At 51.0% G+C, this 254,988-nt stretch overlaps 4 protein-coding genes and 1 long non-coding RNA gene across 10 annotated transcripts; 1 reads left to right on the plus strand and 4 right to left on the minus strand.

Annotated features, from left to right (window-relative positions):
- CCDC42 (coiled-coil domain containing 42) lies at positions 48,280-62,650 on the minus strand. The gene is given in 7 exon segments (NM_001244077.1): positions 48,280-48,549; positions 53,166-53,324; positions 53,452-53,673; positions 59,024-59,221; positions 61,766-61,870; positions 62,135-62,240; positions 62,568-62,650. Coding segments are annotated over 7 exon segments (951 nt in total). The 3' UTR covers positions 48,280-48,471.
- Positions 85,220-88,486, minus strand: MFSD6L (major facilitator superfamily domain containing 6 like). Its single transcript, XM_005674644.3, is given in 2 exon segments — positions 85,220-86,810; positions 86,813-88,486. Coding segments are annotated over 2 exon segments (1,770 nt in total). The 5' UTR covers positions 87,251-88,486; the 3' UTR covers positions 85,220-85,478.
- PIK3R6 (phosphoinositide-3-kinase regulatory subunit 6) lies at positions 89,720-149,809 on the minus strand. Of its 6 annotated transcripts, none has more exons than XM_021067869.1 (21): positions 149,581-149,809; positions 143,107-143,214; positions 125,094-125,195; positions 116,934-117,017; positions 116,331-116,422; positions 115,428-115,496; positions 114,846-114,978; positions 114,635-114,704; positions 113,497-113,680; positions 107,826-107,991; positions 106,373-106,459; positions 104,322-104,739; positions 103,885-103,963; positions 103,189-103,311; positions 101,505-101,615; positions 99,215-99,305; positions 98,862-98,932; positions 98,339-98,429; positions 96,234-96,346; positions 91,149-91,261; positions 89,720-90,397 (listed from the first exon to the last, which is right to left on the minus strand). In XM_021067869.1, the coding sequence occupies exons 3-21, from the start codon at positions 125,104-125,106 to the stop codon at positions 90,244-90,246; spliced, it is 2,262 nt and encodes a 753-aa protein (XP_020923528.1). In that variant the 5' UTR covers positions 125,107-125,195; positions 143,107-143,214; positions 149,581-149,809; the 3' UTR covers positions 89,720-90,243. The 6 variants fall into 6 exon arrangements, with proteins under 6 accessions (XP_020923528.1, XP_020923529.1, XP_020923526.1 ...); XM_021067870.1 differs by lacking the exon at positions 149,581-149,809 and adding an exon at positions 143,655-143,673; XM_021067867.1 differs by lacking the exon at positions 149,581-149,809 and having other exon boundaries at positions 143,107-143,314.
- PIK3R5 (phosphoinositide-3-kinase regulatory subunit 5) lies at positions 157,927-225,648 on the minus strand (the record flags this gene model as incomplete). Its single annotated transcript, NM_213851.1, is given in 19 exon segments — positions 157,927-159,689; positions 159,843-159,955; positions 160,425-160,507; positions 160,613-160,706; positions 163,197-163,273; positions 163,481-163,574; positions 163,695-163,820; positions 164,323-164,448; positions 164,764-164,926; positions 165,039-165,753; positions 166,025-166,108; positions 166,747-166,900; positions 167,351-167,525; positions 170,558-170,627; positions 183,433-183,571; positions 184,662-184,730; positions 187,166-187,266; positions 188,676-188,791; positions 225,325-225,648. Coding segments are annotated over 18 exon segments (2,634 nt in total). The 3' UTR covers positions 157,927-159,541.
- On the plus strand, positions 233,262-239,827 carry LOC106505520. Its single transcript, XR_002336843.1, has 3 exons — positions 233,262-233,492; positions 239,294-239,395; positions 239,643-239,827. It is a non-coding gene; the product is annotated as an uncharacterized LOC106505520 (long non-coding RNA).

The following is a 254,988-nucleotide window of genomic DNA, read 5'->3' on the forward strand; positions in this document are numbered from 1 at the left end:
CCCCACCCCGGCTGCAGAACCTGCTGCCCCAGCCTGTCTCTGGAGATGGATGAGCCGAGAGGAGGCTGGGCACACACCGAGCATTCCGGCATCCCTGGCAGGGCCTTGTCAGAGCAGATGGAAAAGTCTGAGGACGCGCCATTCCCCAAATTCCTTTTCTGAGCGCTCCACCGGGTCCCGCCTCCAGAGTTAAGAGTCTTTGCAGACGCGTTAAAACCCAGCTCCTCCCCACCCACCACCAGTTTTCTGTACTTCGGGTCCCAAGACGGGGTAGCTGAGCAATCACCGAGGAGGTTGTGGTCCCCAGGGCGGCGGTATCGGGGAGGGGTGAGGTCCCTGCTCCCCATTAGGAAGCCTCAGGGGTTGCTCCTCTGTCTGCGGGGGTCTTAGCGGCCACAGCCTGCCCTGAGAGGGTCTCACAATCCCATGTGGTCCTGGAGCCCTTGCCAGACCCAGGAGCAGGGCTTGGAGTCACAGACCCGCCTTCAGATCCTAGATTCTGGCTGCGTGATGGTAACGCCAACCCCCATCTGTAAAAGGCGGGGGAGCAGGATCTACTTGACCAGGTTGTGGTGAGATGCTGGCGGTCACGTGCTGGGCACAGAGCTGACTGCTCAGCCGAAGGCAGTGCCAGAGCTTACTGAGCTCCACACCAGCACTGCTCTCCATGGCTCCCCTTGGCCCTGAGGAATGCCACCAGATATACCACCATGGGACCCGGGCTACAGCCGTCATCGGGCAAATAACGGCCACCCAGACATAAGTGATGCAGTTAAATAAAAATTCACTCCACACACAAACAAAAGCAATAGTAATAATTATGGCTATGGCGGGGGTGGGGCGGTGGTGCCTTCATTGGTAAGTTTTTGTATAAAATCAACAAGGCGGGGGTGGGGGTGGGGGGAGTGTAGTTCCCACTGTGGTGCAACGGGATCAGCTGTGTCTCTGCAGCACCAGGACGCAGGTTCGATCCTGGGCCTGGCACAATGGGTTAAGGATCTGGCATTGCCTCAGCTGTGATGTAGGTTGCAACTCTGCCTCAGATGAGATCCCTGGCCTGGGAGCTCCATATACAACAAAAAGAAATAGAAGCCAGTACATAGATAAAGGAATAAAATATGGGGGATAGAGTACCTGAACTTTGACCCAAGAATGTATAATTTGATCTATATTGCTAAATTACTTTTCAGAAAGTGGCATCATTATACCTCCTTAGCAATGCCTATAGCAACATTTTTTTTATAAAGACAGTATCAATTTGAAAAAAAAATATAGGCAATATCAGTTTGATGAATTAGCTCATAGTTGTCCTGACTGGTGAATCTGTGATTACAGGTGAAGCTGAAGGTTTTGGGTTTCTTGTTGCTGTTTTTTTTTTTTTTTTTTTTTTTCCTTTGGTTCTACCTGCAGCATGTAGAAGTTCCAGGGCCAGGGGTTGAATCTGTGCCACAGCAGTGATCCCAACCACAGCAGTGACAATGTTGGATCCTTAACCTGCTGAGCCACCAGGGAACTCCTGAAGTTTTTTTTGGTATTTATTGGACAGGTGTGTTTCTTCTTCTGTGATTTTCCTATTCATGTCCTTTGTTTCTTTTTGGAAGGCTTTATTTTTAAAATAAATTACAATACTAATTTACAATTGAGTTATTAACATATCAATACATACCAAAAATATAAATTTCTGGGAGTTCCCACTGTAGCTCAGTGGGAAAGGAATCCGACTAGTATCCAGGAGGATGCAGGTCTGATCCCTGGCTTTGCTCAGTGTGTCAGGGATCTGGCCTTGCCATGAGCTGTGATGCAGGTTGCAGACGTTGCTCAGATCTGGTGTTGCTGTGGCCGTGGCCTAGGCCAGCAGCTGTAGCTCTAATTCAACTCCTAGCCTGGGAACTTCCATATGCCGTGGGTGCGGCCCTAAAAAGCAAAAAAAAAAAAAAACCCGAACATATATATATATATAAAGGTTTTCCTTCACCTTTCTGACTTTGTCTTTTATTGTATTTCATGTATTCTAAAGTTTAAAAATTTTAGGCAGTCAAAGCTATCTTTCCTTTTATGATTTCTGCCTTTGATATGACACCAAAAAGGGGCCACACCTGCAGCATAATGAGGTTCCCAGGCTAGGGGTCTCATCAGAGCTACAGCTGCCAGCCTACGCCATAGCCGCACCAACACCAGATCCTAGCCACGTCCTCGACGTACACCACAACACCGGATCCTTAACCCCCTGAGTGAGGCCAGGGATCGAACCCGCAACCTCATGGTTCCTGGTTGGATTCGTTTCCACTGTGCCAGGACAGGAACTCCAGAGACATTCTTTCCTCCAAGATTATATAAATATTTGCTTCTATTTCATTCTAGCGCTTTATTATTTTCCTTCGTATATTTATACATTTTGTCCCTCTGCCACAGTGCTGTTAATATGCTAGCCCCCAACCACAAATACCTATTTACATATCAATCAAGTAAAAAAAAAAAATTCCGTTTATCAGCGCCCTAGCCCCATTTCAAGTGCCTGGTTAACCACATGTGGCCAGTGGCTCCTCGCCGTATTGACCGGCACAGATATAGCCTATTTCTATCATCAAAGAAAATTCTATCGGACAGTACCGATCCAGAATTCCGTTGGGGAACGATGGGGAGGGGTAAGGAAGCCAACTTTTTTTTCAAACTAGTTCCGGTAGTTGTTCTAAAAACATCCTTTGGATAATCCGTTGTTCTGATCCCGATTCGAGATGCCTCATTTATAATATTTGTAACCCAGTAACATACACTTGGATCGCTCTGGGCTCCCTGTGGTCTTCCTTCCCCTTTCTAACCCCCACCAGGACCACACGGTTCCAACCGTGGTGATCCTATATTTTCATATTTGGTAGAGTCATATTTTTTCTTTCTTCCCGATTCTTCTTTTTTACAAAAAATCTTGGCAATTCTCACACTTATTTTTTCCAGACCAACTTTAAAAATCATTTTGTAGCCTGGAGTTGGACGTCTATCTACACAATGACTCAACTCATGAGGGCTCTTTATCTGACCCCTGCTTTCCCAGCTTCCTCTGCTTCCAGACAAACTCAGTGTTACCATGAGACTCAGCGGCTTGCCCTTCCACGGGGGCCCTGTGTCCTCTTCTGGAACTGGTTCCTCTGGTCCACGTGGGACGTTGCCTTTTTCTCTCGTTTCCTGATCTACTTTGTCCATGCCTACGTTGGAACCATGAACTTAGATTTGCATTTGTGTACGGGTCTGTCTTCACATCCTGAAAAGCGATTTGAGGACAAGGCCTGTGTCCTTTCAACTTCAAAGTGCCCTAATTTATCCCAGTACTTTGGCTCAAGGTTGTCACTTAGCAGAAATGTCTTTAGGCAAAGAGTCCAGCTCCGAGAATGCTGGAAACATTGGCCATGGCTTGGAAGGCCTTGAGCACAGCCGTGGGTGGGCTTTGAGCTGCCCGGGGCTAAGACAGAGCTCCACTGTGTGCGTTTAGTCTGGCTGTGATGGGGTAACTGCAGTGGGGCAGGGAAGCCACAGAAAGCCAGGAGATCAGTGAAGAGGCCACTACAAAGTTCAAGGCAGACAGGGGAAAGGCCTGAATAAGGGTGGTGACCGGGGCGTGGAAACGAGGGGACGTTGTTGCAGGATGACGCAGGGTTAGAACTGTCAGGAGACTGGGGTGGACAGAGCTACAACGAACAGGATCTGTCTGCAATGGAGCCTCCCTGCGTTTTCAACACCCGTAATTATTTTGTGCCGTTCACAACCATGACAGTGAGATTTTACCATAAAATCTAAATCAATGACTATAAGGTCACGGATGATTATTCTAGAACTAGCTGAGTTGTCAGTCAAGACCCTTAACCTCCCTGTAACTGTTTCCTCGCCTGTAAAGTTGGTGTGGTCATAGCACCTCCCTTAGAAGGCTGTGGTGAGAATTAATGAATACTTGGGACGTATTGAGAGCAAATGCCTGGCACACAGTACGTGCTTAATAATTGCTGGCTACTTTTTTTTTTTTTTTTTTTTTACTTTTTTAGGACCGAACCTGTGGCACATGGAGGGTCCCAGGCTAGGGATAGAATCCAAGCTGTAGCCACTGGCCTATGCCACAGCCATAGCAATGTGGGATCCGAGCCATATCTGTGACCTACACCACAGCTCACGGCAACGCCGGATCCTTAACCCACTGAGCGGGGCCAGGGATCGAACCAGCAACCTCATGGTTCCTAGTTGGGAACGTTAACTGCTGAGCCTAGAAGGGAACTCCTATTGGGTACCTTTTTTTTTTTTTGTTGCTTTTTAGGGCCGCATTCTCGGCATATGGAGTTCCCAGGCTAGGGGTCAAATAGGAGCTACAGCTGCCGGCCTACACCACAGCCACAACAACGTCAGATCCTTAACTCACTGAGTGAAGCCAGGGATCGAACCCACAACCTCATGGTTCCTAGTTGGATTTGTTTCCACTGCGCCATAACGGGAACTCGTGGGTATTTTTTTTAATTAATTAATTTTTTTTTTTGGCCACACCTATAGCACATGGAAGTTCCTGCAACCCAGCCACGCGAGGTCCTTAACTCACTGCACTAGGTCGGGGACAAAACCCATGCCTTTGCAGCAGCCCAAGCGCTGCAGTCAGGTTTTTACCTGCTGCACCACAGTGGGAACTCCAACTGTGGGCTATTTTAAAAATTACTGTTCACACATTTCTGGGCAGAGAAGTACCTCTTTATCCTTGTGTCTGAGGTAGCTTCCCACTTGTGACAAAAGTGACCAGGCATCTGAGGCCTCATGGAGACTTACATGGGGTGACACATCAAAGGCTTGTGGAAGGATAAAGTCTAGGCACTTAGGAAAAAAGCCCATATCAGGTCAGGCTTGGTCAAGGCTATCATGACCTGACTCTGTTCAGTGGTAAGAGTTGGTCTCTCTGTTTCCTTTGAGAGGCAACATGCGTGCAGCTAGGCAGAGTTTTGGGGGTGTGTGGGGTGTGACTGGAAGGCAGGGCCATGTCTATAGAGACAGAGGGGAGGCCCCCGAAGTGAGACCCACTCATGCCCCAGGAGCAGGGCTCGATGCTATCTTTCTGTGTGGCTCGCATCATCCAGGGAGAGAATGGGAACTGAGAGGGAAGGATTAGTGGTGGCATCTATCTTATTCTTCCTGCGCACAGAGAAGGTGCAGGAGGAGTGGACACCCCCTTCGCAGGAAACTGCTATTGTTTGCAGATTTTAAAATCAAGAGGGTTCAGGCTAAGGGCGCCTCATCCTGGATACTGCTAAGCGGACTCCTTCCCGTCCGTGGACCCAGTGCAGCTATCAACTGTGCTGGCTTCATTTCTCTCATTTTTTTGGCCTCGCCCATATCATGCAGAAGTTCCTGGGCCAGGGATCTAACCTGCATCACAGCAGTGACTGGAGCCACAGCAGTGATAACGCCAGATCTCTAAACTGTGAGGCCACCAGGGAACTCCCATTTCACCCATTTTTACTATTTACCCTGCCATCGTGCCCATAAAGAACTGAGATGTGTGTTTATCACAGCTCTCTCTCTCTCTCTCTCTTTTTTTTTTTTTTTTTTGGCTGCAGCATGCAGTAGTTTGATGTAGGATCTCAGTTCCCAGACCAGGAACTGAACCTGGGCCACGACGCTGAGTCCTAACCCCTAGACAACCAGGGAACTCCCTGTTATAGCTCTTAGATCTTGCGAGAAGCAAGTGGACCACCCCAGGATGTCTGTTACAGAGTTTACCACCTTGCTCATCCTGAAAGTGACTGTGACATAGCGTTTAGTACTGGCTCTTTCCTTTCCCCAGAACGAGAGGATTGACCCTGCCCTGACCAACGCTTCTGCTGGTGCTGCTGGTGAACGGAGGTTGAAATGGCCACACCTAAAGCCGGGTCGGTCGAGCTAGCCTGGACCTCGCTCTCTCTCCATCCGCTCTGCCCTCGCTTTCAGCCTCGCCTGTCTCGGGTCCTCCAGGACAGGATGCAGACGCCCTAAGGTCTTTGGTGACCATCGCTGTGTCTGCGAGGGGGCCACACCAACAGTTAATGCCTTTGTGCTCGAACAAGCTCTCCACTGTGTCTCGCGGGGTGAAAACAAAATCCCTGAGACACAGAGCTGACTTCCAGAAAAGGCTCCCGTGCTGTCAGCCAACAGACTCCGGGGCTAATCGGAACCAGATGTGAGTTCCTTCACTGAAATATATTGCGGGTCACAGATTTATTTTTCGAGAGCACCTAAAATAACAATTAAAATCATAAAAATGTGTTGTCCCTAGATATTTTTTCCCTGGTCAACCAAGCCACAGTCTGATACGTCGGGGCTAACCGCTGCCAAAGTCAGCATATTTGCTTTGTTAGAAATCCATAGAATGTGTCTGTCTGCGGAGGTGTGCCCTGGTCAGGCCAGGGACCGCTGCCAACCTACAAACAGTTTCCTAAAATACCCCGTGCATGCAGGAATGATAAGCAGACTCCGTGGATTTGTGGCCGAGAGGCAGCGAGAGAGTGGCGCTGAGCATAAGTCACGTCCTGTGGCAGATACTTCCTGTGTTTCCAAACGGAGTCACCAGCGAGTTCAGCGGCTGCCGGCACCCTTCCTTCTCCAGCTCAGCATCACGGCCGAAGTTCAAACGCTGGGCTTCCCAGTCCACCTCTGCGAAGAACGGCTAACAAATTCCCGGGTTGTTCTTTCATCTAAAGCCTCCTCCCGAGACACATCATTTTTTTTTTTTGGAGATTTTGTCAGGACTTTGAGGAGCCCAGCCTCTGCCTCCGAAAAGCTCTCTCAGCCAGGTGCTGCCAACGATCCCCCACGTGGGTCCCAACCCCATGAAAGTGGGGGGCTTCCAACTCGAACTGCCGAACTGCCGTGGAGCAGGGGCCTCTTGCCCTGTGATCACGGTCTAGCCCCAGGGCTTGTGTCTTAACTGGCTGGTACCCATTTCCATTCCAATACCCGCCTATTGCCCAACCTGAGGCTTCAAGGCCCTCTGGTGAGAGTCTCTTTTCTGGCCTTTGTTCTGTTATATCCCCTCCTGTCTTTGCTGTCCAGTTTCCGGTCTCTCTGCTTTTGGCATGTGGGGCGACCTCTCCCCCACTCAGTCCTGAGTTCCACGGGGTTGGCTGATAACACCCCCTGTATCCCCACCATACACACCCCCGGGGAACCTCGGTTGGTACGTGCCGTAAGCTTGGCCAGAGGATAATGGTGACTTCAGTGAAAGCTGGTGATCGGTGGGGGTTTTAGACTCCAGGTCCCTTCTTTTAAAAAAATCAGTTGGTTTTTAAAATCGTTAATCCATTCACATGGCTCCAGAAAAAGTATAGTATAAGGAGGGAAATGGTAATAAAATAGGAAACCATGAGTCTATAAATTTTAAAAGGGATAAATTGAAAATTTAAGACAGCACAGGGCACGGACAGAGTCTCAAGGCATAAAATCCTCATTCATTATAAAGGGGGAAGAGAGTAACTTTACAGTGGGGACTCCCGGCAGACTCCTTAATAAAGTGATCAAAGTTAATGTCATCGGTAAGGGGACAAAAGTCAAAATCACATGCCACCTGATAGAACTCAATGAGGAGATTAAATATCACCTCTGTGATATTCCTGCCCAAGATTCATAACCTGAATTTAGTGGAGGAAACAGCAGACAAACATAACTAAAATACCTTCTACAAGGTTCCCAGCCTACATCATTAAAAAGTCTACAACTAATAAATGCTGGTGAGGGTGTGGAGAAAAGAGAACCCTCCTACCCTGTCGCTGGGAATGTAAATTGGAGCAGCCACCATGGAACATGGTAAAGAGATCCCTTTAAAATAGAGCTACCGTATGATCCAGCAATCCCACTCCTGGGTATCTATCCAGAGGAAACTCTAATACGAAAAGATACGTGCACCCCAATGTTCATAGCAGCACTATTTACAATAGTCAAGACATGGAGACAACTTAAATGTCCATTGACAGATAAACGGATAAAGAAGCTGTGGTACATATATACAATGGAATACTATTCAGCCACGAAAAAGAAAAGCATTGATGCCATTTGCAACAATAGAAATGGACCTAGAGAGATTATCATACTAAATGAAATCCGAGAAAGACAAATATCACGACATCACTTCTACTTGGAATCTGAAGTAATGATACCAAGAACCTATTTACAAAACAGAAACAGACTCAGAGACATAGAAAACAAAATCATGGTTACCAAAGGGGAAGGAAGAGGGAGGCAAAATTAAGAGTCTGTGTTGGAGATTAGCAGATACAAACTACTATATATAACGTGGTAAGCAACAAGGTCCCATTGTAGAGCACGGGAACCTATATTCAATATTTTGTAATAACCTTTAATGAAAAAAATATGAAAAAGAATATGCATATATATTCACACATACCTGAATCCTTTTGCTGTACACTGGAAATACAACATCATAAATCAACTGTATTTCACTTAAAAAAAAGATTACTGCCTGTTAGCTGTACGATCATGAAAGCTGGGGAAACATGGAGAAACTATTCCAGGATGAAGGCAATTAAAGGACACACAACTGCAGGTGGTACCTGATTTTGAATTGGATCCTTTGTTTTTATAAAGGACATTATCGGGTCACCTGAGTGATGGAAATGCATCCATGTTAATTTCCTGATTTTGTTGATTATGTTGGGGTTACGTCAGAAGAAGTCCTGGTTGCAGGAAATCCACACTGCAGCCCTCGGGGTGATCAGGCATCCTATCAACGACGTGCTCTCAAGAAGTTCGGGGAGTGGGGAGGGAGGTATTTTTACCATACTTGCAACTTTTGGGTAAATTTGAGATTATTTCAAATTTTTTTTTTCTTTTTACGGCTGTACTCAAGGCGTAGTATGGAGGTTCCCAGGCTAGGGGTCTAATCAGAGCCACCACAGCACAGCAACTTGGGATCCGAGCCGCATCTGCAACCTACATCACAGCTCACAGCAATGCCAGATCCCTAACCCACTGAGCAAGGCCAGGGATCAAACCCCACAACTGCATGGTTCCTAGCTGGATTTGTTTCTACTGCACCACGACGGGAATTCACGCCAAATTTTAAGTTGTTTTAAATTACCTAGTGAAAAATTTGCCTCTAATCTCTGATCCCCATCTGACTACCCCTCCCCAATAACAGGTGAACATATATCCTGATGTATTCTTTAAAGATTTTCTTTTTCTATCTTTCATTCTTTTTTTTTTTTTTTTTTTTTTCTTTTGCTTTTCTTTCCTCCTATTTCCTTCTTCGACTGTCCTCTCGCACCCATCCTCTCCTCCCCTCCCCTCTTCTCCCTCCTCTTCCTCTTCTCTCCCTCCTCTCTCTTCTTCTCTTTCTTTCTTTCTTTCTTTCTTGCCATGCCCAAGGCATGAGGAAGTTCCCAGGCCAGGGAATGAACCCAAGGCAGCAGTAACAATGCAGAATCCTTAGCCACTGGGCCACCAGGGAACTCCCTAGAGGTTTTCTTTCTAATGTATATATAAGAATGAATAATCCAGGGGCCACAATTTAAGAGGCCCTCTGTGATACCGGGGTCTCTGAACCATAATTTGCTGGAGGATCTTGAAACTTGGTCAGGGCTCCAGACCAGCTCCGGGTACCATGCCCCCCATCCACATAGCTCTCGGGGATCCCAAGTCTGGGGGTGTGGAGTCCTGACTCATGGCTGACCCTACAGGAATGGAAACTGGCGCTTTTGTCCTCTTTCTTCCCTCATCTGAAGTCACAAGGCTTTGTAGAAATAAAGTGGATTCCTGCTCAAATAGCTCATCCATGGGAAACATCATAATATGTCAGGACCACATTTGGGGGCATTTAGTTTTGTTTTGTTTTTTTTTTTTTTTTTTTTTTTGAGAGTGATATTTCAAAATATTCAATGTGGAGGTTCTGCGTGGTGGCATCTGGGGAGTGCTGGGATGCAGGTTCGATTCCCAGCCAGCACAGTGGGTTAGGATCCAGCGTTGGTGCTGCTGCAGTGTAGGTCACAACTGCGGCTCAGATCTGATCCCTGGACCAGGAACTCCCCACACCATGGGGGGCCAAAAAAGGAAAAAAAAAATGTTCAATGCCTCCAAAGTTAACATTGGTTCACGTCAAACAAATACCATCCCCCGAGAGTATGTTTCCATTCTAAGAGAAGACGGAGAGTTAAAGGGGGACACGGGGACTGGGAGGAAGAGAAAAAATGGAAAGACAACCTTTCAAGCACTGTCTGGACCGTGGACCCCAGGCTGGGGGCTGCTGTGTCTTCTGGCAACACTGGTCTCCGGTTGATATTTTGTGTTCAAACCTGGGTCAGAAGGAGGGAACCCCTCCTCTCAAGATGGAGTCACACAGGCCTTTCCCCATGGCCTGTCCCACAGCTCTCACCGCATCCACTGTCATTCCTCATTTACTCCCAAGAGTTAAATCAGGTAGGAATTCTGGGAGCCTGAGTTCTCTGCAGGTGGAGGCCCATGCATAGGACAGGCTCTTTTTTTTTTTTTTTTTTTTTTTGTCTTTTTGCCTTTCCTGGGGCTGCACCTGCGGCATATGGAGGTTCCCAGGCTAGGGGTCTTAATCAGAGCTCTAGCCACTGGCCTACACCACAGCCACAGCAACTCAGGATGCAAGCCGCGTCTGCGACCTACACCACAGCTCACGGCAGCGCTGGATCCTTAACCCACGGAGCAAGGCCAGGGATCGAACCCGCAACCTCATGGTTCCTAGTCAGATTCGTTAACCACTGAGCCATGACGGGAACTCCAGGACAGGCTCTTGACACTGGATGTTTTACAGTTTCTACTCCACAGACGGAGCCTGCTACTTTTGGGGGAAGAGGTAGATGGCTATTTATTTAAAACAATTTTTAGTTGAAGTAGAGTTGATTTAGAATGTTGGGTTCATTTCAAGTGTACAGCACAGTGAGTCGTTACACACACATATATGTATATATTCCCTTATGCATAGAACTGAATTTTTCAGATTCCTTTCCCTTATAGGTTATTACAAAATATTGAGTGTAGTTTCCTGTGCTATATTGTGGGTTCTTATTGGTTATCTCTTTTCCATACAGGAAAGTGTCTATATTAATCCCAGCCTCGTAATTATCCCGCTCCCTCCCCGAGACCGTTACTTTTTCAAGGCACAGTTTCTCTCTGTAGCTCTGACCATCTCAGCTCCACCACGGCCTCCTGACGCTCCTGTCAGTTCACCTTGCCGTCAGCCCCTGGCTTGGAATGAACTTGACCTTCCAGGGACCTCACTCCTTAGGGAAGCAGGGCCCTTTGGGTTCTATTTTTCATTTAACAAACGTGTTTGAGAGGCCTGGTGTGCTCGGCACTGGCTCTACGCTGAGGATGCAGGCGGACAAGAAGATGCCACCTGTGCCATGCCTCCTTCGAGGGCATGGCGACAAATTACACAGTTAAATATGTAGTCACCATGGTAGCAAGTGCTGGGAAGTAGACACCCGGGGAACCACGAGAAAGTGTATCATCCTGGAGGTTCCGGACTTAGTCGGAAGAAGAGACACCTGAGCTGAGGGAAGAGGATGAGTGGGAGTTAACCTCGAGAAGAAGAGGTGGTAGGAGGGGGAGGTAAACGTGGAATCACTGGAAAGTTTTCAAAAAAGACAGTAATCTGGCAGTTCCCCTGGTGGCACAACGGTTAAAGGGTCCTGTGTTGTCACTCGGGATTGATCCCTGGCCCTGGAACTTCTGCATGCTCTGGGCATGGCCAAAAAGGGGGGAAAAAAAGAAAAAAGGAATTTGAGCCAATGTGTGTTTGTAACAGTTCATTCTTTTTGTTTGTTTGTTTTTTGGCTGCACGAGGCATGTGGATGTCTGGGACCAGGAATCGAACCTGCGCCACAGCAATGACTTGAGCCACAGCAGGGACAACACCGGATCCTTAACCCGCTACACCACCAGGGAACTCCCAGATCATTCTCTCTTTTTGCTTTTTAGAGCCACACCTGTGGCATATGGAAGTTCCCAGGCTAGGGGTCCAACTGGAGCTGCAGCTGCTGGCCTGCACCACAGCCACAGCAACATGGGATCTGAGCTGCTTCTGCACCTACACTACAGCTCACGGCACTGTCTGATCCTTAATCCACTGAATGAGGTCAGGGATCGAACTCATGTCCTCATGGATACTAGTTGGGCTTGTTATCACTGAGCCACGATGGGAACTCTCTCCCAGATAATTCTTAATAAGAAGATAAACAGCCCAACTTTTATTGATTGATTGATTGATTTAGTCTTTTGAGGGCTGCATCCACGGCACATGGAAGTTCCCAGGCAAGGGGTTGAATCGGAGCTGTAGCCATCAGCCTGCACCACAGCCACAGCAACTCTGGGTCTGAGCTGAGTCTGCAACCTACACCACAGCCCACAGCAACACCGGATCCTTAACCCACTAAGTGAGGCCAGGGATCAAACCTGCGTCCTCATGGATGCTAGTCAGATTTGTTTCTGCTGAGCCATGATGGGAACTCCAAGATTCTTAAAAATTTTGACATGAACTTACCATATCACTCAGCAATTCCATCCTTAGGTATGTACCCAAGAGAAATGAAAACATATGTCCATACAAAGACTCTTACCAATGTTCATAGCAACATGTTTCATCATAGCCCCAAACTGGAAACAACCCAGATGTTCAGATGGATAAAAAATGTGGTATATCCACAGTGGAATACATTTTTTTTTTTTTTTGGTCTTTTTGCCTTTCCTAGGGCCGCCCCCATGGCATACGGAGGTTCCCAGGCTAGGGGTCGAATCAGAGCTGTAGCCTCCAGCCTACACCACAGCCACAACAACTCAGGATCTGAGCCGCGTCTGTGACCCACACCACAGCTCACGGCAACGCCGGATCCTTAACCCACTGAGCAAGGCCAGGGATCGAACCCGCAACCTCATGGTTCCTAGTCAGATTCGTTAACCACTGAGCCACGACGGGAGCTCTATACAGTGGAATACTCTTCAGTAATAGTATGAATCCAGCATCAATGTGACTTACTCTAAAACATGCATGAATCTCAAAAAACATTATGCTAGCTGAAAGGTGCCAGACTACAAAAGACTACATGTTGTGTGATTATATCTATACGAAAGGTCTAGAAAAGACAAAAACTATAGAGACAGAAAGCAGATCAGTGGTCGCCTGGGGCTGGGGCTGCGAGTGAGAACTAATGGCAAAGAGGCACCAACAAGATCTCTGGGGTGATGGAAATATTCTAAAACTGGCGTCTGGTGATGGTTGTACAACTGCACAAATTTATAAAAATTCGTCTACTTGCACCTTTAAAATGGTTGAATTTTATGATATGTAAATGATGCCTTAAAAAGCTATTTAAAAAGAAAAAAGTTGGAGTGCCCTGGTGGCCTAGCACTTAAGGATACAGCATTGTCACTGCTGTGGTTCAGGTCACTGCTGTGGTGTGGGTTCAATCCCTAGCCCAGGAACATCTGCATGCCCCAGGCATGGCCAAAAACAAAGACAGAAAGAAAAGAAAAAAGAAAAAAGTCATTCTGAAGTGAGCGGGCAAGATTTAAGATAGAAATTTAGAAATCTTGAAATGCCTTTTCTTATGCTTGGTTTCTTGGCTTCTTATCTCCAGAAATCAAATCTCCCTTAAAAAATAACCACAAGACTACATCTCCACAAAAAAAGCTGGAGCAGTGGCACATTCTTATACACTCTGATATGGCAAACCCAGAGACCAGCACCAGGAAACCACCACAATTAACACAGGCATTCAGGTTGTGTTGATTTCAGTTTTTTTAAAAATAAACAACAGATTGGTACCTGCTTTATCGTTGTGCAGGAAAGGGTTAATTCCAGTGTGCTTTGTCAAAATAGAGATTAAAAAGCTGGCTTTAAATATAAATAAACTCCATCTTTTGTGACAGAAAATTGCTCCCAACTTTTAAATTACAGCCGCCACTCTCCGCACCTCAAAGTTTCCAAATTCATAGGGTCCCTTCTCTACTCCTTACACCACCTAGCAGAGGGAAGGCAGGGGTGAGCACATATCAAGGACCACATGGCTGAGTTTTAGAATGTCTGTCTCTTCTTCCTCTCAATTCATCTTTCCTGTGTCTTTTCTATTTTTGGTACCACATGCTTTTTTCTCCTGGGTTCTATGATTGTTGAGCTGCCCTTAACAATTGTGGGGCCTGGGCCAAGAGTACAGAGGGAGGCCTGGCCTGTTACACTTCTAAATATTTAGAAACTGCACACCCAAATGTCAAACCATTATATACAACATGTTCTTATCTCCTGCCTTGGAATTTACCTTCGTAACAACCTGGCAGGCCAGGTTCGAAGTTAGAATACTCATGCTCCTTGGAAACTCACGCTAGGAGATGGACGCTTAAAGACAGCCTGCCCATCCTCAAGGCCAGGCTGCAGCCCACCAGCCTTTTCTCACCACCGTCCCCCAGCCCCATCCTCCACCAAGAAGAACCGCACATACACGGCTGTGGAGGCTCCAGCCTCCTAGCATCCCCACAAAGAGCCTCACATGGCCATCATTCCTGCCGCCCTGGGTCTGTCCTACCCTGATGACAAGATCCTCCCTTGAGGGGCTGGACCCAGGGGAGAGGTCAGTATAGGCCCCTGGAAACGGGCCGGGGGCCACATGGGCAGGCCATGAGTCCTGGTACCCAAGTGTGGTCCAGCAGGGAAGCGGAACACAGGATCTGTCTTCTTGGCCCAGAGGACTGCTTTACCCTTTGGGAGAAGCAGGGCTGGAGGGAGGCCAAGGTCGGGGGCCCTGCTGTCCAGGTGCAAGGGCCATACTGATTGTCTTGATAACCTGCATTTCCGATCGCCTGACATTCATCCATCCTTGTGATTCTGGAAGAAGCCCTGCTTCGTCATGGTGTTTTCGGTACTGCTGGAGTCCATTTGCTCCTGCTCCCCGTTGGAATTTTCCATCCATATTCATAAGTGACACTGATCTCTAGTCCTCCGTATTTGCGCTAACGCCGTCGGGGTTGAATATCAGGGTTACGCTCGTTGTGTACGTTGAACTGGGAAGCTTTCCATCTTCTATGTGCCACAGCAGTTTTTTTGTTCCCTTTAATATGTAGGCATTTGTAAAAACATTCTGACGGTAGAAAATTCAAAGCATACAGAAAAAGCAAAAATTCCCTCTGACTCGCCTTTCAAATCCCAATCTCCTTGCTAGAAATTGACCATATTATCTTCTAGATCCTTTCATTTCCACCCATACAGGTAACATTTATATAATGTGGTACTTTTCTTCTTTTTTTTTTCACAGAAGTGGGATTAAATTCCACATATTGAATTGCAAGGTCTTTATGGGGTTTTTTGTTCTGTTTTTACTTAACAAATTTATGTCTTGGAGAACTTGGAGAATATATATATATATATATATATATATATATACATACACACACATATTTAAAATTATTTCACATTTGAGAGACATTTAAGTGGCTTCTGAATTTTCTTCATTATTATGCTGCATTAAATATTTTTTCAGAGCATTTATTCCTGCCTGACTTTATCCTATTTAGTCATTTGTTAGACTGTTCTTTTCTTTTTTGTTTTGTTTTCTTTTCTTTTCAGGGCCCCATGTGTAGCATATGGAAGTTCCCAGGCTAGGGGTCGAATCAAAGCTGTAGCTGCCAGCCTATGCCACAGCCGCAGCAACACCAGATCCAAGGCATGTCTGTGACCTACACCACAGCTCAAGGCAACGCTGATTCCTTAACCCACTGAGCGAGGCCGGGGATCGAACCTGTGTCCTCACAGACACTATGTCGGGTTCTTCACCTGCTGAGCCACAACGGGAACTCCTGTTCATTTGTTTATTGTTCTGTCTGCTCCCACTAGAACTTAACTTCCTTAAAGAAAAATCTTCCCTGCTCTGTTCTTGCTGTGCCTAAAACTGTGTCTGGTATACAGTAGGCACTCGATAAATATTCACTCGAGCACATGGACGAATGAAAGAGCATCTTTGTGACGGGCTCTTTGGGCGTGCAGGCTTTTGGTTCTTTAGGTCACCTAGAGGTATAGCTCTCAGTCAAAGGGTCCAGGCACTTAAAATTTCAATAGATACGGTGACCTTGACCTCCATTCTGACTAATTTACATTTCCACGAGGAATACGCAAGAGAATTCACGTCTTCAGTCTCTTGCCAACATTTGCCTTTAACAAACTTAACTTTTGACCCAATTTATGAGTGAAAAAAATGAATCGTATTGCTGTTCTACTTTGTATTTCTTTGGTTACGACTGCAATTGATCCCGTTTTTATTTCTTGGCCGTGTGAAAACCTTATTTATGAATTACTTCTATTTTGGTTCCTTTTCCTACTTAGTTCCTTGTCTTTTCTTTTATGGATTTGTGGGAGATCTTTATTTATTTCAGAAGTAAGTTGTTAAATATGGGAGCATTATTTCTCCTAATCTGTTGCTTTTGACTTAACTTTGGTTATAGTATCTTTCTAGACGACATGAAATACGCTATATTCTAACGAATCAAACTTGCCTCCTTTCCTTGATGCTTTGTTCCTTCAGTTTGAATCTCATTTGCTATCCACTAACTCATCTCTGCGGCTAATGAGAAATGTATCATATGCAGCATAAAGAGTGACCTTTCAAACAGATGTTCATTACCTGTTAGACATTTATTTAATCGGGCAGGAAGAAGCTATTTTTCCTTCTTTCTTTTTTTTTTTTTAAACGGCTGCACCCATGGCACATGGAAGATCCCAGGTCTGGGACTGAATGTGAGCTGCAGCTGTGTCCTATGCCACAGCTGCCAAAACACTGGATCCTCTAACCCTCTGTCCTGGGCCAGAGATCAAACTTTTGCCTCCACAGAGACGCGAGCTGCAGTTGAATTCTTTTTTTTTTTGTCCTTTTAGGGCCACACCCATGGCATATGGAGGTTCCCAGGCTAGGGGTCAAATCCGAGCTATAGCTGCCGGCCTACACCACAACCACAGCAACGCCTCTGCAACCTACACCACAGTTCTCGGCAATGCCAGATCCTTAACCCTCCGAGCGAGGTCAAGGGATCAAAGCCACATCCTCATGGATACTAGTCCAGTACTGTAACCACTGAGCCACGACCGGAACTCCCTGCAGTTGAATTCTTAACCCACGCTGCCACAATGGGAACTCCTGTTTTTCTTTTCATTACATTAGAATATGGCTTCTTTCTTTTTTTGTCTTTTTAGCGCTGCACCTGCAGCATATGAAAGTTCCCAGGCTAGAGGTCGAATCAGAGCTTCTGCTGCTGGCCTACACCACAGCCACAGCAACACCAGGTCCGTAACTGACTGAGCAAGGCCAGGGATCGAATTAGAGTCCTCAAGGATACAAGTCGGGTTCGTTGCTGCTGAGCCACAACAGGAATTCCGAAGATGGCTTTCTTCATAAGACAAATAAAGGATCCACAGTGTGAAGTGAAAGCTGGCTTCAAGGCAGGGGACCCAGAATCCAGGGGGAGATGGGCCCTCCATGGCCCGTGGAGCGCAGGCTCCTATTCCAGGCAGAGGGACAGACTCACACCACTTCCCTCATTCCCACCAGAAGCCGTTATCTCCCAGTTACCTTTGTTTGGGGGGACAGGGAGTGAAAACATGGACTAAGTCTTGGACTTGAAATCTGTTGGATGTTTATAGGCAGAGTTGGTTCCCAGCTCTAAAGTTTTATTTTTATTACTATTATCTTCTTAAAGGGCCACACCCGTGGCATAGGGAAGTTCCAGGCGAGGGGTCCAATTGGAGCTGTGGCCACCTGCCCACGCCACAGCCACAGCCACAGCCACACAGGATCAAGCCACATCTGCGACCTCCAATGCATCTCACAGCAACAGTGGATCCTTAACCCACTGAGCGAGGCCAGGGACTGACCCCGCATCCTCATGGGTACTAGCTGGGTTCGTTACCGCTGAGCCACAGGGAACTCCTAAAATTTTAAACCGGTAAGTTGAACCCCTTTATTTCTCTCTCCTCCCATCCCCATCTAAGGTAATACTTAGGCTTACTAAGGATTTGTCAGGACTCCTCTTCCTCCTTCTCTCTCTTCTCCCTCCCCCTCCCCCTCCTCCTCCTTCTGGATAATCAGTAGCCCTTTTGAGCAAAGCCCAACTATCAGGGTCAGTGGTTCTCAACTGGGAGATGCACAGCAGACTCACTTGGGCAGCTTCAAAAAGAAGAAAAAAGAAAAAGAAAAAAAGACTCCTGGGTTCTACCCTAGATTTGGCTGAATCAGAATCACCAGGGGTGGGGCCGGGAATTGTGACATGTTTCAGATCTCCCCAGGTGACACCGATGTGCAGCCAGAGTTGAGAATCCGCGGGTTCTGAATTTTAACATATGACTTTCTCCTGGAAGAAGAGTTAAACCACCCCAATGTGACTAATTCTAAAGGGCAAATGACCCAGTTTCTGCAACAAATAAATGACATGAAAACCAGTGCGGGAGAGCGGCACGTGTCACAGAGGAAAAGACTGGAAACCTGTCAACCAAAGGGAACGTGGCGACCTTGTTTGGATCTCGATGTGAACCAACGAAAAATAGGCATTTCTGAGACAAACCCAAACACCGATTCTTTTATGCTAAGGAGTTATTATTAGTTTTGTTGGATGTCATCATGTTATGACGGCTGTGTTAAAAAAAAATAAAGGCCTTATTTATCTTATTTTGGAGATAAAAACGGATGTATTGGGGGTGACATAAGACATCTGAAATTAGCTTTTAAATATTCCAGGAAAAAAAAAAACAAAACCATGGGAGGAAATAATGAAGCAAGAATGGCAGAGTGTTGCCAGCTGTTGAAACTGCGTGACAGGTACAGGGGGTTTCTTTGTACTATTTTCTCTCCTTTGGTAAATATCTGAAAGCTTCAATAATGAAAACACTTTAGGAGAATGACACTACGGGAGTTCCCATTGTGGCGCAATGGTTAACGAATCCAACTAGGAACCATGAGGTTGTGGGTTCAATCCCTGGCCTCGCTCAGTGGGTTAAGGATCCGGCGTTGCCGTGAGCTGTGGTGTAGGTCGCAGATGCGGCTCGGATCCCGCGTTGCTGAGGCTCTGGTGTAGGTTGGTGGCTACAGCTCTGATTCAACTCCTAGCCTGGGAACCTTCATATGCTGCGGGTGCAGCCCTAACAAGACAAAAGACAAAAAAAAAAAAAAAAAAAAAAAAAAAAAAAAAAAGACAGAGAAAGACAAATACTGTGAGCAGCCCTAGAAAAGGCAAAAAGACCAAAAAAAAAAAAAAAAAATGACATTATCTGTAAGGATTTGAAGGCCTGGGTTCCTCCCAAGTCTGGTTTTCCTGACCCAGCCTCACCTGGACCTCGTCAGCATCTCCCTTTGGTGGTTAATTTTCTCTGGAGGACATGACAGGCTCACAACCTTTACTTCAGCTTTCCCTGGGGGTCCCTTACCTGCTCCTTCCACCTCGAAGGGAAGTGGAAAACTAAATCTGGAAGGATGCTTTGCTGCTGACATTCCACATTGTCTTTCTTTTCTTTTTTGGCTTTCTATGGCCACACCTGGGAGTTCCCAGGCTAGGGGTCGAATCAGAGCTGCAGTTGCTGGCCTAAGCCACAGCAGCAACACAGGATCCGAGCCGCATCTCACAGCAACACCAGATCCTCGACCCACTGAGCAAGGCCAGGGATTGAACCCACATCCTCATGGATACTATCCGGGTTCATAACCCACTGAGACACAATGGGAACTCCCCATTCCACCTTTTCTATAGTCAGCGCTGGAGCAGGAAGCCTCGTCCTCAGAGTGTCAGGGGACACGTTCCCTTCCCCACTTTCAAACCTCACCCACATGGCCCCACATCTGTTCCATAGGTGGTGCGGCAGGTGGCCTTGGATGCAGCTGTGGAGCTGAGCCCCAAACACCTCTCGGGAGGTGGGGGGTGGCTCACAAGCAAGCAAAACAAAGAGGGAAGGTGTTCTTTCGCCAAAAGCATTGGGGAAGAAGAGCCAGAACCATCAGAGTCCAGCCTTAGTGAAAAGGGAAGCACCAGGAAACTGGCTTCTCTCTGTTTTATCTTATAAAGTTCCTTTTCTTTCTCTTTTTGGCCATGCCCACAGTATGCATAAGTTCCCGGACCAGGGATCAAACCCAAGCCACAGCAGCATCAGTGATGGATCATTAACCACTCGGCCACTTGGGAACTCCTAAGGTTACTTTTCAAATTGTCTTGATTTTTAACTTATTGGGTATGTTTAATACAAACGATGAAGGAAACGGGATACTAGTACCCCGGCTCTGACTGCAGTCCGACTGTTCAAACACCTTAGCAGAAATCCCACTGGGGCACCTTTCCCTAAACTCAGGCAACGCACCTCGGAGGCAGTCGACCATCTCTCGAACTCACTTGTCTCAAGTCCAAGTTGCATTTAGGTGACAAAGATCACACAAGGACAAAAGCCCTTCTCTCCCCACTGGCCTCATGGCTTTTCCTGGACTTGCCAATTTCAGTCACCACAGCCCAGTTTCCGGATTCAGGCTGTTTGTACCTTCACTCCCTGAGGACTCTAACCTCATCTTTGACATTCTCCTACGCTCAAATCCGTCTTCCTTCTGATTTTGCTCGAGGGAAGGGGGGCGGGGAAGGAAAGATGGGGGAGTCTAGAAGCTCCAGGCCACCGGCTTCCTGGCTGGGACCCAGGCCCTCTGTTCACCCGGCCGCCCTCCTTCTGCTTTCTTTTGTTTCTTTCCTTCCTGCTGGGCGAGCGAGGTCGCTGGTCTCTCTGATGACTGATGTCACCTCATCTTTGGGCCAATCCCTCTTTGCCCTCTGAGTCAATGAAGAGGCCAGCTTTGAATCCCACTCCTTGGCAGCCCACCATGGAGGGCAGGGGAAGCACCACGGTGCTTGTGCCAGAATCGGGGAGCGTGCCGAGGGCATTTCTCAGCAGGACCAGCACGTCCTCCTAGAGTCTGTCTCACTAGATTTTAACCTTGACATCTCGGCAGAGAGACAGCAACAAGCCCCTTCGGTGTCATCTGGTGTGTAAACCAATGGTGGCTCTTGGGCCTGCAAGGTCTGGGATTGTGTTCCGGCCCCCACCCACTCCCCCCCACACCACACACACACACACAGTTAGCGGTGGTGGGACCTTGGCCAGGTGATGTAGCCTCTCCGAGCCTCAATTTTCTCATCTTTAAAGTGGGTGGAGAAGTAGAAGCAAATGAAAGGGCCATGTCCTCAGCCGCCAGCATGGTGTGGGTGAACAGAAATTGTGCAGCTGCATTACTGCTGTGTATGCAATTTCATTGGTCCTTAGCGAACTTCTTTACCTCCTGATTTTGGGGGTGAAGAAACTGGGGTTTTCAGAAATTAAGAGTGTTGAGTAGGGGGCTCTGGTAATTTAGGGCTGAGCCAGGTTCTAGTTCTGACTTAGACCAAGGCTCATCCTTACTGGCCAGCTGGAGCCCTCCGTTTTCCCGGGCAGGGGCTTCACTTGGCAGATCAGGAGCTGGTGGGCTCCAGTCAGATATACCCCAGGAAGAGCCAGGCTGTCTGCAGCTGTGTACACATCAGATCATCACGGAAGCTGGGGGAACAGATAGATGGCACAGCACCTGCCCAAGCCAGATCATTCGGTCAGGATGTACCAGCCCCGGACAGCAGTAGCTTGTAAAAAGCTCCCTGGTGTTTTTCATGTGCAGCAGTTGGGCTTCTGCTCTGTGCGAGAGGACAGGGGATGCACTGCTGGAAGAAACAGGCCCTGTCATTTGGAACCACTTAGAAGACAGGGATCACCAAGGGGGCATGTGCCTCTCTATGGTGTCTGGACACCGATGCGAGGGGCTGACTGCCTGCCGTCCTCCCCCTTGACATTAGAAGTTCGGCTGCTCCTGTGAACACCCTTGAGCTTGCACCCACCACTCCGGAGATGGTCTAACGTCACTCTGTCTGTCTTTGCTTTAGGAGACTGCACCTCCCTGGTGGGTCACAGGGTCACCTCTGACCTGTCTGGAGCTCTGGAGAAGACCTGGGCTGAAGGTGTGAACCTGGAAAATATTGTCCGTCTCCGGCTGGAGGTATAAAGTAAGGACCTGAGAGTGGCTCTGGGGCATCACCAGTATTTGCGTCTGGTGGAGTCGCAGGGGTTGGTGCTGCCATTTTTGCTACCTTAGCATCTCTTGCTTGGTCGGGTCAGCTGGGGAAGGCGGGCCTCCCACACCTGGCAGGGACAGGTTCTGGGCCCTGGGGGTCGTGTCTGCTACACCTCTTTGAACTCTGCCCAGCCTCAGGGGCCCGCCTGCACCTGGCCAGCTTCACCTGGGCTGGAGGGGTGCGGGCAAGGTGGGGGCTCTGGCAGAGCAGAGAAAGGAGGAGCATCAGTAGAGGAGGCCCGCTGGGGGTGCCTGAGCTGGGAAAGATTTCAGGGGGGCTCTAGGGGAAGGGGGGGAGGGGAGAGAGAAGCGGGAGGGAGGGTCAGAGGGTGAAGGAGGGCATGGCCAGCAGATCTCCTCCCCCACATTCCTCCTGGATTTTTTCTCGTTCCCTTGGTTATAGAAGAATGGCAATTAGCAAATTCAGTAAAAAGAGCCAGAAATGGAGACTGTTTGCGCATTTGGGGGCCAAGATGCATTAGTGAAGGAATGCGAGCAGAACTATATATAACCCCTCTCTGGGCCCACCCACCTGTCCGGCGGGTGAGCGATGGTCTGTTTGTTCTGGGCTGGTATGTAGCTCACTTCGCTCTGGGAGCCCACCATCTGGGCCCGAGCCTCGCTGCCAGTAGCTCTCGGTGACCATATATGGCAAAATGATATATGTGATAAAAAGAAGCCAAATTCCCCAGTTGCGTCAGCCCCCGGAGCATGCAGCCTGCCTGGCTCGAAAACCCCTGACGGCCCGGCTCCCCGCCTCCCGCCCCCACCCTCGCTCCGGAAACCAAAGGAGCTCAGGGATTGGCTGGGGCAGCAGGGGGCGGGGTCTCCTCCCCTCAGAAGTCTCCCGCCCACCACCCCTCGGGTCCAGACTGACTTCAGTGTTTGTTTGGGCGGCGGGGGGGGGGGGGGGGGGGGGGGAATGATGGCCGAGGGTGTTTGACCCTGGCCTTAAACCAGAGAGATTACGAGCTGCGTGATAACACACATTCTTTTCAGAAAGCAGCCTGGCGTGGTATGTGGGTAGTGGGGCGGAGGGGCATATACCCCCGACCCCGATTCCAAAGATTAAAATGAACCCACGTTCCCCAACATCCCTCGAACCTGACTTAAGCCATCAGAAGAAAAGTTCAGTCTTGATCGCTTGCGGGGGGAAATTTTTCTCCCTATGCATATGGCTATGGTAATATATATATATATATATATATATGTGGTAATGTATATTATATATATATACACTACCACATATAATACATACAATTTTCTTTTCGTTTACCCTTCTGCCAAGTGTTCCCACACAGGGCCTGGTACCACGTGGGACGCTGGGGGAAGGTGACCAGCCCAGACAAGGTCCTGACTCTCAAGCAGCTGCCTGGGGCAGAGAAGAGGCAGTGGCCACGTCTGGACAGGGTATCCAGCCCAGGCTCAAGGGCTGCCGGAGGCTCCTGGGAGGAGGTGACACTTGAACAGAGCCTCAAAGGATAAGCAGTAGTTGTCTAGGAGTGGGTGGGGATTAGGAACAGGCTGAGGGGAGAGCGAGGGCAGGAGCTGGGTGGGTTCCAGGGGGTGTGAAGAGCTCCGAGGCTCAGAGGCTGGCTGAGGCCAGAGCTGCAGGGGCCTTTGCCAGAAGGTACTGCAGGGTCTGGACCTCTGCCTCTCCCCCTGCTTCCTCTCACCTCTGAGCCTGGGACCGCCACCACATGCACGTACCCACGTGCCAGTCCGACTCATCCACCATATCCAGTGTGAACAGGCTCCTGCACATGTACACACACATGCACGCGCGTGTGCGGGAATGTGCATGGAGACCCGTGCTCGGGCTCACCCAGCGCCACACCCCTAAGCATGACATTTAGTGAAAGGGAAGAGAGCCCTGAAGTGCAAATAGGAACGGGGAAGGCACCCTGCCAGGAAGGGGGTCCGTGGGAGTGGGAAGTGCGTGGGCTGGAGAGCTGGAGCTGTTGTTGGGGGTGGAGGCTCCTCTTGGGGGAAGATGCTGCAGGGGATGCACTCGGTTGGTCAGCAGATGGGGTGGGGGCCAAGCACCGGCCAGGAGCCAGCTTCCCCCACCAACTTAGCTCAGTACCCAGTCAGCCTCCCCCCACCGACTTAGCTCAGTACCCGAGTCAGAGTGTTTGCTGGGAGTCAACATCCCGCCTCCACCACAGGCCACTCTTTGCTACTGGGGACTGAAGCTCCCCCTTTGGCTGTGCTTCTGGGAGCTGACTGCAGAGGCTGGGGCCCTGGTGGCAGGAGGTCCCTGAGAAAGGGCTCCCGCGTGGGCCAGCCTGGACATGGGGCCTGGGGGCCTTGTCTGGCTTTCCCCTCTCCAGGGTGCATACATAGACCAGATGGGTCTCTTGACATCCTGGGAGGTGGGAGAGCCTGTCCTGACCCGGTGAGTGTCATCCTCAATCGTGCCTTCGGAGAGCTGTGCTCACTCAGCGCTCAGAGGGGAGGGGAGGTTTTCAGATGCAGTTCGGGGACCGCTTCCACCCGCAAGGCCGGGGCCCTCCTGTGTGCTCACTCATCGCAAGGCAGTGGGACAGGCCTGCGGGAAGCAGGGCGCCACGTTCAACATCTCTAATGACCCAGCCTGGACATCACACATTGTCACTTCCATTACATTCTGTTGGTCTCACAGAGTAACCTCAACAGGATATAGGAGGAGACTTCGGGGGAATACATACCAGGAGGCGGGGACCTTTAAGGGCGGTCTAGGAGGCTGGTTACCATACTCACTAGATGTGGGGTCACTGGTTATGCAGTCATAGATAACTAACACAGCACGGGATGCCCTTGAAAACACATGCGGCCCGGGAGTTCCCATTGTGGCGCAGTGGTTAACGAATCTGACTAGGAACCATGAGGTTGCGGGTTCGGTCCCCGGCCTCACTCAGTGGGTTAAGGATCTGGCGTTGCCATGAGTTGTCGTGTAGGTCACAGAGGCGGCTTGGATCCGGTGTTGCTGTGGCTGTGGTGAAGGCTGGCGGCTACAGCTCCAATTCGACCCCTAGCCTGGGACCTCCATATGCCACAGGAGCGGCCCCAGAAAAAGCAAAAAGACAAAAGAAAAAAAAAAAAGAAAATAAATGTGGGCTCAGGGAGCCAGGCAAATAAAGTTGAGGGGGCTAACTTGTAGGCCACTAGATTAGATAGGATTCTTTCCATTAGAAAAGAAAAAAAAAACACTTCCAACTAAAATATAGGAAAAAAATGTATTGGCTCCCATAACAGAAAAGCCCAGAAACAGTGCTAGTTTCACAAGAAGCTGAAAGTACGGTTTCATGAGAAAGTACACGATTAATTGCCACCTGGGAGGCCTGGACAAGTCAGGGGTCAGCGGTGGTGAGAATGATGGGCCACGGGGGTTCAGGGGCTCCTCTCTCCATTTTTGTACCTGCTTTCAAATTTCCACAACAAAAAGTAAAAAACAAGAGAGAACTGGAATGGGTGCGCTTCCTAGGAGGGTGACACTTCCATGCTCTGGGTCTTTTTCTTCTCACACCTGTAGACTCGACCACAACCACATCCCGACACACTCAAAGCACAGGGGGACACTCTGCATCACGTTGCCGCAGAGAAGTATCTGGATACACACACCTCCCTCCCCAGAGTCCGAAAGACTCTCCAGAGGACAAGCCTTGTCCAACAGCCCCTTACTATTGCCGGAAGTCCATTTTCCTGTGACCCCCATCTCTGTCCTGTTGATCTGCTGCTTTTCTAGAAATCAGTCCAAACTGAGGGCACCAGCCTGGCCAAAGAAGTGGCTGCCACCTGGCTTCTTTGGATGCAGGGACAGATTCTGAGGACAAAGACGGCATTAGTCCTGATGACGGCCCTACCCAGGGCGCTTGGCACACGGTAGGTGCCCCTTAAAAATTTGTTGAACGAATGACATCTTTTCAAGAGAAAGGAGCAGCTTCACTGACAGATGAATGGATCCCAAAAATGTGGTATAGACACACAACAGAGTGCTGCTCAGCCATAAAAAATATGAAATAGGGCCATTGGCAGCAACATGGATGGACGAGAGATGTGAGGGAAGCCAGAGAAAGACAAATAGCATGTGATATCACTTATACGTGGAATTAAAAAAATGATACAAGTGAAATTATTTATCAGTCAGAAATAGACCCACAGACATAGAAAACAAATTTAGGGTTACATAAGGGGGAGTGGGGGGGGATCAATTTGGAACTGGGGATTAACATATGTATATTACACACACACACACACACACACACAACAGATAACCAACAAGGACCTACAGTAGAGCACAGGGAACTATACTCAGTATTTTGTAATAACCTATAAGGGAAAAGAATCTCAAAAGGAATGTGTGTGTGTGTGTGTGTGTGTGTGTGTGTGTGTGTGTAAGTGAATCACTTTGCTGTACACCAGAAAATAACACAACATTGTAACTCACTTTTTTTTTTTTTTTTTTTTTGGTCTTTTCAGGGCTGCACCTGCGGCACATGGTGGTTCCCAGGCTAGGGGTCGAATTGGAGCTGTAGCGGCCTGCCTCCACCGCAGCCACAGCAACGCGAGATCCAAGCCGCGTCTGTGACCCACACCACAGTTCACTGCAACGCCAGATCCCCAACCCACCAAGCAAGGCCAGGGATCGAACCTGCAACCCCATGGTTCCTAGTCAGATTCGTCTCCGCTGCACCACAATAGGAACTCCTCAACTATTCTTCGATTAAGAAAAGGAAAGAATGGATGTGTGTACATGCATAAGCAAATCACTTTTTTTTTTCTTTTTTATGACTGCACCTGTGCCACAAGGAAGTTTCCAGACTAGGGGTCAAATCAGAGCTGCAGCTGCAGGACTTCACCACAGCCACGGCACCTCAACCTACTGAGCGAGGCCAGGGATCGAACCTGCATCCTCACAGAGCCAACATCAGGTTCTGAACCCGCTGCGCCACAACAGGAACTCCAGGATAAGCGAATCACTTGGTGGTACAGCAGAAATTACCACCACATGGCAAGTCAACTATACTTTAATAAACCTTCAAGAAAACTTCTAAAAAATGAAAAAATAAATAAACCAACCCCCCCCCCAACAAAAAAACAAATCAAAACAACCCTCTGCTCTACGCTGCTTCCTCCCCCTTGGGCTTCCTCTGCTGCCTGCCTCCACTTCCACCAGCCCAGCCACAGCCCCTGGATTCCCTCAATTCCCAGGTTCCTTTACTGCCCATTCTCAACTCCCGCCTTCCAGAAACCTTCCACTGCCCCTGAGACCCTCTTATATTTAACCACTTCCTCCCAACGAGATCATTCGCACCAACCTTCTAACATCATCCGGGCTCTCCCACTGAAATAACAAACAAGCCTTCTCTGCCCCGTTCCTCTCCAGTGACGCCTTCCCTCCGTTCAGCACCAGCTTCTCTCTGCTCTCCTTCCACTCAGCTCTTACTGCCTTCTGGCTTCTGCCAGCATCCCTCCACCGCCAGCGCCCCGCCAGGGTACCAGTGACCTCCTGGGTGTCAACATCCTCCTCTCACGTGACTCCTCAATCACCTGAGACACCGCGGGCCAGTCCCTTGCTGGACGCACCCTGCTCTCCCCTCTCTCTCTGGTGGCTCCATCTCAGCCTCCTTCCCAGGCTCTCCCGCACGCTCTCGGGCTGGTGGCATTTCTTAAGGCCGGGCCCTGTGTCCCCTTGTCCATTAAGCTGTCTCTCCCTGGGCAGGGCTTTCATAGTACTTATTTCGGCTCTTCCGTTACTATATATACGTCTATGACTCCTGAGCTAATCACCATCCACACTCCACTCCTTCCAGGAACGTGTTAGGACACCCCATCCCCGTGGGACAGGGTCAGGAACGTGAGCCCAAGTGACACATGTCACTTCAGGGCAGAAGAATCAGCATGCAATGCTGCTATGTCTCTTCGCTGCCTTAATCGTAGTGGAAGCCTCTGTGGAGGTGGAAGTTTCAGCAGCCTGGTCCCCGAGGGACTGTGACAACCGGAGTTTTCCTGGTGACCCACTTTGTGTATGTGGCCTAGTAAGAAATAAATCTTGTTAATTACGCTGCTGGGATCCAGATTCAATCTCCTTATAACGTCGTTGTTTTGGTATCAAAGTACTGCTGACCTCGTAAGATGAATTGGGAAGGGCTCCCTCCTTCTCCACTTTCCGAAAATTTGTGTAAGTTTGGTCTTTTCCTTCCTTCCTTCCTGCTACACCCGTGTATACAAGTTCCTAGGGCCAGGGGTCAAATTCGCACCACAGCAGTGACCTGAGCCTCTGCAGTGACAGCCAAGTTTGGTGTTATTTCTTCCTTAAATGTTTGATAGGATTCACCAGGGAAGCCATCTGGGCTTGAAGTTTTCTTTGGTGGGAAGATTTTTGATCACGGATTCAAATTCTTTAATAGATAAAACTTGTTGCATTTTCAATTTCAACTAGTGTCCATTGGGTAAGCTGTAATTTGTCAAGCAATTTGTCTATCTGTGTTGCAAATTGATTCACATAAATCATGTTTATAATATTTTCTTATTATCCTTTTAATTGTCACTATTTTTATCATTCTTTTTTAATGTCTGCAGGCTCTATGGTAATAGCTTCTTTTCTTTATTCCTTATATTCATAATTGATTCTCCTTCTCTCTCCCTCTCTCCTTGATCAGTCTAGTTAGGAATTTACTGATTTGGTTTATATTTTCAGTGAAATGACTTTTTTTTTTTTTGGTCTTTTTGTCTTTTCTAGGGCCACACCTGTGGCATATGGAGGTTCCTAGGCTAGGGGTCGAACTGGAGCTGTAGCTGCCAGCCTACACCACAGCCACAGCAACTTGGGATCCAAGCTGCGTCTGCGACCTGCAGCACAGCTCACGGCAATGCCGGATCCTTAACCCACTGAGCAAGGCCAGGAATCGAACCCGCAACCTCATGGTTCCTAGTCGGATTCATTAACCACTGAGCCATGACGGGAACTCCTTGTTTTAGCTTTTTGAAGTGGATTCTTAGATCATTGATTTTAACTTTTCTTTTTCTAAGCTAAATATTTTCCATTAAGCACTGCTTTAGCGGCATACACAGGTTTTGATAGATTGTATTTTTGTTGATCATTCAGCGCAAAATATTTCATTTCTCATTTTCCTTGTGTTAAAAACAAGACAACAGGCCCCAAATGGAGTTGCTTATGCCCCACGTCACCAACCTGAGACTTAAATACAATTAATTACAGGCTCTCCCAGACATGAAAGCTTAAGCCAGCCCATCAGGAATTGCCCGATCAGTCTTAAATTAATTAAGGGTAACCAGCCTGATAGACCTCCACCAGTCTCTAAAGGAAAGTGGCCTTGCAATAACCCACCTGCTTTTTTTTTTTTCCCTCTCTTTAGCGTCGAACCTGGAGCATATGGAAGTTCCCTGGCTAGGAGTCCAATTAGAGCTGCAGCTGCCAGCCTATGTCACAGCCGTAGCAACGTGGGATCCAAGCCACGTCTGTGACCTAGGCCACAGCTGGAGGCAACAGCATATCCTCAACCCACTGAGTGAGGCCAGGGACCAAACCCGCAGCCTCACGGATACCATGCCGGGTCCTTAACCCTCTAAGCCACAACAGCAACTCCCCCAACCTGCTTTTTTGCCATGTAAAACCAACCCACTTTGTTAGTGAGTATAATTTCCTTGTTCCTGCTCCTTTCTGCCTATAAAAGCCTTTCTTTCTTTCTTTTTTTTGTTTTTGTTTTTGGCCACGCCTGAGGCAGGTAGAAATTCCCAGGCCAGGGATGGCACCCATGCCAGAGCAGCAACCTGAGCCGTGGCAGTGACCATGCCAGATCCTTAAACCGCTGAGCCACCAGGGAACTCCAGAAAAGGGTGTCTTAAAGGGACATGTGAGTAGTGCCCCCGCTCCAGAGCCACACCAAGCCCTCCTCAACCAGGTCACACTCCTGTGGTACCTACGGTCACAGAACCATGTTCCTTTGCTTCAGAGAACTCACTTCTGTCGTCACTGCACCCTTGGGAGCTTTCTGTATGTACCTGGCCCGTATCTCCTGGAGAAGAGGGACCTCGAACTTGTTCACCATGTGTTCCCACGCACAGCAGCGTGTTCAGCACGTGCTCTTTAGAGAAAGGAGAGGATGAACGAGGGGCGAGAACTCTGGTGCTCAGAATCCCCTGGCAGCAGCCAGGCCACCTGGGGGCTGTCACTGACCACCTGAAATCAGTGATGCCAACCAGGGAACTGGGTGGTCCAGTCTGCATGGCACAACGGATTCTTCTAGAATGGGCATCTCTGAATTGCTCTAAGTCTTCGTGAGGAGCAGCAGAGATGTCTGAGTCCCCCTGCCCCCCATGAATTGTCCCCAGGAAGCAGCAAGGGCCCCTGTAGCTGAGGCTTTCATATACCCATAACATGTCTCCTTGCTGTCCCCAGAAAGCTGCCCTTTGGTCTTCCCAAGGTGCTTCAGCAGGGACAAAGGCAGCCACTCAGGTCCAGTAACGTGGGGTGGAAATATGGTCTCGTGTTAGGGACACGGCTGCAGATTCAGACCCCAGCTGGCCCAGCTGTGGGACTCTGGGCAAATCACTGAACCTCTCCCAGCCTCATCTGCTCACCAGTGACATGGAAATCACCCAAGGACAAAGATGAAGGCTGTCCTGAAGGGGAAGCCAAATGTCTGCAGGGGTGCTCTGAGTTCAAGGCTCTGAGAAGTCCTGCTGTAAAGGAACCCAGCCTTCCCCAAACTTCCTGGACAACGGATTGGCAAAAGGCCAAGGTCACATTGGATCCGTGCTCCACGGCGAGCAATTCGGGAAACACAGCCCTAGACAATTTAGCTTTTATCTCTAGAGCTCTGTGGATCGTCTGGACGATCACAGATGAGATCGGATGGCCTTGGCCTCTTGCAGAATCGTTCTGAGTCAAGGTGGGGTGGGGGATGTGCATGTCTCTGGATTTCAGCAAGGGATGCTAGAACTCTGGTCTATTTCAGGACCGTCGCTCTACAGGGATATCTGGGGGACACTGCGTGACACTCTTCTCTTTCATGCTAAAAGGACACTTTTCCCCTGGTAAAAATGGGTCATGGTCAGAGAGGCATGGCGTGTTTTTAGAGTAGGGGGGCGCCCTAAGGTTAGCGGCCCACTCATTCCGCTCTTCGTTTTGGAGACGGGCAAACAGGCTGGGCTGGACAGTCAAGTGACCAGCCCAAGGTCATAGTGAAGTGAGGGGCAGGGCCCAGAGCCGGGAACTCAGTGGGATGAAAGTTCCTTGGGCACAGGAAGGACCCCCCCGGGGGGGGGGAGTGGGGTCTTCCCCGGACTCTTGACTCCTTCTCCCAACATGGATTCATGGAAGGAGGTGAGAGGAAGGCTCATGGCCGAGGGTCAGAGGTTAACAGGCCTGAATCCAGATGGCCAGCAGCTGGGCCCAGGCACAGAGACGGCCTGCTTCCTCCCTTTCCTGGGGATGCTGGGGACGAGAAGGCAGGGAAGGAACTTGCCGTGGATGGAAAGGAGACCAAAGAATTTGGAGGGGGCCCAAGGGCCCCAGCTCTCAGAAAGGCAGGGGGAAACGTCTTCTCCTGCGCGAGAACGTTCTTTACAAAGACAGGGCCGAGACGTCGGGGAGACGGGTGGGCTCTGGCTGACATTTCTTGGCGGTGACCGACCATACCAAAGCATGTTTCTAAGACAACTCGAGACCCAAATAGGAACAACGTCCATGGTGATAAGAAGTGGCTGTCGCAGGCCGGGCCAAGGCAGACACGTTGAGCTCAAAGATCAGGCGTTTTGAGGCCAGGGCTAAATTTAGTGTCCAATTTTGGAGGAAGCCAAAATGAGCTCTCCCTGCATGAAGTGTGTCAGAGTAAATGATACTGATCCCAGGAGCAGCTAGCACGGAGGGGGTGGGGAGCTGCCTCGCAGCCGGAGATCAACCAGGCTCAGAAACACACAAAAAAATCTTGTGTCTTTTCAAACTAAGAGCTTTGCTCTTCCCTGCTGCTTTTTAAAAAATGTATTCCTCAGGAAGTCCCTCAAAGCAACTCAGCAACTTCAGCCTCCACTCACTCTCCACCTCTCTCCCCATCACTGGGCTCCTGGAAAGAGGGCGGGTCCCCCTCGAGGGCGGGGTTTTGTGGGTCCAAGGCATCTCCCCATTGGACAATCCGTGTGATTGACACCCACGCGCTGCCAATGCCCCACAGCGAAGTCACTGGAGCCCCAACTTCTCTGGTCCCCTCTGTGAACACGCCCCTTGTGCTCAAAGGGACGAGGCGGGGCAAAGACCTGGACTCCCAGGCCCCACCCTTCTCTTGTCCTTTGTCCAGTTTTTTTCGTCTGTAAAATGCCGAGATGCCTAGTTGGGGCAGATGCTCGCCTGTGGGGTTTCCTGCCTTCAGACCCAGTGCTCTGCTCCCAGGTGTGCTCTCCCGATCAGGCCTCCGTCACTCGCAGGAGACCTCACTCATCAGGCTGCCTCCCCTCATCCTGCACTCGCACGGCTGCCTCCGTCTCCCTAAAGCACAGTCCCCATCGAGTCACCTCTGCACGAGATGTTTCCATAGCTGCCCACTGACTCCAGAGTCATGTCCGAACAGTTCAGCCTCGTGTTCAAGGTCAGCCGCCATCTGGCCCCAGTCTACCTGTTTGGCTTCATTCTTTCTTTTTTTATTATTATTTTTAATGTTTTGTTCCCTACACCCACAGCATGTGGAACTTCCCAGGCCAGGGGTCGAACCCTCACCACAGCGGTAACCAGGCTGATACAATGCTAATGCCAGGTGCTTAACCCACTGTGCTACAAGAGAACTCTATTTTTTTTTAATTGCAGCATAGTTGATTTACAATGTTGTGTTCGTTTCAGATGTACAGCAAGTGATTCATATATACATATATTTCAGATTATTTTCTCTTACAGGTTAGTACAAAATATTGAGCAGCGTTCCCTGTGCTACACAGTAGGTCCTTGTGGGTTGTCTATTTTATATGGAGTAGTGTGTATCTGTTAACCCTCAAACTCCTAATTTATCCCTCTCTAGCCCTTTCCCCTTTGGTAATTAGAAGTTTGTTTTCTCTGTCTGTGGGTCTATTTCTGTTCCATATGTAAGTTCATTTGCATCATTTTTTTAGATTCCGCATATGAGATATCATATGATATTTGTCTCTGGCTTACTTCACTTAGTGCAATCATCTCAAGGTCTCTCCATGGTGCAGCCAATGACATTATCTCATTCTTTTTTATGGCCGAGTCGTATTCCATTGTATCTTTATGGCTTCATTCTTGTCTACCTGCTTTATCCATCAAACAGAGCAATGATGCTCCAGGTTCTCCTGTCTCTGGACCCTCGCTCACATGCCTCCTTCTATCTAAAACGTCCCCCACACTCCTGCATGCCTGGCCTTTACCCTGCTGAGCCCCCACAGTCTAACTGTTAGCTGTACGACTGTGAGCAAGTTATTTACATCCTGTGTCGGCATGAGATGGTTTCCAAAGACAGCCTCAGCGATTCCTTCCATCCTGTGTGCCCTTTGTGATGTGACTTCGCCACGCCTCCCATGTCAGTTTCCCTTCCACACTTGAACTGGGGCTGGCTCTGTGACATTTATGGACCAACTGAATGGGGTGGGCATGAGGCAATGTCACTTGCAGCTTCTGCGTTTGCACTCTGGGAAGCTGACCGCTGTGTAAAGAAGTCCCGGCCACCCTGCTGGAGAGAGGGTCCCATAAGGGACAACAAGAGGGTCCCAGCTGACAGGCAGCCTGAAGCTCCAGTCATGGGACAAGTCCATCGGGATCTTCCAGGCACAGCCACAAGCCCGGCTAACACTGCAGAGCAGAGAGGAGCCAGCTGTGCCTCTGAGCCCTGCCTCGATTCCTGATCCCCTGGCTCCAGACGCAAGAAAAGGATGGCTGCTTTAAACCACTACGTTTGGGGGTGGATGTCCATGCAGCTGTAGATAAATGAAATGACCTCCTCACCTCCAAAACGGGGATATGAATGGTTTCCTGCCTCACAGAAGGGCTGGGAGGATTAAATCTATTAAATCTATGTAAAGCACTTAGAATAATGTCAGCACGTGGTAAGCAGTAAATGATAGCTCCCTGCAACCTGAAATGAATTACCTTGTCAATTTTTTCTTACTCGTCCCCAAGTCCCTCCCCTTCTACATACAGCAGGTACCCAGCAAACACAGATGAATGTCACCTATCCCCTCCTGCATAAGCCTTCCCCGATGGCCTTCCACCCAAGGGATCTTGCTGTCCCTCCCCTGAGCCCCACTGCACTTTATCAACGCCCCGCTCACACTGCAAACGTCATTCAGCCCCCAGCTCTGGGCGGCAGTCTCCCTTGCAGACTGTCAGCCCCTTGAAGGCAACGACTTCGCCCAGAACACAGGAGCAGAAAACGTGTGTGGAATGAATGAGTGAGGGCATGAAGAATGGGAGCTATGCCACCTGCCTTCCCAACCTCACTGTAATTCAAAGAGATGAATAAAGAAGGACTCGGGCCCCCTGTGCTTCCTCCAGAGGAGTGTGACAAGCTGTAATTCTGCTGCTTGTGTCTTCTGGTCCCATCTGGGTGACCTTTAACCTTTCTGGCAAGAGGGAAATCAAATCCAACATAGGGAGGCTTCCTCGTAGAGCCCTTTTTCCTGCCCTGAGAGCCAGCTGACCTTGCAGGTGGAGGAAGTACATACAGGGTGTGACGTCGCAGACCTGGGAAGGAACGGCTGACCCTCGACTCTGTTCCCATTGTTGACAGATGTTCCACCTTGAGATGGAAAATAGCCAGTTCTGAAGCCATCATTCAATCAGGTATCAGCTAGCTATCGCTAAGATTTGCATGGGACAAAGAGACCATAGAATAGGAAAGAATGCAGGATTCCGGCTGGCCTAAAGCTCTTTTGCTTTCTATAGAGATGGCTTGACTCATCTGAAAAGCCGGAGATGCAAGTATCAAACCGGGGGCAGAGCTTCCTGGAGGGGTGTAACGTACGCGAATCTAGACGTCTCAGGCCACGTGGCACCTCCTTTGAATTATGGGGTCATTGACACAGCATTGAAGGGCAGAGAAGAGGGTCTGTCATCTCAGAAGAATAGAGAAGGCGATGCCCCCCAAACAGTGAGACATGAATATTTTTTTTTTTTTTGTCTTTTTTTAGTTATTTCTTGGGCCGCTCCCGCGGCATATGGAGGTTCCCAGGCTAGGGGTCCAATCGGAGCTGTAGCCATTGGCCTACGCCAGAGCCACAGCAATTCGGGATCCGAGCCGCCTCTGCAACCTACACCACAGCTCACGGCAACGCTGGATCGTTAACCCACTGAGCAAGCGCAGGGACCGAACCCACGACCTCATGGTTCCTAGTCCCTAGTCGGATTCGTTAACCACTGCGCCACGACGGGAACTCTGAGACATGAGTATTATAGTTTCCTTGGTGAGTGAGCATCTTTCAAGATTTAAGTATAGAAATGTCAAGGGAATCCAAATCACGGTGTTAACTTTTTTATGTAAAAGAATCTGTGCCCATGTGATCTTTATCTGTTTATAGCTCAATAGCATTTGGCCTCGTTAGAGTACAGATCTTGAAATTCCAACTGAAAACCAGTAGGAATGCAACTGATTCCGATTTATAATGTTAAACTGAAAACACCTTGAATTATATATAGTAGGGGAACATTTACGAGAACTCGAAGTTCATATTTATAAATTTAATTTGTTGGAAGAATAATTTAAATGGAAATACTTGGAAAGGTTTTCTTAAGTCAGACCACTAAGGTACACAAAAAGAACCTGAACACAATAAGTGTTTAAACGCAGTTTTAAATGTTTAAGGGGGTTTAACTTTGTAATTAGCATCAAACTTTCTAAGTCTTTTAAAAAGTGACCTTGTGGGAGTTCCCTTGTGGGGAAGCAGGTTAAGGATCCTGAGGTGTCACTGCAGTGGCTGGGGTCACTGTTGTGGTGTGGGTTCTATTCCTGGAGCTTACACATGTCATGGGCACGGCCAAAAAAAAATAAATGTATAAAAGTGATCATGAAACTATGTTGGACACAAATAGAGTAAGATTCGTAAGCCAAAGCTAAGGAAGAACTAGGGTTTGTGAATTGAATGTCAATAAATTAAATATTTGACTAAATTTTTATTTATTTTTGGCTGTGCCCATGGCATGTGGAAGTTCCCAGGCCAAGGATCAAATGCGTGTTACAGCAGCAGCGACCCGAGCCCCAGCAGTGAGAATGCCAGATCCTGAATCTGCTGAGCATCAGGGAACGCCAAGTATTAATTTTAAAGTCCATGAAACCTCTGAATCATCTTTGTAGAAATGAGATTTATGGTAATACATGCCTTGTAGGATTGTCGAGAGGATTAAATGAGACACGGGGTTTAACGTGTCTGGCACCCGGGACTGGTCCATGGTAAGCATTCACTATGACAGGTCAGCCACGGTGAGTGGGATTGACTCTTAAAGGAGGTTATGACAATGTTCTGAGTTACGAGGGATGTTCTGAGATGTAGGATGTGACCCAGAACACAGAGAATCCCGGGGGCAGGGCAAGCAATCCCACACAGTTGCTCTCTGGCTAACAAGGCGCACCCACATTTGGTCGGGGTCTCCCCTGGATGTGGCCGACTTCCCCAGCAGATGTTGGGTTCCCTGTGTCCCCTTTGGCAGTGCCCGTGGTAGAGGTATTTTATCAGTTCTCACTCGTCCATCCCTTCATCTCTCCATCCTACAAGCATCTGCTGATGGATGTACCAGCTCTACCGATGTTTGTGCCAGGCATCATTCTAGACGGTGGGGACACTGCTGTGACCACAGATGACAGCACCTGCCCTCACGGAGCTTGCGTTCTAATAAGGGAGATAGACGTTACACAAAATCAACAAGCGAGTTATGTGCTGTGTTACGAGATGATACGCTTACGGAGAAAAATCTACAGGGCAAGGGACTGGGCGTGCCGGGGAGAGGGGACCACAGTTTTAGGATGAGGATCCAGGTAGACCCCATGGAGGAGAAGACATCCGAGCCATTTGAACCGAGACTTTAAGGAGGTGCCAGCAAATTCTGCACCCAGGGAACAGCAAGTGCAAAGACCATGATGGGACGGAGGCTGGAGAGGAGTGAGCAAGGGGCAGGGTAGGAGATGAGGTCAGAGAGGTGGGAGGGGCAGGAGGAGCGGATCATCACGGAGGGAGAGGGCCCCCTGGCCTTGGTGAAGCCTCTGGCTTTTACTCTGAAGGAGGTGGGGAGCCACTGGGATATACTGGCCAACTGGAGAAGTATTATGACTGTACAGGAGAAATGATTTAACGTTCAGATTCAGGGGGGTGATAATTCCTAATAAATTGAAATAAGATTCTTGGGTATCACTGTTCTTCAAGGAAACTTGCTGAAGTATTTGCAGCTGAAGGGTCATGATGTTTGCAACTTCTTTTTTTCCCTTTCTAGGGCTACACCTGCGGCATACAGAAGTCCCCAGGCTAGGGGTCAAATCGGAGCTACAGCTGCCAGCCTACACCACAGCCACAGCAATGCCCGATCTAAACTATGTCTTCAACCGACACCCCAGCTCACGCCAATGCCAGGTCCTCAACCCACTGCGTGAGGCCAGGGATTGAACCTGTGTCCTCAGGGACACTGTATCGGATTCTGAACCCGCTGAGCTACGACTGGAGCTCCTGCACCTTATTTTCAAATGATGAGAAAAAAAAAGAAAAGCCCCCAGAGCAACTGCGAAGCTAGAGAGGAATGTCTCTTCATCCTCCCAGCTCTCCCAGCCTCCCCTGAAGCCCTCAATTAAATGGCCTCATCCCAAAGCAAGCACACCAACCGGAAAACCCTCCTACTGCTCAGGAATGAGTTACCTTAAATTTAGGTGCATAAACCAATACTAGCACACACATTTTGTGAGGGGTTCTGAGATTTCTGCTGTTCATTTTTCATTTCCATACTGTCTTATAAGGTCTATTAATTCAATCCATTGCGTTAACTGAGCTCCAATCATGTCCACGCGGCTATATTCAGAAATGTAGAAAATCAACATAGGTCCTTCTGTTCAAGGATGCGCATCTCACTCATTTGATTCAGCCAACAAGCATTTAACGAGCACCTACTATGTACCAGGCACTACTCTGGGCAACAAGGACATATCTCTGAATAAGAGACTCTGCCGGCTCTCAAGGAGTTTAAATTTTAGTGGCGCTAAAACAAGTACGAAAATTAAGTTGTCATAGGTATTATACAAAATACAAGGGGCTCACATACCAGAGAGTGATGAGGTGGCTACTTTAGGTTGTCAGCCAAGAAAGGCTGAGAAGGGCAGTGAAAATAATAATAATAATAATAATAATAATAATAATAATAAAACAACCCCCAAACCCAAGTAACATCATCATCTCGCAGGATTTTTTGGAGGATCAAAAAACTGGGAGCAGCTTCATGGGGTGAGTCTAGCCCCGGGTCTGTCATGAAGTGCAGTTGAGATGGTGACCCGCCTGCAGCCATCGGTTGGCTTGTCTGAGGTAGGAGGATCCACGGCCAAGGTCCGTTTCTGCCCACGGCTGTCGGCAGGAGGCCTCAGTTGTTCACGGGGTGGACTTCTCCACGGGGCTGCTTGAGTGTCCTGGCGGCACGGCCGTCGGCTTCTCCCCAGACTGGATGAACCCAGAGAGAGAAAGCGGGGGAAGCCACAGGGCTTTCCTGGGCGGGTCTCAGCGGTCACACCCCTTCCCTCCTGCCACATTCTGTTTGTCGGAAGGGAGTCACGAAGTCCAGCCCACGCCCCAAGGGAGGGGAGTCGGCTCTAGCTCTCGGAAGAGCAGGGTGTCCAAACACACGCTTTGGCCAGGTCGTACCCGATGGGTTGTAATCATTATGATTATTAATCAATGTATTGAGCGCTGCTGGACCTGCCATAGGAGGGGTAGAGCAGATGCCTTCCTCATAGGGGTCCTCAGCTCTCTGTGCGATGAGGGGGCTGAGAGGGGGCTGAGGGGGAAATCTGTGGGGGAGAGAGAAGATTGGGCAAAAGCTCGGCGTGAGGACAGCCCTCTGCTGTGCTCGGGAAAGCAAGGCTACGAGGAGTTACCTTTTGTGTGATTCCCTCCCAGGACGGCTTGGGCAGCCCAGTTAGGTGGGCATCCATGGTCCTCAGCAGCCCCCTCCGATGCCTCACATGTCACACGTGGGTTCTGCTGGCACTCAGTACATAGTTGATGGGGACGATAATGACGCCGAAGAGTCTCCGACGTGTGCTCTTTGTCTATAGGGCGGAATCTTCCGACCTGTCTGTGTGGTCACCCCTGATGCTTGTCGGGTGGTTGAGCATCACAGCGTGGATGAGATCCTGGGCGTCGTGGCCCCAGTCATCAGGCTTCGCAGGAGCAGAGCGGAACGGAATGATGGCCTGTAGATGCACTCAACCACCAGAATCACAATGATAGGAAATTCTTTTTTCTTTTCTTTTTCTTATGGCCACACCCTTGGCATATGGAAGTTCCCAGACCAGGAACTGAATCCAAGCCACAGTGGTAACCCCAGCGACGGCCGTCGGGTTCTTAACTCACTGTGCCTCTGCAGGAACTCCTCTCTCTCTCTTTTTTTTTTTTTTTGGCCACAACTGTGGCATGCAGAGGTTCCTGGGCCAGGGATGGGATCAAAATCAGGCCACAGCAGTAACCAGAGCCACAGCAGTGATAGCGCCAGATCTTTCACCCACTGAGGGAATTCCCAACAGGAAATTCTGAATACTTCCCACACCCCAGGATCTGTACTAAATGATGTACGTGTATTAATTGATTTAATCCTCAAAGTGCCCCCAGGAGCTGCTGTGATCTCCATTTTACACGGAAAGAAACAGAAGCACAGAAAGATTAAGAAACAGGCTCAAGCTGAGAGAGTTCGGGTCTGACTCCAAGAGTCTGCGTTTAAAACCACTATGTTGGAGTGCCTTTTAGAATGGCATGATTCCTCTTTCACCTTTTAAGATATTGGAATACAGGGGTGGTACTTAAATAATATATAAATAATTCAAAGTAAGATCTGGGGAACCAGATGCTAAGCAGGCAGGAACCTAAGAAATACTGAGGCCAAAGTTTTCAAACTGGATTCTGCAGAGTCCCAGGCTTCCTGGGGTGTCCCAGGTTCTGAATGGCAGGAGTGAGGGACCTCCGTGCACAGTTCGACCGCAGTCCCCACTGGCATCTTGCCACATTCTGTTCCTTTGCCTCGGTCCAGGTTTGCCTCGGTCCAGGTTTCCACTGTCCGTGGAATCCGGGAAAGGCTTTAAGTATTACTACTATGTTCCCTTTGAGTGTTATCTCTAGAGGTCCCTTCTGGAATGATCTGACTCTAGAGAGGTTTGACCTTTCTGTTCTTTGGGGTTTTTTCCTTTTTTACTTTTTCTTCTTCTTTTTTTTTTTTTTTTGCCTGCGCCCATGGCATGTGGAAGTTCCTGAGCCAGGAATCAAACCCGTGCCACAGCAGAGACCCAAGCTGCTGCGGTGACAACTCCAGATCCTGAACCGGGTGCAGCACAGGGATCTCCTGACCTTTCTGTTCTTCTTCTTTTTTTCTTCACCCTTTTGCAACTCTGCGGAGACAGAAAACTTACAGAGGGGTGCAAAATGACTTCTGTTCATAGAAATTCAAATTAATTTTGTACAGGGAAGCTATCACTGACTTCTGCCCTGCGGCGGCGATCGCGTTGGCCTCTATTAGCAAATTCCAGGCTGCATTCCGGATTGTCTCTCTCCGGGTCTGTCCGTTGGATTTGCCATCAGCCTAGTTCTCTCCATTGATAACTTTGGTAAAGATCAAGATATGTCCATTTCATATAGATATACATACAAATTTTTTTTGTCTTTTTAGGGCCGCACCGTGGCATACGGAGGTTCCCAGGCTAGGGTTCGAAGTGGAGCGACAGCTGCTGGCCTCCACCGCAGCCACAGCAACCCAGGATCCGAGGCGTGTCTGTGACCTACACCTACACTCTGCGTCTGGCTTCTGCTAAGACAACAGCGTGCCAATCTCCTGAGTCAGGCGCCTTGCCTTGCATCAGAGAGTGGGACAGCCCCCTGAGAAGGCGCTCTGCCCAGGGGCCCCGCGCCCACCTGATTAAGCCCAGGGGTTCGCCAGCTGCCCTCAGAGATTTGGCTTTCCAGCACAGGACAGAGGCGACCTGTAGGAGTTTTATTTTTCAGATTCAAAGATCTGCTCCCTTTCTCTTTCCCCCCAAGCTCACTTCCCAAGTCCTAGATTCTGTGCCGAATTGGCTTTCTAAGTCCGTCACTGTAAACAAACACCAAATAAGCTTCTACTCAAGACATCAACCTTTGGTCTCTTGTTATTATTATTATTATTATTATTTTGTCTTATTAGGGCTACACCCACAGCATACAGAGGTTCCCAGGCTGGGGGTCAAATCAGAGCTTTAGCTGCCAGCCTACCCCTCCGCTCACGGCAACGCCGGATCCTTAACCCACTGAGCGAGGCCAGGGATCGAACCCACAACCCCATGGTTCCTAGTCGGATTTGTTTCCACTGCGCCACGATGGGAACGCCTCTTGTTATTATTATTTTTTTAATTTAATAAAATGTTCTAGTGCTCCTCAGTCCCCTTAGAATAAAAAAGATCCTTGGAAAGGCCCGCCCCAAAGGCCCCGCAGGCTCGAGCCCATCTCCTGTCCTCATTCATTCTGTTCCAGTGACACTGGCCTCTGACCCATCTCTTCTAGACCGTGTTGTGTCAGGACAAGCTTACTTTCCCTCCTCCTCCCCCTCCTCGCCATCGTCTGGCTAAAACAACACCTCTTCTTGGACCTAGAGATGCTTACACTAAGTGAAGTCTGCTAGACAAAGACGAATATCATATGGCATCATTTATATGCGGGAAAAAAATGATACAAACGAATTTACATACACAACAGAAATAGACCCACAGATATAGAAAACAAACTTAGTTACCAAAGGCGAAGGGGTGGGAGGGATAGTTCAGAAGTTTGGGTTCAGGCACACACACTGCTATATATAAAACAGATAACCAACAAGGACACAGGAAACTCAATATTTTGTAATAACCGATATGGGAAAGAATTTGGCAAAGAATGAATATAGGTCTTTACACAACAGAATCGCTTTGCTCTACACGTGGAACTAACACAACATTGTAAATCGATTATACGTCAATTTAAAAACAAAGAATGAAAAGCACAAAACGGGAGTTCCCTTCATGGCTCAGCAGTTAACGAACCGGACTAGGATCCATGAGGATGCGGGTTCGATCCCTGACCTTGCTCAGTGGGTTAAGGATCTGGCATTGCCGTGAGCTGTGGTGTAGGTCAAATATGTGGCTGGGATCCTACATTGCTGCACCCGTGGAGTAGGCCGGCAGCTGTAGCTCCGATTTGACCCCCAGCCCAGGAACTTCCATACGCCGCAGGTGCAGCCCTAAAAAGCAAAAAAGAAAGAAAAAGAAAGAAAGAAAAAGAAAAGCACAAAACAAAAACTTTTCTGCAACAAAAACAAACCAAAACCGGCTATTCATCCTACGAGCTTCCTGAGAAAGACTTGGTTTGCTCCCTGCTTCTATCCCCTTATATGAGCTCAGCACCTGCCCCCCCCTTTTTGTCTTTTTAGGACTGCACCCAAGGCATATGGAGGTTCCCAGGCTAGGAGTCAAATCGGAGCTACAGCTGCTGGCCTACGTCACAGCCACAGCATCACGGGATCACGAGCTGCATCTTCGACCTACACCACAGCTCACGGCAACGCTGGATCCTTAACTGGAGAGCGAGGCCAGGGATCGAACCTGCGTCCTCAGGGATCCTAGCCGGGTTGGTTAACCAGTGACCCACAACAGGAACTCCACCTGGCACTTTTTCTTTGGCCACACCCAAGGCATGTGGAAGTTCCTGGGCCAGGGTTCGAACCTGCACCCCTGCAGCAACCTGAGCCACAGCAGTGACACCGCCAGATCCTGAACTCACTGCACCACAAGGGAATTCCATCACCAGCACTTTTTGACAGCCAAGCAGGGATAATTATTTAGTATTCAACCATTTATAACTATTGGTTTAACATCTCTCCAAAGACCATAAACTCCAAGAAGCAGGAACCATACCAATTGAATATTAATCTGTCTCCTCTGCCTCTCCCAGTGCTTGGCACGTAGAAGCACTCAACAGCACCACTGTTTGTTGACTGACTGAAGGGTTCTGAAACCCAGGTGTGAGGGGTGTTGATGGGGAGGACAGGGGAGGGGCGATGGCACATGTGGGGGCTGTAAGTGAATTATGGGTAGGGCTTGGATGGCTGCCTGGTCTCTCATTCATGGGTCAGCCCTCTTCCCTTCATCTGGGCAACCTCTAACTGGGTATTATGTCCATCCATCTTGAACTGTCCTAGGTCAGTGCTTCATCAGATTCTGGCTTTCCGGCTGACTATTCCTTGCCAGCTGGCCTTCCTTCTTGCTAATTTGCCATTAACCCCTGAATTAAACGTGCTTCCAGAGCATCTCAAGATGCAGTATTCCAGACTGTTTAGCAGTTCCTCAAAAGGTTAAACAGAATTACCACAGGAATCGGCAATTCTGCTCCTAGATATCCACACCGAGAGAAACGAAAACCTATGTCCAAAGAAAAGCAGCATTATTCATAATAGCAACAAGGTAGAAACAACACAAACATCTATCAGCTGATGACTGGATACGTAAAATGCGGTAAATCCATACAAGGGAGTAGTATTCAGCCATAAAAAAGCTATAACATACATGCTGCAACATGGATGAACCTTGAAAATATGCCAAGGGAAGGAAGCCACACACAGAGGACAACATATTACATGATTCCATTTATAAGAAATGTCCAGAACAGGCATATCCAGAAAGACAGAAAGTAGACTCGTGTTTGGTAGGGCTAGGGGTTTGGAAGGAAACAGGAATGGCTTCTGATAGGTGTGAGGTTCTTTTTGGGGGGCGTTGATGAAAACGTTCTCAAATTGATTGTGTTGATGGTCACACAACTCTGTCAATACGCTAAAAACACTGAATTGCCCACTTTAAGTGAGTGGACTGTATGCTCTACAAATTATATCTCAATAAGGCGTTAATTTTTTTTAAAAAAGGCCATAGTTTCGGAGTTTCCGTCGCGGCACAGTGGTTAACGAATCCGACTAGGAACCATGAGGTTTCGGGTTCGGTCCCTGGCCTTGCTCAGTGGGTTAAGGATCCGGCGTTGCCTTGAGCTGTGGTGTAGGTTGCAGACACCCCGCCCATTAGGAAGAGTCACAGCACTGAGAGCGGGAGCTCGTCCTCCCCTCGCCTCCCTCTACCCATAAAACCCCCATTTCCTGCCTTGGCTGCTGAGAACCATTCATTTCTGGAACCAATCAGTTATGTCTGCTCTAATGAGCTGGTGTCTTTTCTTGCTGGGAAAACGCCAATCATCTCAACGCCATCTTTTTTTTTTTTTTTTTTTTTTTTTTTCTCTTGGAACACCACCTCATGCATCTGGGAGCCCACATCTCTCTCTCTACACCACAGCTCCCAGCCACGCCGGATCCTTAATCCACTGAGCAAGGCCAGAGATCAAACCCACGTCGTCATGGATGCTAGTCGGGTTCGCTAACCGCTGAGCCATGATGGGAACTCCCCAGATCTCTCTGGATCAGGCGGTCTTGGGCTTCTTTCTGTGGGTCCGGGGGGTGGGGATGCTGAGAGGTTGCGGGGAGGAGGGAGGGCTATGACTGCTACTCGGCCCCCCTCCAAGGGACGCCCTCCCACTCAGACTCCTGAGACTCTTCTGGATCTTCTGGACTGGCTCTGCCCCTTCTGTGGGTTTGGGAATGAGTCTGTGGGTCTGTGGCTTCGCTGGTAACCAGGAAACCTGCCCAGACCCACAGAAGGTCTTCTGCCCCAGAGCTGGGCCCCTTTTGAAAGCTGAAAAATGCAAGTAGTCTACGAGTGAGTTCTACACACGTGTCAACACGTGCGGGTTGGGATAAGCTGGTGTGTGATCACAGGAATTCTAAGTGTGACTTGGGACTCTTCACAACTCCTCATTTCAGCGAAGGAGGAACTTGACACCCCAAGACGAAGGAGAGGGGAAGGGGGGTGGTTCTGACTCAGGCAAGGACAGGGATGAGGGGCCCCCTGCAGCCGCCCAGGAAGTGCGGTCAGCTCTTAAGGCTGGACTTCCCAACACAACCTCACCGACACAGCAGAACCGGCGGGGGTGGGTACATGGGGTTGGGCTGACCATCCGTCCTGCACCCTTTCCTGCCTCCCAGGACACAGCCCAGGAGGCTCAAAGGGAAGGCGAAGCTACCTGAAGGCACATTTTCACCCACAGCCCTGTCCCTGGGGGGGGTGGGGGGCGCAGACACCTCCCTCCCATCCCCCTCTGAGCTCCGCCCCCAGAACGCACTCATCCCGGTTTGCAAGGCGACCTCTGCCCTCCTGACATCAGGTACCCCTGAAACTGATTCACGTCTCCATCCAAAGTCGCACGCCCTTTCCTGTCCCGCCCCCTTGCCCTCAGGATTGAGGCGGATCAAAGAAAAGAGGGGACCCAAAGCAAGCAGGACCCTGCCGGGCCTTCCCAAGTCCAAAAGCCACCCACCACCCCCGCCATCCCGTTTCTTGTTTGTAGAAAAAAGGCTTCGGTCTCCCAGGCCCTCCCTGAGTCCCAAAGAGCAGATCCAGGCAGTTAATCATTAGGACCACAGAGGCCCGGGGACTCTCCTCCTGAAGGGACAGATAGCAGCGTGACCCGCATCGTCCCACTGTTCTGCAGGAGCTGAGACCCCCGTGCAGCAGAGGACGGCGACGCTACCCTGACCACAAGCACGCAGACCCCAGACTGGCTGCAACCGGACGGCTGACGACGGGGAGCCCCCGAACATGACCGTGTTGCTTCACCACCGACCCATCAGCGGAAGGTCCACGAGCAGAGCAGGCATCCTTCGACCCTCTCCTCCCGCGGTCTTCAAACATCCTCGCCCGAAAGCCACCGGGCAGTCTGGCCTTTGGAGCATGAGCTGCCCATTTCCCTTGCTTGGTGCCCAGCAAACCAGCCTCCCGTGGCTGCAGACACCCACTGGCAGAGGTCAGCTTTCTGTGCTGCCGGCCCAGGAGCCCTTACCGGGTCACACTCCAACCCCTTCCAGAGAGATGTCCCTTCGGCCAGCCGGGGGACCAGCCACCCGGGACCAAACGACGCCATTCCCCTCCCCTCCCCCTCACCTGTGACGCAGGTGATGGTCCTTCAGAGGCTTGGGCTTGGGGATGTGGCAGCTTGGCCAGGCTGTGCTGTAGTCTCAGAACTCCTCTTTCTGGATCTTTCCAAGGATGGGGTCACGGAGGCTCCGGTGGGCTGCTTGGAGGGTGGAGGGGAAGCGGTGGCTGCTGGGAAGCTCTGCCCCCTCCCCTCATCGCGGGAAGGAGGCCCCGTCTCAGCTGCTCCTCCCTCTCCGGATCCTCCCCGAAGTTTCTCCCGCTCCTGGGCCAGGTGTGGGCGCTCAGCTCTGTGACCGGGTCCCAGGTCCTGCAGGTGCCCACCCTTCCGAACTGCCCGGGGTTCCTGTCGGTCCTCGTGGGCCTGGCTAGCGGGTGTGGATTCTGACTCGCTCTCCATCTCCCCCACTTTACATGCCCGTTTCTTTCCCAGTCACTCCCCGCCCTTGGCCTTCAGGCTCCAGCATCAGCCAGGAGGAGAACAGGTCTGCAGAGACCACTTAATGGTCGCCCACATTGCCCAGGGTCCAGCCCCTGGGACAAGGCCGATCGTGTATCTCTGGGTCTACCTTCTGCTGGTTCTGCTCCCCTGAGGGCAGGCGGACTGCGCAGGCGCTCTTACTGACCGGCAGGCCTCACAGGCTGGGGAAAAGTGACTGGGTCACTCCCAGACGGTGGTTCTCAAACTCCAGCTTGCATGGGAATCACCTGGAGGCCTGGGTAAGCCCAGGAGGGCTGGGTCTCCCCCTCAGAGTTCTGATTCTCAGGTCTGGGGTGGGGTCCGAGAACTTGCCTTTCCAATTACTCCCAGGGGACGCTGATGATGCCGTAAAGGTGGTGAACACAGAGGTGGGGGGTGACTGCGCCCACGGCAGGGTCCCCTGTAGGTAATGATCTCCCAGCGCGGGCTCACAGGACCAAGAAGGAAACAGGGAGCCTTGTTTGGGCCGCTCCTTGGCCTGCGCTGCAGGGGAAAGCAGCACTGCCTCTCCCCCCAGGCATCAGCCTGGCAGAGGGAGCGTGGCGGGGGCAGGCAGACCCACGTGACTCCCACCTCTGTCATCAGAAGCCTGTGCTCTTGGGCAAGTGTCCTGCTCAGTAATTCAGGGCTAATGGTGCAAACAAACTATATGCTCCATAAACACTGCTTCCTGGAGTGCCCATCGTAGCTCAGCAGTTCACGAACCTGACTAGTACCCATGAGGACGCAGGTTCGATCCCTGGCCTCGCTCAGTGGGTTAAGGATTCGGCATTGCCATGAGCTGTGGTGTAGATCAAAGAGGCAGCTTGGATCCCATGTTGCTGTGGCTGTGCTGTAGGCTGGCAGCTGCAGCTCTGATTCGACCCCTAGCCTGGGAACCTCCACATGCTGCAGGTGCAGCTGTAAAAAGATAAATAAATAAATAAATATGCTTCCTTCATCCAGTCCCCGACCTGCCTTTTGCCACTAGTGACTGAGAAAGAAGCAGTTGCGTTTCTGACCGCAAGTGCGAGGCTTTACATTAGCTCTGCTCGATTTAGCTTCGCCAGTTTGGAGCCATCACCCCAGCCTGCCTGCTACTCTCACAAGTGCATTGCTATTGCACGCTTTAGGGTCCACAGGGACAGGAGAGCTGGGCTTCCTCCCAAGGTCAGGGTAGGAAGAGTTCCCATCTCTCCTCCTCTCTGCCCTGGGAAGCTGCCTTCAGAATGTCTACTGAATCTCTGTACCCCAACTGGAAACACCAACTTAAAAAAAAAAAAATGAAGCGGTAAAGAAAAGTCCATGGGCCCTCCCCACTGTGTGTTGTCATGTGGATACTTGCTGTGTAAACTGCAAAGCCCAGAGATACCAGACCTGGGCAGCTGAAGGGACCGGCTTTAAGTGGGTTGTTTTGGGGGCTCTCCCATCATTGGACCCTCTTCCCCGAGAATAAACTGCCAAAAAGAGAGAGAACTTAGGAACAAGCTTCTTACAGAATTTAATGTTTTCGGGGATGTATGGGCTGAGGGCTGAGGAGGAAAACAGGGATTTCCCAGCAGAAAGGCACAGAGGTCCAGAGGGCTGGACGGGGCTGACTGGACGGCAAGGTCAGCAGGGACTTTCTCTCCGTCTCGGTTTCCGAACCTCCCGGGACCACGGCTGCTCTTTAAACCCGGACTTGCTGTTGCTCCTTCTTCTTCACCTCCGCCCAGATGTCTGACAGGTCCTGGATGAACTGCTGGATCTAGCGAGGCCAGGGGACCGGCGTTAACGCCAGCCAGCGACAGGCGTTAACTGTCCACAGAGCACACCCAGCTAAACACAGAGCACATCCAGGCATAACCCGCTTGTAAGGAGTCACCGTTTGCCTGTGACCAACTTCTTGAGGCCACTTTCCCTCACTGAGCAATGATTCCAGTTGAAACGGAGAATCAGGCTCAGCAGGTGGATAAACAGGGGAGAGCTGGGAAGCCCTGGTGGCAGACGCAGTGACAGGAGGAAGTCCAGGCTGCCTCTAACAGAGGGAGGGTTCTGAGCAGACTCTGGGGCTGCAAGGGGCCAGCCAGGTTCAGGCAGATGCTACCCTGCTGTTTCATTGCTTTCAAGCGGTGGTTTACCTAAAATCCAGAGCTGATGCTCGTTATGATAATCTTGAGTCATCAAGGGAAGTTTAATTTCTATTCACTAATCTCTGTTGTCAAGAACATGCTATCTGGAGTTCCCGTTGTGGCGCAGCGGAAACGAATCCGACTAGGAACCATGAGGTCGATGGTTCGATCCCTGGCCTCACTCAGTGGGTTAAGAATTTAGTGTGGCCATGAGCTGTGGTGTAGGTTGAAGACGCGGCTCGGATCCCGCATTACTGTGAGCTGAGGCGTAGGCCGGCAGCTGTAGCTCTGATTCGACCCCTAGCCTGGGAACCTCCTTATGCCACAGGTGCAGCCTTAAAAGGCAAAAAGACAAACAAACAAAACCATGCTATCAGTCCAACAGTGGAAAGAGCACAGCCTCCAAAGTCAGAAGACCCGGGGTCTGCAACCTAATTGTCCATCCACAGGTGAAGGGATAAAGGAGATGTGATGTATACATACAACGGAATATTACTCAGCCATAAAAAGTGAAACAATGCTGTTCACAGCAACACGGTTGGAACTAGACATGATCAAATGTGATGTAGGTCAGACAAAGACAAAGACATAGAATATGTGACATCGCTTACATGGAATCTAAAAAACAGCAGCATAAGGGAACTACTTACAAAATAGAAACAGACTCACAGACATGAAAACATATGGTTTCCAAAGGGGAAGGACATGGAGGGATAAATGGGGAAGATGGGATTAACAGAAGCACGTTATCACATATAAAATAGAGAAACATAGCCTTCCGAATATAATTAAAAGTTTTCTGACAACTGAAAAAAAAAATAAATAAAATAAAGAAACAAGGATTTACTGTATAGCACAGGGGACCATCTTCAAAATCTTGTATTAAACCATAATGGAAAAGATCAGAAAAAAGAAGAGAGATATATACAGATATATGTATAACAATCACTTGGCAGACACCTGAAACTTACACAACATTGCAAATCTACTCTACCTCCATTTAAGAAAAAAGATGGGAGTTCCCATATGGCTCCGTGGCTAACGAATCCAACTAGGAAGCATGGGGTTGGGGGTTCGATCCCTGGCCTCGCTCACTGGGTTAAGATCTGGCGTTGCTGTGAGCTGTGGTGTAGGTGGCAGCGGCGGCTCGGATCCCGCGTTGCTGTGGCTGCGGTATAAGGCTGACGGCTACAGCTCTGATTCGACCCCCCGCCTGGGAACCTCCATATGCCTCGGGTGTGGGCCTGAAAAGACCAAAAAAAAAAAGAAATTAAAAATAAAAAAAAAAGATGACCTGAGGTCTGATGCAGTTCTGGAAAAATCACTTCTTTGTTCTGGGACTCAGTTTATCTTTAAAAGGGGAAGAGGGAGGGAGTTTCTACTGTGGCGCAGTGGGTACGGATCTGGAGCATGCACTAAACTTTTTAGTGCCTAGAGTCCATTTACTCCCTTGGAGGAAACTTACTGATGTCTTGGAATTGTAAGATGTGCCAAGCACGGCTTGGAAAATGCTGCTCCACACAGTTTGGGCTTTATTCAGAGACAATGCTGAAGCTTCCGCACACAGTATACGGCACGCGAATTGTCTTGGAATTTGCAGAATCCCTTATCCTAAGGGGCACCTTGCTCCCGGTTCTAGATTAGCGGCTCCCTTTGGAAGAATCTGCTGTAGAAACGCTCTCGGGAACATCATTCATTGAATGTCTCTAAAGCCTCCTTGGAAGTTTTCAGCTAGAGTTAAGTGCTGCAGAAGGTTCGCTCTCTGAGAAAAACTTGTTTTCTTTCTTTTTTCTTTTTTTTTTTTTTTTTTTTTTTTTTTTTTTTTTGTCTTTTTGCCTTTTCTTGGGCCGCTCCTGTGGCATATGGAGGTTCCCAGGCTAGGGGTCGAATCGGAACTGTAGCTGCCAGCCTCCGCCAGAGCCACAGCAACGCGGGATCCGAGCCGCGTCTGTGACCTACACCACAGCTCTCGGCAACACCGGATCGTTAATCCATGGAGCAAGGCAGGGACCGAACCCACAACCTCATGGTTCCTAGTCGGATTCGTTAACCACTGCGCCACGACGGGAACTTCCAAAACCTTGTTTTCTTAACGTGGTTTAAGAACGACGTGTTGCTTTTCCTTCTGGCTACCCGGAAGCTCAGAGCCAACCACTGTCCCTGATGCACTACTGTCACTATAATCTAAGGCTCCACAGTACATGTAGTCTCTCTCTGGCCTTGACCTCAGATTTTAACTCACATTGTCCCAGGTCTTTATTTTTCATTTTTCAGGCTACTTAGTCATATGTGTGTGCCGTAGGCTCATATGCTACGGGAACGAAGTGGGATATTTAGAAACAACATTGGGGCAATATGACGGATTCCGATGCAGGCAAATCAAGCTTGAGAGGAGTGAGGATGTTGGGGTGGAAGCTGTGGTCTGAGCCGGGGATGCTCGGGAAGGGGTGGCCAGCTGGAGTCACCGCCTCCTGCCCGTTGTTCTTTACAACGGCCAAAGAAAGGTGCGCAAGGATGCCTGGGAGTCCCTGAGACTCTACCGCTGGACACCAAAACCCTTGCTACTATAATGCTGGTTTCCCCTCCTCCTCCTCTTGTGAGACGACAGTGGCTTTTACAAGAGTGGGATGTTCCCATGACATAGGTCATCACAAGAGGCTGAATGCAGAAGCAAGTGTCAGAACTCACTTGCCCACTAAGAAGCCAGACATTAAAGGGATCTGCAAGTGTTGCATAATGCCCCTTGTCACACAAAATCCTTTTTTTGGGGGCTGCATCTGTGGCATCGTTCCCAGGCCAGGGATCAAATCCTGACTTATGCCACAGCTGCGGTCATGCCAGATCCTTAACCCACTGCAGAGGGCAGAGGATCAAACCCGCACCTCCGCAGTGACCCAGGCTGCTGCAATTGGATCCTTAACCCACCGCACCATGGCAGGAATTCCCAAAATAATTTTTGAGAACGTATTTCTCATAAAAATGCTATTTGTGTAACACACTTCGTATTGTCATTTTAAAATGAATGAATGATTTTTAATTTTTCGGCTTGAGTTTCTAATATGGGAAACAGCAGTAGCTGTAATACATAGAAACTACAGCTCTTCGAGGGTCTTCGCTGAGTTTTATAAGGGCAGAGCTATCCTGATACCGAAAAAGCATGAGGATCGCTATTTCAAAAACAATCTTTCCTACAAATTCTCTTTACAGTCTTAGGGCTGATGATAATTCTGTTCTCACATGCCTTACATTGCAGGCTGATTCTTTGCTTTACGGAAATCCTTCTTCCTGGCTGGTCAGTGGGTGAAATTCTTTACATTTCATGAATTTCATCGTTTGCTTTTTTTTTTTTTTTTTTAAACAGAGGAAGTACCTCTTAGTCAATTGCTTTTATTGGCTCGTATTTCATATTCACTCACCAAATATTTATTGAGTGCCTACTACGTGCCTGGCATGGTTCTAAACACCAGAGATGGCAGGGAATCAAGCAAACAGAAATCCCAGCCTTCGGGAGCCTACTTTCTGCTATTTCATGGCAGAGCTAAAGCCTTTTGCCAAACGAATAAATAACAAGTCAAAGTTCTCTGCACGTCACAAGACGCACGGGGAATGCACCTGCTAGCAGGGAGGTTCCCAAACTGCGGGATGCGTGTACCTTTGGTCAGAAGGAGCTGATTTTAGGTGGTACGTGGACAAGGCATCAAGTAGCTTTGAACTGTACAGCGAAAAGTCTATTTCCTTTTCAATTTCCTCCCAATTACTTCAAAGAGAAAAATCTCAGCTCGGTACTAGAATGACTCCACTTTTCTGCACTGGCTCATTTCCTTTTTCCCCACAAATTTTCTCTTTTCCCCACGGGCAGGCCTCCCTCACAAGCCTTCAGCATCTCACCAGAAATGAGTAAGGCTGTTTTGCACAGCCAGTGAATTCGGTCATGTGTCCTTGCTTCTGCCCATGTTGACGGGGCCAAGCGAGTCTTACCGCAGTCAAGCAGTTCTTGGAGTGTGGAACTCGGGTGAACACCATTCTCTGGGAACTTGGTGAAAATGGACATTCATGGGTTCTCATCTCTGACCTACTACTGAGTCGGAGGCTGCGGGTGGGCTCCAGCCATCCTCCCAGCCCCCCCCGGGGGTTCCGATCCTGTTAAAATCTGAGGACCACTACCCTGCCCGGGTCGTTCCTCCACTCGACCAATGGAGAACCATCTTGGCTCAGTAGAGCCAGCTGGCCGGGCACTCGGGCCTCCTCTTACCATGTCCAGCTGTTTGTGGGTGTCCTCCAGGGACACGAAGGTCGCCTCCTTCAGCTGCTTGCTCACGATCTGGAAGAGGTTCAGCGTGGCCATCTTAATGGTGCCGAGCAAGAGGGTTTTCTTGGCGGCGGTGTTCTGGATGTGTGCCCAGCGGGATTCCTGGCGAGGGCAGGGGGAGGCGTGAGCGCTGTGAGCATGGGTACGTGCGTGTGCGTGTGTGCGTGCACGCGTGCGTGTGTGGCCCATACTCGCCCGGCACCCAGACGCGCCCCGCCCGTGGGCTCACCCAGATGATGACGTCGCTGCGTGCGCGGTCGAAGCGCATCTGCAGGCGCGCCAGCTCGTTGTTGTGCTGCAGGATCTCGTCATCCTTCTCCTCCTTGTAGCGCGCCAGCCTCGCCTTGGCGCGCTCGATCTTCTCCTGGCCCTCCTGCGCCGCCTGCATGAGGTCGTGGTGCATGCTCACCAGCGTCTTGTAGCGCGCGATCACCTCGTGGATCTCCTCGAACTGCCGCAGGGGGAGCGGAGGGGAGCCTCCGGTCAATGCGCCCCCGCCCTGGGCTCCCACCCCACCCGCACTCTGCGCCCCCAACTCCTGGCCTGGCAGGGAGGCCCTGGGCCGAGGTCGAGGTCGAGGGGCAGAGGCTGTGAGGCCCTTGGAGCCGCGCTGCGCGCCTCCTGGGTTGGTTTGGCGCGTGTTGGGCGCATGTGCATCCAGACCTGGGGCTCCAGGTGCTGAGTGCGTGTTAGAAAAACCGGGGAACTTCAAAAAGGACACCTGTCAGGCTCCAGCCTCAGCGATCTGGACTAATACACCGCTCTGAAGTTCCCCCTGCTAATTCTGGGGTTGAGAATTGCCACCTGGGGTGGGGGCATGGGTCGATTTTGCGCTGTCTCCAATCTCAATCGTGATCGTATGTGGCAAGAATGTACCAAGACCACTTAGAAGCCCGGAACTGTGCTAAATGCTAGGGCTAGAGCAGGAGATAAGAAAGCCAGACCCCGCTTTTATGAAGCCTCCAATGTGGGGTGGTGTGGGAGGCCAGATGGCCGGTAAGTAGGCAGTTACACAGCGATAAGCCCTATCAGTGGCTGGGGGATGGGGCTGCAGCAGAGGCAGACTGTCGGGTAATATCTTCCGCCTGGTGATTTCTGGCATTTGTTCAGCAGTTGCTGGGGCCTCCCTGGAGCGGAGGCTGAAGATGGTGCCACTGGGGCCCATGGCAGGCCAGGCTTAGGGGCCCCCTCCAGTCCTGTGGCAGAGCCCACCACTCTGGCCCCACCCAGAACTCACAGGCCCCATCCATAGACCAAGAGCCCTGCCACCCTCCCTCTCCAGCAGGCAGTGTGAGCACCAGCTCCAGGATGCCAACTCATGTCCCAGGGGGGTTATCAACGTGTGCCTCCCGGCCACCCAGGGGACACTCCCTGAGTGGTTTCTCCATCTCACAACATTTCCAGCGATAGACTGGTGTTCTGGGAATTGCCCTGCTGGCCTTTCTCCAAACGTATCCTCTGTGGGGAAGGGCCACGGAACCCCCAGCATGCGGGGAGGTGGGGACAGCCAGAAGAGGCTCCCTGGGGAGAAGGATGGCCAGAGTGAGACCAGAGGTTTGAAGAGAAGCTGGCCAAAGACAGGTGGGGGAAGGTGAGAGAGTAATACAGGTAGAGGGATCAGCCTGGGTCAGGATGAGCGCAGGTGGCCCGTTCATGGCCACAGTAAGCAAGAGAGTTTAGTGGGAGCGGCCTGAGTGCAAGACGGGGAGGGAGAGACGGAAGCGCCTCCCGAGGACTGTGGACTTCATCCACTGGCGGACAGGGCAGAGAGAGAACTTCCTGTCTGCGTTTCTGAGAGATGCAATGATACACAACAGTTCAAAGAGATGGGTTGCATCAGAGCCGCGGGAGCACCTCCCCAAAACTTAGCACTGAGGTCAAAAGGACTCAGGTGCCAACTTGAAGAGGCTCCCACTGTCCAAAGATGGGACACTTTGAACGCCAGTAAGAATAAGTGCAAAGGATGGAAGCATATTAAAACCCCATGGGAGTTCCTGTCGTGGCGCAGCAGAAACGAATCCCACTAGGAACCATGAGGTTGCAGGTTCGATCCCCGGCCTCGCTCAATGGGTTAAGGATCCGGCGTTGCCGTGAGCTGTGGTGTAGGTCGCAGACGCAGCTCCGATCCCACGTGGCTGTGGCTGTGGTGCAGGCCGGCAGCTGTAGCTGCTGATTGGACCCCTAGCCTGGGAATTTCCATATGCTACGTGGTGCAGCCCTAAAAAGCAAAAAAAAAACCAAAAACAAAACACAAAACAAAAAAACAAACCATGAGCTCACAATGATACTAGCAGCATTACAGGGCACTTTTGGAGGGTGCTGGAGAGCCAACTTGGTATTCTGAAAAGTCTAATTAAGAATTGGAGTTCCCTGGTGGCCTAGCATTTGAGGATCCAGTGCTGTCACTGCTGTAGCGTGGGTCACTGCTGTGGTGAGGGTTGGAGTCCTGGCCCGGGAACTTTGGCATGCCACAGGCGTGGGCAATAAAATAAAATAAAATAAAATAGAAATTAAAGAATCAAGCATTTAACAGCTTTTTCTTTAAGACCCGCAGAGTTTTTGAATAGTTGAAGGGAGGCTCTCTTAATGAAGTCCTTCTTTTTCTTTCTTTCTTTTTTTTTTTTTTTTTTTTTGTCTCTTGAGGTCCACACCCACGGCATATGGAGGTTCCCAGGCTAGGGGTTGAATTGGAGCTACAGCTGCCAGCCTACACCACAGTCACAGCCACACCAGATCCAAACCTCATCTGCAACCTACACCACAGCGCCCGGCAACGCCAGATCCTTAACCCACTGAGCGAGGCCAGGGATCGAACCCGGAACCTCATGGTTCCTAGTCAGCCTCGTTAACCACTGAGCCATGATGGGAACTCCAATGAAGTCCTTTTCTTGATGGTAGTTTTCTAGCTCATACATGAAGGAGAGGTCTTAGGACGTTTCCAGCAGCCTAGAAGGATCTTTGGCCGCCTTTCAGTCGGTATCTGCCCCTGCCCCCACTACTGAGAAAACCAGAATTGTGACCTCTGTTATCAAAGATTCAAAGATTCATTTTACCTGCTTTGAAACACATCAGTGGGCTCGTTCAGTATGTCCCTTTTATGTGTGGCTTCTTTTGCTCAGCATGATAATAACATCTGTGGCACCTGACAAACACATCAGCCAGATGCAGTGTGGGTACCTTGTCTGGACCCCGACTGGAACCAACCAGCTGTGCAAAAAGCATTTGCAGGCGTTCCTTGGCGGCCTAGTAGTTAAGGATCTGGCATTGTCACGGCTGTGGGGAGCCTTCAATCCTTGGCCGCAGAAGGTCCGCATGCCGCGGGCACAGCCCAACCAACCAAACGAGCAGAAAGCATTTGTACAATAACTGGGGAAATTTTAACACTGACCAGAGGTAGCTGTGACAATGGTACTGTGACCATGTTAAAAAAAAAAGTTCTTTTGGGTTCTATGCTGAAATGTTTATGGATGAAAAAAATATTTGCTTCAACATGGCAGAGACGATGTTGGAATTAGGTGATGAGCCATGGGCATTCAATAGACTCTTCTCTCTACTTTTGTGTATGTTTGACATTTTCCATAATACAAATTGGTTTTTTTAAAAATCATCGTTTGGAAACAGGCTGTAAAAGGATATATACACACTATTCATAGTTTATGGATAATGTAACATGTTGCCAAAAGTAATAAAAACAAGCATGAGATTAAGAAAAAAATCTGGATACTCCTTACCACTAAGGAAAGGTGTTTCTGATGGGATTTGGAAGGGGGCCCCCGGGGGGTTTCCATTAATAGTAGTGTTTTATTCTTTTGCTTTTAAGGGCCATGCCTGTGGCATATGGGGGTTCCCAGTTTAGGGGCCAAATTGGAGATGAAGCCGCTGGCCTACACCACAGCCACAGCAATGCGGATCCAAGCCCCATCTTCGACCTACACCACAGCTCACGGCAAACGCCGGATCCTTAACCCACTGAGCGAGGCCAGGGATCGAACCTGTGTCCTCATGGAAACTAGTCAGATTTGTTTCTGCTGAGCCACAACAGGACCTCCTAGCAGTGTTTCATTGAAGAAAAAAAGAGTCAGTGGCAAATAGGGGGAAGTATTGATTTGATAAAGCTGCGGTGAGAACTCGGGTGCCGTTATATACTTCTGTGTGCTTTTCAGTATGTTTGAAACATTCTGCAAGAAATACAAGAAGGAAGGAAGAGAGGGAGAAAGACTGGAACTACACTGGCTGGAGAACGCCAGACAGGCTGGTGGCCGGGAATGATCAGAGCTGAGCTCCCGAGGAGGTGCCCTGGTGGTCTGGATGAAGAAGGGGCAGGGGCTGGATTCCAGAAATACGCAGGAGGCAGAAGAGACCAGATCTGCTGATGGATGGCTGCGGGAGGAGGAGGCCCTGAGTTCTGGCGAGGCTGTGGGTGGGTGGCCGGACCCACCAGGGGCAGGGCTGGCCTGGGGCTGGCAGGAAGCAGTTGCAGACACGATAAATTAGATGTAGGGGCCTGAACTTAGGAGGGAGATGAGGGCCCGCGAGAGGCCCGTCTCCTGGGTTCTAAGACACATATCTTACCAGCTCTAAACCTGAGCCGTCCCTTATACTCTATCTGCTGCTTTAGTATAGTTGTCTCTCCCCCGCCCCCGCTCCTCCCAACCCCCAAACCCCAATCATTAAATGAACAGTTTATCCTACCATAGGTAGTAGGTAGAATGGAGGAAATAACCCAGATTTGGGACTCATGCATAAATCAATCGGGTTGTTGTATGTGGGAATTGCCAGGACTCTTTAAAAAGCCCCGTGTCCTTTGTTGCCTGGTGCCCCCACAGGAAGTGGATTCATGCCCCAGGGGACACACCTCCTGCCTCGCTCACCCCGGTGCCTACTGTCACGTGGGGCATGGGGGACACAGGGTGGATGGCCTCTGACAGGGTGGCACCACGGGAGGCCCGGGGAATTGCTGAGGGAGAAAGGAGGGGGGGTCCGAGACAAAGACCCGAGGAATATAAAGGGGAGCACCCAGGGGAGCCTGAGAAGGAAGGGCCAGAGGAAACCAGAAAGGCAGAGAGGGGGGAGGCGTCCCAGAGGAGAGGGGACAGGAGCATTTCAATTTCAGTTAGGAGCACTGATGTGCTCGTGAGTGGCTGGAGGGTAGGGAAGTTCCCTTCGCTGGGCAACAGGTGATTTTAGGAAGAGCAGTGGTTGGTGGCCTTGTGGGGCCCAGAGAAGAATGGTTAGAAGCAAGGGCTCAGCCACTTACAAGCTGTGCAACCCTGAGCAGGTGTCCCAACCTCTCTGAGCCTCCACTCCCTCCTTGAAGCGGTGAAATGACAGCAGCAGGAGTTCCCATCGTGGCGCAGTGGTTGATGAATCCGACTAGGAACCATGAGGTTGCGGGTTTGATCCCTGGCCTCGCTCAGTGGGTTAAGGATCCGGCGTTGCCGTGAGCTGTGGTGTAGGTCGCAGATGCATCTCGCATCCCGCGTTGCTGTGGCTCTGGTGTCGGCCGGTGGCTACAGCTCTGATCAGACCCCTAACCTGGGAACCTCCATATGCCGCGGGAGTGGCCTGAGAAAAGGCCAAAAAAAAGACCAAAAAAAAAGAAAGAAAAGAAAAGCAACGACAGCAGCAAAGCTAGTGGACAGCGCCCAGCCCAGGCCCGGCCACACCGCACACCCAGCTCTGCACGAGGCTGGGCTTCTCTCCAGAGCAGGGGACCGTCCCCGCAGAGGGTCCCCATCCCCCCAGAGCCCCGGGGAAGAGGAGGTGGCGCGAGGAAGCCCCGCCCCCAGCCCTCCGCGCACCTCCGAGTTCTCCACCACCTTCTCCAGGAACTTGTTGAAGATGGAATATTCCTGCAGCCTGGCGCTCAGCCGCTGGTGCTCCAGCCGCAGGGCTGCCATCTCCTGCTTGGCCTTGGCCAGCTCGCGCATGCGCTGCCTCTTGAGCTCGCGCTCCTTGTTGGCCTTCTTCAGGGCCCGGATCCGCTTCTGGTCGTTCTCCTGGGGTGTAGGGAGGAGGGGACAGTGGCGCTGCTCAGGTGCAGGCCTGCCCTCTGTGCAGCCTAGGTGGCGGGACCCCCACAAGGCCTCTGTCCCCCCAGAGGTTGGGGGGGGCGGCCAGGCTGCCCATATGGGGGAGGAGATGTGAGCACAAGGTTCTCTAGGGTTTTCTGAAGCTGGGGAGGGGATGTCTATGGACTGAGGTGGACTGAGGAGGCTGCCAGGACAGGGGTTTAATGCAACATCAAAAGGCGGGCTTGCGGGGGACCAGACAGGAAGTGGTTCTGATTCTGTGGGATGTGGGCTCTGGGGACAGGGCAGGGGTGGGGAAGCCCCATACCACACTGAGAAAATCCAGGACTGAGAGCAGGAACCCTTCTAACAAAGTTTGTTTCTTTTCTTTTTGGCTGTGCCCCCGGCAGGTGGACGTGCCTGAGCCAGGGATCGAACCCACACCACAGTTGTCACCTGCACCACAGCCATAGCAACACTGGATCCTTAACCTGCTGTGCCACATGGGAACTCCCTGTTTCTATTCTTAATGGTGGCCATGGGTCACAGGGGAGAGTCCTGGGCCCAGACTTGGGGGGCTGGAATTGTCTCCTGAGTTGGTAGACCCCAACTCCTGGGCCCCAACTTCTCCAACTGTGGAAAAGAGAGGCAGGAGCCCCTCCCTTCCTTTCAGAAGCTGGGGCGAGCACCCTGGAGCTCTATGGAGATGGGCTGGGAAGTGGGCCTGGCCCAGAGGGCCTGCTGGGCAAGGCCATGCTGGAGAGCGAGTTCCTGCAGCTTAGACCGGCCTCGGGCTGGGAGCGGAGGAGGTGATGCAGCAATTCGATGCCCAGGAAGAAAGACCTGAGACTCAGCTGCTGCGGTGGGGCTGACCCCCTCCTCTTCCTTCCCCAAAGCCCTCCTCCCAAGACTGGGGCAAACCTCTCACACCACACGCCTTCCCCCTCTGGGGCTCCCGTGATGCCACCTGGAAGAGCAGGCTCAGCGGTGGCATTTGAAGGACATGGAACCAGGGCGGGGAGAGGCCACTAAGAGGGTTTGCATCTGCCTGGTGGGTCCAGGAGAGGACACAGAGACCCTAAACCAGTGGTTTTCAATTCCCGCTGTGCCTCCCAGTCCCCTGGGGACACTTTTAACAATACAGCAGGCGGGGCCCAAGCTCAGGCCCGCTGTAAGCAAGGAGAGAAAAAGCCCAGGGGCCTGTATCTGTGACCAGCTCCCCACAATTCCAACGATTGGAAAACCCCTCACCCCCAAAACCCCTGCCACCCCAAGCACTCCAGAAGCTTCTCTCTGGCCAGTAAGGACTGGACCTCCGGATAAGATGCCTGGTCCATCAGCTTCTTTTCCCACATGGTTTTGGCACAGACAGAGACAGAAGATGCTTGCGAGCAAGACCGCCCTGTAACAGAGGCCAGCGATGCCCTCCTGCGGCTCTGCCTGCCTTTCAGGGCTTGGCAGGTGCTGGCTGGTGCAAGTCTAGAGAAATCTGGATTTTAAAATGGTTAAATCTGGAGTTCCCACTGTGGCTCCGTGGTAATGAACACAACTAGGATCCATGAGGATGTGGGTTCGATCCCTGGCCTTGCTCAGTGGGTTAAGAATCAGGCGTTGCCGTGAGTTGTGGTGTAGGTTGGAGATGTGGCTTCGATCTGGCGTGGCTGAGGCTGAGGCTGGGGCAGGCAGCTGAAGCTCCAATTCAACCCCTAGCCTGGGAACTTCATATGCCGAAGGTGCAGCCCTGAAAAACAAAAAAAAAAAAAAAGAAAAAAAAAAAAAGAAAAAAATAAACAAGTTAAATCTCTCCTCTCAGGACTGATGGAGAGGGGGTATCTCTGAATGGAATCTAGCGCCTGGCTCCTGCCTGGGCCTTCAGTGCAGGGAGGGAGGGGCGGGGTGAGCCAGGAGAAGGAAAACCCCGACTCATCTTTGTAGTCCCAAGTGCCTGGCCCTGACCGTGGCACGTTCATTTGTTCATCACCCATCATTCATTCATTCACTGAATAAACGGTACCAAGTGCAGACAAGGACATAGAAAACAGCAGAGTTCCCTTCGTGGCTCAGCAGAAACGAATCTGACTAGTATCCTTAAGGACGCAGGTTTGATCCCTGGCCTCGCTCAGTGGGTTAAGGATCTAGTGTTGCCATGAGCTGCGTGCGGTGTAGGTCGCAGACATGGCTCAGATCCCACCATGTTCCAGTAGCTGTGGCATTGGCTGGCGATTAGATCCCTTGCCTGGGAACCTCCGTACGCCTCAGGTGTGGCCCTAAAAAAAAAAAAAAAAAAAAAAAAAGAGAGAGAGAGAGAGAAATAGAAATAGGAAACGGCCATCTAGAAGGGGGCAGGGACTGACAGGGCAGCTGGAAATTACTAACAGCAATAGGCGGCAGGGACTTGAAGGGGAGCATCTAACCCAGGGCGAGGAGTGGCAAAATCGAGGGAAGGGTTGGGGGGAGGGGAGCGGGAGGAGGGGCGGCTCGACGGACCCGCAGAGTGTGGCGGCCCCGGCGGCAGGCCACGCCCCTCCGTACCTGGATGAACTGCTCAAACTTCTGTATGTGGGCTTTCAGTTGGGCCTCCTTGACGCCCAGTTCCTCCCAGCGCAGGTTCAGGGTTTCCATTCTGCGCTGAAATGTCTTGGGGTGGGGGGCGGGCAGAGAGGTCAGGAGGGCCCCGATGGCCAAGGAGCCCGCGTCCCCTGACCCAGAGCCTCTGTCCCCAGGAGCCCACTTTCCACCCCGGGGCATCCCAGGACGCGGGTAGCCCGAGCCTCGGATGCCTTCTGCGCTCTGCCGAGGAAACACAGGACCACACCCGGGCTGCCTGGCTTGAGCTACCGCCACCGCAAAACAGAGGGCGGTCCTGTGGCCCTTCCTGCCCGCAGAGCCCGAGCGGCCCACCTCCTTCTTCTGCTCCATGGCGTGGTGCATGATCTTGGCCTCCTTCTTCTTCTCCAGCAGCCGGACCGATGGGGAGTCGGACTCGTCCTCAATGCTGGGGAACTTCCTGCCCAAGACACAGGCGGGAGGGACCGTGGGCTCTGAGCACTGGGGCAGCCCGGGACTGGAACCCCGTGGAGAGAGGCACCGTGGGGAGGGAAGGGGACCTCCCCCATCTGAACCAAAGGAATGGTGCGCTGAGATGGAGAGAGGGCTGTGCTGGCGACCGGGCAGCAAGCTGCGGCCAGGGGATGCCGGGGTGGGTGGGTGGGGTGTCCAGGGGATTGGATGGATTGGTGCCAGAGTGATTTGGGGCTGAGTTAAAAGAACAGGAGGGCAGGTTGGAAGGTGGGGCACCGGGTGGGAGGGGTGGTCCCAGGCCCCCGACACTCACTGCAGCAGCTGCAGCAGCCGCTCCCCATACTGCAGCCGGAAGTACTCCGCCAGATCCTCCTCTTCCATGATGCCCAGGCTCATGGCGGCGGTGACCTAAAGGCCCAGCCGGCAAATCTTCACGGTGAAACACAGGTGGTAGAGCCACAGGTGGCTCAGGGCTGGCAGCTGGGCTCTTGCTTCTCCCCTCCTCCTGCTTTTCAGGGTCCCGCAGAGGGTTGGTGTCTGCAAGACTCGGGGAAGGTGACCGGAGGCCGGCAATCAGCAGCTCAGGATGTGTGGGGAAGGTGCTGGGAGATCCGGTTACCGGTTACCTAGCAACAGGTTCTGGTTCCGTGGACCACAGATGGAACCCAGGCTTTGCCCTCTGACCTCTGCCCCCACTCATGCTGGGCTCTGGCTCTCTGCTCCTGCATTCACCCCTGAGAAGCTCTAGGAAGAAGTTAGGTCTGCTTAGAGGCTGCTTCCCAGAGCCAGGAGACAGGGGGTGTCCAGGGCTGGGTAGGGGGAGGCATGTCCCTGCAGCCTCCTCCTGGTCTCAGGGGTGTGCGAGGGGGAGGCAGGGGGCTGGGGCTCGAACAGATGCTGGAGAAGAAAAGGACTGAAGGGAGGTGCTTCGCGGAGGCAGGGGTGGGGCTGCACCGAGAAGCAAGGCGGGTGTGGGAGGAGGGGAGGAGGCTGCAGAGCGGAGGGCCAGGTGGTGGGCAAAGGATGCGCAGCCGTGTATGTGTTGGAGGGGGTTTGGGGGAGGAGGGGAGGAAGGACAGGCAAGAAGCCTGGGGACTAAAGAGGCTGCCCACCCCACCCCACCCCCGGGAGACGGAGGAGGCCCACAACGAGGCTCCTTGGAGGGTAAGGGACTCAGGGCTAATGCCATCTTTTGAGGCTGGCAGAATGGTTAAAACATAAAGAAATGCCAAAGCGTGGTGAGATCCGTGTCGGATGCTTTACGTGTCGACCTAAGGATGGCTGCCTTCCTCGATTCCGTCAGAGCCTCGTGCATCAGCGCATGTGAAGTCCAGGGTCTAAATTCAAGACCTGTGTGTGAGTGAGGCGGCCGCCCGGAGGTAAGGGCCGTGACCTCTTGCCAGCCGCTGCTCCGGCTCCCGGGCTCCGCTCTGTTCTCTGCTCCCCACCCCCACCCATGCCCACGGAAGCAGCGCAGCCTGGGTCCCTTGGAGTCTGGGATGTGGAGCCAGGGTGGGGCTGGGTCTCCGAGCGCGGAGGGTGTCCTGAGCTCTGCAAACCCAGCCCGCCGCATTGCCGGTCCTCTGGCGCCCCCTGCTGGCCGTCCGAGCCAACCCGAAATCCTGGCCCGGGAAGAGGAGACGTGGTCTCCCCTTCTCACCCCCTCGCCTCCCTTCCAAGGCCTGCTGCTCCCAGCCAGCCCCCACGGGCTCAGCAGTGGCGCCAGGACAGCCCCCACCCGACCCAGAACACACCCCCACTCCACCAAGCCACTCCATCAGAGAAGGTTCTCCACCAGGAGCACCCCCAAGAAACAGACGCTGCACCAGTAACACTGTAAGCTCCTCAAAGAAGTGTGTTTCTCTCCTTGCTGATCCCTAGAGTTTGGCACAGTTTGGGGTTTCCCACTCCGCACCCCACGGTGCCCCCACCCTGAGAATGTGTGTGTGATGCAAGTTTTGTTGTTCTTGTTGTTGCTTTGTTTTGTTTTGTTTTTGCTTTTTAGGGCATATGGAAGTTCCTAGGCTAGGGATCGAATCAGAGCTACAGCTGCCGGCCTACGCCACAGCCACAGTAATGACAGATCTGAGCCACAACTGGGACCCACAGCACAGCTCACAGCAACATCAGATCCTTCACCCACTGAGTGAGGTCAGGGATCGAACCCGAAACCTCAAGGTCCTAGTCGGATTCGTTTCCCCTGCACCACAAAGGGACCTCCTCCAGTCACCTGTTTGCCCTGGTATATTGACACATCTACGAACCAGATGGTGCAGGCCAGGTTGGTGTGCACAGGTGGCTGCAAAGGCATCTTCTTCTCCTGCCTGTGGTCCTACCCGGAGAGCTCTTTCTGTACCTTGAGAACTGTCACCCCCATCGCCCATACCAAACCCCTCTAGAGTCTCACCGCCTTTCCTGGAGCTGTGGGTCAATCTGCAGGGCAGTGTGGGAGTCCCAGACTTCAGGGCTCTCCTCCACCCCGTCCTCTTCCCTCTCTGGGTCAGCCCAGCTTTCTGACCCCCACTTGTCCATCTTGATATTTGTCTCTAAGGCATCTGGGAGAATCTGATGGCTTTAGGTTGTTGGAAACCAATAGGCATAGTCGTTTCTGTTTTCTCTCCTGTCCTATCCTCCCTCTGAGACAGTTAGGGGAGAGGGGAAAATATTAGGAGAAAAAGAGAACTAGATTAATCTCTCAAAAAAATATCCTGCCATATAGTGCATCATAGTGCTAGACACACAGACTACTGGGTGTGAAGAAACCACTTCTTGTGTAGGTTATATTCCATCCTGTATATGTCTTATATGCCATGTAAGTGGGGTCAGGAAGATAAACATGTCAAACACATTTCAATAGGGATGTTTTGGAAACGCCTTGGTCAATTACATTGTTATTAATTACTGTAACAAACAGCCTCAAGTCTCAGTAACTTACCAAGGTCCAATGTGGATTTTCCTAGTCAGCAAGGGCGGCTCTCCTGGGAGGCTCTCTTCTAAGCAGTAAAGGGTCTAAGCCCCTTCCGTCTTACAGCTCCATGAACTCCAAGGTCGCTAAGGAAGGGAAAGAGAAGGCAGAGTCAAGTCCTGTCTGCCCTTAAACTCACCCCACTTCCATTCACTGACCTCTGGTGGGAACTGGTCATACGGCTAGATGTGCTGCAAGGGGCTAGCGATGTGGTTTAGCTGTGTTCCCAGCAGCATCAAACCAGTTTGTGCTGTATTTTTTTTTTTTTTTTTTTTTGGTCTTTTCAGGGCCACACCCGCACCATATAGAAGTTCTCAGACTAGGGGTCTAATCGGAGCTATAGCCACCGGCCACAGCAATGCCAGATCTGAGCCACATCTGTGACCTACACCACAGCTCATGGCAACGCTGGATCCTTAACCCACTGAGCGAGGCCAGGGATCGAACTCTCGACCTCACGGTTCCTAGTCGGATTCATTTCTGCTGCGCCACGACGGGAACTCCCTGCGCTGTATTTTTTTTTTTTTTTTGAGAAATAAAAGAATGTTTGGAAGTAAGCTGAAAGCAGAGTATTATAGAGAAATTAATGGTAGACAAAAAAAAAAAAAAAAAAGGCCAATCACAACCTCAAGTATGAACATCTTAGAGATGGAGTTCCCATCGTGGCGCAGCAGAAACGAATGTGACTAGGAAGCATGAGGTCAGTGGATTAAGGATCTGGCGTTGCCATGAGCTGTGGTGTAGGTCACAGATGTGGCTCGGATCCTGTGTGGCTATGGCTGTGGCATAGGCCGGCAGCTACAACTCTAATTAGACCCCTATCCTGGGAACCTCCATAGGCCACAGGTGTGGCCTTAAAAAGACAAAAGACAAAAAAAAAAAAAAAAAAGAAAGAAAGAAAATCTTAGTGAACATTATCCAATTTAGCGTAATGTTAAAAGAATAATTTACCAGGACCATGAATACAAAAAATGTCTTAATATTAGGAAGTCTATTAATAAAATTGATTTTATCAATATATCTCAAGAGAAAAGATTAGGATCCCTGTGATAGATGCCAACTTGGCACTGAAAAATTGAATGCCCATACTGATTTAAAAAAAATTCTAGGGAGTTCCCGTCATGGCTCAGCGGTTAACAAATCAGACTAGCATCCATGAGCACTAGGGTTCGATCCCTGGCCTCACTCAGTGGGTTAAGGATCCGGCGTTGCCAGTGAGTTGTGTAGGTCGCAGACACAGCTCAGATCCTGTGTTGCTGTGGCTCTGGCATAGGCTGGTGGCTACAGCTCCGACTGGACTCCTGGCCTGGGAACCTCCAGATGCTGTGGGTATGGCCCTAAAAAGACAAAAACAAAACAAACAAACAAACAAACTCTAGGAGTTTCTCTGTTGGCTTAGCAGGTTAAGGACCTGTCATTGTCGTTGCCATTGCCATTGCCATAGCTCAGGTCGAAGCTGTGGCATGGATTCCATCTCTGGCCTGGGAACTTCCACATGCCATGGCCACAGACAAAAATAAATAAATTTTAAAAATTAAAAGATCTCTGAGCTATTAGTATACAAAGGCACTTTAGCAACATGATAAAAAATGATCTGAACCTAACAGATACCATTAAGACATAACATTTCTCTGCATCTTCACCAGCACCGTATATTATAAATCTTCAAACTGTTTGTCAATTATACGTCATTGTTTGAATTTCTCTAGTTATTAGTGAAGCTATGGCTCTTTATATATATATATATATTATATATATATATATATATATCCATTCTTCTGTTTCTTATTTATATATTCAATGTGGATAAAAATTGAATTGTTCTGTATTTTTATTGATAACAGGAGGCCTTTACGTATGCTGGATGGTTATCCTACCATTCCGATGCTATTTTCTACCCATCCTAATATTTTTGAGTGGGCTGGATACACATTAAATGCAACGAGAGGCAGGGAAGACAACCAAAGGCAAACTGACCAAGGGCTAATCACCAGGAGAACGAGCTTCACCTTCTGAAAGGCAGAGATGATACCAAGCCGAAGACGGGGAGGGGAGGCAACTTTGGTCTTTTTACTCTGGGACCACATCACAGGAGATACAGCCAACCTGCAGACCCCAAGGAGAGTCTGAGTTCCTAGGCTCAGTATCGACTTTTTTTTTGGTCCATTTTTTTTTGTGTTTTTAGGGCCACACTTGCGGCATATGGAGGGTCCCAGGCTAGGGATTGAATCGGAGCTGTACCTGCCGGCCTACACCACAGCCACAGCAACGCCAGATCCCACCGAGCAAGGCCAGGGGTCGAACCCGCAACCTCATGGTTCCTAGTCGGCGTCGTTTCCTCTGGGCTAGGACAGGAACTCCTCTAATTACCTTTAGAATTATGTTATTTAAAAAAAATTTTTTTTCTCTTTTGGCTGCCCTGAGGCGTATGAAGTTACCAGGCCAGGGATCAGATCCGAGCTGTAGTTGCGAACTAAGCCACAGCTGCAGCAATGCCAGATCCTTAACCCACTGTGCCAGGTCAGGGAGCAAACCTTTGTCCCAGCGTTCCCAAGACACTGCCAATCCTGTTGTGCCACAGCAGGAACTCCAAATTTTGTGTATTTTCTTTTTTTTTTTGTCTTTTTGCTATTTTGGCTGCATATATTAGTGCTATTTTTACATTGGTAAAATACCACCTAAAATGTATCTTCTTCTTTTTTTTTTTTTTTTGCTTTTTAGGGCTGCACCTGCAGCATATGGAGGTTCCCAGGCTAGGGGTTGAATCGGAGCTGTAGCCACTGGCCTACACCACAGCCACAGCAACACAAGATCTAAGCCACATCTGCGACCTACACCACAGCTCATGGCAACGCCAGATCCTTAACCCACTGAGCAAGGTCAGGGATCAAACCCCAAACCTCATGGTTCCTAGTCGGATTCATTTCCACTGCGCCATGGTGGGAACTCCCTTATCATCCGTTTTAAAGTGTACTGTTCAGTATTGTTAAATACATTTTTGTGCAACCAATGTCCAAAACATTTTCACCTTGGAAAGCTACATCTCTGTACCTATTAATCAACAGCTCCTCACTTCCCCTCCTTCCCAGCCCCTGGCAACTGCTACCCTGTTTCTGTTGGCATGACTTTGACCACTCTAGGTACCTCACAGAAGTAGGAATGTACAGGCGTTCGCATTGTGGTCCCGTGGCAACGAATCTGACTGGGATCCATGAGGTTGCGGGTTCGAGCCCTGGCCTCGCTCAATGGGTTAAGGATCCGGCATTGCCGTGAGCTGTGGTGTAGGTCGCAGTCATGGCTCAGATCTGGGGTTGCTGTGGCTGTGGCATAAGCCGGCAGCTGTAGCTCCAATTCGACCCCTAGCCTGGGAACCTCCATATGCCTCAGGTGTGGCCCCAAAAAGCAAAAAAAAAAAAAACCAAACAAAACAAAACCCAAAAACAAAGCAGTAGGATTGTACAGTAGGTCCTTTTGTGAGTGGCTCATTCCACTTAGCATAACATCCTCAAGGTGTGTCCATGCCAGAGCACGTGACAGCATTTCCTTCCTTTTTAAGACCGTGTCATATCCCACTGGACGCGTACAGCGCTTTTGGTTTAGCCTCGCACCTGCTGATAAACACTTGGGCTGCCTCCCCCCTTCGCCTAAAGTGAATAATACTGCTGTGAACGTGGTTAGGCAAACACCTCTTCGAGAACATGCTTGCAGTCCTTTCGGATATATAATTCCTGAAGTGGAACCGCTGGATCATGGGGTATCTCTAGCTTCCACTTTTTGAGGAACCAGCACACTGTTTTCTGTATGGGCTGCACCATTTAACATCCCCGCCAGCGGTTAAGACTTCTCCACATCCTTATCAGCACCTTATTTCTGTGTTTTTTTTTTTTTTTTTAATAGATGGGTATGAAGAGATATCTCATTTTGAAATTATGTTTTTATGAGCAGGGTCATGAGGGAATATATTCTCATTGTGCCTCATTCAAACAAGATCGCTCCAGTTGGATCCTTGTTAATCCACCCTCCAATCCCATCTTCCAGAAGCTTCCATCCAGGAGATCCCTTCGTGGCTCAGCGGTTCACGCACCCAAGTAGGATCCATGAGGATGCGGGTTCAATCCCTCAGTAGGTTAAGGATCCGGCGTTGCTGTGAGCTGCGGTGTAAGTCTCGGATGCGGCTCAGATCCCAAGTGGCTGTGCCTGTGGGGGAGGCTGGCAGTTGTAGCTCTGATTCAACCCCTAGCCTGGGAACCTCCATATGCTGCAGGTGCGGCTCTAAAAAAAAAGCCAAAGGAAGAAGTGACCATACATTTGACAAATATGTTGAGTACCTGTGATGTGCCTGACACGCGCCTAGGCTGGGGAGAGAGCAGTGCACCAAACGAGGTCCCCACTCTTACAGCCATCGAGCGAGAAAACAGGGGGTAAACAAACGCTGCTGACTCCGTCTGGGGATGTTGTTTTCAGGACACTGCCCCTTCTATGACCACAAGTGACCGTGACAGGGGAGAGGTGGGGCGTTGGGACAAAGGAGCCGGTCAGGCCCACAGACCCAGGCGCCTCCCATAAACATCTCCCCAACTGGGCTGTTTATCCTCCAGGCCAGTGGGCTCAGGGCCCAGGGTCTAGGAGCTTTTCGAGAGCCCACAACAATGTCTGAAGCCTGGAAATGATTATTGGCTCTAGACTGCAGAAAGGAAACCCCAGAAGAAAGACTAAATGTTTCAGTAAAAGCATACAAACCTAATATTCGAACTTCATGAGTCATTGATTTTAGCCGTCAGACAGCATTTCACACATTGGAAAGTCATCTGTGGATGTGATTGCCTCATTTCTCAAGAATTCCCAGCGAGGCACAGATTTGGGGGAAAAAAATATCCAAGCAAGTTGCAAACGAAACGACTTATTCATCGACAAAAATTTCAAAAGCGTGTTTACAAAAATCCTCTCACTCTTTTGCTCCAAATTATATTTACTGGCGATGCAAATTCAAATTATACTGAGGGTCGATGGGAGTGATTTTTTTTTTTCCGTCTTTTTAGGGCCGCACATGCGGCCTGTGGAAGTTCCTAGGCTAAGGGTCGAATCAGAGCTAGAGCTGCCGGTCGCTGCCACAGCCACAGCCACGCAGGATCTGAGCCACATCCGCAAACGACACGTCAGCTCATGGCAATGACAGATCCTTAACCCATTGAGCGAGGCCAGGGATGGACCCTGCATCCAAGTGGGTCCTAGTCGGGCTCATTAACGCTGAGCCACAAGAGGAACTCTGATGGGAGAGCATTTTAATGCGTTTGTGGCACTGGGCTTTAGGGCAGAGCGATGTTCCGGCAGGATTGGCTTGCCTACAGATGGCCCAGGTGGACTGTCACTAGCAAGACTGTGCAAGGCCAGTGGCCTCCCTGAATCCAGGATCTTTGCATGGAGGTCGTCTGTCATTCCATTCTGGCGGTGTGCTGGGGCTGAGGATGACAGCCCCCTTCCGAGGCGGTTTCAAGGGCCTCCTCCAGGGGAAGAATGAGGCAGAACCCTGGTGGGATTCCTCTCAATGACTGGTCAGGGGCCAACTCTGGCCTTGGAGCCTGGCCCCAAACCTCAGCCGGCCCTGTGGCTTGTCCCTGACACGGTATATGACTCCTTGCTCTGTTCTGATGCCGCATTTCCCACCACTGGTGTTTCTGAGAGCTCCCCCGGGTCCAAACCAACAGCCCTGCTAGGCAGCCGCTGAAATCCTCCTTTTCCTTCTGGCCTTGATGTTCCTGAGTGTGGCTCTCTCTCCATCAGGAAGGTCTCGGGTCGTGTGTGGGAGCTTCTGCCGCTCACTGGGGCATCACCTAGGAAAGGCCCAGTGAGCAAGAGGAAGCTCCTCGTGTTCTGACCCAAATTGTTCCATCGGTTCCATCATTCTCCTTACCTAGGACTCCTTGGGCACGGACCGTTTTTGTCTTTGTTTTTCATCTCACACCAGTATTTCCATACTCATACTTGTCTTCAAATGTGACACTTGATTTCTTCGAAGAGAAAACATTGCCCTTGAAAGAGTCCCCTTCTCCTTCTTCCTTGAAACTTGATTGACATCCCGCCTCTCACCCGACATGCATCTCTGTGAATAAGGCTCTCCGCGGGCTGGGCATCCCCCGCGAAGTCTCTTCATCTCCTTGGAAACCGTGTGCCCAAAATATCTCCGTGTCTCCTACCTGCCGCCTCTGCCTGTGCCGCGTGGGGGCACAGCTGTTTACAGCGAGGACAGCTCAGGACCCTCTCTTCCAACCCTCCTGGGACAGAGGAGAAAGGAATGGAGACGTGGAGAGTAAACTTTATCTTCATCAACAGCAGGCACCAAATGAGGCTGCTTTCAGGTTTCCCACAGGATTACAAACCAGGAGAGGGTGTTTGCTTCTGTCCTGTGATGCTGCCGAGATGGGAGGGAGGTTGGTGGGCACCTGCACTGATCACAAAACCCAAGAAGAAAATCCTGGGGGGACAGAAAGTGGTTGGATCTCTCTCTCTCTCCTTTTTTTTTTTTTTTTTTGTCTTTTCTAGGGCCGCACCTGCGGCATATGGAGGTTCCCAGGCTAGGGGTTGAATCAGAGCTACAGCTGCTGGCCTACACCGCAGCCACAGCAATGCAGGATCCAAGCCACATCTGCGACCTACACCACAGCTCACAGCAACGCTGGATCCTTAACCCACTGAGCAAGGCCAGGGATCGAACCTGCAACCTCATGGTTCCTAGTTGGATTCGTTAACCACTGCGCCACAACGGGAACTCCTCTTTCTCTCTCTAATAGTCGTCAGCAGAAGAGGGCCAGTTACCAAAACAGCGGGGCTCAGACGAGGCCATTTCTCTCCTTCAGATTTCCTCTGGGACTATCTCTGCACACCCTGTTTCCACCATTTGGCAAGAAAAATAGCATTAGCCCAGTGCCAACCTAATGCCAGCCCAGAGCACAAGATGAGGAGGAGGCAGCATTGGAACACGTGTAGGGCTCCCAGGCCGGAGACACCTGAACCTTCCCTCTTCCACGAGGAAGTTGCAAGAGGAAGGCAGCCCCTGGAAAAGAACCACGTCTGGGGATGAGATTCTGGAAGATTTACTCCGCAAGAGGATTGCCTGGTTGGGACAGGAAAAGGGGAGGGGTGGCTTTGGGACAGCAACACCAGAGGCCCCGACTGCCCAAAAAACACATGGCCAGCCAAGGTCATTGGTGGCCCCATGGACAGGCATTCATAGGGAAAAATAATGAGGTGTCTAAGGAGGGGAATTATTATAGAAGAAAGGGAGCCGCCCCAAGAACCTGCACCAAAGGAAAAAGGAAACAGAGCCAATGGCTCAAGGGAATAATCTCTTAAAATAAGACCCAACATGGAGTTCCCGTCGTGGCGCAGTGGTTAACGAATCGACTAGGAACCATGAGGTTGCAGGTTGGTCCTGCCTTGCTCAGGGTTAACAATCCGGCGTTGCCGTGAGCTGTGGTGTAGGTGCAGACGCGGCTCGGATCCCGAGTTGCTGTGGCTCTGGCATAGGCCGGTGGCTACAGCTCCGATTCGACCTAGCCTGGAACCTCCATATGCGGGAGCGGCCAAGAAATAGCAACAACAACAACAACAAGACAAAAGCAAAAAAAAAAAAAAATAATAAGACCCAACAACTATCCTCAGAGAGAGGAGTGGAGATACAGAAAACAGGAAGCTAGAAGAAGCATAAAATGACGAAGGAATTCAAAGGATAGAATGGGCGTAAAAACGCAGTGAAATACTTAATGGCTGCATTGACTAGCAGGTGGGTATCGACAAAGAACAGTTAGTGGGTAGAAAGTCCATTTTTAGCAACTCTCCTGGAAGCCACCAGAAAGAGATCAAGAATAAAATTAAGACACAGAGGATGGAAGCAAAAAATAGAAATCTAAGTCATAATGGAAATTTCATAAGAAGAAAAAACAATGGGGAGGGATGAACTATTGGAAGAAAAAAAAATGACCAAGAATTTCTGGAAGAGACTCAAGTTGAAAAAAGTCCAGATTGTAGGGGGGGAAACGCACTTGGACAGAATACAACAAAACTAATTTTTTTCATCAAACTTGGGACGTTTTTGTCATTATTTTTTAGAATATTATTTTCTTCGTATTTCTCGTCTCCTTCTGGAACTCCTGTCATGTGTATGTTGGTATGCTTAAGGGAATCCTGTAGGGCTGTTTTTTCTTTTTTTTTCTTTTTTTGTCTTTTTGCTATTTCTTTGGGCCGATCCCGCGGCATATGGAGGTTCCCAGGCTAGGGGTCGAATCGGAGCTGTAGCCACCGGCCTACGCCAGAGCCACAGCAACGCGGGATCCAAGCCACGTCTGCAACCTACACCACAGTTCACGGCAACGCTGGACTGTTAACCCACTGAGCAAGGGCAGGGACCGAACCCGCAACCTCATGGTTCCTAGTCGGATTCGTTAACCACTGCGCCACGACGGGAACTCGCCTCTGTTCATCTTATTCATTCTTTTCCTTGGACTGGGTAATTTCTGTTCATCTACCTTCAAGGTGCTGATTCTCTCTTCTTCAGCCCAGATTTGCTCTTGAGGCCCTTTTAGTGATTTTTTTCCACTTCAGGGATTATGCTTTTCAACTCCAGAATTTCTCTTTGATTCTTTTTTTGTAATTTCTATTTTCGTTGTCGTTGTTCATAGCCCCTATTTGGTGAGACATGGTGGTCATACTTTAACCCTTTACATACAGCATCCTTTAGTTCTTTAAACATATTCGTAATAAATAGCTGATTTAAAGTCTCTGTCTACTAAATTAAACATTTGTGCCCCCTCGGGGATATTGTCTGCTGACTGTTTATTATTATGTGGCATACTTTTCTGTTTCTTTGCACATCTTATACATTTTTTTGTCAAAAATGAGACATTTAAAATAATATATTCTGGTGTTCCTGTTGTGGCTCAGTGGTTAACGAACCCACGAGTATCCATGAGGTTGCAGGTTCCATCCCTGGCCTTGCTGAGTGGGTTAAGGATCCAGCGTTGCTGTGGCTGTGCCGCAGGCCAGCAGCTGTGGCTCTGATGTGACCCCTAGCCTGGGAACCTCCATATGCCACGGGTGTGGCCCTAAAAAGACAAATAATAATAAATTAAAAATAATAAAATAATATATATAATGACCTGAAATCAGATTCTTTCTTGGTCGTTGTTGCTGGTTTTTTGTTGTTTTTCTTGTGTTACTTATTTGTTACTGATGTTTCTGAATGAATTCTATTGAGTCTATATTCCTTGCAGTGTGTAGCCCTTGAGTTCTCTGCTGGCTTTTTTTTTTTCTTTTTACGTTCTTATTTTAGAGTCTGGGTTCCTAGGGTTCACTCCAAGTTCAGTATAATTTAGTAGTAAGTCAGTGATCGGTCTAAAGCTTTCCCTCAATGCCTTGCTTGTATGTCTTCTACCCTTTGACACAGGTCTGGGTGTAGAGACACACATTTGAACTGCGGGTAGTTTACAGACAGACTCAGCTTTCACTTCTTGGGTACCCGGAGCCTGAAGGTCAATCTGAGGTGAGTGTCTGGGGCCTTTTTCCAAGGTCTACACACACACACACACACACACAATACATATATGCATAGCCTTCTAGATCTCCAGGAATACGGTGGAGCTTTTCAAAGTTTCTTGTGGTTTCAAGCTCTCCAGGATTCCTTCAAAACTGCTGTTGGCCAGACTTGTGTTTGCTCCAGCCGAAATCACCACCTTAGCAGCCAAGATATCATTCGCAGCTTGCTATCGTTTTTTGATGATGGCTTGGCGATAAACCCTCTCCCCTCATCCCAGCTATGAGTCACATCAAATAGTTACAATACCTTATGAACTGAGATTTTTTTCAGGGAGCCTCTCACTTGGGCAAAGGATTGACTGTGTTCTAGGACTGCGCTTGGAACAGAGTCCCAAAGGAAATGAGTCGTCTCCGTGGGCTTTCAGCCTGCTGACGTTTCATGGCTCCTGGGCCACCAAGCTGGGGAGGGAGAGAGGATGGGGACAGCGGCAAGTTAAAATGCCACGGACACCACCGTCTGGTGGAAGTTCAATGGTTTCTCTCGGGTCGATAACTCTCAGTTCAGTGGCTTTTGTACATTTCTAGAGTTCTAACACGGTTGACTTTAGTTGTGTTGCCAGTATTTTTGTTGGGTTTTGGGGAGCGTGGCTCACCGAGACCCTCACTTCACCATTCCAGAAGCTCATCTCCCTTGAAAGCCTTTTTATTTATTTTTTATTTATTTATTTTATTTTTTGTCTTTTGTTGTTGTTGTTGTTGCTGCTCTTTCTTGGGCCGCTCCCGTGGCATATGGAGGTTCCCAGGCTAGGGGTCCAATCGGAGCTGTAGCCACCGGCCTACGCCAGAGCCACAGCAACGCGGGATGCGAGCCGCATCTGCAACCTACACCACAGCAACGCCGGATCCTTAACCCACTGAGCAAGGGCAGGGACCAAACCCGCAACCTCATGGTTCCTAGTCGGATTCGTTAACCACTGCGCCACGACGGGAACTCCCTTGAAAGCCTTTTTAAAAGAGAAGACCCTCAGTAAGATGGGGAGATGAATCCAGGATGAAGCCATGAGATACGCAAAGAGGAGAACATACCCTAGAAAAGGATAATGTTGCCTGAATGGGCAGTGCTTCTCCCGTGGTGGGAATATACATAAATGAGACAGATAATTCAGGAATAAATTAGAAGCATGGCTGGGGAAGGGACGGGGAGACTTGACGGAAGGAGAACAAGCCAGAGGGTGATGAACTCATGCTAGGGGACCTGTCCTGTTTAAGGAAACACACCGATTTGTTAAGCTTAGGGAGTTGATGGGGGAGGAGTTCCCACTGCGGTACCATGGGTTAAGAACCTGTCTGCAGCGTCTCGGGTTGATGTGGAGGCACAGGTTCGATCGTCGGCCCAGTGCAGTGGGTGAAAGGATCGTGGCATTGCAATGGCTGTGGCACAGGTCGCAGCTTGGATTCAATCCCTGGGCCTGGGAATTCCCACATGCCACGGGTGCAGCCATAAAAAGAAAGAAAGAAAAAAAAAAGCTGACGGGGGTTGGGGGGGTGGGAAATATGCATAATTAAGGGTCAAAAGTTAGGGTTAAGCATGAGAAGAGTATAAATGAGATATGTTATTTTCTGGTTTTGTTTTTGTTTTTTTCTTTTTGCCTTTTCTAGGGCCGCGCCCGCAGCATATGGAGGTTCCCAGGCTAGGAGTCTAATCGGAGCTGTAGCTGCCGGCCTACACCACAGCCACAGCAACTCGGGATCCGAGCTACGTCTGCGACCTACACCACAGCTCACAGCAACACCGGATCCTTAACCCACCGAGCAAGGCTGGGGATCGAACCTGCAACCTCATGGTTCCTAGTCGGATTCGTTAACCACTGCGCCATGACGGGAACTCCTGGGATACATTATTTTCTACAGAATAATGTGATCTTGCCAATCGAAAGTAGAAAATCCAAACTTTTCAACTGAAGGAAAGACCTTTTGACCATTCCGAGATGGAAAGGAGGAGAAAGCAGAGTAAACAGAAAACACAAAATGAGAAAGTCCTAACACAACGTGAATGAATCAAAAGATGACTGAGACCCACAAATCAGTGACTCTTCGATTGGCTATAAAATAAGTTGCAATAATATATTTTTTGGTGAGAGACCATTTAAACAAAATTGGAAAATCGAACGTTAAAAAATCCTGGCACATTAAAAATGAAAGAACTCCATGGTAGCAATTTTAACATCAGAAGGAAAAAAAAAATGAATTTAGGGTAAAAAACAACAAAGGACAAATAGAGATATTATAACATTAATAAGGAATAATAAATCAAGAAAAATAATTATAAACATACACAGGCCCGGTCATGTCCCTCAAAATATATAAAGCAACAAACAGCAAAAATGGGGGAAGGTGGGCGGGTCAATGTAGGGGGAGGGGATTAAGAGGTACAAACTATTTTTTTTTTCTTTTTTTCTTTTTGCCATTTCTAGGGCCACTCCCGAGACATATGGAGGTTCCCAGGCTAGGGGTCTAATTGGAGCTGTAGCCTCTGGCCTACGCCACAGCCACAGCAGCACAGGATCCGAGCCACATCTGCGACCACACCACAGCTCACAGCAACACCGAGTCCTTAACCCACGGAGGGAGGCCAGGGATCGAACCCTCAACCACATGGTTCCTAGTCGGATTCGTTAACCACTGAGCCACGACGGGAATTCCGGTACAAACTATTATATATAAAATAAACTAGAAGTATATATTGTACAACATGGGGATGCCAGCCAATATTTTATAATAACTCTAAATGGAGTATAAACTTTATTTATTTTTTTATTTTTTTAGGGCCGCATTCTCGGCGTATGGAGGTTCCCAGGCTAGGGGTCCAATCAGAGCAACAGCTGCCGGCCTACACCACAGCCACAGCAACGCCAGATCCTTAACCCACTGAGCAAGGCTAGGGATCGAACCTGCAACCTCATGGTTCCTAGTCGGATTTGATTCTGCAGCAGCGCGACGGGAACCCCGGAGTACAACCTTTAAAACCTGTGACTCACTCTATTGTCCACCTGTAACTGACATAATATTGTATAGCAACTGTACTTCAATAAATAAAATAAAACAAAAAAAACTGAGGGAAACAGATAAACCAACAATTATATCTGGAGGTTGTATCACGATTCTTTCAGAATATGATATATCAAGCAGGTCAAATATAAGCAAAATAGAACATCTGACTAACAATTAATAGTCAAACTAAAATATGTGTACACACAGAACACTTTATATCTAACAAACAAAGAAAATCCCCACAAATTACAAAGAATGGCATGGCTTACATTTCCCAACCATAGAGAAAGAAAGTTAGAATTTAATAAAAGAACTCCTTTTTTTTTTTTTTCTTTTTTCTTTGTAGGGCTGCACCTGCGGCATATGGAGGTTCCCAGGCTAGGGGTCAAATCAGAGCTGTAGCCACCGGCCTACACCAGAGCCACAGCAACGCCAGATCCAAGCCACGTCTGTGACCTACACCACAGCTCATGGCAATGCCGGATCCTTAACCCACTGAGCAAGGCCAGGGATTGAACCCGCATCCTCATGGTTCCTAGTCAGATTCGTTAACCACTGAGCCACAATGGGAACTCCAGGAGGAAAATACTTTTGAAAATGCAAGGCATGATCCTGGCTCATAGCCCTGGAGGTTGGTGTAGCCAGGCTGTGAGAACCCCTGAAATCCTTTCTTTCCCAAACAGGTCAAATTCCTCGTGGGGCGGAGAAGAGCCCTCCTGGCCCTACACTTGCTCCGGTCTTGCTAAGTCTTTGGTAGCTGGAGCGCCAAGGAGCAGCAGCTTTGCTGAAGGAAGAAGGCAGCTCCCCTCCTCCAGAGGAATCTCAAGCTCCTTTAGCACAAAAAGAACAGATCTGGGAGCTCTACTCCCCATCCCAGAACCCTCAGCTCCGAGAGCCAAACTCAGGAAGAGACAGATCCTTCCTCCATTAGACCTGCCTTTTTTGTTTGTTTGTTTGCCTCCCCTGGGGCATGCAGAAGTTCCCGGGCCCAGGATTGAACTCATGCCACGGCAGTGACAATGCTGGATCTTTAACTGCTAGGCCACCAGGGAACTCCTAGATCTGCTGCTTCTTTCCTTTCTTTTCTTGCCACAGCATGTGGAAGTCCCAGGGCCAGGGATCGAACCCAAGCCATAGTTGCGACCCAAGCCACAGCTGTGGCAATGCCAGGTCCTTAACCCGATGTACCACAAGGGAATGTCCGAATTAAAACCTTCTTTTTTTTTTTTTTTAACTTTAGGGCCGCACCCTCAGCATATGGAGGTGCCCAGGCTAGGGGTCCAATCAAAGCTGTAGCTCTGGCCTACACCACAGCCACAGCCACAGCCACAGCCACAGCATATCCGAGCTGCATCTGCGACCTACACCACAGCTCATGGCAACGCCAGATCCTTAACCCACTGAGCAAGCCAGGGATCGAACCCGTAACCTCATGGTTCCCAGTCGGATGCGTTTCCCCTGCGCCACGATGGGAACTCCAAAAGCAATTTTTTAATTGTGGTTGAAACAAATTGACCATCTTGAGCAGCTGTAAGTGTACCGTTCACTAGAGATAAATCCGCTCACGTCATTGTGCAACCAGATCCAGACTCTTTCATCTTGGAAAACGACACCTTTGCCCCCATTAAACACCACCTCCCATCTCCCCCGCTCCTAAACCTGTAACAACCCGTTCTGCTTTCTGTCTGCATCAATTTGGCCACCGTAGGTACCTCATGTTACTGAGCCAGGTTCGAGCCAAATGCCAGGCGCTCAGGGCTGCAGCCACGAAAGGGTTAACTCAGGAGGCGCCAAGCTGGTAGACTCCTCTCAAACCCACCTCCCTGAAGGCGAGGGAGGAGGGCTATTTATGGGTTAAAGAAGCAGGGTGGTCTGAGGCCTGGGGGGCTGGGGAAGCGAGATTAGAGAGATAAGAAAAAGGCGAGTCAATTGTTCTCTGCAGGTGCAGGTGCGTCTGAGTTACAGGCTTCTTCACGTTCAGAAAAAAGCAGTGTTTTTCACTCACCTCCAACAGCTCACAAGGGTTTCCAATTTTTTGGTATGTTTGTTAGTGCTTGTTATTTTCTGGGATTTTTTTTTCTTTTTTTTTAGGGCTACACCTGAGGCACATGGATTGTCCCGGGTAGGGGTCACATCAGAGCCGCAGCTGCTGGTCTATGCCGAAGCTTGCAGCAATGCCGGGTTGTTAACCCACTGAGTGAGGCCAAGGATCGAACCCTAATCCTCATGGATACTAATCAGATTCTTAACCTACTGAGCCACAACAGGAACTCCCCTTTTTTTTTTTTTTTTTTTTTTTTAATAGTAGTCATTCTAATGGGTGTGACACGATATCTTATCACAATTTTGGTTTGCGTTTCCCTAATGATCACTGATGTGGAGCATCTTTTTATGTGTTTGCTGGCTACTTGTATATGCTCTTAGGGGAATTGTCTATTCAAGTCCTTTGCCTGTGTTTGTGATCAGGTTGGTTTTTGTTGTTAGTTGTGTTCTTTATATATTCTGGATATTAACACCTTGTCAGGTGTATGGCTGGCAACTATTCTCTCCCATTCCATCGGCTGCCTTTGCACCCTGTTGATTGTGTCCTTGGATGCTGGTCATGCCCCTTGGCAGCCTTCGTCCTCCACCTGTAAACCCCATCACCTGTTCGCATTGGTGGAGGTCACACTGGCAGTAGGGGGCCCCAGTTTGGATATAGTAATGGTACCTGGTGGCTCTTTTTCCTCTTCCAAGTTGCCCCCGTCCTTTTTTTGGGTCATGCCCTTGGCATGCTGACGTTCCCAGCCAGGGACTGAACCCAAGCACAGCAGTGCCAACACTGGACCTTAACCTACTGAGCCACCAGGGAACTCCAAAACCTGCTTTGTTTTCTAAATGCTTCTTTAGTCCCTGTCCAGGAAAATGCCAAGTAAAATCCAGATATTACCTATCCTGCTCTGGCCCTCTGTGGAAGACAGGATTTCTTCAAAGGATCCCCCAAGTTGGTCTGGTCACCAGCCCCAGGGTAGGACACGGCCAGATGTGTTTGCTGCCCACAACAGGCAGGGTGGCAGCTGTCAGGAAGAGAGGAGGCATTCAGGTCCTCTCACAAGTTTCTTAGAAGAGGTGGCCCAGGGTGGGGGGTTGTCCACATTTAAGGCAGGTCCATTGGAGACACCCAAACACAGCTCCTTACCGAATTCGCCTCCCTGAAGGCACGCACCTCACTATGCTCCAGCGGAAACCTCAAAAGCCAGGACAGCCTGCAAGCAAGGTTCTCTCCTTCCCCAAGAATAGTCTCTTTTCTGGGAAATGGGCACACAGAGTTTGATGTTTTTGCCAAGAACCATAGAAAGAATCACTGATGCCACCTGCTTCCGGAGAGACAGGAAGGTGCCATATCGTGGTAGACGGGAGGGTATGAGGATTTGCTCAAAGGTGACAAGTCCTCCCATTTTTTCCCACCTGTGGTGGGTGCACGCTGGCCGGAGCAGACTGGCTGGTAAATGCTCATGAGGCCCTTCTGCAGGCACCCGGATATCAACTGGTGAGGCCCCAGCCAGGGTTGGGAGGAATGGGGGCTGAGCAGCAGGCGATTACTGTCCAGACTCTGCCCCCACCCCATGGCCGCTGTCAGCACAAGGATTTGCAGGTGGAAGGAGCAGCATCGCCCCTGTTTCTCGCACACTTACACTGACTCCCCCGCCCCTGACCAAGACTCAAGCAGCCTAAGGGCAGCCTGTCTCCCGGGAAGAAATACCAGGGGCTGCTCTGGGCTGGCAGGGCTGCTCAAACTTTGGTCTTTTACTGGCCAAGGTGTGAGCAAACTCTGCAGCCGCCCCCTTTCCCAGGCCCCTCTCCCAGAGGTGTCCTACCTCTCACTCAAAGCCAGCTCAGTAGGGGCACCTGAGCTTCATTTCTTTCGATAGTTCCAAGCCCCAAGAGCGCAAGTGTCCTCACCTGGAAATGAAGCTTTGGGAAGGACAGGGGACCAGCTTGCCCAAGGAAGCCAAGTGGGCGTTTTCTCGTGTATTTGGTGCCCTCTGGTGGAATGCTTCTGAACTGCGGGCTGAATCTCTTCCTCCTTTCCAGTCTTGGTTTGCTCTCAGCAGCCCCAGCTCGTGGCCCTCAACTAATGACCCCTCAACTAATGACCCTCACGTTCCCTGGGAAGGTAGAAAGCGGCTTCTTAGGCCTGAGAGGATGCCCTCACTCCTTAAACAGGGCAGAGGGATGAAAGAATTCCAGGCTGCAGCCTATGGTGACTGACACGTGCAAAGGTGGAATTTGGATGCTACTAGGAATGTTCCCTACGGAAAAATTGTCCCTTCAGAACCAGGACACAGGTTTGATTCCTGGCCTTGTGCAGTAGCTTAAAGCCTCCACCTAGTCCCTGCTTTCTTATTATGGCAGCTGGAAAAGACTCATGATAGGCGAAGGAGTTTCAGAGGTAGAATCAATTAATCAATAATACAGCTCTCGACCTATGACCTCACTTAACTCTAGCCCCTCCTAAAGGCTTGCAATTCCAAATACCATCACTTTGATAGGGATTCAACATGTGTTTGGAAGGAACACAATCCATTGGCACTGTTGAATGTTCTTCATGTGCTCTCAAAATACAGCCCTATCTTGGTTGATTAGAATAACCTGACCAAGCCAGACCCTCCAACTTCATGAAAAAATACTTACTGCTGAATTCTAAGCACTTAACCTAACCCAGATTTCTTGATTTATCACTAGAAGGCAATCCAGCCCCATGTGAAGCACTTCGCAACATGTTACCTACAACTGCTAAGAGGGTCAGGGCTGGCAGGGTTCAACCTGTGCAAGTTCATTACACTTAGGGTGACACTGCAGGGGGCCACTCTGACTCCAGCCCTTGTCTCCAACCTTATTTTCCATATACAGTCCACCAGCAAATTTAGCGTCTTATCCCTGACATGCCCCTGCCTCTGGCTCCCCTTCTAGAAAATGCCTCTCTGGGCTGGGTAATTTCATAGGCTAATGAGGGGGATGAATATTCTAATTTGGGAAAGGGGCGGGGATTTCCAGGCATTGGTGTCCAGCCCACTTTGAGGCCTCCTATGTTGGGTGCCTGTGGGTGTGTCCTTAACATGCTAATATATTACAATGAGCACATGATATGGCTCTAGGTCCTCTGGAAGGCTAATCTTCCACCATCTCGGGCCTAGTAGGTTTTCACCACTTTTTTTTTTTTTGGTATCCTGTGCTTCATGGTTGGGTCATTCTTTTTTTTTTTGGTTGTGCCTGCAGGACACAGCTCCATCCAAGGCCAGGGATCGAACCTGAGCCACAGCAGTGAGACCGCTGGATCCTTAACCCACGGAGCCACCAGAGAACTCATTCTCTTAATGGCGCCGTTTCTCACACCTGACTCAGGTGTCACGTAGAGGGGGAGAGGATGGGCTCAAAGAGATCTGGTTTGGAATTTTAACCTTCTGAGCTCTAGTTGCTTCACCTGTTACAGGAGTTGATGCTCTGACTTAATGAGATTGCTCTGTCAGGTTCTTAACACCGGCACCCCGGATTCCTGCCAATCGGGGTGCGGGAGCCCAGATCTGTCCCTGAGTCGAAAAGGTCACACAGAAGATGACCAGCACTGGTGTTTTCCAGACTATCTTCTAGGGAACACGGCGCTGCTTCTGTACCTGGAAGAAGGTTGTGACATGTCTTATGGAAGGGGAATTACAGGGGCCAACAAAGCTGAATGAGTTTGTCCATGAGGGGGCTTTCCAGAGTCTTTAATGTCTCTCGAGAATTGTAAGTTTCTAAGAGGTGATAAGTATTTATATCATTCCCAAATCAGTGAGCCCCCAAAGCCTTTTTTTTTTTTTTGTCTTTTTTAGGGCCGCACTGAGGCATATGGAAGTTTCGGGCTAGGGGTTGAACTGCAGCTGTAGCCACTGGCCTACACCACAGCCACAGCAATGCCAGATCCGAGCCACATCTGCGACCTATACCACAGCTCACGGCAACACCAGATCCTTAACCCACTGAGTGAGGCCAGGGATGGAACCTGCATCCTCATGGATACTTGCAAGATTCATTTCCGTTGAGCCAGGGAAATGGAAGTCCTTGAAGCCTTTTTTAATGCCCCAGCCCCGCCCCACCAGGATTAAGTGTTCTGCAAGACCCACGTGGGAAACGATGGTTTAAGTAAGCCTGAGTCGAGAGGTTAGTGGCTCATCCAATACTTTCCTCTTAGCTGAGACTAAGATGTGTTCGAACTCACTCTCTCTGCTAGCCAAGAGGCGGCCAGCGAAGGATTTCATTTGCTTTCAATTTTACGAAGCTGCACTAATCTAGTGGTTGGTTATTAAAGTCTCAATTCTGAGGTTTAAGTCTCTGTGACCTGGTTCTTCCTTCAATATGCAGGCCTGGAGTTTCCTGGTGGCTCAGGGGGTTAAGGATCTGGCATGGTCACCGCTGTGTCTTGGATCACTGCCCTGGCTCAGGTTGATCCCTGGCCAGGAGACTTTTGCATGCGATGGGTGTAGCCAAAAAAAAAGTGTCTTTGTTATTCTTGGTGAGAACACCTGTGTTTATGCTAATGAAGTAACTCAGGGAGGACCCCTGGTTTATGTTAATCAGGAGACTTTTGAGGGACCCTTCTACAAATGAGATGACTCAGGAAGGGGGCTGACCCTGCCAAGAAAGATCAACCGCATGACTGAATAGAGGTTTGGGGCTTTGAGCCATGTGATATCAGCCTGACTTCCAGAAGGGGACAGGGGTTGAAGACTGCGTCACAGGCCGTGAGCCACTCAAGAGCCATGCTGATATAATGAAGCCCCAGTAAAAACCATGGATGCCAAATCTTTGCCAGTCTCCCTGGCTGGTGACACTTCATATATTGCCACACGTCCGTGTACGGAGAGGGTGATGGGGTCTGACTCCTTGCCCCAGCCCCCCAAGTACCTGGATGTGAGTGTGGGTGCCTGTGTGTCAGTGAGGAGAGAGTGAGTTTCCTTTGTTCTCATCCTTATCTGCCTGCAGCATGGCTTCTTTTTTTTTTTTTTTCCTCACCCCCACGGCATATGGAGGTTCCCAGGCTAGGGGTCCAATTGGAGCTATAGCTGCCGGCCTACACCACAGCTCACGGCAACACTGGATCCGTAACCCACCGAGCGAAGCCAGGGATCGAACCCATAACCTCATGGTTCCTAGTCGGATTGGTTAACCACAGAGGCATGACAGGAACTCCACACAGCATGGTTTTTAGAGGATGCGTGGGAATGTACGTGACTCATCCAGGCTGCTGTCCCTCTGTCCCTCGCCACCTGAATCCTGCAAGGTGCATGGCCTTCCTGGCCCTATTAGTTTCATGTGAATTTCAGCAGTGGCTGAAATCAACAGCACCATGCAAAGCTCTTGCCACCCTCAGACACCAAAACAGAGTGATGACAAAGGGAAACTTGGTTTTTTTAGCAAATGTATTCTTGCTCCATTATTTTTAAAAGTCGAACAGCAAAAAGTTAATCTCCTTTTACCACAAAAGTAAGGAAAATCATGCAATGAGATGATCCCTTGGGGCCTCGGCACAGACACATTTCTCCCCACCAGGGCTACCGGCAGCCCCGGCAGGACTCATGGGTTTTGCCCCCGGGCAGGCTGGTCTGTCCATCCGCTTGGCTCCTTCCCAGATCAGCGCACCCTGACGGTCCCTCAGCCCCTTCAGTCTGAGGGTTCGTCCCTCATGGCCTTCACAAGCCAGTCCCGTTCAGTCCCCTGCTCAGAGTCGCTCGTGTCACTGGCCTCCACGGCCAGCAGCTTGGAGTAGTTGATCTTCCGTTCTCGGGGCAGTCTGGGCCGGATGGACAGGAACAAGGCCAGCCAGAGCCACAGGACCACGCAGCAGGCCTGGTAGAGAACAGCCAGGCCGAAGCGCATCCCCACGAAGCCGCCGACAAAGCTGCCCAGGCTGGCCCCGCCCCCGTAAAAGTGGCCTCGGAACATGGCATGGAGCGGTCTCTCCGTGCCCGGAGTGGCCAGGTCCTCTATGGAGGCCCCGACTGCCCACCACAGAGCCCCGTGGCTGATGGCGCTGAAGATCTGAACGGGGAGAACAGACCACCAGCTCCAGAGGAACGAGTAATACAGCAGCTGCCCCGCCAGGCAGCCCAGCCCCAACCCCACTGTGCCCACCTTGGACAGCTTCCTGAGCAGCGGAGTTTTGAACGGATGAAGCAGAATTTCCCCCAGCAAGCCCAGGGCCACCGAGAAGCCCATGACCAGCTCGCTGCTCCCGTGGTCTTTCATGTGCCAGAACAGGAAGTTCTGCACGGCACTGGTGGCGGCTCCTATCAGGAGGACAGTGAGGGCGAGGAGGATGAGGCGGGCGTCGCTACCGACGAGAGACAGGGCTTTGCCCGTTCTGTAGCTGGGCTCGCGCCGCCTGCAGAGGGGGACGGGAAAGGCAGTGCTCACCAGTAAAGCCACGGTGCTGACCAGTGCGTAGCCGTAGAAATGCACCACACCCCGGGGGCCCTTTGTCACCAAGAGGCAGTCCAGCTTTCCCACCAAGGCTGCAATGCCACACACTCCCACTGACGTGCCCAGCAGCCTCCATAACCACAGGCTTCTGTAGCGGTCAGTGGCATCCACGAAGTCCAGGTATTCATAAAGGCTGTCATCTGCCACCTGCTCCAGAGGGGCGCTCAGCAGCTCCCAGAACACCAGGGAGCCCAGGGAGAGGAGGAAAGTCCACCGCAACCCTTCCAAGGAGAGGTCAAGGGCCTGGGCATTCCCCTTGGCTGCAGACTGGTTGGCTGGACTTGCCAGCGCTGTACCCCCAGCGTGCAAAGGGACAGCAGTACTGACCACGCTGAAAGCAGCTGCCCCAGGAGTACCTGTCACCCCTGAAGAGGTAGGATGGAGAACGCCCGATGTGGTCCTGGCCCCGTGGACGGAGCCCAGAGAGTAGCCAGGCAGGTGACTGACAGATTCTCGGCCACTCTCCCCAGGTCTTCCTCTGAAACCATCGGCTCCTGCGACCCCAGTACCCTCTGGGCTGGGCGCCTGGGCCCCCCGGCGGGGCGGTTGGAGGCTGGCTCCGGGGTCGAGGTGACGTTCACGGTTAGTGCGACCCCCGGTGGCAGGACCGTCACGGTCACGCTGTGGCTTCCATTACAGGGGCGGTCTCTGTCCAAGGGCGGCACCAGGACCATCAACAGGCTGGCTCCCACCGAGCCGAGCAGCGAGCCTATCAGAAGCACCCTCCGTTTCTGGTAGCTTTTGGCCAGGAAGGCACAGAATGGAGCCCAGAAGGTGGCGATCAGATGCTTGGTTCCCATTAGGATGCCCACCCAGGGCGCGGCCAAGCCCAGCTGCCGCAGGTAGAGGGTCAGGAACGGGGTCACGCAGGCATCCCGGACCCCACACACCAGGTGGAAGAGCCTGGCCACCCACAGCGCCCTGCTGATGTCCCATTGGGGGTTGGCGCTCATGGCTGCCCGGCTCCGTCAGACCCGGGCGGGCGGAGGGCGCGGCGGGGCGCGGGGCGGGCGCGGCGTCATGTCCCCGGGAGGGGGGCTCCGAGCGGGGACCGAGCCGCAGGGCGCCTCCAGCCTCCGGCGGCGCCGCGGTCACCGGGTCAACGGCCGCCCCCGCCCCCACGTCCGGCCACCGGCCCGGAAGTGGCCCCGCCCGGAGGACTCCGCACCTAGGGGCGGGGCCCGCGCACCTGCGGGCCGCACCTGCCACGTCCCCGGGCCTCCTGGCCGCACCTGCCGGATGTGCGCGAGGGTCGCGGACTGTGGCCTGCAGGGGGCGCTCCAGGCCGCCCCCTCCCTGGGCCGGGCGTTGCCCACCAAGCTGGGTTAGATCCCTGACCTCAACTTGGGTGGGAGGGAGAGGGAATAGCGTTCATGGCGTTAGCCCCGTTTTCACATTCCTCACATCTTCACTCACATGCCCCGCTGGTCAAGAACCAAACCCCATTTCCCTCAGTGTCCACCCTCACTGACAAATCCCGCCCCTTCCCCAGATTCGCACCCCCAGCCCACCGGGCCCCCTGCCCGGCTAATTTTTCTCCCTAGGACCGCGTTGCTGTCAAACACACTACCGGTTTCTGTTTCACGGTCTCTCTTGTTAACTGCCTGCCGCCATCAGGATCAAAGTGCTATTTTTGTCCCCAGGCTCTAGAACTGTTTGATGGGAACTGAGCTGCCTCTGGAAGAGGCATGACCTTAGGTGACACAGTTTTCTTTAAGGCAGATGATCCCTAGAGAGGGACTGAGGTCAGTCTTGAGGTGGCAGCTCCGCCAAGCAGTCCTCCCAGCCTCCCCCTAACATTATGCATGTACTAGATTGTTTAGGGGACACCGAAGAGTGCTTAGTTGTCCATTTTGGGTACACACAGACCACAGCGGGTTAGCTAACATCCCAAAGCCACCCTCCAGAGGCAGGGAATACAAGCATGTTAATAATCTGAAAATCAGCAGAAGTGGATTCATTAAGGAGCCAAAGGGATACTGGCAAAATTGCACCGGTGAAGCTGGTGGTCTCCAAGTCGCATGGGTTGTTACTAAAAATTCGGAGGTGTTTTCACCCTTGGTGAACAGGGCATAGGAACCCAGAAGTTCCTGCTGTGGCTCAACAGGTTAAGAAGCCAACATAATGTCCACGAGGATGCAGGTTGGATCCCTGACCTCGCTCACTGGGTTAAGGATCCCTCGATGCCGCACGCTGCCGTGTAGGTCGCAGATGTGGCTTGGATCCAGCGTTGCTATGGCTGTGATGTAGGCTGGCAGCTGCAGCTCCGCTTCCACCTCCAGCCTGGAAACTTCCATATGCTGCCAGTGCAGCCATTAAAAAAAAGAAGAAGAATCTAGAGATTCCAGCAGTCTAAACCCTTTGGAATGGTAGCCTTTACTCCAAGACGGCCCAAGGTCCAGCCAACTGTGTTCAGTGAACTTTGCAGCCAGGTTGGTGTGGAGCATCTCATCTGGCTGGGGCTGGGGCTGGGGCTGGGGGAGGAGAAGGGCTGCTTGCCAACACATGTCTGAATGCGCAGCCAAACTTGATCTACAACATGCTTTTTTGTGTGAGCTGATGGAGAGGTTGTTGGGGGAGGAGGCCAGGAGCTTTCCCCTAACTCTGTCAGCTGGTAAACTCTGCAAATGTTTATTTCAAGAACCTGGTCATCTGGAGATCCCGGCATGGCCTGGTGGTAACGAATCCGACTAGCATCCATGAGGATGTGGGTTCCATGCCTTCCGCTGTCCCCTGGCTCTGAGAATGTGATCAGAGACCTGCCCCGACTCCCGGGGCAATGAAGCCACAAGTGAAGAGCCTAACTCTTCATCCTGCCACTCCGAACTTGGAAGGGACTTGTCCACCCCACCGCCACCATCCCCTGCGACTGCCCAGGGGACAGGGATGGGCTTATACCCGGATGTAAGTGGCTGAACTCAAAAACCAAGAAATTTGGTATCTTTCCTTTTTCTTTTTTATTCTTTTTAGGGCCACCCCTGCGGCATATGGAGGTTCCCAGGCTAGGGGTCGAATTGGAGCTACAGCTGCCGGCCTAGACCACAGCCACAGCAACACCAGATCTAAGCCACATCCACAACCTACACCATGGCTCACAGCAATGCCAGATCTTTAAACCACTGAGTGAGGCCAGGGACTGAACCTGCATCATCATGGATACTAGTTGGGTTCTTAACCCACTGAGCCACAAGGGGAACTCCCGCATTTTAATCTCTGGCTCTTCTGAAACTAACCTGCATTCCCACCTCCGTTTGGGACAGAGCTGGTCAGGAGGCCCTCAAGTGACCAAGAGGGCTGGGCAGGTGGACAGAACACACCAGTAAATATTTCTTGAAGATTTTACCTGGCCTAAGCAGTTTCATGCAGTTGGACTGAGGAATGCCTCTGCTCTCTACTAAAATGCAAGTATGGATGATATTAGATGAAGGCAGAAACACTTTAGTGTGTATTTATTGAATCTGACATTTCTGTCTCAGCCAGAAGAGATGGCCGCCTGGGAGCAGGTAAGGTGGGCAGTGGCCTGAGGGAGGAGGGATGGCGGCCCCTGCCTGCTTCCTGTGTCCCCCAGGCCGCCGGGCCCTGGCCAGGACAGCAGCTCTCACCTTGGCTTTAAGGGCCGGGCAGGGAGCCTGAGTGGGAGAAGACAGCGGGAGAGGCAGGAAATGAGAAATCCACAAAGGATGAAGCTGGGTGCGAGGAGCTGGGCTTTGGTGCAGCTTGGCCAGGGCCTGCCCGGGCTTTGTTCGGGCCTTGCTCCATCACACCCCCGCGGCCCGCTGCCCTCGCTCTAGGCACCTGCTGGCTTCTAGGACCGGCTGGAAGCCGCCCAGGGGGACTGGGCATTGGTCCGGCGGTTGGTGTGACTGTCTGGGGGCCGGCGGGGTAGTGTGCTCTTACTCGCGGGCCTGCCTCTCTTGGACTCAGCGGTTCTGTGCCCCCTTCAGGCTCATTGGACGATGCCAGAGAACGTGTTGATGGGCATTAGAAGGGGTTTGGCCTTGGCTTTGGTCCTTTCCATCTCCTGCCCATGTGAACTCAGCCACGAGGCCTTGGGTTTCTGGGCCCTGGAACACGGCTCTGGGCAGGGAGCAACCTCGAATCTGCGGGTGGAGAGAAGCCAGCTCAGGAGACCCATCTGGGTGGTGGGGGTGGGGGGGGTCACATCTGCCTGGGATTTTTTTTTTTTTTATTTTTATGGCTGAACCTGCAGCTTATGGACCTTCCCAGGCTAGGGGTCGAATTGGAGCTGCAGCTGCCGGCCTACACCACAGCCACAGCAATGCCCAGTCCAAGCCACATCTTCAACCTCTGTCACAGCTTGTGGCATCGCTGGATCCTTAAGCCATTGAGCGAGGCCAGGGACTGAACCCACAGCTTCATAGATGCTAGTTGGGTTCTTAACCCGCTGAGCCACAACGGGAACTCCTACCTGGGCATTTTAAAGGTGGGCCCTTTAATGTCGAGGGGCCCACAGAGGAAGAGGAGGGCTCTCAAGAAAGAGCCCTGAGCCTACGACAAACGCAGGGAGAGGATGAGCCTGGATGACCCAAATATACCTCCCAAGGGACACCTGTTAAGTGTCGCCTTAACTGGGGCATGGCTGTCATAGAAAGGCAGCCTGTGTTGGGGTCAGCGCCAGCATGGGGGCGCCGGATCAGGAAGGCTGCAGGCCGAGGAAATTCGGGAAACTTCGGGTTAGCCATTTATTTGCTCTTCCTCATGGAAGCAAGTCATCACTTGAGTCTGCGCCCATCAGGGACATGCGCCTGGCCCAGGATCCGCCCTGACAAGGCGCTGGGGGCTCCTGGCTGCCTTGGAGCTTTGCCCCGGGGGCGCCGAGCCCAGCCTCACCTGACCACGTCCTTGAACGTTCGCTGACCGTCCTTGTCCAGCGTCAGTGTCAGCAGTTTCTGGTCCTGACTCTGGATCTGGATGTTGGCCGTCCGGAAGGTGTTTGTCACTGTCTGCAACAGAGACAGCTCGGGTGAGCATCACCTTGGTGACAGATGGCCCAGCCAACATCTTCTACCCTGGAATCTGCTGTGTTTCAGACCAGCACTCGGGGCCCCCTGCCTCTCTTCCCACAAGTGACTCTGAGCAGTGACAACCCCACAAAAATTGCTTCTAGGCTGCCCTGGTCCTTGACTCTCCCATCATTCCCACAGTTCTTTTTCAACCTGTGGCCTTTTTTTTTTTTTGTCTTTTGAGGGCCGCACTCGTGGCATATGGAGGTTCCCAGGCTAGGAGTCTAATTGGAGCTGTAGCCGCCAGCCTACACCACAGCCACGGCAGCGCCAGATCCCCAACCCACTGGTCGAGGCCAAGGATCGAACCTGCAACTTCATGGTTCCTAGTCGGATTCATTTCCGCGGCGCCACGACGGGAACTCCAACCACCTGTGGTCTTTAATTTCTAACACAACTGGAATTCCAGGTGCTCAAGGTACCTGAGCGCCTCCTACAGGACAGGCAGGTTATGTGTGCGATTCAGGGGCACTTTGGGGTTTGTGTAAGTCCTGACCCCAGTTCTCAGTGAGGCCTGCGTACAAAATTATCTCCCTGGGGCAGAGATGGAGGATCTGGAAAGCGGCCCCCGACCCCCGTGGCTCAGACCAGGCCTGTATCAGCTTCTACCCTGGACTCGTCTGGGGCCAGTTACAGGCGGATGGACTCCAGCCCCTGCGTGGGGAAGCCGGGGCGAGGTGCTCCTGCTTTCACACCCAAAGCCCTGCGAGGCTTCTCCAGAAAGGATGGAAGGGAAACAGCCCCAAGGCAGCCCTCCAACCCGTGCCGAGGGGGCTGCTCCCGAGGGGCCCCTTCCCCGGAAAGAGGATGTGGCACGTCCTGGGTTCCAGGTGGGGCTCTGAGGGCCTTTCCAGGCACTGGGCCTTTCCACACACACGGCAGCTCTGGGTGACGCACCACCACAGGGCCCTCACATTTCTAGAGCCTTCGACTCCTCCGCATTCAAGTATTTTCAACCCTGGAGTCACCTTTCCACAACCTCAAATTAGGGATTCTGATTTAAGTGGTCTGGGCTGGAGTCCAGCCCAGGCCTGGGCACTCTTCATGAGCTCCCTGCTGCAGGCCGGGCTGATCCACTTTCTGCTGTCAGAGGGCAGAGGCACAAACAGAGCCTAAACCTGGGGGTCCGCATGTCTGGGCATCGCTGCTGGACTTCCGTGGGGTGGGGGCAGGTCAGCCAGGGTCTCTGGGCAGAGGCTTCAAAGCACAGACCACCCGGGTTCTCCTCCTGGCTCTGCCACATATTAGCTGTGTGACCTTGGACATGATTCTTAAGCTCTCCGTGCTTTTGTTTCTCGCCTATTTAGAAAAATATATGGTAACCGTAGCAACTACCTTGTGGGTAGCAAGACAGAGTGGGAGTAAAAGGGAACTCGCTGGGGTGGTGAGTTCAGATTTTCAGAAAGCCCGCAGGCAGGCTGTTTAAAGAAGTCATTAAAAATAGAAACCACTGCAAGGAACTGACTTTGAAAGAGGAAACACGGAGGGCAAGTAGGTCCACCCCGGAGCTTAACGCTCAAGTGCAGAGCTGTGGGAGGCAGATCTCTGCTCAGCCCAGAGCGCTCAGCCTCACGGAGCCCTCCCACAGGGCACAGCCGCGCCCCCCCCCCAGAAGAAGAAGCGACCCCTGGCTGGGGGAGAGATGCTGCAGAGGAGGGGTTTGGACAGAAATCCGGGATCATCTGGCGAGCTCGGGCGGCGGCCTGAGTGCTGGGAGGAGGGCGGAGATGGGGCCTGAGCCCGGGAGCTGGTGTCACGTCGTTGATGGCACTGCCAACACTCCCATGGCTGTGTCCCCAGGGCTCTGGGGAAGCACAGAGGTGGAGGCCCTGGCTCTCTGGGAGCGGGGAACAGGGCGCGGAGTGGAGGATGCGGAGGAACGGGTCTCCTGGGGGTGACACCTGAGTTTCGTGGAGAAAGAGAAGCAGGGCTTATGAAGGGAAGATGGGGAAGAGAAAGGGAGGAACGGGGTTCAGGCCAAGCCAAGCCCATGAGCAAAGGCCAGCGGGAGGGCCACCAGAACACGGCCACGTGGGGGGCCTTCCCCACATCCTCTGCTCCAGCCCTGTTCTGAAGCGCCAAGATAACAGCATCTGAGGCCCATCTCCTGAGCTCTTTTATAGATGCTAAAACCACTACCAAATGGAAGAAATGAACTACCCGATCATCGTGTGTGTGTGTGTGTGTGTGTGTGTGTGTGTGTGTGTGTGTGTGTGTGTGTCTTTTTAGGGCCCCCACCTGCAGCATATGGAAGGTCTCAGGCTACGGGTCAAATCCGAGCTGCAGGTGCCAGCCTAGGCCACAGCCGCAGCAATGCAGATCTGAACTGCGATTGCGACCCACACCACAGCTCACGACAACACCGGATCCTTAACCCACTGAGGGAGACCAGGGATCGAACCGGCATCCTCATGGATGCTAGTCGGGTTCGTTACAGCTGAGCCACAATGGGAACCCCTACTTGATGATCTTACAGGCAGCTCCCAGACCAGCTGCAGCCTAAGGATTGATAAAATGAATCTCTGTGACACTGCCCTGTTGTGCCACCATGAACCAATCAGAGAACAGTGCACCAGCTGACCCCATGCCCTGGCGCCCCCCCTCCCTTACCTGACCTTTAAAAACACCTCCTCGAAACCCATCAGGGAGTTTCTGGGGTTCCGGGCACTTAGCTGCCTGGCCTCCTTGCTTGGTGCCTGCCAATGCTGCCCTCTCCTGCACCACAACCTAGTGTTGGTAGCCTGGCTTTATGGGGACCCAAGTTTGGTTCGGTGACACGAACATCACAGTGCAAAGGGTGTGTGGGGATGGAGTCGCAGATGGAACCGAGCTGCAATGATATGCAAGTTTTCCGGCCCCTTTGCCCTGGAGCATGGGAAGCGGTCCAGGGCTTTTAAGCACAGAGTGCCAGGTCTGAGTTCTGCTTTAGAAAGAGTACGGGGATGGAGTTCCCACTGTGGCTCAGTGGAAATGAATCTGACTAGCATCCATGAGGACGCGGGTTCGATGCCTAGCCTCGCTCAGTGGGTTCAGGATCCGGCATTGCCATGAGCTGTGGTGTAGGTCACAGATTCAGCTCAGATCTGACATTGCTGTGGCTGCGGTGTAGGCTGGCGGCTACAGCTCTGATTCGACCCCTAGCCCGGGAATCTCCATATGCTGCAAGGTATGGCCCTAAAAAGACAAAAAAAAAAAAAAAAAAAGAAGAAGAAGAAGAAAGAAAGAAAAAAGAAAAGAAAGCAAGCACTGGCAGAGACGCGGAGGGTGGATTTAAGGCTCACTGGAGTAACACCGAGGAGACCAGGCAGCGTTGGTCCAAAAGAAGGGCCTGGATGAAGCTCTGGCCCAAGGGTGACCACGTCATCCTGGTTTGTCTGGAACTTTCCTGGTTTTAGCACTGAAAGTCCCATGTCCCAGGAAAGCCCTCCATCCCAGGCAAATTGGGACAACTGGTCAACCTCACTGGACCAGAAGGAGGATGGAGAGGCAGGGAGAGCTGTGAGCGTGTCTGAGAGAGAAAACCAGCGGACACAGCGGAGTGAAGAAGAAGAGGCATCTGAGATGACACCCAGGTTCCTGGGAATGGGGACTGGTTAATGAGCGTCCCACTGAATGAGAGAGAGGACACAGGGGAGGGAGGGATGAAATAAAAACAGCTGCTAAGACACACGCAGCCCTGACTTGGCCATGCACCCTTCTAGGAGCTTTACCCATCACCACTACTCAGTCCTCGCAACAGCTGGATAAGGTGGGTACCATTATCTTCGTTCTCCAGATAATGAGACCAAGACACAAAAAGCTGGAGGGACTTGGCTAACGTCACATGTGCAGCTGGCAAATGACAGAGACAAGATCTGAAGCCGGGTAGTCTGGCTCTAGACAATGCCTATCTTCTAGAAATCACTGGCTTTGGCTTTGCAAAACTTGACTTTCGGGTGTTCTGGGGCACCCACTTCAGGCTGACTTAGTTGGGAGTCAGACACTCACGGGTGAAGGGCAGAGCAGGAGATATAGAACTGGGCGCCCTTGACAACTGGGACTCAAACCGTGGACGTGGCTTTGACAGTCCAGGGAATGAGAAAAGAAGTCCAGAGAAAAGGGCCGAGTGATGCCAAGAACGGGGATGAGATGGAGGTCACGAGCGGGCGGCGGGCCGGATCTGCAAGGATGCAGACACCGCGGAGGCCCTTGGCCGCCTGACCATCAGACAAAGCAAGAGGCTTGACCTAAGGGGAGCCTCTGGTGGGTGAGGTGGGGGATTGAAGCCCTCTGAGAACTCAGTTCAGTTGTGGTCATGGGCTCCAAGGCCCAGCTGAGAAGGGCTGTGAAGTCCAGAGCGGCCACGGGTTAGGCGGGTCCCATGTCTGAATCAATAAGGGACCCTCTGAGGATCAGTAAGGGCCAAGGCCGAGGACATCGGACGGGCGATGGGGCTGAAAGCACTGGTTGGATTTGGTCAAAGGCTAGACCGCTGCTGTCTGGGAGTCGGGCTGCTGTGTGCAGGGCACGCCAGCACATGGGTGCATTTTGAGAGCTCCCTGACGGCTTAGCGGTTAAGGAACCAGCACTGTCACTGCTGTGGCTCAGGTCACGGCTGTGATGCAGGTTCAATCCCTGGCCCAGGAACTTCCACATGCTGCAGGCGAGGCCAAAAAAAAGAACAGGGGAGCATTTTGTAGTGTCTGAGTCTGTCCCAGGTCCGCAGAGGGCCCGGGGGAGGGGAGGGCGGGGGCCTTAACCCTTAGCGTGCCTCACTCAGGCCGCTGGTGCTTGAATTTCAGAGACTGACTGGAAAGCAGAGCCTTTTCAACAGGAAGACCTGCTTCAACAGCCAAGGCTCAGAAAGGCTCAGAGGTCCCCTGCCCCAGGCTCCCCGCCACCAACCCAGCTTGAGTATCTACCCCGTACTTACAGAGAAGGACCTTCCTGCCAAGTTGGAGCTCTTGATGACCTCTGTCACGCTGACATTCAGGCACATGTCTGTCAGGGGAGCAGCAGCTGGGGACCAGTGGGTGGGCCCTGAAACTGGGAAGAATGACATGGGGGGGGAGTAGAGGAGCTTGAGTTCTAAGAGGACATGACCCCATCTTGACCACCACCCCCTCTTGTTTTAACCCCTCCCCACTCTCTGCTCAGCCCCCACTTCCTAACCCCACCGTGGTCCTTCCTAGACAAGTTCAATTCCCCGCTGATCCAGCTCCCTCCCCTGGCCGACATCCCAGACTTCAGAGCAGCGGCCGCATCCTTCTTCAACGGGAAAAAAATTCTTTTTTCTAGGGCCGCACCTGCGGCATATGGAGGTCCCCAGGCTAGGGGTCTAATCGGAGCTGTAGCCACCGGTCTACGCCAGAACCACAGCAATGCCAGATCTGAACCGCACTAGTGACCTACACCACAGCTCACGGCAAAGCTGGCTCCTTAACCCACTGAGCAAGCCCATGGATCAAATGCACATCCTTATGGATACTAGTCAGATTCTTAACCTGCTGAGCCCCAATGGGAACGCCTTTGTTCATTCTTTGAAACAAAATTTGGGGTGTAGGAGTTCCCGTTGTGGCGCAGTGGTTAACGAATCCGACTAGGAACCATGAGGTTGCAGGTTCGGTCCCTGCCCTTGCTCAGTGGGTTAACGATCCGGCGTTGCCGTGAGCTGTGGTGTAGGTTGCAGACGCGGCTCGGATTCCGCGTTGCTGTGGCTCTGGCGTAGGCTGGCGGCTACAGCTCCGATTCCACCTGGGAGGCCTGGGAACCTCCATATGCGGCGGGAGTGGCCCAGAAAAACAGCAAAAAGACACACACTCACACACACACACACACAAATTTGGGGTGTAAAGCAGCACTTCATTTTTGCAGCAAATGTCTGATCGAGCATCTACCATGTGCCAGGCCCTGGGGCGGAGAATTCCTTGTTTGCTCTCAAGGGACCTTCTACAAGCATCTGTGGACCCATCCCTTAAATCTGGTCTGTTGAGGTTTGGCAACAGGGAGGGCGGGGCTGTGGTGCAGCTGTGAGCAGCACCAGCTCTTGTAGCAGATTTTCTGGGTTTGAATCCCGGCCCCCACCCTTCCACAAGGAGGTGACTTTGGACAAATCACTTTCTTTGCTGCCGTCTCCTCTCCGGGAAAAAAGCAATGGCTAATACTAGCACTATGGATCTCACGAGGTTACCATGCTTAAGAGAGTTCATGTACTTGTCATGGAACATTGCCCGGTTCTGATAAATGTGTGCAACGGTTAATCGCCTTTGTTACCATCCTTTTTCTTACTCCAGAAGCTCAATGAGCTGCAAAAAAAGGTCTTATTTATAATTGGCTATATGCACATAAATCGGTACCCTATCTCTATTTTATTTTGATTAAATTTTTTTTTTTCAGCCACTCCTGTGGCACATGGAAGTTCCTGGGAATCCACTGTTCCAGGCCAGGGACTCCAACCGGCACCTCCACAGAGACAAGCCAGATCCTTAACCGGCTGTACCGCAGCGGGAACTCCTCCTCTCTATTTCAAATTGGATAGTGAGATCTCACCATCACTATTAGTTATGATAGGTATCCATCGCATTATCCAACATAATCTTTCATTAGATAATTGGCCAGAATTAGATCATTTGGACTAACGGTGCCCTTTATGAGCTGGAAAGTACCCACCCCATGGAACCACCTTTGAAATGAAAGCTAGTCAAACAAAGTATAACCAGCTCTGCGGTCAATGCACTTGCTCCAGGCCAACTACACCCCCTCGCGGGACCCCTCCACCTTCCAGCTAGCGGCTGTCAAGCTGCAGAGACAGCAGCCTGGACGTGAGCAACCCGAGGGCCCGGCCAGGCCTCACTAGGGCAGCCTGGCACCCAGCCCCGGACCCAGCATGAGTAGAACTCAGCCACGGTGCTGGTGGTGGTGGTGGGGAATCTTCTAGCCCCTTCTCGGCCCACCTCCTGTGGCTCCACCCTCCCTCCTCCGCGCCCCGCCTCCCTTCGCGTCCCGCCCTCTCTCTGCTCCGCTTTTCCCGCTCCTCACCTTCGGTGCCACTGTCTGGAAGGGCCTTCAAGACCAGGCCAGTGGCCCGCAGGGACACGGTGACCTCCCGGGCCCGGTGACTGAGCAGGGCCTGGGGAGGGGGACGCAGGGACAGACGGGGGTCCTCAGGACAATGCACACCCCCCCACAGCAGCAGTCCCGCTTCCCGCCCCTGCCCCGAGTCTCCACTGCGTCCCTAGCACCCAGGAAGCAGCCACAGGATGAAGGCTCGGGCTTCCAGACCCAGAACTACGCTCCGATGCGTCTACACAGCTCGAGAGCAAGCTGTTTCTGAGCAAGGGGACGTCAGATGGCCTCCTTATCTATGCGGAAGGCCAATCGTAACCCGCACAGCCCTGCAAGACTCCCCGGAGGCTGGAACACTCTTGGGACGGCAGCACGAAAAGGGGAGAAAGTCCCTCTGGCTCTAGCCGGGTCTGCTCTCCTCACCCCACTCCACCCACCCACCCGCGTCCCAGACGCCGGCCTCCCTCGGCGGTTCCTCCAGACCACGCCCACTGACCTTCTGGTAGCAAATGAAGAGCTCCGCCCCTGGGCCCTCGGCCACGCCTCTCCTCCGGGGTGAACAACCCTCTGACCGATGAGAGAGAGGAGGTGAAGGGGAGGTCCCCCCACGCCCCAGGCCAGGGGAAGTTGCAGGGGTTCACAGTGCATGTCCCGGGATGGAAAGGCAGCACCTCAAGGGAGCCAGGCTGCCCTTCAGTCCCGGGCAGCTTGACGGGAGCCCAGGGCACCCCGAGATTCTGCAGAGGTGGATGGCGCGATCACTAGGCGTGAGGTGGGAGAACTTTCTGGAAGTGGGGCTTGGGCATGCTGAGTCAGGGTGAGCTTTGGGAAAGGGGAGCGGATGCTCACCTTTGGGGAACTTGGAGTCTTGCATCTTGACCTTGAGCTCGGTGAGGAAAATGTCCTCCACGGGGTCTTGGCTCAGGTCACTGAAGAAGATCTGCGAGGAGGCGGGGGGTGGAGGGTGGAGATGGAGTCTCTGCCAGAGGCAGCTCCCCCGGGAACCCCGCCGCCCAGGAAGTGTCCTGACGCAGGGCTGGGTCCCGCACCCGTCCCGCCAAGGCTAGATTCTGAGCTGAATGCATTGATGGCCTGGAACTGACTTCCTCCGGATCCACAGCAATATAATATATTTATTAACAGGGGGAGAATCTTATTGAAACCAAAACTGCCTGTAAGCACTACGGACGGCCTGATGGGAAAGGCAGGAATGGGGACGAAATTCCCAAAGGGAGGGTAATAAAATCCCCTGCAGACACTGAGGACCAAAGGGTGAGCGTCGGAGACGAGAAATGACCGTCCTTGACCCGCACAGCGGAGCCCGGAGCTGCTCCAGGGGAGGGCGGGAGGGACCGCTGGGAACCTGGGGGCAGGAGGGGCTGCCCGGGAAGAGGGGCTGAGAGGAGGGGCGAGGCCGGGTGGGCGGGGTCAGGGGTGGGCGAGGGGGAGGCCGTGGGCTCCGCAGGGGTGTGGCAGGGGGGGGGGATCGCGCGGCCTCCGCGGTGGTTGATTTTAAACTTCACAGCCGCCAACACTGTTGGGCAGGACCCCGCTGTGACCACATGCCGCCGGGATCTCGTCCAAACACGGAAACAGTGCAGGTCTCACGCCCTAACCCCCATCCCCCAAATGTGAGCCACTGTGGCTTCTGTGTGTGTGTGCTTACATTTATATATTAGTGAATGTGATTTTTTAAAGTATTATAGTTGATTTGCAATGTGCCAGTTTCTGCTGGACAAAGTGACTCTGCCATAAATATGTGTAGGGCCACACCTTCAGCTCATGAAGTTCCCAGGCGAGGGGACCAATCTTGGAGCAGCTGCCAGGCTACACCACAGCCACAGCAGCCCCCAGATCCTTAACCTACTGAGCGATACCAGGGAGTGAACCTGGATCCTCACCGACACTACGTCAGGTTCTTAACCCACTGAGCCACAGTGGGAACTCCTACATCCTCTTTTTTCAAATATCATCTTCCATCCTGGTCTATCCCAGGAGACTGGATATAGTTCCCTGTGCTGTACAGCAGGACCTGTTTAACGTTTATCCCTTCTAAACATAACGGTTCGCATCTTCTAACCCCAAACTCCCCGCCCATCCCACTCCCTCCCCCTCCCTCGGCAACCACAAGTCTGCTCTCCATGTCTGAGTCTCTGTTCTGTAAACAGGTTCATCTGTGCCATATTTTAGGTTCCACCTACAAGTGATCTCATAAGGTATTTGTCTTTCTCTTTCTGACTTACTTCTCTTGGCATGAAAATCTCTACAGTTACGGCTTCTTAGCATCAAAGAATGGCAGTGAGAACTACGGGGTGCCCTGCCATGGAAGGCCTGCCCCCTTCCTGGTAGCATCTGGTCAGAGCAAGGTCCTGCTTTCTGGAGCCACCCTCCAAATCTCCTATCAGGAGAGAAAGGTCCCTCTTTTTTTTTTTTTTTTTTTTTTTTTGTCTTTTTGCCATTTCTAGGGCCGCTCCTGCGGCATATGGAGGTTCCCAAGCTAGGGGTCAAATCGGAGCTGTAGCCACTGGCCTACACCACAGCCACAGCAACACCGGATGCTTAACCCAAGGCCAGGGATCGAACCTGCAACCTCATGGTTCCTAGTTGGATTCGTTAACCACTGAGCCACGACAGGAACTCCTAGGAGAGAAAGTTCCTTCTAACAGCTCTTCCAGCCCAGAAGCCCCAAAGCTCCCTGGGGTGTGCTCCCCTCCCCATGGGAGTCAGCGAACCCAGCTCTGCGGTTACAGTGCCCCCCCTAGGGGGGTGGGCTTTGCCTGGAGGGCAGTGGCCGATGCCTAGTCTTTCAGCGATGTGCTGTGCGTTACTGAGATGTTCATGCCCCAGACCAGCCTGAGAGGTTTTGTTTTTGTTTTCCCTGCACTGGCTTGTCTGGTGGTATTTTGGTTTGCATTTTGGGAATCCAGGAAAGGGCCTAAATCCCTCATTTAGGTCAAAACCAAGAAGGTGATAAGATGAGTTTCAGCACAGGAGGCAGCGTGAAGAACAGGGGTTCATAAGGCAGGAAGCTGGAGGCAGAGGCGGCCGGGGAAGCCACCCCCCAGGAGCTCCCGGGGTGGGCGGGATGGGGTCCAGCAGGCTGCCGTGGTCCCCTCGGAGTCCCAGGTAGGAAGCTTACCTTGACCATGTAGATCTGGAAATAGATGGGTTGGGCGCCCATGCGCACATAGTAGGTGATGACATCCAGGATGAAGGGGTCTACGGTCTGGGATGTGTCCAGGGACAGAGGCTGTGAGGGAGAGAGACCGCCTTCAGCCAGCATCCTCCCTGCTGCTGTGTGAGCCGCCACTTGCCTCACAGAGAAACGCCAAAGCCCCCGTGTGTCCTCGTGATGCACTCACCCAGCCGGTCCTTCAGAGGCCCAGGCCTTTCCTTCCACCCAGTTTCTACCCCTAATCCAAAGACACCCATCCAAATCCCTGTCTTGGGGACTCTGATGCATTTCAATCACACACAGGCGTACTGGGCACCTCTGTGTACCAGGTACTGTGCCGGGTGCTCCAGGCAGACGAGGTGCTTGAGAGGCTAAGTCATAATGAGTGAGTCTGCACTGGGTTTGAGTTTCGCTTAGCTACTCGCTAGCCAAGTAATCCTGGGCTGGGAGCTTGAACCAGATGATCTGGTGTCTCTTTGTGTTCTTGTGGCATCTGAATATAGGAGTAAACGAAAGTTTACATGTTATTGGGAAATGACTAGTGTCCTATTCTAAGGCCTTCCCCAACCCCGTGTGTTTTTTTAATTTGCATCTATTTTAAAATGTTTGGGAGTTCCCGTCGTGGCGCAGTGGTTAACGAATCCGACTAGGAACCATGAGGTTGCGGGTTCGATCCCTGCCCTTGCTCAGTGGGTTAACGATCCGGCGTTGCCGTGAGCTGTGGTGTAGGTTGCAGACGCGGCTCGGATCCCGCGTTGCTGTGGCTCTGGTGTAGGCCGGTGGCTACAGCTCCGATTGGACCCCTCGCCTGGGAACCTCCATATGCCGCGGGAGCGGCCCAAGAAATAACAACAACAACAACAAAAGACAAAAAAAAAAAAAAAAAAATAAAAATAAAAAAATAAATAAATAAAAAATAAATAAATAAAAAAAAAAAAAAAAAAAAAAAAAATAAAATGTTTGTATTGAAGTACAGTTGATTTACAATGTTCTGTTTCAGATGTACAGTAAAGTGATTCAGATACATACACACACACATAGGCGCGCACACACACACACACACACACATGCATACCTGATACCTAGGGCTGCATCTAAGTGCTTAGAACAGTGCCTGGCACTGCTCAGGAAACATGAACTGTTGCATTTGGAGAGAAAGTGGCACAGGAAACCCAAAAAGAAGGCATATAATTGGCTTCACACTTAAGAATGAATATTCTGGGAGTTCCCGTCGTGGCTCAGCAGTTAACGAACCCGACTAGTATCCATGAGGATGCAGGTTCCATCCCTGGCCTTGCTCAGTGGGTTCAGGATCCGGCGTTGCTGTGGCTGTGGTGTAGGCTGGAGGCTACAGCTCCGATTAGACCCCTGGCCCGGGAACCTCCATATGCCGCGGGCGCAGCCCTAAAAAACAAAACAAAAAAAAAAAGAGAGAGAATGAATATTTTACTTTACTTTCTTCACAGCAGTCCTGTCCAAATAGGTAGGTGCCCAGTTCATGCCCAGAGTGAATTCCAGCGACTAGCTGGTTAGGACCCCTCTCCAGTATCCCTTCCTGTCTCATCCCTCGGGGGCCCCTGAGGCTGACTCTTGAGGTCAAGGGTCAGGAAAATGTCCCACCCCCGCTCTCCCACGGTGGCCCCCCTACCATCTCGGCCAGCTTGTGGATGGCAGGGCACAGGGTGTTGACGATGCTCTCGAACCACGGGTCTGCACGGCCCAGGAACGCCGCCAGCTCTCCCAGCTCCGAATGCCTGGATGCTGCGGGTTTCTGGGGACAAAGGGAAAAGGGACGGGGCAGACTCGTCAGGCTCTCTCTTTCTGTTCGGAGGGTCCCCAGGTACCTGTCCAAACCAAACTGACTAGCTTTGGGGGCAAACTAACCAGCACTCAACCTCTTGGGGCCCCGATTTCTGTCCACGTGAAGACTGGTTTTACACCTGAGATGAAGCCAAACCCCGGTCCCTGAGGACACTCGTCGGGGATCCTGGGAAATGCTCATCGGCTCCGTAAAAGTGGACAGACAAGTAACTGCTTTGAATTTGATTCCTTTAGAAAAGCAAACGAAACCAGCCACAGGCGGGCTGCACAGTGCGCGAACTTGTCTCTGATCACAGGCGGCCCGCAGGGCCCCCTTCGGTAGCTTCTAGAACAGCAGCCCTCCAGGTCTCTCCCAGCTCGCCTCCCAGGGAGGGTGGTCCCAGCACCGGGGCAGGGGATGCGAGGGGGCGCTGTGCCCCTGCCCAGCCGGGAACCCAGACCGCCGCTCCCGACGCCCCGCCCCTCGCCCCGCCCCCTCGGCCCCCGGCCCCCCCGTCCCGCTCCGGTCCCGGCGTCCAGCCACCTCGGGCGCCAGCACCGGGATGTAGTAGAGCTGCAGGCTGAGCCTGGGGGTGAGGCAGAACTTCTGGGTCTCTCGTTTCCTGGCAAGGGGAGCAGAGCACAGACACAGGCGTGAGACAGGGGTTTTGGCTTCGGACAGACTCGGTTCCACATCCTGGCTCTGCTATTCATTCTCTCTTGGCTCTGGGCAATCGACCTACTCTCTCTGAGCCTCCGTCCTCTCATCTGCACAAAGCGGGGAGGTGCTCGGCCCTCCGTGAGGCTCCGCGGTGGCCGCGCTCGGCGGCGGGGGTATCGAGGGGCGGGGAATACTGTTCACCATCCCACCCTGGCCTCTCCTGACCCTCCCTGGCCACTCCTCCATCCTTCACGCCCAGGCCAGGCCCGCCTGGGCCCCCCATCACCTCCAGCCCCCAGATGCCCCCCTCCGGCTCCTACCTGAGGCTGTGATAGGCCCGGGCCAGGCGCCCCAGCATCCTGTCGTCCCCCAGCACCAGCACCCGGGCCGTGTGCAGTCGGGAGACCCCAGGCAGCAGCTCCCCATCTCCGCTGGGCTGGCCCGTCCTGCGGTGCAGCCCTGACGGCCCATCCCAGCCGCTGGGCATCAGGATGTTCGGGGGCCACAGCCGCTTCTTGATGCCCCCTTTGCGCTGCAGCCCGGCTCGCTCCATCTCGGGGCTGCCAGGCAGCTCGTCAGCCCCCGAAGGAAGGTCCCGCTCAATGCCGCTGTCGGTGGACAGCACCGAGGCCCGGGCCATTTCCCAGTCTGGCCCGAGGCCCTGCAGATCCAAAGCCTCCAGGTCTGCACTGAGGCGTAGGTGGGAATGCGGGCGCAGGAAGAGCACCAGTTCCTTCCCTGGGATGCAGAGACCAAGATACTGTCAAGGCCGGGAGGGGATGCCAGGCTGGCAGGGCCCCACCCTGGCAAGCCCGTGGTTCCGTGCCTCCCACATGGTGAGCTCAGCAGAAGCCCCACAAGGTGCTCCGCCAAGGAACAGAGGTTCTGTGGCCAACGGACTGAGGCCCTCACACACTCCTGCCATGAGTGAACATCTTAAAGGCTCTGAGAAGTCCTGCAGCAAAGAAATCAATTTCACGCGGTACCTCCTGAATCTAGAGCCCTCTTCTCCCTATTCACTCATTAGCATCCTCCATCCTTCCATTCCTCGAAGCTTCCCCAAGTCACAGATAACAGACCACCAGCTCCTGGAAAGACCTCCAGGCTTTTTGAATCCACCTTCATTCACAAGGAAACGGTGGCCTGAGAGAAGTGAGTCCATCCAGGGTGACTCAGTACATGAAAGAGGGTCTCTAGTCCAGTGCAGCCCTTCCCCCCACAGCCTGCACCTCTGTCTTCCCCCCTCCCTTGGGAAGAGCCAGGGGGACCGGCATGGTTGTCCTCCCAGTGTGGTCTCTTTAGAAGGCCCCCTCCAGCTCCGGGAACACAGCCTTTTTGTGCCAGACTCCTTCCCAGGGACATGCATTGTCTGTTGGCACTATCATGGCACATGGCACTTTCTAGACACATGTAGCCAGTGGCTAATGCACAGCGCTGTTCTGACAGAGAGAAAATATACCCTCTTTTCAGATGCTGCAAACAACTCACACAAGGAGCACACACACAGAGACACACACACAGACACACAGACACACATACAGAGACATACAACACACACACACTCAGACATAGACACCAGACACACACACAAAGACACACAGACACATGCAAAGACATAGACACATACAGAGACACACAACACACGCACAGACATAGTCACAGAGACACACACAGACACACAGCACAGAGACATAGACACACATACAGAGAGATACACACAGACAAGACATAGATACACATACAGACACACATAGACATGCACAGACAGAGACACAGACACATATACAGAGACACAGATACACCTAGGCACACACAGAGACATACACAGACACACACAAATAGATATAGACAGAGATACACAGACACCTAGAGACATACATAGACTTAGACACAGACACACAAAGATCACCTAGGCACACACAGATAGACAGGCACACACACAGACACACACAACAGATACACAAAGGGAGTTCCCTGGTGGTCTAGTGGTTAGGACTTGGTGCTTTCACCTCTGCAGCCTGGGTTCAATTCCTGGTCCAGGAACTGAGATCCCACATCAAGCCGCTGCATGCTGTGGCCAAAAAAAAAAAGATACACACAAATGTACACAGATAGACACACACACAGACATACAGAGATACACATTCACACAACAGAGACACACAGAGGCACACACAGACACAAACACAGACACATACAGAAAAAAAAAAAAAGAAAAAAGAGAGAGATAAAAACACACAGACACATACAGACACCTGCACACACACTGAGAGACACACGTTGACATGCACGCACACACATAAAGACTCACAGACACGCAGAGACACACACGGCCCTCCTTGGGGCCGCCCCCCACGGGCAGGGCACTCACAGAGCTGCTCCTCATGGGTCCACAGGTGGAAGGTGATGGAGGGGCTGGGCAGAGGGATGCTGGGCGGCCGGTCCTGGACGGAGCCACCTGAAGGAGGGAGCAGGCTGTGGAGACCACGGAGAGGACTGTGGGATTCTTCTCTGCTCTGTGGGGGCCTGGACGGGGGTGGCGGAGACCCTCTGCCTCCCATATCTGGCCTTGTCGGACCCGACACCATGGTCCCCTGCCTGCGCAGGAACGCCTAGCGGCTCCCCCGTTTCCTGCAAACTTCCTAGCTCGCCTTTGGGGCCCTTCACAAACCAGCTCGCAGTCTTCCCAACCTTTTCTCCCGCTGTGGGTCCCTCCCGCAGCCCCGCTGCAGTCACGCTGCCCTTCCCACTGTCGGGAGACCAGGGGGAAAGGCCCCTCTCTGTGTGTCCCAATGCCTCCTCCAGGAGTCTGCACACAGTAGGTGCTCAATTCATGTCTGCTCCTGTGGGCGATGCTGGAGAGAGTCACGGCCAAGTACTAAGGGCAGCAGGAAGCTGCAGTCCAGGGCCAGCCCACCCCTCTCCTCCTTCTAGAAGCCTTCCAGACACCCCAGTCCCCGAAGCCATTCCTCCCCCAGACCTCCCTGGCTGCACACTGGGCACACATAACGTACAGCCTCGGCATTTAACTTCCACAGAGCATGGTTCCCTCCTGCATGAGGCTGCGAGCTTCCTTAGCAGGGAGCGAGCCAAGGTCACGGAACACCTGCTACCCTTTTCACCTCGCCCACAGTGCCATCATCTCACTGGATCCTACTAGCAACCCTGGGCCACAGGTAATATCATCCTATTCACTACTGAAGAGGTGTCAGGGGCACAGAGAGGTTAAGTAATTGGCCTGAGGTCACACGGTGAGTGGCGGAGCCAGAACTGAGGCCAGGCAGTTTGGCTTTGGATGCACTTTACAGGATCCATGGACCAGCAGATCCTTTGGTTATGCTGGTACCGTGGTTAAGAACTAGACAGCCCGGGTTTGAAGCTTGGCTCTGTCACTTGCTATCTGGGTGATCCTGGGCAAGATTTACAGCCTCTTTCTTTCTTTTCTTTTCTTTTTTTTTTTTTACAGCCTCTAACTCAGTTTTCTCATCTGTAAGATGGGGATAGTGCATTCTATCTCATAAGTAGTTTACTGTGAGGATTAATTGACTTAATACATGTAATATATTTAAATACATGTAAAGTGGTGAGAACAGCGACTTGGGTATAGTGGGTGCCCTGTAGGTGTCAGCTGTTATCATGACCAAATTACCTTTTTATTAATCCAGGACCTTCAAGTTCCTGGGCATCCTCTGGCCCCAGGCTCCTAGGAGCAGCCGAGTGTCCCACCCCGTTAGCCACGCGCGCAGTCCCGAGCCGGTAGGGTGCTGCTCTCTGGCGCCCCCTGCAGGGTCCCCGGACCGCAGCCCACCGCGCCTGCCGCTTACCGTCGCCGCGCCCCCTGGCGGCCGCCGCCGGCCCCAGCAGCGAGCAGTAAATCTCCTCCAGCCTCTCCAGGTGGCCCTCCCGGCTTGGGCTCGGCTCGCTAGCCATCTGCTCCACAGCTGTCACCACGGCGTGGAAATAGCGCTCCAGGGTGCGGCGGGGGCTGGCCTGCCGGGGGCGGGGGGGAGCATCAGAGCCTGAGTGCTGACCCAGCACCCACCCACCCCTGCTCCCACGCTAAGACCGCAGTTGCCAGACAGTGCATGGACACCTTCCCTCTTCCAGGGACACCAGCCGCAGCTTCCCCGCGAAGCTTCTGCGTCCCACAACCAGCGCCCCGCTCCTGCCCTGACACAGCTGTTGCCCCATGCTGCCTGCAGCTTGGGGTCCCCTTGGCCCTTCACACCCTGGTGTGGGGGACAGCTGGTGACTGGCAATGTTGAGAACCCAGGGGGGCTGGGATGAACGCTGGAGTCCATCCTCCTTGAAATGTCACAAGTAGCTGGATCACTGTCCTGCCATCTCTAGGATGTAAATGCCAGGACGGCAGCAGTTTTGTCTGTTTTGCATACAGCTGCATCCCAACATCTGGAGCATCTTTGGCACATAGCAGGTGCTCAATAAACATTTGCTGAAGATTCCTATCTTGCATTCCCGTACTACCTTGCATTCCACCTAGAGTTACTTTTTTTTTTTTAGAGGGAGGCAGTGCGGAAGGCATGTGGAAGTTCCCAGGCCAGGGAGGGAACCTCCACCCAGCAGTGACAACGCTGCATCCTTAACCCACTGAGCCACCAGAGAACTCCACTCGTAGACTCATTATTTTCTTTAGGTCGACATACTTTGTTTGGTTCAAAGTTATTTCAAATTGAAATTTTACATGGCTGCTCTAAAATACATCACTTTTCATACAGAGAAAATAACTAAGATGTAAGTAACTAATGATCACAAGCTCTACTGTTAAATTCGAGCCAGGTGCTATGGCCTGCCAAGGCTTTAGAGCTGGATGCTTTCTCTTTTTTAAAAAGGGAGATTAGGAGTTCCCGCTCTGGCATCATGGGTTAAGAATCCAACTGCAGCAGCTCGGGTCACTGAGGAGATGTGGGTTTGACCCACAGCCCAGAGCAGTGGGTAAAAGGAGCTGGCATTACTGCAACGGTGGCGTAGGTAGCTTGCAGCTGAGGCTCAGATTCAATCCCTGGCCTGGGAATTCCATATGCCTTGGATGCAGCCATAAAAAAGTACATATGAGAGTTCCCGTGGTGGCTAAGCGATCACAAACCGATGGGTATTCATGAGGACTCGGGTTCTATCCCTGGCCTCTGTCAGTGGGTTAAGGATCCAGCGTGGCCATGAGCTGTGGTGTAGGTCACAGATGCGACTTGGATCGCATGTTGACCCCTAGCCTGGGAACCTCCATATGCCGCGGGTGTGCCCCCCCCCCCCCCCGCCAACAAGGAGAGACTAGCAAGTGTTGAAGAGGTTAAGGTAACGCATCACGCTGAGCCTTTCTCCTTAACAGAAAGGGGTTATGAGAGTTGCCCACTCTGCCATCTCGAGCTCTCCAGCACCGTGGGCTCCCATCTCCAGTGGTGACGAAGCTCTGCCACCCTGAGTACTGCCCAATCACTGATCCCTGGCTATGTCCCCTCGCCCCCGCCAGCAACTAATCCCTGCTCATGACCGAGGATGCGGGGCCCAAACGAGTGACACGGCAGACACAGCAGGGCTGCTCAGATCTCGCTTCTGCACTAGGGGTCTGCTGAGCAGGCTCCTAACTCCCTGGCTAAGGGACAGAGGGTCACTCTGACCAGCCAGGGCTCCAATAAAGATCTGCTGAATGAGCAACAGAATGAACTCAAGCAATGAGAGGGACAAGGAATCAGAGCTGGAAGGGCTACAGGGGCCACTTCGTGTTGTTTCTTCGCTTTATAAATTGACTGTAAATACATTAAATGTTTATCAAGTCCTCACTTGGTGTCAACTGGAAGGGTGGGATGAACACACACCCGTTACTAACGCCGACCTGCGGGGCAGCACGGGGAGGTCTACTCAGCAGTCTCTAATAACCCACATGGGAAAAAGAACGGACCTGTGGATGTGTGTAACTGAGTCCCTCCGCCGTACGCCAGAAACTAATACATTTTCAATCAACTATACGCCAATACATTTTTTTTTTTGGCTTTTAGGGCTGCGCCCGAGGCATATGGACATTCCCAGGCTAGGGGTCTAACTGGAGCTGCAGCTGCCGGCCTACACCACAGCCACAGCAACACGGGATCTGAGCCACATCTGCAATCTACACCGCAGCTCACAGCCACGCCAGATTTTTAACCCACTGAGCGAGGCCAGGGATTGCACCTGCATCCTCATGGATACTAGCTGGGCTCGTTACCTCCAAGCCGCAACGGGAGCTCCCAATAAATTTTTTTAAAAAAGCACCTGCTAGGTGCCAGGCACTGGTCTAAGCGCTGGAATATAGCAGTAAACCAGACTGACAAAAATTCCTGTCTTCATGGAGCTAATATTGTAGTACATCTGTGTGTGTGTGTGTGTGTGTGTGTGTGTGTGTGTGCCGTGGGGGTCGGTGGGGGAGGAATAATAAACAAGACGAGGGAAATTTCTAGTATGATAAATAACAGTAAAGTGATGACAAGAAAAGCCGAGCAGGGAGGGAGGATGTGGAAGTGGGGGGAGGAGCTGAAGTTGGAGCCTGTGATCAGAGGAGCCGCCCCGAGAGGTGATTCTGCATACAGCCCGAAAGGGAAGGAAGCAGAGAGCCATGTGGGTACCGCCATGGGGACAGCCCTTCCTGGACCCATCTCCAGCATCCAGAACCCTGCCCCAAGTGTCAGAGACACTCCCAGTCTTGAGACCTTGTCCCTGGTCCTGGACGCGTGGGGAGTCCAATTGCTCCCACCTCCATCCTGGGCCTCGGACCAGGCCCGCAGCAGCTGGGATGTGGGCTGGTGGTCGGATAGAGCCTACCTGCCAGACCGTAGCTGGTTGAGTCACCGCTCCCAGGTCCTGCCTGTCTTTGGGCCAGCAGGTCTGATTGGCACTGGCCCCTCTCGAGCTGTCTCAAGAGGCAGAACTTCCAGTGCGGAGGCTGGGGTCACAGCGGGTGGGGAGCCCCAGCACCCTGGATGGGAGAGGGTGCCTGGGGATCATTGAGGACCTCTTGGTTTTTCGGGTTTTTCTGGTTTTTTTGTCTTTTTGCCATTTCTTGGGCCGCTCCCATGGCATATGGAGATTCCCAGACTAGGGGTCAAATCGGAGCTGTAGCCACTGGCCTACGCCAGAGCCACAGCAACGCGGGATCTGAGCCGTGTCTGCAACCTACACCACAGCTCATGGCAACGCCAGATCCTTAACCCACTGAGCAAGGCCAGGTATCGAACCCGCAACCTCATGGTTCCTAGTCGGATTCGTTACCCACTGAGCCACAACGGGAACTCCCGTTGAGGACCCCTGAACTCCAAGCTTCCAAGGGTCTCTAACTTCAGATCAACCATGCATCCTCTCTGGATTCTTCTTGGCCCCTCCCCTCCACTCTCTATTCCCAAAAATGGAAACTCAGAGCCAAAGACTCTGGATAAAGTGAGGTGCGGGGGGAGGCATAATATTTTGACTATGCTTTAAAAAATACAGGGAGTTCCTGTTGTGGCGCAGCAGAAATGAATCTGACTAGTACCTATGAGGATGTGGGTTCCACCCCTGGCCTTGCTCAGTGGGTCAGCGTTGCCATGAGCTGTGGTGTAGGTTGCAGACTCGGCTCTGATCTCCGGTTGCTGTGGCTCTGGTGTAGGCTGGCACCTACAGTTCCGATTCAACCCCTGGCCTGGGAACCTCCATATGCCACAGGTGCTGCCCTAAAAAGCAAACGAACAAACAAACAAACAAAAAAACAGCTCTCACTTTCAGCATTTCTTTCTTCTATAGCAAAATAGCGCATGCGCCAGACCCATTATTCCAGCCTGTTCTTGACTCAACACCTCTCAACACTATCCCGTTCCCGATGCTCTCAAACCCAGCTGAGAGGAGCTGGGAGGCTGAGTCTGCCTCCAACCCACCTTCCCGCAGGGCAGGGGCCTTTCCTCCCACTGTGCTGCACCCTCCCCCACCCAAGAAACCCAGCGCCTGGGGCCACCTTGGCTAGAGCATCCCCAACCTGCTGCAGTCTTGACCTTGGACAGGGGCTGAGGCTGCTCCGGAAAGAAAAGCTAGGAAGTATGTGGGCAGGTGCTGGAAACAAACTAAATGCCCATAACAGGAACAGGGAACCAGCCACAGAAAACCACAGCGGCTCACAAGAGAAAATCCTCTGCATACTTTCCGGAGCTCCCTGGCTCCCTGGGTTAAGAACCTGACTGCAGTAGCTCAGGTGGCTGCAGAGGCACAGGTTCCACCCCATGCCCCACACAGCAGGTTAAAAGAACCACCCCTTGCGGTGCAGGTGGCAGCTGCAGCCGGGATTCAATCCTTGGTGCAGAAACTTCCACATGCCAAGGGTGTGTCCATAAGAAAAAAAAAAAAAAAGCAGCAGCAGCACATACTTTATGAAGAAAATATTTCCATATGGCGTATTTCCAATGACAAAGGAAAAATAAATATTCTATGCATACGCACATATAGAGGCAGCAAATAAACTACACAGAATCTGGCATCTCAACTGTTGAAAAAGAGGAGGGGGTGGGGCTGGAAGGTGATTGACAGGAGGCTTGAAGTCAGGTAGCTCTGGGGTCAAATCTGGGCACAGCCACCTCTTATCAGAGTCGCCACAAGTCGATTATCAGCATCTCTGTGCCTTTGTTTTGATACTTACATCTATTACACAATGTTGTGGTGAGAACTTTGTTTTGCTTTTTTTTTTTCCTTTTTTAGGGCTCCACCCGTGGCACATGGAAGTGCCAGCCTACACCACAGTCACAGCCACAAAAGATCTGAGCCGCGCCTGCGACCGACGCCACAGCTCACAGCAACCCGGAATCCTTGATCCATTGAGTGAGGCCAGGGATCAAACCCGAAACCTCACGGTTCCTAGTCAGATTCATTTGTGCGGCGCCATGAGGGAAACTCTGTGGAGGGATTATTATGATTATTTTTTATTTATTTACTTATTTTGTTTGCCATTTCTAGGGCCGCTCCCTCAGCATATGGAGGTTCCCAGGCTAGAGGTGGAATCAGACCTGTAGCCGCCAGCCTACACCACAGCCACAGCAAACTGGGATCCAAGCCGCGTCTGCAACCTACACCACAGCTCACGGCAATGCTGGATCCTTAACCCACTGAGAGAGGCCAGAGACCGAACCCGAAACCTCACGATTCCTAGTCGGATTCGCTAACCACTGAGCCACGAAGGGAACTCCGAGAATTTTTTGAAGGTGATACATGTAACGTGTTTAACACGGTGCCTGGAACACAACATGCAATAAACAGTGGCTCTTAGGATTATCACTGCCATTGTTTCCAGGAAACATACCAACGTGTTCATTGCTGATGTGCCTGCACAGAGTCGTGAGAGTGATTTTTCTTTCCTTTCTCGGATCATCTGCATTTTATCAGATTTTCCTTAGTAAATGTGTATTTATTTTTGGTTTCGGGAGAAAACAGGGCAACAGGGGAAAGGAGACATGGAGCAGATCGAGCGTGGGGGCAGCGCGCCGCCCTTACCTGCAGCCTCTTTTGCAGTGCGCCTGCCTGGCAGGCCTCCCCCAGCGCCGCCTGCAGCGCGTGGGAGACCACGTGGCGCATGCAGGCCTCGGGCGTCTGCTGCTCTTGGGCCGCCTGCAGCTCCAGCAGCAGGGCACTGCACACGGAAGGAGACACCAGCTCAGGATCCACGAAGAGGAAGACTCTGAGGGCAGAGGTGGGGGGACCGAGGGCTGACTGAGGATGACCATGCAGAGAAGGGCCACCGAGGGGTGCCCTCGGAGCTCTGCAGCAGCCCCCACCCCAGTTATTTCGTTCCCCCCAAAACAGGCGCTTCAGCTCCATACGTCTAAGGGAGTGGAGCAACTCTAGGGAGTGGTGGGGCTTGCGGCAAAAAGAGCAGGCATGACCCTTCAAGTCTCATGTTTAGGTAAGTTCCAACTGAAATGCTGCTCCCTCCCTGGTCCATTGACCCTACAGCCCTCTAGGAGGGATCCTGACTCCTTCTTGCTGAAACTTGAGCCCTGAACCCTGAGTCCCAACTTCTCCCCTTGCCCTCATCACACCAGAAAACCAACCTCACCACCCCCCGCGCCCTGCGTTCCCTGTACTCAACTGTGTCATCCCAAGCTCTCCAGTGCTAAGCTCTCTGAATCCCTTTCCGTCCCTGCGCCCTCCAGGAACAGAGAGCTTGCTGCCGCTTTCAGTAGCGGGGCAGCAGAGGTACCAGCAGGAGAGAGAGCGCTGCGTCCCTGACTCTGTCGGCTCCTCCCCCAGCATGAGCCGTGCACGTGTCCTAAATCTTATCCAAAGGTAAGGCACACACAGATGACAGACCCCAGGTCTCACGGCATGACTGTGGCCTGAATCATAGCTATTCTGGAGCCGCCTCTGGCTTCCTGACTGTTGGCAGCTGCCTCATGGGCAAGGGCAGGATGGAGGTGGACCCCCAGAACCACAGACTGGTCCAGGTTCTGCGCGCGAGTGGGAGAGCCCTGCATCCAGCCCAGGAAGACCTAACTGCTTTCAGGGATCCCCCGGGAAAGACACACCCCATCCACCCTGACGACGGCCCCCCTGCTGCTGGACAAATGCCAGGCTTCTCTCCATCGGTCCCCTCGCTTGTCCTCCTGGCACCACCCTTGCTGGGGCCACTCACCTCTCCTGGTAGGGGTACAGCTCGCTCCTCAGGTTCTGCTCCGCAATGACCAGCCTCTGGTACAGCGTCCCTGCAGGGCAGACCCCTTCAGCCAGCCGGCCCCCGTGTCTCTCACCCCCATTCCCACTTGCTCAGGAGGTGCCGGGACTTTCGAGCTGCCTGGAATCCGAAGTGGAAGGCGAGAGCTCGGGGGTGCTGGAGGGGTCCTTACCGGGGACGGCCGTCTCTGTTTTCAGCCGGATGGCGCAGTCCAGGGCGACCGTGCAGTAGGGGGCGGGGAGGGTCAGCAGCCGCGTGCAGAAGGCGTAGGTGCTCCGGTGGAGCTCCTCCGGGATGCCTGTGGCCTGGGCGAGAGGGAGGAGTCGGGGTGCTCAGAGCCCTAGTCGCGAGGGGCCCTGGGTGGGTGGGGTGTGATGGGTGGCAGAGAAGTAGACGTGGGGCCTTCCCTCCCGGATCTGCACCTGCAGCCTCTTCTCCCAGCATCTCCAAGACCCACCTCTTGGACACCCCCCCACAGTGATCAGGCTGGAAATCCATCCGCATGCGGTGCCACCAGCACATCCGTTCCCCTCCCATCCCTCCCAACGTCTGAGACGCATGTTTGTCCCCGTTATGTCCCCAGTTTCTTGTCTTCGTGTATTAGGGAGGGGGCGGGGCTACGCAGAGAAGCCAGTTAAGGGGGCAGGGCAGTCCTCGAGCGCTAGGCTCGCCAGGCAGCAACCGGGTGTGTCCTGAATGTGCAGCCCCGTCACCCGCGGGTCACCTGGCCCGCCGTGCCTTCAGCCCGGCTCACCTTAGTGAGCACGTACATGAGCGTGTGCAGCAGGGGAAGGATGACATGCCGGGTGTCCTCCCTTTCTGCCTGGAAAACAGGAGATCAGAGGACATTTACGGGGCTGGGGCTTAGGGGGGGGTTGCCACACTCTAGAAGGAGATGGGGCAGAAGGCAGCGTCCCACCAGGCCCTGGGAAGAGTGGAAAAGGGCCGCAGCCTGCCCTGGTAGGAGACAGTGGAGTAGGGCAGGTGCATAGGTGTGGGGGGGGGGGGTGCGGGGAGGGGGGGGGAAGGAGCAGCAGGCTCAGGGTAGGAGGTGGCAGCAAGGGGACAAGCAAGTCCCAGACGTGGCATCTCCCTCGAGTGCAGCATTTCCCAAACAGGTGCACGTAAGGGCACTGGGTGGGGTGGAGGATAATTAAGGAGAGTTTTGAAAAATTTAAATAATTACGCATTTATGTTTATAGGTGCTTTCCATTTCTGTCGAATGAGAAGGGTTTCCACTTATGGTCATGTTATAGAGGCTTTTTTTTTTTTTTTTCTTTTTTGGCCACCCCCGCCACATACAGAAGTTCCCTAGGCCAGGGATCAAATCCGAGCCGGAGCTGCAACCTACGCCACAGCCGCAGCAACACGGCACTGGGCTGGGGACCCAACCAGTGCCTCCACAGAGACAAGTCGGATCGTCAACCCATAGCGGGAGCTGCTAGAGATTGTTTTTGAAAGATATTAATTCAGGTCCAACAGTGGGAGTCCCTGTAAAGATGATACTGTTTAGAGAAAAGTCCAGGGGACAGAGAAATACGGGACAACTCCAATGAGCAAGTGGAAGGACACGGGCTGATGGGCCTGGGTCCCCGGCTGGCCTGGCCTCTCTTCCTCCCCCCGCCACCGTCTGCCTCCCCCACACCCGGGAACCCACCTTCTCCAGTTCTCTGAGCAGAATGCGGACCAGCGCCGGACTCTTACCGGGATCTCGCTCCACCTTCTTGTGCAGGGACCACCTGCACATGCCTGGGCCAGGAGAAAGGGGAACCCAGCACAGCCGGGCAGGTGGGGGGCTCTGAGAGGAGACCCCTCTGAGCAGGACCCTGAGCTCTGGGGTGCCAGGTCTGATCCCCCCCCCACCCCCGAGCTGGGCACATGTGGGTGGGCTCCTCATAGGTGGTGCAGGTCTGATCGGCAGCCCTTGTGGCCGGTGAATTCCCAGGGCAGAAAGAGCAGTGACACGGTAGTGGAGACAGGTGTGTGCACGGGGCTTATGGAGCAGCAATGTCTACTGGAGAAGGTGGTTAAGAAAGAGGGTGGCAGATCCCCCATGGGCTCTGCCAAAGTCACTGGGAAGGTGAGCCGGGGGCAGAGAAGGCGTCCAGGTCCTTCAGGCTCCAAGGATTTCCAACAGGATCGGGGCTTGGCTGGAAGCCTCTCCTTCTGGGGCACTTTCCAGAGAACAACCGGGCAGAGCAGGCTGGGGTGGGGCTGGGCAAGCAGAGAGAACCGCTGGGTGGTGCCTGCCAGCTCTTACCTTGGTTGCTCTGCAGGGCGGGGGCCTGGGCACTGAGCTCCCTGAGCACAGCCTGTACGCTCCGCTGCAGATCCAGCTCCACGTCTGAGCAGCAGGGTGGGGAAAGCTGTGAGCCTGGGAGCTCTGAGCTCAGCAGCCCATGGCCTTACTTGCGCCCCCACCTCCACTCTCCCTGAGAATGTCTTTAGCCCCTTTTCCAGCCTTAAGAGGTGCCCGAAGCAATGCTGGCCAGGGGTGGAATGTGGCTTTCCTTTTCTTTTTTTTTTTTTCTTTCCCTCTCTTTCTTTTGGTTGTGCCCATGGCATGTGGAAGTTCCCAGGCCACAGATCGAATCTGCACCACAGCAGTCAACAATGCTGCATCCTTAACCCATTGAGCCACCAGGGAACTCCCTCGAATACAGCCTTTCAATCAGCATTTCTGGGTTCTTTGTAAAACCCACATCTCCCAGCATGTAGTCTGTACACTGCCAGTGGTACATAAGACAATTTTAGATGGTATACACATGATCCTAAATTTTAACCCATTACGTACTTATTTTAATGTATGTTAGGAAAAATACATAACTAGTTTCTCAACCTAAGCATAGAGCTAAAATTTAAAGTCAGTTTAGGAGTTCCCACTGTGGCACAAGTGAATCGGGAGCACTGGGATGTGGGTTTGATCCCCGGCCTGGCACAGTGGGTTAAGGATCCAGCTTTGCCTCAGCTGTGGCTTACGTTCACAGCTATGGCTTGGATCTGATCCCTGGCCCTGGAGCTCCATATGCCTCAGGGCAGCCAAAAAAAAAAACTAAAAAAAAAAAAGTTTATTTAAAGAAATATATCAGCTAAATACCAGGAGGTGACAAAGACTCTCTCCCCGACCAAATTTCACCTAGGATCCTCAAAGTCCTCTTCTCCACAAGGCCCTCAGCATAGCCCCTGTCCTGTCTTTTGCCTCTCAGCCCAGTTTTAGCAAGAATCCTGCTGTCAACTGACTGATAAAGAATCTCTCACCCTGGTATCAATCAGGTTCGCTATTCCACACCTCCAGCAAGAATCGTGTTGGGTCAATTCAGCACGAATCCCCCATCCCTGAGGTCCCCTCTTAGTAAATTTCCACCCGCTGACCCCTCCCTCCATTTGTTGGCTGGAAGTCCCCAGCTGTCTGCCTTCTTTGAGTCCCATCTCTCTCCTCTATTGCAATAGTCTTGAATAAAGTCTTCCTTAGGGTTTTTAAACAAGTGTCAGAATAATTTTTTCTTTAACAGCAACGCCTTGACACGGCCAAACAGCAGAACTGGTTCTCGCATCAGTCATCAGCGTTTGGGAAGAACAGTAGCTGACTCACTGGTCTCTCGCTACAAGGAGTTTAGGGGACCAAGGAGCTTTGTGCTGCTGGGCTGTGGAATCTATCACCTTGTGCCGAGGCTGCATGTTCTAGACCATACGGGCAGCAGCAGAGATTCTAAAGCAGCCTCGTTCTCAGGAACCTTCCCAGATGGCTGACTCTGGCTCAGGAATCCCCCAAGCCATTACCCATCAGTCTGGCACATTTCTACCCAGCCCTTCTTCTTTTTTTCCTCCTTCTTGGGGAGTCCGATTGGCATCGCAGGCTGGCAGTTCACTGTCCCAGCCAGCCCTCATCAGCTCCCTCTCCATTTTCCGTCTCACAGGTGTTTCCCGGCAGGAAGCCTTGCATACCTAATCTTGCATGTCTGCTTCTTAGAGGATCTGGACCAGCACAGGAAGCACAGGAGACAGTCTTCGGACTATAAATTCCCCTTGATGAGTATTTCCAACCTAGAGCTTGTCTTTCTAGGCCGGCGTGCAATCTCTGGTTGTCAGACAGGACAAACCACATGCCCCAGAGGTTCCCCTTTTGCCTTCGCTGTCAGGAAACCTACAGCCAAACTGAGGTCCAGCCTCAAAAATCTGCTCCAGCGACAGACCTCTCTCCTTTGCTCCTTTTGGGGTGCTCCTGCTACTTGGTGGCCTCGGATCCCTTTGGAAGTAGGTAGCACAGGGATGACAATTCTAGCAACCCAGCAGCTTTTTAGATTTTGTCCAGACTTGCTAAGGCCAAGGCATCTCGTGCCCTGATGCTACAGGACTGGCCCTCGTTTTCCTCCTGATTCTTATTGTTCCCCTGCCCAGACCAGGTCCACGTCTGATCCTGAGTCTCCTCCAGGCTGAGAGCAGGCAGGAAGTGGGCAGTTGGTAGAGCCCATGTGTACTCTGCTGGGTGGTGCACCTTCTCCCCAACCTGGCAAGGAAATTATTTAGCCTGGCAAGAAGGCTTGTCACAAGCCTTCCATCTACCCAGCTCCACCTTGCATGAAAATAAATGAGCTAACGCAAGGTGAACTATTGCAAAATGAAGCTGGGAGTTTCCGTTCCAGCGCAGCGGAAGCGAATCCAACTAGCATGCATGAGGATGTGGGTTCAATCCCTGGCCTCATTCAGTGGGTTAAGGATCGGGCACTGCCGTGAGCTGTGGTGTAGGTCGCAGACGTGGCTCAGATCTGGCGTTGCCATGGCTGTGGTGTAGGCTGGCAGCTGTAGCTCCAATTCAACCCCTAGCCTGGAACGCCATACACTGTGGGTGCAGCCCTAAAAAGCAAAATTAAGATAAAATAAAATAAAAATTAGGTTCTGTCTTCTTTCTTCTTTCCTCCTTTCTTCCTTCTCCCCACCTCCCACCGTGAACTACAAAAAAGACTTAACACTGCAATAATTATGATTTCTTCCCTGGCCCCCTTAATAGAAGGGTGGCCAAACCTTTGTCTTCGGAGCCCCAGGTTCTTCTGCTTTGCAGAGGGAGTTCAGTTTTTATGTTTCAGAGAAAAATAGAGAAGTTAACAAAACTCTGCCCGTAGTCCCGGGAGACAACCCCAAATAAAGTTTGTTTTCGAAAATCTGGACAGCCGGAACAAACTCTCAGGCTTTGGTCCACATCTGGCTTGCAGATGCGTCTTGTTTGGGCTTGCAGAGTGTCTTGGAAAAAAAAAAAAAAAAAAAGGAACTGTCTGCCAACATGTACAAATCAAGAGATTTTGCATAAAAGTTCAGATTACTGGCTTCTCTTGAAAGTCTGTCAACACGGGATGTGTGTTCTTCTCACATGTGACAATGGCGGGGCAGGGAAGCAGCTGCCCCCTTGAGACGGCGCAGCTCCTCCAGTGCTTCGGGGGCCCCTCCCCTTAGGTCCCTGATTCACATCCTCCCCCCGCCTCTTGACTCGGAAGCCCCCGTCTGACCGAGACAATCAGTCTGGCTTGTCTCCAAGGCAAGGGGATGAAGGCTGCTGGTTTCAGTTAAAGATCAGAGTGGCCATTCTAGGGTGAAAGGATGGATTTCCCCCAGACCGTGAGGGCACAGGGTGATGGGACAGCGGTGGCCAAGATCTCAGAGGAGGGGCAGCTCATCTCAGGTGAGGGCACTGTGTGCTCCCGGGCCACCTTTCCCGGAGCCCCAGAATGTCCTCCAAGGAGCCCTGTCTCTCTATGGACCATGCAAGCCTGGCCAGGCTGTGCTGGGGGCTGCAGCTGCCGTGGACCAAAGACCACAGACGTTCCCATCATCCCGGCTTTGTGACCCCCGGGCTTCTCCCAGGATCCCAAGGAGTGGGGAGGCATCCCAAGTAGATGACACTGGAATTCGTACTGATCTTGGAAAACAAGAACTTGAGGCTGGATTTGATTTAAGCGGAAAAAGACTATTTCTTGTGCCTCGAGTCTCTCAGGCTCACTTATACGTGATGGGCATGTCTAACATCACTAGAAAAATATTTTGTTATTTTTATTTACTTTTGGCCACACCCACAGCAGGCCAAGGTTCCCGGACCAGGGGTCAAACCCGAGCCACAGGAGTAACCAGAAGCACAGAAGTGACAACACCAGATCCTTTACCTGCTGAGCCACCAGGGAACTCCCTAATATCCTTCTTGATCCATAAAAGCCACTAAATAAATGATATTATTATCCTCCCCTCCACCCAGGAATGCAGGATATAACTATCAGGATTACTATTAACACCTAACTTTTGTTTTGTTTTGCTTTTTAGGGCACATTCATGGCATATGGAGGTTCCCAGGCTAGGGGTCAAATCGGAGCTACAGCTGCTGGCCTTTGTCACAGCCACAGCAACACATGATCCAAGCTGCGTCTTTGACCTACACCACAGCTCACGGCAATGCCCGATCCTTAACCCACTGAACGAGGCCAGGGATTGACGCCGCAACCTCATGGTTCCTACTCGGATTCGTTTCTGCTGCACCACAAGGGGAACTCCAACACCTAACATTTCAATTGCACTTGAAAGGTATACGTAGAGAGCCTTACATAAGCGTGGCAACGCAAAGGTACGTGTCTATCCCACCGATTACATCACAGCTGCAGGGAGACAGGAAAACTACATTTCCCAGATGCCCTTGCAGCCCGGTAGGAGCCATGTGACTGAGTTCTGGCCAATGGCACGTGGCAGAAGCGGTAGGTGCCACAAAATCCTCTACCTCATCCTCCTCCATGAGCCTGGAAGACAGGTGTGGAAGATGGTGGTGCCCCGAGAAGAAAGAAGTCACAATCCCTAAAAGACTGCAGCCCAGATGGAACAGTGACGTGGGTGAGAAAGAAGCATCTGTTGTGTGAATGACCTGGCACTGGGGGCATTTTTACAGCAGCTACTGTTCTCTGCCCAGGGGACACACACACTGTTCTCTGGTGTGTTATCTCACTGGATTCTGAGCAGAGCCCAGTGAGTTTGGCAGAACAAACACTGTTCTTTCTGTTTTGGGGACTCCAGATGGAAAGCCCTTACCTTTGCTGCATATCACCTCCCCAACAACAGAAGGTCAGACCCAGAGGGACCTGGAAGGCTGGCTCTTCCCATTTCACAGATGGGGAAAGGAGGCTCAGAGGGGAGAGGTGACTTATACCAGGTCACAGAGCTGCGGAAGCAGAGCTTTCTGTGTACCAAATGCTCTTCCTCTAAAGCTGTACTCTTTTTTTTTTTTTTTTTTTTCCAGTCATGCCGCAGCATATGGAAGTTCCTGAGCCGGGGATCAAACCCACGTGACAGTTGTAACTTGCGCCACAGCTGCAGAACTCGGGATCTTTAACCCACTGCTCTGCACGGGAACTTCCTAAAGCTGTACTCTTACACGTGACCATTCACCTCCTCACTGGGAAAAGAGAAGACCAATTCATTGTGACTACCAAAGACACTGAACTTGTGGGATGTATCCTTCCAACTAAAATGCTATGGAGAATGGTCCTTTTCCACTCTCTGGATATCAGCCAGAATCAGCAGCCCCTCCCTAGCATGGAAGTGGAAACAAACCAACTCTTTCTGGTCGACTCCCTTTTTTTTTTTTTTTAATATATATATATATATATATATATATTTTTGTCTTTATGCCTTTTCTAGGGCCGCACTCGTGGCATATAGAGGTTCCCAGGCTAGGAGTTTAATCCGAGCTGTAGCCGCCGGCCTACGCCAGAGCCACAGAAACACGGGATCCGAGCCGTGTCTGCAACCTACACCACAGGTCACGGCAACGCCGGATCCTTAACCCACTGAGCAAGGCCAGGACCGAACCCGCAACCTCATGGTTCCTAGTGGGATTCGTTAACCACTGAGCCACCACGGGAACTCCTTGACGCCCTTTAAACCACAATAAAACCCCTAACGGGGGTCCCACTCCTTCAGGCCAGGTGAGCTGCAATACAGTTGAGAAGAATCTGGTTTGTTTGTGGGTAATCCAATGCAGGCCTAGAACATCTGAGGCAGCTTAGCTCTGTAGAGGCCAAGGTCACTTGGTACCTGTTGTGTTTACTGGCTTCTATTTTGAAGCATGACCTTTTCCTGACTTTGACCCCTGAGCTGGGGTCCGTTTTCCTGGAGCCTATGCTGAGGATCTGGACCTCACTGACGGCCCTTCCCCCGGGGCGAGGACTGGTCTGAGAATCCCCGGATGCAGGGACAGCTCCATCTCCACATTTCAGCTGTTCATTCACATCCTGTGCTCAGCACCCACACGCAACACAGGCTGGAGTCACACAGCTCCCACTCCGCTTTCCTCCCTCCCATGCCTGATCCCCGCCTTCCCCCAACATGCAATAAAGTTTCAGATGGGTCTAAAAATGTTTGCCATCTTGCCCCTATTTGCAGGAACAGCAACATAACAATTCCTTTGGGCATCTTGAAACATCACTCTTTTGCAGCCTTCAAAAGAAATATCCTACTTTTCAGGTCCCTGTCCCCCTCTTCTTCTTTTTTTTTTTTTTTTTTCTGGCTGCACCTGCTGCACATGGAAGTTCCCAGGCCAGGGATCAAATCTGAGCTGCAGCTATGAGCTATGCCACAGCTGTGGCACCACCAGCTCTTTAACCCACTGTGCCACAGCAGAAACTCCAAGGTGCCCCTCTTAACTCTAGGATGAGTGGACTCTAATTACTGTAGGAAGGTGGGGAAAGTTAAAAACAAGTGTAATTTGGGAAGCCAGCCAGAACCACTGCAGTCCTGGTCATGGCAGGAAACTCCCCTCCTGAGCTTCCAGGGCAAGCGTGATAATCTGGGGATATTTCTTTCACCCAGTGCATTGTGGGTAGGGGGTCATCTGTCACATCTTTGGGGGTGGATGTCGGTGGTCTCACCTGCCCGGTAGCCTTCCCTGCTCATTGTAATCTTGGTGAGTCTGCGATCCAAGTGCCCTGCTCTGCCCTGGCCTTGGAGTGGCATAGGACCAAGACGGCCAATGGACTCCTTCTCAGTCTGCGTGACCTTTGTGCCAATGACTGGAGGAAGCCTGGAGCACTCTCTGAGGTCACCGCCTCCCTCTCCTTGTCCTGGTGGCAGATGTGTCTGCTCCTTTTCTGGTGCCTGCTGCATCAGCGGTTCCTCCATGCTCCGCTACTTTTTATTGTTGCAAATGAAATTAACCATATGGGTTTCTACTGCTTGTCTCCAAAAAACCTTTATCAGTACACCTCTTTCCTAAACACAGTTCAGTGTGTCTTTATTGTTATCACTAAAGTGAGTGCAAAGTAAGTGGCTTTTGAAATATGTAGATTTCTGCAGTGCGACCTCCCAACCCCTATTCTTCCTGACAACCAAACCCCAGCTGGTTAAAGACAACCAGGAATAGGGCGACACCAAGGTTCCCTGGCTGAAGTTCCTGACTGGGTAATTCGCTGGTTGAAGCTTCTGATTGGGTGACTTACAGGTTGACGCTTCTTCTGATTGGCTGAGGCTGAGAGTGAGTGTGGGGTGGAAGGATGCGTATCCTAGGAACAATGACAGCCTGGTGGCTGAGCCTCCCTGGCGTGTCCTCTACCCTCCCTGGGGACAGGGATCTTCAGTGGCATAGGAGTCTATGCCTGCGAGCTGGAGGAGTGGTCTCTGACTTGCTGGGGGAACCTTAGAAGATACACATTTGGGGCAAGTGTCTTCTCTGCTCGTTGTCCCAGGTTGGTGTAGGAGGAAGAGGTTCTGGAATCAGCCAGACCTGAGTGCCAATCCTGGCTCTGCCACTTACCGGCTGTGTAGCTTCAAGCAAATTCCCTAACCTCTCTGAGCCTGTCTCCCCTTCCAGTAAAATGAGGACAATCCTACTGACAACCCTACGTCACAGAATCCTTCCGATGTCTGCATGAGGCAACGTTCACAGCTGGATGCTGCGACCTAGACAGCTGGCTTCAAATCCTGATTTGACCGTATAATATCCATGTGACCTTGGGAACAATATCTGTCCTCTCTGTGCCTCCCTTTGCCCTTTCTGTAAAATGAAGTAGTTATACACTCTATCTGATGGGGCTTTATGAAGACTAAACAAGTTAATAATTGTCTACAGCTTTTTCCCACTACTTGATATATTATAAGGGCCACAGAAGTTTCTATTAAACAATACAAGTGTTTGGCAATAAATTTTGGCTCTTGCTGTCATGGTTTCCAATGTCCAGCTCAGTGACGGCCAGCAGCTGAGGCTCCTATCAGCCTGTGGATGCCTGTTTTTCAAGATATTCTCCATTTGGGCAGCTGAGTTGGGGTCTCCCAGCCTGGCTGGGTGGAAGTAGTCCTGCCAGCCCGGGGGGGCATTGCCACCTGCCAGAGGGGCCCTCCCCACTCTGCAGCCAAGTAAGCAGACCCCTCTCCCCCAGACGACACTGACCAGACTGACCTGAGCTCTCCATGGGAGCCTGGGCTGTGTGTGAGGAGGATGTGGTTGTCTCGGGCCGCAGAATGGAAAGTAAAGTGGTTATTTTTCTGCGGAGAGGTGGTTCTGCAAAATAAGAGACAGTTAGTGTAAGAGGCGGGGAAGTGCAGGAGCACATCTGGAGACTGGAGAGGCCTCCTGGGGACCGAGGCGTCTAACACACTGGAGGGGAGTTCGGGTTATTTAAGAAGCACTTTTGGGGTGCTTGCTATATGCCAGGCACCCTTTCCTCCCCCTCCTTTTAGGGCCACCCCCACGGCATATGGAGGTCCCAGGCTAGGGATCCAATCAGAGCTGCAGCTGCAGGTCTACACCACAGCCATAGCCACATGGGATCCAAGCCGCGTCTGCAACCTACACCACAGCTCGAGGCAATGCCGGGTCCTTAACCCACTGAGCGAGGCCAGGGATCGAACCTGCGTCCTCATGGATGCTAGTCAGATTCGTTTCCACTGAGCCACAACAGGAACTCCCAGGCACACTTCTAAGCACTTAAAAACTATCAACTCTTTCGTATTAACCTCATGAGGTATGATGTTCTCTGAACTCTGCAGATAGGGACGCCCAGAGAGGCTAAATAACGACTCAAGGTCAAATAGCTAATTCGTAAAGGAACGAGCCCTTGAACTCAGGCCATCTGGCTCTAGGGTTCAGGATTTCAGTCATGACCCCAGGCTGTCCCATGGTGACCCCAGCTGGAGAGGCTCCCAAAGTCTGCTTCCCAGGGCAATGCACTGCACAACTGAAAAGCAGAGGAATGCTGATTGAATCCAAGAGCGTGTTCTTTGCAAAAGGAAAATACACACATATTTGGGAAAGCTAGAGAGAGAACAAAACGATAATATAAAGGTCTGAACCCTCTATATCACACATGGTTTTCTGGGAAAACAAAAATGACTCAAAGGCTTCAGAAAAGAGGGTAAAACTGCTTATGTTAGAACCAGGGTGGAAACAGAAAAAAGTCGCCAAAGACTTAGCTCCTAAAAAGTGGTGTCTGTCTGGAGTTTCCACTGTGGCTCAGCTCTAACAAACCTGACTAGGAACCATGAGGACGCAGGTTCGATCCCTGGCCCTGCTCAGTGAGTTAAGGATCTGGCATTGCTGTGAGCTGTGGCTGTGGTGTAGGCTGGCAGCTGCAGCTCCACTTTGACCCCTAGCCTGGGAATCTCATATGCCTCGTGTGCGGCCCTAAAAAAGAAGGGGGGGTTGGGTGTCTGGCTCAGATGTTTCCTCTGATAAGTTCTCTCAAACTTGAAGAGTAAAAAAAATTTCTATGTTACTTAAACTGTTCCAAAGCAGAGAGAGAGAGGAAAAGATTCTCTGAAAACGCCAGCTTATCTCTGATCTAAAAAGGAAGTTTTTAAAAATAGGTAAAGCACGTCCCATCTATTGGGATATAAAAAGAAAAACAAGGAGTTCCCTTGTGGTGCCATGGGTGAAGGGTCCAGCATTGTCACTGAAGTGGCTTGGCTCGATGCAGAGGCGAGACTTCGACCGCTGACCGGGGAACTTCTACGTGCCACAGGTGCAGCCAAAAAAAAAAGCAAGAAGGAAAGAAAAAAAAAAACCCAACAAAAAACAACTAGTGTTGGTAAAGGTGCAGAGACATAAGGACCTGAGCGTGTTGTTGGCTGGAATGTGCGATGGTGCAGCTGCAGCAGAAAATAGCATGGCGATTCCTCAGAAAGCTAAACAGAGACTTACCCCTGGTTTACCAGCAATCCCACTTTATGTAAATACCCGAAAGAACTGCAAATAGAAATCTATCAGATCCTCGTACAGCGATGTTCATAGCAGCCTTATTCAAAACGGCCAAGGTAGAAATACTCCAAGTGTCCACGACAGGTGACTGGCTACACAAAATACGGTCTATACACACAACGCAAAAGTGTGCAGCCTTAAAAAAGAATGCCATTCTGATACGGGCTACATGCGGGTGAACCCTGAAAACAGCATGCTGAGTGAGATCAGCCAGACACTAAGGACAAATGCTATACGCGTGCCTCTACACGAGGCAGGCAAAATAAGCACATTCACAAAGACAGACCACATGACAGGGGTTACTGGAAGCTAAGGGGGAGGAAGGAATGGGCAGTTTCTGTTTAACAGGTACAGACAGCGTTTCCACCTGGGAGGATAAAATGGGCTCAGCGGGACCTGGACAGTAGTGATGACGAATCATGTCACACCAGGAACGCACTGCACGCCACTGAATCGTGCACTAAATGGGTAAACTTTATGGTGGGTGTATTTTACCACGATAAACAAACAGATCGGGCTCATCTATAAATACGAAAGTCAATTTACAATAATTATCAATAATTCAATTGAATATACTAAAATTCTCAGGTACTCTGAATAATCTTACCCTATTGATATCATAGAAACGGATATTCACATGTGATACACCATGGACAAATATTAGAAAAAATAACAACATCAACTGTTGGTGAGGATGTGAGAAAATCTGCTGCCACCCTCAGCGGGCACGAGTGGAAATGGGTGTGGCTTCTCTAGAGGGCAGCTGGGCCACGTGTGTCAAAACTCAAAATGTGCACGCTTTCTTGTCCAATTTCACTTTTAGGAATTTCTCCTAAGGAAATAACTGGACAAGTGAATAGGAATATGTACAAAAAGCTTCATTAAAACAGTTTTCTGGAATTCTCCTGTGGCATGGCAGGTTAAGGGTCAGGCATTGTCACTACAGTGTCTCAGGTCGCTGCTGTGCCTTAGGTTTGATTCCTGGCCCGGGAACGTCCACAGGCTGTGGGCGTGGCCAAAAATGTAAGGAAGTTGAATTGCGAATTAATAAAATGGATTTTTTTTAAGAAACTATTTTTTTAGGCATGTGTCCACAGCATGTGGAAGTTCCTGGGCCAGGGCTCGAACCCATACCACAGCAGCGACCCCAGCCACTGCAGTGACAATGCCGTATCCTTAACCCACTGCACCACAAGAGAACTCCCCTTGGTTTCTCTGGTTTTTCCTGCTACATCCTCCAGGCAATCCTGGGACAACTGGTAGCAATGACAATAATGGCATTTGTGGCCATGCAGGTCCTAAAATTTTGAGGAAGGGGAATCTCTCTGAGAGAAACTGTGGTTCTAAGGGCACAGGAGAATTCTTTTATTTTTCCCCCTTTATCAGAAAAACAAAACCCAGGAATAAGAAACAGAAAATAAATAATAAAGTAGTATACCTAAATTAAAACATATCAATAATTCATTAAATGTAAATGGTCTAAACACACCAACTAAAGGATTATGAGCACAGACAGAAAAAACAAAACCAAAACTAATTCTATGCTGTTTGCAATACATTCACTTCAAATATAATGTCAGGGAGTTCCTGCTGTGGCTCAGTGGTAATGAATCTAACTAGTATCCATGAGAATGTGGGTTCAAATCCCTGGCCTCACTCACTGGGTTAAGGATCCAGCACTGCCATGAGCTGTGGCACAGGCCGGCAGCTACAACTCTGGTTTCACCCCTAGCCTCAGAACTTCCATATGCCACAGGGGTGGCCCTAAAAAGACAAAAACAAAACAAAACAAAAATATAATGCCATATGTATAATGCCATATACATTAAAAGACAAAGAGCAGGAAAAAATATAGTATGCAAATACTAACCAAAAGGAAACAATGGCTCTATTTATAAGAGACAAATTAGATTTCAGAGCAAGGAAAATTACCAGGAATAAAGAAAGACATTTGCATAATGATAAAAGGGTCTATTTATAAAGAAGACATAACAATCTTAAATACATATGCACCCAACAAAAGGGCTTCAAAAATACATAAGGAAAAAATGAATAAAACCCAAGGATAAGTAGACAAATCCACAATCACAGTTAGAGATTTTAACAATCCTCTCAGTAACTGATAGAACAAGCAGAGGGAGAATCAGCAAAAATACAGAAAAACTGGACAATACCATCAACCAGCCGAATTTAACTGGCATTTATAAAACACTGCACACAACAAAATAACAGACTATAAACTCAAGTGCACGTGAAACATTCACCAAGACAGACCATTCCCTGGATCATAAAACAGACCTTCACATGTTTGGAGTAATTGAAACTGCACAAAGTGGGTTTGCTCACCATAACGAAACTAAGTCAGTAACATAAAGATCATTTGAAAAACCTCCAAATATGTGTATATACTAAACAACACATTTCTAAATAATCTGAGGGCCCAGAAAACGCAAGAGGAAGAAACGATTCCAGCTCATTTTATGACCACAGCACTAACCCGATACCGAAACCAAAGATCGTACAAGAAAACAGACCAATGTTCCTGGCAAACATGTGAAAAACTGTTCAACAAAATCCTAAGAGGCCAAGTCCAGCAAATATATAAAAAGAATAATGCATAACAATCTAAAGGGTTTTATCCCAGGGATGCAAGACTGTTTCAATATTTAAAAGTCAATCAGTGTAATTGACCATGTCATTAAAGACTAAAAAAGAAAAAACATATGATCCTATGAATTACTGTAATAAAAGCAGTTGACAAATTAATTTATTTTATTTTTTTCTTTTTAGGGCTGCACCCACGGCATGTGGAGGTTCCTAGGTTAGGGGTCCAAATGGAGCTGCAGCTGCCGGCCTACACCACAGCCACAGCAACCTGGGATCCGAGCCACATCTGCGACCTACACCACAGCTCACGGCAACATCAGATCCCACTGAGCGAGGCCAGGGGTCCAACCCGCATCCCCATGGATACTCGACGGAGTCGTTTCCGCTGCACTGCAATGGGAACCCCCACATGTGACAAACTTTAATACTCATTCTTGATAAAAAAAATGTCCAGCAAATCAGAAACACAAGGGACCTTCATTAATAAAGGGCATCTACCCAAAAAACCCCACAGCTAACAAACGGAACAGTGAAGAGGCAAGAAGTTTCACTCGCAGCATTCCCGTCCACCAATTCAACTCAATACTGGCATCTTGCGTCATAAGGGGGGGGGGAAGGGAGAAAGTAAAAGAGGTATACAGATCAGAAAGAAAGAAAGAAAGAAAACTATTTGCAAATAAAATGACCCTATTCAAAGGTCACAAGTCCACATTAAAAAAATCTGAAAGAATTTCCTAGAACTAATAAGTGAGTTTAGAAGTCACTAGGAAAAAAAAAAAAAGGAGTCCCTGTCGTGGCGCAGTGGTTAACGAATCCAACTAGGAACCATGAGGTTGCGGGTTCGGTCCCTGCCCTTGCTCAGTGGGTTAACGATCCGGTTGCCGTGAGCTGTGGTGTAGGTTGCAGACGCGGCTCGGATCCTGTGTTGCTGTGGCTCTGGTGTGGCCGGTGGCTATAGCTCCAATTCGACCCCTAGCCTGGGAACCTCCATATGCCCCGGGAGCGGCCCAAAGAAATAGCAAAAAGACAAAAAAAAAAAAAAAAAAAAAAAGAAGTCACTAGATACAGGGTCAACATAAAACATCAGTCATATTTATATATGCCAAAAATGAACACCTGGAAACCCAAATCGAAAACACAAGGCCACTGAAAATAGCTCCAAAATAAAGAACAGACATACTTAGGTATAAGTCTATCAAATCATGTGGAAGAGCTGCATGATGAAAACTATAAAATGCTGATGAAAGAAATCAAAGACTTAACTAAATGAAGACACACACAATGTTTATGATTTGGAAGACCCAATACGTTTAAGATTTTAAACCTCGTTCCCATCGTGGCTCAGTGGTTAACGAATTCAACTGGGAACCATGAGGTTGGGGGTTCGATCCCTGGCCTTGCTCAGTGGGTGAAGGATCTGGCATGGCCGTGAGCTGTGGTGTAGGTCACAGACGCGGCTCGGGTCCCGTGTTGCTGTGGCTCTGGTGTAGGCCGGTGGCTATAGCTCTCATTCGACCCCTAGCCTGGGAACTTCCATATACCTCAGGCACGGCCCTAGAAAAGCCAAAAAAAAGACTTTACATCTCCCTAAATTGATTTATAAATTTAATGTAATTCTGGAGTTCCTGTTGTGGCTCAGCAGAAATGAACCCAACCAGTATCCAGGAAGATAAAGATTTGATCCTTGGCCTTGCTCAGGGTTAAGGATCCAGTGTTACTATGAGCTGTGGTGTAGGTTGTAGATTCGGCTTGGATCTAGTGTTGCTATGGCGGTGGTGTAGACTGGCAACTACAGCTCTGATTTGACCCCTAGCCTGGGAACCTCCATAAGCCACAGGAGCAGCCCTAAAAAAAGCAAAAAAAAAAAAAAAAAAGTAATTCCAATAACAATACCAGCAGAATTCCCTGGTGGCTCATTGGGTTAAGGATCAGGCATTGCCACTGCTGTGGCTCTGGTTACTGTTGTGGCATGGGTTCAATCCCTGGCCCGGAACTCCCACATGCCATAGGTGCAGCCAAAAAAACAAAAAACAAACAAAAAAAACCCAGCAATATATTTTTGTTGATACAGAGAAGCAGATTCTAAATTCATAAGGCAGTGGAGTAGCCAAACAATTTTGAAAAAAAATCTGGGCACTCCTCTCACTTTGTCTTTGTTTGTTTATTTGTTTGTGGCTGTGCCCACAGCATGCAAAAGTTCCCGGGCCAGGGATCAAACTAGAGCCACAGCAGCAACCAGAGACACAGCAATGACAACAGCAGATCCCTAACCCGCTGAGCCACAGAGGAACTTGTCATAGTCTTTTTCAAAGAACTGTCATAAAGTTATTTGTGAAGGACTAGATACAGAGCAGTGTCCAGAAATAGACCCACAAAGACATGGCTAATTGATTTTTGACAAAGTTATGAAGGCAAGTCAATGCACAAAGGATAGTCTTTTCAACAAATGGTGTTGAAGTATTTCATTATCAATATATTAAAAAAAGGTATCGACTTAAGCCCACATCGTCAAACAAAATGAACTCGAAATATATCACAGATCTGAGTGTAACATGTAATACTGTAAACTTTTAGAAGAAAATATAGGAAAAAGTCTTAGTGACGTTTGGGGTTACGGGAGGAGTTCTTAAATAAAATACCACAAGCATGACCCATAAGAGAAGAAAAAAACTGATAAGTTGGACTTTGCCAAAATTAAAAAACTTTGGCTTTATGAAAGCTATCTTTAAGGGAGTGAAAACACAAACTACAGACTTGGAGAAAATTATTTTCAAATCCCATATTTGACAAAGAAGTTGTTTCCAAGATATATTAAAAAAAAACCTCTCAAAACTCAATCATAGGAAAAGAAATAATACTCCCCAATGGGCAAAACATTTTAATAGAGAGTTCATTAAAATGAGTGGCAAATAAGCATAAGAAAAAAATGCACTTTATTAGCTAATATGGGAATGCAGATTTAAACTATGAGATTCCGCTATATACCTACTAGAATGCCTAAACTGGAGTTCCTTTGTGCCAGCAGACGAATCGATAGGAACATGAGGTTGCGGGTTCGTCCTGCCTTGCTCAGTGGTTAACGATCCGGCGTTGCGTGAGCTGTGTGTAGTTGCAACGCGGCTCGGATCCGCGTTGCTGTGGCTCTGGCGTAGCCAGTGCTACAGCTCCGATTCACCTAGCTGGAACTCATATGCCGCGGGAGCGGCCCAAGAAATAGCACAAAGACATAAGTAAATAAAGTATGCTTTAAAAAAAAATTCTAGAATTTACAAAAGAAAAAAAAAAGGAAAGCTTGTTCAGTGGTGCTCTCGCATCTTTATAAAACTCCAGAGCATTTACACACGAGGCACAGCTACCTTCTGGAAAACATCGAGGAACTGGGGTGGAAAATGGACATTTGCTCTGTACTCTTTTTGATCATTTTGATTTTTTTCAATTTGTGCATGTTTTATATATTCTAAGAGCAAAAAAGCCTCTATATCTAATTACCAACTTACAGGAAATACAGAACTTGCTGACACATGTTACTAGGATGCAAAGTCTAGGCTCCGATAAACTTTTTTTTTTTTGCTTTGCTTTTTAGGGCTGCACTTGCGGCATATGGAGGTTCCCAGGCTAGGGTCGAATTGGAGCTGTAGCTGCCAGCCTACACCACAGCCACAGCAACGCCAGATCAGAGCTGCGTCTGCGAACTACACCACAGCTCACGGCCATGCCAGATCCTTAACCCACTGAGCAAGGCCAGGGATTGAACCCGTAACCTCATGGTCCTAGTCGGATTCACTTCCACTGGCCACAACGGGAACTCCAGGCTCTGATCAACTCTACAGGACAAACATTCTGTGTTATTTAACAGATAATCACAAGGAAGGTGGGGTGATGGTGGGAGGGGAGACACGAAGCGAAGGAAGAGGGGCTATAGATTAATGGCATTTAAGAGACATCAGAAACCAAGTGAACGTGTGAATCTTGTTTCAATCCTAATTCAAACCATTACCAAACCCCACAACATTCGAGGTAACTGGGAATTTGACCATCACAGAAATCTGGGCAGAGAGAGGTAACAGTACTGTAGCTCTGTTTAAAACAAAAACAAACAAATAAACAAAAAAAAGAGTTATCTCTATTTATTTATTTATTCATTCATTCATTTTTAGGGCCGCACCTGCAGCATGTGGAAGTTCCCAGGCCAGGGGTGGAATCAGAGCTCTAGCTGCCGGCCTACACCACAGCCACAGTAACGTGGGATCCAAGCCGTGTCTAAGACCTACACCACAGCTCACAGTGATGCGGGATCCTTAACCCACTTAGCGAGGCCAGGGATCGAACCTGTGTCCTCGTGGATACTGGCCAGATTCATTAATCACTGAGTCACGACGGGAACTCCTCTACATCTGATTCCTGAATGTTAAGTATCTTTGACTTTATTTTTATTATATGACAAATGGCACACAAAAGAGAGAGCCGAGGAGTTCTCTTGCGGCCCAGTGAGTTAAGCATCTGGCATTGTCACTGCAGCAGCTCAGGTCGCTGCCGTGGCACAGGTTCAATCCCTGGCCTGGGAGCGTTCACATGCCCCAGGTGCAGCCAATAGAAAAAGAGAGAAAGAGACAGAGAGAGTGCTGACATATATTTAAGTTGGGAAGCCAAATAATAAAACAGGAGTTCCTGCTGTGGCAAAACACGCTCGGCGGCGTCTCTGCAGCACCAGGAGATAGGTCCTAACCCCAGCCTGGCACAGTGGGTTAAAGGATCTGGTGCTGCCACAGCTATAGCATCAGGTCACAACTGTGGCTGGGATCTGATCCCTGGCCTGGGAACTCCATATGCCTCTAGGCAGTCAATAATAATGATAATAATAATAATAATAATAAACCAGACACCCTGAGCTCCTTATTCAAGAACACGACCAGTGTGTTGCACTGTGTGTAACGTATAACGATAAACCTATTAAAATAATTGCTCTTCTCTCAACTCCTGGGTCCCTGAGGCTGCTGAGCTGTGAGGCTGCCCACACCAGGCGGAGGGGTAATGGGCTGGAGTCTGAAGAATCAGGTTCAAGTCCAGCCCCTCCCCCCCTCCTGGTGGCCCACGGGGACCTCTCTGAGCTGCAGGTGCCTCCTCTGTTCGTGAGAGGAGCACCCAGAAGCGTCAGGCAGAACGTCAGATGATTTTATGACAGCATTTTGAGCAAGGGCTGGGCTTGGACGTTGGGGACCCAAACTAAAGAGGGGAAAGTGGCAAAAGCATTCATGCTGTTCATTCTGCAGATGCTCAGCGGCACGGTTTGGTGGGTAAGCGTAGCTCCTGAAACGAAGTGAACTGCGAAGATTCAAACATGAAAATTGACCATGAGTGAAAGACCTCGGGGGGCTCCCAGTCGAGGGAGAGGAGCCGGAAAATGACAACAATGCTGTGGTCAGAGCCACTGCCCAGATAGACAGGCAGCACGGACAGGGCAGATCTGGGTCAGGGCCCCCAATCCTGGGGGGGAGGGAAGCCCAGAGAAGCGTCTCGAGGGGGACCTACAAAGTTAGGTTCCCAAGTCCCCCCCATCAGCTGTGAGGAAGGATCTAATAACCTTTGCTCCAACCCCACTGCCTCCCCCCCACCCCCGCCACCTGCCCCCATCCCGGGTCCAAGCCACCATCGGCTCTGGCTCAGACTAGAGTGGTGCCCCCAGTGGGCCTCACAGCTTCCAGTCCCCCCTGCAATCCAGCCCCCAATGAAAGCCCTCCAAGGACCTCCCTCGGACCTCACAATGAACCCCGCATTCATCCTGCCGAAACCTGGCCAGATCTGAGCCCGGCACACCTTCCCAGCCCCGTCTCATTCGCTCTCCCTCTGGCTCACCAGCCTCGCACCTCAGGGCTCTTTGTGTTCCTCAGTCCTACCTCGGGGCCTCTGCATGCTTCTGCCTGGAACACCTTTTTCCCAAGCTTTTGTCACAGCTAGCTCCTTCTCAACATTCAAGCCTCATTTTACTGCCCTTTGTGAGTTTTTTTTTTTTTGGCTATGTCCTGGCATACAGAAGTTCCCAGGCCACGAATCGAACCTGTGCCACAGCAGTGACAATGCCAGATCCTTAACCACTAGGCCACCAGGGAACTCCCTCAGGTCTCATTTTAAATGCCACCTCTTTAGAGAGGCCTTTCCTGACCCGTCTTTCTAAAACAGCCCTTGGAGTTCCCTCATAGCGCAGCGGGTTAAGGACCCAGCATTGCCACTGCAGCAGCAGCTCCGGTCGCTGCTGAGGCATGGGTTTGATCACTGGCCCAGGAACATCCACATGCCATGGGTGCCCCCCCCCCCGGACTTACTTTGAAAAGCTGGGGGTGGTCTGGGCTGATTTTTAATTGGAAGTAAAATTCTAAGAAGCTTGAACAATCACTGTCAGAAGACTTTCCTGTTCGTTCCTCTATTTGTTCATTCGCTCACTCATTCATTCATCAAACACTTATTCAGTGCCCATATACACACTGGTGCGGGTACTGGGGATGCTCTGTGCTACCTCCTTGTTCCTCTGAGGGGACCTCTGTCCTCTATTTCCTGTCCGTCGGGGCAGCTGACCGCACCGGTGTGGGGGAGAGCCCTCAGGGTCAAGCTTGCACCAGACAGGAAACAGAAAGAAGCAGAACCCAGGTCATTCTCAAAATGCATCAACGTCTCCTTGGTTTCACTTCAGGAGGACATGACTTTCTCAGGAAGTAAAGCCTGCCCGGTTAAGCACCCACACAAGCCCCTGAGGTTTTCGCGATGCACCTCGTGGGAGCTGACTGCACGTACCGCGCTGTAACACGGTGAAGATTTCAGGGCCCGTTGGCGGGGGAAGGAAGCCTCCATCCTGTACTGAACGGCCCCCACTTTCTCAGGGATGATCCCTATTTCAGCCATGGGGGCTGCACCACGCATAAAGCAGGTGGATGGGGCGACCGTCCAGCCCCCCGCCTCACTGGCCTCTTGGTAATGTACCCGGCCAGGGAGGGCGAGGTTTTGTCATTTATCCAAAGAGGTGCTTGCTGCATGTGTCTGTTCCGAGGATATGCTTCTCCCTCATTTGAACAAAGGCCCCTCTGTGCGGGCAGCTGCCCTGGCGTGGTCTCTGCTCTTTCACTCGACTGCCAATTTGCCGCAAGCTGGGAAGCCAGATGAGCACACGTCTTGTCTTGTGTGCAAAAGGTGGAGACAAAGCCCAAGAGACTGATCTACAAAAAGAGCATGGAACTCCCATCCATGGGCTTGGAACATCCATTCGGGCTGCTCCGAGGCCCTCTAGCGCTCTTCCCAGCTCCCAGAAGTGTTTTGAGTGACTGGGATAGCTGAGGAAATCAAAGACAATTTATGAAACACTGTCTCCATGGGCCAGGCCAGAGCATCTAGAGATAAATGTATGAGACACCGTCCTTGTCCTTAGCGGCTCGGGGTCTACCAGCCTGTTTAACTCCTTACTGACCCCAGCACGGCCCTACCCACCACATTCTCAACCCACGATTGGCACACTGGCCCCAAAGCCCACAACAAACTTGACCACACACCCATTTCACAGATTCATGACACCACGTTTGGTTATCAGTTAGCCATTAATAAATAATAAACTGCCTTCGCTGACCAGGTTCACCGTCGTTTTTTACAAAAATGTGCCTGTCTTCCAAGCGTCACGTAGCCTAACAGTAAGACGTTTGCCCAAGTTTTTTTGTTTGTTTGTTTTTGTTTTTTTGTCTTTTTTTAGGGCTGTACTCATGGCAGATGGAGGTTCCCAGGCTAGGGGTCCAATTGGAGCTGTAGCCACCAGCCCATGCCACAGCCACAGCAACGCCGGGTCCTTAACCCACTGAGGGAGGCCAGGGATCAAACCCGCAGCCTCATGGATGCTAGTTGGGTTTGTTAACCGCTGAGCCACGACGGGAACTCCCCACGCTGTTTTTTAAGGAACTCACAGTCAGCTGTAATCCAGATTGAGCTCAAAGTCATGAAGACAGATTACTGACCCTCCATCTGAGCATGTGCGAGGGTCCATTTGGTGACCGTCTGACATTAGATGCCCCCAAACCTCCACCCTCAGGACATGTTAATGGTGCCATTTTCAGAACATGTGTCCCCAAAAGAACCTGTAGCTTAGCTGCAGAGAATGAGGACGACCTGTTCTTAAGGCCATCGCCTGCCCCCACCGCATCTTTATCTCCTAAGTACCCTTGCTCCTCGCCTTCAACGAGTCGGGTCTGAGATTTGTTCTCCGGTCTCTTCCCTTAGCTGCCTCGTAAATAAACCCTTTCTTGCTGGAAACCTTGGTGTCTTAGCACTTGGCTTGCTTCGCGTTGGGCAAACGAGCCTGGTTCAGTAACTTTTGCACGGGGGACACAGAGATCTGCTCTGCCGGGTATATTATTAGAATTCACAGCTCATGTCAAAAAAGACGCCAAATGTCTGAAAGGTATACATGCCATACGGTGAAAGGCAAAGTGTCCTTCTTCCCAGAAGCCACAGTTTTAGAACATTGGAATGTGCCGCCCACATGTAAAAGTCAGATCTGGAGTTCTCTTGTGGCAGTGGGTTAAGGATCCGGCATTGTCACTGCAGTGGCTCGGGTCACTACTGTGGCATGGGTTCGATCCCTGGCCCAGGAACTTCTACATGCCAGGGGTGCACCCCCCCAAAAAAAAGTCATATTTAGCACAAAAATTTAGATACTCAGCTTTTACTTAAAAGGAATCACTAGAGCAACTGGAAGAACTTCCACGCAGCACCCATCAGGGGGCCTTGGTTGCCCCCCCCAAGGCCCCCATAGTCACCCCTCCTCCTGCGTCCACCATCAGCTTGTCTGTGGCATTGTTCACGCTCCCTGCCAGCCTTTTGGAGGCAGACAAGCGGGCACTCCACAAGCTATACAGATCTTCCTTAACTTAGAACGGGGTTACATCCCAATAAACCCATCGTGCGTTGAAAACATTCTAAGTCAAAAATGCTTGGGACACGACCACCCTACTGACGTCATCACAGCTCAGCCCCGCCCACCGTAAACGCGCTCAGAACTTCCGCGAACCCTCGTTTGGGCAAAACAGCCTAACGCAAAGCCTCTTTGATAATCAAGGGTTGACTCTTGTGTAATGGATTGAATACTACGCTAAAAGTGAAACCGCTGTCTGGGTGCAGCGTGGCCGCACGTCTCTCAACGGCAGAGGCTTGTGATCACGGGGCGGCTGGGCGCTGCCCTGCCCGGCATCGCCAGAGAGGACCACACTCACGGTACCGGCCAAGAAAAGATCAACACTTGAAGTCCAGTTTCTACAGAATGCACATCGCTTTCCCACCATGTCGAGTCGAAAAATCTTAAGTCAAACCATCCGAAGCCGGGGACTGACCCTGTGGCCCAGGTCCCAGGTCGCAGGGAGAATCACTCACAGACATGACAGACCGACCGGCGTTGGGGCTGTCCCGTGGTGTCATGTGAGTCATTCGGCAAATATTCCATCAACCTCTCTGCTTCTCCACAGCACCTGACGCATTGTATCGTGACTGTCAGGCACTTGTGCTAAGACAAGACAGGGTCCCTGTCCCCAAGCTGTCCCTCCCCAGGCGAGGGAGCAGAGTCAAGTCTGTCCCGCATGGTTGTTCGAGCAAATGGTACGGGAACCAGAGATGGTGCTGATGCTCAGATTTCTGCACATCCACTGCATTTTAATACAATTCTTAAAAAATGAGAAAAAAAAAAAAAGTACTGGGAAAGAGACAGCAGTCCAGTGGGGAGGGGGATCCAGACTCTGGGGTTAGGACGTTGTGCTATGCCATCACCCCTACTCCCCGCTGGGGATCTGTCTCAGGCTCCATCTTAGACTGTGGCTCTTTCTCTTTTTTTTGGTGCCACTGGCCAAGCAAATGGCACGTCCAAGCTCAGCTCCCAAGCCCCTGCCCTGTCCAGTTCCCCGAGTCGCGGCAAGGACGTGACATCGCAGGACAGAAACACTCCAGCCTCTGCCACCAGCTGGGAGGATTTCCAGCAGCTGGCACGGGCAGCACAGAAGGCAGCCAAGGGGTGAATCCCAACAACCCAAGAGAAGCAGCCCCCTCTGGGGTCACTGCCCTGTGGTCTCTGACCTCCCTTCCCCCCCCCCACCTGGGCCTGCCAGTCATTCCTTGTTTCATTTGCTCAATAGTTATTGAGCCTCATGTGTCCTACAGACTCCAGTGGGACAACCAGGTCTTCAGATGAAGATCGAGTAAGTGGATGGATTCACACAATGAATCTTTATTGAGCCCCTTCTCTATCTTAGACCCCTGTTCCGGGACCTGGGGGATGTGGCCATCATTTAAGGTAGACAAAACATCTGCTCTCATAAAGGGTGGAGGGGACAGACGATAAAAGCAATAATTAAGTTGTATATTAGATGCTAAGAGCTAAGAGGGGCTGTGAGGGTCCAGAGGTGGGGGTGTGTGTGCAATTTTAAATGGTGACATCTTCTGAAAAAGATGTCAAAAAAAGATGTCACTAAGGAGGTGACATCTGAGTAGAAGCCTGCCTGGGGAAGGGAGCAAGGGAAGAAGCCAGGTGTTATCTGCAGGAAACCTCCCCAACAAAGGGACAAGCCAGTCAAGAGCTGACGAGGGAGGTGCCAGAGGTTTTTCAAGGGACAGCACGGCTGGGGCACAGTCAGTGAGGGACAGTAGGAGGGGCTGGCAGACTGTCCTCCGTGGGTCTGTGCCCGCCTTGTGAGCTTCTGTCCCAGCTCATCTCTTCTCTTCCAGAAGGTTTGTATCATGAACATTCTTAGAACAGAGAGAGAGTCTTCTCCAAGGCCAAGGGCAGATTTTCTTGCAGACCCAGTGGAGCAGAGACAGCGGTTCCTTCCAGGGCAAAGGTGGCAGCTTTGCTTGCAGCTCATAGTGAGAAACAGCAGCTTTCCTAAGCTCAGGGCCCCTCGGCCATGTCATGCAGCCGTCACTTGGGACCCCCTCCGCACTGCTCCCCTGGGACTCGGGGGCAGGATGCTCAGGCCGCCGGCTGCCCCGAGAGCGATAAAGACCTTGGCCGCTGACTCTAGAGTCTCATATTTTCTGCCAGCATCCCCCAAACTGTGGCAGCCTAATTTGTTAGTGACAAGTAGGGTACAATCTTAGACCCGTCACAGCTCTTGCCAGGAGACGAGACCAGAGACAAAGAATGAATGAGTGAATGAATGAACTGGGATTCGGCGGGCGTTCTTCCTTCAACACAGAACATCAGCCACGGACAGTCCCCCGGCAGGTGCAAACACATGGCTGGTCACATGGGGTGAGGCAGGCCACAGTACCAGCCACGGGACCACAGAGGTGGCTCTACGGTACACAGCAGGAAGCAGAGGGGGCCCCGTCTGCGTGTGCAGAGATCGTGGCAAAGGCTTCCTGGCTGGAGGAAGGGCTGCACAGGGGAGGGTTTAGGGGGTCTGAAGAGGTCTGGCTCCAGGTCAGTGTTTCACCACGACAACCTCAGCTTCCGATGATCCCTGCCTGCCGCAGCCCCCTGCCCCCATTGCCGGCTCCTGGGCAGACTGTTCGGATAGAAAAAGCCACCAGGCAGCCCACCCATGGCCACCCCTTTGGGAAGAAAGACACGGAGTATCCCAGGATTACCCCTCTGTCCCCCTGCGGCCCCCCGCCCTCCACTCTGGCCCAGAGAGAAAGGACCTCCCCACCAGGGACCTGCCCCTCTCCTCCCAACGCTGCTGCCTCCTGCCCCCGGGGTGTCAGGACCAGACGTCATTTCCAGGACTGTGACTTTTTTTCTCTCCATGGAAAGTCTAAGACTTGCCAGATATCGCACCCAGTTCTCTGGTTTAGAGCATGGGATTAGCGGAGGCGAAAATGCAAAGCGTGGGGTTCTGAGGGCGCCCCCTCACCCCTCACCCCACGAGGCCCACTGGGCTTTCCAGACTCCCGAGGGCTCCGGCGAGGACCCTGCTCCCCAGAGGAGGACCAGGCAGGCCTGCTTCCCCGCTGTGTCCATCGCTGGCTGGGGAGGAAACACCTGGATGTGAGACAGCGTCTGGGGGAGGAGAGCATTGTTCCCAGGGCAGGGGGCGTGGAGGGACCTGCTGGGGCCTGAATACAGACCAGGAAGCCCCGGGGACCAGATGGCCAGGAGCCCGCCCAGCAGGGACGCCCACCATGTCGGCCAAGGAGGTGACAGAGGAGAGTGGCCGAGTAGCTGGGCAGGGAGCATTGGATGCTGGACGCCTGGGTTCCAAAGCTCTCTGTTGCTATGGCAACGTGTTGCTTAGAGTCTTTGCGCCTCAGTTTCCCTATCTATTTTTTTTTTTTTTTTGTCTTTTTAGGACCGCACCCATGGCATATGGAGGTTGCCAGGCTAGGGGTTGAATCGGAGCTGTAGCCACTGGTCTACACCACAGCAACGCCAGATCTGAGCCACATCTGCGACCTACACCACAGCTCACGGCAACGCGGGCTCCTCAACCCGCTGAGTGAGACCAGGGATGGAACCTGCGTCCTCATGGATGCTAGTCAGATGCGTTTCCGCTGAGCCACGACGGGACCTCCATCAGTGTCCCTTTCTTTCAAGAAGACCTGATAATCTCACCTCTTTCAAAGGATCACTATGAGGACGCAAAGAAAGGATCCTGGAAAGCCTCTCAGAGCCAAAGGAAGAAACAGGGCCTGCCGCTAAGTCCTCCACACGCTCCCCGGGGTAGCAGCCAAACTGAATCTCTAGCGGTTCCCTTTCCCAACCTCCACAACCGCTGCCCTAATCTGGGTTTGCGCACTTTGTCCCCCTCATTTGTCTCTGCACACAAGCCCTCCGTCCGCTCCAAAGGCCCAGGAGCCACTGTGCAGGGAACCTGCCCTGACCCTGCCTGAGGAGGTGAGTGGCCGTCTCCACCTGCACGCACCCCTCACCTTCCCCGGGCTCTGGCACCTGTTACTTTCTGTTAGTCACTCGGAGCTGTGTCTCAGCCCCACACCAGCCAGGCAGCTCTGGAGGAGGAAGACACGGCTTTGGTCAGACTCTGGTGCCGGCTGCACACACAGAGGATGCTTGGTGTGGGTGCGTGTAAGTGCATGCATGCATGTGTGTGCGTGTGGGCATGTGTGCGGAATGGCCAGACCCCGGAGAACAGAAGATGTCCCAGCGGTGTGTGCACGAGGACCCAGAAGATTCTCGCTGAGCCCTGCACCTTGCTGACCCACTCTGCAACCTTCGGCAAGTAAGCCTCGGTCTCCCGATCAATAAAACAGGCATTCGAACACAGCTCCAGCCCTCCTCCAACTGCCCATGAGAATCCAATGGGATAACGCATTTATCACTCTAAAGCTCCAGGTTTAATCAGTCCTGTTATGATCGGCCTTCACAGGATTCGGAGAAGAGAGGAGTGGGCTTCTCATGGGGTCCTAAAGCCTTTCTTCTTGTGAAAATGGGCTGAATAATCTCCACCGGGCAGAGTGGTCCCAGGAGCCACCACACCTGGGTAACCTTCTCAGAAAGGCTGGACGTGTGTTTGTGAGAACGAGAGATGCCTCGGCCGCCGACAGGCTCTGCTTCCCGCACCTCCCCTCCTGGCCCTTCCACCTGCTCTGCTCAGATCTGCCTCTCCCCGGAGACCCCACCCCAGCCCGCACCTACCTGGAATCAGCTGTCGCTGAGCTCCCCAAGTCCTGCCCGGGGAGGCCGCCAGCCCCAGACAACCCGCTGTCTCGGAGGAGCCCTGACGGGGGTCTGCAGCCTCCAGATCTGCAGAGAAAAGCCCAGTGTCACACAGGCCCGGCTCTGTCCCCTCCTCTTCCTTCCCGTTGCCCACGGCCCTCAAAGCTCCTCCCAGAACACATCCTGCTGTGAGGCTGCTTTCTAGAGAAGCATCTGTGGTCAGCCATGGTCATGGTCACTGGAGGTTCCTTATTCTGATAAGGTGGGAGGGTGGCACCTCCTAGGGTCCCCTTCTGTGCTGCCTGAGCAGCGATGCAGGAAGCCCTGACCTCTTTCTCAAGATCCAGACGCACCACACCCCCCACACACACCGACACTACCAGCCAGACAGCCCACAAGTTCCTCCGACTCGACGGGTATGGATTTAGCTCATCACTTCACCCTCTAAACCCACTTCTCTACTCGGCACCTCTGAATCAGAAACCTGGGTGTCATCCTTTACACCCCATTTCCTCTCACTCACTCACCTGCTCCATCTCAGTGGCACCAAGTCCTGTCCCTGCCTCACGATTTGTTCCCTTTTGGCCCATCCCCGCGGCTGTCATGAGATCACTTACGTCTCCCTCCTAAATGATTGCAACGGCCCGACGTCTCCCTGCCTCCACCTCACAGCCAAAGGTCTCTTTCTGATAGTGCAACACAAATCTGATCACATCACACCCTTGTGACAGACAACCTTCAATAGCTCCCTACTACCTTCAAGAGAAGGGCCAAATTCCATAGCATGACTGGCAGGACCCTTCTTGAGCTGGTCCTTCCTTGAGTCCCAAGCTCAGGCTTTATCCCCTGACACTGACGCCTCCCAGAGTCCTGAGTCCTAAGCGTCTTTTTTGCCTTTTTGCCTTTTCTAGGGCCGCTTCCCACAGCATATGGAGGTTCCCAGGCTAGGGGTCTGATCCGAGCTGTAGCCACTAGCCTACACCAGAGCCACAGCAACACGGGATCCGAGCCGCATCTGCAACCTATACCACAGCTCACGGCAGCGCCGGATCCTTAACCCATGGAGCAAGGCCAGGGATCGAACCGGCAACCTCGTGGTTCCTAGTCGGATTCGTTAACCACTGCGCCACGACAGGAACTCCAGTGACTGCTTTTTTTTTAATGATCCCGCCTGTCTCTCGACTCCAGGCTTTCACACGTGTAGTGGGATTGTCTTCCTCTCCCTTCCCCCGCCTCCCCTAGTCATCTTCCTTCAGAACAGAAGTGGGGGGAAACAGGTCAGAGAAGCAGGAGGAAAAATGGAGGGCCGGGGAAGCCAGGGGCGGGGTGTGTGTGGAGCGGACAGTGCCAAGGACATGATGGGCAACTGTGTCCAAGACCCCAGAGAGGACACAGATGCACACGAGCATCCGCTGACCTCGATAATCAGCAAAAGCAGTGCTGGGAGCAGATCACCTCCAAGGTGACATGCTTGCTAGTTTGCCATATCCTCTCTTTTCTCACTTTTATTTTTTTTAGCTTCGCCTGCAGCATGCAAATTCTCAGGCCAAGGATTGAACCCGCATCACAGCAGTGACAACGCCAGATCCTGAACCTGCTGAGCCACCAGAGAACTCCCATCGTTTTCTCACATTTTAAAGCCAAGCAACATTTGGGGGGAATCTCCAACACATTTCTAGGCCTTTGAAAAACTCACAGCAATGCTGTCATTTGATTTGGTCGAATGGGTTAATGGCTCTGAGCATGAACGCCTGGATTCATCTGTGCCTGAAACCCTAATGCCTAGGTCTACTTTTTGTTGTTCAACTACATAATCCAATACATGTCCCCTTCACTCCTTTTTTTTTTTTTTTTTTTTTTTGTCTTTTTGCTATTTCTTTGGGCCGCTCCCGCGGCATATGGAGGTTCCCAGGCTAGGGGTCGAATTGGAGCTGCAGCCCCTGGCCTACACCAGAGCCACAGCAACACGGGATCCGAGCCACGTCTGCAACCTACACCACAGCTCACGGCAACGCCGGATCCTTAACCCACTGAGCAAGGCAGGGACCGAACCCGCAACCTCATGGTTCCTAGTCGGATTTGTTAACCACTGCGCCACGACGGGAACTCTTTCACTCCTTTTTGATTAAGACTATTTGCACTGGGTTTCTGTCACTTGGATCTCTCCTTTGCAACCAAAGGAGAAGTCACCGCCCTTTCTCTGAAAGGGTTTGAATGGGTCTCTTCCCTTCATTCTGCAGAAGAGGTCATTTGCAAAAAAAAAAAAAAAAAAAAATCCAGAAATTTAAATCATTTGCTCTGTAGCTCAGCTGCCTTTCCATATCTACTTCTTTTCTGTCCCACTCATGCGACTGGACTCACATTTTATCTTGCATCTCTGTATTTGAGTTCTTAGGTCACGTGTCTGTCTCATCCCGCTGCCTTCTGCCAGTAGGTTCCGGGAAAGCAGAGGCTAGGTTTTAATTCATGATTCAGTCCATCAGGATAAGACATCCAATGGGATAAGAGAATGTTAAGAGATGGTTTAGCTTATTAAATAAAACAAATGGGTGGGTGGATGGATGGATGAGTGAGATGAGTAAGTCCAGGACAGGAAAGAGGACCAAGAAGTCAGCCCCTGCAGGTTCAGACCCAGCAGCAGCCAGGCAGTGTGGCCATCGCGGGCAGTCCTCCTCCTTATCAGCTCGGGCCTAACTGAAGCGGAAATCACAAGCTGATGTTGGCCTCTTGTGGCTGCACTGTCTCTCTTATCATCAGCTGCTGTCTCTGCAACTCCTGTGGGTGTGATAGCCGCAGAAGGGGCTGCTTGGGGACCATCGACGGCCCTGGAGCTGGGCCCTGCAAGGAGGAGCTGAGGCACCCTTATTTTGAGGGCACGCGGCTGACGGCCAGCCAGGGACAAAGAGAGTGAAGAGAGGAAGGACCGAAGCCCCACGCCTACATCACCGACGTGGGTGGCACTGCCCCTGTGATTGATCCCCCGACACCCTTTCCCTCCAGACACGCTTCTTAGGGTGTCATCTGGGCTTTCAAGCGAGGCTGCTGCCCAGTTTCTCATCTGCATCCATCTCCCAGGAACAGCCCTCTTCCCCCAAAGACCACAGGATCCCTCAGCATCCGTGAGAGAGTTCGGATTCCCGGTACTCACTGCTCTGGTCCCCAGATCACAGGGTCAGATAACGCACTCTAGAGAGATCAATGCCCAAGATACAGAAGTAGGGGCTCCTCATTTATTCTCAGCCAAGCAGGCGCCCCCTCGCGCCCACCCCAGCCCTCACACCCCCACCTCCCGCCTGCCCCCTCTGGGCACAGCTGTGATGACTTTTTTCCGCAGGTGCCTCTATCCCAGCCTGGGTGTTTGGAAGTCGGTTCAAGGAAGAGCCTGGGGCCACAAGATCACTTATCATTCCTGGAGATCAACTGCTTCTCTTCCACCCTCATTCCTCTTTCTAGTCATTTCTATTCAGAAAAAGACTTCTTACCCATTTTCCTATTACAAAGCGGCTGAGAGATTTACAAAAATTAAGCTTTTACATTTTTTTTTTTTCTTTTTGGCTGCACCTGAAGTTCCTGGGCCACGGACAGAACCCTCGCCAGAGCAGTAACCAAGCTACAGCAGTGGCAACGCTGGATCTTTAACTACTAGGCAACCGGGGAACTCCAATTAAGCTTTTATTTATTTATTTATTTATTTATTTACTTATCGGCTGTGCCCAAGGCCTGCAGAAGTTTCCGGGCCACCATCAAACCTGCCAGAGCAGCAACCAAGCCGCCGCAGTGATGTTGCTGGATCCTTAACTTGCTACACCACGAGGGAACTCCTTCAATTAAGCTTTTAATTTTTACACAAATTAAAACAAGTTCAATCCTGTAACTGGGGCTGGGGTCAGGACACTCTGGAGAGCCAGGGTGTTGGAGCAGGCCAGAACTATTTGCCTTGGATATAGGAACCCAGGGTCACCTGGGCCGTTGCTCAGCCCCACTTCCTGCCGGAGTTGTGTGGGACCAGTCAGCAGAAGATGCAAAATTCATCACCGCTTTGAGTTTTCTATGGAATTTACTCAGAAAATCCTAATAAGCAATGTAGATTCACTAAAGGTTACATTGAGAGGAGGGAAAAGACGTGGACATGACTCATCTCTTAATAAGCTATTTAAAAATCTCCCATGCATATTCCCGTGATCAAAATGTTCTCTTCCACACCAAGCCGTTGGACTGATAATTTTTTTTTTTTTCCTTTCTCTTTTCTCCCCAAGTGACCCCAGCTCACTACCCTCCTGGCTCCTCTCATCCAGATTTTTTCACAAACACATCAAAATCTTCTTTGAGGGCGTTCCCATTGTGGCTCAGTGGAAAAGAATCTGATGAGCATCCATGAGGACGCAGGTTTAATCCCTGGCTTCACTCAGGAGGTTAAGGATCCAGCGTTGCCGTGAGCTGTGGTGTAGGTTGCAGATGCAGCTTGGATCTGCCATTGCTATGGCTGTGGTGTGGGCCCATGGCTACAGCTCCGACTGGACCCCTAGCCTGGGAACTTCCATATGCCTCGAGTGCAACCCTAAAATGACCAAAAAAAAAAAAAAAAAAATCCTCTTTGAAATGTATTCAGAGCACTTCATCTCCATTCTAATCCTTGCCTCCCAGCTTTTATACCCCAAACTCATTAAGAACAACCAAAAGACAAACAGTTCTCTGGACACATTCTTAGAAAGCTTCAAGAGATAATAAGCCAGAAAATACCTGTTAGAGAAACACATTTTACTTTATACAATTGTTTCATAAGTTAGAACGATTATGGAGATGGGTAAAGGCTCATGTTACTGGCGGGTGGTGACCCGTGAGCCAGGAAACACCTCTTCCAGGCATTCATGGTAGGGCCACAGGGACCTGCGGGCCGAGACAGCCTGAACTCTGGCCTGTGCTGTCTCTCAATTCCACTCCAGGAAGACCAAGGCCATGGCAAGGCTGGCCCTCACCTGGTGGGCACCTCTGCTTCTAAGGAATTCCCTCCAGCCCTTACACCTTTGGCCCAGCAAAGCAGGGGCAGCAGAAAAACAACATGCTTTTAAACCAGTGGTTCATAAATTGTGGTTCCTGGCCCAGCAGCATCAGCAGCACCTGGGACCTTGTCAGCAACTAGCACTGTCTGTGGGTTTGGAAAAGGAGCCGCACACATGCCCAGAACTGTCCACCCTTTAGTTCCAGCAGTGTTGTCTTGTGGGGTGTGTGAGCACCCAGTATCCTGGCTAAATGGGTGACAGCTGTAGGAAGCAGATGTATACTTTTATCCACTCACCCAGCCTTTCAGCCACAGTTATTTTGGTGGGGAGAAGGAATTTTTATTTTTAATTTTTTTATTTGCTTTTTGCTGCGGCACCCGTGGCATATGGAAGTTCCCAGGCTAGGGGTCCAATCGGAGCTACAGCTGCCAGCCTACCCCACAGCCACAGCAACAGCAAATCCGAGGCACCTCTGCGACCTGCACAACTCACAACACAGGATCCTTTAACTCACTGAGCAAGGCCAGGGATCCACCCCGCGTCATCATGGATACTAGTCAGGTTCCTTACCACTGAACCACAAGAGGAACTCCAAAATGTTGTTTTTGTCTTTTTGCTATTTCTTTGGGCCGATCCTGTGGCATATGGAGGTTCCCAGGCCAGGGGTTGAATCGGAGCTGTAGCCCGCGGCCTACGCCAGAGCCACAGCAACGCGGGATCCGAGCCGCGTCTGCAACCTACACCACAGCTCACGGCAACGCCGGATCATTAACCCACGGAGCAAGGGCAGGGACCGAACCCGCAACCTCATGGTTCCTAGTCTGATTCGTTAACCACTGCGCCACGAGGGAAACTCCCAAAATGCTGTTTTTTTAAAACTCTATCCACATTTTTTTTTTAAATTAGCATTGGAAAAACTACTCAAGCAAATACATCTTCACTGTGAAAACAAACATTTTATAGGAGCGTCTAGAATAAAAAAGAGCTTCATCCTCTCCCTTCCCAGTTTCCTTTCCCTCCGCACCCGGTGATCACCACGCCACGGCTTGGGGTGACTTTTTTACAAATTTGCCTTTGACTTGTGTTATTTCTTGGAGATCATTACCCACCCTTCAACCACGCTCTTCTTTTAAATTTAAATGTCCGTATTTTCTGCACTAGTAACGCGGGGATTAAGACGGGAAAGACACCGAGAACACCTGCCCCTTCCTCCTGCACAAGCCGTGCTGCACGTTGGTGAGGAAACCTTCGCAGCCCTTTGCAGGTGCACCTGTCCCCCCGCCCCCGCCCCGCCTCCAAACTCCCCGAGACCCTCGGGCCGCCTTGGGACGGGGTCAGGGGCCGAAAGAACTTGGAGTTGCCGTGGGGTCTGGGCTCCTCTTACTCCCTCGCTTCTCAGGGCAGCCCGGAGACCCTCCTCCCCTCCCGGCACCCCCCTCGCCGCTCCCCTTACCTTGCTAACACGCAGCTTCCCCCCGGGCAGGTCTGCAAGTTTCCCAGAAAGCGGAGGAGAAGCTGGAGGCTCTGGTCGACATCAACTCTCTCCCCACCACGCTCCCTGTTTCCGTCCCACAGAGGAATTCACACTCAGAAGGAGATCAGTCGAAAACTCTAAGACCCCCAACCCTTTACTACCGGGGCAAATTGCCGGGCCGCGCACATGCGCGCACACGCCCGCAGGAGCCACACCCCCAAAGGGCGCCGTCCGGCCCCGCTCGGGTCCGCGCGGCCCCTGCGGATCCTCCTCGCTGGGGCGCAGTGTCCCCATCTGCAACGCAGGGATGGGAGAGGGTGTTTGCAAAGCCCTCAGCAGCTTCCTCCAGATTCTTCCCCGGACACTCCTGGCTCTGGCCTCGGGGATCTGCCGCTGGTTTTGCTCAGGGAAGCCCCTTTTCTTGGGGGTGGGGGATGGGGGTGGGGCGGGGTCGGTGGGGCTGCTCCGCCCCTCTCCCTCCCCGCCCCCCCACGTCCCAAGCTGCAGAGGTCTCCGGGGACCCCCTTGGGTCAGCTCTTGGGCATGAAGCTCCATTCATTCATTCATTCGCGGAGGGCTTCCTTCCTGACTCCCCCTCTCTCCAGCAGTGACTGCACAGCCTTGCCAGGAGCCCCGGGCCCCCAGCTTCCCTCTCCTCCTCCATCCCCACCTCCGGAATTCCGTCAAAACGAAGCCATCCCTCCCAGACCTGCGTGAACCTCACTTTTCTGGGCCTCAGTTTCCCCACAACACACGGGAGGGGCTTGAGGGAGCAGCGAAGCTTGGTGGTTAAGAGCGGAGACTCTGGGGTCCAGCTGAGTCCTGGCTTCTCCTTCTCACTGTCTCTGTGACCTCGGGCAAGTTCTTTAGCTTCTCTGTCTCAGTTTCCCCATCTGTAAAATGGAGCACAATAGTACCTACCTCTTGCTGAGACAGCTTGGGAGCTGACACCTTTTACTGCAGTGCTTGCATCTGGGGGAAAAAAACAAACGTCTCCTCCAGCAACAGATACAAAGAAACTATAAGGGACTAAAAATAACTGCACACATGCCCAGGAGGGGCCGACTGTGAACAAGATACAAAAAGGTGAAAACCCAGAGTTCCCTTGTGGCTCAGGGGTTCAGAACCTGACTAGTATTCATGAGGATGTAGGTTCCATCCCTGGCCTCGCTCAGTGGGTGAAAGGATCTGACCCCTAGCCTGGGAACTTCCTTCCATAGGCTGCAATTTCCGACTGCCACTTCTGAGGTGCCAGCAGAAAAAGCAGGGTACTGCTTGCACCATCCCTAAGGGGGAAGGCAGACCACCCCTAAGGGGGTGGGCAGACCACCTGAGCCACCCCTGCAGCCGGACTCACCAATCCTTCACCCCACTTAAGGAACCAGCTCACCCCCCCAACCCCCCACTCCGGGGCCAGTGAGCAAGGGCACCTGTTACTTGTTTTGGCTCCCCCATGCTGTACTGGCAGGAGCCCCAGTAAAGCCCTGCCTGATTTCCTCCTCTGGCCTCTCATCATTTTCTATTGACTTTTTCTAAGAACCCTGGTAGGTAACGATGGGGCCGTTGGGAGGCACGCGTGAGCTAACACAAGCACCTGTAGCGTGTGGACAGGGCTGGACCCATGTCCCGTGTTTGCTAATATCTCAGTCTGTGCTACCTTGACGCTCAGCGGAGATTCCCTGGTCAGGCTGCAGTGACTCAGAGGCCCAGCCCTCCAGCTCTAAATTCCTGAGATTCCCCAGGAGGGTCCTGTTTCTTCCCACTCATCCTATGCGTAGACGGTCCCACACACGTGACTGCGGGGACCACGCCTCCCTCTCTGGGGACCACGCTCTCAGAATTGCCCCAATGCCTGTGTGGAACCCCGATGTGATGGTTTAAGGAGGTGGGACCTTTGGGAGGTAACTGGGCTTAGATGAGGTCATGAGGGTGGAGCCCCTGAGATGGGATTTGGAAACTTTTAAGAAGAGGAAGAGAGCACTCACCAGACACTGAACCTGTCAGCCCCTTGACCCTGGACTTCCCAGCCTCCAGCCTTATCAGAAGTGAAAGTCTGTTACTTAAACCACCGGCTCTTTGTTGTAGCCACCCAAGCAGATGGAGATCCTGGGAGCTGTGGTCTGAACCAGGACACAGGTGCGCTTGCTGCATGGACAGAAGTGCACAGATGGGGACAGCCTGCCACCTGCCTGTCTTTGCCCCAGAGGGATGGGGAGGGCACTCTTTCCCAGGAGACCCAGTTTTCTTTACCCTGATTGTACTGGTAGGGTTGGGGGAGGAAGTAAAGGGATTTAGAGACTTGGGGAAAAGGAGGGCGAGGCTTCTCCCGCAAGAAAATTGAGAAACCCGCTTCCCAGGGGCAGCTGCTAACACCCCAGGGCTGGAGGTGCGGTGGGTGTGACAGTGGGGGCAGCGAAGTCTGCAGCCCCAGGCTGGGACGAAGCAGGTCAGGCCCACACACATCTCCTGGGTAGGTGAAGCTGCAGGGGCTGGAAACCACTCCGACTGGTGCCTCTGCCTCGAGCAGTCTTCAGAGGCTCTGAGCGTTCCCTGCCCCAGGGGGAAGCCGTCCCTCTGGAGGAGGCTCGACTTTGATGTCAGGGACCCAGTGAGAGGTGGAAGGATGGTACTAGACCAGCATGTTCATCAGGCTCAGGCCCCAGAGGAAGCTCCAAGCTGCCAGAGTAGAACAAATGGATACACTGGACTTCATTCAACCTAAGACCATCTGCTCTGCAAAAGGCACTGTGAAGGGAGTGGAAACGCAAGCCGCAGACGGGGAGGAAATATTTGCAAAACGCATATCTGAGAAAGGACTAGTATGGAAAATATATACAGACCCTTAAAACTCAACAGTAAGAAAATAACCCAATTCAAACATGGGCGAAAGATCTGAACAGATACCTCACCAAAGAAAATATGCATATATGGCAAAGGAGCACATGCAAAGATGGTCAACATCGCTGTCTTTAGGGAACTGCACATTTAAACAACCAGACGTCACCACGCACCCTTAGAATGGTTAAAATCTAAAACACTGACAACACCAAATGCTACAAGGACTGGGAGCTACAGGAATTCTCAGTCATTGCTGGTGAGAACAGAGACGCGCATGGCCACTTAGGAAGACAGTTGGGCATTAAAATAAAAAAAAAAAAAAAACAGAAACAGAAAAACCCATTTACACTTGCGCCATGTGATCAAGCAACTCCGCTTCTAGGTATTTATCCAAACGAGGTGAAAACTTATGTATGTCCTAATAAAACCAGCTCACGAATGTTTATGGCAGCTTTAGTCCTAATTGCTCAAAAATTGGTATCACCTAAGATGTTCTTCAGTAGGTGAATGAATAAATAAACTGTGGGAGTTCCCGATGTGGCTCAGCAGGTTAAGGACCCAATGCTGTCTCGGTGAGCATGCAGGTTTGATCTTTGGCCTGGCTCAGTGGGTTAGGGTGTTGCCATAAGCGCAGCACAGGTCACAGGTGCGGCTTGATATTGCAGTGACTGTGGCAAAGGCCCCAGTGCCACTCTGATTCAACCCCTGTCCCGGGAACTTCCATAGGCCACAGCTGTGACCGGAAAAAACCAAAACCCAAAAAACTGTGGTACGTCAATAAAGTGAAAGAGTCAGCAACAAAAAGAAAGAGCTATGAAGTCACAAAGACATGGAGAAAGCTTCGATGCATAGTACTAAGTGAAGGAAGGCAAGCTAAAAAAGCTACACACTGTATGGTTCCAACCATGTGATTTTCTGGAAAATTTGTAGCTATGGAGACGACAAAAAGATGCCTTGTTGCCAGGCTAATTAAGGAAACAATGGTTTCAATTTCTTTATATTAGCCTGTTTGGGAAATTCATTTCTTTTGTCAGACTGGCAAATTGTATTTTTGAGCAATTTCTCTGTTTTATCCAAATTGCCAAATTTCTTGGTGAATCTATAATATTCATTTATTATCTTTCAGTGTGTGTAGGAGCTGTAGAGGTGTCCCCTTTTATACTCATGATATTGATCATTTGTTCTCTCATCAGTCTCGCTAGGGGCTTATCAATTAGTGTGTTTGTTTTCTAATTCATAGATTTCTGCTATTACACTTATTTTCCTCCTCCTTTCTTTTTTTTTTTTTTTTTTTGTCTTTTTATCTTTTCTAGGGCCACTCCTGTAGCATGTGGAGGTTCCCAGGCTAGAGGTCTAATCGGAGTTGTAGCTGCCGGCCTACGCCAGAGCCACAGCAACGCAGGATCCAAGCCGAGTCTGCAACCTACACCACAGCTCACGGCAACGCCAGATCCTTAACCCACTGAGCAAGGCCAGGGATCGAACCCACAACCTCATGGTTCCTAGTCGGTTTCGTTAACCACTGAGCCATGATGAGAACTCCTCTCTGGCTTTTTGACATGTAAATGTAAACAGCATTATTAGCTTTTGCTTTATTTTAAGACATGCTTTTTCTATGACAATAAATTTTCTCCTAAGCATTGCTTTAGCAACCTGTGAGTTTCAATAACATATCTTCATTAGGAACTAGTTCAATGTATTTTCTAGTTTCCACTTTTCTTTTTTGACTTCTAGGTTATTTATAGATGCAGTGCTTAGTTTCCAAGCAGTCGGGATTTTCTAAAAATATTTTCCATATTGATAGTTTCATTTCATTGTAGTCAGCACACTTTCATTGTACTCAGTTTATTTCAATCATTTGAAATTTGATATTCCATTCACACTTGAAAACAATGTGAATTCTATTGTCTGGGGGCAGAGTGTTGTTTCTGTGAGATCAGATGTGTTGTGTTGCCAGATCTCCATCTCTCTACTGCTTTTGTATGTCTTCTATCTGCTACTGAGAGAGCTGTGCTGTGGTTGTGGGGATGTGAATTCTGTCAATGTTTGCTTTATGGTTTATGTTATTGGGTGCATACAGATTTATGATGATGGTGTCTTTTTGTTGGATTGACTCCTTGATTTTTATGAACTGTCCCTCTTTAGCTTCTGTAATGCTTCTTGCATTAAAATTTTGTCCGATATTAGTGTAACGTCACCATCTTTTCGGGAGGAATCTGCCTGGTGTTGTCTTTCCATCCTTTTGTTTTAAGTGTATCTCTTGGAGTTCCTGTCATGGCTCAGCGGAAACGAATCTGACTGGCATCCATGAGGATGCAGGTTCGATCCCTGGCCTCACTCAGTGGGTTAAGGATCCGGCATTGCTGTGAGGCTGTGGTGTAGGTCACAGAAGCAGCTCAGATCCCATGCTGCTGTGGCTGCGGTGCAGGCTGGCGGCTACAGCTCGGATTCAACTCCTAGCCTGGGAACCTCCATATGCTGCAGGTGTGGCCCTAAAAAGACATACATACATACATACATACATGGTGTATCTCTTGTGAGCAGTGTATAATTTTTTAAAAATCACTGGATAGTTCTATGTATAGAATCCTAGGTTGACAGTTTTTTCCCCAGCACTTTAAAGACGCCATTTCAGAGTTCCCACTGTGACTCAGTGGGTTAAGAACCTGACTAGTTTTCATGAGGTTTGACCTCTCGTTCAGTGGGTTAAGGATCCTGCATAGACGCAAGCTGTGGCATAGGTTGCAGATTTGGCTCAGATCCCACATTGCTGTGGCTGTGGCCTAGGCCAGCAGCTGAAGCTCTGGTTCCATCCCTAGCCTGGGAACGTCTATATGCCACAGGTGTGGCCTTAAAAACAAAACAGAATAGAATAGATGTCATTTTATTGTCTTCTGGTGGTCACTGTTTCTGTTGAGAAGGGAGCTCTCAGTGTATTTGTTGATCCTTTGAAAACAAAATAAATTTTTTTCCTCTGGCCATCTTTAAGATTTTCTAATGACCCCCAACCCCCAGAAATTTAACAATGAAGTGTGTGTGTGTGTGTGTGTGTGTGTGTGTGTGTGTGTGTGTTTAAACTAAACTCCAGGCTTTATTGGGATTTCACAGGTTTTCTGTTAGGAACCTCTTCGGCTCAGGATCCCACATTGCACTTAGTTTTCAGGTTTCCTTGGTTGCCTTCATTCATTAACTTTTCAGGCCTTTCTTCCTCTTCCCGTCCTGGCTGTCTAAAGGAGCACTGGTCAGATTACCCTGCAGAATGTCCCACAATCTGGGTTTGTCTGGTATTTTCCTCATGATTAGTTTCGGGTTACAGGGTTTTTTTTTCCATTTTTCAAAAATGTAATTGACACAGAGTTGATTTGCCATGTTGTATTAATTTGTGCTGTACAGGAAAGTGATACAGTTACACACAGACACACACAGATTCTTTCCTTTTCCGAGCCGTTTCCCACATAGGTTATGACAGAATATGGAGCGGAGCTCCCTGTGCTGTACAGCAGGTCCCCGTCATCCATTCCGTATACGATAGGGTACAACTGCCATCCCCACCTCCCACTGCATCTCTCCTCCCACCTTTCCCCTTGGAGAACCACAAGTCCGTGAGTCTGTTTCTGTTTTGGAAATAAGTTCACTTGTGTCGTTTTTAAGGATTCCACATATAAGAGATACCATACGATATTCGTCTGTCTCTGACTTACTTCACTTAGTACGATCATCCCCAGGTCCATCCATGTTGCTGCACGTGGCATTATTTCACTCTTTTTTGTGGCTGAGTAATATTCAATTGTATGTATCAAATTTTTATTTATTCCTCCTTCCATAAATATTTAGGTTGCTTCTCTGTCTTGACTATTTTTTTTTTTTTTGGTCTCTTTTTTTTTTTGCCATTTCTAGGGCCGCTCCTGCAGCCTATGGAGGTTCCCAGGCTAGGGGTCGAATCAGAGCTATAGCTGCCGGCCTACACCAGAGCCACAGCAATGCGGGATCCGAGCTGTGTCTGTGATCTACATCACAGCTCACAGCAACGCCGGATCCTTAACCCACGGAGCAAGGCCAGGGATCAAACTCGCAACCTCATGGTTCCTTGTCGGATTCATTAACCACTGAGCCACAACGGGAACTCCCTGTCTTGACTATTGTAAATAGTGTTGCAGTGAACCCTGGGGTGCATGTATCTTTTCAAATTATTATTATTAGCGTTGCTGTCTTTTGGCTTTTTAGGGTCACACCCACAGCATATGGAGGTTCCCAGGCTAGGAGCTGAATCAGAGCTACAGCTGCCGGCCTACCCCACAGCCACAGCAACACTAGATCCTTAACCCACTGAGCGAGGCCAGGGATTGAACTTGCAACCTCATAGTTCCTAGTCGGATTTGTTTCTGCTGCGCCACAATGGGAACTCCTATCTTTTCAAATTATAATTTTCTCCAGATAGATGCCCAGGAGTGAGATTGCTGGATCATATATGGTAGTGCTATTTTTAGTTTTTTTGTGGAATCTCCACGCTGTTTTTCCATAGGGGTTGTACCAATTTACATTCCCACCAACAGTGCCGGAGGGTCCCTTTCCTCCACACCCTCTCCAGCGTTTTATTTGTAGACTTTTCGGCGATGGCCATTCTGATCAGAGTGAGGTGATACCTCGTTGTAGTTTTGATTTGCATCCCTCTAATAACCAGAGATGTTGGGCATCTTTCCACGTACTCTTCAGCCATCCCTAGTTCTCCTTTAGGGGAGGGTTATGGGGTCTTGGAAAGAACATCAGAGGGAAGCTCTCTTCTCCTGTGGGTTTGTTTCTATTCTGTGTGAGATTTACTGATTTATCAACTTATGGGCTGCTGACCTTCACCAACTTTCACCAACTGAATGTTGGGGGCAGAGAGACGGTGCCCATTCCAGGTCCAGGCCCTAGGTGGCATCACATGTCTCTGCTTACCCCTCTTGAGCTAACACGCTGGCCCAAGGTGCCTGAGGGACCCAGAGGGCAGACCTGAACCCAACCTGCAGCTCAGAGCCACGGCCCTCTGAGCTCCACCTAAATCGATGTCCTACAGATGCACGAGCAAGAATGAAATGATCATATTTTCGTCCATCGAGTGTTCGGTGTGCTTTTCTATTTGCATCAGCTGGCCGATACAGAGTACAACCTCTCACGGGTCCCTCTTCCTCCATCTCCAGCAGTTCTGCCGGGACCCGGGTGCCCGCCTACTCCTCCCAGATGACAGGGGTCCTCCTCCATCCCTCCACCTTCTTTTCCCTCCCTCCCCGTGAGCCAAGTCTAGAAATAGCGCCCCCCGAGGGCCAGCACTGAGCACACTTCCGTTCCTCTGGGCAGCGTGATGAGATCTATACGGAATATCTCAGCAGAAAAATGTTTTCTGTAGAGAGGAGAATTACAAGAAGATAAACAAAGCAATCCCCCGAGAAATCTTTCCGCTCTGCGGGAACCGACATATGTGATCTATGCAATTAGCAGGCCCTTCAATCCAAGACAAATCAAGTTTTATTTGACAATAACGTTAAATTCCATTTTGGGTCCTAGGATGACCTTACCACACACACAAAAACGTTGAGGTATATTGCAAACCCCTCCCTGGGGCCTGGAGTGGCACAGGGTGGGAACTGGCACGGTCCGCGTCTCTCGAGTCCTGAGTACGCTGCGCTGGGCACCACGGGCTCCTAAAGCCCAGACCCTTTGAAGCAGATGGAGCCAGAGCAGGAGGGGAGGGGCGGGGAGGTCTGTGCGGGATACAACTGTCTGCTTCTCTGGTTACCTCCCCCCACTCCTAGTCCAAATCCCTGCCCCAAGCCCTGCCCTCTCCCTACCACCCTAGTCCGCGTGTGCGTGTGCGGCCGGCTTCTCCAACCACTGCAACCTGGGAGTTTTAAATCTTCGGCGCTCATGTTCCATCACCCGTTTTCCCCATCAGACCCCAAGCTCCTCGAGGACAGCTCTGCATCCTCCATCCTCTGCGAACCGACCCAGGGGCCATGGCACCAGTGAACTGTGGGGCTGGAGGACTGTGCCCGTGATGTGCGCCAGCCCAAGGAGTGAGATGGGAGTGGGAGGCACAGGGGCCAACCTGGGAGAGGAGGAGGGGGCGGCTGGGCCACCCTCCTCTTACTCTGATCAAGGCACTTCCTCCTTCAAAGGTAGAACTGCGCGCCCCTCACCCCCTCAGTCTGGGTCCTGCCTCATCAGTGAATTGGAAGGAGGGAATGACAGCATCACGGGGGCAGGGCATCCTTTTAGCCTCCCGCCACACGAGGGAGTCGACGCCCAGAGGGTGAGGCCGCACCTGCTACCAGCCGGCCACTGGGCCAGGCGCTTTGCAGACGACATCACCCCAACCCTTTAAGGCGGCCTTATTCCCCCCATCTTAGTGCCCAGGTAGGGGAGCCTCGAAGGAGCCAATTCACCTCCTTCTGCTCATTTCGCTAGAAGGTAACTGAGCCACCACTGAACCTAAGCTTGTCCTGTCTCCCAAGGCTCTCGATCCAGGAAGCATCTGTTCCAAGTGCTGGCACAGCCAGGTCAAGTGTTAGTGCTGTTTCACAGAAGACCCAGGGAACTTGACAGAGAGAAGGGGTGTGTGTGGGGGGGGGTGAGGTGGGGGCGGGGATGGCACCAACGTCAGAAAAGTCGCATCCATGTTCCACTGCTTGAACCCCCAGACACAGAGGATCCCCAAGTCTCTGACAAAGTAACGGGGGGGCCTGGCCCAGGGCTGGGAGGGGAGGCCTACACCACACCCCAGAGCACCAGCGCCTCAGATCTTCCTTCCAGAAAGGATCCTGGACCCCACTGGAGGCCAGGGCCTTGAGGTCAGCTCACCCATCCCTCTCTCCGCTGCCGTGAGGAAGCTGAGGCCGTGGGGCCAGGCCCTCTCCCTAATGCCTGCTTCTCGCCCAAACAGAGCCCTGAGGCCCCAGCAGCCCCCGCTCTTGCTGCTGCAGGGCCCACAGCGGGACCCTGACCCAGTACACGGCCCCTCTGTTCTCCACAGGGAGCACGACCCTCTCAGCCGCCAGTCTTCTGGGGAGGGGGCTCCGAGGAGGCTGCCCCCCGGCTCCCTGTCCAGGCTGGTGCAGGGTGGTGGCTAGGGCAGAGCTCCGCTGAAAGTCATGATGGGCAGGCAGAGCAGGGAGCAGAGGTCGGGCGCGGCCGGCGCCGGCGGGTAGGAGGGCCTCTGGGGTGGGGGGCAGAGGCTGCTCTTCTCAGGCTTGTAGCAGGGCGAGACCTCGCACCTGGGGGGGGGCGCGGCGGTGTCAGGCCAGGCTGCCCCTCCCTCCAGCTCCTTCCAGGCCCCCCCATCTCTCCAGCTCCTTCCGAATCCCCCCCAGCTCTCTCCAGGCCCCCCCATCCCTCCAGCTCTCCCAGGCTGGGTCTCCCTTTCCTACCTGATGACACTCTGCAGGATCTTCCTCTCGTCCTGGTCCAGACACACGGCAAAGGGGCAGCTGTTAGAGCCGATGATCTGCACCTTGTCCACTTTGATCTGCGAGGTGCTGATCTGGAAGCAAGGCCCAGGTCAGCCCTGGAGCCCTGGCCCCAGAGCCGGGCCAGATCTTGGCGGCTTCTTCCCTCAGAACCACCCAGCTGGGGCCAGGGCGTGGGGCTGGCGTGGGGCTGCCAGCGCTCAGGGCCCGCAGGCGCCCAGGGGCCTCCTCTCTGACCTTTCCTGGGTCTGGAAGGAGCCAGTGTCTCGGGAGGAGAAACCACATCGGGACAGCCCCGGGTTCCCTGACACGGAGCCCGCTGGACCTTGGACTTGGGGCTCCCCTGCGTCCACCACGGACCCTTCCCACAGGTCTAAGGGGGCTCCTCCTCCCTGAACCCCAACAGTGCGCACCCCTACCCCACCCTCCCCTGCCTCCCCTCCCACTGGCCAGGCCCAGCACAGCCGCCTGACACCCCCACACGCACACACACACACCCCAAGTTTCCCCAGCAGGTGGCGAGGAGGAGAGGGATGCCCTTACCTGGTTAAAGCCCTTCTTGGATTTAGGGGTCTGTCTTTTCACCACTTCTGTCAGGTTTAGCGTCAGGGCCTCTGTGCTGGAGTCTGAAGGGCAGGGCGGCTCAGGCCAGGGTCAGGACCCGCCGGCAGGGCGCGCCACCTGCCAACCCCCGGCCACCCCCGGCAGCCCCGGGCCCGCCGCGCCCTCACCTAGCTCCTCCTGCTGCCGGCAGGCCTTGCTGAGGTTGACAGAGGTGCAGAGCTTTTCCATGTTGCTCCAGCGACTCCGGCCGCTGATGGCCCCCTGGACAGGCAGCAACACCAGACCCTCTCAGCCACAGGCCCCGGGGGCCCGCTGTCTTCTCCGCGAACTCCCCCCGGGCCCTGCAGAGACCTCCCTGGCTCCAGAGAGGGGCGCGGGTCCGGGTGTGGTTCGCGGGTCAATCTTGTGACCAGGGTGAAGGGGACGATGGCTGGGAGCCCCGCCAGGGGGTACCGGGAGGCTCTTTGGAGCCCCGACGGGGGAAGAGACAGGCCCGACGGCAGGGGGTCCGGGGCAGAGCCAGGCCACAGCCCCCCTCTTTGGGTCCTTGTCTACAGGTCCCTTTCAGCCGGGGCCTCCACATTGCCAGACCTACACGCATGTCTCAGGCCTCAGCTTACTGGCCTCCAGGAGAATTTCATGCTGTCCACGCCTCCTCTCCAGGGCTCCAGGTTTGCTCAGCGCCAGGCTGGCTCGGGCTCGCTTTGCGCCTCTGCCCTCATCCCGGGAGGCAGGTCTCAGCCCGTCCCCTGGGGCCTCTGCTCTCTCAGGCCCACTTTCTCCCCCGGGGAACCTCGCTCAGGCCCTTCTTCCCTGACCACCCACAGCCCTGTCCTCACACTTGACCTTGGAGCCAGGCCCACGCGCCCCTGCCTGCTCTGACTCCTGCCTCCGGCTCAAGGGCGCCTCGAACCCCGCCTCTGTGTCTCCCTCCCGCTGGGACTGGGCTGCTTCTGAGGAAGGGGTCCCGCCAGGGGCAGACGGCAGGAATCCCCTGGGTTGGGCTCTCCTTTTCTTTCTTTTTTCAGCAGTTTTACTGACGTATAGCTGATTTACCATGTTGTGTAAATTTCTGCTGCACAGCAAAGGGATTCGGTTAGTGTGTATATATTCTTTTCCGTTATGGTTGAGCACAGGTTAAATTAATGAAGAGTTCCCTGCCCTCTACAGTAGAACCTTGTTGTTTATGGCATATATATAATATAATATATATATAGCATATATATAATATGGCATTATACACACACACACACAGATATATGATAGTATGCCTCTGCTAAGCCCAAATTCCCAATTCTTCCCTTCCCTAAACCCCCTGACAACTACGACTCTGTTCTCTTATGTATGTGCGTCAGTTTCTGTTTCATAGATAAGTTCACTTGTGTTATGTTTTTGCGAATGACACGAGTGGCAGGGCTTAGGGGCGATTTGATCCCTGGTCTCGATCATACAAGTGATATCGTGTTGTGTTTGTCTTTCTCTTTCTGATGTATTTTCTTAGTATGATAATTTCTAGGAGTTCCCTGGTGGCCTACTGGTAAACGATTTGGCGTGTCACGCTATGGCTCAGGTTCAGTCCCTGGCCCGGAAACTTCTACATGCTCTGGACGTGACAAAAAAAGGGGGGGGGTAAGTTCTAGGCCCTTCCCTGTTGCTGCAAATGGCATTATTTCCTTCTTTCTTATGGCTGAGTGATATTATTATCTTTTCAAATTAGAGTTTTATCCGGATAGATGCCCAGGAGAGTGAACGGTGGATCACACCGTAATTCTGTATTTAGTTTTCTTAGGAATCTCCTTTCCTTTTCCCAAAGTGCTTGCAGCAACTTACATTCCCTCCAACAGGGTAGGAGGGTTTCCTTTTCTCCACACTCTCTCCAGCACTGGTTATTTGTAGACTTTTTCATGATGGGGCCTTTCCTTTTCTTTTTCTTTGCTTTTGTTTTCTGGTCTATTTAGGGCCACGCCCGTGACACATGGAGCTTCCCAGGCTAGGGGTCTAATGGGAGCTCCAGCTGCCGGTCTACACCACAGCCACAGCAACGAGGGATCTGAGCCACATCTGTGACCCATACCACAGCTCACGACAACGCTGGATCCTTAACCCGCTGAGCGAGGCCAGGGATCCAATCCGCGTCCTCGTGGATACTAGTCGAGTTCAGCTCTTCCCAAGGAAGGCTTCTAACTTCCCTAACTGGCTCTGAGCCGCAACGGGAACCCCTCCTTTTCTAACCCGCCCCTGAGCCCCGCTGCTCATGTCATTGGCACAGAGCTCCCAGTTCTCTCCACCCGGTGGAGGCTGCCCACGCTTCTCTCCTGGACAAGCCCAGGAGCCTGCAACTTGGCCTTCCTACACCCCTGGGCACCCCTCCAATATTCTACACAGAGCTACCACCGGGAGTTTCCAGGCCTCAAAGCTGACCATGTCACACATATCCCCAGCCCGACCCCAAACAGAAGTCCCTTTGTAGGAGACCCACTGCTCCCTCCTGGGAGGTAGGTCAGTGGGAACCAGGCCCCAGCACTTCATGGAAAGGCTGAGTACATTCAGGAGCAGGGAGACACCGGAGCTGGGGGGTGGGGGTGTGCCGGGAGGGGAGGCTTTGGAGGCAGAGGGGGAGGGGAAGGTCCGCTGCCTCCCCTTCCCCTCCTCTCAGCACCCCCAAGAGCCTGGGGAGCCCACAGAGCCTCCCAGGCTGGCGGGGGCGGCATGGGGGGCAGCTCTCGAGGGGCTGGGCAGCAGCAGTCTCACCTTGCTGTAAATTATCTGTAGTGTTAGAGGGACGGCCTCCCGGTCACCATCGATGCCCAGCCGCTTGCTGCCAGGACCTGTGTCACACACAGACAGACAGACCCTTTGCTCCTTCTCCCTTGCAGTGTCCTCACAGACCCTGGCTCTGCCTCCTTGCCCCCTTCTTGTCCCTCCTGCCCCACCTCCCCGGGACCCCTCCTCCCTCCAGCTCTGCCCCTAGGGGCCCCACTTCCGGGGCGCACCCCCACCCCCAGCCCCGCTGCCGGGGCTCCGACAGCACCCACCCGAAGCCTTGATGGCGCGTGTGGCAGCAGAGTGGCCCAGCTCCAGGGAGTGGATGAAGATCTCCGTCGTCTTCTCCCCGGTGATGAAGGTCAGCTGGAGAGGGCAGGAGCGTGGGCATCAGTGGGGACCTCCCAGAGGGGCCCCCAGGCTCCTCCCGCACAGGCCTGGGGCCCGGCAGCGAGTCCGGGGCAGAGGCGGCGGGGCGGGCCTTACCTCGGTCTGATAGACCTGCAGCAGCACCGGCCGGGCAGCGAAGCGGCAGTAGTAGAGCAGCATGTCCGCCAGGATGGGCAGCTGGGCAGGGGAGCCCTCCAGGGGCCGGGGCTCAGCCTTCAGGGACTGCTGGGGGTGGGGGTGGGGAGCCCAAGGGACAGGCGGGCAGAGAGCGAGACAGAAAGGGCGGATGAGAGGAAGAGCAGCAGAGGTGCAGACACCGAGGAGAGAGATCCAGCGGCAGGCAGGGCCAGGGAAGGCGATGGTGAGACGGGAGCAGGAAAGCCCGTGGTCAGGGAGGGTCCCACGGCCCGCCCTCTAGCTCCGTCACTGGCACATCAGCCTCCTGGGAGGCCCCTGGCCAAGCTGGGAGTTGAGGAAGGGGCTGGAGCCTAAGACGCCCGGACCCTACTGGGGCCCCTCCCAGTAGCGTGGTGATCCAGCCCTGCTCCCCCCGCCCCCGACCCCCTGAGCCCTGGGTTCAGCTCAGCCCTGCTTCCACCCACCCTCTGTGCCCGACTCCATGTGAGCCCTGCTCCTCCAAGGGGGCCTCGAGCGGGACCCCCAAACTAGGGGCTTGGAGGTGAGGCTGGGTGCCTGCAGCCAGGGGGCCTCTCCCTGCACCTACCTGGCACAGGACTTCAGGAGGCAGGTGCATGAGGCCCAGGACGTTTCGCTCGTACCAGGGGTCGAGCATGCCGAGGTAGTGGGAGATGTCATTGGTGCTCTCCTCCCAGGGGGCGGCGCCCAGCTCCTGAGGCAATGGGTGAGAGTCACTCCCTGCCACCTGGGACAACTGCCCCCCTAGCTCCGCAGCCCTGGATGGCACCTGCAGCCCCGCCCTGAGCTTCTCCCTGCCCTTGGAGAGGTCTGACTGCTTTCAGACCATGTCACAGAGCAAAATGCACCCCCCCTCCCCACTGTGCAGGGCAGAGATGGCTCCCAGAGCTGGACGAGGTGCCCCCTGAACAGGGGTGGCTGCCAGGGGTGACATCTGACCAGCCCCTTCAGGCAACTGCTCTCATCTCCTGGCCTTTGCCACCCACTGCACCCAGGGCTGGAGACGTACTGCAGGGCCCGGGTGCCTCGGGGCGTCTGTGGGGAGGGGGGGCGTCTGGCTCCGAGGGGCTGGGCTGGTGGGGGTGCCTGTCCCACGGCTCCGCTTGACAGGCACGTAGAAGAACTGTAGCTTGAAGAACCGTGTGAGGAGAGGACGGTTGTTCTCCAGCCGCCTGCTAAGAAGAAGGTGGTGAGAAGGGAGCCCTTGGTCCCCCTGGGACCCCGGTCCTCAAGCCCAGATGCCACCAGCGCCACCAGCCTGGTGCCCAGGGCAGTGGCTCTTACCGCAGGTTGCTGTAAGCCCGGGCCACCTTCCCCGAGATCCGATCCGAGCCGAAGACCACGACACGCAGCGTGGAAGCCTTGGGGTCCTCGTCCCCGCTCAGGAAGGGGCGGCGGCGCTGGTGGCGGGAGGCGGGGGCCAGGAGCCAGCCGGGCAGCTGGGGGCCGAGCTTGGGCTGGGGCAGCGAGCGGGAGCGCTGGGCCCGGGACGGGGGCAGGGTCGGGCTGTCCAGGGGGCTGCAGAGGCTGCCGGCCCGACGCAGGGGCGGGCCGCTGTCCGGGCTGCCCTCCAGGCTGCGCGAGTCCCTCCGCAGCACCATCTGGCTGGTGCTCTTGAAGAGTTTATAGATCCTGTTGAACTTCTGCCCGGGCCGGCGGTGGCCCCGGCGCTCGTGGCCGCCAGGCCTCCGGGGCCGCTCGTAGGCGCTCTCCTCGATGTCCTCCATGTAGCCGCTGTCCACGCCATCCGAGAGGCCCGAGACGAAGGAGGTCAGCAACTGGCGGGAGAGCGTGGGCCCCGAGGCCTGGGACGAGGCCAGGGACAGCGTGGAGGCGTGGGAGGCCGCCGAGCCGGTGGAGAGCACCGAGTCCCTCTCCGCGCAGTGGCCGTCGGCGTCCAAGTCCTCTTCCTCGTCCTCCTCGTCCTCGTCCTCCTCGTCGTCCAGGATCTCTGGCTGGAGCAGCTCCTGCTCCTTGAGCAGGATTTCCTGCAGGATGTCTGCAGCGAAGCAAGGGGAGGCATCTTCTGGGTGTCCGGACACTGGGAACGCCTTCCGGGCACCCTTGGGAGGGGAGATGGGCTCCAGCAGAAGGACCTTGGGGAGAAGAGGGCCGAGGGCCACCCCGGACTCGGAGCCCCGCCCCCTGCTCCGCTCTGAGCCTGCGCAGTGGGTGGGCGGGGCGGGGCCGAGGTCGAGGGCGGGGCAGGCAGCTGCCCGGGCTAGAGCCCCGGCCCTTTGGGGGGACCCCAGCCCCAGCGGGCTGCTTACCGAAGCTGTCCTGGTTCCAGCTGTAGGTGTAGCACCTGGCGACCGGGATGGGGATGGTGCGGAGCTTGCCAGGTTTTGCGGTGTCTGGAGGAACGAGGAAGGGAAAGGCCTTGAGACGGGCCAGCCCAGGCCCCTCGTATTGGAAAGGCCGGAGCTGGGAGAGGACCAGCCCAGGACATGCAGCCGGGTGGGCCGAGGCCGAGTTGGAAGCTGGGCTGCCTGGCTCGCAGCCAGAGGGCTTCCTTCAAGCGCGCCCTGTAGATGCCACGCCCTTTTGTGAGCTGTGTGAACGGGGCCAAGGCAGCCTCTGTGCTCCGGTTCCAACCGGTGAACAATGGCAGCATCTCATCAGGTTCCCTTCCTCTAGAACAGACTTGCAGAAGGGACCTTTCAACCCGTCCGGCAAGGTGGGCCATGTGACTAAGGTGGCTCCAAGGGGTACCTGCACTTATGAGTCATCTTCAGTGTGAAGGCAAAGCCCCACTCTCTTTTGTCCTCCTCCCAAACAAGCCTCCCCAGTGGCCATGGGGCAGCCCAACCCTAACCCTGCAGACAGGAACCGCGCCCTCGGGGGACGATGGAACAAGGAGCTGCCAAAGAACTTGGGTCCCTGAATGGCTGTGTGGAGCAGAACCACCAGGCTGACTCACCTGGGGAGCTGGAATGGGGGGTGGGGAGGACGGGGACGGGGATGGGGGTGGGCCCCACGCCCAGAGCCTCACCTAAGACACCAGGGAAGCCGGCCTTCTCTCCCACCGCCTGCAGCTTGGTCCTGAGCCACTGCCGGGCCTCAGCTGCATCCCCGATGCCCGAGGCCAGCTCCTGTGCCTCGGCTGTCTCCGTGAAGATGGCCTCGAGCTCTGCCAGGGTCTTGGACTGAAAGCCCGGGGGAGGCAGGCTGACTTGACATCCGACTTCTCCGGACCAGTCCCTCCCCGCCCGCCTCCACCCCCTGCTGACCAGGGAGCCAGGCCTCCTGCTCAGCCCCTGTGCTCCAGAAATGGTCAGAAAGAAAGGTCCAGAGCTCACCTCTGTGGCCCAGAGGGGAGGGGGCTGCCCAAGGCCATGCAGCTGAACTGTCAGAGCTCAGACTGGACCCCAGGGCTTCCAGCTTGTCTAAAACTTGTTCCTCTACCACCCAGCCCATGGGTCCTCGGAGGCCACTGTCTAGGGTGCCATCCCCCCTGGACTGGGACTTAGCATAACAGGAACCTCCCGTGACTGGCCGGCCATGTCACTCAGGGTGAGGGAGGCCAGTGCACCGGGCTTCAGAGAGGTGCTCTGCCAGAGGGGGGCGATGTTGAGCCCAGGGCCCCAGGCACATACCTGCAGCCTGCGGTGCAGACCAGAGAGGTCACAGTGGGCCCCAAAGGTGGCCTGGAAGGCATGCAGGAGCAGGGTGATGTAGGCGCTGTGCGGCGAGGGCCCTGGTGTGCTCAGCTTGTCGGCCACGTCAAGGAACTCAGCCTGCACCTCCACGGGGTTCAGCAAGAGCACCGTGCTGGGGACACAGAGGACCAGCTGTGGGCACTGGGGTGGAGGGCAGCCACACTGAGGCTGGGGGAGAGGGGTCAAGGGTCCTAGTTCAAGGGGAAAGCTTACGATCTGCTTTTGAGTGGCTTTCAGCTGGCGCTTTCAAAATTAAAATTAAACTTAGTTTTCACAAATAAATTCTACCTTAATTTTTGTCTTTTTTTTAGGGCCAGCCACACCCACAGGACATGGAAGTTCCCAGGCCAGGGGTCGACTAGGAGCTGCAGCCGCTGGCCTACGCCACAGCCACAGCAACGCCGAATCCAAGCTGTGTCTGCGACCTACACCACAGCTTACGGAAACGCCAGATTCTTAACCCACTGAGCAAACCCAAATCCTCATGGATACTAGTCAAGTTCTTAACCCACTGAGCCACAACGGGAACTCGGTACCTTAATTTTTATATGACACATTTTTTTCCTATAGGACATCTGATCAGATGAAAGATTATGCAAAAAAGGATTGTATTTTAGGCGAGGTGACTTGAAGCCAGGTGGTCATTTTGGGGAGGGGACAGGAGGGCAGCCATGTGCCTTTGTGCAGTGGGGCCTGGAATTTCAGTGAGGCAGTGTCTGCCTGGAGGCCGAGGAGCCAAGTCAGGGCTGTACCTGATTCCTCTGCTCACAGGGGATGCCCTTTCTAACTTGCCAAAGCTATCATACAAGCTGGCATCCGGCTGGGGGAGGGCGTGTGCATCCAGCCACCCCCACCTCTTCCCATTGGGCCCTGGGCTCCCTCTTTTCTTTTCCGGCCTCCTGTAACATATGGATTTCCTGGGCCCGGGATCAGATCCGAATCCCAGTTGTGACCCAAGACACACTTGTGGCAACGCCAGATCCCCCAACCCTCTGTGCCAGGCCAGGGATCGAACCTGCATCCCAGTGCTTCCAAGATGCACCTCCCATCCAGTTGCGGCACAGTGGGAACTCCCCTGGGCTCCCTCTTTATGCTAGTGTTTATGGGTCTTCATTACAGAAAATTTCAGACATGAAATTTGTAAGAGAATCGTGAACCCCGAAGTGTCAATCACTCAGTTAACAGTTAACACCTGGCTGCTCTCTCGTCACCCACGCCAACCTTGTCACTGCATTTTCTCAAAGGCATCGTGGTATTATGCCTGCGAAGGCTTCAGTACAAACTGCTCACACCTGCTTCCCCTCTCTCTCAAAAATCCGCATTGTGTTTATTTTTTAATTTTTATTTTATTTATTTTTTTTGTCTTTTTGCCTTTTCTAGGGCCACTCTCGCGGCATATGGAGGTTCCCAGGCTAGGTTCCCTGAGCTGTAGCCGCCAGCCTACACCAGAGCCACAGCAACGCGGGATCCGAGCTGCATCTGCATCCTACACCACAGCTCACAGCAACACCAGATCCTTAAGCCACTGAGTGAGGCCAGGGATCGAACCCCCAACCTCGTGGTTCCTAGTCGGATTCGTCAACCACTGAGCCATGGTGGGAACTCCAATCCGCATTGTGTTTAAAAGCACACAAAGACGCCCCAGGCAGGGGGCCTTCCTGCCGGTCCCTGGGGGTGGCTGTCCTAACGCTGGCCCTCGGTCCAGGCTCTGTCAGAGCCCCCCTGGTTTGGGGGAAACTCATTTTGGCTTCTCTGTTTGTAAGCAAAGGGGAGTGGGCTTGTGTAAGCGGTCCCTCTCTGAGCCCCCTTCATTCCCTCATGGACACACATTGAGCGCCACTGTGTACAGGGCCAGGCCAGCCACCCCCATGCCCTCACCACCTCCACCTCCTCTGCACGCTTGTTCCCAGCGGACCCGTAACCAGAGTGAGACCGTCTCTCGGCTCTAAGCTCCTGTGAGTCTCTCTGAGCCTCAGTCCCATCTAAAAAGTACTTTTCTCTCAGGGCTCGCAGGACCGGCTGATGGAGGAATAGTTTCAACGGTGCCTGGGGCTCAGGAAGCGCCACAAAGGTGTTGGCGTCACCCTCCATCCACCCGCCTCAGCCCCTAGTGGGGTCCCACTTACCTACCAAAGCAACATCACGAGACATTTTTTATGCTCTTTTTGTTTCTCTCAAAATCTACCCCTGGCTCTTTAGCTTGTCTTTACTAAGATGAAACTCCACAAATGTTTGCTCAGTGAATGTGCTGTGAGTTCCTGGGGCTGAGGAAGTGGAGGAGCTGGGGTGACCAGAGCTTCCGAGCTGTGGTCTCTGGGCCCCCACGTGCTTGGAGGCCTGCAGCAGGGCCTCAGAATGGAGGCTTCCTCTCTAATGCTGTTCCAAACGCAAGCAGGGACCCAGGAATGGGTAACGAAATCAATTCCTGGAGTCACAACCAGAATTGCTTTTTTTGGGGGGGGCTATGCCCACATCAGGTGGAAGTTCCAGGGCCAAGGGTCAAACCTATGCCACAGCAGCAGCAATGCCAGATCCTTAACCCACTGAGCCACTGGGGAACTCCCTAGAACAGCCTTTTAAATGAAATAGACCAGGATAGGTCAGAGCTCATCCTTGGGAGAGGGTGAGTTTCACTTCCTGAAACTTGTCTCATCTGTGTGCGTGTGCGTGTGTGTATGCCAGGCTTTCATGTAAAATGCATTTTTTAAAAATTTTCCCACTGTACAACAAGGGGATCAAGTTATCCTTACATGTATACAATTACATGAAATGCATTTTTTAAATTGTAGGTCCTGGTCAAAACAGTTTGGAAAACAGGCAGAAAGATATTATGGAAAAATCCCGGGCTTTTGAGTAAGCCTAAGGTTCAAATCCTGGCTCAGACATTTACTAGATGTGTGACCTGGGGGAAGTTGCTTGGCCTCTCTGATCCTCAGTTGCCTCATCTGAAAAGTTGGGGTTAAGTTAGGTAATGCGTCCTCAGTACTTGGCACAATCAAGGCAGGTGGTTTTAACTTTTTTTTTTTTTTTTTAAGTCTCAGACTCATTTAGGAATCTGATGGAAGATCCTTAGCCCAGAAAAATGAGCTGATGCCCCAAATATCTCGCACACACCCCCATTCCTCCCTCCCCAAGAGCACTCACACGGTGGAGCTGCGGTGACTCCTTGTGGACAGGCCCTGCTCCGCCCTCACCAGTCGCTGGTAGGAGATTCCTGTGGCCACAAAAAGACAAACAAAAAGAAACAGGTTACAGGTGTATCTGCTCCTTCGGCAGCCATGGCCCTGCGCCTGGCAGGAGCCCAGCACTGGAGAATCAGGGCGGGGGTTTGGAATGAGGATCAAAACTAGGGGCAGATTAGAGCTGGGAGTCTGACTCCCAGGCCCCAGCTCGGCTCCACCTGCCCCGCAAAGCTTCACACTTCAGAGATGGTGGGGCCAGGCACCCTGGGAGGAGGGCAGGGCCTTGAAGCGGTCGTGTCTCCTGCTGTCTAGCTGGTCCTGGTTCCTGTCACCGTGGCCCCTTCCTGGTGTCAGGCACCCCTCAGCTCAGCCCCGGCACCAGCCAGCCCCCCCACCCCTCAGCATCCCCGTCTCGCCTCCCACACACCCTCAGGGGATCTCAGTTGTGCCACCTTGTCCCTCCCTAAGGCTGAGCCCCCCGCCCCGCAGACCCCCGCCCAGCCTTCCCCTCTGGCCTCATCCACCTCTCATCTCCTCTGCTGCCAATGTGCTGAGAAGGAACGAACCCAAGTTTTCCCTTTTTTCCTGCACCCAGATGCAGTTCTGTAGCTGGAAAAGAGACCCTTCGCAGTATGGATTCAGTTCTGTGTCACTGGCGGTGAAGACATCAGACAGCAGTTCCCTCGCCTCGCTGATGGGGCTGGGATTCAGGGGGGCAGGCAGCCTCCCTGGCAGGGCTTGGACATCTTCACGGGGGCCCTGCTGGCTGTGAACTGGGTGTGGGCTGGGGGCGGGAAGGCCAGCTCCTCAGGGAAGCACAAAGCCCAGTCTGCGGTTACAGACCGCTGCAAACAGAAGGGCCATGACTTGCAAATGGCTGAAAAGCCCCAGTGGATGCTCTTCCAACTTTGGATCAAATTGCTTTGATGTGGGGCCTTCTGTTTGCTGTGTCTTGTAGGTAATGATCACGTGTTTAGATGTTAATGTTATGCCGATTTTGACTGGAAAGCCCCGGAAACATTGGTGACTATCAGGACTCACGACACCACCTGGTGGCCACTCACAGGCATGACAGAGACAAGCCTCCTCATTGCCCCTTGAACCCCCAACAAAGTACTGGAGGAGTTGGTACCCCGCCCGCCCAGGCCCCCCAGCCCCCCTGCCCCCAAGTCCCAGACAAATACATAGCAAAGCCTTCTTCTGGCCCGTCCTCACTTTCCTTTTACCATGTTATGCATTTAATTGTAACCTACACCCCGCTGACCCGTCACTACTCCCACTTCTGCCCCTGTTGACGCAGGCCAGGCCCAGATTCCAGCAGTTCCCAAGTGGATCCTAGAGCCTCAGATGAAACTCTCGACCCCTCTCCCAAAGACACCCATCAACCCCCCTCCCTGGCTTGTCTTGATAATGATCCTGCATTTCTCTGGGAGCAGCGGGACGGGGAGGATGGGCGCTTCTCCCTTTGACCTTCACCCCCTGCCCTGGGCACCTCAGCAGGTGGGAACAGCTTTCTGCGACTGGATTTCTTTCTAGATCAAGGCCGCCCCAAGGGGCTGAAGAAACACATGCCTAGGTGATTCGGTGTCAGGTACTAACTTGTAGCAAATCGAAAGGGCCGCCTCATACAGGCAAGGTCATGGCCGGTGGGGGCCGGTGGCAGGTGGCCACACGAAGTTCAAAAGCCACCTGAACCCTTCCCAGTGGAGCCTTGTTTACCAACATGACCTTCCCTTCTTAATTTTTAGAATTTATTTTAGGAGTTCCTGTCGTGGCTCAGTTGTTAACGAATCCAACTAGGAACTGCGAGGTGGCGGGTTAGATCCCTGGCCTCGCTCAATGGGTTAAGGATCCAGCGTTGCTGTGAGCTGTGGTGTAGGCTGCAGATGCAGCTCAGATCCCGCGTTGTTGTGGCTCTGGTGTAGGCCAGCAGCTACAGCTCCAATTCGACCCCTAGCCTGGGAACCTCTATATGCCACAGGAGTGGCCCAAGAAATGGCAAAAAAACCAAAAAAAAAAAAAAAAAAAAAAAAAAGAAAAGGCAAAAAGATAAAAAAAATAAAAAATAAAAAAACAATAAAATAAAATTTATTTTACCTATTTTATCTTATTTTTTGTCTTTTTCTAATTTTAATTTAATTTAATTTTATTTTTTAGGGCTGAACCCACGGCATATGGAGGTTCCAGGCTAGGGGTCTAATCAAAGTCACAGCTGCTGGCCTACGCCACAGCCACGGCCACAGCCACCAGATCCGAGCCACGTCTGCAACCTATACCACAGCTCATGGCAATTCTGGATCCTTAAACCACTGAGCAGGGCCAGAGATTGAACCTGCATCCTCAGGGCTACTAGCTGGGTTCATTACCACTGAACCACAACAGGAACTCCCCCAATCATTTTATTTTGATTGAAGCATAGTTGATTTACAATGTGTTAGCTGCAGGTATAAAGCAAAGTGACTCAGTTATACGCACAAATACATATATATATACACACCTCTTCTTTTTCAGATTCTTTTCCATTTGAGGTTATTACAAGATATTGCGGATCGTTCCCTGTGCTATACAGTAGAACCTTGGTGTTTATTTTATATACAAATAGTGTGTATATGCTAACCCCGAACTCCAAATCTATCCCTCACTTTCCCCCTTTGTCAAAGTCATGACCAGAAATGGCCTTTCTGCACAAGACAGCCGACTATGAAGACATAGGATGTGTGACAATCACCACCAGTGTCACCGAGCATGGGTACCACCTTAATGACACCCTTGCAGAATGTCACGCTGAGGACACGCCAGGGGGGGGCCTGGGCATCCGTGAGGTGGCAGCAAGAACAGTGTCCCGGTTCGCCTGATGTTTTCCCCTAAGCGCCACGATGCCACAGAGTCCCCAGTGCTAACGTGGCAGGGGAGGGGCAGCCTTAGCTGCATCCCAGTCCCTGCAGGAGAGCAGGCCGAGTTCCTCTTCCGGCCTCTGCAGGGACCGGCAACTCCCGTGTGATAGAGCCTGACCCACCTGGTACCCTGATGCCAACACTCCCAGCCGTTGGCTGTCTCTTAGCTTTCCTCCTTTCTGGGGTCCCTGAGCAGCGGCTCCCTGCCCCTGTCTCTGGGGGCCTGGGTTCTAGGAAGTCCGTGGGAACTGGGGTCTCGGGCCATGAGGCCTCCGCAGGCCCTGGGTGGGAAGGGTAGGCACAGCCTTGGGTGGGGGTGGGGTGGGGTGGGGAGGGGGGTCAGGCCTGCACCAGGTCAGGAAGGCGAGAGGGAGGAGAGCGGAAGGAGACCACTGCGCAGAAGGCCACACTGGCACAGGGGTTATGGTTCTGGGAATAAATGGGCCAAGGTGAAAAAAAGACATGCTGCTTTGAACAAGTGCAGCGACCTCCAGAAGTGCCTGTGGGTTGGGTGGAGTCTCACTTGGCAGAGTCTCCAGGCCTGGGAGTTAGACACGCCACCCCAGCATCTAGTCACCTCAACAGGGCCAGTCCGGGTTTTCCAGGCCCCTCTCACCATAAGTCATACAGGGCTTACTAGGCACTGCCTCTTCTTTACCAATGAGACCCTGAGCAATGCACGCAGCTGCCGAGTCATCGTTTTCAACGTCCCTTGCAGAAAGAGGTGGGTGGGGCCTCTGGAAGACCCCTTTTTAACACCCCCTGCTTCCTCCTTTTTGTTAACTGGAATGGGGACGCGATGGCCAGAGCTCCAGCAGCCATCTTAGGCCACGAAGTGACCTTGAGGACAAAGTTTCCTGCTAAGGATGGCGGAGCAGAAAGATGGGAGAAGTCTGGGCCAGAATGTTCATGGGACCATTGTGTCAACCCTGGACTGCCACCTTCCAGATCTGTTTCGTGTAAGAAGAAGAAACAAACCCCTATGAGTTTAAGTCCCTGTTACTTGGGGTTTTCTGTTATAGGCAGCTGGCTCGGTCCTAACTGATCACTCTGATTTCTGGAAGAGCTGCCTGCCATTCCTTCCCCCGAATCTCCCGCGGGACATTGTGATATGATGAACATATGCATGGTCTTTAGCCCCGTTCCTCCGACGGAGGAGCGTTTCCTGGTATTCACAGCAAAAGCCCCTCTCAACCCAGACCTGCGTTTATGTCCTGAGCTTCTGGACGGGGGCTGGTTGTGATTAGAGGGTTGGAACTTTTGGCCTGCACCCCCCGCCCCCGCCTCCAGGGAGGGCTGGGGATTGAGTTAAGTTTTGTGGGTTTTTTTTTTTGTGTCTTTTTAGGGCCAAATCCATGGCATATGGAGGTTCCCAGGCTAAGGGTTGAATTAGAGCTGCAGCCGCCAGGAACAGCCACAGCCACAGCCACAGCCACACCAGATTTGAGCTGCAGCTGTGACCCACACCACAGCTCGAGCAACGCCAGATCTTTAACCCACTGAGCGAGGCCAAGGATGGAACTCTCGTCCTCATGGCTCTTAGTCAGGTTTGTTACCGCTGAGCCACGATGGGAACTCCCCGAGTTAAGATTTAATCAATCACGCCTACATGATAGAACCTCCATGAAACCTCAACTGTGGGGTTAGGAGAGCTTCCAGGGTGGAGAGTGCACCCATGTGCCATGCGGGTCAGGCACCCCAACACCACAGGGCCAGGAGATCCCACACGCGGGACCCTTCCGGACCTGGCCCTCTGTACGCCATCATCTGGCCGTTCATTTGTATCCCTTCTGATAGGCTTTATAACAAATCAATACGTCAAGTGTTTCCCCGAGTTCTATGAGCCATTCGAGCAAATCGGAGAACCTGAGGAAGAGGTTAAGGGAACCCCCAGATTTAGAGCTGGACTATCAGAAGTAAAGGAGGCCCGGACTTGGCATCTGAAGTGGGGCAGCCTGTGGGACTGAGCCCTTAGCCCGTGGGGTCTGCCAAACTCCAGGGAATTCGGGTCAGCGCCAACCTGAAGCGCCGGACACCCAGCTGGTGCCAGGCAACCCGGAGAACAGTTTGGTGCGGGGTGGGGGTTGGGGGGCGCAGCATGTTTATTCGGCACAGCCCCCTACCTCCAGCCCATGATGTGTGACTTCCCTCGAAGGGCTGTACCCCTCTTGTTCCACAATCACTTTTTGATGAAAAGTGTCAAATGCAGATTCTTTGATCCGTAACGTCCCAGAGAAACGTACGACCACTGGAGGATATTAGAATTCACCTGCCACCAGTGGAAAGACAGCAGTGACTCATCCAGGTTTGTCCCGCTCTGAAAGCTGCGAGGTTTCATCGCGTACACAGACACACACACACACTCACACAGCCCAGGCCTCTTGGTAGAAACACAGCCTCATGCAAACCTGAGACGGTGGTGTTGAGAGTCTAAGAACATGGTTTGTGGAGTCCAGCAGGCATGGGCTCAGGTGGCAGAGGTCTTGGGAGCCATGTGACCGTGGGCGGCTACCAAACCATCTGGCCTCCGGTTTCATCACCCGCAAGGTGGGAGTCATGGTAACGAGCCGGGGGCCAGTTCTGAGGGGCAGGATGCTGCCCCTCCGCAGTGCCAAGGGCACCGGCAGCAGCAGGGAGGCAACCACCGCCATCCTTGCCGTCACCACCGGCATCCCTGGCAATGGCAGTCCTGCTTCAACAATTAAAATGCACTAGAGTCCCCACTGCGGTGCAACAGAAATGAATCCGACTGGGAACCATGAGGTTTCAGGTGTGATCCCTGGCCTCGCTCAGTGGGTTAAGGATCCAGCATAGCTCGAGCCGTGGTGTGTAGGTCACAGACAGGGCTCGGGTTTGGCGTTGTTGTGGCTGGGGTGTAGACCAGTGGCTACAGCTCTAATTCGACCCCCACCCCCAGCCTGGGAATCTCCATATGCTGCAGATGCGGCCCTAAAAAGCGAAAAAAAAATTTTTTTTTTTAATTAAAATATAGTCGACATGTAATGTTGTGTTCATTTCAGATGTACAGCCAACTGATTCCCTTATATACATATATTCTTCTTCAGATCTTTTCAGATTCTAGGTTATTATAAGATACTGAATACAGGTCCCCGTGCTATACAGTAGGTCCTTGCTGGTTATCTATTTTCTATATAGCAGTGTGTGTCTGCTCATCCCAAACTCCTAATTTATCCCGCCCCCTGTCCCCTTTGGTAACCGTAATTTTGTTTTCTATGTCCGTGAATCTGCTTCTGTTTTGTCAGTAAGTTCATTTGTATCCTTTTTTAAGGTTCCACACACAAGTGATATCATATGATGTTTGTCTTTGACTTATTTCACTTCGTATGATAATCTCTAGGGCCGTCCATGTTGCTGCCAAGGCAGTATTTCATTCTTTTTTATGGCTGAATAATATTCCACTGTGTATCCACCTTCTTTATCCAGTCCTCTGCTGATGGACACCTAGGTTGCTTCCTTGTCTTGGCTGTGGTCAAGGGGGCTGCTGTGTACACAGTCCTGCTTTTTTCTTTTTTTTTTTTTGTCATTTTAGGGCCGCACCTGCAGCATATGGAGGTACCCAGGGTAGGGTTCCAATCGCAGCTACAGCTGCCGGCCTACACCACAGCTCACGGCAACGCAAGATCCTTAATCCACTGAGCGAGGCCAGGGATCGAACCTGAAACCTCATGGTTCCTGGTCGGATTCGTTGCTGCTGCACCGCAACAGGAATGCCTACACCGTCCTGCTTTTGACAAGAAGGCCCAGAGAGCTTCTGTAACCTGCCTAAGGACTTCAGCTAATAAGTGAAAAAGAAGGTCTTTGCCACCACAAAGCCCACGTTTCTTCTCTCACACTTGACTTTACAGCTTCAGCAAGATCATCGAACTTTCCCGAGTCTTGGCTGTCTCCTGCACAAAATGGGAGAGATGCTGTTCCCCCTTACTCCGTAGCGCTGTGGTCTGGATGAGATGCTGCCATGGAACGTGAGATGCTCTGAAAGCTGCAGAGTGACTGACACACAGGAGGGCCCAGGGCAGCCTCTCAGGATGACAGACCAACTCTCTGCAGGCAAGCCCTGCGGGCTGCACAGCCAGCCGACCAGCCGGCCGGGTGCAGAGTAAATACTCAACAAACGTGTGGGCTGAACCCGAGAGGGCTGGGGTGGGTGGGACCTGGTAGCATGAGGTTTCCTGCCACCCCCAGACGGAGGCAGTAGGCGACCCTGTTGGGGGTGGAGTCAGGAAGAAGGGGGAGGCCCGCATGCTTGATAACCTGCCCACTTCCTCTGCCACCCAGCCACATCAAAGTGGGAGAAACTGTTTCACTTATCTCCATGGCAACTGTCTCCCTGAGCCTCCCGGGGTAGAGGGTCCTGCCCCCTAGCTCCCTTGCCATGGTTGCTCTGTGGCCTTGCCAGGATCCATCTAGCAAACTAAGACCACCCCAAACTGGACCGCCCCCCAGCAATGGGAAATCAATGGAGGCCAGCGTTCATCCTCACAAACTGCTCTGAGACGGAGACCCGTTCTTAGACGCCCGTTTTACAGATGAGGAAACGGAGGCTCCGATGACGTCAAACGTCTTCCCAAAGGCCCCACAGCCCCAGAATTTGAAACCACGATGGTCTAGTACCAAGTACCAGCAACCACCAAGGGATTCAGCCTCAGCCTCAGCCTCAGCCTCAGCCTCTGCTCGCCGGCCTCCCGTCTAGTCCCTCCCCCTTCCTCCTCTGCCTCCCTCCGCGGGGGTTCCTGGGGGTGGAGCCTCCCAGCAACCAGGCAAGACGAGTACCAGATGCCTTTACAAAAATCACCCCAAAGCACTTCCTCACTAGTCCACTTTAGGGTTATGCTGAAGAAGGTAATTTGGTTTAATTGACTACTTGCTATTAATCAAGGCGCAGGTTCTGTGGAATTGGATGTTCATTTGCAGGTGTGAGATGAGTAATTTTTATCCACTACAAGATAACTTTAAAGGTTTTTTTGTTTCCCCATGTGATGTTAACTCAGATGAACTAATCTAAATGTTAGCTGGAGTTACTGGGGGGTAAATATTAGATTAGTTAACTAATCTTAATCTAATTCTGCAATCTTATTGTGGTTTATATGAGAACTTCATTTCAGTTTCTTATACGCTATTATTCTTATCATTATTTTGGGCTGTGCGGTCAGCATGCAGAAGTTCCCGGGCCAGGGATCAAACCTGTGCCACAGCAGTGACAACACGGGATCCTTAACCCACTGCATCACCAGGGAACTCACCTCCTACTCTTCTTGAAACTGGCTCGCCCACCGTGCTGGTTGCCTCAGTAACAAGCAGAAGGCATCTTTTTTTTTTTTTTTTTGTCTTTTTTTGCCATTTTTTGGGCCGCTCCTGAGGTATATGGAGGTTCCCAGGCTAGGGGTCCAGTCGGAGCTGTAGCCACCGGCCTACGCCACAGCCACAGCAACGCAGGATCCGAGCCGAATCTGCGACCTACACCACAGCTCACGGTAACGCTGGATCCTTAACCCACTGAACAAGGGCAGGGATCGAACCCGAAACCTCATGGTTCCCAGTCAGATTCGTTAACCACTGCGCCACGACGGGAACTCCAGAAGGCATCTTTGACACAGGCTCACCAGACATTTGTATCAGGGCTGTTTTTTTAAGTGTTTAGAAATGACTCTCTCTAAGGGTTTCCTATTTCAGTTCTGCTTTCCCTGGAAGAGGAGGCGTTCCTAGCCCAGGGCAGCCTGGCCTGAGCATTCCACTCCAGGCACCTGCTTTGGTCCCCAGCATACCTGAGGTCCCACATGGTCCCAGGGACAAGGTCCGGGGGGAAGCCCGAGCAGTGACTAGGGTTCCAGAAGTCCTCCCTGCTCTGAGTCCCAGGACCTTCATTCCATCTCCACTTGCCACTCTGCCTGGCTCTTGCCCCCCCGCCCCAAGTTTAGGACCCACGTCCCAGAGTCTGGGCCTCCCCACAGCCCGCCCCTGGGCTCCACATCTGCTCCCTGGGTTGTTCAGAGCTGGGTTCCTGCTCAGCTGCCCACAAAAAACATCTCAAGGCATAGCGTGCATGCGGCTGAGGAGAGCCAGCTGGTTTCACTTAAATTGGGAAGCGGTCTCCCTGAACGCAGGGGACAGCCCTCCCTCAATCCCGCCTCTCCCTTACCCATTTCAGAGTAAGGTCATTTAGATCGTTGATATAGACTGAAGGTCCTGCCAAAGGCTTTGAATTTTTTTTTAATTACTCAGTGAATTGTATTCCATTTATAGTTGTGCAACGATCATCACGACCAAACTTTGTAGCATTTAGGCTTTGAATTTTGAATCCCATCAGTCTCATTAGAGAAAGGAAGAAAAGCTTTGCACTCGTGTTAAAGGAATTGTCTGGTCACTAGCAAGAAGCCCGGAGGTGATCTGATCTATTTGTTGGGGTGGGGGTGGCGGCAGTAGGGAGGAAGGGAATGAAAGAGATTACATTGGTTTGTTCCCTTAGGGTGCCTTGGAAAGCTAGGTTGGCTGACATGTCTATTCATCATGTGCCTGTGCACCTTCCCGAGTCCAAGCCCTTCTCCCGAGGGCCTTCCTGACTTCTCAGTTCTCTCACCCAAGTCTCTACCAGGTGAGACCCATGCAACAGGTAGACTTTGGTGGATGGCCAACCCTAGCCTGCTCCTGTTCAGCATCATTGTAACAACAGGCAGCTGATTGGTTGGGAGGGGAGAAGACAGATCAGCTGATTGGTCAGGCAAACAGATCAGCTGATTGGTTGGAAGAAGACAGATCAGCTGATTGGTTGAGGAAAGACAAGAACAGCTGATTGGTAGGAGGAAGACAGATCCACTAACTGGTTGGAGGAAGACAGATCAGCTGATGGGTTGAGGGCAGACAAATCAGATGATCTGTTGGGGCAGGAAGTCATAAACACTTCCAAAGGAATTTTCACACAAAGCTTCAGTCCTGAGCTTTCCAAGGTCTATGAATTGTTGGGGGATAAGATTTGGTACTTCTGCCCTACCTGCATTTAATGCACACGATGAGAGTTAGTCACTCTCAGTACTAAAGAGGGCCTGGAGCATATACAGACTTAAAAGAAAAAAACGTGCATAGCATTTAGGATTGCAACAGACATATAGAGTTTCCTGGCCAAGGATCAGATCCAAGCCACAGCTGCAACTTATGCCACAGCTGCGGCAATGCTGGATCCTTTAACCCACCGTGCCAGGGATCGCACCTGTGTCGTGGCTCTGTGGAGACTCGCTGACCCCTTTGTGCCACAGTGGGAACTCCTGGTGTTTTTGTTCTTTCTTTAGATTTGCCAATTTGATGGGGGATTAAAAAAAAGTCTCTCACTGTTTAATACTACTTGTTCTTTCTTTCCTTCCTTCTTTCTTTGGTCTTTTTAGGGCTGCACCTGTGGCATACGGAGGTTCCCAGGCTAGGGGTCGAATCGGAGCTACAGCTGTCAGCCTTCACCACAGCCACAGCAATGCAGGATTCAAGCCACATCTGTGACCTACACCACAGCTCACAGCAATGCCGGATCCTTAACCCACTGAGTGAGGCCAGGGATGGAACCTGAATCCTCATGGATACTAGTCAGGTTCTTAACCCACTGAGCCATGACAGGAACTCCTAGTTCTACATTTTCTTTATTACTAGTGGGTGAATATTTTGAGGGGTGTTGCTCAGTTGTTTATGGTTCTTTTCTGATGTGCCTGAGTCATATCCTTTGTTCCTACTTCCAATGGTGTGTTTGTTCGTTTTTTTCAATTAGCTCAAAAGAAATCTTCCAAGGGTTGAATATATTAATTTTTGCTGCAAATATTTTTCTTAGTTGGTCCTTTACTTTTCACTTATGGTGGGTTTTGCCATAGAGAAGCTTTAATTTCATGCTTCCAAATCTGTCAGCCTCTTATTATTTTTGCCTTGGGTGGACATGTTTGGCATCTGTTCCCAGGCTCCACTCTAGGCTCCTGTAACCTATTTTTATTCTATTACTTTTATGGTTTTGTTTTCCACATTTAAGTAGTTAATCCATCTGAAAGTTATTTTTATGTTTGCACTAGAATTCAATTTTTTGGAGAGAATTTTCACCCCTTTTTTTGGGTCTGTCAGTTATGCTGGATATTAAATGACACACTTTTTTTTCTTTTCCTTTTAGGGCCGCACCTGCGGCATATGGAGGTTCCCAGGCTAGGGGTCTAATCAGAGCTATAGCTGCCGGCCTACACCATAGCCAGAGCAACGCCAGATCTGAGCTGCGTCTTCGACCTGCACCATAGCTCATGGCAACGCCGGCTCCTTAACCCACTGAACGAGGCCAGGGATCGAACCTGCGTCTTCCTGGTTCCTAGTCGGAGTTGTTTCCACTGCACCATGCCAGGAACTCCAATAATGTGCTATTTTAATATCTATAGCCATATAGTATTTTTAAAGACCTAATAGGAAAGTATCTCATTCTTATTCTTCTTAAAGAATACATAAATACATACATAATAAATATTACCATAGAACACTTATTCCATGCAATAGACTTAATCTTGTTAAATTTTAGGAGATATTATTGGTATATTTGGTTGCAGTTACGTTAATTTCCATGACACTCGATGTTATTACAATATTGATTCAATTCAGCAACATGTCTCTGAAATTCTTTATCCTTCAGTAAATTTTGTTTTCTGTACGTAGGTTTTTCACATTTCTTTATATTTTTTGTTGCTATTGTAAATTGGGTTTTTCTCCCCCCATTATGGTTTCTTTCTGGTTACTGCTATTCTATAAGAAAGCTCTTAGCTACCTGAATACTAGTCTGACAGTTCTTTGGGTGCGTCTCTTCGTCTTGACAGAAAAGCAATTGTTTGATCTCTACGTCATTAAAATGTCAACTTCTCCGGAAGAGGAAATATTCCTTTTTTTTTTTTTGTCTCTTTGCATAGGCAAAATCTCTATAAGGATGAAGAGGAAGGTGACTGACCTAACAATGCAAATGCTTCCAGTGGTTCCCTGTGGGCTCTTACCTTATTTATTTATTGACTTCATTTTTGGCTGCCCCAAAGCATATGGAGCTCCCAGGCCAGGGCATTTGCTAAGCTTCTTCTTTTTTTTGGAGGGAGGGGGCTCTTTCCTTATTAAAGGCCCTTTCAGATATTAATAGTTTCCACATATTAGAGGGGCTTTGAACATCAGGAATTCTTTATTTCTTTTTTTTAATGTTAAATATTTTTATTTGGGGTGGATGTTGAATTTTATCAAATGTTTCAAAAGCCTCTGCTGGGATGTTTATGCGACTTCATTCCTTTGAGCCACCGATGTGATGAATTACTTCAATGTGGGGCCACCTCTCTGCAAATCACACTTTTTTATTTTTTATTTTTTTGCTCTATAATAGTTTTGTTAGACTTCACTTTCATGTCTGTGACAACACCTGCAGTTTCCCAAGAACTCCTACTTTTCAGAATCCACGTACGAAACGTGGGCAGTACCCGGCCCTTGTCCACACCTGTCACAGGGCCCAGCTACCTGTCTGTTCCCAGCACCAGCCACCTTCCGGGTCAGGACTGAGTCCAGGCACTCATGCATTCCTCTACTTGCGCCTGGGGTAAAGAGAACAGGGGTCTCCTGTCTGCACTGCGGGGGCTTCTCTGTCTGACCTGCGCAGACTCGGAGACCCCTTGGCTAACCAGAGCAGAGGCACAGGCGGGGCCTCCTTGTCCTGAACCCTTGCCCAGGTTACCCTAGAATTCCTCCTTGAGTTATCACCTGACGACTGAGGAACTGTGATGCACCCAGCACCGTGAAGAGGGGACTCCGAGGCTGTGAAGCAGGTGGAGGGCAGAGGTGAGCTGAGGGATGGGGGGCAAGAAGGGCCATGGCCAAAGCCTAGTTTCGGAAGAGCTGGAAACCTCCTGACCGTGTGGCCCCTGGCCCACGTGCGGGCTGCCTCCGCACTTACCTGGGGCCTTCAGCTCAGCATCGATGAAGGTGAGCAGTTCCTGGCAGATGCTGCAGTACGGAACCGGCCAGGTCAGGAATCGGTGGTAGGTTCTGGCTGCTTTCAGAAGGAGATCTGAGTCTGGCGGGAAGTGTGGCGTCTGGGGTGGGGAGGGAGCGGCAAGCAGAGAGGGCTGGGTGAGAGAAGGCTCACTGATAATCCAGAACAGGTCCTGCTCCTTCCTGGAATGTTCCACAAAGGGCACACACTTCCTGGCGGCAGGATGAGGGTAGGCAGCATTGAAAGCCACCGACAGGAAGTGGGTTACAGATGGGCAAACTGGTGCCCAGGAGGTCTCTACCATAGGGCCTTGTTTTTAACCAAACCCAAGAGTGTGCCAAATCCATGAGACCGCCTCTCTGAAAAGCTGTCACCTTGAGGTCATCTTTTTTTTTTTTTTTTTTTTTTTTTTGTCTTTTGTCTTTTTGTTGTTGTTGTTGTTGCTATTTCTTGGGCCGTTCCCGCGGCATATGGAGGTTCCCAGGCTAGGGGTCCAATCGGAGCTGTAGCCACTGGCCTACGCCAGAGCCACAGCAACGCGGGATCCGAGCCGCGTCTGCAACCTACACCACAGCTCACGGCAACGCCAGATCGTTAACCCACTGAGCAAGGGCAGGGACCGAACCCTCGACCTCATGGTTCCTAGTCGGATTCGTTAACCACTGCGCCACGACGGGAACTCCAACCTTGAGGTCATCTTAAATGGGATCCTTTGCTGCCCCTCATCTCGGGGAATGGTCTTCGATGCCTAAACTACCTTTATTGAAATATCCTCACAAGAGGCAAACCTTTATTCTTTGAAGTGGATTGACTCTGGGTACATGCGGTCATTTGGTGCCACCAGTCTGGTGAAGGAGGGGGGGTGACTGCATTGGGCGAAGCTGCCCGCTAGATACCAAAGGAGGCGGGCATCCACTCGCTTAGCAGACTCTCCTTTGTGGCCTGTGAACAGGCTGTGATCGGATTTCCTCTATGGGCGCCAGACACTCCAGGCACAGTGGCGTCCTCATGGGCGCCTCTCAAACGGCTCATCTGAAGCCATCGGAGGGTTGACACCCATGTCCAGTGTCGCTGGGGACAGTTTCTGCCCGTGTGTTTACGGGCAGAGCTGTGCAGGCTACGTCCCCTTCACGGGGGCTGTCCTTCCCTCTGGACCCGCCATCCCCAGCCGGGCCCGCGCTGGAACTTACACAGAGGACAGTAGAATAGAAGAGCAGGGCCAGGGGCGCGAGGAGGTCATAGGTGCCCTTCTCTTGGACCTGCGGCAAGGACAGGAGAGGGGTGAGGCTCACTCACAGCGTGCACTACACAGCAGAGCTTCCTCTCTGTTCCTTTTTGGCCTTTCTTTCCTCCCTCCATCCATCCCTTGCTCCCCCCCTTCCTCCCTCCCTTCCTTGGTCATAGCACACAGCAGCTTGATGTGGGATTTCAGTTCCCAGACCAGGGATTGAACCCGGGGCCACAGCGGTGCAAGCACTGAATCCTAACCATCCGACCACCTGGAAACTCCCTTTTCCTTTCCTTTTTTAAGTGAAAAGTAACGTAATCACCGGACAAAAACTGTAGAAAAACAGAAGTTTAAAAAACCCACAATACCCCCTTCCAAACGCAGCCACAAGTCCTGTTTTAACGTATATTCCTCCTCACGCCATTTCTCTGTGCATTTTGCTCCGCAAAGTTGTAATCATCGGATACGTGTGTTCAGGCTTAATGTCTTTTACCTGTCATATTATAAATGGGTTTCTCTTTTGCTACATCATGTCTAAAACCACATCTTCCCCCTTCCTAGCTATACTTTTATCTATTATTTGTGTTGTAAATATGGTTTCCAGTTTTTTGGAGGTTTTTTTTGCTTTTTTTCAGGGCTGCACCCACGGCATATGGAGGTTCCCGGGCGAGGGGTCTAATCGGAGCTACAGCCGCCGGCCTTTGCCACAGCCACAGCCACAACAAGGCCAGATCCAAGCCACGTCAATGACCCACACCACAGCTCAAGGCCACGCGGGATCCTTAACCCACTGAGCGAGGCCAGGGATGGAACCCACCACCTCATGGGTCCTAGTCAGATTCATTTCCGCCACGCCACAATGGGAACTCCTATGTTTTCCAGCTTTGGTGTTGCTGTTTCAATTTTACGGATTTCTGGGTGTACCTGAATGACTAGTGTTAGCTTTTTCCTTTATGGATTTTTGCTTTTGCATGCAAAAATGATGTAAATATTCCTATATAGTCTCTTCTTTTCTTGGAAGCTTCATTTTCTTAAATTTAAATCTTTAACCCATCTACACTTTCATCTGCTGAGTAATGTGATTGGGACTCTCCCTATGTTTTGAAATATTTCATCAATTTTCCCTAAACCATTTAATAAATTTTACTGATGCAATTTTTTTAATATCTTAAATTGTGTTTCTACCCTTGGAGAATATCCATCATTTTTTATGAGCTGTATAATGCTCTTTCTGGTAGATCTCCATAAGTTATTAGCTTTATTTTAGACACTTTGGATTATTTTTATTTTAAGTACTTGTGCAGTGAAAACTTTTGGGTACACTCCTTTTTCCACAATGTGGATTATTTATCTAGGATAGAACCCAAGTAGTGGAATTAATGGACCAAAGGCTATAAACATATTTACGGTCCTTGAAACGTACTGCCAAACTGCTTTTCCAAAAGAATTTCGCCATTTATAATACCTTGTATATGTGAAAGTATCAGTTTCACCACACTCTTGCTTCTACTGGTTATTATAATGTTTTCGCAAATTTGCTAGGCAAACGCTGTGCCATCATGGTTTTCATTTGCATTTATTTTATTATGACTGAGGCAATGTTTTCCATAGTGTTTACAAGTTCTATTTCTTCTTTTGTGAATCATCTCTTTTTTTCTTTTTTCTTTCTTTGCTCTTTTTTGGGGGGGGAGCAGCACGTCCACAGCATTTGGAAGTTCCCAGGCCAGGGATCAAACCTATGTCACAGCAGTGACCTGAGCCGCGCAGTGATAACGTCAGATCCGTCACCTGCTGGGTTTAGGGAACTCCAAACACACTCTTTTTAAAGAGTCACAACAGCCTACTTACTGAACTGTTAGTTTTCTCCAGCCCGTTTTCTCTCGTGTCTTTGTCCTTATGGATCTTTTTGAGGAAAGGAATTCAGTCGGCCTTTCTCTACCATTCCAGCCAATACCTTGACTTCCAAGCAACATCTGTCTTAAGAAGCAGCTTTAACTCAGGAGCCTGGCTTACTTATCACAGGTTCTTATTGAAAGGCCCGTATCTCAGAGTTCCCGTTGCGGCTTAGTGGTAATGAACCCGACCAGCATTCATGAGGACAAGGACATGAGTTGGATCCCTGGCCTCGATCAGTGGGTTAAGGAGCCGGCGTTGCCATGAGCTGTGGTGTAGGTCACAGATGCGGCTTGGACCCTGAGTTGCTGTGGTGTAGGCTGGCAGCTGCAGCTCCAATTCCACCCCTAGATCCGAGCCACAGCTGCGACATGCTGGCTCCTTGGGAACCTCCACATGCCACCCTCCATCCACAAGCAGCGCTGAAGCAGAGAACTCACAGGCTTCCAGCGCCTTCACCAAGCCCCTCTGTGGCCCAGGGACCTCAGAAGTGACACTCTGCGGGGATCTGTTTCTTCTTAACTCAATGAGGCTGATCCCAGCACCACCCTTCGAGCCCTGTCCGGCCCTTACCTCTCGGGTTTTCTGCAGGATCTGCTCCAGGAGGATAAGGAAGTGGCCCGGATCCCTGCTGACCAGCTCCTGCAGGCTCCAACAGTTTAGACACAGCCCAGCTGGAAAGGGAGAAAGAGGCCAGGGGTCATTGGTGTTTGGAGGGCAGTGGGAATTCCTGGGGCTGCATTTGGGCATTCCCTTCGAAAGTAAGAGTCTCAGGAGTTCCCGCTGTGGTGAGACAGGATCGGCAGTGTTTTGGGAGTGCGGGAATGCGGATTTGATGCACAGCCCAACACAGCGGGTCAAGGATCCAGCATGTCGCAACGGTGGCTCAATAAAAAAGAAAATTATGCTAAAGTAAGAATCTCAGAAAATTCTGGATCAACATGCTCAACTCCATCCCACCCCATCAGGACCTAACATCCACAGGCTCTGAAAATGCAGAGAGGGGCTGGGATCCCCCTTAGAGGAATAGCCATGATTCTGCTGCCTGGGGCCTCTGGGGGGGAATCTCCAAGTGGCAGGGAGAGGGACAGAAGTAGAGGTGGCTGGCAGGATGAAAGGGGCCCCGGGAAACTCCAGCTCAGGATGCGAGGCGGAGTCTGCGACAGCCAGGGATCTCCCAGGACTGCCTGGCCAGGGGTACCTGGGAAGGGGAAGCGCCATTCATTTATATTTCGAAAACTCTGATGAGCACTTTGACACCCTGTAACTTCCCCAGACTTTCTTATTTTGTCAATTTCTGCTTCCCTGCAGTCCGCAAGGGTAAATCCCCCCCTTTAAAGGGGCGGTCACAGAGGTGTGGGCGTGGGGGTGGGGAGTGATGGCCACGGGGGCAGAAGTGGCCCCTGGATGTGCAGCAGATCCTCCCAAGGTCTTGAAGGTCCCCAGCAATGTGTTCCTTCAGTCACAGGTTTTTGTAAAATTTGCAAAAATCAGGTATTTTTGTATGCTTTGACTTAAGGATGGCCTCTCAATTCTAGAAGCTTAGTCTTTTAAAAGCTGGGTAGGAGTTCCTGTCGTGGCGCAGGGGGTTAACGAATCGACTAGGAATCACGAGGTTGCGGGTTCGATCCCTGGCCTTGCTCCGTGGGTTAAGGATCCAGCTTTGCCGTGAGCTGTGGTGTAGATCGCAGACGTGGCTTGGATCCTGAGTTGCTGTGGCTGTGGTGTAGGCCGGCAGCTACAGCTCCGATTGGACCCCTGGCCTGGGAACCTCCATATGCCGCGGGAGCGGTCCAAGAAATGGCAAAAAGACAAAAAAAAAAAAAAGCTGGGTAGGAGGCCACAAGGAAGAAAGTTGTCACTGATTGACCCCTCTTGTGTGCCTCCATGGTGCCAGGCCTTTCGCAAATTGCCTCCACTGAGTCGCTCATTCTCCCCTGGGGAAGGTGATTCCTGCTGTCATTATTCCCACTTTACAGACAGGGTTGGAACCAGGACCTGCCACTTCCTGGTCTGGTGCTCGATGCAGCCCCTGAGGCTTCCTGGGGTCCCAGCTGCGCCACCCCGGCTCCCTCAGACCTACCTGACCAGGAGGTGGAGCGGCGGCTGAGGCTGAGCCCGTGCAAGCAGCGCTCCAGGGCGTGCTGGATGCGGTCCTCCGTGCACGTCGTGGCCCCTGGCTGCATCCTGAGTCATCGCCTGCAAGCGGGGGAGGCGGGACAGATGCTGGTCAGCCTGGAGACCCCCAGGCTCAAGAAGCCCAGTGCCGCCAGCCGGGCCACAGCTTGGCTGCTGTGGCCACAGGACCAGGGGCTGACAGCTGCCTCCAGGGCTGGAGTGGCTCGTGGGCTCCTGGAGGGGCTGCTTGGAGCGGCAGGACAGGGCACTCCTGAGGCCCAACAGCACAGGCCTCGGGAAGCCGGGGCGGGGGGAGCAGAGAGATGTGGGCCCCACTGGCCAGTGGCGAGTGACTCCAAGAGCCCGGGGAGGGGGGCGCTGCCCAGGATGGGGCCAGACCATCGTGCTGTGCGGGAGGACCTCAAAGGAAAAATCAGGATCCCTTGGGGGACTTTTCCTGAGTTTCCAGGCTGGAGTTCCCAGCCCCCCGGGACTAGACAGGGATGCTGGTCCTGATGACAAGGCCCCAGAGAGTCCCCTCTGTGTGCTGGGTGCTCGGAGGCTGAGTCCGGGTGGGTGGACACTTCATGTGTCCCGGACCCCACCCAGCCACACCGTCAGCGGGGTGCCCAGCCCACAGGCACCCGGTCCTTTTCTGCCTCACCTCCACTTTGGGCATTTTCCTTTGCTTTCTTAGAGGCTTAGCAAAGTCGCCAGTTATCCACAGACCTGGCTTGGCTTGGTCTTCCAAAGAACCCCTCCCTTGCCCCACGGAGGGTGCTGCGTGCGGGCTGGAGGCTGAGGTGGGGATCTAAGAAGGGCTTTTCGCATCAGATGGGGAACTGTGCCAATGGCCACATTCGGAGAGCCTGCAGCAGGGCCAGCCCAGCTTCACAGCGATGTGTGTGGGCTCCTGGGTCCCTTGGGAAGCTGGGACAGGAAGTTTAGCACAGTGAATAAGCCTGGCCCTTGGCAGCCACAGACCCGGACCCAAATCTCAACTCTAGTTTTTGCTGGTCATGCAACTGGGCAATTTCTTTGACTCTTCTGAACCTCGGTTTGCTTGTCTGTAAAATGGGGCTGACGACGGTACTCACCCCGCAGGGCTGTTGGGAAGATTACATGCCGCAGGGATGCCCTGAGCAAGCTTTCAGGACACGGAACTCTCCCGCTATCGTCTCTGCCACAATCCCTGTCTCTCTCAGGAATTTCACTGCATTCACCCCATCCAAGCAGACCCTGAAGCTGGCTGCTCGGGCCAGGTCATAGAGGGAAGCTGAGCAGGCCGTGGTCCAGCTGTGTGGACCTGGAGATGGACCAGGAAACCACAAGCAGAAGTAGAGAGCGCAGAGCTGAGCCATGCAAATGACATGCAAAGAGCTAGGAAATCCTGCCGTGGACGCTGCTCGCAAGTCACAGAAGCCCCAGTAGGCAAATCCTCCTACTTCCCCAGCCGGGGAGGAACCAGGCACCGAGGGAGACAAGCCCTCTGTGAGCGGCCCAGCCCCACTTCTTCACCTCGGTGATGCTCTGGGGGCGCGCGCAAGGGGAGCAGCGCGCATGCGTTCATCCTTCCGCGGATTTACCAGCCCCCCTACTATGTGCCAGGCACTGAGGACACAGCAGTGAACCCAGCAGCCGTGCCGCGTGGCGGGAGGCAGAGATGGGAACAACTTAACACAGAAAGATGTCGTGGCAGAGGGGACACACACCAAGAAGAAAGTAATAGCACTGGGAGGCGGCCGAAGGGGGGGGGGGCTCTCAGAAGGGACATTTTAGCTGGATGAGGAGGCCAGGAGAGAAGTGAGAGGAAAGAATGTTCCAGAAAGAGGAGGCAGTATGTGCCAAGGTCTGGACACAGGAACAAGCTTGCCAGGAGCTGAGACCTGGAGCACAGGGCCCAGGACGGACCAGCCCCCCATGTCACCCATCTTCCCGCAGCTGAGGGGCTGGACCGAGTTCGGAAACACTCTCATCCGCCAGCCAGGACCGCGGATCTTGGGTGTGTTTCCACGAGTGGTACCTAGATGTCCAAAGACGACCTTGGGCCCTTCCTGGGCAACTTTCGTGTCTCTTTGGGCCTTTTGTGTGCTGACTCCTCGGGAAGGCCAGGCAGGGAGTCGACTGACCCTGAGCCACACCACGTGCACTAGGGTTTGAGGCCCCTCCTCCCTGGATGCGCGGGCACCCAGCACGGCTGTGTGTCCCCGGAAGGAATCCTTGGCCTGCGCCTAGTCTTTGCTGCGGGCCGCCCAAGTACAAGACCCTCTTAAGCGCCGCCCGCTGCGGGCCCAGGGCTGACTGGCGCCCCCTAGAGGAGCCAGAGCGCCAGGCACCTTCGAAAGGATGAGTCTGGCGCATGAATGGCCGCCTCAGTTGGCATCCGCAGGGCTTTGTCGTCACAGGTTGATTTCTCCCCATTAGGCAGGAGCTGGGAGGAGACGCTGAGACCCCGCGAGGAGGAGGGCAGCCTGGGGTGGGGGCAGAGCTGGGAGCATCACGCCGCAATACAAAGACCGGGATCTAACGTAGGGCTTGTGAAACCCCAAACTGCAGCTGAGGCCCAGCTCGAAGCACAGAAGGTGCTCGGAGACCTTGCTGCTGAGGCGCCAGGAGTCAGAGTGGCTCCCGGGGAGGGGCAGCAGCTGTGCTGGGGGGGGCCTGTCGGCAGGGATCCGTCCAGACCTGGCACGGCTGCCCACCTTCCCTCAGCCAATCCAAGAGGGCTGGAAAGAGAGAAGGGTCCTGCCTTCTCCCCGCAAGGCCAAGGGCAGAGGGGCTTAAAGAGAATCCCTCATTCAGACCGGACACCTGCCAGGAGGGGAGGCTGCCGCTGTGCTCACAGCTCCCTCTCCCTTCAGCCAGCACACTGGCTGCCCTGCTACTTGGGAGCCGCGGGCGGGCTGCGAGGTGGAGCAGAAGGGGCCATGGGCAGGTGCCTGCTGGGGCAGGCAAAGTCATGAGCTCCTTGCGTGTGTATCGGGGGGCGTGGGGGGGTGGATACTAGGATGAAAAGCTGACTTCTGCTTTGTTGATTCTTCACTAGAGGGCCCCAGCAGGGTGAAGGAAACTCAGCAGTGAGAGGCCGACCCCCCGTGGGAGAAGCTGGAGCCAGCGGGATGAAGCCATGGGCGCTCTGTGGCACAGAGATGTTCAACAACTTGCCTAAGGTCACACAGCTAGGAGGTGGCAACCCAGGGAGTCTGGCTCTGGACCACTGCAGTCCGCTGCCCCTCAGCACAGTCAGATGCAGTTATTGGAAGAAAAATAAAACAAATGCACGTTTCCACCCCTGCAAATACCGACTCAATTACCTGTAACATGATCTTGCTTTAGGCGACCTACCTTCCCTGTGGCTGGGAATCTTGAGCCCACATGTCTGTCTATACCAGCTGCCCACTGCAGCCCAGCCTCCTCCAGAGAGAAGACAAGAGCTCACCGCAGCAACACTCTAGGCTGGACCCGGTGATGGCCCGGGGGGCTCGGGGGGCTCAGGTGTTCTTTCGCTCAGACTGAGGGCTGAACCCCGCGGACTAGGTTTAAAGGTCCCTCCACCGAGTCCCTGCTGCGATAGACATGTTGGCTGTGTCACGAGGCAGGAATGAGTCACCCTGCCCCACTGTGACCCAGTGCAGTGGATGCAAAGGCCAGATGCAAATGAACATCCTCAGCCGATATCACCTCCGCTGCAGCCCTATCCTTAGAGCAGCGTCCTGGGGTGGCTGCGAGCAACCTGCACAGGGGCTCGGAATGCCCCCCGGCAGCACCCCCCAAGCCTCAGGGTCCATGCTTCCTCCCTTGTCTGGGCCTTGTCCTCAGGGCACTGGGCAGAGTTCCCGGTGTGCCAGCCTCTCTGACATCCTGAGGCCATCCAGATCTTGCCCCGGCTCTTCAGAGGCAGGACTTGCCCGGAGCCGAGGGTGCGAGCCCGGCCAGCAGAGGATCCTCAGCTGATTCCACAGGGATTCATGCAGCACACGAGACTCGCTGCCTGGCCCTCGGGCACCCTCATTTCCCTTTGATGAGTCAGTCGCGAGTGGTTCTACGTTCTGGTGACTTGTCAGCAGAAGCCCACTGGCTCTGGGCGCGGAGATGACCGGGGGAGAGGTGGCTGCTCTCCTTCCCCAAGGATGATGCCTTTCGTCAAAGGCTTGGCCGGCAAGGCCTGGCTTCCCCTGGCATCATCCTCCCACCCACCCTGGCACCTCAGTAAGAGCAGCTCGAGTTGCGAAATTCCAGCGGCTGCCCGGAATAGGAATGCTCCCCCCCTACACACACACACCCCCCTGCCACTCACAGGAGGTGGTGTTGAAACATTCAACAGCAGGGCCTGCTGTCACCTCCAAGTTCCTCTTTTGAGCCAGTAAGGATGAGTCCTTTAGCACTGAGGACCCTAAACACTGAGGCCTGGAGCCGGAGTGGGGGTGGGGGGCAGCGGGCCTCTTCACATGTTGACGTGACCTCATGATGCGAGACAGGGGTCATCTCTCCTCTTGACTAGTGACCTCAGGACTAGTCAGAGGGGCAGGGTCTGCCTGGATTCACACCCGGATGCTCTACCCGGGGCAGGGAAGGCAGCTTCTTTTCTTGGGAGGGCTCCCCATCGCAGAAGGACAGAATTGGGGGGGCCATCCCTTCTAGGGAGAGAAGCAGGGTCCCCAGGCTCTGGCCACACCCCGCACTGCTTCCCTGGTGTTCTGGACTATTCCAGGCCCATGCTTTGAAGACTCAGCCCCACAGATGGACGTAAGAAGCATCAAGGCATGTGGTCCTGCGATGACCCCGCCCACTTCAGTCCTGGCCCCGCCTCCTTCCCTTCCTTCCCAAGGTCCTCTTCGGCTTGACACCCCCGCACCCTGTCACCACGCTCGTCCTCGTGACTCCTAGGAAGGCAGAATTTCTTCTGCAAACTAATTTAAAGCTGTGGCCACTCCCATGAGGGCTCAGTAGATTTGGCGTTGCTGTGGCTGTGGTGGAAGCTGCAGATGCGGCTTGGATCCTGCATTGCTGTGGCTGCAGCTCCCATTCGACCCCTAGCCTGCAACTTCCATATGCCGCGGGTGCGGCCCTAACATATAAATAAATCAATATAAAACAAAAAATCGTTCATTTCCAATGTAGATACACCGGAAACCAAAGAGAATGGGGGTGAGAGAGGGGCTGAAGGAGGAGGGCGTGAGATGGCAGTTAAGGAGGAGCTACGCTTCTCTGGGGAGACCTCAGACAAGGCTTTGACTCCTGGACACCACAGCAATCCTTTTACATGCCCTCAATCAAAGAAACTTCGGGATATGGGGGGAGGGGACAAAAATGGGACACAAACAATAACAAATCAACCTAACTGTACTAGAAATGACTCACATGACCACACGAAAAGAAAAGGGGAACGCAAGAGCTACGTTGAGTAACTTTGGAAAATAGTATTTTGATTGGATACTGTAAGGCCCTAGACCAAAAGAACCGTATACAAATACGATGTTCTAGTTACTAAACCTGTTTCTCATGAGGATGGGGGTTAACCCCCCCCGAAATTTCTTCATAGCTATGCCAGGAGTGAACAAATAAGCGAACAAACCTCGGATAATGAGAGCGGGTTTCTTACTGATGGAGAGAGAAGTTACAGATAAGGAAAGGGAGACGGGGAGTTCCCGTCGTGGCTCAGTGGTTAATGAATCAGACTAGGAACCATGAGGTTGCAGGTTCGATCCCTGGCCTTGCTCAGTGGGTTAACGATCGGGCGTTGCCGTGGGCTGTCGTGTAGGTCGCAGACGCGGCTCGGATTCTGCGTTGCTGTGGCTCTGGGGTTAGGCCGGCGGCTACAGCTCTGATTCGACCCCTAGCCTGGGAACCTCCATATGCCCCGGGAGCAGCCAAAAATGGCAAAAAGAAAAAAAACTTTAAAAAGTAAATAAATAAAGGGAGACGTCTAGAATGAACTACCCTGGGGGTTGGAGTGGAATCGGAGAAATCAGTACAAGCTCTTAGGTTTGTTTGCTTTTCTTTTCCACCTGCACCAGTGGCATATGGAAGCTCCCAGGCCAGGGATCGAATCCAAGCCAGAGCTGCAACCTCCACCACTGCTGCAGCAACACCAGATTCTTAACCCACCACACCGGGCTGGGGACAGAACCAGCGCCTCCACAGAAACAAGCTGATCATTAACCCACTGTGCCACAGTGCATCTCCTGAACTCATAGTTTTTAATGTAGGTACAGGTAGATAGATATAGAAGTGAAAAAAAGATGTGCGTACGCTCGGATTAATATATACCTCTCAATTTTCTAGCTCCGTCTGCCGAGAAGCCTAGAAACAATGAGCCCCCCTAGTACCCAGACCTTGGTTTCTCAATATTCTCCAATCAAAGGAACCGGGGCTCCTTAGAGAAGTGGCTGAATCTAGGACTGGGCAGGAAATATAGAAGATAAATCTGGAACATCTTGTAGAGCCAGAAAACAAGCCAATCCTTGAAAAAGGATGAGGGGTGTCAAAAGGACAGGGAAGCCAGCTTAAAGGAGCCCTCGACAGCCAAAGCCAGGGCAATCCGAACAGCTAAATAGTGAACAGTGTTGGATTACAATTCATAGGATGAAACAAATGCCCATGCGTCTACACTAATGTCATAAATAATAAAGCTAAAAGGAAAAAATGGAGGAGAAGGGACAAGTCTTCATTACAAAAGAATTCCAACTCATAAACGCGGGAGGAATGAAATACAAAATGACCAGCACACAAACACCATGGTAATAATTATTTACAAGGAAGATACACTAATGGATGCTAAAATCTGCAGGTGAACATCTGAGAGGAAACAAGATATTTACCCGGTCTCAGGGTATTTCCCCCAAGAAATGGATCAATTACAAAAGAAAACAATGACTTCCCACTGAAGAGATCCAGCCCTGCCTCAACTTCACGACCAAACTGAGCATCGACACCATCCGTCCCCAGATACGGGGTCCCAGGGGGATGTAGCATCACTTCTTGGGGGATTCTTGCCCATATTCATAACCACACAGTCTACCCATGAGAGATAATTCAAAACCCAATGGAGAAAAAAATTCTATAAAGTAACTCACCAGACCCAAAGTCGTAAAGTACAAGGCAAGACCGAGGAACTGTCAAAGCCTGGAAGAGATGAAGGAGACAAAAACGACGCAATGCAATGTGGGTCCTGGGCTGGATTTTGGAACTGAAAGGGGATGTTGGGGGAAAGAGGCTAAAATCCAAATAAGGGTTTGGACCAATGCCCTCTTCCTGGAATTTGGACGGCTCTACCGCGCCATGTAAGTTGCTAACATTAGGGGGAAGCTTGGTGACGGGGATCGGGGACCACGTAACCCTTTCTATGGTTACATGGCCTCACACACCCTCTATCTATCTTTCCTGGTGGTTTTCAAAAGCCTCACTGTCCTTCATGAACTTGATTAAACTGCTATTTAATGAAGAGTCGCAGTTCCTAATTACTAGGAGGGGGACCAGTGCGGAGCTGGCTGCCTCAAAATCCCCTAACCCCACGTTCCTAAACTGGGGTTGAGAATCTCTGGAGGCTCTTAGAGGCAAATTTTCCTTTCGATGGCAATAGTTAGTCGTTCGTATCGTTCATATATTCTGGAACATCTTGATAAGGCCATGACCAAATGTCACCATGAGATACCAATGCACTTGTGTCTATCACTGAATTGTTGTCCCCTAAAAGGACAGGGCATGCCAGGTGTGTTCTTGGGTCGCGAGAGCTCAAGTTTGAGCCTAAGCGTTAAAATACAGAAAATGTTTAGAATAGTGCCTAGCACATAATAAGCATTCAATAAATGCTATTGATTAGCTATTAGGGTGCTTTCTTTCTTTCTTTCTTTGGCTGCCCTATGGCATAAGGGCCAGAGATCAAATAGGAGCCGCAATTGTGGCAACACAAGATCCTTAACCCACTGTGGCGGGCCGAGGATTGAACCTGCTGCCCAACTCCAGGTGGCTTTGAGATAAGGCCAAGAAATACATTCCCTGGAAGACTTTGATTCAGAGTAATGGTTTCTGTTTTACAAATAAATACACACCCACCTCCTCACCACACAAACACACGACTACAAGACTGGGAAGGCACCTTAGAGGCCAGCTAGTATGACTCTCCCATTCTGCAGATAGGAAAATAGAGGCTCTGAGCAATGAAGAGCCTGGCTCAGATGAGAAAGGGGCAAATCTGTAACTAGAATCTGAGTCTAGAACCCCAGACAGTCATGGCATCCTCTGGCTTGGATAGGAATCAGATACAGGTGCCCAGCAGTGAGTGACCTCAGCTCCTCTCCTCACGGTTAATTTTAGAATTCTTTTTCAAATTTCTTCCAGAGTTTCAGGCATTCGATTACTTCACGTGTCAACTCTGTAAATTTAGGTTTCCTAACAACACATTCATTCGAGTCAGATTTAAAAATGCATTAGCAATGATCTGGCTCTAGAAGTCCTATATATTTTAAAACACATACATTTCTTTTTATTGAAGTATAGTTGATTTACAATGTCGTGGCAATTTCTACTGTACAGCAAAGTGATTCAGTTATATATACATACATAAACTTTTTTTTTTTTTTGCCTTTTTCTAGGGCCACACCCGCAGCATATGGAGGTTCCCAGGCCAGGGGTCTAATTGGAGCTGTAGCCGCCGGCCTACACCACAGCCACAGCAACGTGGGATCCGAGCCACGTCTGTGACCTGCACCATAGCTCATGGCAATGCCGGATCCTTAACTCACTGAGCAAGGCCAGGGATCGAACCTGCAACCTCAGGGTTCCTAGTTGGATTCGTTTACCACTGAGCCATGATGGGAACCCCCTACATTCTTCGTTATATTGGTTTCTATTATGGTTTATCTCAGGATATTGAATACACTTCCCTGTGCTGTAGAGCAGGACTTTGTTGTTTATCCATTCATGTGTAACAGTTCGCATCTGCTAACCCTAAACTCCCAGTCCATCCCCCCCACCCCCGCTTCTCCCCCTTGTCAAGTCTGTTCTCTGTAACTGTGAGTCTGTCTTTGTTTCATAGATAGGTTCATTTGTGTGTGTGTGTGTCTCTCTCTCTCTCTCTCTTTTTTTTTTTTTTTTGTGGCTGCTCTGTGGCCTGTCATTTAACGCACTGTACTGGGGATCAAACCGGCCGCCTGGTGCTGCAGAGAGGGTGCCGTTCCCTTTGCACCACAGCAGGAACTCCTGTGTCATATTTTAGATCCCACATATAAGGGATATCATTTTGTATTTGGACATACTTCACTTAGTATGATAATCTCTAGTTCTACCCATGTTGTGCTGCAAGTATCATTCTTTCTTTTTTATGGCTGATAGTATTCCATTATATATAGATGTCCTATATACTTTTAAAAATTATTTTTGAATCTGTGATTTTAGCCGCCTCTTAATCGTAGTGTTATAACGTTATGGTTTCTTTTACAATACCCATCCATATTTGCATTAAATATGTTTGCACATCACAATTCCTTAAATGATTATTTTTGAAATTTGTAATACATATAATAACCATAATGGTTTTTTTCTCGACAGTAGCTTTAAGTTTGATTTGTTTTGTTTCATACCAGGCCATCCCTACTCATGAGTTCTTTATTCTTAATTCATTTCTTGCTCAGCTGGGGTATTTCGAGTACCCTCTGTAAGAATGTGTGGGTGAGGTACTCACTATATAAACTGTAGCTTTGCTGATTATGGAAGTGCACGAGTTATAATTTTTTCACCCTCCAAATGTTTATAGAAAGCCAACATAATCAACCGAAAAATGGCTCTCACAAGAAAGAGCACTAGGCAAGGTGACTGGGTCAAATTAAAATAGAAATTAATATCATTCATCAAACAAATGAAGAACAGAATTGTGCCGGAAAAAAAGACCCACGTCTATGCAACAAAAAGACTAAAATGACAGAAAATAAACTTCTAAAACACACAGGATTTTGATGAAATAAGACTTCTGAGGGACACAAAAGAAGACAATAAATGGAAATGCACACCCTGTCTAGATAGGAAGATTAAGGGCATAAAGAATCAATTCAAAATGATTCAGAGACCTAACTGGAAAGAGCCTAAACTACAAAACTCAGAAGAAAACAGGAAGAAAGCTTCAGCACATTAGATCTGTCAATGATTTCTTGGAAAAGACACCAAAGCACAAGCAACAAAAGAAAAAAAAAGAAAAAAGAGAGATAAACTCGACAACATCAAAATTTAAAACTGTACATCAAAGGAAAAAATTAACAGAGTGAAAGGGCAACTTACAAAAAGGGAGAAAATATCTGCACATCAGATACAAAAAAAATAATAAAAAATGGACAAAGGGCTCAAATAAATATTTCTCCAAAGAAGATATACCACTGGCCAATAAGCACATAAAAGGATGCTCAACATCACTAATCATTAGGGAAATTCAAATAAAAACCACGATGAGACACCACTGCATACCCATTGGTATGGTTATTGGGAAAAAACAAAATAAAAAAAAACTAAGTGTTAGGAGGATGTGGAGAAACTGGGACTTTTGTGCCCTGCCGGTGGGAAGGTAAAGGGGGCAGCCACTATGGAAAACAGCACAGTGATTCCTTGAAACATTAAAAATAGAATCAGCATATGACCCAGCAACTCCACTTCTTGGCATATACCCAAAAGAACTGAAAGCAGAGACCTGAACATATGCGTGTCCCCCTGTGTTCACTGCAGCATTAGTCACAACAGCCGAAATGCAGGATAGCCCATTGTATGTATGAATGGCTACACGGACAGACAGATAAATGGGTAAATAAAAAGGGGTCTTTACATACAATGGGCTCTGATCCCCTAAAAAGGAAGGAAGTCCTGTCACAGGCTCCAGCATGGCTGGATCTTGAGGACATTATGCGAAGTGAAATAGACCAACCGCTGAAAAAGACTAATACTGTTGATTCCACCTCTGTGAGGTCCCTGGAGTAGTGAAATTCATAGAGACAGAAAGCTGAATGGTGGTCACCAGGTGTTGGGGGAGGAGTTGTTCCACGAGTATAGAGTTTTAGTTTTACAAGGAGAAAAGAGTCCTGTAGGTTAGCTGCACATCAATGTGAGAAAACTTAACACAACTGGACGGTACAATTAAAAACAAAGCCATATGCATTTTGCCTCAACTTTTCAAGAGAGGGGAAAAAGAAGAATTAATTGACATCTTTGTGATGTGACATAGGAAAGCCAAGGCTCTCTGAGTTTCAGCCTAGGGAACAGGCGGGAAGCAGCTGTTCCATGTCAGGTACCCGTGCTGGGTGCTTCCACTTGACTGTCCAGCTTAATGATCATAAGCACCCCCCGGACACCCCGCTTCCTGCAGTTCAGCGAGGGTGAGTCATGGATTTGGCCCAAGTCCTGTGGCCACAGTTCCTACGGCCTGAGCTGGAAGCACATCCAAAGTTGGCCGGTTCCCAAAGCTCACGTTCTCTCCTACGCCAGCTTCACGCCAGCTTCACGCCAGCTTCACGCCAGCTTCACCGGAAGTTATCCCCTCGGCGTTCGAGGCGCCCCAAGGGCTGAGGACACGGTTTCGCACCTGCCGCACAACTGGAGGCTTCCCGGGAAGCCTTCTTGCACATGATTGCCTCAAACCGCATGGTCTGTGATTCATTCTCCACGGGGTGGGGGTGGCTCACTTCCTGGTCCTAGCTTCTTTTTCAAGAGCTAAGATTCCTGAAGGGACATTTAGCTGAGAAACGGGCCTGTGACATGGGGCCTGTGACATGGGGGGGGGGGGGGCAGAGGAACGACTCTGGGGCCAGGAGAGGGAGGACATGTGAAAAGGTTGGTGGCGATGGCATCGGAGGGCAGGGCGCAGAGGATCAGAAGTGTGCAAAAGGGAAGACGCTGCTGAAGCGTGGGTGCGATCCCGAGCCCGGGGACGTCCGCGTGCCCCTGGTGCGGCAAGAATACATAAATAAATAAAGGTCAGGGAGAACGGCTAAAGGAGCCGAGATAAGCCTTTGCCTGCTTCTCACCTTTGCTCAGCCTCCTCTTTACCAAGGAAAGGACAGAGAGATGCTCAGGAGGACAAAGCTAGTCAAGAGCCAGGAGAGACGCGGGGAGGGGGAAAGATGCTACATGTAGGCGGGTTAGACCCTGACTCCGCGCCAGGGACGGTGCTTAGGGCTTGAAGCACTGATCTCATTTACTCAGAACGATCCCATGAAACTCTGAACATACCAGGATGGCCAGCCACCAGCTCCTGGGGGCTAACAGACCTGCCCAAAGTCATAGGACTAGCAAGTAGCAGAGGCAGAATTTGCCCCCAGTCTATCTGACTCCCTCCTACCCAGGAGATCATCTGGAAGAAGAATGAAGGCGAATGGATGCATCCTGGTGCCTTTGGGTACAGTTATAATAGTAGCAGCAGGAACACGGATTGAGGGCTTGCCATGTGCCCACGCACAACAGTGCTTTCTATGAATTAACCGTAGACTCCGTAACAGGCAGACACTCTCATTGCCATTTTCCCATTTTACAGATGGGGACACGAGGCACAGAGCATTCTCTCAGCTGGTTAAGTGAGGCGTGTCCTTTCTTGGCATGACCGAGGCAACTGAGCTGTTCTGTGTGCATAAAGGAAGCCGTACCCCAGCCGGGGATGGGCAAACGGAAACTACTGCCAAGATGGGGAACCACAGAAAAACTAGAAGAATTTACCAAGGTATCGACTCCAGGCAGCAACCAAACTCTGTGGGCCCCTGGGCACTGAGACTGTTTAATCCTGCTGCCTTTCACGTTGAGAGCCCGTCTCCTTTGCCAGCCAGCACTCACAGAGCAATAAAGCAGCAAGAGAGTGCAAATGCAGAAACGCAGAGGGGCCAATTACACATGCACTGGCAGTCTTCTGATTTTTTTTTTTTTTTTGGATGTGGAAAGATTGTGGTTGTGACAAATTGCATTCATTACAGCTGCTCCCTCTCTGCAGCATCACTTCCAGTTTATAGGAGTTAGTTCGATGTGCGTGAAGATTTCATAGTCTGAGGCAAAGCAGATTTTATGGAGCACTGAGACTTCCAGATGCTTTGCCACTGGGATCCAATTGGGACAGACCGTCTAATTCATTATCTCTTTCCCCTGACCGTCTTTTCTGCCCTCCTAGAGTGAAAACCATTTCCCACCCCATCGTCTCTCCATTAATCCACCAGCGGGTAATTGCTCTCGGATGCCAGCTTATCCATCTTCTTTAGTCTCCTGTTCCCTCTCAACGCTGGTCCAATTATATAAGAAAAATCTCCTGCCCTCTCTCTCTATCCCATTCGTGAATATGGTTTATTCGTGTGAGAGAAACTTCTCTAACAAGAAAAGAAATCAAATTGTCAAGGGATGTGGACCGAGCTAGCATCAGACATTCCTCCTGATACTTGTCCAGGGGTTGTTTTTATACCTTTTTACGAAACTAGTCTACAGTCCCATTCAGTCTAGTCTAGAATTCCCTCGGACTCTTAAAAGGCTATTTACCAAGACATTTAGGACAGCAGGCACCAGTGCTATCCTTCCCAGCTTCCTACCAACGATACCCAGGAAACACACACAAAAGGAAGACATATGGACACAAGGCAAACAGAAAACCCATGCTGACAGGCTGGAGTCAGGCACTGACATTCTATCTTAATCAGATGGAAACGGATTAAGGAAACCCAGGTTTCAGCTCAGGCCAGAATCTCTGAGGATGGAAGGTGGTGCTTGCAACACGGCTGATAAAAGCTTAGCCTCCCAAGTGGATGTGCACACTTTTTGTATATTTGATCCCTTTCTGATTGCCCCGTCCATGACATTGGGGGGGGGGTCACGTTCTCGCTGAGATGGGGAAGTTTGGGAAGAGGACAGTTTTGAAGGGGGAAGAGTTTTGTTTGTTCCAAATTATTGCCCATTTTGAACCAATGGAGAGAGAGGGGGCTTGGCTGCCGCTCTCGATGTGGGGGTTCAAAGAGAGTAGGGTGCTCCTTGAGGCCAGAAACTGTGCAGCGAGAAAGTGAGGAGCTTAGAGTCCTAGCCCTAGCTTTTCATGTGAAGAGGTGACATGGGAAGAATCAGCAGAATGACACTGAGAAGGTGAAACTCACAAAGTGAGAGGAGAACATGATGTCGCAGGAATTCAAAACAAGGGCATTTCAGGAGTTCCTGTTGTGGTGCAGCGGAAACGAACCCCACTAGTATCCATGAGGATGCAGGTTCGATCCCTGGCCTTGCTCAGGGAACTGAGCAAGGCCAGGGATCTGGCGTTGCTGTGAGCGGTGGTGTAGGTTGCAGACATGGCTCGGATCCTGCGTTGCGGTGGCTGTGGTGTAGGCTGGCGGCTGCAGCTCTGATTCGACCCCTAGCCTGGGAACCTCCATATGCCGCAAGTGCAGCCCTAAAAAGCAAAGCAAAAAAAAAAAGATCTGTATATACATCTAAAAAGAACCACCCTATATGATTACCTGTCAAAGTGTTAACAGTGGTTCTCGTGAAGGCAATATTAGATATAATTTTTTCCTATAAAATGTTATAATAATACACATCTTTTGTATTTTTATCACATAAACAATAACTATTTTAAAAATAGACAGTGGTTCTGGGGAAATGGAGTAGATGCGCTTTTCTCTATTCCTCCCGCTAAGTACAACTATAAAACCTGGGTATTATATAATCAACTAGCATAGAGTGTCTGAAAGGGGGAGAGAAGGCAGACTTGGAGACCTTGGGAACAAGAAGCCATATGGTGGTGAGTTCCCTGGGTTTTTTGTTGTTATTGTTGCTGGGTTTGTTTTTTGTGTTTTTTTTGTTTGTTTGTTTGCTTGCTTCATATATCCCAGACTTGGAGCTGAAGAGCCAGCAACTTGGAAATGCTAATAGGTAGAGGCCAAAAAAAAAAAAAAAAAAAAAGGTGGGGAGGTGGGGGGAGAAGGGAAACCTACTTTCTTTACCCAAAGGACCAGGAAAGAGGCAGGTTATAAGTCAGAAAACTTTTAGACAGTAACTGCTCTACTCCAGTCAAAACACCATAGAAAAAAACCACAGAGTCATCTTCACTAGCAAAGGCCACAGACTTCACTCCAGCCAGGCTATAATGGAGTGCCCCAACCCCTCTCCCAACCATGGGTGGTATCTGAGAAAGCCAAGGGAGCCAGGCCTTCCATCCACACTTCCTTCCGCCCCTCAATCTCAGTGGGGACCACTGGGAAGCCTGGATTTCCAGCCCAACCAGACAGTAAAGAGCACCCCTCCCCATTCTGGGGCATGTCAGAGGAAGCCTAGTGAAGGAGTCAGGACTTTCACTACTGCCCGGCAGGCATGAGGTCATTTCCTCTACCCCACAGTGTCAATGGAGTAATGACGAGGCCCTCCTGTCCCTCCCAGCCAGGGAGATCGGTGGCGGCCTAGTGGGAAGCCAGGATTCCCACTCCACCAGCACTAATGAGCATCTCCCCGGTGTCAATGGAAGCTGAGAACGGAACATGGGTTTTCACCTTCACCTGGCAGTAAAAAGGTGGTTCCCCCCACCCGGCCCCGCTTACCCTTTCAGGGACATGTCAGAGAAAGCCAGCAAGACAGAGGTTAAATACGATCCAGAGACTCATAACTTGTAAGGAAAAATACCCAAAAGGACCAGGTTTCAATCAAAATAACTAGTCTATCAAGAATAAGAAAACTCTTAAACTAAATGAAAAAAAAAGGCAATCAATGGATGCCAGCATCAAAATAATAGATGTTAAAAATATCTGACAAAAACTTTAAAGCAATCATCATTAAAAATGCTTCAATGAATAATTATAAACATATGAAAACTTGAAAAGTCTCAGCAAAGAAACAGAAGAGATAAGTACCAAATGAAAATTTTAGAACTGAAAAATATAATAACTGAAATTAAAAAAAACTCAGTGGATGAGTTCGAGAGCAGAATGGAAGGGACAGAGGAAAGAATCAATGAATTTGAATACAGAATAATAACATGATCCAATCTGAACAGCAGAGAGAAAATCAACTGAAGAAAAATGAACACCATCTCAAGGAAATGTAGGCCTATAACAAATAGGTCTTAACATTCATGTCATCTGAGTCCCAGAGTAGAGACAGAGCTAAAAAGGTACTCAAATAAATAAAGGCTGAAAACTTGGCAAATTTGGCACAATACATAAAACTAGATATTCAAGAAGTTGTATGAATACCAAACGAAATAAGTCCAAGAAATACACACCAAGATACACCATAGTCAAACTTCTAAAAACTAAAGACAAAGGAAATATCTTGAAAGCAGCAAGGAAAAACAATTCAAATGACACTGGATTTCTTATCCGAAGTCATGAAAGCCAAAAGGAATGGGACATTTTTCCAAATGCTGAAAGAAAAGAACTGTCAACCTTGAATTCTATATGCAGTGGAAATATCTTCCAGAATGAAGGGGAAACCAAAACATTCTCAGATGGAAAAGCAAAAAAACAAAAAAAACCTAAGAGAATTTGTTGCCAGCATACCTACTCTAGAAGAATGGCTAAAGGAAATTCTCTAAACGGAAAAAAAAAAGATGATAAAAGAAAAATACCTTGGAACATCAGGAATGAAGAAAGAACACAGGAAGCAAAAATATGGGTAAATAATAGACTTCCCTTCTCCTCTTAAGGTTTCTAAATTATGTTTGATGGTTGAATCAAAAATTGTAACACTGTCTGATGTGGTTCTAGATGTATTCAGAGTAAATATTTAAGACAATTATATAGTAATTGGTGAAAATAAAGAGGCCTAAAAAATGGTAAGGCTTCTACACTTCATTAGAACTGGTGAAATTATGACATAATTAAATTGCGACAAGTTATGCATATAAAATGTAATATCTAGGGCAACCACTAAAAAAAGCTATATATAAAAGATACATATAAAAACAGTATGGATAAATCAAACTGATTTCTTAAAAAAAGCTTAAGTAATCCATAGGAATCCAGGGCAAAAACCCAGAAAAAAACAACAAAAACACAGGAAAAAACCCAGAAAACAAATAATAAAATAGACTTAAGCCCTAACATAATGATAATTACATTAAGTTTAATTGGGCTAAATGTACCAATTAAAAGACAGAGATTGGCTGTGGGTTACAAATCATGACCCAACTATTTGCTGTCTATAAGAAACTTACTTCCAACATAATGATAAAGAAAATAAATTAAAAGTAGTACGTAGGTAAAGATACAGCATATAAACGTTTGTCAAAAAGAAAAAGAAGTGGCTATATTAATATCAGATAGATTTCAGAGTGAAGAAAATTAGAGAGAGATATTATATAACAACAAAAAGGCCAATCCACCAAGGAGACACAGCAATCCCAAACATGTTTCCATCAAACAACAGAGTTATAAAAATATGTGAACTAAAAAAAATAATAAAATGGAAAGGAGCGATAGACGAACCTATGTAGTTACAGATTTCAACATCCCTCTATAGACAACTGATAGAACGGTCGTATAGAAAGTCAATGATATCTATCCAACAACACCATGGGTACTTCTTTCAAGTCCCCATGGAACATGTACCAAGATAGGTCATATCCAGGACTGTAAAACCAACCTCAACACATTTAAAAGAACTGAAATAATACAGCGTGTGTTCTATGACTACAGTGAAATCAAACTCGAAAGCAATAACAGAACCACACCAGGAAAATCACCAAACACTTGGAAACTAAACACACATCTAAATAATTCATAGGTCAGAGAGGAAGTCTCAAGAGAAATCCAAAAATTCATTGAACGGAATGAAAATGGACACAGTACATATCGAAATTTACGGAGCTCTGCTAAAGCAGTTCTAAAAGGAAAAATCATAGCAGTAAATACATACATTAGAACCAACATATGGCCTAACAGCTGCACTCCTGGGCATTTATCTCAGAGAAATGAAAATTTATGTTCACATAAAAACCCGTACATGAATGTTTATAGCAGCTTTGCTCACAATATCTTCAAACTAGAAACAATCCAGATGTCCTTTAGGGAGTGAGTAAACAAACAACGTACATCTATACCAAGGACTACTATGCAGCAATAAAAAAGAAACAATTACTGAAACACACAACCTGAATGAATTGCCAGAAAGTTACGCTGAATCAAAAAGCCAATCCCAAAAGATTCCTTATTTCGTGACTCCACTTATATAATATTTTGGAAATGACAAAATTATAGAATGGCCACAACCTAGGAGAAAATATTCACAATCAATATATCTGATCAATGACTCGTATTATAGAACTGAACAGACAAATAAGAACAGACACTCCACAAAAGATATCCAAGTGGTCAATGAACACATGAAAATACGCTCATCATCATTAGTCATCTGGCAGGAAAATGCAGATTTAAAATCACAACCAGATCACACTGCAGTAGAATACCTAAAAGTCAAATGATGACCAGTGCCAAACTGGCAAGGCCAGAGGGCAACCATACATTATTGGTGGAACAGCTTTGAAAATCAGCTTGGCGGTTTTATGAAGTGAATGAATAGCCACCATTTGGACCCAATAATTCCACTTTTTACCCCCAAATAAGTGAAAATACATAGCAACCAAAAAACCTTGTGTAAAAATGTTTATGGAAGCCTTACTCAAAAGAGCCTCAAACAGAAAACAACCCGATCCATCCATAGGAAAATGGATAAACCCGTTCGGTAAATTCATATAATCTCTTACTACTTGGTGATGGAATGAATTAAAGAGAGAAAACTACAAATGAGTGTGACAGCAGGAATGAATATTAAAAACATGTGCAAAGCAGCCGGACACACACATGCAAACGAGACACCCTGCGGTTTCATTGAAAAGTTCTAGAACAGCTGAAATTAACGAATGGTGAGATAACTCAAAATGGTAGTTGTCTCTGGAAGATACAAGGAGAGGTGACCAGGAATGGGCATGAGAGAACTTTCTAGGATGATAGAAATATTCTGCACCGTGATGGGAGTACAGGTTACACGGGCGTACATACATATTTTCTGTAACACCTCAAACTAAAAGAAAATGTGTGCATTTCACTGTATGTAAGCCACACCCCAATAAAAATGGTTTTTTTAAAAGACTCACGCATACTTAAGTGTATGAAAAAAAAAATCTTAAGTTTTTCCTACCTGCTCCGGACTCTCCCTTTCAAACACACTCTCCGGCTCAGTTTGGCCTGTTAACCCTCCGGATTTGTTAAAGCATTGATACGCCTACTTAACATACCCGTCCCTAAGCGTGCATCTTCTTACATAAACAGGAGCATAGCACAGATGCTGGTCTATGCCAAACTGTCTACAGAAAAAGCACACCTGATTGTCTTTCTCTCCCTGCCACTTAGTACTTTTTTTTTTTTCTTTTGTCTTTTTAGGGCCACACCCTTGGCATATGGCGGTACCCAGTTAGGGGGTCCAATCAGAGCTGTAGCCACCGGCCTACACCACAGCCATAGCAACGTGGGATCGGAGCCATGTCTGCGACCTACACCACAGCTCACAGCACTGCTAGATCGTTAACCCATGGAGCTAGGCCAGGGATCGAACCCGAGTCCTCATGGATGCTAGTTGGGTGCGTTAACCACTGAGCCATGGTGGGAACTCCCACTTAGTGCTTTCTAACGGTTTTCTGTTGCCTTAGGACAAAGTCTCACTCCCTAACCCTGCTTATGAGACCCCCCAAAGATCTGAGCCTTCCCCCTTGACCAGGGTCACCCCCTACCTCCCCTAAGGAACTTTATTTTCCCTGTGTTCCCTCCGCCTGGCTCTGTTTTCCCCTAGAGATTATTTTTTTTAATAGAAGTTTAGTTGATTTATAATGTTCTGTTAGCTTCAGGTGTACAGCAAAGTGACTCAGTTTTATCTGTGTGTGGGAGGGGTGTGTGTGTGTGTGTTCTTTTTCGGACTCCTTTCCATCACAAGGAGGCTCTTAATATACATTCTTCTGCCACCCTGACAAGGTTGCTTCTTCAGGGAAGGCCTCCTGGCTCCTAGGAAGGGCTGGGTGTCCAGCCTCCGTCTCTGCTTCCCCTCTGCCTGTGTTGTAACCATTTCCTCCACTGGACTTTTGGCTCTGACGACAGTGGCTTGTCCACCACGCACGTGGTTCTCACCCCAGCGCCTGCGCAAGACCTGGGCCACATCTCCCTGGACAGTTAGGTGAATATGCAAATGTGCTACAAACCCAAAACCCCACCCAGATATATCATTGTGATGCTGTGACCCTATGAGCAACAGGGGGGTATTTCTCAGGCCTCGAGGGGAAATCACGTCTCTTGTAACTTCCCAGTGAGTCAGTCCTGGGGGGAGGTGGGGCTGCAGTCATTCTGGCCACCCACAGTGTGGGCAGGTCCCCTCAGAGACCTGCTTCTTCCTGTATTCCTCTGCCAGAGTCCCAAGGGAGAGATTCAGGTCAGAAGCCAAGCCTTCTAGGAGCTGTTCCTCAGGCCCCCGGGTATCATACAGGACAATTTATGATGCTTGTAATAATTTCTTTCTGGACATTGTTCCTTCCCCAGGCTCTGTCCCCACCCTAATAAGGCAACCACTTTGGGGAGGGTCTGTGGCAGGAACAGTGTGAAACTCTGAGCTCCTGGACAGCTCCTGGCAGGATGGGTGGGGCTCCGAGGTGGAGCTCAGTTGATATAAGGAGATAAAGAAATCATTTTTTAAAAAATCCTTTTTTATCAAATTAGAGCAGTTTTAGGCTTACAGAAAAACTGAACAGAAAGGAGAGAGTTCCCATACACTCCCTCTGCCCCCCTACCTCCCTTCTGCCCTGGGGTTTCCCTATTATTGATACCTTCCATTAGTGTGGTTATTTGTTACAACGGATGAACCTATATTGATAAGAGTATTAACTAAAGCCCGCAGTTTACATTAGGGTTCACTCTTTGTATTGAGCCTTCTATGGATTTTGCCAAACACAAAATGTCATGCATCCCCCATTACAATAGCAGACAGAACAGTTTCATTGCCCTAGAAATCCCCCATGCTCTCATCTCTTCCCCTCTCTCCAAGTCCTGGCAACCACAGATCATTTACTGTCTCTATAGTTAGTTTTGCCTTTTCCAGAATGTTATACAGTTGGCATCTGACATTACATAGATGTTTCAGACGGACCTCTTTCACACAGTAATAGGCATTTGAGGTTCCACCAGGTCTTTCTCCTGGCTTCATAGCTCATTTCTTTCTATTGCTAAATGATAGTCTAGTCTATGGATTTACCCTGGTTTGTCTATCCATTCACCTACTGAAGGACCTCTTGGCAGCTTCCAGCTTTGGCAATCAGAATAAAGCCATCAGGAGCATTCACGTGCAGGTGTTTGTGCCGACATAATTTCCAACTCATTTGGGTAAACCTCTAGAAACAAGGTTGCTAGATCACACGGCAAGACTTCCCAATCTGCATGGATTTTATTTCCTTTTTCTTGGGGTGGTCTTATTGCACTAGCTATGATTTCTAGTACAATGGTGCATAAGAGGAATACGAGGGAACAGCCTTTCCTCATTCCTAATCGTAGGGCGAAAGCATCTAGTTTTTCACCATTAAGTGTAATATTAGCTGCAGGGTTTTTGCTGATATTCTTTACCTCCTTGAGGATGTTCCCTCTCTATTCCTAGTTTGCTAACAGATTTTTATCATGAATGGGTGTTAGATTTTGTCAAATACTTTTTCTGTGTTTATTGACGATCATCTAATTTTTCTTCTTTAGCCTCATTGTAATGGGTTATATTAACGGATCTTCATGTGAATCAGCCTGTATACCCGGAATAAATCCCACTTAGTCATTATATATAATTTATGTAACATAAAATGTATCATTTTTAAAGGGCACACTTTAGGAGTTCCTGTCATGGTTCAGGGGAAATGAATCTGACTAGCATCCATGAGGATGCAGGTTTGATCCCTGGCCTTGCTCGGTGGGTTAAGGATCCAGCATTGCCGTGAGCCGTGGTGTACATCACAGACATGGCTCAGATCCTGAGTTGCTGTGGCTGTGGCGAAGGCCAGTGGCTACAGCTTTGATTCAACCCCTAGCATGGGAAGCTCCATGTGCTAAAAAGACCAAAAAAAAAAAAAAAAAAAAAGAAAAAGAAAAAGAAAAAGAAAACATCCGGCATTACCACAGCTGTGGCTTAGGTTGCAACTGCAGCTTGGATCTGACCTTGGCCCAGGAACTCCATAAGCCACCAGGCGGCCAAAAAATAAAAATAATAAAATAAAATAGAGGGCACACTTCAGTGGTTTTCAGCACAGTCACGAAGTTGTGCAACCGTCAACACGGTCTAAATCAAGAACATTTCTAACATCTCAAAAAGAAACCTCACACCTATTAGCAGACATTCCCCATTCTCCTTCCCTTTATCGTCTGACAACTGCTAATCTATTCTCTGTTTCTGTGAGTTTCCGTATTCTAGACATTTCATTTAAATGTGATCATACAATATGTAGTCTTTGGCATCTGGCTTTTTTCACTTAGCATGTTCTCTAGGCATAGCCATGTTGCAGCATGTGCCAGTACTTAACTCCTTTTTATGGCTGAATACTATTCCATTATAAGGACGTACCACAGGTATTTCTTAAATACTTCCATTTATGGACCAAGATGAATATTGGCTATGGGGGGGCTAGCTGCTCCCAGTCCAGAACAAAGAAAAAGATGAGAAGCATTATCCAGGTGTACAGTTTTCCTTTCTGTATGAGGAGAGTAAGAAATTAACCTAGCCTGGAGTTTCCTCTGTAATAAAAAAGAATCCTGCTCGCGTCTCTTGAATAAACCACTGCCATTGCCCCCAGCCAGGCAGTGGACGAACAGGCACTTTGCATATGGAACAGTCCTTCAAGGCAGACCTTCCTTCATCTCCATCTACACAGAAGAAACGACTTTCTGAGAGATAAAGCCATTTGCTCAGGGTCTGCAGCAAGGACCCAACTCAGTTGTGCCTAACACCAAAGCCCTCCTTAGCTGTCAGGTCCACCTAGAATTTTCTACCTAAATGCTCTGGTAGTGGGCATTCCTAAGCTCGTTATGCCCCAGACCCATTTGGCAATCTGGAAAAGTCTGCAGAAAGTCCATCCCCGCCCCTTCAGAATAATGTTTTACACGCATGAAATGAAATACACAGGACCGCCAAGGAAGTGAATTACACTGAAATATAATTATCAACAGTTTTTAGTCATCAGACTTGTGATACGGTAATGTTTGTTCTTCTCCTTACACATTAAATAACAGTGCGTCTCATCACTATTACCACTTCGAAGTAGTAAAAAAAAAAAAGCATAAATGATGTTTGTGGTAGCTATAGCAACTGCAAAATGATATGCAAAGATCTGGATTTCTGCTGGTGACCCAGTCACAGGCACTCCTAATGTGACTCTGGTTTGTTGCTTACAGTCATCATGGCAGGAAACCCTCAGCTTCAGTTAGAGGTGGGTGACCAGCAAGAGGTCACATCTTTCCCATCGGAGTTCACAGACCCCTGGCTGAGAGTCTCCACCCCCCAGAAGCTGCGTGCCCGCGTGGGGGGGGAAGAAAGAGCATGGGAAGTTGGGGGGGAGGGCCCCCCTCCTACTCCCTCCCTCCCCCTCTCAGACCCTGTGTGTGAGGAGGGGGTCGCCTTCCCGCCCACTCTCCCTCCCCAGCCCAGAAGTCCTCAAATCCACTTCTTTTCTGGGAACCTCCCTAAAGAGTGTTTGGGTTTCTCAGGCCGGCTCCCATCTTAGCCTCTGCCTTCCCTTCTTCTCTCCCTGGACAGTTTGGTGCCTTTTTCAACAACAGCCCAGAGAGGGTTGGGGAGTTTCTAATCTCTCATAACAGGCTTCTCATATGACTTCAGAAGGGCAGCCCCTAAGGGCAGTTCCCCCGGGGAGAGGGGGAGGCCCCCGCTGAAGGTGTGGTACAGAGGCACCGAGAACCCAGCGAGGGGGGCCTTCCTGTGCGGAGGGCCACTGGCCTCGCCTCGTGGGGCTGCCTGGGGAGCAGAGGGCAGTGGCTGCGCCACGTCACCCGTCTGGACCTCACCCACAGAGTGGGGGATGGGCCTCTCCATAGGGGCACACTGCAGGGCGGGGGGGAATGGACAGCAAGAAGGTTCCAGGACACCCCGAACCCATCCCCAGACATGCTCAGAGTTCGTCCCCAACAAGATGAGACCCAGGAAACACTCGCCAAGCGACGCCAGGAAGCAGCGGTGCTTTCCGGGGCTTTATTAAAGGCTCCATGCACAAAATGACCACAGCCCCGGTCCCCGCCTTTCTGAGACACAGCCAGGGAGAGAATAATTTGGGGACAGGGCCAGAGCTGGACCGGACCTCCTACCCCTTCGTGTTCCTGCTCTTTAATCAACCTGGGGCCCTTGAAGAGTCTGCCTCCTCCCCTGGCCTCAGTGTCTTCAGAGACAAAGTGACTTCTGAGGCTACCCCCTCCCCACTCAGGTCTGACCCAGCAGGGATGAAGGACTTCCCAGCCCAGCCCCATCAGCCCCGTTTGTCAGCAGCAAGACAGCTGCTCCAGCTGGGGCAGGTCCCACACTGTTTTCTGTGCACCCACCGTGATACAGGCGGGGGCGGGGCAGGAGCAGAAGGGCAGGTGCAGGGACACCGGACTCCCCAGAAACACGTGCCCAAGTTCCAGGCATCGCGAAGATGCGGCACCTGCAGCCCCAATTTCCCGGGCCTGCCCCCTCCCTGCAGCAGTGATGGGGGGTGGGGGGTGGGGTACGGCCGAAGGCAAGACCGAGGGAGAAGGAGGATGCGCAGGGCGGGGAGGCATGTCCAGGAGGAGGTGTGAAGGGCAGAAATACCCTAAAACAGGCCTGACACTGAGACGGATGAAAGAGGTTCGAAAACAAAAACAAAAAAAGGCAGAATGTACACCAGCAGCCCCAATGTTTCCTGTTTTTCTAACAAATCACCAATGATTTCCAAGAAAAGCAAGCTCTGCTGTGCTCGGCCCTAGGCACGGCCGCAGAATTTGCACATCTGGCCTGTGCTTCGAGAGCGGTACCCGGGCACAGGATGTGGCAGCGCCGCCCGAAAAGTTTGAAAGGTCTGCAGATGCGCAGAGGCAGGGAGATCCGCGGGGCGCGAAGGACCCTTTCGGAGGAGGCGCGCGGATGGGTGGTCCCCCGAATCCCCCCGGCTGAATTCCCGAGAATTTCCTGTCCCGTCACGGGTCAGGGACATGTGGGGGCTCCAGAGAGCAGAGGGCTCAAGGAGGGCGGGGTGCCCTGTGACGTCTCACTAGTGGGTGCAGCCCCCGCCCACCCCCACCCCCGCCCCCCTCTCAGCGCCTCACTTTCCTGCTGCCGTGGGTCCTGGGCTCTTTCTTTCAAAAGCCCTGGAGGAGATCAGTCTGCTCCCGCCAACTCACCTCGGCCCCCTGCTTCTCTCCAGCCCGCCCCAGGAACCAGACCTGCCCCTTGCCTGCCCGGGCCCCCTCCAGGAATACACAGATGCCCCAGAGAGCCCCCCTCTGCTCCCCTCTTCTTCCATCCATAACCAAAGCCTCCTCAGGAATTCCTTGCCCCACTCTTGCTGCCTCCCACATCCTGGGGCCCCAGGCCCTGAGAAAAGATGTCACTTTCCCTGCTGGCCTTTCCAGTGGGGGAGCCAGCGGTCTGTCCACACAGAAAATCGACCAACCTCTCCTCACCTCGCTGGTTCAGGCTGCGGCCATTCAGACCTGCACAGACCCAGCCTGCAGAGCTCCGGTTGAGCCCCACCAGCCACTTCCCGGAGGGAGGGCTGGGAGGGAGGCTGCAGGTCGCGGCTGTGGATGGAGGAAGGGAGACAGAGATGCCCCAGCCTCCATCTGCTTCAGCCTTATTCCTACTCGGCTGCTACCCCAGGGGGCAGACCCGAGCCTCGGCTGGACACCTTACACACTGCCTTTTGCCCACCCGCTGGAAAGTCAGCTGCAGGCTGCAGACATCAGGGCAAGTCGCTCCTCAATACTGGACTGGACCACATTAAACACAAGCAGGCATCAGCAAGTTCATACGGCTCAATCTAATATATCAGCACGCACCCCGTGAGGACAAGGACACTCTCAACCTGAGACCACTCTCACACTGAGCAAAAGAATGACAGTGGCACAGTGTTGTCTGCTCTGCCCCGGGGCTGTGTACACTCCTGCAGGGCACCTGCTCTGTGCCGGGCCACCCACCATCCCTGCGCCTCAGAGACTCATCCATACAGGTGCCAAGCAGGGGAGGAGGGGGTGGGCGCTGGTCCTGGCAGCTCTCCAAACACTGGGAGCTTACACTGGATGGGGTATAAAGCAGACATCTGAGCAGCCAGCATTGCCCAGGAGTGACACAAAAGGAGACTTCCTCCCCAAGGGAATAGAAGGTACATCACGAGGTTGTCTTCTCCAAAGACACTCATACGTCTCCCGTCCCACGGGCTCCATCAAGAGGTGGAATCTGATTCTTTCCTTTAAACTTGAGTGGGCTTGGCGACTGCTTCAACTGATAGATGACAGCAGAGGGGATGCTGTGTGGCTTCCCAAGGTGATACAGCCACGGCCTCATCTGCTCAAAGACTTGCGCTTGGAGCTCTGGGTCATCGCACAGGACATCTGACTCGCCACCTGAAGGTCGCCATGACACGAGGAAGCCCAAGCCACGTGGAGAGGCTCTTTGTTTACAATTCCAATCCTAGCTGCTCAAATCTTCCCAGACATCAGTGCATGCAGACCAGCCAGCCCCATCGCGCACTGCCAGATTCCCGGCCCCCAGAATCCATGAGCGTACTAAAATGGTTAGAGCCTGCTGCCACTACGTTTGGGGTAGTTTGTTACACAGCAGTAGCATCAGGAACATACATATCCAGCATGGGTCCTACACCCTGACAGACACCAGGCCACATGGCCAGAAGCCACTGGACCATGTGTTCGGAAGAGCCCAGATGGGACAACAACTCAGACACGGGTGCCACCTATTAGGCAGCTAAGAGAGTCAGAGCAATTCAGAGGCGAAAGGACCCTTAGCGGGGTCCAGCCTAAGTTCATTTTCTCAAATTAAAACCTTTTCTTATCCAGTGCCTGTGACCATGAGACACCTTGCTGGATGCTGTAGCTGATAAAAAAAAAAACAACAACAACTGATACACTGTCCTTCATTTCAGATATGGAGCTTGGCTGATGCCAGCATGGAGGCTGCCACATTCTGCGAACGAGAATGGCCACGCAACACACCAGGCATGCTCCTGCTCCAGGACTCCCTCTGCCTGGAGTGCTCTGCTCGGCTAACCTCTGCTCTTTGCAGTCTTTAGGGTATGCTCTTAGTGCAGCCTTCTGGTAAACCCCACCTCTGGCCACGTGCTGCTTTATTTTTCCACCTCTCTTATCACCAGCTGACATACTATGCATGTTACATATTAGTGTTTTTGGTTCTTTGCTTTGGAGCAGAGAAAGGCTTATTGTAGGGCCAAGTAAGGGGAACAGGTGGCTCATGCTCGAAAACCTTGAACTCCCATGTTACTTGTTGTTTATCATGTTTATGGCGTGTCTCTCTCCTCCAGCCCCACCGGGATGTCCTCCACGAGGGCCTGGAAGAGGGTCTGGCACTTACTTGCTGGATGAACAAATGAATAATGGCTGAAGAAGCGGGCGATAAAGAGGTTTGATAGCAGGAGAGAGGAGAGCATGGGATCAAACATGTCCAGGTGCCTGAGATGGGGAGGCCGCTCTCTTCGTATGCATCACAGAACTGAGCCTGGGCAAGGCTAGGGAGGGCCACACGCCTTGCCTGGACAGCAGCTGGACATCTCCTTGGGTTAAAACCAGGCCGTCGGAGAAAGCCTTGCTCCTCTGATCATCTCATCTCTCGGAATGCCAAGGCAACAAGGAGGAAAACAACTGTTCTATTTTGTGTCTTTAATTCTGACCCTGAATATATAACGGGAGGTTTGTGAAATAGGAGTGAGAAGAAAACAGGAAGAAAAATGACCACATCACCTCAGCGGCTGGACCAGTCGTGGAAGAAAATGCTGGACAGTCCGACCCACATCTTAGACGTGAAGGAAGCAGACGTCCAAGAAGCCAAGAATCAGAGAGGGTGATTTACAAGGGAAAGAAAACTCTGCCAATTAAATTCTGGAGGCGAGCCCCAGCTTTGTCTCAGGATAGAGAGAAGAGGGGAATGTCAGGCGCCGGCGTGCAATTTCCTGGGACAGGAGTAAAAGAAGGAAGTGAGGTCCCCAAGTGAGAATGAATGCAAGAGTGAGAATGAGCACGTCCCAAAAGGAAGGCTCGAGAAGAACACTGACGATATCCAAAAGGGCCCGTGGAGTCATTCAGAGCCTAGGAGAGACGAGGTTAGCCACTCGGGACAGATGGTAGAGAGAAGGCGGAACTGCTCCACGACTCGTTCCCCCACGTCTTTTCTTAAGGAGGATGGTCATTCTACTGGAAGGTATGGATCAAAGACGGTTTATTCAGTCAGCAGCGAACATTATGGAGCATCTATTATTTGAGGGTCTTACTAGGCCCTGGGGGTTCAGAAATCTCAAGGGGCTCATGGTCAGAGGGACAATGATAGGCTTCTGAAAGTCCCAGGCAATGCAGTAGGACTACCAACAAGAAAAAAAAAAAAAAACACAAAAAAAGACCGATAACCTGGGAGTTCCCACTGTGGTGCAGTGGGTTAAGAACATGACTGCAGCAGTTCGGTTTCCTGTAGAGGTGTGGGTTTGATCCCCAGCCTGGTGCAGTGGGTTAAAGGATCCGGCACTGCCACAGCTGCAGTGTAGGTTGTAGCTGTGGCTCGGATTCAGTCCCTGGCCCAGGAACTTCCATGTGTCATGGGTGCAGCCATTAAAACAAACAAAACAAAACAAAACAAAACAAAACAAAAAACCAGACAAATAGCCTAATAGAAAAACGGACAAAAAGCTTGAATAGACCATTCACAAAAGAGGATCTCCGAATGGCCAATAAACACGCTAAGATGCTCGATGTCATTAGTCACCAGGGAAATGCAAATTCAAACCATGATGCAATCAATACCACGAGACACCCACTGCGGTGGCTACAATGAGAAAAAGATGGAGAACCCTGTTTGTGAGCATGTGAAGCACCCGAACCCTCACGACTGCGGGCGGGAGTGTGAACTGGTCCAGCCACCTGCCAAGTGGAACACCGCTCAGTGTTACCCACCAGAGCGCAGCCTGCGCCTGCCCCGTGACACAGCAGTTCCCTCTCCGGGCACAACCTCGAAAGACAAGCACCAGAAAGTTCAGAGCCGCACCTTTCAAAATAACCTCCAACGCAACCCTCCCCAGTGGGCGAGGCATCTTGGTGGCGTTCACGAGGGCAGGTGCAACGGAGGCGGGACAAGGTCAATGAGCAAAACTTCTCCAAGAAGGTAACCCCTGAGATGGGTTTGCAGGAAGGAGAAGCTGCCCTGGATGCAGGCCTGGTGGTGGGAGTGAGACAGCATGGTTCCTGCAGAGAACAGGCAGGCGTTCAGAACTCCTGGAGGATAAAGTCTGACTCAGGCGCACTGGAAGAGGAAGGTGCCCTGGCTGGGAGGTGGCGGACTATGTCTTAGATGCCATGTGAAGTGTGTCAGGGTTTACTCACGGGCCACATGGAACTACTGCCAAACTTCCAATGGGCAAATGTCACATCAGCCTGGGGATTCAGAGGACCACAACGGCAAGGGAGCGAGGGGGAGCCTGGGAGGAGAAGGGGCTGACAACCAAGGGCTGACACCAAGGGAGCTTGCCGCTTAAGAAGAATTGAGGGTTGCAGATGGGTATAAATACCTCTCAGAGTCATAAAGAAACTTGAGGTTGTGAAAGGGAACTGCCACTGCTCATCTTTGATGGATCAGAGAAAACGAAAGATGTATAAGGGAAAGACAGAGAGTGAGACAGACGGAGAAAGAGGGAGAAAGATGGGGGAAGACAGGGACAGTCACTGGAAAAGGTTGCCCCAATTGCAGAGAAGGTTAAAAAAAAGAAAAAAAAAAGTAGAATCTTGGAAACTACAGTCTCTAAGCCTGCAAGCGCCACCCCCCCCGCCCCAGCCGTGTTCTCAGCATGATGGGAAGAGGCAGTGTGTGAAGAGTCTTCGGCAAAGGATCCAGGGACCACCAGGGGCTGGAATGGACTCACTACCTAAGCCAGTAATACAAGACAAAGCACGAAAACAGCAGATCAGGAGTCCAGCCATTGGCTCAGGACATCAGAAAAAAATGTGAGCAGAATGGTAACAGATAAGCAGATTCACCACTGGCTTGAGAACCTCACCCAAGAGCCCTGGGGGCCTTCATCTGCGGGGTCTCCTCTTCTAAAAGGCCAGAGAACTCAGCTTTGGCTCCTTTAGAGCATGTCATGGGAAAAAAAATTGATAAAATAGAAGTAACACCCATTTTACCGTTTTAACCATTTTTAAGGCTACAGCACAGCAGCCTTAAGCACGTTCACAAAATTGTGTGATCATCACACCATCATCTCCAGAACTTTTTCATCTTCCCAAGCAGAAATTCGGGACCCTTTCAACGCTAATTCCCCCTTCCGCTCTGCCCCTGCCTCTGGTAGCCACCCTTCCATTTCTCTAGGAGCTGGATTACTCTTGGGACCTCAGAGACGTGGAATCAGACAATATTCATCCTTTTGTGATGGGCTTATGTCAGCATAACATCCTCAAGATTCATCCATATCGTAGCATGTATCAGGATTTCCTTCCTTTTTGAGATATTACATATAATATCTCGTTATAGGTATGTATAGATCACATTTTGTTTACCCACTCATCTGTAGATAGACATTTGGGTTGGTTCCACCTTTTGTTATAGTACGGCCTTTTTGTTTTCTTTTTCTTTTTTTTTTTTTTTAGGGCCACACCTGCAGCATATGGAGGTTCCCAGGCTAGGGGTCTAATCGGAGCTACAGATGGCAGCCTACGCTGCAGCCACAGCCATGCCAGATCCAAGCCGCAGCAGTGAGCTACACCACTCTTGTGGCAATGCTGGATCCTTAACCCACTGAGCGAGGCCAGGGATCAAACCCGCATCCTGAGAGGCTACATCAGCTTCTTAACCTGCTGAGCCACAACAGGAACTGGAGCATGCCATTTTTATGAATGGTTTTCAATAGAGCTTGGAAGGTGGGCTCCAGAACAGTAAAGGGATAAAGAACGATGACACGACAGTGAAGATTCAGAAAGATCTCAAGCTAATAGAGTTCAAATGGGGGTGAGAGTCATAATTGTCTTTGCATACCCATTCTCCTCTCTTCTATACAGTAACACCGTTTTTTAGAAAATTTAGATTACATTTCCCAGATTCTCTTGCAGCTAAGTGGTCACTGGACTACATTCTTGCCCATGGACTTTAAGCAGACACTGATGAGGGCAATTTCCAAATCATCCTTTTAAAAGGAACAGGCATGCCTTCTTCTCCCTCTTCCCTCCTCTTGCTAGCTGGAATGTAGATGTGATGGCAATCGCGAGAGCAGCTACCACGCACCACTAGATGAAAGCTACATGGGGAGTAAGACAAAGCAACGGGATAGCAGGAGTGTAGGTTCCTGACCGACCAGCCTGTCATATAAAGTCTGGACCACTTTATGCTTAGACATGAAGGAGGAATAAAGCTTTCTCTTGCTTAAGCCACTACCGTTTTGGGTCCCTGCAAAAAAACAGACCAATATACTAACTAGTATTTCAGTGACTGCTGATTTATCTGAGAAGCAAAATTATGTTTTTATTTGTCTATGACTGTGTCATTTAGATACAGCTGGCGGGATTTTCCCCAAATGTGTATGTATGGTCTGACCTTAAATAGAGACCACGTGGTGTACCCAAAATTCCCTTGTAAAAGGACACCTCATAAAAGCTGAAGTCATCCTGCAGAGAAGCAGCATGTATTTCCCACCTCTGTGTATCCCACTCTGGGGGAGCAGCAGGGATTGAGCTCTTGGAAGATCAGATATTTTTAGGAGCAAGCTGGGTTCACTGGCTGTCACTGAAGCAATTCCAGTTGAGAGGGTATTATTTTGGCAAATGAATTAGAGATAATGTCTTGCTACTTGATAAGAAGGTACCATGAGACTAAGGTAGGGGGCATGACAAAACTTTTTCTCCCTAGACAAGATCAAACAGGTTGGCGAAAAATTAGGTCCCCTGAACAAAACGATGGCAATAACAAAAAGATCTATGATGTCCAGAGGGAGTGGGAGGGGAACAGATGAGCAGATGAGGCCCAGAGGACTTTTACGGCACAGATGCTACTCTCTGTAGGATATTATAACGACAGATATATGTCATTGTACATTTATAAAACCCATCGGATGTAAAGCACCAAGAATGAACCCTTAAGGGAAACTACAGACTTTAGGTGATTATGATGAGTCAACGTAGATTTATCCTTGGTTTAAAAAAAAAAAAAAAAATCCTCATCTAGTCAGTGAGGTTGACAATGCAAGAGGCTCTGCATGTGTAGGGCAGGGGCATGAGGAAAAGCCCCACACCTTCCTCTCAGTTTTGTTGTAACCCTAAAATTGCTCTAAAAAATTTGGTCTTTATTTAAAACGTCATGTCCCCACCTCCACCTACTGAGCAGGTCTTAGGAGTCACGCAGTCGATGGGAAATACTCCCATCTTCAAAAATGAGCTGGATGGGTCAGGGGGCGGTGGAACCAGACTCTCTAAGAGGACTGAGTCTGGACTCAACCACGGCGCCAACCCCGTCCCTTCGACTTTCACCCTACAGGAGCCTTGGCAGGAGTCCGGGAGAGTTGAGGCTTGGCCCAAGAAGAGGCGGTCTCAGCTACCTCCATCTCAGGGAGAAGGCTGGACCAGGAATGGGAAGTTGCATCCCTGGCATCCAGTGCTTGGCCCAGTATGGAAGGCTTGCTTCTACCAATTCTCACACGTCCGCACCATCTTGTTTTTCTAGCAGAATCAGGTGCCTTCTCGACTCCCAAACAGCTCACCTGCCTCGGCCCTGAGCTCCGTGGCCTCACTCATCCAGAAACGTGTTATCTGGATGCCACACAAGGCTAGCCCTTGCTCAACTCGGCTTCTCACCTCCCTCCTCGACCCCACCCCTCAGGCCAGCCTCTGCCACTTTCAAGTAGGAGGTCTGACGATCAGATGCTTTAAAAGGCCAAACCCTTAGTTGTCCTTCCTCCACGCTTTAGAGCAAACCGCTCTATACAAACCAATATTATCACACCGTGACCCGCAGGCTAATGTCTCGGTGGCACAGGGGGGCCCTTGGGCCTCTGCCCTGCAGGAGGGCAGCTCAGGCTCTCTGATGGGTTCAGAGAAAGAATTCACCCCAGGAAACAACGTCAGGTCATCAGAAGCCATGTGATGAGGCGGAGGCCAAAGATGGTCTCCCACTCGCTGGGAAGAAGACATGGATTAGTCCTGTCCCCGGGCCCCAGAGAGCCCGAGCAACCGTCTCAGACCTTCCTGGACGCTTGTGTTGGAGCCCAGAGATAGGCAGGGGCCGCGGACACAGGGCTGGGTTCCTGCGGGTTCTGTGGCGGTGGGCCCAGGCTGGTGGGTGGGCGCCCCCAGGCTGCCACCGCCCTCAGAGGAGGCAGGGAGGCCAGTCCCGGCCCCCTCGGCCCATTTCTCAGGGGGGCATGGAGAGGGGCGTCGCTCTCTGTCTTGGATGAAGCATCTCTCTCCTGGGGAGGCCTTTCCACTCCTGTCCCCACACCCAGAAAGCCTTCACTCCTCCCCAAAGCATAACTCCCCTTCAAAAAAAAAAAAAAAAAAAAAAAAAAGAGAAGCAGCAGCTCATCCCTGCTCCAGAGTGAGTGAGGGGAGTGTCTCTTTGCTGTGAAAGCTTCCCCACATTAGACCAATGGGGCCACGTTTGCAAACAACGCTTTCGAAGTTGAAATGTGCAAGTTCTCAACAACGACCCGGCGTGCTTAAATTTCTCCCGATTTAAAAACTTGAATTCCAACAACCCAAATGTCCATCAACAGAGGATTGGATTCGGAAGATGTGGTATATATACACAATGGAATACTACTCAGCCATAAAAAAGAATGACATAATGCCATTTGCAGCAACATGGATGGAACTAGAGACTCTCATACTGAGTGAAATGAGCCAGAAAGACAAAGACAAATACCATATGATATCACTTATAACTGGAATCTAATGTCCAGCACAAATGAACATCTCAGAAAAGAAAATCCTGGACTTGGAGAAGAGACTTGTGGCTGCCTGATGGGAGGGAGAGGGAGTGAGAGGGATCGGGAGCTTGGGCTTATCAGACACAACTTAGAATAGATTTACAAGGAGATCCTGCTGAGTAGCATTGAGAACTTTGTCTAGATACTCATGTTGCAACAGAACAAAGGGTGGGGGGAAAATGTATACATGTAAGGATAACGTGATCCCCTTGCTGTACAGTGGGAAAAAAACCAAAAAACAAAAAAAAAACTTGAATTCCACATCTCCCTCCAAGGTCAGCCTGGCCAGGCCACCCCAGGGATGGCTGAAGAACCCCCAGAAGTCATCCAAGCATTTCTTTGCCCCACTCTCCCTGAAAACAGCCCTGCGGATTGCCCCACAGCCTGCCAGGCAGGCAGCGAGCAGGCAGGCAGGCAGGCGGGGCAGGAAGCCCCTCTGCCTTGTAAACACCATGTCGCAAACAGACACTTCCCCAGGCTCCTATCAAGGCGGGGTCACCAGCCTGGGAGTGGTTTGTCTGGGGGCCGTTTCCAGCTTTCAGACCTAACAGAGCGGCTGCCTTAGATCTCAGTCACCTGGCGGGCGGGGTGAAGATGGAGTCGCGTCTTAGCAGCTGGAGTTTGCCAGGGGCTCCGGGGTCTGAAGCAGCCTAGAGAAGGACATCAGCTTTGTCCCGCCTGTGCCAGAGTGTCAAGATGCCTGGTTTTGTCCCTTAGATGCCTACAGAATCCCTTAGATGCCTGAACCCCACAAAGATCTCAGATATGGGGGGCAGCCCAATCTGCCAGAGCATCAGCCCGCACGGCTGAGCCAGCCTCCTCCGGGCTGCTTCACCCAGGCAGTCATTCACTCCGCACACACCCACCCAGCACCATCACCCCCTGGCCCTGTGCTGCGGGGTGGGTGCCAAACAGGCCGGTCGGGAAGTTTTCCTCACCAGGAGGGGGATAGGAGAGGCCAGAACACCCGTTAGGTCCGGGGGGACTGAGTCAGGCGGTCTGGCCGGAGGGAGGGTGAGGATTCATGGAGAAGACCTGGTCTTTGACTTGAAAACCCAAGACCGTGGACTCTGGACTTGGCCCCGGAGGCAGGTGGCACCGAAGGCTTGACAAAGGCGTTTTCATGAGAAGAGTCTCTTGGGGAAGCAAGGGAGAGCGTGGGGCCCCAAAGGCCCCCGAGCGGGCATATAGGACAGTGATGAAAGCGGAGTTTAGTGGCAGGAGGACGATGGGGAAGTAAGAAGAAGCAAGAACCTTGGGGGAAAGGAAGCCCCCGCCAGAGGCGGCTGGATGACAGACGCCAGGGACAGGGAGGGTGGACGAGCCGTGGATGACTGCGTCTCCAGCCTGGGAGTCTGGTTTCACCAGATGCCCCAAATAGGGAAGTCGACAGAGGAGGCACGCCGTGCCAGTGAGGAGCTGGCTCTGGACCCGGGTTCCAGCTGAAATGGTGACAATGACCAACATTGGAGAGAAGGGTTTGGGTGACGGAGACAAGCCTGTGCAGAGATGGGGAGTTCCCGCTGTGGCTCAGTGGTAATGAACTCGACTAGGATCCATGAGGACGTGGGTTGGATCCCTGGCCTCACTCAGTGGGTTACGGATCTGGTGTTGCCCTGAGCTCTGGTGTAGGTCACAGATGTGGCTCGGATTCCACGTGACTATGGCTGTGGCGTAGGCTGGCAGCTGCAGCTCCCGTTCGACCCCTAGCCTGGGAACTTCCATATGCTGCAGGTGCAACCCTAGAAAGAAAAAAAAAAAGCGTATCCATGGATGGCAGAAAGAGGCATGTACAGAGGGGTGCCAGGGGGTATATACGGGGAAACAGGCTCTGGGTTGGGCTGCCGGGCATCAAAGGCTATAGAGGGTTCAAAGGGAGATGCAGGTTGGGAGGAGGCCATTGGAATCTGCCATTACAAAGCCACCAGTGACCCTAGAGGAAGCCACCTGGTAGGGGAGCCTGGCCAGAGGGAGGCACGGCGCCACTGTAATCAGAAGGACGTGCGTCCCTGGGAGTCCTGCCCTAACATGGGCACCATGAGGGAAGGAGCAGGTCTCCTCGCTGCTCAGTCCACCAGAGCGGCCCCTGCAAGTGCACTCTGGGAGAGCAGCCTTTGAAAACCCGCGGATGTCAGAATATTGAGCCCACTGACCCCAGAGGGAGCAAGCTCAGAGCGATGAGGAGGTTGGTGGGGCCAGCAAGGACCACAGCTTTCATCTGTTCCCATCCTGTCGTCTGGACACCACCCCCACAGCCCCCGGTGTTCTCATCAGCACAATAACAGGCCAAGCAGAGCTCTCAGCTTTGGGTTTTCTCAAAATGAAACTCCCAAGATGGCAGTACAGAAGTGAATGCAAAATGCAAACGAAATGCTGGCTCGGAAACCCCAACAAGAGGCCATTCATTCCCAGTGCAACCTGGAGGCTGGGCAGGTGGGCTCTGAGAGCTTACCTGGGACAGCCACTGGAAGGGGTGCCTGCGCTGGTCCATTTCACCAGGTGTCGGGAGGAGCCAAAAACAAGAGACTCCCCCCTGCCCCTGGAGTTCCTGTCAATGGCTCAGTGGTAATGAATCTGACTACTGTCCAAGAGGATGCGGGTTCGATCCCTGGCCCCACTTGGTGTGTTGGGAATCCAGCATTGCCGTGAGCTGTGGTGTAGGTCACAGATGCAGCTCAGATCCCAAGTTGCTGTGGCTGTGGTGTAAGCTGGCAGCAGCTTCGGTTCCAACTTGACCCCTGGCCTGGGAACTTCCATGTGCCTCGGGTGTGAGCCTAAAAAGCAAAAAAAGAAAAAGAAAAAGAAAAGAGAGAGAGACACCCCCCCCCGGCCACCAAACCCCCGAAAGTCCATCCTCCAGCACGTGATGTGGGTGAGCATCCCTGTATCCAGAGGTGGCTCCAGGGTCTCACCACAGACGCCTCGGGCTCTTGAACCACCACTGTGCTCAAGAGGAGGGGAGAGGCAGGGGGATTTGTGAGGGAACTGCCCAGCTTTGGGATTTGTTTACTCAAGGCCACCGAATTTCCTAAATTCAAATTATGTTCTCAGAACAACCAACTTTTACATTGTCAGTAAGTGGCAGCCACTGAGATTTGGAGAACTAGAGACTCCGGAGTGAAGTGCTCTCGGTGTCCAGCCTCGTGGCTTTCGTTTCTACAAGCGACAGGCATTTTCCCTGAACACTTCTGCCGACGGGGAACTTACTACCACAAGTTCCACTGGCCATCTGTTCTGAATTTCTCTGACATCTTCCTGGCAGCGAGCTGAGGTCTGTCTCCTTCACTGGCCCTTTGCCTTCTTGGAGAGTGAGCTCCCCACGGCAGGTCCTAACCTTTTCCAAAGATGCTGCCCCTTCCAATGCCTGAAGATAAATATTATTTCTCCCCGTGTCCCCTTCTTAGAGGGACAACATCTCTGCTTCTGTGGTCATTGGTACTATGCCATCGCTACCCGGGTTAGCTTCCTCTGGCCATAAGGCGGTGCTTTATCAGCATTCCCACTAAATGCAGCCCCCGCACGGATCAGCTTTCCGAGCCTGGATGGAAGCATCTTAGCGTGAAAATGGGCCTTTGCTCAGGGGAAGGGAGAGAAAATAAAGTCTCAAGGGAATTAGGGGCTGACGGTTGGAGGCCCGAGAATCAAAGATGATTCTCAGGTTCCGGTTTGGGAGCACGGAGGTGACAAGTGTGTACCTGGGAGGACGGGGGCTGGGGGGGTGGGGGGGGGACAGGAAGGTTTGCGGGAGGGTGGGGGTTGGAAGGAACCAAGAATCCAGCCGTGGAAGACCTAAAGGCCAGAGCTGCTCTCCCGACTTCCGAGCAACAGATCATTCCCTGCACTACAAGCTGTCCCCTGGGAGCAGAAGGACACGAAATATGCCTCTGAAGTCACTTGGCAAAACCAGCCCCGCACAGCCTGACAACAGCAGCACAGAAAAGGAAAATATAGGCCGACCTGACTCAGAAGCATAGATGCAAAAATCTTAAAGGGAATCACAGCACGTCGGCACTGGATTGAAAGAATGCGACACCTCGACCCAGTAGTTTATTCCAGAAGCGCAAGGAGGTTGAACAGAAGAAGGAAGTTAATGATCAGACATGTCAGGCAAATCGATCTCGAAGAATACAAGGCTTTCCCCGGCAGGTGCTTCAGGTCGTGACCGACAAACCGAACTTCCATTCATGCTTTTTCAAAGCCTCCGAAATGAGGAATTGAAGAAAACTTCCTTCGCGAGTGGCACTTGACTTTAAGGCCTTGGCACTAAAGAGCTGTGACCACATGAGCGAAACAAAGCCTCAGGCTCATGCCCGTCCCTGGGGACTCGGGTGGCGGTGAGAACGTTTGCGGCAACAGCCCCGGCCGGGGCCACCTCTCTGTTCCGGGACCACCTCCATCAGTGCTGACAGCCACCAGCACGCACCTCCTCTGCCTCTCGTTTCTGCCCTTAAATCTAGCTCCCTCTTTGGTGGGGTTGGGTGGGGGGAGGGTCAGGGCAGAGGGCTTCTTTTAGGGACACCACTAGCCAAAGGAGCGCTCTGGAATCATCTTGGAAATGGGCCGAAATCACGACTTGATGGCAAACCCAGGAAGCGTGTCCATGGCGACAGCTCGGGAGCGGTCAGGGGCTCAGCCTCGGGCACCGCAGCCCCAGATCTCCCCCGCGAGGCACCAGCGGCCTCCTCCAAGGTCCGCAGGTGTCCGTTGCCCATCGTCACCCCCACTTTGTCCTGCGTGGAGCTGTGCTGCGGGTCAGTCAAAGAAATCTCTGTAGGGCAACTCCTGTTTTTGGGAAGCATCGCTTCCAATCCTGGGTCCCTTGGTGGACGGCAGAGATCTGAGAAGACGGGAGGCTTTTTTTTTTTAGGGTTGCACCTGAAGCATGTGGAAGTTCCCAGGCTAGGGGTCGAATGTGAGCAGTAGCCACTGGCCTATGCCCCAGCCAGAGCAAATATCAGATCGGAGCCGCATCTGACACCCACACGGCAGCCAGCCGCACTGAGGTGAGGGTTCGAAATGCATCCTCAGGCACACTAGTCAGGTGCTTCACCTGTTGGGCCACAATGGGAATGCCAAGACCCTGAGGCTTGAGGCAAAACTGTGAAAGCTGTGTGCTTTCGTGCGGGGGGTGGGGTGGGGGGGGCAATGAGAAGATGATTTAACACCTCAAACCCCTCCGGGAAGAGCTGTAGGGGCAGATGTGATTGAACCCGAAGGTGCACCGAGGAGGTGAAGGGGCCTCAGCCAGGCTGCGTGGAAGTGGCTGTGGGAAGAAGGGGCCGTGGGAAGAAATGCCTGATTAAGAATCAAATTAAGAATCCGTAGAGATCTCGTGCTTCTGGGAAGAAAACGGGATGAAGAAGAAGGATGTGGGGGCTGAACGGGGACGATGTCTTAGAGAACAGAGAAGATAAGGGTTGCTTAATCCTGCAAGAACAGCAGCTCCGGAGGAGGACGGGGCGATCGCCCAGCAGACAGCGCGGTGGTTTTCTGCGGACCGAGACCCTCTGCTGTGGGTGGTCAACGTGAAGGCACAAATGCCAGAACTCCTTCCAGAACCCCAGCAGCAGCAACGAAGCACGCGCTGGGTTGATGACCAGTGCAGAGGAAAAGGGAGGTGCCGCCTAATCGTATTTATAGCTGTTATGTCAAGAAGCCAGACCTTGGTGTATGGGGGAGGGGCAAGGAAGGCGGCAGTGGGGTGCAGGGGGGGAGCCCCCAGCCTGGGCCCAAGTTTTCTCACCTGGTTCTCACAGAAGAGGAGGGCCCCACACCCCACACAGATTGGGAAGGAACACCAGAGAGGGGGCAGCCAGAGGGTGCTCAGGCCGGTCTGCTCAGTGTTAGGGATTATTTTTATTAGCATTGTTCTTTTCTTTTCTTTTTTCTTTCTTTTTTTTTCTTTTTAGGGCCACACCCGCAGCATATGGACGTTCCCAGGCTAGGGGCCAAATCTGAGTTGCAGCTGCAGGCCTACACGATGGCCACAGCAACGCCAGACTCTTAACCCACTAAGTGAGGCCAGGAATCGAACGTGCAACCTCATGGATACTAGGCGGAGTCTTAAGCCACTGAGCCACAACGAGAACTCCCTATTTTCTTCTGTTTCTTCTCAAGTCTCATCCGCATGTGACTTTTCAGGCAGCCTCTTCTTAACCCCCACGCTATCCTGGGCTCCCCCGACAGCCTCCCAGGACCCCATCACTCTCACGATGGTGACTACATGGTATGCGTCTAGGGGCTTATTTCCACCAGGGTGGGAACATTATCTGTCTCCTCCAGGATCCCCAGAGCCTGGCACATGGCTGGCACGTGGAAGGAGCTCGGTGCAGAGGGGCTGCCCCAGCGTATGGAATGTTGGGAGTGAAGAAGGGGCTGCGGAAAGCATCTCATGCATATTTCCAGGGAGATGGGGAACCGGTACCCACACACGTCTGTGGATTCACCCAGGGTCCCCAGGGCTGGGAGTGGAGAGGTCCTGGGGAGGGGGGGGGACAGTCACACGGCCCCCTGACTCCAAGGGAGGCAGAGGCTTGTGGCTGTCACACCCCAGCCCTGCCCCCCACAAGGAAACCACACAGACCCATTTGCCTAGGTCAACAACAACAGCAGCCAGACTCCAGGACACGAAAATGAAAAGCACACCACTCCCTCCCAGCCCCACCCTCTGCCCCCAACACCACCCTGCCCTCGGCAGCCTCCACGGTTGCTGTGTGTGGATTTCTCGCCTAGGAGATCCTGGGGGGTTTCATGGGGAGAGCTGAACAGCCGTGCTGGGCAGCAGGAGGCTCTGGGGAGCAAGCCACCAGGTCACTGGTCAGACCCTGCAGGCTGGAGTGGCCGGCTGGCTCTCGTAGGACATGAAAGGCGCAGTGAGGATGGAAGGATGGGGTGGCCAGCGCTGTGGGGTGAGGTGGGGGTTGGGAAAGACTTCAGAGATGATGAGGTTGGAGCTGGGCAGCCAAGGATGATTTCACAGTCCACCAGGCAGGTTGAGGAAGGGAAGGGCAATGTGGAGAGAAGGAACAGCATGTGCAAAGGTACAGAGGTTTGCGTGAACCTCAAAAAATGAAGCAGGGAGGTTGGACCAGGGCTGGGGGATGGGAGGCCTTACAAGCCACACGAAGAGGTTACAGACCTTCTCAGAAGGCAAGGGCAGGTCTGAAAGGTGTGCAGTTGGCAATCCACTCACATCACCATGGCAACAGAAGAGAGGCTGCCCTGGGAACTGGGGAAGGCTGGAGGCTAGATGCTGGAGGCCAGACTCTAAAGCTCAAAGCCTAGGACCCCAGCTGGGAGACCCAGTAGATTCAAAGGTGTGACCCACGTCTTCCCACTCATCAGCCCCCACCCTCCCGGATCGTGGGCACATCGCTACAGCGTTCTCTCACTTATCCGGAAATCGTGGGGGGGGGGGCTGAGAACCCCACCTATCCAGAACCCCCCAGCCACTAGCCTGGAAGCAAACCGAAAAGACCTAATCGATGGCCACCACTCAGGCCCCCAAAGCCATGCCCTACAAGCCACGCTCTCCACACCCACGGACACAGGCGGGCGGCCAGTTGGGCTGGGTCTTCTCTGGTCTAGAGCAGACGCCAGAGTCAGCCCAGATCTGGCACCTCCAAGTAGTGCGGTCTCGGCCCTGAGTTTCCTCCTGCACGAGGTGTGGATAATAGTTGAGTCGACCTCAGAGTGTGGCTGTGAGGATGAAAGGAAACAAAGAAGTACTCAGCCTACCGCCTGACACCATGAAATTACAGCTAACGAGGAAAAGGACGAAAAGCAAGACAGGAGAAATTTTGTCCAGAGCGGGTCCAGGGTACAAAACAGCAGGCCGATGTGCTGTGTTTTTAAAGGCCAGAAACCTACTTCCCAAAGATTTCCTTTAAAACTGGATACAATGAAAAGCTTTGGCATTTAGGAGCTAGAGCTCCTGGAAAAAAAGGTGACGTGTACAAACTTACTGAGGCGAATGACGTGATTCTGTGTGTACCCCCCCACCGTATTTGTAAAAGACACATCGTCTTTAACAGAAGCAAATAAGAGGTCATCAATTGTAAGATGCACCATGACTTTGTCACCAAGGAAGGAATACTGCCACCTATTATAATGGTAAGAGGCCACAGACGGAGAGATGCATCTTGATTTCGGAGTCGTTAAAATGTGAAAACAGGTACATCTTCAAATTGGCAGACTATCCTATTATGTATGTTTGCTACGGAAATGTCTCGTTTTCCCTTCGGGCAGAGGTCAGATGGAGTCTTTCCTCCTCCCCCCCCTCCGCCCCCCATCTATGCCAGGGGCTCAAAACTCAAAACTCAACACCTCTCCCTTGAGCTGCTGGCAATCACTCTATTGTACCCTTCCAGAAGCTTCCTCTCTTAAGAAGCTGATCTAGGCTTGCAGCTCACCCACAGCTGAGCCAAACATGTCTTCTTTTGCAGATGGTCCCACAGGGCTGGCCAGCTCCATCCCTTCAGGTGACTCTATAAACAGAGACCAAGTCAGCAGCACTTGGGTGCTTGGCTGAACCCAAGCTGGAGCCTGGAGGGCTGGGCAGCTGGCTCTCCCTTTCCTACTCAGCCAGCAAATCCATGACCCATGACGAACCTGGGACCATGGAGCAGCCTCCAAGGGCGGGCCTCCTCCGCAGCCTCTACTGTGGGGCCTCCCTGTCCTTACCCTCCAGTAACCCCCACATGCTTTTCACCCACTTAGCTTCCACTTGCTTCTTCTCTGAAGAGAAAACAAGGGGGTCCTGGGAAGGAGAGGGGGCGGGGAGGCAGAAGCTTCCACGGCAGCCGGTCATCCCTCCCCTGAGAGATTAGCGAGGGGTCTTACCCCCCCCCCCAAGGGCCAGCATGCAAAGGCCCCAGCGTCCTCTGAGCTACTCTCCAAAAGGCAGGGGCGGGTATCCTGAAGCGGGCAGAGAGAACTGGGCCATTCAGAACGCTCTTTTCTGTCTTCCTGGACCCACCCTGCGGTGGCCACGCTGAGGAAGCAGGTAAGCCCGAGACGCCCACTCTTCTGTTCTGCAAACGCCCAGGCAGCAGCTAGCTCGCGTGCAGCCGCCCTCCTCCCACTTCAGTCGGTTCTCCCGCGGCCCGGCAAGGTCGCTTTTAGGACCCATTTCCCAGACGGGGAAGCGGGCTCGGAGCAGGGCACTGCCACGCTCACGGTCACGCAGCTGGGCCGGGCTGGAACCCAGGCCTCCGTTCCACATCACGCCGGGCTCCCAGGCCCCCACCCCAGCCTGGTCACTTAAAGAGCTTACTCGAATTTGAGAAAAATACAGATTCCAGACCCCACCCTTGGCGGTGCTGTAGGGGGTGTCTGGAGACGGTGCATTTTAACAGGCGCTGGGAACCAGGGCCCCACTGGGTGGTCCCAGGCCTGGAGGAAGGAAGATAGAAGCGGCCACGCAGGGAGGGGAGAGAAGGGGATCCCGAAGGGACCCTGGGGGCAGACCTGGCCTACTTCTGGCCCGCACTTCGCCTAAACCCACCCCTTCTCTGCAGGAGGCTTGTAACTCGCTTGATACCACATCCTGCTGCTTTCATCTCGCCTTCCTTTTCCCTCTGAAAATCTCCTTCCTCCTACTGACCTGAACTGCTCGCTTATTTACCCCCAGGGGTGGGATGGGCCAGCGCGCACGCGCACGCACATGCACACACGCACCCGGAGTCACGCACGGGCACCCGGGGTGTAAACACTGGTCCTCCGACAGCGCCAAGAGCGCGGCGGCGCTCGAGAGGAGCAGCCACTGCGTGGGGGCCCACGCTCGCTAGAGGTCCTCACGGCTAAGGACCCCTGATGCCAACGCTCCCTGAGAGAGCTCCCAGGCCAGAGCTCAGACTCCTTGACCCCACGACACCAGGCAGCCTTGAAAGAGGCAGCAGGAAGCTGTGGCCACACTCGGACCGCACAGAATTGTCCAGCAGTGGCTACGTCGATGAGGAGGGACTGTCGCCCGGAGCCCGTTCCGCCTCTGGGATTCCTGGGCACGCGTGTGTGCGGCCCCCGTCCCTGGCGGTGGGCCCCATCCGCGGAGCTGGCAGACAGCAGGGCCTGTCCAGCCCACCCGCTGCAGCCGCGGCTGTCAGGGCGCGCTGCTCCCCGACGGTCGGCGGGCAGCTCCGGCTCTGCCTCGGGCCCCCATGCCTGCCCCTCGCACGCCCGCCACACACCTGCAGTCCCCGCCGGGCGCCGAGCCCCTCTCCAGCGGCGACCCCCTGCGATTCCGGATACGGTCAGGACCACCGCGCCGGAGCTAGAGACGCGCGGAACAAGTCCCAGCATCTATACCGACTCGGCTCCGACCGAGCCGGGCCACCCGGGGCGGGGCCTGCTCGGGGCGGGGCCTGGGCGGGGGCGGGGCCGGGCCGAACCGGCCGCCCAGCCTGCCGCTCACGCCACCTGGTGGCCAGGCGGCGGCGGCGAGGCGCGAACCTGGCCCAAGCATCCTCGGAGTCTGGCCCCAGCCCCGGAGCATGTCTGAGAAGACCGTCCAGCTCTGAGCCCGTCTGCCCACGGAAGGAACAGACCCTGGCCGGGGGCGGCCAAGGCCGGAGGGACGCCAGCGCCGGGCACCAGCGACCACCCCCCCCACCAAGGAGTAAGGTGCGGCCCAGCCAGGGGAGCGGAAGCGCGGCTTTGGCCCAGCGGGAGATGGGTGGGCGGAGCAGGAGGGAGGCCTGGGGTGGGGGCTTCGGGGAAGAAGGAGAAAGGGGAACCTCCCGCGAGCTGCTTCCTTCTCTCACTGCTACCCAGCGCTCCACTTCCTCCTCCTACTTCTATTTTCTTCGGGTGCCCTTAACCTCTAAAATGTCGGCATCCCTGCTGTGCAGACTAGCTCTGGGACCCTCCTCATCCTTCAGCAGAAGCCTTTCTAGAATTACCAAGCCAATCCAGACTTCCAGCCTCTGGCCCGACTTTCTCACCTTCCGGCACCAGTGGCTGTGACGTCAGCCATTTCTCAGCTCCTGAAGCTGGGAGGGGTCGTCTGCAGAGGCCAGGCCCCCTTCTTGCCGCCCCCTTTCTCCCCACAGGCCACGCGGCCGATGTCATTTTACCCAGAGCTGGAAGAACTCTTTGAGGAATCCTGCACTTCCCCGTCCCTCTGTTTCCTCATGACAAAGTGGGGATCATTTGCCAGGCAGCCGCGACATTGAGAAAGAGTAACAGTTCATTTCACAGCTCACAAAGGGCGAGGCTGGAATTTCCATTTCCACTTTAGAATGGAGCTTGGTGTCACAATATCTGTCCCAGTGGTTCCGCGCAGCCCACAAGGTCAGCCGTTATTGGTGGTCAGAAGCCACAGCCCTACCTGAGGCTTTGAGACATGCGGAGGCCAGTTAGTTTTTTCTTGGCTCGCTATATACCAAGAAAAAGCAACTTCCCCAAAGGCACAGAAACAGAAATTACCTTGGGGGAACGCAGAGGACTGGTTCCAGCCCAGCGGCAGAGATGGAAATGTGCTCAGAACCCTCCAGTGCCTCTGCTCCTCACCCACCTCGCAGATCCCCGCCCCCACCGTTTTACAGATAAAGAACCAGAGCCACAAAGGCGGTGAGAGGACAGGCCTGATGACAGGTGCAGGCCCTGCGACTTGAGGACGGAGGGCAAGGACTCTGGTCTCCCAAGTCCCTGCTTTTCCCACGACAAAGCAGAGAAGGGGGACCCTGGAGACAGCCCAGGGCTGGCCAGGTAGGGAGGAAGGGGTTGAACGGCCCTAGGAGCCGGAACTGAGGAGCACAAATAACAGGTGCGTGCCCGATGGCCAGGGCGGAATCTGAGAGCGCTTTGAAAGCTGAAGGAAGTGCCGGAGGAGTTGTGAGATCCTTGACGTCTTCCCTGGTCTTGGTGTTGCTAACACTGAAGGTGGAGGAAAGCGGGAACCGTTGCCCGTTGGAGTCCATGACCAAGGAGCTGGGCAAGCCCTCTTGGTCTCATCCCGCATCCTCCCAAACGTGAGCGAGCTCGTTCTCCACCGCCAGGTGTGACCCAGGTGTTAGTCGTGCCTGTCGTTCACCCGGCCCCCAGCTCCACCTGCGTCTCCCTGTCCAAGAGGGCAGACCGACCAGGAGGTCTGGTCAGCACCTGACACCTAGTGGCCAGACCTAGAACTACAACCTTGTTCCACCCGCTTCAACTCCCATCTCTCCCGAGCTGCTGGTAGGATTCCAGGTGCCTCTGTCACTCACGTGTGTGCTGCTTTCGACACCTCTGTGGTTGCTTCACCGAAAAATGTATGTCTATTCGGATTCTCTCGCCTTTCGTTCACTGCCTAATGGTTTCAAAGAGGAGCCTACCCCTTTCTCCACTTCCTCCTCTGTCTGACCTTTACTCCTCGGTGCTCTGAAAAAGGCACCAAGGAAACCCCAAATGACAAATCGAGTTGTCTCATCCCGTCAATGTGGATGAAACATTGTATAGGAAGTTCAAGAACCAGTAAACTAATCTGTAGTGATCGGCGTGGGAAGTTCAAGAACCAGCAAACTAATCTGTAGTGATCGGCGTGGGAATGGTAGTTAGAGTGGGGGAGGGGAGCAGGGTCAGTGGAAAGAGGATGTGAGTGAACTTTCTGGGGTGAGAGGTATGTTTTCTATCTTAATTTGGGGGGTGGTCGCCGTGTGTACACATGAAAAAGTTATGGAGACATTGGCTTAAAAATTGCATGTTCCGGAGTTCCCGTAGTGGCTCAGCAGAAACAAATCTGACTGGTAACCATGAGAATGCAGGTTTGATCCCTGGCCTCGCTCAGTGGGTTAAGGATCTGGTGTTCTCGTGAGCTGTGGTGTAGGTGGCAGATGTGGCTAGATCCTGCGTTGCTGTGGCTGTGGTGTAGGCTGGCGACTACAGCTCCAGTTTGACCCCTGGCCTGGGAACCTCCATAGGCTGCAGGTGTGGCCCTAAAAAGCAAAAAAAAAAAAAAAAAAAAAAAAAAAAATTGCATATTCCACTCTTCGTAAATTATATTTCAGTACCTAAAATGTGGGAAAAGAAGGTCAGTGTCAGGCTTTCTGCCTCCGTGGGCCTCTTGTCTCTGCTCTCCGAGGACTGCCTTATTGTGTGGGTTTATGACTCCCACTGACAAAGATAAGAAAACAGCAAAATCAAAGGTATGAAACCCACAAGATTGAGGATTCGAAAGGACAGGCTCCTCATGAGAAAACATTAGGTGAACCCAATTGAGGGACAGTCTGTAAAATCTTCAACAGCAGGAAGGTCAGGAGCCACAAAGAAAAACGGGGGACTGTCGCAGATTGCCGCAGTGAAAGTCAGTGAGGAATTCTGGATGGGATCCTGGACCAGGAAAAGGTCTTTGATGGGACACCTGGAAATTTTTGAATAAAGTCTGGAGATTTGATTATAATATAATATTGATATTAATTTCATATTTCTGTCATCATACATATTGTGTATGATGCTAATATGGGGAAAGTTTGTGGAAACTCTAGGTTTACAACTTAAAAAATTTTATTGAGGTATAGTTGACTTACAGTGTTGTGTTAATTTCTTCTGTACAGCAAAGTGATTCAGATATAAATACACAAAGGAGTTCCCTTCGTGGCTCAGCAGTTAATGAACCCGACTAGGATCCATGAGGATGCAGGTTCCATCCCTGGCCTCGTTCAGTGGGTTAAGGATCCGGCATTGCTGTGAGCTGTGGTGTAGGTCACAGACATGGCTTGGATCCTGCGTGGCTGTGGCTGTGGCCAACAGCTCTAGCTCCGATTTGACCCCAGCCTGGGAACTTCCATATGCCGCAGGTGTGGCCTTAAAAAGCTAAATAAATAAATATATATGTGTGTGTGGTACATATATATTCTTTTTCAATTTTTTTCATTATGGTTAGTTGCAGGATATTGACTATAGTTCCTTGTGCAATACAGTAGGACCCTGTTATTTATCCATCTTTATACAATGGTTTGCCTCTGTTAATCCCAAACTCCCAATCATTCCTTCCCCTACCACCTCGCCTTTGACAACCACAGCTCTGCTCTCTGTATCTTTGAGTCTGTTTTTGTTTTGTAGATATGTTGATTTATATCTTTTTTCTTTTTTCTTTCTTTCTTTTTTTTTTTTTTTTTGTCTTTCTGTCTTTTCTAGTGCCGCACCCTCGGCATGTGGAGGTTCCCCTGGTCTAATTGGAGCTGTAGCCACCAGCCTACGTCAGAGCCACAGCAACACCAGATCTGAGCCATGTCTGCAACCTACACCACAGCTCACAGCAACGCCGGATCCTTAACCCACCGAGCAAGGCCAGGGATCGAACCTGCAACCTCATGGTTCATAGTCAGATTCATTAACCACTGAGCCATGACGGGAACTCTGATTTATATCATGTTTTAAATTTCATATATAAGTGATGCCAAATGATATTTGAACTTCTTTTTCTGTCTCACTTCACTTAGTATGATAATCTCTGGGTCCATCCATGCTGCTGCAAAATGGCGGGGTTATTTCATTCTTTTTCATGGCTGAGTAATATTCCATTGCATTCAAGTATCACATCTTCTTTATCCAGTCCTCTGTTGATGGAAATTTAGGTTCTTCCAGGTCTTGGGTATTGTAATAGTGCTGCAGTGACCATTGGGGTGCATATATCTTTTCAAATTGCAGTTTTGCCTGGCTGTATGCCCAGGAGTGGGATTGCTGGATCCTATGGCAAGTAAATTTTTAGTTTTTTGAGGAACCTCCATAGTGTTTTCCATAGTGGCTGCACCAATTTATATTCCCACCAGCAGTGTAGGAGGGTTCCCTTTCCTCCACACCCTCTCCAGCATGTGTTATTTGTAGACTTTCTAATGATGGATATTCTGTCTGGTGTGAGGTGGTCCCTCATGGTACTTTTGATTTGCATTTCTTTAATAATTAGTGATGTTGAGCATCTTTTCATGTGCCTGTTGGCCATCCGTATGTCTTTGGAGAAATGTCTATTTAGGTCTTCTGCCCATTTTTTGATTGGGTTGTTTGGTTTGTTGTGGTCAAGTTGTATGAGTTGTTTGTATATTTTGGAGATTACACCCCTGTCAGTCTCATTGTTTGCAGTTATTTTCCCCCATTCTGGAGGTTGTCTTTTTGTTTTGTTTATGGTTTCCTTTGCTGTGCAAAAGCCCATAAGTTTGATTAGGTCTCATGTGTTTATTTTTGTTTTTATTTCATTGCATTGGGAGACGGACCTAAGAAAACACTGGTATGATTTCTAGGAGTTCCCGTTGTGGCTCAGTGGTTAACGAATCCGACTAGGAACCATGAGGTTGCGAGTTCGATCCCTGGCCTTGCTCAATGGGTTAAGAATCTGGTGTTGCTGTGAGCTATAGTGTAGGTTGCAGATGCGTCTCGGATCCCGCGTGGCTGTGGTGTAGGCCGGCGGCTACAGCTCCAATTTGACCCCTAGCCTGGGAACCTCCATATGCCGAGGGAGCGTCCCTAGAAAAAGACAGACAGACAGACAGACAGACAGACAGACAGAAGAAAGAAAACACTGGTATGATTTCTATGTTTTGCCTGTGATCTCTTTTAGAAAGTTTATGGTGCTGTATCTTACGCTTTGCAACTTTAAAAAATGTAATTCCAAAACTACTTCAACATACGATCTTTAAAAAGAAAAAAAATACCATACATCCCACAAACTTTTGAAAAACTTCCCCTTTCATTTTCTCTGTTACTACAACTTATAAAGAAAACTACCTACCACACTCTTCTCTATGACATGGATTTAAAAACTTGACATAAGATCAGCACTAATTATACCCAAGCTTGAATTAAAACGGTGATGTGCTCTGACAAGGTAGAGTTTATTCAAGGGATTGCAGATCATGGGTGAGCCTAAAGGGATTCAGACCTAGTCAGTGCCTCCAGCTGGACTGGTTGCCCACACACGTACCTGGTTAAAAGTCGGGGCCCAAAGTTCCCACGGTGGTTCAGTGGGTTAAGAACCTAACTAATGTTCATGCAGATTCAATCCCTGGCCTCCCTCAGTGGGTTAAGGATCTGGCGTGGCTGTGAGCAGTGGTGTAGGTCTCGGAGGTGGCCCGGATCTGGCATGGCTGTGGCTGTGGCTGTGGCGTCGGCCCAGAGCTGCAGCTCCAATTCAGCCCCTAGCCTGGGAACTTCCATATGCCACGGGTGCAGCTCTAACAAAAAGAAAAAGAAAAAAAAGGAGAGAAAAAAGTCAGGGACCTGAGAGGAGGATTCAAGGGTGGGCCTTGGGTTCCAGATAAGGAATGGCCTTTAATGGAAGCTCCAGAAGGTCAACATAGGAGAGGCCTAGGGTCTGACCGATCCATCACCATTCTAGAATTCAGATTGTATGTTTGGAGAGGAGCTGATGGGCCACCCCCACCCCCACCCCGCCCAAGCCCTTAGTGTTGTTACGGGTGGAGTGTGACCTCTGTCCCCGGTCAACCTCACAGGTCAGCATCGGAACCTTCTGGGCAAAGAGCTTCAGGCAGAAGCCATGAGAGACTGTTTCCATCAGGATCTTGGAAATCCAGGGCACAGCAGCGAACAAGCAGGTGAGAGGGGCGGGCGGGGTTGGGGTACACGGGAGCCCCCCGTGCAGGCGGCTTTGCCGGAGGGCTGGAGCAGGAGTCAGGCACTCAGACGTCTCTAGAAGCCGGACAGCCGAGACAGAAGCGGGGAGGTGGTGTTAATTCGTTAGATCACGGCGCTTCGTGGTAGCATCGCCAACGCTCTGTGCCTCCTGAAACAAACGCTATTGCGATTTCACTCCTTTTTTTTGTTTTTTTTTTTTTTTTTCAGTTCAGTAAGGTTTTCTTTCCCTTGCACATGTCTTCTGGTCTTCCTATGAGTTTCGTGGCTGGTGGCATCTCACACGTATCCTTTCAATAGGCCCACTCTGTGGGTTAAACACATAGGCATAGGAGTTCTGTTGTGGTGCAGCGGAAACCAATCCGACTAGGAACCATGAGGTTGCGAGTTCGATCCCTGGCCTTGATCAGTGGGTTAAGGAGCCGGGGTTGCCAAGAGCTGTGGTGTAGGTCGCAGACGTGGCTCGGATCCTGTGTCACTGTGGCTGTGGTATAGACCGGCAGCCGTGGCTCCGACTGGACCCCTAGCCTGGGAACCTCCATATGCTGCGGATGTGGCCCTAAAAAGCAAAAAAAGCAAACAACAGTAAAAACCACGGAGGAATACTCTTCACTTGCACTGAGAAACATGTGCGCTCCCATTTCCCCCAGAACACATTTCCCTCTTGGCCCCTTTTGTTTTTCCACCTTTGCTGGAGGCATGATTACAGGACGTTTCACTTTCACCTCCTTCCACTGTGAGGAAAACAACCTCACAGATAGAAAAAAGGGGAACTGACCCTTGACCCTGAGGCCTGGGAACAATGTGGTAGGGAGACAGTAGCCTGGCGAGGATGCAGATGAGGAGCCCTCTAAAGCACCCCCACCCAGGGGCAGCTTCAGCCCACTGTGACCCTGTGGCAACGCAGGACAGATGTGGTCAGATCGGATCACTGGTGAAGCGAAAGCAAAAATCAGAACTCTTCATCTGAAATCGCCTGATTTTTTTTTTTTCAGAAGTGCTGGGAACGCATTTGAAACAGTATGTTCCCCCCCCTGGCAGGCCACACCAGCTGCGACCTCCTGCCTTTCAGGGTGTGACATCTGGTCCATGTTATAGCCGTGGGGGTTGGACCAGTGAGACCTGAGTTATTCCTGTCAATGGGAGCTCATTTGTTCCCACTGGCTCCAGAGACACAGTTTACACAAGGGGCGGGCTTCAGTGTTAAAGGTTTATTAATATAGTTCATCGTAGGAACAGGACACAGGATGCGCCCTGGTGAACACTCTGGGTGACAGAGAACAGAAAGACCTTGTCGAGATGATAAATGTTTTGGTCTCAGTCCACCCGACAAAGTGATGCCTGCTGATGACCTGGGATGGCTCATAATAGAGCCACCATGCCGATAACATAGTCCTTCATGACAAAGGCCTCCTACGACAACAAGGAGCAAACCAAGGGTGGCACACACGGCAGAGTGTCGACCGTATTCTGAAATTCAAGGGGAAACCCCGAGAAGAAAACCCATCAAGACACAATTGGGGGCGGAAGCGTCAAGCTTATCATTACCAGCTGAAGATATGATTGACTGCCTGGGAAACCCTGGCCAATGGGCAGAGGAATTTTTAGGCCTTAGGAGAGAGCGCAGCAAAGTAGCTGGACTAAAAAAGAAATCTGTGCCTCCGAGTAGTTTCCTCTACACAGCAGGGACCAAAGAGAAGAGAGCTCGTTCATCCAACAACAAAAAGGCCTAAGAAAAGGAAAATCAGGAGACCCGAAGTAGCCAAAACTGTCTTGAAAAAGAAGAGCAAAGTTGGAGGACTCAAGTGCCCTGATTTCCAAACTTACCACAAAGCTACAGACAGATGCGTGGTTGAGAGGCCAGAAATAAACTCTGACATTTGCAATTGATTGTTGGTGAGGGTGTGCCAAGACAGTTCAAAGGGGCAGAGACTTGTTTTTCAAAAATGATGCTAAGAAAATTGGATGCCTGATCCAAAAACAAAAGGGGGGGGAGAAAAAGAAAAGGAGTCCCTACTTCACCCTACACACAAAAATTAACACAAAAGGAATGGAAGACCTAAATGTAAGAGTTAAAACTATACAAGTCTTAGAAGAAACATGGGAGTAGCTCTTCCTGACCTTGGCCCGTGCAGTGGTTGTTAAGATAAGACCTCAGAAGCACCAACAACCAAAGGGGCAGCGGCGGGGAAACAGATGAGGTGGACGTCATAAGAATTGAAAACTTTTGTGCTTCAAGGACACCATCGAGAAACAATAAGTGGAGTTCCCGTCGTGGTGCAGTGGCAAGGAATCCGACTAGGAACCATGAGGTGGCGGGTTTGATCCCTGGCCTCCCTCAGTGGGTTAAAGATCCGGCGTTGCCGTGAGCTGTGGTGTAGGTTGAAGATGCCGCTTGGATCTGGCGTGGCTGTGGTGTAGGTCGGAGGCTACAGCTCCGATTGGACCCCTAGCCTGGGAACCTCCATATGCCGTGGGTGCGGCCCTAAAAAGACAAAAAGAGACAGAAAAAAAGAAACAAAAGGCAACCCGTAGAATGGGAGAAATTTTTGCAAACCATGAATATGAGAAGGGATTTTCATCTAGAATACGTGAAGAACTCCTAGGAGTTCCTGTTGTGGCTCAGCAGTAGCAAATCCAACTAGTATCCAAGAGGATATGGGTTCAACCCCTGACCTCGCTCAGTGGGTTAAGGATCCGCATTGCTATGGCTGTGGTGTAGGCCGGCAGCTGTAGCTCTGATTCAACCCCTAGCTGGGAACGTCCACATGCCGTGGGTGCAGCCCTAAAAAGCAAAAAAAAAAAAAGACTATATTAAGAACTCCTGGAGTTCCTGTCATGGCTCAGTGGTTAACGAATCCAACTAGGAACCATGAGGTTTCAGGTTCGATCCCTGGCCTTGCTCAGTGGGTTCAGGATCCGGTGTTGCCGTGAGCTGTGGTGTAGGTCACAGACTCGGATCAGATCTGGTGCTGCTCTGGCTGTGGCGTAGGCCAGTGGCTACAGCTCTGATTCGACCTCTAGCCTAGGAAGCTCCATATGCTGCAGGTGCAGCCCGAAAAAGACAAAAAGACAAAAACAAAAAACACTGTAGTACGGGTGTAGGCAGTGACGAGATCGATAGGGCTAAATTGATCTGTCAGAAGCAAGTCCAAGTGGGCGTCGCGTGGTGGGGCAGCGGGTTAAGAATCCGCCATTGCCGCAGCTATGGCACAGATGGCAGCTGTGGCTCAGGTTCGATCCCTGACCTAGGAACTCCCATATGCCTCTGGTGAGGCTGAGGAAAAAGCACAAGAAACACAAACGTCTGAATTAATTTAATGTATGATAAAGAAGATAACATCAGTTACCCAATAAATGGCCTAGAACAACTAATTAACCATCAGGAGAAAAGAGATCTGTGGTTTCTACTTCAAATCTCATAGCTCCCCAAGTCCAACTAATTAAAGACCCACATGTAAAAGTGAAAACAAGGCAAGTCCAGAATTCCCTTGTGGTGCAGTGGGTTAAGGATCCGGTGTTGTCACTGCAAGTGGCTCAGGTCACTGCTGTGCCACGGATTTGACCCCTTGCCCAGGAACTCCACATGCTGCAGGCATGACCCAAAAATAAAACAAGCGAAGTCCAGAAAAAAAAAAAAAAAAGGAAATGCGTATGTCATACGGGAATTGGAGCAGTTCGTTTAAAGCATGACACCAAAATCAGAAATAATGAAGGAAAAAAAAGATTGATTTGCATGTAGAAAAGTAAAATAGGAGTTCCTGTTGTGGTTAAGAACCCAACATCGTGTCCATGAGGATGCAGGTTTGGTCCCTGGCCTCTCTCAGTGGGTTAAGGATCCAGCGTTGTTGCAGCTGCAGCATAGGTGGCAGATGTGGCTCAGGTTTGGCATTGCTGTGGCTCCGGCGTAGGCTAGCAGCTGCAGCTCCCATTCAGCCCCTAACCTGGGAACTTCCATATGCTGCAGGTGCAGCCCTAAAAAGAAAAAAAAAAAAAGAGTAAAATAACTTCTATACATGGAAAATCACCATAAATATTAAATTAAAAAGCAAATGGGGAGTTCCCGTTGTGGCGCAGTGGTTAACGAATCCGACTAGGAACCATGAGGTTGCGGGTTCGGTCCCTGCCTTGCTCAGTGGGCTGATGATCCGGCATTGCCGTGAGCTGTGGTGTAGGTTGCAGACACGGCTCGGATCCCGAGTTGCTGTGGCTCTGGTGTAGGCCAGTGGCTACAGCTCCGATTCAACCCCTAGCCTGAGAACCTCCATATGCCGTGGGAGCGGCCCAAGAAATAGTAACAATAACAACAACAAAAGACAAAAAAGACAAAAAAAGACAAAAAAAAAAAAAAAAAAAAGCAAATGGTATACTAGGGCAAAGTATCTACAATGAAAAATAAAGAATACCATCCTTAATGTAAAATGTATTTTTACATGAAAAATATTGCATAACCCCAAGAAAAGTGGTTTGCGCTGTTAGGTACACAGTTCGCCCAAGATAGACACGTAGTCATGAGTATGTGGGAAAACCTTTAACTTTATAAGGAAAAAATACAAAGTTAAGCAACGAGATATAAACTTTATAAACAAACATAAAAGAAATTGTATTACCCAGAGTTTTCTAACATCTGGAGACTCAAAATTCTCCTAAACTCTCACTGTAAGGATAAATTTGGTACTGTGTATGGGGACCCACTGCACGGGGGCGGGGGTCGAACCTGCATCCCAGCGCTTCTAAGATGCGCTGATCCCACTGGGCCACAGTGGGAAACTCCTAAGAAAAACGTGGCAGCGCTCGTTGCATTTGGAAAAAATAAAATCTGATTACTTGCCGTTTACATCTCCAATATGAAGACACCAAGGTTGAAAATAAAAGGAGAAGGAAAGAAATACCAGGCATATACCAACCAAAATAAAGGTGGTTAGTTGTCGTCTTTAAAAATGTTTTATTAACGTGTAGTTGACCATGTTGTGCCAATTTCTGCTGTACAGGAGAGTGACTCAGTCAGATGTATACATACATTTTTTGGTATTATTTTCCATCATGGTCTGTCCCAGGAGACTGGATATAGTCCCCTGTGCTGTAAGGTAGGACCGTATTGTCTTATCCATTCTGCATGGAATGGTTTGCATCTACTAAGCCCAAACTCCCTGTCCATCCTCCTCCCTCCTCCCTCCCCCTTGGCAACCACAAGTCTGTTCTCTATGTCTGTGAGTCAGTTTCTGTTTTGTAAACAGGTTCATTTGTGCCATAATCTAGATTCCACATATAAGTGATATCATTTGGTATTTGTCTTTCTGACTGACGTCACTTAGTATTAGATCTCTAGTTGCACCCATGTTCCTGTGAGTGGCATTGTTTCATTCTTTTTAATGGCTGAGTAGTATTCCATTATATATATGTACCACATCTTCTTAATCTGTTCATCTGTCAGTGGGCATTGAGGTTGTTTCCATATCTTGGCTATTGTGAATAGTGCTGCAGTGAACATAGGGGTGCATGCATCTTTTTGAATTGTAGCTTTGTCCAGATACATGCCCAGGAGTGGGATTGCTGGATCAAATATGGTAATTCTTTATTTAGTTTTCTGAGGAACCTCCATAATGTTTTCCATAGCAGTTTTACCAGTTTACATTCTAGGTGGTTAGTTGTCTTATTCTCATATTAAAATAGACTTAAGTATTACTAGAGGTGGTTTCATCAACCAACAGATAAAACAGATCTAAACCTGTACAAAACTAATCTTAAAAATCTAAACAGTAGGAATTCCCATCGTGGCTCAGTGGTTAACGAATCCGCCTAGGAACCATGAGGTTGCGGGTTCAATCCCTGGCCTTGCTCAGTGGGTTAAGGATCCGGCATTGCCATGAGCTGTGGTATAGGTTGCAGATGCTGCTGGAACCCGCATTGCTGTGGCTCTGGCATAGGCTGGCATCTACAGCTCCAATTCAACCCCCCTAGCCTGGGAACCTCCATATGCCATGGGAGCAGCCCAAGAAATGGCAAAAAAGACCAAAAAAAAAATCTAACAATAGATAAAAAAATAATTGCTTGAACTGCATGGAGAAATTGAGAAAGGCACCATCATTATGGAAGGTTTCAACAAGCCTCTCTAAGTTATTACTACTTCACGAGCTAAAATGAATATAGTAGTAGAAGATCTGATCAAAACCAAATTGGATTTAATGAACACAGAACCCTGCACCCAATAATTTTAAAATCACATTCTTTTAAAAAAATGGAGTTCCCCGGTGGCTCAGCAGGTTAAAGATTCAGTGTTGTCACAGCAATGGCTCAGGTCACCGCTGTGGCATAGGTTTGATCCCTGGCCTGGGAATTTCTGCATGCCCCAGGGGTGGCCAAAAAGTAAGAAATAAAATAAAAATCACATTCTTCTCAAGCACACATGCAGTAGTCACCACAATGATCACATGCAAGACCACAAAGCAAGTCTTCACAAATTTCAAAGAAGTGATGTCATGCAGACCACATTCCCAGACCACAGTGTCATTAAGTTGGATGTCAACAACCAAGACAGTTTAAAAATTACCATAAAATTTGACATTTCTGAATGGCCCCTGGGTCAGAAAGAAAATTGCAATGGAAAAAAAATTTTTTTTAAATATTTAGAACTGGAATTCCCATTGTGGCTCAGTGGTTAACGAGCCCAACTAGCATCCATGAGGACGTGGGTTTGACCCCCTGCCTTGTTCCATGGGTTAAGGATCCAGCGTTGCCATGAGCTGTGGTGTAAGTTGCAGACGCAGCCCAGATTCCATGTGACTGTGGCTGTGGCGTAGGCCAGCGGCTCCAGCTCCAATTTGACCCCAGCTTGGGAACCTCCCTATTGCCACAGTGAGGCCCCCAAAAGACAAAGAAAGATAAATATTTAGAACTGAATGATAATACAAATATCACATATCAAAACTCATGCAATACAGTAAAAGTGGCAAAGAAGATACTTTACAGCTTTTTCAATGCCAGTGTGAATGTGCATAAATACACGTGCCCACACATGCATGTGTTGCTAACTGCACAGAAATGGGTTGGGAAGGAAATAGTATATCAAATCATTAACAGTGGTTATCTCTGCATAGGGAGAGGAGTAATATGGAAAAGGAATACAACAAGAGCAAATGCCACTTTTCTCCTCTATGTATGTGTAAGTGTTTGCATTTTGATAATGACTGTGTTTTCATTTAGGGAAAAAATTACATTATTACAATAAAACTATTCAAAAAAAAAAAAAAGCCAGTGTGAAAAGAAGAAAGGCTGAAATTAATTAGCTAAGCTTCTAAGAAGTTAGAAAAAGGAGAGCAGAATAAGTCCTCACCCTGGCCCCCCAAAAGAGGATAATAAAAATAAAAGCCAAAATCAGAGTTCCCTTGTGGTGCAGTAAGTTAAGGATCCGGCATTGTCACTGCAGGGGCCCAGGCCCCTGCTGTGGTGTGGGTTCAGTCCCTGGCTTAGGAATTTCTGTATGCCATGGATATAGCCAAAAAAAAATTTTTTTTGAGTCAAAATCAAATAGAAAACAAATACTCAACAGAGGAAACCAAATGAAATTAAAAGATGGTCTTTGAAAAGACAAATGCATTTCTGGCCAAATAGATAAGAAATAGAACAAATAAATAATATTAGGGATGAGGAGCTCCCATTGTGGCTTAGCAAGCTAAGAACCCAACTAGTATCTATGAGGAGGCGGGTTCAATTTCTGGCTTTGCTCAGTGGGTTAAGGATCCTGTGTTGCCACAAGCTGTGGGAAGACTGCAGATGCAGCTTGGATCTGGTGTTGCTGTGGCTGTGACATAGGCCAGCAGCTAAAGCTCCAGTTCGACCCCTAGCCCGGGAACTTCTGTATGCTGCAGGTGTAGCCTTAAAAAAAAAAAAAAAAAAAAAAAAAAAAAAGGAAAGAAAGAAAAGAAAAATAAATAAATTTTAAAAATAATACTAGGGATGAAAAAAGATTAACTGCTGATACGGTGAAGGTTATGAAAATGATAATATATGATTCTTCAACAACTTTATGCTAATGCATTAAAAAACTTATATGATATGGGGATTTTTTCCCCTAGAAAAAAATAATAACACCAACTGAAGAAGAAATAGAGGAGTTTACTGTTGTGGCTCAGTGTAACGAACCCAGCTAGTAACCATGAGGTTGTGGATTCGATCCCTGGCCTCGCTCCGTGGGTTAAGGATCCGGCGTTACTGTGAACTGTGGCGTAGGTCACAGACACGGCTCAGATCCTGCGTTGCTGCGACTGTGGTGTAGGCGGGCACCTATAGCTCTGACTCGACCCCTAGCCTGGGAACTTCCATATGCCACAAGTGTGGCCCAAAAAAAAAAGGAAGAGGAAGAAATAGAATGCCTCCAATTTCATAACTTATTCAAACACTGAAGCAATAACTTAAGATCTTTTCACAAAGATAGCCCCAGACCCAGGCCATTTTACAGGGGGTTCTAGCAAACTTCCAAGGAACAGTTCTTGATTGGAAAGAAACTAACCATTTCAGACAATGGGAAAAGAAGGAATTGTCCCCAAGTCATTTTAAAAGGACCCTGTAACCTTGACATCCAAACTGGATAAAGATAGTAGACAAAAGGAAAATACAGATCCAGCGTCTTCGTGAGTCTAGACACAGAGCTCTTCGGAGGCTAAAGATGACTAGGTGTTGTGACCACTGGGGTGTATCCCAGGAACGCGGGGTACCTTGGCTTGAGGAGATTCTGCAGTGCCGTTCGTCATATTTACAACGTAAGGGAGAAAGCTTGAACTTCTCGGGTTGGATGCCAAGAAAGCATTTGGTAGAGTCCTCACTGTATGATAGAACAAGGAAACCTCTTAGAAAACCAGGAACAGAATTTCCTTCACCTGCCATCGGACATCTCCTCAGTACCTATTATAAACAAACCGTTTGAATAAGAAAGTATTAGACGCATCGGCGCAAGCCATTCTGAGGGAAAGAAGCCATCGACACAGGACCCCAGGTGATGCCTGCGCAGCTCTGAACACACTAAACACCCCTGATTTGTTCTCTTTAAATATGTGGATTTGAAGAGCATGCAAATGATAGTCTCAACAAAGCTGGGGTTGTGGTGTGGGTGGTTTATTTATTTATTTATCTGTCTATCTTTTTAGGGGCACACCTGTGACATATGGAAGTTCCCAGGCTAGGGGTCGAATGGGAGCTACAGCTGCCAGCCGACACCACAGCTCACGGCCTCGCCAGATTCTTAACCCACTGAGCAAAGCCAGGGATTGAATCTGCATCCTCATGGATGCTAATCGGGTTCCTTAACTGCTGAGCCAAGGCGGGAACTCCAATGAAGCTGTTTTTTAAAACACAAACAAACAAAAAACCCCAAAGAGCCCATGGTGTGTGACCCTATTTATATGAAGTATTCAGAGTAGGCAGACTCAGAGTCAGACAAGAGTGAATTGGTAACCAATAGTAGATGAGGATGGTTGGAAAAACGGGGAGGGACTGCTGATGGGTATGGGGTTTCTTTTTTTGGGGGGGGGATGATGAAAATGTCTAATAATGGTTGCACCTCTTTGAATATACGAAAAACCATTTAACTGTGTGCTATAAATAGGTGCGTTCTCTAGCACGTGACTTTCTCTTAATAATGCTGTTTTTGAAAGAGCAGGGCTGGGTTGTGGGATGTTGCTAAGAGCAGTGAATTTGGAATAAAAACATCTGGCTTCCCAAAAAGAATCACGTAGCGATAAGCCGCAACAGTATACAGTTAGATTATACCCGGTTATACCCAGACGCGTTATCTCATTTACATGTTGCAGAGTTTGATTTGCTAATGTTCCGCATCCAGATTCATGACAGAAGTTGTCCTGTCATTTTTCCTTCTTAAAATGTCTTTGTGGAATTCCCATCATGGCGCAGCAGAGATGAATCCGACTAGGAACCATGAGGTGGCAGGTTCAATCCCTGGCCTCGCTCAGTGGGCTAAGGATCCGGTGTTGCTGTGAGCTGTGGTGTAGGTCGCAGATGTGGCTTAGATCTGGCATTGCTGTGGCTGTGGCGTAGGCCAGCGGCTACAGCTCCAATTAGACCCCTAGCCCGGGAACTTCCATATGCCGCAGGTACAGACCTAAAAAGCAAAAAAAAAAAAAAAAATCTGTGTCTGGTTTTGCTATCAGTGTATAATGGCCTCATGAAAGGAGTTAGGAAGTATTTCCTCTTCCTCTATACCATGAACGAATTTATGCAAAGTGGCATTAAGTCCCCCTTAAATATTTGAAATAATTTATCTGGAGTTCCTGCTGCGGCTCAGTGGTAACGAACCCAACTAGTATCTATAAGGACACAGGTTGGATCCCTGGCCTTGCTCAGTGGGTCAAGGATCTGCCGTTGCCGTGAGCTGCGGTATAGGTCGCAGACACGGCTTGGATCCTGCATAGTTGTGGCTGTGGTGTAGGCTGGCAGCTGTAGCTCCCATTGGACCCCTAGCCTGGAAACTTCCATTTGCCACATGTGTGGCCCTAAAAAGACAAAAATATGTAAATAAATAAACCACCCACAACCCCAGCTTTATTGAGACTATCATTTGCATGCTCTTCAAATTTACATATTTAAAGAGAACAAATCAGGGGTGTTTAGTGTGTTCAGAGCTGCGCAGGCATCACCTGGGGTCCTGTGTCAATGGCTTCTTTCCCTTAGATTGGCTTGTGCCTGATTTTAAAGAGCTGTGTATGTAGCTCACTGGAGCTGCTGTGGCTGTGATGTAGGCTGGCAGCTGCAGCTTAGTTTCCATCCTTGCCTGGGAACTTCCATATGCCACAAGTCCAGCCCTAAAAAAAAAAAAAAAAAAAAAAAAAAGTCAGTAATGCCATTTGGGCCTAGAGTTGTCTTTGTGGGATTAAAAAAATTTTTCACAGCTTTGTTGAGGTGTGATTGATATACAGTAAAATATACATATGCATGTAAAGAGTACGACTTGAGAGGTTCTATGTATAGATTCACGAAACTACATCACACAATCAGGATACAAGCGTTTCTATCTCCTCCTAAATGTCCTTGTGCCCCGGTTTAGTCCCTTCCTCCAAAGCACTCGCTGCCTCGAGTCCACCGCTGAGCTACTTTCTGTCGCTATATAGATTAGCTTTCACTTTTTAGAGTTTTAATAACTAGAATCATACAGTATGTACTCTTTGAAAAAAAAAAAATCTAGGAGTTCCCTTCATGGCTTAGCGGTTGACGAATCGACTAGGATCCATGAAGGTGCAGGTTCGATCCCTGGCCTCGATTGGTGGGTTAAGGATCTGGCATTGCTGTAAGCTGTGGTGTAGGTCACAGATGTGGCTCGGATCCTGTGTTGCTGTGGTGTACGCTGGCAACTGTAGCTCCAATTAGACCCCTAGCCTGGGAACTTCCAAATGCCGCTGGTGTGGCCCTAAAAAGACAAAAAAGAAAAAAAAAAAAAACCATCAGAGTGTTTTTTCCAACGCCAATAACCCATTCTTGAGTTCTCTGGACACCGGATGGGTGTTTGGTAATTCAGTCCAATTCTGACACTAGCTCCCTGGCATTTCTGCAGAGCACACAGCTCAAGGGCTTAGTCCCACCAGACGGGCCCCCCACTTCAGATGTCAGTCCCAGGTCCCGGGGCTCGGGTTCGTCCAACCAACCAGCTAGAAATTGAGAGTTCCCCCAACTTCCTCCGAAGGTTTAGTAATTTGCTACAGCTCAGAAAGTCCCCTTATGTGTGTTACAATGATGCAGCTCCAGAATAAACAGAAGAGAGGCACAGGACACTGGGGGGGGGGAGGGCTCAGAGCGCCATGCCTTCTGCAGGTGCACCACCCTCCCAGCATCCGTTCACCAGCCCAGAAGCTCAGCAAATCCCATTGCTCAAGAGTTTTCATAGAATTCATTTCTAGCCTTCCTTCTATTCTTTTTTTTTTTTTTTTTTTAAGGGCCAAACCCGCAGCATATGGAAGTTCTCAGGCTAGGGGTCCAATCAGAGCTATAGCTGCCAGCCTACACCACAGCCACAGCAACGCTAGATCTGAGCCATGTCTGCAACCTACACCACAGCTCACGGCAACACCGGATCCTTAACCCACTGAGCAAGGCCTGGGATCGAACCTGTGTCCTCATGGATACTAGTCAGATTCATTTCCGCTGAGCCATGATGGGAACTGCCCCCCTCCTATTGTTGAAGGTTGGAGGGTGCGGCTGAATGTGTCATGTGTCATCTGTCTAATCACGTGGGCTTTCTGGTGACCAGCCCCATCCTGAGACTGTCCAGGGCCCCCACCTCAAATCGTCCTATTAACATAAACTCACAGGTGATCACAACGGGCTCCTTGTGAATAACAAAAGTTACTCCTCCCACTCAGTAAGTTCCAAGTGTAGTGGGAGCTCTGTGCCAGGAACCATGACAGAAACAAAATGTATTTCTTATTTGGCAACGGTGTGGATTTTTTTCACTCAGTATAATAATTTTGAGACTCATCCATGCTGCTGGGTATCAAAAGTTTATCCCTTTTTGGAGTTCCTGTTGTGGCGCAGTGGTTAACAAATCCAACTAGGAACCATGAGATTGCGGGTTCGATCCCTGCCCTTGCTCAGTGGGTTAAGGATCCAGCGTTGCCGTGAGCTGTGGTGTAGGTCACAGACACGGCTCGGATCCCGCGTTGCTGTGGCTGTGGTGTAGGCCGGTGGCTACAGCTCTGATTAGACCCCTAGCCTGGGAACCTCCATATGCCATAGGAGCAGCCCTAGAAAAGGCAAAAAGACAAAAAAAAAAAAAAAAAAAAAAAAAGTTTATCCTTTTTTATTGCTACATAATATTCCATGGTCTGACTTACCACAGTTTCTCCATTTACCTTTGATGGACATTTGGGCTTTTTCCAGTTTGGGCCAATTGCAACTAAATCTTCCTTGGACATTCACATGTAAGTCTCTGCATGTACAGATGCTTTCATACCCTTTGGGCAAGGACCTAGGAAGCACTGGCTGACACATATGGTTTCCCCTGGTGCTGCCGCAGGTTAAAGATCCAGCACTGTCCCTGCTGTGGCACAGGTTCAATCCCTGGCCTAGGAATGTTCACGTGCCAAGGGTGGCCCCCCCCACAAAGAAACTGCCGAAACTGTCTTCCAAATTGGTTGTATTATTTTACACTCCCCGCCCCAGTAGGTACGAATTCTAATTGTTCCACATCCTTCCCAACATTGAATATTGTTTAAAATTTTTAAATCCATTCTAATGTGTGTATAGTAATATCTAAAAAGGATTTATTCTGCATTTCTTCAGTGGCTAATAGTTTTGGACATCTTTCATGGGCTTATTGTCCATCTGTGTATCTTTTTTTGGAAATTGTTCTAATATTTTTTCATCCTGAGAGTATGTGTGTGTTTGATTTCTTATCATTGTATTTTGAGGGTTCTATATTAAATATGATTCCTTTTTTTTTTTTTTTTTGGTCTTTTTGCCATTTCTTGGGCCGCTCCTGCAGCATATGTAGCTTCCCAGGCTAGGGGTCTAATCAGAACTGTAGCTGCCAACCTACGCCAGAGCCACAGCAACGCAGGATCCGAGCCGCGTCTGCAACCTACACCACAGCTCACGGCAACGCCGGATCGTTAACCCACTGAGCAAGGGCAGGGACCGAACCCGCCACCTCATGGTTCCTAGTCGGATTTGTTAACCACAGCGCCACGACGGGAACTCCTAAATATGATTCCTTTACCAGATACGTGGTGTGCAATATTTTCCCCCAGTCTCTAGCTTTTCATTTTCTTATTAGTATCTTTCAAAATACAGACGTTGTAAATTTTGATGAAGTCCAACTTATTAATTTTTCTTTTTATGAGGTTGTGCTTTGGTGCCATACCTAAGAAATCTTTGTTTAACCTGAGCTCTCAAAGATTTTTCTTTCTTTTCTTCTAGATGTTTTAAAGTTTGAGGCTTTAAGTCTGGGTACTTAGTGCTACATTAGTGTTCCTTTCTGTGAGTTTTGTAAGGTATAGATCTAAGTTCTGGGATTTTATTAGGTTTTTTGGGGTTGTTTTGTTTTGTTTTGTTGCATGTGGCTATCCAGTTGGTCTAGCGCAATTGCCTTTTAGTCAAAAATCAATTGGCCATTGGAGTTCCCATCGTGGCTCAGTGGTTAACGAATCCGACTAGGAACCATGAGTGGCGGGTTCGATCCCTGGCCTTGATCAGTGGGTTAAGGATCCAGCATTGCCATGAGCTGTGGTGTAGGTTGCAGACGTGGCTCAGATCCCGCGTTGCTGTAGCTCTGGTGTAGGCTGGTGGCTACAGCTCTGATCAGACCCCTAGCCTAGGAACCTCCATATGCCGCTGGAGCAGTCCAAGAAATTGCAAAAGACAAAAAAAAAAAAAAAAATCCATTGGCCATTCATGTGTGGGGCTTCTTCTTCACTCTCTTTTCTGCTTCATTGATCTATTTGTATGTCTTCATGCCAGTACCACCCCGGCTGGATTACTAGAGTTTTGCAATGTCTTCAGCAGGTAATATACGTCCTCCAACTTTAAAGCTGCATGATTTTCAGATAAATTTTAGGATCACTTGGACAATGTATACCAAAAAGGTGTCTACTGGAATTTCGCCGGAGATTTCATAGATCAGCTTGGACAGAATTGAAAGCTTACAAGTATTGCGTCTTTTGATTGATGAGCATGGTATATTCTCCACTTATTTAGTTCTCTAATTTCTCTCAGCAATATATTTTATAGCTTTCAGTATACAGATCTGTGATATTATTGTCGGATTTATCTATAGGTATTTTATATTTTTTGCTGCTGCTGTAAAAGGTACTGTTTTTAGTGTCAATTTCCAATTGTTGCTAGTCCATAGAAATACATGGATTTTGGCATGTTGATCTTACATCCTGAAACACTGCTAAACTTAGTTGTTGGGAGCTAGTAGCTTTGTGTAGCTTCTTTGGAATTTCTGCATAGATAGTCATGTTGTCTGTGAATAAAGACTATTTTACTTCTTCTTTTCCTTTCTTTTTTTTCCTTCTGTGCTGTAGTTGTATATTTTCTCTTGATCTGAATTTGAGGTTACCAGTCCTGTGTCCTGCTTTTAAACCCATGCGTTCTTAACTTCATGTATCATATGTCTTAGCTCTAGACTGTCCAGGTGATTCATTTTAGATCTAGTTCTCCATGGAGATTCTCCATTTTTTCATCCATTGTATCTGGTTTTCTTCTTCTATTTCATTTACAGTACCTCTAATAGTTTTAAAAAATCCTTGTCTGCTCACTTCAACATCTAGATCACCTGCAAGTCTACTTCTGTTGTTTGTTTTTTCTGTTGATTATTGGTATGTTTTCCTGCCTCCATACATGTCACTCACATTCATTTTGGTTGTACGTTGGACAATGGTTCTAAAAGAACCATGGAGACCGAAGTCTCCCAGTGAGAGTGTGTCCTTCCCTCTGTTAGGCACGTAGAGTGAGGAGTTGACATCTCAGTCCAGTCAGAAATGAGCTAGTTGTGGGAGGGGTCCAAGCTTTAGTTCCGCTCCATCCATTTCTGCTCTCAAATCTCCCCATG

Source organism: Sus scrofa, chromosome 12 (assembly GCF_000003025.6).
Source record: "Sus scrofa isolate TJ Tabasco breed Duroc chromosome 12, Sscrofa11.1, whole genome shotgun sequence".
Taxonomy (NCBI): Eukaryota; Metazoa; Chordata; class Mammalia; order Artiodactyla; family Suidae; genus Sus; species Sus scrofa.

Coding starts and splice junctions, on each gene's coding strand:
- PIK3R6 (XM_021067865.1), bottom strand. CDS start 118,778: ATGTGGTTTGTCCTGTCTGACAACCAGAGATTGCACGCCGGCCTAGAA. Junction 114,979..115,427: donor TCATGTACGTGCTCACTAAG/GTGAGCCGGGCT, acceptor CCTCTCGCCCAG/GCCACAGGCATCCCGGAGGA. Junction 103,964..104,321: donor CGGGCCTATCACAGCCTCAG/GTAGGAGCCGGA, acceptor TCCCCTTGCCAG/GAAACGAGAGACCCAGAAGT.